The sequence below is a fragment of the Budorcas taxicolor genome, chromosome 2, assembly GCF_023091745.1.
Source record: "Budorcas taxicolor isolate Tak-1 chromosome 2, Takin1.1, whole genome shotgun sequence".
Lineage (NCBI taxonomy): Eukaryota > Metazoa > Chordata > Mammalia > Artiodactyla > Bovidae > Budorcas > Budorcas taxicolor.
Window position 1 is genome coordinate 139,137,440 of NC_068911.1, and position 235,367 is coordinate 139,372,806.

A 235,367-nucleotide genomic window follows, 5' to 3' on the forward strand; every position below is an offset into this window, starting at 1 on the left:
TGCAGATGACACCACTCTTATGGCAGAAAGCAAAGAAAAACTAAAGAGCCTCTTGATGAAAGTGAAAGAGGAGAGTGGAAAAGTTTGCTTAAAGCTCAACATTCAGAAAACTAAGATCATGGCATTTGGTCCCATCACTTCATGGCCAATAGATGGGGAAACAATGGAAACAGTGACAGACTTTAATTTTGGGGGCTCCAAAATCACTGCAGATTGTGACTGCAGCCATGAAATTAAAAGATGCTTACTCCTTGGAAAGAAAGTTATGACCAACCTAGATAGCATATTGAAAAGCAGAGACATTACTTTGCCAACAAAGGTCTGTCTAGTCAAACCTATGGTTTTTCCCGCGGTCACGTATGGATGTGAGAGTTGGACTATAAACAAAGCTGAGTGCAGAAGAATTGATGCTTTTGAACTGTGGTGTTGGAGAAGACTTTTGAGAGTCCCTTGGACTGCAAGGAGATCCAACCAGTCCATCCTAAAGGAGATCAGTCCTGGGTGTTCACTGGAAGAACTGTTGTTGAAGCTGAAAGAAACTCCAATACTTTGGTCACCTGATGTGAAGAGGTGACTCATTTGAAAAGATCCTGATGTTGGGAAAGATTAACGGCAGGAGGAGAAGGCGACAACATAGGCTGAGGTGGTTGGATGGCATCACTGACTCAACACACATGAGTTTGGGTAAACTTCGGGAGTTGGTGATAAACAGGGAGGCCTGGCGTGCGTGGTCCATGGGGTCTCAAAGAGTCAGACATGACTGAACGACTAAACTGAACAACAATTAAAGTGAATATTATTCTATTTCAAAACCAGCCTCTGCAATATTCAAATACTGAATACATTAAAAAAATATATAAGAATAGCCGTAATTCCTCTCATTGTTCTCTCTGTTTATAGCAAGAGCTAAGGGGAACATTAGACTGGTTCCAATAGACTGGTTGGAACAACAGACTGGTTCCAAATAGGAAAAGGAGTAGGTCAAGGCTGTATATTGTCACCCTGCTTATTTAACTTCTATGCAGAGTACATCATGAGAAACGCTGGTCTGGAAGAAGCACAGGCTGGAATCAAGACTGCTGGGAGAAATATCAATAACCTCAGATATGCAGATGACACCACCTTTATGGCAGAAAGTGAAGAGGAACTAAAAAGCCTCTTGATGAAAGTGAAAGAGGAGAGTGAAAAAGTTGGCTTAAAGCTCAACATTCAGAAAACTAAGATCACGGCATGTGGTCCCATCACTTCATGGGAAATAGATGGGGAAACAGTGGAAACGGTGTCAGACTTTATTTTTGGGGGCTCCAAAATCACTGCAGATGGTGACTGCAGCCATGAAATTAAAAGACGCTTACTCCTTGGAAGGAAAGTTATGACCAACCTAAATAGCATATTGAAAAGCAGAGACATTACTTTGCCAACAAAGGTCCATTTAGTCAAGGCTATGGTTTTTCCAGTGGTCATGTATGGATGTGAGAGTTGGACTGTGAAGAAAGCTGAGTGCTGAAGAATTGATGCTTTTGAACTGTGGTGTTGGAGAAGACTCTTGAGAGTCCCTTGGACTGCAAGGAGATCCAACCAGTGCATTCTGAAGGAGATCAGCCCTGGGATTTCTTTGGAAGGAATGATGCTAAAGCTGAAACTCCAGTACTTTGGCCACCTCATGTGAAGAGTTGACTCATTGGAAAAGACTCTGATGCTGGGAGGGATTGGGGGCAGGAGGAGAAGGGGACAACAAAGGATGAGATGGCTGGATGGCATCACTGACTCAATGGACGTGAGTCTGAGTGAACTCCGGGAGTTGTTGATGGACAGGGAGGCCTGGCGTGCTGCAGTTCATGGGGTCACAAAGAGTTGGACATGACTGAGCGACTGAACTGACTGAAGGGGAACATACGTCTGAGTTTTTTCAAGATATCCCAGTTTATGCCAGTTCTTCTTTTGCTTTAAATATTAATCACGCTACTTTCACTCTCAAAAGTTTCTTGATTTGGAAAACAAATTTTCTATTCTCCTTAGTCAGGATCCTCCTAGTGCTTCTCATCGTGGGTGGGCACGATTTCTGACTTTCCAGAATGTGAAGCAAAGCTGCTGATCCATATATCTCCAGAGAGGGATCTACTTTCTTTTCTTAGGTCCGATTTAAGAAAAGTCCATAAAAGGCAAGGATGTCTCCTCTCACCACTCTTTTCTACACAGTGGAAATTCTGGCTAGTGCAAAAAGACTATTTTCCAAAAATAGATACACACACACATATGTATATATGTGATATATACACAGATACACACACATATATGTGATATATATGCTATATATATCACATGTTCAGTCCATGGGGTCGCAAAGAGTCAGACAGGACTGAGCGACTAAAATCACATTTTCTTTATTATGTGTTGATGGACACTTGGGTGACTTCTATTGTAAACAGTGCTGCTATGTACACTGAGGTACATGGATCTTTTCAAATTACTGTTTTCATTTTCTTCAGATATTCATTAAAGTGTGAAATTGCTGGATCATATAGTAGCTCTATTTTTAGTTTTTTGAGGAACCTCCAGACCATTTTCTATAGTGGCTGCACCAATTCATATCCCCTCACCAACAAGGTGCAAACATTCCCTTTTCTCCACATCCTTACTAACATTTGTTATTTGGAGATTTTTGATGATGGCCATTCTGACTAGTGTGAGGTGATAGCTCATTGTGATTTTGATTTGCATTCCTCTAAAACCAGCAATGTTGAGCATGTTTTCACGTGCCTGTTAATCATCTGAATGTCTTCTTTGGAAAAATGTTTAATTAGGTTTTCTGTCCATTTTTTAATCAGGTTGTTTGATATTTTTTTAATATTGAGTTATATGAGACTATGCATTTGTGGGAGTAGAGGGCATAGGGGAAATTACTTTACCTTAATCTCAGTTTTGCTGTGAAACTTCAGTTCAGTTCAGTTCAGTCACATCCAACTCTTTGCAACCCCATGGACCACAGCACTACAGGCCTCCCTGTTTATCACCAACTCCTGGAGTTTACCCAAACTCATATCTGTTGAGTTGGTGATGCCATCCAACCATCTCATCCTATGTCGTCCCCTTCTCCTCCTGCTATCAATCTTTCCCAGCATCAGGGTCTTTTCAAATGAGTCAGCTCTTCACATCAGGTGGCCAAAGTATTGGAGTTTCAGCTTCAACATCAGTCCTTCCAATGAACACCCAGGACTGATCTCCTTTAGGATGGACTGGTTGGATCTCTTTGCAGTCCAAGGGACTCTCAAGTATTCTCCAACAGCACAGTTCAAAAGCATCAATTCTTCTGCACTCATCTTTGTTTATAGTCCAACTCTCACATCAATACATGACTACTGGAAAAACCATAGCCTTGACTAGATGGACTTTTGTTGGCAAAGTAATGTCTCTGCTTTTCAATATGCTATCTAGGTTGGTCATAACTTTCCTTCCAAGGAGTAAGTGTCTTTTAATTTCATGGCTGCAGCCACCATCTGCAGTGATTTTGGAGCCCCTCAAAATAAAGTCAGTCACTGTTTCCACTGTTTCCACTGTTTCCCCGTGTATTCGGCATGAAGTGATGGGACCGGATGCCATGATCTTCGTTTTCTGAATGTTGAGCTTTAAGACAACATTTTCACTCTCCTCTTTCACTTTCATCAAGAGGCTTTTTAGTTCCTCTTCACTTTCTGCCATAAGAGTGGTGTCATCTGCATATCTGAGGTTATTGATATTTTTCCCGGCAATCTTGATTCCAGCCTGTGCTTCTTCCAGACCAGCGTTTCTCATGATGTACTCTGCATAGAAGTTAAATAAGCAGGGTGACAATATACAGCCTTGATGTACTTCTTTCCGGATTTGGAACCAGTCTGATGTTGCATGTCCAGTTCTTACTGTTGCTTCCTGACTTGCATACAGATTTCTTAAGAGGCAGGTCAGGTGGTCTGGTATTCCCATCTCTTTCAGAATTTTCCACAGTTTGTTGTGATCCACACAGTCAAAGGCTTTGGCATAGTCAATAAAGCAGAAATAGACGTTTTTCTGGAACTCTCTTGCTGTTTCGATAATTCAGTGGATGTTGGCAATTTGATCTCTGGTTCCTCTGCCTTTTCTAAAACCAGCTTGAACATCTAGAAGTTCACGGTTCACATATCACTGAAGCCTGGCTTGGAGAATATTGAGCATTACTTTACTAGCGTGTGAGATGAGTGCAATTGTGTGGTAGTTTGAGCATTCTTTGGCATTGCCTTTCTTTGGGATTGGAATGAAAACTGACCTTTTCCAATCCTGTGGCCACTGCTGAGTTTTCCAAATTTGCTGGCATATTGAGTGCAGCACTTTCACAGCATCATCTTTTAGGATTTGAAATAGCTCAGCTGGAATTCTATCACCTCCACTAGCTTTGTTCATAGTGATCCTTCCTAAGGCCCACTTGACTTCACATTCCAGGATGTCTGGCTCTAGGTGAGTGATCACTCCATCGTTATTATCTGGGTCATGAAGATCTTTTTTGTACAGTTCTTCTGTGTATTCTTGCCACCTTTTCTTAATATCTTCTGCTCCTGTTACGTCCATACCATTTCTATCCTTTATTGAGCCCATCTTTGCATGAAGTGTTCCCTTGGTATCTCTAATTTTCTTGAAGAGATCTCTAGTCTTTCCCATTCTACTATTTTCCTCTATTTCTTTGCACTGATCACTGAGGAAGGCCTTCTTATCTTTTCTTGCTATTCTTTGGAACTCTGCATTCAAATGGGTATATCTTTTCTTTTCTCCCTTGCTTTTTGCTTCTCTTCTTTTCATAGCTATTTGTAAGGCCTCCTCAGACAGCCAGTTTGCTTTTTTGCATTTCTTTTTCTTGGGGATGGTCTTGATCCCCATCTCCTGTACAGTGTCACAAACCTCCATCCATAGTTCATCAGGCACTCTGTCTATCAGATCTAGTCCCTTAAATCTATTTCTCACTTCCACTCTATAATCATTAGGGATTTTATTTACATCATACCTGAATGGTCTAATGGTTTTACCTACTTTCTTCAATTTTAGTCTCAATTTGGCAATAAGGAATTCATGATCTGAGCCACAGTCTGCTCCTGGCCTTGTTTTTGCTGACTGATTAGAGCTTCTCCATCTTTGGCTGCAAAGAATATAATCAGTCTGATTTCAGTGTTGGCCATCTGGTGATGTCCTTGTGTAGAGTCTTCTCTTGTGTTGTAGGAAGAAGGTGTTTGCTATGACCAGTGCGTTCTCTTGGAAAAACTCTATTAGCCTTTGCCCTGCTTCATTCTGTACTCCAAGGCCAAATTTGTCTGTTACTCCAGGTGTTTCTTGACTTTTTACTTTTTCATTCCAGTCCCCTGTAATGAAAAGGACATCTTTTTTGGGTGTTAGTTCTAAAAGGTCTTGTAGGTCTTCATAGAACCATTCAACTTCAGCTTCTTCAGCATTAGTAGTTGGGGCATAGACTTGGATTACCATGATACTGAATGGTTTGCCTTGGAAACGAACAGAGACCATTCTGTCATTTTTGAGATTGCATCCAAGTACTGCATTTCAGACTCTTCTCTTGACTATGATGGCTACTCCATTTCTTCTAAGGGATTCCTGCCCACAGAAGTAAATATAATAGTCATCTGAGTTAAATTCACACAATCCAGTCCGTCTTATTTCATTGATTCCTAGAATGTCGATGTTCACTCTTGCGAGCTCCTATTTGACCACTTCCAATTTGCCTTGATTCATGGTCCTAACATTCCAGGTTCCTATGCAATATTGCTCTTTACAGCATCAGACCTTGCTTCTATCACCAGTCACATCCACAACTGGGTGTTGTTTTTGCTTTGGCTCCATCCCTTCATTCTTTCTAGAGTTATTTCTCCACTGATCTCCAGTAGCATATTGGGCACCTACCCACCTGGCGAGTTCATCTTTCAGTGTCCTACCTTTTTGCATTTTTATACTGTTTATGGGGTTCTCAAGACAAGAGTACTGAAGTGGTTTGCCATTCCCTTCTGCAGTGGACCACATTTTGTCAGAACTCTCCACCATGACCTGTTCATCTTGAGTTACCCTACTTGGCATGACTTAGTTTCATTGAGTTAGACAAGGCTCTGGTCCATGTGAATAGTTTGGCTAGTTTTCTGTGATTGTGGTTTCAGTCTGTCTGCCCTCTGATGCCCTCTCTCAGTGCCTACCATCTTAGTGGAGTTTCTCTTACCTTGAATGTGGGGTATCTCTTCACGGCTGTTCCAGCAAATTGCAGCCACTGCTCCTTACCTTGGATGTGGGGTATTTCCTCACCGCTGCCCCTCCTGACCTTGAACATCACGTATCTCCTCTCGGCTGCTTGCTGCTCCAGTGCCGGTCGCTGCTCCAGCTGTGAATCTTTTTTTTTTTTTTTTAATTTAAAAAAATTTTATTTTTACTTTATTTTGCTTTACAATACTGTATTGGTTTTGCCATACATTGAGATGAATCAGCCATGGGTGTACATGAGTTCCTAATCCTGAACCCCCTCCCACTTCCCACCCCATATTATCTCTCTGGATCATCCCCGTGCACCAGCCCCATGCATCCTGTATCCTGTATTGAACATAGACTGGTGATTCATTTCTTACATGATAGCATACATGTTTCAATGCCATTCTCCCAAATCATCCCACCCTCTCCCTCTCCCACAGAGTCCAAAAGTCTGTTCCAAACATCTGTGTCTCTTTCGCTGTCTCGCATACAGGGTTATCATTACCATCTTTCTAAATTCCATATATATGTGTTAGTATACTGTATTTGTGTTTTTCTTTCTGGCTTACTTCACTCTGTATAATAGGCTCCAGTTTCATCCACCTCATTAGAACTGATTCAAATGTATTCTTTTTAATGGCTGAGTAATACTCCATTGTGTATATGTACCACAGCTTTCTTATTCATTCATCTGCTGATGGACATCTAGGTTGTTTCCATGTCCTGGCTATTATAAACAGTGCTGTGATGAACACTGGGGTACACGTGTCTCTTTCAATTCTGGTTTCCTCGGTGTGTATGCCTAGCAGTGGGATTGCTGGGTCATAAGGCAGTTCTATTTGCAATTTTTAAAGGAATCTCCACACTCTTCTCCATAGTGGCTGTACTAGTTTGCATTCCCACCAACAGTGCAAGAGGGTTCCCTTTTCTCCACACCCTCTCCAGCATTTATTGCTTGTAGATTTTGGATAGCAGCCATTCTGACTGGTGTGATATGGTACCTCACTGTGGTTTTGATTTGCATTTCTCTGATAATGAGTGATGTTGAGCATCTTTTCATGTGTTTGTTAGCCATCTGTATGTCTTCTTTGGAGAAATGTCTATTTAGTTCTTTGGCCCATTTTTTTGATTGGGTCATTCATTTTTCTGGAATTGAGCTGCATAAGTTGCTTGTATATTTTTGAGGTTAGTTGTTTGTCAGTTGCTTCATTTGCTATTATTTTCTCCCATTCAGAAGGCTGTCTTTTCACCTTGCTTATATTTTCCTTTGTTGTGCAGAAGCTTTTAATTTTAATTAGATCCCATTTGTTTATTTTTGCTTTTATTTCCAGAATTCTGGGAGGTGGATCATAGAGGATCCTGCTGTGATTTATGTCTGAGAGTGTTTTGCCTATGTTCTCCTCTAGGAGTTTTATAGTTTCTGGTCTTACGTTTAGATCTTTAATCCATTTTGAGTTTATTTTTGTGTACGGTGTTAGAAAGTGATCTAGTTTCATTCTTTTACAAGTGGTTGACCAGTTTTCCCAGCACCACTTGTTAAAGAGATTGCCTTTAATCCATTGTATATTCTTGCCTCCTTTGTCAGAGATAAGGTGTCCATAGGTGTGTAGATTTATCTCTGGGCTTTCTATTTTGTTCCATTGATCTATATTTCTGTCTTTGTGCCAGTACCATACTGTCTTGATGACTGTGGCTTTGTAGTAGAGCCTGAAGTCAGGCAGGTTGATTCCTCCAGTTCCATTCTTCTTTCTCAAGATTGCTTTGGCTATTTAGGTTTTTTGTATTTCCATACAAATTGTGACATTATTTGTTCTAGCTCTGTGAAAAATACCGCTGGTAGCTTGAATCTTAAACTGCTCTATAAAATAGTCTTAATTTTTAAAATCTCAGGTAAAAACTTGATTGGGCACACTGAGCTGGGGGAGCAGACCATGAAATACAGACATAATCATGGGCACCTACTCTCAGAATATTTTCAGCAGTGGGTGCGGGGGGGCCAGTGTGAGGAACTCCGCCCATGGCAAAGGTCATGAGGGAGGAGGCTTGGCATACGCAAAGGTGTGATCAAGCCTCAGGAAACTCCCTGTTCCCGAGCATCTACCCCAAAACCAGAGTCTGTTTTATGCTCTCACCTACACCTCTGACTTTACGGGGGGCTCTCCCCATAACCGTTTCTCTCGGAGAAGGAGTAAACGTGCAGCTCCAAGGCAATAAAAATTCCTGGGCATGACAAGAGTGTTTCAGCTTACGGACTCCTCTGAAGGTTATCTAGCCCGCCTGTATAGGTTCGTCCGGCCACATGTGATTGTTTACAGCCTTCCAATCTGAGAGGCACGAGATGTTTTAGACTTACTAAAGGCAAATTCTTTTGGGGAGTTGGAAATTATTAGTATAGTGGGTTGGTTAGGAATTATATTGGTGAAGGGTTTTTCATTTGTTGTGCCAATAATTGCTGCTAATTCCCTGTTCTGGGTAGGACAAGGGTGTCTCAGGTCAAACCTCTCTGTTGACAGACTACCTTGTGTGACAGGATTATCCATACTCCTGCCACTATGCACCTGATTGTTTACTACCTCTCAACCATAAACAGCACAGAGAGTTTTGGAGTATTTTGACAGTCTTAATTAGCATAGGGCTTTTTCTTCTTGTTGAGTCAATGATTGCCGCCAGGGCTCCATATCCTTAGGCACCTGGGAAAATAATAATCAATATATTTGGAATATAGAAAAGAAAATATAGTAGTTTTTAAGGTTAGCAATACTAGACTTTTTGAGTTAATGGATTTTCTCTTTTGTAATCGATCACTGTGCTTTGTTATAAATCACTGTGTCCTTGTTATGTAAAAATGTAACTTTATCACTATCTTAAGACTAAATAGACCTTAAGGGGAGCATTGGTGAAAGGATTTTCATTTGTTGGGCTGATGTTTGCTGCTAAATCTCCATGTTCCCTGCCCTTATAATGAATATAACTAGCATATAGGAAGAAGTAAGTATTAACCTTTAAGCATATAGGAGAAATAAGCATTAACCTTTAAGATTAATCATGTTAACCTTGGGTTAAATAAATTCCTTTCTTGATTGTAACTCACTACACCCTCACCCTATAGGAATGTAACTTTATTTGGAGGGTGGTGCCTGGTTTAAGAAAACACACCTTTGGAAGAAGTAAGTTTTTTGGTTATCAGAAAGAAAGGATCATAAAATCCCTAAGACCTTTTTATGTAAAGCACCTGATTTTGATAAAGGTCAGGACTGCTGACCCCCACGTGACTCTGTATTCATCCCTATGTGTAACAAAAGGTATATAAGCAAACCCAAAAATAAAGAAATCGGATCAGTTTCTGGAAAGACTGATACCCCCACGTCGTTCTTTCTTGCACCTCATTTTTCTGGCTGAATTCCCATCTGGAGCGTGGATGCTATTCCACGTAATCCAAGTTATTCAGCCTCTTTTTCTCCACTAATCTTCCTACTACACTATCCGTTTCTAATCTCTCTCTATATCTGTAATTAAATATGTATTTTTCCAAAGACGCCGACGCGGTCCCCACCTTCGAATTCCCTGGATCCACCGGGGCTGGACCCCGGCAAGTGGGCATTTCCCAAGAAGGGTCTATGTGTGGGACTACTTGTCTGTTCAAAATTTCTCTCTCAAATTTCAGATGCCTCACCTTCATTAAAATATTTTAGGATTTGGATGGTTATGTTCACCTTACCTACACTGTTCATGCTTTTAAATTCTTTGAAAATATTCCTTCTCATTCTTTATCTTGCCAGATAATGTGGTTCTTATCTTCACAGGTTGTTCTCATCTGACAGCAGCTTGGTCTTTTAAAATGCTCTTTCCTGAATCATGCCCAGTTGCTTTATAGAACTTGTGCATCACAGTTTGGTATAATTTTGATCATATTTTCTATTTGGTTATCAATATTGCTTTGCTGGCATTTTTAAATACAGTTGTTTTATTCAAGTGAGAGTCAGCTCCACAGTCTAACTCCCATGTTGGTGTGCAGGGGTGTGTGTGTGTGTGTGTGTGTGTGTGTGTGTGTGTGTTGCCAGCGGTGATGTGGATAATACATTATGTGTGCTGTGATATTTGAAGGCGGCATGTATAGCTATGTATGTAGATAGATAAATAGTTTAGATTGCTTTTTCCAAGACTTACTTGTTGATAATGGAATTCTTTTCTTAGGTTTTTTTTCTGGCCAGTTCACACAGCCTCAAAACTTTTTGTTTATAGTTTATCTCAGTTCAGCCAAACATTTTATTACATGGAAAAACTTCATGTTTTCTGCAAGAGCATCTTCAGCATGCAATCTGTCCCTCAGATAATTTACCAAAATAGCAAACAAAAAAGTCTTAGAATTGGATTCAGGAGAAGCCTAGAGTTTTATCATTTCCTTCTAAAGAAGTGATTATCTCTATCACTCGATTTCTATCTCTAAGCTATGTCTATGTCCGTGACATGAATAGTCTAATTCCATGACAGTCTTACAGAAATAATATAGTATTTTAGCTTTAACTCGAGTGCCAGAATATAGTAAATGACAAATGTCACAGATAGCACCAGAGCACGCTATACGATCTAAGGAGCTGTTAGCTATTCCCCTTGCCTCAGAATAACAAAAGAATAAAAATATTCAATAGCTGCTGATCAGAGTTTAAGCATTCTTTGTTACGTCATTAGAAATCTGAACGTGTTAATGTGTTGGCAAAAGCTAATATTATTTTATAGGAGTAGATTAATAAATGTTGCTAATTATAATTAAACTAACTTGAATGGGTAGCTATGTTGGTTAATTTGAAATTTAGAAAAAGTTGAATTCTCTAGTGAGGATCTTGGCCCTCTCTTGTGGAATGGTATTTTAATTAGAAAACTAAATATCTGGACATAGCTAGGTTTTGTTTTGGAATTATACAAATAATTATATCGAATGGCAGTAGAGATTCAAAAAATCTCTTCTGTTAAGTAAGGAACACAATTCAGAACAATTCTGTGTGTAGATCAATATGTTTATGGGTTTAAACAGACAAAAACAAAAATAAAAATTCTATTTATAGTCAAGCGCCATGATTTCAGAGGGCTATAAGTCCTTTGAAACGACTGTTTCAGGTGTTTGTTTTGAGGCCAAATAAATTATACAGCATTGGTGTTTTTCAGCTCCAGTTTCAAACAAAATTAATTTCTGATTAAATGTGGAATGGATAGAGGATTGAATTTTAGTTATTTTGTGGTAAATTTGATTATTAGACTTGATAAATTGACAGTGTTTTTGACTCATCATGATGTGGTTGAGAGTTCATTGTTTGTAACGAGATCATCCAGTTAAAGTGCTTAACCCAGTATCTAGCACATCTTAGGTGCTGCATAAAAATTTCTCTTCTTCCTTTTTCTCTTTGTTATCATTGTTATTTTTTTATTTTGGAGGCTTACCAGGTGGCTCAGTGGTAAAGAGTCCACCTGCAATGCAGGAGATGCCAGAGAAGTGGGTTCAATCCCTGGGTCAGGAAGATTCCCTGGAGGAGGAAATGACAACCCAGTCCAGTATTATTGCCTGGAGAGTCCCATGAGCAAGGAACCTGGTGGGCTACATTCCATAGGGTCACAAAGAGTTGGATATAACTGAGCATGCACGCACTATTTTATTTTTATTGTTATTATTTGTTTTCTTTCTTGGTTTCTCACCAAATTTGGTACTACCTAAACCATGATTTAAGAAGTTACAGTTGTTGAATTCTTAAAATATGCTGAGGGTATTACAAGAAACTCATTGGATGAGAAAATTGTCCCTTGGAAATATTTCAGACACAAAAGACAAGAGAAATAGGAGAAAAGTAGGTATTGTATTTCAATGGATTACCTCCAAAGATGTGTGGGACCTTGCCCCATAGTTTCTACCCACCCTCCTCCATACTGAGCTGCCTCCATTCTGCTATACAAGACTGTATTGTGCTTCCATGCTGTTGAACTGGGCTTAGTGGAACTGATGCTGTAGGGCCCAGACCTCATAGCTCTATCTTTCTTTATCTTTACACAACGATGTCGAGTGGAAGACTAAAAATGAATTACACTGCAGACTGACCAAGACTTTTGCAAGTCAATTTTTTTAAAGCAAACTATTTACAAAGTACAATGGAATGTACTGGAAAGCCTGGGAAGAGGAACTCTGAATCCAGCCCCAATTCTGCCACAGATTGGTGTGAATTTGGGTAACAAGCTTAAACTCTGGGTCTTTGTTTCCACAACAATGGGTATGAAATCCTATATGTCTTCAAAGTTAACTTCCGGCTCAAATGCTAATTCTGTATTTTCTTAAATCCTGCAGCAACTGTTCTAAGTTAATTTTTTAAACTTTCCTTGTTCAGGGTAAACTTGTTATAAAAGCAGAAATAGGGGAGAAGACCTTGGGAACAGTGCAGGACTTGAATTCAGGGTTCCAATTTGAGTTCTGATATGTTAATCTTGTTCTGGTGTGTGATCTTGGGAAATCCCTCTTCTCAGTATATCTTAACTTTGCTTCACATTCAGTTAAACTGGGAGAAATTTTAAAACACTGATGTTAGACTCCATTCATGAAGGTTCTAAATACTTAGCCATCAATAGGTTGTTAAAGCTTTCCAGGTGACTAGAATGGAAAGGCAGGATTGAGGATCACTGCAAAAACCAGGGGTTCTTAATGTCCTTGCATCCAAGATGGAACCCTTAGGAAGAATAGTAATTACTGTCCTCTCTGTGACAGAATTGAAGATCAAATAAAATAAAATAAAATAAAATAAAATAAAATAGAGAAAAGCACTTTAAGGCTTCCAAGGTAGCACAGTGATAAAGAATTCGTCTGCCAATGCAGGAGACGCAACATAGGTTTGATTGCCTGTAGAAGGAAATGGCAACCCAATCCAGTATTGTTGCTTGGGAAATCCCATGGGCAGAGGAGCCTGGCAAGATACAGTCCATGGGGCTGAAAAAGAGTCGGACACTACTGACCACGAGTGTGCACCATGCAAAAGCACTTTGTGATGTGTAAATGCACAGTAAGTATTAAAGCAAATGTTATTAAAGAGCTTAAGTATTATTATTATGTAAATGTAGGGATTAGCTTTAGTACATTAACTCTGTTGGTGGGATTCTACCCTTTCAGATAAAATTCACTTACAGTCTCTAAAAGTATTGATAGTTGAGGACCTCCTTCCCCAGTCAGTACTTGGCAATTTACCACTGCAGAAACTCGAAGAGTTGCTCTGTGATCCAGAGAGAGTTTAATAGTGACGTGTTGCCTCAGTGATTATTATCAATAAACACAATTCTTCTGAGTTTTGCACAGCATTGATCATCACCACAAATCATCACGACATGCTTGTTTATCCCTTTGTACTACAGCTTGTAAGTGCAGCAAACTGGGATAAACTAGTCAAATGTTCGTGTAGTGGGGAGAGAAGTCAATTGTTTTAAAGCTGTATCTTATTCTGTCAGGAATTCATACTTAACCTTCATTTAGTATAAGTAATATCCTTTAAGAATTAAATTTTATGTGTTCCCAATGGTTATCTTTATTCAGATATATTCATGCTTTGACACTTGGATACATTTTTGTCTGTTCAACTATTCCATTAGAAATATGTCTGTGACCATTGCAGTTTTGATAATAAATACTTTTACTTTTCCCAGTAGAGTTAGAGTAAGTTACACCTTGACTTCTGAAATTGGCCCACTGTGGTCTGTTCTTCAGATTGAGCAAGTGTATTTAGTACAGACTTGCAGACTTATTTTTCATGAATTTGTAGGCTGCCTGTGCAGCTGTGTACTTGCTGCCTTGCAGCTGCTCTTCAGGGTTGAGTTTGACGAACACATACTCAGGACACCTATAGTGACAGCCTCCAGGAAGGGCTGTCACTGCGTGTGTTAGTCCATCCTCTGACTTGTCACTGCTGGAACCTTCATTCAGCATCTCTCTGCTCACCAGAAAATGCATCTTGGCAAAACAAGACAAAGTCTGGGATGTTTTCTGTATCTGTATTTTTTTGGCAAATGATTTCTGACATTTCCCTCTGTTTTCTAAGTCTGGGAATGATCTCAAAATGTAGGAATGCTTCTTTCTTTAGGAATCCCTTCAACTGTTGAATGTCTATTAAAAATTAAGCAATTACATGCTGATTAAACAAATCATAAAGTTCAAGGAACAGCTAGTTCTTTTGGAGTGAGAGCCATGCGTACTGTTGCACATGCTTTCTGCTCACAAGCATATTGATGCAGTTGATGAAAAAATTTAACCTGAAGTCATATATATATGTAGTTAAAAATGATAGGTTGACAAACTAGGGCCTGCAGGCTGCATGCTTTTTACATTTTTAAAGGGTTATTAAAAATACTGGGAATATGCATCAGAAACCATATGGCACACAGGGCCTAAAATATTTACTATATGAAACTCTAGAGAAAGTGCTCGCTGACCCCAGAACCATGTGGAAAGTGCCAATAAAGAGCTCACCCATCTTTGGCTTTTACCAAGAAGTACATTGTCTTGTTTTGAGAGGCTGAAGCTGGGGGATTGAGCTAAGAACATGCAGATTATGACCTGCTGAAAGGTGAGGGGCACAAGCCACTCCCAGGGGCAGGCTAGTTTCTCTCTCAGTTATCTGAGCTCCCACTTTGGGAAAGTGTAATCAATTAAGTCAGTTGGATTGAAGGCACAGTTTCAATAAACCCACACAAAGGAAGCAGAGAGACAAGATTTATCACTTACAGATCCCAGAAGCTGGGGAAGTGGTGGGAGTAATGAGCTGGAGAAAGGGCAGTCCTCTGTCCCAGGTCACCAATGAGCAGGGGATAGAGAGTGTGGCAAGCATCTATCCCTTATAAGGTGGTTCGGGCAGAGGTCACTGACCTTTTACTGGTTTAACCCTAGGTGGTTACTTGAAGAGGTACAGGGGAAAAAGCAAATGTGACCTTAAGATGGGAATCTGAAGGTCGAGTCCTCATCTAAATGTTGACTCTGGTTGTGAGCAGGGTTTTCATACTGTCAAATGCCTAGGCAGCAAGTCAGAAAAACAAAAAGTTGTTTTTCTCATCACACTTCTTCCCTTGGAAGCATTAATTCTCACTTGTAAAATCAGTCTTCACAGCCAGTCTAAAAAGAGAATGAGAAACCTCCTGTAGCAGACGCTGTAACAGAAATCTCGGCTCTTCAATCAGAGCTGCCACCCTTTGGCCCTTGTTTGCTCCTTTGCTCTCCCTGCCCCAGACTGCTCCTCAACATCATCACCGGCCACCAATTTGCCACCCGCTGTCTTTGACCTTGGCTTCTTGGTCAAATGATTTTTCCATTCTAATTGCTCTTGTGAATCTGCTTTGCTACATTGTCCTACTTTTTCACCTGCTTTTATCTTCCAAGACCCCTCTTCTGTGATCTTTTTTTTTCCCCTGCCTTCTCCACCAGAATCTCAGCCCTGCAGAGACAGATGTCTTCCAAATCGAATATTTCTACCCTTTTACTTGCTCCTGTGCAGGCCCAGTTTGCTCGCTGGTTCTGGCCAGGCAGGTCTGGTTCTGGCCCCTGCTGCAGACGATAGCAGACAGAGGACTTTGGGCATCTTCCCTCACCAGCCTAGCTGCATCACTTTTGGGGAGCAGCACAGGTATCTTTCGTGGACACTGCTTGCACACATCCTTCATCCTGTTCATTTAGTATCCATATTGCTTGCTGTAATTTTCTTCCCATGGACCTTCTGGCTGCTTGCTTTCCCCTATAACTGCAGCAGTTTTCCCCATCTATCAAACTGACCGGTCCACTCCAGTGGTGCCGGCTGCTCTTGGGGTCCAGCACCCAAGTCTAACTAGAGCTATTGCATGCTGAGTTGGTAAGTCATGCCTGACTCTGAGACCCGTGGATTGTAGCCTGCTGGGCTCCTCTGTCCATGGGATTTTCCAGGCAAGAATACTGGAGTGGCTTGCTGTTTCCTTCTCTAGGGGATTGTCCCAACTCAGAGATGGAACCTGCATCCTGCATCTCCTGCATTGGCAGGTGGATTCTTTTTCACTGTGCCTCCTGGGAAGCCCAATCAGAGCTATTACAGCATTCAAATTTCTGGTACATTTCTCTCTTCACTCCAGTTCAGCTTACTGAATCCCTCCCTCCTACCTGTGAGAGCCTCCTCTACCCAATACACATTTATCAAGTGTTGACCCTATTCTGGGTGCTATCTAGGCTCTGCAGATGAGGGATGACTGACAGGCAGCCTAGGTCTCAGTGTTTTTTGACAGAGGAAAGATGATATGCACAGACATGAATATAGAGCAAAGCAGTAGGTGGTGATGAATACAATTACTAAACATTATGAGAGCAGAGGAGACTGTTTAGAACTAAACTCTCTAATGATAAAACTTCCAAACTACCTAGTGAGGATACTACTAAATCAAACAAATTAACCACTTAAAGAATCTTTGATTCTGTTTTTAACCTTCCCTTAAATATATAGTTTAAAGGTCAAACTCCTGGGACACTTTTTTCTGAGTGACTTATTCCTTCTCTGACTCAGTTTCATTTACTGATACATTATCTTGCCTCCAGTCGAGTCTATAAACATTAAAGTTCTGTAAATAAATGCAGTTTTTGGATTATAGTGCAAAAGACAACATCTTTTTTTTTTTTCTTTTTGCAAACACTCCTGCTTCTTACTAGAAATGAAATTCAGTCCTTATTCCTTTTCTCAAGTCTGTGGGATGGTGTCTGCTGACAGGTGGGTGTGCAGTTGATCCAGGGTGATTCATGGCTTTACTTATTGGAAGAGGCTTTGAGAGGTTGTCACTCAATTGCAAGAGATAGCTTTTAAAGAACTTTGCATCTGGGCATCCATTGTCTTCATTTCCTTTTTCCTTCTTATTCCTTATCTACCTCCTTTGGCCCAAACCCTTTCCCAGGATTATATTAATATATCAAATATAAATTGGGAAAACCTGGCCATGACCTGCTTGTCTTGAGGGGGATATCCCCAAGAGCACTGAGCTGCAAGTAGGAACTGTGGGGTTTTGAGTGTGTTTCATCAGCTTGTCCCATGTGACTCCTGCCATGGGCACCACCAGCTGGTCTAGTCATTCAGGACATATTTTCTGAGAGCCTTCTCTGTGCCACAAACACCATGTTAGGTTCTAGGGACACAAACTGAGTCAAAAGGAAAACTGTTGCTGCCCACATTCGGGGGAGGTAGCATCAATTACAAGTTCACATTAATAAATGTGTTACAACAAATTATCCTACCTCTGATACAGAGAGGAAGAGCTAATATTAGTGTTTATTTCTCTAACAGTTCTGAGATCTCTGCTCTCTGTGGGGTGTGTCTCATCTCTCTTTTTCCCCCTCTTTCCTCTCTTTTAAGTGAAAGTGGAGAAGACAGCTAACACAGAGTCCTGCATGGTGCAATATACCCACATCTTTTCTTTTATTATTATTATTTTAATTGGAGTATAATTGCTTTACAATGTTGTTTTAGTTTCTGCTGTAGGACATGAATCAGCTGTATGTATACATAGATACCCTCCCTCTTGAGCCTCCCACTGCTCCCCCATCCCACCCCTCTAGGGTCAACAGAGGGTACTAAGTGGGACTCCCTATACTATACAGTGGCTTCCAACTAACCCTAACACATCATTAAAAAAAAAAAAAAATCTATTTTACACATCTTTTTTTTAAAATTGTGGAATTCTTGATCCCCCAAAGTAGACGTTATTATCTCCATTTAAAATACAAGTAACGGAGAAAAACACTATTGTTATTACTCAGACTGTCATCGGGAGCGGGAATAAATGAGTGCTTGTATTATGGGAGCTGGGGGCCGAAATCTGCCACAGGCCCTAACCGGAAACCATCGGATTTAGTGGCTGCTAATCCATTCAATTCAGGCATTTATTTTTTCCTCCGTATTTTTCACAGCGGTGAGAGAGAAATCTCTTTTTCTCTACAGAAGTCATTTCAGATCTCAAAATCTGAAATGCGTCCTCTCCGATGCATGCCCACCCACAGGGTTGACAAATGCTAGATTTCCCAAGATAGCTGCCACACGGTCGGTTTCTAATCTCCTTATTTATTCCCCGCCAGAATTTCTAAATCCTTCCCCAGTACATCCAGCCATCCTTTCTGAACCTTTGAGTTCCATCTGCTTTCCACAAAGCCCCTGGGCACTAGTCGGGCGACAGAGGCCAGGGCGGAGGGCCCAGTTGGGGGATCCCTGCACCCAAGGTCTAACTCTGCAAGGCCTCTGGGCGTTCTCGGGACAGCCAGCCCGCTACGCGCCAGCGTGCTTCCCAGTCTTAGTTCCCCCGGCGCTGCCAGGGAGCTGAATGAGGAGCAGCGCTATTTTTACCTTCTCGGCTGCAATCCCTTACATATATTTGCAGGAAGGAAATAAATAAAGGATTGAGAAGGAAAGGCTTGGCCTAAGTTTTACACTAGAAGGAGGAGGTTGGACTAGGAGGGTATGTAAGGTCTGGGCGGTGGAAAAGGCAGGTCGATTTCTCTGGGTGGTTGTTTCCTCCATATCCTTTTGCCTTGGAAATCCTCACACTCTTTTTTTCCCCTCTGGCTAATCCTTGACTGCCAGCGTCCTCTCTCCCCCGCCCCCACCTCTGGAGGTGCCACCATCACCTTTGATGTTGCATCACTCTTCTGCCGTTCCCCCCCCGCCCCCAATCTCTTCTTCTTTTTCTTCCAAAATAAAGCATGCGCAGTGCGCCCCGTGCCAGGGAACAGCATCAACATCAGCATCAGCATCAGCATCGGGACGCGGAGCCGCGCTCGGGCGCGCTCTCGAGGGCGGGGAGCACGCCCGCGCCACTCGCGTCCGCGCGCAGCCTCAGCATCCTCAGCCCCCGCAGTCGCTGGAGCTGCCGCGCCCGCCGCAGGGAGGGCGGAGCATCTGGGGAGGCTCCAAGTTGGCGGAGCGACTGGGAACCCCCGGACTCTTCAGCGGCCGCCCGGGGAGGGGCTGAGAGGCGAGCAAGGGAGGGGGCGCCGCCCAGCCCTTAGCCTGGACCCCCTGTCCGCGGCTGCACCATGCGCGACGAGCCGGCGTGACCGGCTCCACCCGCAGCCTCCCCTGCAGCCTAGACCCGCGCTCTTGCTGGCCACACCAAGCGGCGCCCGGGAGCTATGAGCCATGAAGCCACCCGGCAACAGCTCCCGGCGGCCACCCCTGGCGGGCTGCAGCCTTGCCCGAGCCTCCAGCGGCCCCAGCGGCGGCTCCGCCGCCCCGGCGCCCATCCGCGCCCTGGCCCGCGCGCCTCCCTGCCGCCTCCTCCTCGTCCTTTTCCTGCTGCCTCCACTCGCCGCCTCGTCCCGGCCCCGCGCCTGGGGGGCTGCTGCACCCAGCGGTGGGTATGGCCCCGGTGCCCTTTGCATTGCCTTGCCCAACGGGCCCTGCAGAAGAAAGCGAAGGGCGCGCGGGACCGTGCGCTCCGGCCACGTCCAGGGCTCGGCCTTTCCAAACCTCCCTGCCTGTCCACCTCTCTCATTCTCAAACCCGCGTTCACTCCAGTTCACTTTTTGAAGTCCATTTTTTGTTGCAGTCACTAAATTACTGCCGGAAGGTATTTAGTGGATGCGGGGGTCTCTAATTGATTTCTGTGCAACTTGGGGAGACCGGTGGACGGGAGATGCAGCAAGGGAGCAAGTTTTTTTTCTCGGGTGCTGGAGCCTGAACGCGAATGCGGGAAGATGTGATGAGAACAGTGCTAATGTATCTTTTTAGATTGCCTAGTGGGTTTATTCACTGCTGTTGGAATTATAGGTGGGGAGGGAAACCGGGGCTCTAAACCTTTGGCTTGTGATTTCTCAAAATGCTTATTATTATCATGAACAATTAAGATAATGTAATGTTCACTACATTGATGACGGAAAACCAGTGAGAGCAGAAACCTGGCCAAAGCAGGAAAATGAAATTGGAAAGCGGCCAGCCTCTGCATCCCTTTCTGGCAAAGGGTTTTTTCTCATCTCAAAGTTAAAAGAAAAAGGAATTGTCCATTTTGTTTAATGAGTCAATCAACATTCAGTGTTCAAGAATTCAACACTCAAGTTATCTTAGGAGTATTCTTAGCTCTTAGGTGGGATACTGCTAGTCGGAGTCCCTTTGAGCTTCTGCAGAAGCCGAAAGGGTGGAGATGAGGGTCAAGCACCACTGAGCATGTTTGTTTAATGACCCTACCTTCAAGTCCATTCCCGCCCACCCACATATTTAGACATATAGATTTAAGACTATGAACAGTACATTGTTGTATATGCCTTATTGGCTGTTAACCTATCCAGACCATTTCATTGTGGCAATTACTTGCTTTCCTGTGTCTCTACTCCTTACATGCTTTTAAGTAGAAAACTTTGGTTTTGCAATTAATGGAAAAAATGCATTGTAGTACTTATGTATTGATAGGGTACTTGTGTGTTTGTCTATGTTTGTGTCCTCCCCCCCACCCCAGCTCCGTATTGGAATGAAACTGCAGAAAAAAAATTGGGAGTCCTGGCAGATGAGAACAACACATTGCAACAGAATAGCAGCAGTAATAGCAGTTCCAGCCATGCAATGCAGAAAGAAATCACCCTGCCTTCAAGACTCATATATTACATCAACCAAGACTCGGAGAGCCCTTACCATGTTCTTGACACAAAGGCAAGACACCAGCAAAAACATAACAAGGTAGGCAGGGACTGGGTATGCAAAAGTGGCTGCTGTGAAGAGTTGTCCTTTGATTTGATTTTCTGCCAGAATCTGATTTTACAAATTTTACTGCAGCATTTTATTAGGAAACCAATTAATGATAGGGGAGAAGCTGAAGGGATTTCACCTGGAATCTACTTGGATAGGGTTGCTGTTTCTCTTTCCTTTCTGACTCTAAACTGAAATTGGAATTTTCTTAAGGCCTTGTAAGTTTAACAGCTGAAATGTGGTCCATTTTTCTTGTAGGTGCATTGAACACTGAACAGTAGTTAAACCAATATGTTGATAGTCCTGACTTTAATCTGTGAGGCTTTATGTAAGGGTGCAGTATTCTACCTCCCATGATGAAAACTGCTTTCAGTCTGCACCCAGAAAATTGCTATAAGAAGCTGTTGGGCCGTAGATTTCGCATCTACACTTTCACTTAGAAATCGAGTCATTAAGTTTAAACAGCCTCTTTCTTTAGTTAGTCAGTACTTTTTTTTTGGTTATATTTTCAGTAGGTAAATAATATGACATATTGAAGGATTATAGTGAATATAAACAAACAATTTATGTAACTCAGAGATCAGTTCTTTCAAGACTTTATCTGTCTTGTTCATTGTGAGCAGTTGCTTTACTTTGGTTCAGAAAGTGTCACTGATTTTTTTAAAAAAGCATTCAGTGGAAGATGAAGGTGCATAATATTCAAAGAGTTTAAGGAATCTTTTTTTTTCCTGCTTACTAGTCATTATTTGAGTTAATAATATTTTGGACCCCAAGCAGATTTCTATAATGGATTATCAGTGCCTTTTTCTTTATTAGCAACAGAAAATAGAGTTTCTGTGTTAAATATTTTACTTTGGACTTGTCAGGGAGGAAGAAAACTTTCTTCTAGCTTTCTAGGTTCTTCTCGCTGGTCCAAATATTAAATTGACATGAGTTTGAGTAACAAGAGAAAATGAAATTTACTTTCATATGTATACATGTGCGGGTCTGAGGCCCCTGCATACCTGAGAGGGTCAGAGACAGAAAGATAAAATGAGGCATATATACCATCTTAAGCTAAGGAATGGCATAGGGCCCTGGAGCTTCCAGGGACAGGAGGGTCATTCATAAGATGATAAAAAGAGTGGATGGTTGGTAATTAGATGTTTGCTGGCCATATAGATGGGGCCACTTAGCTAAAGTTTATCTCTGGTAATAAATCTTTTCTGGGAAAAATCCTCAATTTAAATTCTTCTGAGTTGTTAAGGGAGGAGCAGTGGCTTCTCTTGAACTTGCAGGGTCTTGATTGCACCTTTAGCTCAAAATAATCCTGATGCAAAAGTGACACATTGTGGGGGAAGTGGTTCTGAACACCTACAGATTATACTTGTTCAGTTGAGAAGAGCAGTCATTTTCTAAACATCTGGAACTTAAGGAAAGTAGATGGTTTGCATCATTACTTTCCTTAGTTTTCTAAAATTTAGGTAACAGTATTTATTCCCATTTTCCAAATGGGGAGTTAGACATTTAAGGCCATCAGATGACTTTCCGTGACTGTAAAACCACCAACATAAAATTCAAGGGGCCTGAATATTTAATATTTACACGTCAGGTTTCTGAGAAAATGCATCCTTCATATAAGATGTTATTGGAGAAGTTAACTTTGCTTCACGTTGTGAAGTGGCTGCTCCCCACCTTAGCTGAGGTGCAGGGGTCTCTATACTCACAGCCCTTTTCCCAGCTGCTTGTATGTAACTTGATGGGTTGACTCCTGGATCTTGTCTACCCATTTGTCTTGTTGGTAGGAGGAGTGGGTGAGTCTTCAAGGAAGAAAAAGTTCCTCTTGATAAAGATACTGAGGCCAATTTTATGGTTTTCCTACTAATTAATAAGATCTTCTTTAGTTTGGTGACAAGTTCTCAAACTCACCAGTGCCTTTTGCATAGGGTGCTGGAGGGGAAAAAAAAAAATGGCCAGAAAGTCTATTTTAAAGAAGTTCTCTTGAGTTGAGATGAAGGAAACTTTAGGGGAACTTTCTTTTTTTTTTTTAACAACTCAGGTATTGTTGGCTATGGCTGACTCCTGTCTTTGTTTGGTGGGACTTGGTTTGACTACAATATATCAGAAGTTTTATGATAATGAGGTTGTTAAAACTTTACCCACCGCTTATATAGAGGAATGGGTTTCCCAGATGGTGATAGTGGTAAAGAACCCACCTGCCAATGCAGGAGACGAAGAGATGTAAGTTCGATCCCTGGGTTGGGAAGATCCCCTGGAGGAGGGCATGGCAACCTGCTCCAGTATTCTTGCCTGGAGAATCCCATGGACAGAGAAACCTAGCAGGCTCTGTAGGGTCCATAGGGTCATAAAGAGTTGGACATGACTGAAGCAACTTAGCATGCATGCACTCATGTACACATGCAGAGGAGTAGATTTCTCACTGTGGAGCACATACTTGCTTTTGGAAGGATGTTACCTCTTATTTCCACCGCTCTTGGTGGTTGAGTTTCTCCTATCTTCAAAACAGATGTTTATGCAAAAATTACATTTGAAAACATTTTCTACTTATTAGTTTGACTCAACAAGTATTTGTAGCACTGTTCTCATGTGCAAAGTAGTATGCCAAAGATTCAGAGATAAGAGATAAGGAGAACAAGGATGAATAAGACATGGTCTGTCTTCTAGGAGATGCAAAAATGAGGTCAGCAAGATTCCAAACAGTGCTCTTGGACAGGTATAAGCAGTGTTCTTCCTGTATGGTGGTTTCGCTGAAATTTCCCTTTGTGTCCTGTGATTTCCCCTGTGCTTCTGTTTTGAAGCTTCTCTCGAACTCGTTGACAAACAGTGTTCCATATGTTTTCTGCTAGATCTTTGGCTGACTTACCTAACATAGTGATGGGAGATGCATGTCAATCCAGCAGCTTTCCAAATGCTTCAGTAAGAGAGGAAGTATACAATTTCCTTATTTTTGCTTTTATAAGAAGTTTTGATTTTAATATCTGTGTATTTTGCACCTTTTTTTCTCCCCTGATTTCATTGCACTCAAGCACATTTTAATGAATGTCTTAGAAATGCTGAATCACTGTGCCATTCTCCTGGGTCCCTAGATTGGGGAATAGAGGTGGAGAGGGAGATTTCCAGATATAAACTGCAAGGCAGAGCTCCGTATTTACTTCCTAAATATTCAGAGTTGACCAGGCGCTACTACTTTACAGCTGTGAAAGTTACAATGTTTGTTAACTCTTTCAAAATCAGTAAATTTAAAAGCAGACTGTGCAAAGCACTGCTGTTAACACTAGTGTTTTTGAAAATCTTAAAGTTTTCTCTGTCAAAGATGGTTTAGGAATCCTTTTATCTCTAGATAGGGTTTTGTGTAACTCACCGTCCAAACTGTGACATTTTTTGAGAGTGAAAATAGGTGCACCTGGTAATTATGCCAGGATAATTGGCATAAACCTAGATGGTTCAGGGCGGACTGGAAACTTGGTTACTTCAGACCTAAGTAGTAATATTCCTTGATTTTTGGAACTTACCCAAATTCAAGTGTTTTTAGAGACAGCATTATTTTCTGATGATTTATTGTAATTTTTTTCTTACTAACTAGGAAGTTAGTTTACCACCATGTGGAAGTAATAGGGTCTGAATCAAGACTTTTCTTTACTTTTAGAGACTTTTATAAGCATAAATGGAATTTATGATTACTAAACACAAGCATTTTATCAACCATTCATTCAGTTTATTGGTAAAATATACATTTGAAAAGGAAAATAATCCATTTAGATAAATAAATTAATTAATTAATAGATAATCCTATGAGATCTGTTTCTGAGAAAGTTAATGAATCTGTGGAGAAATAAAAAGAATTTTTCTTCTACTTTTCAAGATTCTTGGCTGAGACGCACCCTGTGACAGGTTAATAGGAGAAAAATAGAAGTTTAACACCATAACACTATAATATCAATAGTTAATAGTTGTATTTAATAATGTGTATCTCTTCTGTGTGCGTGGGAGAGATGGAATAAAACTGAGTAACTTTGAAATGGCCCAGCCATCAGCTTAAATAACTGTCCTGCTGAAGATCAGCTGTTGGGGACTGGGGAGCCACTGATGGGAGGCTGTCAGGAAAAGCACAGTAAACGAGGGTAAGATTGTATGCAGATTTAAATTGTTGCCTTTTATGCTGATTAAGTGTTTCTGGTGTCTTTGAGCATCTTCCTCTTTCCGGTATGGAGAGGGAAACACCTTATAAATAGAGACTTCTTATACATATAAATGTCTCTTACAAAAGAGTAACTTCTGCTTGGTTTACAGAGCTTCTCCTGTGTCTGGTGTTTCTTAAAAATAACCAGCCTAAAATAATGTTTATGCCAAAGAGGCATATTTTGGGATAGTATATTCTGCTCCCCTTCAGATCTTTTCCTGAAACTTGCCTTTAGTCAAAGTACTTGCCTTGAATCCTACTTTTTTAGGATTCTTTTCTCTTGCAGTTGGGAAGGGATGGAACAGGTACATTATGGACAGCACAGGTTCTGGGGGAAGATGAAAGTCATCTCCTCGGCTCAGTTTTTTGTTTCCTTCCCTACTGTGTTGAAAGTGTTAGTTGCTCAGCCATGTCTGACTGCTTGCAACTGTATGGACTGTTGCTCACTGGGCTCCTCTGTCCTTGGGATTCTTCAGGCAAGAATATTGGAGTGGGATGCCATGCTCTTCTCCAGGGGAATCTTCCTAGCCCAGGGATCGAACCTGGGTCTCCCACATTGCAGGCAAATTCTTTACTGTCAGAGCCACCAAGTCAGGAATATCCTCCGGAGGAGGGCATGACACCCCACCCCAGTATTCTTGCCTGGAGAATCCCAGGGGAAGAGGAGCCTGGTGGGCTACAGTCCATAAGGTCGCAAAGAGTCGGACACTACTAAAGTGAATTAGCACGCACACACGCAATGACCCTCATTACTGTGTTGAGGGGTTGGAGCTGGTGTGTTGAATTAAGAACATACAGATTATGACCTGTTCAATGAGGGGACTCAAGCCACCCACATGGTTTGGCTAGTAACTCCCTCAGCATCCAGGCTCCCACTTCAGGGAAGTGTAATCAATTAAGTCATTTGGATTGAAAGCACACTTTCAGTATACCGTGCGAAGGAAGCAGAGTCACAAGATTATTACTTACAGATCCTAGAAAGGGTTATGGGGTAGTGAATGAGAAGGAGGTGGGGAAGGAAAGTCCATTGTCCCAGGTCATCAGTGAACAAAAGATAGAGAGGGTAGCAAGTACCTATCACTTATAAGGTGGTTGAGTCAGAGGTCACTAACTGTTCCCAGGCTTACCTCTAAGTGATTATTATTATTATTATTTTAATAGTTTTTTATTTGGCTGCACCAAGTCTTAGCTGAGGCATGTGGGATCTAGTTCCTTGACCAGGAATTGAACTCAGGCCCCCTGTGCTTTGAAAGTGCTGAGTCTTAGTCACTAAGTGATTATTTTGAAGGCATCTGTGGAAAGCAAAGAGGGACTTTTGGTGGGAATCCCAAAGTCAAATTTTTATCTAAATGTCCAGACCCTGGGTGTGAGCAGGATTTTCGTTCTGTAAAATGCCCCAGCAATAACCCAGAAAAACAAAAGTTGTTTTTTGTCACGCCTATTCCCACCACCCCAGGGTGACTAGAAAGGTTTAAGTGGCTTTAGATCTCCGTGGTTATTGTTACTGCCTGCTCTGCTTCAGGACAAGGCTGGTTCCACATTTCTTGACCATCCAGAAGCCAGCTGCTCCATTGCTCTGGCTGTGGGACAGTGGAAACAAATACAGTGTCCTCAGAACTGATAGTGTGACCACTACTAGGTTATTTGGTAAAACAGACTTTGGTATTGGCCTCAGTGGCCTTCCCACATTTTCTAGGTCTTCCTAAGCAGTCATTACAAAATTGTAATACACAGAATTCAGGCCTGTAATGGTTTTCCTTATAATGCCTGGCATATAATAGGCTGTCAGTAAATATCTGTTTAATGAACCGATGGTTGAACACTCCTGTGTTAGAAAGAGTGCAGTGCTTTCTGTGAAATTTCATGTTATAATTAAATTGACATTCAAAAGAGCCTGAAGTTACTGTTAAGTATTTTTGGCACTGTGACAGAGCAGCCAGAGACAGAATTTTGGTCTCGAGTTATTAGCACTGCATAAATTGCACTTATATTACCTGAAATTGTGAGAATATTTGTATTAACAGTTCTTAGATTATTCCTGTCCCTGTCACTCACCGTTAATGTGGATAATCAGGAGCTGACTGTGTGGGAGATTTTGTCATTGCAACTGGTTAATTCTCAATGGTGGAGCCCAAGGTATCCACTCATATAGTTTCCAGTCAATCAGATTTACATCTGTGAGGTGTTCAGTTCCATTGGGTTAATGCCTGTTTTGAATGAGGCCCTGTGTTAGACTCTGGGAAAAGTGAGGAAGAGAACTACTCAGTCCTTCCCTTTGCTCTGACTTGCTGGACATCAGCAACAAGGCAGCTGGTGGAGTGTGTGTGGTTCCTCTCAGAGTATTGCTGATAGTAGGAAGAAAGGGCTGCAGGGACTCAGGAAAGTCAGAGGAAACCTCAGCCAGGAGGAGATGATGGAGCTGGTCCTAGAGACAAACTAGGAGACAAGTTTTCGGGAGATGGAGAGAATGGAGAGGTGCAGAGGGGCCCACAGTCAGCAGCTTTTTGGTCTTGGGGAGAGAAGTGAGGTGAGTGTGAGAAGGGGAAATCCAACTGTGGGAAATTTCAAAGAAACAGGTGTTATCATTGCATTCATGTTGCTGTTTAGTTGCTAAGGTGTGTCCAATTTTTGTTGCAACCCCAAGGACTGTAGTCCCCCATGTTTCTCTGTCCATGGGATTTTTCAGACAAGAATACTGAGTGGGTTGCCATTTCCTTCTCCAGAGGATCTTCCCAACCTAGGGAGCAAACTCACGTCTCCTGCATTGGCAGGCAGATTCTTTACTGCTGAACCACAAGGGAAGCTCATTACATTCAGAGTCAATTTAAAAAAGACTCACTTAATTCCTCCAGAAATCCGGTAATGGACATGTTTATAGAGGCAGCAGTTGAGAATTATTAGTAGTAGTACAAACAGCTAGTGCATGGCTGACAGAGTCAGGATTCAAACCCAGGTCTTACCCTTTCCAGAGGCCAGGCTGGAGAGAGACTTGGGTGTGTTGGGCATGGCAGGTGACCAAGGGGAAAGGCTATGAAGACTGTGAAGAGATCAAGCATTTTAATTTATTTTGTGTCAAATGGTTCAGTTCTGACAAGTCCAGAGGTGAGCGTGTGACTGGTTGAACATTGAAGGCCAGTTCTTGGCTCCTTAGGGAACTTGCCTTCCAGTGGGAGGAGACAGACTGTAAACACAGTAGCAACAACAGCGCAAAGATTTCAGGTATTGACAAGTGCTTGAAGAAGATAAAATGGCACATGTGGTAGAGAATCGTGGGTGGGATGGTTGCTCCTGGCGAACTGGAAGATTGGGCCTATGGTCTTGGGTGGGAGTAACTTACCTACTGTGGCTTCTCTTTAGATGGGGTGGGTGAGTGCTGTTTCAGTGCCCCCCAACCCCATCCTTACTGCCAAATACCTACCTGTCCTTCTGTTACTTGCCAGGCACTTGGAGGAGTTTGAGTTTGGACCCTAGTCTTTGATTCTTCTCTCCCACAAAGTCTGAACCATTTTTGATCATTTCACCTTGGTTTGATTTGATGGCCACAGTGCTTTCCATGGTAGGATTTCCCAGGTGGCACTCGTGGTAAAGAACCCACCTCCCAATGCAGGAGATGCAAGAGATGCAGGTTTGATCCATGGGTTGGGAAGATCCCTTGGAGGAGGGCATAGTATCCCACTCCATGGGGTGGAGAATCCCATGCAGAGAGGAGTCTGTGGGCTATGGTCCTTAGGGTTGCAAAGAGTTGGACATGACTGAAGTGAGTTAGCACACATGCTTTCCCTTCAAAGTCTTGCTTCATCCTGTGTCCCTACATTATATTTTCCACTCTTTCTGTTCCTGGGTTGGCTCCTTCCTGATAACTATATAACTACTGTGTCATTCTGTCTTCACTTACTCTCAGGTTTTGTTAACAGATTATAGGCCACCGTTGTCTCTTTTGTTGTTGTCAGTGTTCAGTCTCAGTAATGCCCGACTCTTTGTGACCCCATGGACTGCAGCTCGCCAGGCTTCCCTGTCCTTCACCATTTCCCGGAGCTTGCTCAAACTCATGTCCATTGAGTCACTGATGCCATCCAACCATCTCATCCTCTGTCGTCCCCTTCTCCTCCTGCCTTCTATTTTTCCCAGCATCAGGGTCTTTTCTAATGAGTCCGTTCTTTGCATCAACTGGCCAAAGTACTGGAGCTTCATCTTCAGCATCAGTCCTTTCAATGAATTATCAGAGTTGATATCCTTTAGGATTAACTGGTGTGATCTCCTTGCAGTCCAAGGGACCCTCCAGAGTCTCCTCCAACAACACAGTTCAAAAGCATCAGTTCTTCGACGCTCAGCCTTCTTTATGGTCCAACTCTCACATCCATACATGACTATTGGAAAAACCATAGCTTTGATTAGGCAGATCTTTGTCAGCCAAGTAACTGTCCTCTCCAAAGCCAGTCATAAAATAACAAGGAGCATTTATTTGCTCATTGGCTTTGCCCAGGGACTTCCCTGGTGGTTCAGATGGTAAAGCGTCTGCCTACAATGCTGGAGACCTGGGTTCAGTCCCTGGGTCTGGAAGATCGCCTGGAGAAGGAAATGGGAACCCACTCCAGTATTCTTGCCTGGAAAATCCTTTGGACGGAGGAGCCTGGTAGGCTACAGTCCATGGGGTTGCAAAGAGTCGGACACGACTGAGCGACTTCACCTTCACTTTTGCCCGGCGTTGGTGGCATCACCCAGGCTGAGGGTAAAGTCACACAGGGCCAGAGCTGTCCTGGCTGCCTTGCTCATGTTTCTCAGTGGTACCACTGTTTTCTCAGCCACCTGAGAGTGAACCTTGGGAGTCATCGTTGACTCTTTTCTCTCCTTCATCTTCTGTCTATAAGTAGTCACATATTAAGTCTTGACGTTTCTCCCCAAATCCATCCTTGCCTCCTCTTCTGTATTGTGTTCTTGTCATCGCCTCTTGTCTCTCTTTTTCTCTCTGTCAATCCATCAGCCCCAGTGCTGACAGATTAATCTTCCTGGAACACTTAGTGCATCACATGACTCCTTTTATCCACATGCAGCAAGCATGATTTCAGCTGATGAATTTTCCTTGTGGGATGAAGAAGAGAAAGTGAAGTGCTCTGGAAGAGAGCTGTTGCCCCTGCACCACCACCCCCCTTCTGAATCCTACACATTTGCCGGTCTTTTCTCATTTCAGCATTTCTCCAGGCCTCTTTTAACCCAAAAGTCAGTCCATGGCAGGAGTTAATTTTGTCCAGATGATTCCATTCATATCCATGCAAACTCTGGGTCTTATTATGGAAAACCCTTGTGTGTGTATGTGTGTTGGTTGCACACTGTGTCCAACTCTTTGCCACACCATGGACTGTATCCCACCAGGCTCCCCTGTCCATGGAGTTCTGCAGGCAAGAATACAGGAGTGGGTAGTGATTCCCTTTTCCAGGGGATCTTCCCGACCCAAGGATTGAACCCAGGTCTTATGCGTTGCAGACAGATTCTTTATGGTCTGAGCCAAAGAAGCCCCAAGGGAGCTAGTTATGGAAAACCCTTGTGATCAGTGGCAATAACTCAAACTGTCAGTAATGTGTTCTTGACCTATTTTTTTACGTTCAAATACCTAAATTTGCAGGTTAAATTCCTGCTTCAGAAGGTTCTTCCTCTCCGTCTTTAAGATCTGAATAATTAATTGCTCCTAGAGAATATGTTTTTAGAATGAAAATATTTTATTCCTTTCAAAAATGTATGTAATCATAAGGCTTTATTCAAAGTATTCAGTTCACAAATGACGTGGGTATCTGTAGTTTTATGGAAACCTCATTCATTCACAATACACAGAGCCTTTTAATTTTGCAATTTTACAAAGGAGCTTTTGTGTTTAGAATTTATATAAATTCAGTACAATTTAAATCAAATCCAGTGCTAGGAATTCTATTACGAAAGGGTGGATTCAGTTATCATATTTTAGTTAGAATAATGAGAAGTTAAAAACAATTACGTTCATTCACAGCAAATCAAGATACGGTTTTTGTGTCTCAAGAGAAAATGAGAGGTGTGTCCTCCATCGTTGGTTACCAAGTACAGACAGAGCCAGACTTGGAATTATGTTCCAGATGATAAGGTTTTGTAATACAGGTGTCTTCTTTGGCTCAAGAGTAGACAGAGGTTACTTTCCTCATCTGGAGCATTGCAAATTAATGAATTCAAGATCTATGTTCAAATCTATTGTGATAAATGTTTGTCAACGAGAACTGCCTCAGTGCTAAATGTTCTCAAAGCTTTCTATTTAGACATAGAATGGATAGAAATATGTATCCAAGTATCTCTTCTACTGATAGACATGAATTATAGAGAGTTAAGTTAAACAAACCAATGAACAGAGAAATACAAGTGGGACCCCATAACCAGTGATCATGTTGCTCTTTAGCTTTGATTTGTTATTATATAGCTGGGGACATTGACCTCTTTTTTATTTGCGTGGCAGTGTCCACATGAGGGAGTCATTCTGGCATGTTTTAAACCTTTTGTGGATAGGAAGAACAAGATAATCACACACTCCTAGATCTTCTTCTGCCCTCAGTGGGGCTAAAGATTAAGTGTACGAGTCAAATCTAAGCATAATGAAAGGCATATCATACAAAACAGTCCAGAGCCATGAAGACATTGATTTTTTGAGCATCTTCTTGAATTCCAGTATCTGTTCCAGTGCTGTTGCTGCTTCTTTTTTCTTTAACTGTGGATGTTCAGGAAGTTGCTGTATCAAGTTGTAGTCTGGATCACTTAGCGGGGTGCTTTGTATTGTCTTTTGATTGTTAACAGGCCTGCTAATACCATAATACTATAATATCAATAGTTAATAGTTGTGTTGCAGATGGGCTCCATTAATAATATAAACCAGTCAACATTTAGATCATTCTTCCCACCTGCATGTGCCTCCTTGCGCTTTACTTTTTCAGCATTAAATCAACCTGCACTCATTCTGCAGTACACTGGTGGTAACACATATAACACTCATTTTGCAGTGAACCTGCACAGTTTTACTGAGGCATTTTCATATCTATAATCTCTCACGGTCCTCAGAGCAATAACACAAGTTTTTCTTTTACTAGATGATTATTATTTCTGTGCATGAGAAAACTGAATCCAAAGAGGCCAGATCAGTTACTCTAGGTCTTGAATTTTTGGCATGACCAGAATGATCAGAACCTTGGTCTGTAGACTTTTAGGCCCTTGTTCTCTTCGCTTAGCACTTCTGGAGTTTGGGTTTGACTGGGGAAGTTTACAACCTTTTTAGACACTTTTCATCTCAATAATAAGGGCCTATGAACCAGGGCTTCCCTGGTGGCTCAGATGGTAAAGAATCCACCTGCAATGCAGGAGATCTGGGTTTGATCCCTGGGTTGGGGGTTGGGCAGATCCCCTGGAGGAGGGCCTGGCAACTCACTCCAGGATTCTTGCCTGGAGAATCCCCATGGACAGAGGAGCCTGGCGGGCTACAGTCCATGCGGTGGCAAAGAGTTGGGCATGACTGAGCGACTAAGCACAGCACACACAGCACAGCACGTGAACCAGTCACACACCAAGGGTTCACAGCCACATGCACCTCCCCTGGCCTTCCTCTGCAACCAGTTGGTTTTCTTAACATTTTTGTTTTTCCTAAATGAACTCTAGATAAACAATCTTGTTGAAAATGCTGCCATTTTAATAGTATTTTCATTATCTGCTTACCTTTGCTTATTGATCTTCCTTAATTTCTTTATTCCTCTATTAGATTCTCCTTCTGCCTTCTTTACTGAACAAGGGAGTTCTTGTTGGGCATTTCCAAATCACGTGTTGGACATTTGACTATTCTATGAGAGCCTTTTATTTTTTAGTATTTTAAAATATTTTTTAATGTAGTAGTGTGCATGCAGCCTGAAGAAATAGGTCTTCATAAAGAGCTGAACTTACTAAGAACTGGTTAATTTGCCTTCTTTTCCCCATTAATGCCCAATTTAAATGTTTTACCAGCATGTGATAACCAGTGTTTCTACACAAACATGATATTTCAGTCCTAAGCAGGGAAACTGGTATTTTAATGATCCAGTATAGGCATTTATTTGTGGGATAAATATGATTCACACTAGGCTGTTTAGTGGAGAAGGCAATGGCAACCCACTCCAGTACTCTTGCCTGGAAAATCCCATGGAGCAGTCCATGGGGTCGCGAAGAGTCGGACACGACTGAGTGACTTCACTTTCACTTTTCACTCTCATGCATTGGAGAAGGAAATGGCAACCCACTCCAGTATTCTTGCCTGGAGAATCCCAGGGACGGGGGAGCCTGGTGAGCTGCCGTTTATGGAGTCGCACAGAGACGGACATGACTGAAGTGACTTCGCAGTAGCAGTAGGCTGTTTAGAGTGTCAGATATTATTTGACTTATCTTAATCTCCTTTCCCATGTAGCAGGGGAAGAATGGTTGGGGAGTCAGGGGTCAGAGGGTCTCTCAGATCTGCTAATACCAGCTATTTAGACTTGGGTAAGTTACTTAGCCTTTCTAAGCTCTAGATTTTTTTGGGGGGGGGGGCGATCAATAACATGGACTTAATAATAGTACCCACCCCATAGGCTACGCTTGGTCAAAATGGTATCACCCACATAAAGTAGTTTGCACAGTGCCAGGCATGTAGGAAGTACTCAGTAAATGTTATCTGTTAATTACTGACTAGGGAATCCAAGCTGTGCTCTTTTATGGACAAACAGTTGTTTTATTAGAAAAGAAGGTAGGTTTAGAAGTAATTATGAGGACATTTGTGGGAAGGGTGATTCTCTGAGTCTTCCTGGTTTTATGGTTGCTGGTGAGCTCGACTGATCCACCTCAGATGAGACTAGAGTATTTATGCAAGAATAAATACTCGTGGGGGGCTTCCCAGGCGGTACAGTTAGTAAGGAATCCACCTGCCAATGCAGGGGACATAGGAGACTCGGGTTTGATCCCTGGGTTGGGAAGATTCCTTGGAGAAGGAAATGGTAACCCACTTCCTGTATTCTTGCCAGAGAAATCCCCTGGACAGAGGAGCCCGGTGGGCTGCAGTCCATGGGATCACAAAGGGTTAGACACGACTGAGCATGCATGTGCTATCACTAAGTACTCAAGGATGTGATATGATGCCTTGGAGGTTGCCACCCTCTAAACTGCAGTGTGTCTACGTGGTGTTTGTCGTCTGGCAGATAGAAGAGCTTTCCCTGAACCTTTGCAGTGATTAGTACACGCCAAGGTAGGCTTAGAATCAAGCATTTTGACACAGTTTTTAAGGTGAACTGTTTTCTGTGTCTAATTGTATGTCTGTGTGTGCATGCTCAGTTGCCCAGTCATGTCTGACTTTTTGCGATCCCATGGACTGTAGCCTGCCAGGCTCTTCTATCCATAGGATTTCCCAGGCAATAATCCTGAAGTGGGTTGCCATTTCCTTCTCCAGGGGATCTTCCAGACTCAGGGATGGAACCTGTTCCTCCTGTGTCTCCTGCATTGGCAGCTGGATTCTTTACCACTGAGCCACCTGGAATCCCTAATTATATGTCTATGTATCTGTGTATGGCTCAGTGGGGAAATGACCTGCCTGCCAGTGCAGGAGACGCAGGAGGCGCAGATTCGATCCCTGAGTCAGGAAGCTCCCACGGATGAGGAAATGGCAACTTGCTCCAGTATTCTTGTCTGAAAAGTCCCATGGACAGAGGAGCCTGGCAGGCTATAGTCCAAAGGGTCGCAATGAGTCGCACACAACTGAACAACTAAACACAAAAACAACATCTCTGTAATTGCCAAAGTTATAGATATGGTGTGGCACCAAACACTGTGTGTAACACACATTCGTATGATAGTATCCCTGGAACTGTCCCTATTGGATATTCACCTTTCTCTCCTCTCCCAAATTCCCCAAACAAGACAAAACCCAAGAAATATTTTCATTTGCTATTGATAGTTTTCTGGCTTTGGAAAGGAATGCCAACAGTTATAAAATCATAGCAGATAGAATAGTATGTAGTCCTCATAGCCAGAAATATTTAACAGGGTAAAAATATTAGAAATACAATTCTGTTTTTGTTTGGACCCTGTGATATTATTGAACATGTTATGACCAAGAAGTGAAATTTTGGGCTATGCCTTTTAATTGCCTTAACGCAGTGGAGTTCATACACTGACTCTCCTTCTCTTATAAATCATGGCTAAAAATAGTTAGTGAACTCTTGTTAATTGCTATGGTCTGCCCTGTACAATGTAACGGACTTTCATCTCTGTAGAATGTTCAGACCATAGTTAGAGGCATTTATCACTGCTGGGCAGCATAAAAGCAATTACTCGTTCCCTTCAGAACCAGTGGGGCATTGGGATGATGCTGTCTTATTTTTGGCTTTGCAGTGGTGCATAAAACATTTTTTGGGGAAATAGTTAACTATTATTGCTTCCTTTCTAATGAAATATGTCTGTATTTTTCTTTTTATTCTTTTATTTGGGACATTAGTCCTTTTAAGATCTGCTGATGCACTTTAGGATTATTACTCAGATAGCTTATTTATGAACTATCCTGTCTGCTCATCAGCTCTTATGTTGTTTTTTCCATTTTAGTTCTCTGGAATTCCTGGCTCTGCCCTGATGTGTTTGAACACCCTAATGTGATAAATGTTCAGGAGCATCTTTGATTCATTTCTGTCATACACTTGTTTGTCATGGAACATTTAAGAATTATAGTTCTTTCACAAACAGCATCATCTTCCTTGATACCCAGACTACATTTCCAACTATTTATCTCACATCTCCACTTGGATGTCTAAAAGATGACTCAAACTTAACATGTTCAAAGAAGAACTTTTACTTCTAATATCTCCTACCACATTGTGCTCCTTCCATGTTCTTCTCATTTGAGTAAATGGAAGATCATCCTCCCAACTAAGCCCTAGAGCCTTTACCCTTCTCTTAAACGTAGCTTCAAGCCATCAGATCTTGTTGGTTCTCTCGTCAGGGCTATTTAGAATCTGACCATTTCTCATTGGCTCCACTGATGCCAACCTGGTCTAATCTACCATTACCTTGTATTATTAAAATATCTTCCTACCTCTTAATCCCTACTTGGGTCCAGTTCCTGTCAGTCTGGCTCCAGTCTGTTTTACACTCTTCAGGCATAGTGATTCTTTTAAATACTAATTGGGATCATGTCACTCTTCAGATCAGTAACCTGCAAGGGCTTCCCATCTGTTTCAGAGTGACTTTTTATCTCTCTCAATCATAAAGTAGTCACTGCTAGTAGGAAGTTATGTATATGTTTTATATACACAGCTTCAGTTCAGTTCAGTCACTCAGTTGTGTCTGCCTCTTTGCGACCCCATGGACTGCAGCTCACCAGGCTTCCCTGTCCATCACCAACTCCTGGAGCTTGCTCAAACTCATGTCCATTGAGTTGGTGATGCCATCCAACCATCTCATCCTCTGTCATCCCCTTCTCCTCCCATCTTCAATCTTTCCCAGCATCAGAGTCCTTTCTAGTGAGTCAGTTCTTCAGGTCAGGTGGCCAAAGTATTGGAGCTTCAGCATCAGTCCTTCCAAATGAATACTCAGGACTGATTTCCTTTAGGATTGACTGGTTTGATCTCCTTGTGGTCCAAGGGACTCTCAAGAGTCTTCTCTAACACCACAGTTCGAAAATATAAATTCTTTGGCACCCAGCCTTCTTTGTGGTCCAACTCTGACATCCATACGTGACTCCTGGAAAAACCATAGCTTTGACTAGACAGACCTTTGTTGGTAATGTCTCTGCTTTTTAATATGCTGTCTAGGTTGTCATAGCTTTTCTTCCAAGGAGCAAGCGTCTTTTAATTTCATGACTGTAGTCACCATCTGCAGTGATTTTGGAGCCCAAGAAAATAAAATCTGTCAGTGTTTCCATTGTTTCCCCATCTATTTGCCATGAAGTGATGGGACCAGATGCCATGATCTTCATATTTTGAATGCTGAGTTTCAAGCCAACTTTTTCACTCTCCTCTTTCACCTTCATCAAGAGGCTCTTTAGTTTCTCTTTGCTTTCTGCCCTAAAGGTGGTGTCATCTGCTTATCTGAGGTTATTGATATTTCTTCTGTCAACCTTGATTCCACTTGTGCTTTATCCAGCTCAGCATTTTGCATGATGTACTCTGCATATAAGTTAAATAAGTAGTGACAATATACAACCTTAATGTATTCCTTTCCCAGTTTGGAACACAGCTTAGGAAGATTGCTAAGACGTAAGCATCACACTCACTCGTGGTTTACAAATACTATAATAAGCGGATTTACCTACTTTGTCCCATTCACATCTTAATTAAATTTTTTTGATTTTTTCTGTTTTCAAGCCATAGATCAAGCAATTAAAATGGAGCCTTTTTTTGTTATAACAATAAAAGTAAGAATAACACCAAAATATATTTATTGACCTTGTGACAAGTTCAAGATTGTACTGTTTAAAAATGCTTTTGATGTGTCAGTGGCTTTCAAAAGATTATACTATATTATTTATAGCAAAAAGATAGATGATGCTTCTGAGATCAGCAGACAGTGGGCTGAATGAGAGAAGGGTTATTGCTGTAATAATGAGTTGTCACAGTTTTATTTCCATGAAGAGCAGTGCTTTCTTTAGTAGTTGGGGAGATTGCTTGAGGCCAGAGAAGAGGAGCTTCCTTGTGAGGTCAGGAGTCTTCACAGAATTTTTGGAGGGGAACTCTTAATATCAGAGCTAAAGGAAATGGATTGTTCTGTAACCATTGGACTTCCTGACGAGTGGATGATCACAGAAAGGTGGATTTAAGCTGAAGCTCTTGAGAAGAAAATTGCTCAAAAGAAGTGTTTGGAGATGTTTTGCTGGAAACTGAGATTTGCTAATTGCTAGATGAATAAAACAAGTGGAGAGTAATATTTAAGAGAAAGAAAAAGGAGTAGTTCTGTTTTTGCAAGTTAAACTTCTTTATAGTTGCAAAATAGATATAACATAAACTTTACCATTTTAATCATTTAAATGTACATTCTGTGGTATTAAGGAGGAAATGGCTACCCACCCCAGTACTCTTGCCTGGAATATCCCATGGACAAAGGGACCTGGTGGCCTAGAGTCCATGGGCCCTCAAAGAGACAGACATAACTGAGTAACTGAGCACATGAGTTTTATTGTGCAACCATCATCATCATCCATCTCCATAATGTTTTTCGTCTTCTCCAACTGAAGCTCTATAAATATTTATTCCCTATTCTTCTCTCTCCCTGGCCTCTGGCAACTAGAATCTTACTTTTTATCTCTGCGACTCTGTCTTAGATACCTAATGTGACTAGAATCATAACGTATTTGTCTTTTTTTTTGTGACTGGCTTATATTACTTAGCATAATGTCTTCAGGGTTCATCCCTATTGAAGCATGTATTGGAATTTCTGTTTTCTTTAAGGATGATTAATATTCCACTCTAGACCCAGGTTTGATCCCTGGGTTGGGAAGATACCCTGGAGTAGAGAATGGCTACCCACTCCAGTACTCTTATCTGGAGAATTCCATGGGTGTAGGAGCCTGGTAGGCTATAGTCCATGGGGTTGCAAAGAGTTGTAGACGACTGAGTGACTAACACTTTCACTTTTTTCATGCACACAGACACACACACACCACATTTTGTTTATTCATCAATTTGCTGAAAGATACTTAGACAGTTCTACCTTTGGCTGATGGGAATAATGCTGCTGTGAACATGGATATAGAAATATCTGAGTCTCTGTGTTCAGTTCTTTTGGGTATATACCCAGAAGTGGAATTTCTAGGTCATATGGTAGTTCTATTTTCAATTTTTTGAGGAATTGCTATAACATTTTCCAAAGCAGCTTCATTATTTACATTCCTGCCAGCAATTCACGAGCATTCCAGTTTCTCCACGTCCATATCAAAACTTGTTTTCTGTTGTTGTTGTTGTTGTTTTAATAACAGCCATCCTAATTTGTGTGAAGTAGAATTTTATTATGGTTTTGCTTTACATTTTTCTGATGGTTAGTAATGTTGAACACCTTTTCATTTGCTTATTGACCATTTGTATATTTTTTCTTGGTGACATGACTATTCATTCCTTTGCCTATTTTAAAATTGAGTTGTTTGTTTTCTAGTTGAGTTGTAAGAGTTCTTTACATATTCTGGGTATCAATCGCTACCAGTCATATTTTTCTCTTATTCTATGAGCTGATTTTTTTAGTTTTAAAATTTAGTTCTTAATTTTAATGAAGTTCAACTTTTCTATTTTTTCTCTTGTTGCCTGTGCTTTTGGTTTCATAGCCAAGAAACCATGTCAAAACCCAATGTTATTAAGCTTACCCCTGTATTTTCTTCTAAGAGTTTTATGGCTTATGGTTAAGCTTTCAATTCATTTTAAAATAATTTTTGTATATGATGTAAGTTAAGGATCCAGCTTCAGTGTTTTGCATGTGGTTATTAAGTTTGCTTTATCACCATTTATTTAAAAGTCTTTTCCCTATTGAATGGCCTTGGCACTCTCGTTGAGAGTCATTTGACAAGCATTTATTTCTGGGCTCTTTAGTCCATTGATCTATATGTCTATCTTTCTATCAGTATCATATTGTTTTGATTACTGTTGTTGTTCAGTTGGTAAGTTGTGTCCAACTCTTTGTGACCCCATGAATTGCAGCATGCCAGGCTTCCTTGTCCTTCACTATCTCAGGAACTATGAGACTTTCAGCTTTGTTCTTTTTCAAGACTGCTTTGACTGTTCAGGGTCCCTTGAAATTCCATATGAATTTTAGGATAGATTTTTAAATTTGTGCAAAAAATATCATTGGAATTTTAATAAGGATTGCACTGAATCTGTAAATTGCTTTGGGTAGTATTGATATCTCAACAGTATTATGTTTTCCAATCCATGAATATGAGATGTTTTTCTATTTATTTGTGTTGTGTTTAGTTTCTTTTTTTTATCAGTGTTTTAGTGTTCAGAGTCCAGGTCTTTCATCTGCTTGGTTAAGTTTATTCCTAAATACTTATTCTTTTTGATACTATTGTAAATAGAATTGTTCACTTAGTTCCCGTTTAAGATTTTGCATTGTTAATGTATAAAAATGAAACTAAGTTTTGTGTGTTGATTTTTGTATTCTTTAACTTTGCTGAATTCATTAATTAGTTCTAATAGGGTTTTTTCCTTCTTTATTATTTTTTAATCTATTTATTTTAATTGGAGACTAATTACTTTACAATATTGTAGTGGTTTTTGCCATACATTGACATGGATCAGCCATGCGTGTGTATGTGTCCCCCATCCTGAGTCCCCCTCCCACCTCCTGCCCCATCCCATCCCTCTGGGTTGTCCCAGTGCACCGGCTTTGAGTGCCCTGTTTCATGCATCGAACTTGGACTGGTCATCTATTTCACATTTGGGTCAATGCTATTCTCTCAAATCATCCCACCCTTGCCCTCTCCCACAGAGTCCAAAAGTCTGTTCTTTACATCTGTGTCTCTTTTGCTGTCTCGCATATAGGGTTGTTACCATCTTTCTAAATTCCATATATATGTGTTAATATACGGTATTGGTGTTTTTCTTTCTGACTTACTTCACTCTGTATAATAGGCTCCAGTTTCCTCCACCTCATTAGAACTGACTCAAATACGTTCTTTTTTTATAGCTGAGTAATATTCCATTGTGTATGTGTACCACAGCTTTCTTATCCATTTGTCTGCCGATGGACATCTAGGTTGCTTCCATGTCCTGGCTATTGTAAACAGTGCTGTGATGAACATTGGGGTACACGTGTCTCTTTCAATTCTGGTTTCCTCGGTGTGTATGCCCAGCAGTGGGATTGCTGGGTCATAAGGCAGTTCTATTTCCAGTTTTTTAAGGAATCTCCACACTGTTCTCCATAGTGGTTGTGCTAGTTTGCATTCCCACCAACAGTGTAAGAGGGTTCCCTTTTCTCCACATCCTCTCCAGCATTTACTGTTTGTAGACTTTTTGATAGCAGCCATTCTGACTGGCGTGAGATGGTACCCCGTTGTGGTTTTGATTTGTATTTCTCTGATAATGAGTGATGTTGAGCATCTTTTCATGTGCTGTTAGCCATCTGTATGTCTTCTTTGGAGACACGACTGAGTGACTGAACTGAACTGATGATTTACAAACAGAGATAAGTTTATATCTTTTCCACTTAATTTTCATGCCTTTCCCCTTAGTTTTCATGAAAGGCAATGACATTTGTTTCTTTTTCTTGTTTAAGTGTTCTGGCTAGGAATTCCAGTACTAACTTGAATAGAAGTGGCAAACTGATCTTAGAGAAAAAGCTTCCATAAAGTATGATGTTAGCTGTGGATTTTTCTTGTGTAGCCTTTATTATGTTGAGATAGTTTCTTTATAATGCATGTTTTATCTCCTAGGTTTCTTTAAAAGGGATACCAGAATATGTATAAGTAGAATAATGAATTGGTTGCATATCAGGTGGGCAGTTTTGGACAGTTCACTTACCTCTCTGGATTTAACTTTCTTCGTTTCAAAGATAAGGAGATTGGGTTAGATGAGGAATCTCAAACTTTTGTGTGCACTGGAACTTTCTGGGGTAAGTTGTTGAAAACATTGGAGTTAGTAGTTCTGTATGGAGTCCAGTGGTTTTTTATGTCTCAGGCTATTTTCATGTGGGTGTGTTTGTTCTCTACAGTCCTTTATCAATTCTAAAATTCTGTAAAGTATTCTTCATTGAGAGGTGACTGGGTATTCCTAAGAGGTAATGAAATACCGAGATTGGTGGTTGAGTTAGGGATTGTTCATTATTCCAGACAAGGTCTGTGTTTGTGGAGTAGTTGCTTCCTGAGTTTCTGGCATGTTGGAAAAAGACAAGGAATTCTAAAAGGTGGAGTCATTGTTTGAAAGTGTGAGAATAGCTGGCTCCAGAAGTAGTTGGCAATTCAGGAAGGAAGAACTTTTGGAAAATGGAGGCAGAAGAGGGCCTAAGGAACAATTTTCCACAAAGAGACTGCTAGTGAGGTCTCAGTGCCCTTTGATTTATCAGCAAGAAGTCCTTGGTGGGACAGTTTCTAGTAGGGGAATTCCAAACAGCAGTGCTGGGAATCAGAGGAAAAAAATGTTGCAATAGGTGAAAAACTGATGATCCATTTACATATATAAACATGCCCACCCTCATGGGCAAAATTGGTGTAAATATTTGTGCAAAGTTAGTCACTGCTCTACTGCATTTATTTATTTAGTCTAAGAATTCAGAGTTCATTTAAAAAATGAAATGGAAAGTTTCTCTCCCATAATTCCCCAAGGGCTGTTAAATTTTTATTTTTAGTTCTCTTAATGTTAAATAATTTATCTCTGCACTATTTTTAGACCCATCAAAAGACATTATCTTTTGCCTGCCTGTTATGAAATGTGAAGACTATATCACACTGTTTTGTGCTTCTTCCTTTCTTTCTTCTACTTCTTGATTTTTATTTCTTACGTTTCAAATTTTCTGGTAGCATTAGCAGGAATGTACAGTTAAAACAGACTTGGAGAGGGAGGGCATAGGTTTAGAATTATGTGGTAAGTTGGTGTCTTCTGCCTCTGGGGAGAACCATGAAGGTCAGCTCAACTACATGTACCTTCCTTTGATGAGCTGCTAACAGCAGCTGCTCAGCATACAAGGGTTTGGAAGGCCGATGGTAAGGGATGGAGAGAAATGTGGAGGAAAAAAGTTGCATTTTTTCTTCTCCATTGTTTTTTAAAGGTGAGAAGGGACCAGAAGATGAAGTGCTTATTAGAATTTTGTTCTGGTTATAATGGCTAACCACTGATGGGTTGTAAATAAGGAAATAACATTGTCTGACTTATATTTTAAGAAGATCCTCTGGCAATTTATAGATGGGCTGTAGAGGGATAAGAGTTGTTAGGAAGGGGATCAGTTAGGAGATGCTCACAGTTGTCCAGGGCAGAGTCTATGTGGCCCTGCACAAAGATGGTAGCAGAGGAATTAAAAGAAAATAGTTCAAAGAAGGCAGAGAGCTGAAGAATTGTTGCTTCTGAACTGTGGTGCTGGAGAAGACTCTTGAGGGTCTCTTGGAAAGCAAGGAGATCAAACCAGTCAATCTTAAAGGAAATCGACCCTGAATACTCTTTGGAAGGACTGATGCTGAAGCTGAAGCTCCAATACTTTGGCCACCTGATGGAACAGCTGACTCACTGGAAAAGGCCCTGATGCTGGGTAAGATTGAAGACAGAAGGAGAAGAGGGTGACAGAGGATGAAATGGTTGGATGGCATCACTGATTCAATGGACATGAACTTGGGCAAACTCCAGGAGATGGTGAGGGACAGAGAAGCCTGGGGTGCTGCAGTCCATGGCGTTGTGAAGAGGTTGCCAAGGTTGCAAAGGTTGCCAAGACCCACGACTTAGCAACTGAACAACAACAACGACAAAAGTTGATTAGAGATATATTTAGTGGTGGAGCCTTCAGACTGTTGATGTAGGAGTGGGTGAGCTAGAAAAGTCTTGCTAGAATAATAACCTTCCAAAGATGTCCACATCCTAATCCCCAGAAACAGTATGTTACCATATGTGGTGGTAAACGGTGGCTCTAATCACTAAATTCTAACATGTGGAGAGGGTTTCCCATAGCAGCAAGCAATTCTCAGGACACAGCAATGTATCTGATACTGCAATTCATTTCAGACATTATTTACCTGGAGATAGGTAAATAAAATCACCCTCATTTCAGATGCCAGTTGCAAGCACTGGTTATCACCTGTACTTCTGACTGACTGGCTGTAAATAAGAGGTGCCCATGACCTCCTTGGGTTTGATTAATTTGCTTACAGCAGCTCAGAGCTCAGAGAAACATTTTGCTTACTAGATCGTTGGTTTATTATAAAAGGAGATAACTCAGGAACAGCCAGCTGGAAGAGATGCAGAAGGCAAGGTACGAGGAAAGGGCGTGGAGCCTCCATGCTCTCTCCGAATCTCCATGTGTTCACCAAACCAGAAGTTCTCTGAATCCCTTTTTTTGTTGTTTTTAAGAACACTTCATTGCATAGGAATGATTGATGAAATCATTGGCCATTGAACCTCCAGCTTCTCTCCCTTTCGCGGAGGTCAGAGGGTGGAACTAAAAGTTCCAATTCTCTGTTCAGGATTGGTTCCCCTGGCAACCAGCCTCCATCCTTAGACGCTTTCCAAAAGTCATCTCAATAGCAAAAACTTAGTTGTGGTGAAAAAGGGCTTGTTATGAATAACAGGACACCCTTATGGCTCTGAAATACTTTCAAAAACTATGACAGAGACCAACTGTTATGACAAAAGATGTTCCTATTGCTCTTATTTCCCAGGAAATTCCCAGGGTGTGGGGAGCTGTGAACCAGGAACTGTGGATGAAAAAATATGTATATATTTTTGGTCATGTGACCAAATTCATATATTTCTTATAAATCACAATATTGCACATGGCAAATAGACCTTGTAGATGTGATCAAGTTAAAGATGAGGAGTTTATCCTTGAATATTTTAGTGGGCAGTGTCATCACAGGTCCTTATCATCACAGAAACAGGTTGGAGAGGTGCGAGGAAGGATTATTACAGAGCTGGCTGCCTGATGTGCACAGAAGTTAGTGCTATGGCTCTGGCTATGGAGGAAGCAAAGAACTTTATTTTGACGTCATCCGGCAAGGAGACAGGAGACAGGACTCAAATCTGTATCTCCCATCCAGGGTTCAGGGCAAAATTTAAGGGCAGACTTGGCAGAAGCTGATTGCCTAGTCTCTTCCAGTCCCTCTGGAGGCCAGGTTTCCTTGCTGAAGAACTTCTCCCTTCAAAAAGGGCTCTGGTGGCAGCATTTCTGTCTGTAAAATAACTCCAGGTTTGAATAATCAGCCACTTGCTTCAAGAAAGCAAAGCCAGTTTAAGGTCGTCAGTGCTGTTTCGATTTCCCCCTTTTTCTTTATACATTCCTCAGTCTTGAGGGAAATCATGTGCCGACTGCTCTAGCTGCTTCCTGCTGATGAGGGGCGTGGATTTTTATGAGAAGAATGAAATTAGTTTGTACTTAATTGTAAATATTCTTGAGTCCCACCTTGAACTCTTACATCTTGGGTACTTATCATGCTAGTGGGGAGACCTTTTTAAGTATACAAGGCAGACAATATGTACAAAATTTTATAAGACCCATGAAGGTGTCTACAAATATCAGAAAATGTCTGTAATTTCCCATGGCTTTTGGCATAGCAGTAAAGTCAATTTGCCAGTCATTGCCTGGTTCTGTCCCTTGGTTTTGCACCCCTTAAAATATTGTATCTGGTTCTATCCCTTGGTTTTGCACCCCTTTTATTATTGGGGGTGGCTTGGTTTTTGGATTGTTTCTGACCAGGTCAGGAAATTTTGTGTTACCTTTTGGTTGGTCCTTTGTGTTTGTGGACCAGCAGTAAATTGTAGCCAGTGATTGGGTAAGTCACTGCCATAATGGGTTCGTTGATGTAGATAAGTAATAACTCTTTTCGTTAACTGCTCAGGTATAAGCACTAGTCCTTGTTTGTTATAAATCCAGTCTTCTTTGGTGGTTTGGTACCAATCATCTAAGTCTTAAGGTTCATCATGAAATCTCCCTTCATCTGCTTTCTCTAGATCCATATCTGAATACTGAGACTTAAAGAGGGATAGGTCCGCTCTTGGGATGAGTGCTAAGGCCTGAGGATCTGGATTTTTGGTTCCGGCTGCCTGTTTTGTGACCTGATCAGGCAAATTATTTCTGTTAGCTGTATAACATCAGTCTTTTGGTGGTCCTGGGCAATACAGTATGATAACTCCTAACATCATTATATTAGAGTCTAGTAAGGCCAGTATCTCCTCCATATGGTTTTTTTTTCTTCCAGATGTTAGTAGATTTGCCCTTCTGTGTGGCTCCATGTGTGTGCACAGTAGAGAGGGCATACTTAGAATCAGTGTAAGTGGTTATCTTATATTTAGCCCTAAGGTACAGGGTTCTCTTAAAGGCTATGAGCTCTGCCTCTTGGGCAGACATTCCTGGAAGGAGGGCTTCCACTTCTAAGACTTCAGCTTCCTGATGAGTTGATGCTCCTTATTCAGCCTTTCTGAGTCCCCAGTCCATGAAGTTGCTCCCATGTGTAAACATTTCTGTATCTGGTCGATCAGGCAGGTCAGGTCTGCTAGAATAGACTTCTTTAGTATTTGTATACAGTCCACAAGCCAAGGTAGCTTCTAGAAGCCAGAAAAGTAAGGAAACAGATTTTCTTCCAGAGCTTCCAGGAGAAACTGCCCTGCTGATACCTTAACTTTAAGCTCTAGACTGATTTTGGACTTCGGACTTCCAGAAGTGTTAAGGTAATTATTTGTGTTGTCTTAAGTCACAAAATTGGGCTTCCCAGATGTCTCAGTAGTAAAGAATCCACCTGCCAATACAGGAGATGTGGGTTTGATCTTTGTGTCAGGAAGTCTCTCTGGAGAAGGAGATGGCAACCTACTCCAGTGTTCTTGCCTGGGAAATCCCATGGACAGTGGGCTACAGTCCATGGGGTCACAAAAAAGTCAGACATGACTTAGCGACTAAACAACAACAACAAGTCACAAAATTATGGAAATTTGGTATAGCAGTAATAGGAATGGGGTCAAGGATGACTGTTAGGCTTTTTCCTGGGGAATATGTTCATAGTTTCGGGTATTTGATGTGTGCTCAGTAGTGTCCGACTCTTGGCAACCTCATGGACTACACCTGCCGGGCTCCTCAGTTTGTGGATTTTCTAGGTAAGAATGCTAGAGTGGGTTGCCATTTCCTTCTCCAGAGGATCTTCCCGACCCAGGGACTGAACCCGTGTCTCTTACGTCTCTTGCATTGCCAGGCAGGTGATTTAACACTAGCAGCACCTATGGGCATAGGCTACTATAGGAAAGGCTGGGGAGAAAAGAAGGCTAGGAAGAAACAGAACCTGCCCTCTTCAGGCAGACAGTTGGTCATCATTCAGATATGTTGACGGGTGAGTTGGCCCTGGTCTCAAGGGCAGCCCGGGGTGTGATGGAAATGTGGGAGCTACCAACATATAAATGATATTTTGAAACCTGAGGCTTTACACCCCTGGAGAAAGCATATTACATTAATCGTGGAAAGACAGCTTAGTAACTTCCAAACAGAGGCCACATACAGACTTATTCCCCTTCATTACTTGCTGTTTAAATTACAGTTGTTTTCCTTTGAGTCACCAAATGACATTTCAAAAGATAATAATAAGCTGCCACTTTGGAAGGAAAAAAAAAACACATTAAGCATCCTTTTAAAAGATCACATTTCTGGACTGTATATAGTTGCAGTATTTCTTTCTTCATTGCTTTTGAAGAATACATGTGAGCTCACTTAACAGATTTAGACCTAAAGTTTAATTTGGGGGGATTTTTATGGGTATAAGGTTTTAAGAATTTGTTTCTTACCAGGTGGATAACCTTTACTTTTGAAAGAACCAAACTCCCCTGTTCTGTTGGTATCAGTCGCTTCGTGCTGTTTTGTTCCAAGGGTTTCAGTTGAAAATGAGCTTTGAAGTTAAAGTTAAATTTTATGTAAAGGCAGCTCATGTAGAGCAATCTGTGTAAACTCACATTTCTCCTAAACATATAGATCAGGGGTTCTCAACCAGGGACAGTTTTGTATTCCCTGAGGGACATTTAACAGTGTCTGGAGATATTTTTGGATGTCCTTATGGGGATGGGATGCTACTGGCCTCTCTTGGGTAGAGGCCAAGGAGGCTGCCAAACATACCACAATGCACAGGATAGCCCCTCCCCCTGTTCACATTAAAGATGTTTGTAGCCTAAAATGTCAGTAGTGCTAAGGTTGGCAGACCCTGTAATAGAACTTGTACACCTACAGGTTAAGAAAATGGGAGTTATTATCTTTCTGTCCCTTTGAAAGTGAAAGTCGCTCAGTCATGTCTGACTCTTTGTGACCCCATGGACTATACAGTCCATGGAATTCTCCAGGTCAGTTGGGTAGCCTTTCCCTTGCTCCGGAGGATCTTTGCAACCCAGGGATCAAACTCAGTTCTCCTGCATTGCAGGCAGATTCTTTACCAGCTGAGCCACAAAGGAAGCCTAAGGATATAGGAGGGAATAGCCTATCCAGTGGGTCTTCCCAACCCAGGAATTGAACCGGGGCCTTCTGCAGGCAAATTCTTTACCAACTGAGCTATCAGGGAAGCCTTCTGTCCCATTACATATATACTGTTCCTACATAAATCTGATTGCTCATTGAGCTGGGAGACTTAGTTTTGCTGCCTAGTTGCAAGTACTTCAACATTCTTGCAGATTGTTTAAGTGTTATTGTGTGAGAAACTGGCTAATTTAGTGTTAACTGGTTTGGAAGGCAAAGAAGAATTTAAAATAAATTTAAATGACTTCTTTGGGGGCTAAAATGAAAGTGCTAAATGTATTATAGTCCTGTTTTGGGGAAAATTTCATATTCTATAAGCAGTTTTTATTTTTGATTGTTTATCAGGTAGCACTAACATTGCACCCTTGCTCAGTTCAGTTCAGTTTAGTCGCTCAGTCATGTCTGACTCTTTGCGACCCCATGAATCGCAGCACGCCAGGCTTCCCTGTCCATCACCATCTCCCGGAGTTCACTCAGACTCACGTCCATCGAGTCGGTGATGCCATCCAGCCAACTCATCCTCTGTTGTCCCCTTCTCCTCCTGCCCCCAATCCCTCCCAGCATCAGAGTCTTTTCCAATGAGTCAACTCTTCTCATGAGTTGGCCAAAGTATTGGAGTTTCAGCCTCAGCAACAGTCCTTCCAATGAACAGTAGGATTGGTCTTCTTTAGGATGGACTGGTTGGATCTCCTTGCAGTCCAAGGGACTCTTACGAGTCTTCTCCAACACCACAGTTCAAAAGCATCAATTCTTCAGCACTCAGCTTTCTTCACAGTCCAACTCTCACATCCATACGTGACTACTGGAAAAACCATAGCCTTGACTAGACGGACCTTTGTTGGCAAAGTAATGTCTCTGCTTTTCTAGTCATGACTAATTAAATACTGCCCTGATACAGTTATTTACTTATTTCAGGTAAAAAAAAAAATCATTTGAAGTAGCTATAATTGAAAAAAATAAAATTGTAAAAATTGCTTTGCTTCTTATTGTTTGGCATTATTAAAATAGAATAAGCATTTGATTTTAAAATGTATTAATATATTGAAGAAAAGCCTCCTTCCTATCATTTGCTAACTTAAGTAGCAGTCAGGAAAAGATGTGGAAATAAAGACATTTGTACAATGATCTCAAGTCTTTTCACTCCTAGATGCAATATGAACTTTAATTAAAATTGCTTAGAGACTTTCAGAAACCCGCATTATTTAGTAGGGTGTGGGATATGCTTTAATTTCTTGCAATTTAAGATTAAGCCTCTAAAGGTAAATTGGTGCAGCCACTATGGAGAACAGTATGAAGGTTCCTTAAGAAACTAAAAATAGTCACCATATGATCCTGCAGTTCCATTCTGGGCATATATCCTGAGAAAATTATAATTCAAAAAGATACATGCATCCCAAATGGGCTGTAAAGCACAAGGAGCTCAGCTCAGTGCTCTGTGATAACCTAAGGGGATGGGATGGAGGGGTATGGGAGGGAGGCTCAAGAGGGAGGGTTTGAATGGGTATGGGAGTGTTTGAATACATTTAGCTGATTCACTTCATTGTACAGCAGAGACTAATACAACATTGTAAAGCAATTATACTCCAATTTAAAAAGATAGAAAAAAAAGATCCATGCAGTCCAATAAGTTCCATAGCAGCACTATTTGCAATTGCCAGGATATGGAAGCAACCTAAGTGTTCACTAACAGATGAATGGATAAAGAAGATGTGGGATATATATACAATGGAATATTAACTATGAAAAAGAGTGAAATAATGCCATTTGCAGTAACATGGATGGACCTAGAGATTATCATATAAGTGAAGTAAATCAGATGGAGAAAGACAAATACCATATGATATCACTTATATGTGGAATCTAAAAAAAAAAGATATAAATGAACTTATTTACAAAACAGAAATAGACTCACAGACTTAGAAAATGAATTTATGGTTACCAGAGGGTATCGTGTGGGGGTGGGGAGGAAGAGATAGATTAGGAGTTTGGGATTAACATATACATACTACTGTGTATCCCTGGAGAAAGGAAAGGCTACCCACTCCAGTATTCTGGCCTGGAGAATTCCGTGGATGGTATATCCCATGGGGTTGCAAAGAGTTGGACACAACTAAGCAACTTTCACTTTCACTACTTTGTATAAAATAGATACACGACAAGGATCTACTGTATAGCGCAAGGTACTATATTCAGTGTCTTGATAACCTATAGTGGAAAATAATCTGAAAACGGATATATATACATATAGATCTGAATCACTGTGCTTACCAGAAGTTAACACAACATTGTAAATTAACTATACTGTGATTTTAAAAAGTGGTTAAAAAATTAAAGTAAAAAAGAGAAATATTTAGAGGTTGTGCATTTTAATCCTCCAGGGACATAACAATTGAAAAAATGGACTAAAAGTTTCTTGTTAATAAAGAGAAGAAAAGTCAAGTAAAAAAAATGATTCAGTTCAGTTCAGTCGCTCAGTCGTGTCCGACTCTTTGTGACCCCATGAATTGCAGCACGCCAGGCCTCCCTGTCCATCACCATCTCCCGCAGTTCACTCAGACTCACGTCCATCGAGTCCGTGATGCCATCCAGCCATCTCATCCTTGGTTGTCCCCTTCTCCTCCTGCCCCCAATCCCTCCCAGCATCAGAGTCTTTTCCAATGAGTCAACTCTTCGCATGAGGTGACCAAAGTACTGGAGCTTCAGTTTTAGTATCATTCCTTCCAAAGAAATCCCAGGGTTGATCTCCGTCAGAATGGACTGGTTGGATCTCCTTGCAGTCCAAGAGACTCTCAAGAGTCTTCTCCAACACCACAGTTCAAAAGCATCAGTTCTTTGGTGCTCAGCCTTCTTCACAGTCCAACTCTCACATCCATACATGACCACAGGAAAAACCATAGCCTTGATTAGGCCCCTAAGATTGTAGATACAGTTAGTAGGTTAAAATCACAAGGTGCATACCTTAAAAAATTCCTAAAATGAGATATGTAACAGTGTATTTCCAAAAGCAGTGACCAGTTTGAAATATTAAAAGTAATTAAGATATGACCACTTTTAGAATATGGAGGTGGACTTTTGGAAAATCAGAGATAAACATTGTATTGTTTCTTTGGAATACTTAATACAGATACGTTAATACTTTCAACTCATTTGGTTTGTTAAAGAACTGACATACTCATTTGCTAATCATTCTTTTGTAATTTTAACACACACACACATATTTACACAAGACATATGAAAATGATGCTCTTGGACTTAAATTCTTTTGGGGGAATTTGTAGTGCATTATATACCACTTGGATTCCAAAGTGGTACTGTTGTAACAGAAAATGTTATTGTAAAACTCAGTGAGTGAGTTGCTTTGTACTGACTTCTATAGTCCCCTTCTCCCTGTCCCGTTATCCCCAGTTATCTTAGCTTTCTCATTCAAGCCCAAATTATTTTAGACAGTAAGTTATCTGCTTAATAGATTTCAAACAGATGTTCTGAATTCTCACTACCATGTTTTCCTTCTGCAGCATTCCCCATTTCAATACATTGCTCACTCCTGCTGGTTATTTAGGCCAAACTTTCTTGGTTCCCTTATTTCATTGGAGAAGGACATGGCAACCCACTCTAGTGTTCTTGCCTGGAGAATCCCAGGGACGGGGGAGCCTGGTGGGCTGCCGTCTATGGGGTCACACAGAGTCGGACATGAGTGATGCAACTTAGCTTAGCTTAGCTTATTTCATTTATAGTACATATCTGATCTGTAAGTAGCTCTTGTTGACTCTGCTTTCACTAGCTACCCAGAATCCGACCATGTCTCATCAACTCCACTGTTGCTACCCATGTTAAACCCATCATCAACTCCTGCCTGAATTATTGCAACAGCCTCTTAACTGGACTTTCTGCTTTCTCCCCTGGCCCCTCACGTTTAGTCTTTTGTCAATGCAACAGCCTTAGTGAATTTTGAAAAATGGCAGGCAGGTCATGTGACTCCTTGGCTTAAAATCCTCAGTGACTTCCTGTTTCATTAAGAGTAAAAACACAGAGGACTCACAAGATCCTATATAGCTGAACTTCTCTAACTTCAGTTGCTTCCCTAACTTCAATGCCTATAACACCCTGCTTGATCCAAACTGGCTTTATTGCAGTTCTTCACCATACCCACTATGTTCCTGCCTCTGAACTTTTGCAACGACTGTTCTCTCCACCTGGAATTCTTTCTGCAGATATCCTTGTGGTTTGTTCCTTCAGCTCCCACTCTTTGCTCAAATGGCACCTTTCCAAAGAGTTCTCTCTGTCCGCTTTATTTAATACTGTCACTTCTTCCTACTGTACACTCCCTTTGCCTCTTACTTCCTTTATTCCTTTCACCTATAGCGTTTACCACCATCCAGTGTGCTTTACATTTATTAGTTGATTCAATTTCTCCCCGTTGCCCCTCAACACATTCTAAAATATAAACGCAAGGAAACTGGAGCTTCAGGTTGAAACATGGTAGATACAATAATTATTTGTTGAATGGGTAAATGATTTCATGTGTGATGAAGAAGCCAAGGAGGTCACATATAATCTGAGGAAATGGATGTGTTCCAAAGTACTATTTTTATTTTTGTATGTCTTCAAGGTTCCATGTAATTATAGGTTCTCATTTGGAGATAAAAATGAGCTTTAATGAACCTAAAACATTCTGGAGACATAGGGAGAGCTATCATTTGTTTTCTAAAATAATCAGAATATTTTGCATAGCAGTCAGTATTCTAAATGCTAGTTTTAAAAATTCTGTGACTACAGGCTATGGTTGGCATTTTGAAGAATTCTTTAGAAATTGAATGTTAGAGAAGATGAGGTCACATCAATATTAGCTTTTCTACATCTAACTTTGAGTAAGGTGCTGTAAAGAGCAATATTGCATAGGAACCTGGAATGTCAGGTCCATGAATCAAGGCAAATTGGAAGTGGTCACTCATTGGAAAAGACTCTGATGCTGGGAGGGATTGGGGGCAGGAGGAGAAGGGGGCGACAGAGGATGAGATGGCTGGATGGCATCACTGACTCAATGGACGTGAGTCTGAGTGAACTCCAGGAGTTGGTGAGGGACAGGGAGGCCTGGCATGCTGCGATTCATGGGGTCGCAAAGAGTTGGACATGACTGAGTGACTGAATTGAACTGAACTGAAGGTATATGTAGTGCCCATGTTACTTGTTTTGAATAACATTATGATACACGACAGTTGTGAGCCTCTGTCCTAGAACACAATTTAATAGCGTGACTTTTGAAGCCTAATGGCATCTATTTGTGAAATGGGAAAATCCATTTTCGGTTTGGCCCCCAGTTTGTAAGTTACTCTTTTCATGCGAAAGGGCAGAATGCAACCCTTTCACGGTCATAGCTAAGATCAGAAGAAAGGACAGAGCCAGATACAACTGAGAACTGGAAAACACAGAACTCTTTCTAATCCATGAATGTAGGCAGAGCTGGGTCCTGTCTACCCAGGACCTGTCTACTCTACAAGACAGAGCTGAGTAACATACAAGTAACATACAACTTGTGACACACATCTTCCAGAGGGTAGTTAAGGGAAGCAGAGACCTCTTAGGAATACTGTTGTCAAATAGCTATGTATGTACCATGAACTCATAAGCAGAGCCTGAAACATTTCTTCAAGTAGAAATAACAGAGCTGATCTAGAGATTCCACTACAAATCAGTTCTGGACAAGAATAGTGTTAGGCCCACCAATGAAGATCAATGGAGTCAAGGTAACTCAAGAGGTATCTGGCCTGGACAGGTCTGCTTAGCCTCTCTAGATTATACATTTTCAGTAGTTTTTAAATGAAGGAGACATGGACATTAATATTTGAATTTGCTCTGTATAATTTATGGTTTGTTGTATATAATAATGCTTAGATGAGCAGTGAAATTACTGTCTCATTTTGTATTGACTCATTCATTCTTAATTAATCCTTATGTAGTCATCTTAAAGATCCAAGTGAAAGAACCTTCTTTTGCTCTAGATAGATATTTGAGTTGACTTGAGTCCACTGGACTTCATAGGCAGCATTCCAAGGACCAGAGTGGGAAGCCCAGGAAAGTAGAGCTTGTCATGGAGAGCTGCCTCTCAAAGCATTTTTTTTTTTCTTTCAGAAAAGTATTAATGTTAAATAAGCAAATTAAAAAAAAAATACCTGTCATGTATATGAGTCAAAGACATTAAGCATGGAGCTTGGTGTTTGTTTCTTTTTTGTTTTCTGAACCTTATATCCTACTTCTATTCTTTTATTTAAATTATTTAGTGGGTGTTCAGTAATTCTTGCTAGAAAGGCAGAATTTGTTCTTGTTTTATCATGGAAGTGTCAGCAGCGAGAGAAGCATTCCTTGGAGACTCACAGTTTGGTGATGTAGAAATTGACGAGGAAAAAGAACGAGGTGAATCACACCTCAGCTACTAGATTAATGCGTCAAATTAAATTTTACTATTCAGGAAGGCAACAGAAAGAAATGCTTCCATGGTAACTATTGTCAGAGTTGTATTTTCACTCATCTTTCAGAAAATATATGAAAGCTAAATAATATAGCTGTAGTGATACTTGTAATGATTTACTCATTTTCAAATGGCAAGAGCCCTAAGGCCTATGATTTCATCTCTCTCTTGAATTGGCATTGTCGATTTAATATCTGCCAACATTAATCACTAAGGGTAAATGTATAGAAGACAGTTCATATAAATGTCCACAGATGATTTGTCTGTGAAAGTGTATTGTTCACGAAGTTCTTTTGGGTTGCTAAATGATCACTAAGGAAAATCTTAATGTGACCCATTAGGGCTTAAAAGACCCCCTCGAGCCCTCTTATAATATTAGAGGTAGCTTCTCTTCTTTGGCTGATCATGAGGAATTTTGCAAGTACATTTTTAGTAGAGATAACTCACAGTTTATTCACTGAAATATCTGATGGATTATCCATGCCTATTTTCTCTCTTCTTCAGTGTCTGTCTTTTGTCTGAATCCTACTTTGAGAGCACCTCAAACTGAGGGGTAGGTAAAAAAAGGGAGGAAGCTGAAACTGGATTCTTTTTAAAACTGGTTTATTTAGAAGAGCGCTCTTATAACAGATTTGGTCAGAAATTAGAATTCAACCTGTTGTCCTTTTTTTCTGTATTATCAGATTGGATAATTGGATGTTGGCTAGACTTCTTTCAGAACAGACGTTCTGTCTTCCTTGGCGAGGCTGCCACAAAGAACAAGGTCAAACGGTGTCCTGCTTCTTTCACAGGGAGAGCCTGATCTGCTCTGACCTGTGCAAAGTCTGTGCTTTGTGGTGTTTTCGTATTGTTTCTGTAATATCCGTCCAGGCTAAGATTTCCGCTTCCTAGTTTAAGGGTGAAAGATAGATTAATTAACAAAATATCTTAGTATTTGTTGGACTTGTATGTGTTCACATGACTTACTGATCTTGTGTATTCCTTGTTTTGTAATAAATGACCATGTTTTAATTCTCACAATTAACTCTACAATCCAAACTGTAGTTTAACCCTCCAGAATGGAAGGCTTCCTGTCTTTTACCTTAAAGCATGTTTCTTAAGTTTCTATTTGTCAGGAAACACTTAGAAACACTTTGAAATTTTATCCTATTGAATCAGTCCTAGAACTATCTGAATTCTGTCTTTAAATGCTGAGAAGGATCTCCAACAAGCTTTTCTTAGTTCTCTCTAGACCTTAACATTCTCATTCCTCATATTTAAGTGCACTTGCTATGTATACTGTATACTTGTTCATACTAAATTGAGTAATCAATCATGGTTACGTCATCTGTGGTGTCTTTATAAATAATATTACTATTATCATTTAACTAAAGTATTATATTTCTTTTTGGCTTCTCATTTCATTTCCCTAAACAGACTATAAACTTTTTGATGTAAATACTCATTCTCCTATACTTTTGGGCTTCCCTGGTGGCTCAGATAGTAAAGAATCTACCTGTAATGTGGGAGATTCTGGGTTCTATCTCTGGGTTGGGAAGATCCCCCGGAGAAGGGAATGGCTACCCACCCCAGTATTCTGGCCTGGAGAATTCCATGGACTGTGTACATACTCATTCTCCTATACTTTTACAGCTGCCACAGTACTTCATACAAGGTAGGGGTTCAGTGCAAGTTTGTTAATGGGTTAACCAATAATCCTGTGAAATGGAACATGCCAGAAGGAAATGTGATATTCTTTCCCACAAGCTACCTATTTAAATGAATCTTGGGAAGAACATTGAATAAATTACTTTAATTTGCAAAATTGCCTTCATGTAACATTTGCAGCTGTTCCACTTCTCAGGGAAATGATTCATATTATTTTAAAGACACAACAATGTGAACAAGGTCAAAACATAATACCTGATGGTTATTAGCAATACAGATATAAAAGTTGCAAATTTTGCAGAATCTAAGTGCACATTGGATTTGCTAGGAGGTGGCCGGCTATAATGGGAGGGAGCTTTTAAGATGGAGCTGACTGATAACCTTTGTAAAACAGTAATATATTTTCTTTTTCTGTTTTTCTTTGTCCTTTTACTTTACCCCCCTCCTTTCTAAATTACTGAGCTCTTCCTATGTGGCCAGCCTTTTCAAGGAACTTTCTGTTACATTATTATATAATTTAATCATTGCATACATCCTGTTGGTAAGCTATTATTGTTTATTTTTTAATGACCAGGAAACATTGAGGTTTGGAGGCTTAAGGACTGCTGGCATGAACTTGGCACTTTTTCTCACTGAACCTGATCTTTCTTTCTTTGATGTGCAACCTTGGACAAAAAACATCATTTGACTCCTTTGTGCTTTTTAAAAATGTCTTTCTTCTAGAAGAGGCTAATAAAAAAATCTGCCTTACTAGCTTCATATTATTCTAGATAACTGAGATAATTAAAACATGAGAAATATTGGGCATTATTATTTTTATTATATATGAGTCTTGACTGCATTGGTGATCACCAGTGAGCAAACTTAGAAGAAGGGATTAGAACAAGATTGTAATTTAAAATGATCTGTTGATGTTTTCTTTTGCACTTTAAAACTCCTAAAATATGTTCCCATATTTGAGTTTTTGCATTACACAGAAAAAAATCCACAGGTTGTACTTCTATGTTTCTTTAGCTGTGTGATAAACCCAGATTAGTCAGGTACAGAAAAGCCTGAATGAGCTAAAAGAAAAGTAATATATTTTCTTGTTTATTTATGATTATAAATCTTTGATATACTACTTTATTCAATAGAATATTAGATCGGTTCAGTTCTCAAGTGGTGATTTTGTACAGCTTATGAGGAAATCGCTTGACAGTGACATTGTTTAACAGTTTCTTTTACATTTTGCTTTTTTAAAAAACTTCTTTAAAAATTTTTATATTGGAATATAGTTGATTTATAGTGTTAGCTTCAGGTATACAGCAAAGTGATTCAGTTATACATATACATATATCGATTCTTAAGAAAGTGATGTCTTTCCCTCAAACTGATTTCAATTTAAACTTGGCAGTTTGTTTCTTATTGCAATTTAATTATTTGGGTCACTGGATTCTGTGTCTCCTGTTTTTCTGTGAAGAGAAAAACATATTGTGCAACCAAGATTGACGCAAGGCTCCCTAGTGAAGCATCTTTCTTCAACAGCTCAACTCATTACAACAAAGGAGGCTCCTTGTATCTGAGCTGCTGGTTCTCTTCCTTCTTAGTTGGAGTATTTCCAAGGTTGTCTTGTCCGAAATATTGTTAAATGTCCTGGACCTCAAAAGAAGATAGTCTTTGAAATTCTGTGAATTCTTCCCACTGTGAAGAAAAAAGGGTGGACTCTTGAAGGATCTTTGGAAAAAAATAATTGAGAGTAGGGGAAGAAACCATGAGCAAAAAGATAAAGGGAGGAAAATCAATTCCCAAAAAAGTTATAGTTTATGCACCAGTGCATACAAAGACACACACACTGTCTATGTTTGATATTTTAATGAGCATAGAATAAGAAATATTATCATAGGAATGAAGGAAATGAGAAAATTTTTACCTACAGTCTCATGTGTGTGTGCTAAGCCACTTCAGTCATGACCAACTCTGCGACCCCATGGGCTGCAGCCCACCAGGCTCCTCTGTCTCTGGGATTCTCCAGGCAAGAATACTGAAGGGGGTTGCCATGTCCTTCTCCAGGGGATCTTCCCAACCCAGGGATCGAACCTGTTTCTCTATGTCTCCTGCGTTGGCAGGCAAGTTCTTTATCTCTAGTGCCACCTGGGAAGCCCACCTACAGTGTCTTTTCTGCTGGAAGGGATAATGGAAAACATGAAACAGCTGAACAGTTGATTACTAATGAGACCGTGTCTAATGAGACAGTTTTATTAATCTTTCTTCGAACTCTAATTATAGCAGTTTTCTTTCTCAAGCACCTTCTTTCCTGGAGCCCACAGCTCTCCTCTTTAGGAAGCAGAGCGGAAATCATCTCAGTGGTGTCTGCTCAGGTTTGCTTGATACCTTCCAGGTCTTTTGCTCCCTATTTGTAAAGCTTTTTCTTGTATTATTGCTCTGCCACTCTGGATACGTTTTCTTCATTACTTAAATAAACTGAATATATCTTAAGGGCAGGGAAACGTCTAAATTTTCCTCTGTTACCCTAACCATGTCTTTTATAGAGCACAGTAAAGCAAAATACATGCTCAGTGAATGTTGACATTGATAGCATGGATACCGCAATTCAAGTTGCTCGCTTTCTACTGAAATACGGAATTCAGTCTTGTAATGTTTTCTGAATTTGAGAAAGTGTAAACTGCTTGTTTCCCATATTCTGTTTCAGTTATGCACACACTCTGTAGAATTCACAAGTCCTTATAAGTAGGACAGAATACTAATGGAATACTTGTTATGTGTGAAGCATTTTTGCATGAAAACATGTATATCCTGGAAATACTTGCTTTTCATTTCTATAAGTAGATAGCCATCTTTTTCCATTGTTTTCATGTCCATATTAATGTTAATTATTCTAGAATGTAAGTCCCAAGAAAACCACTGTGTCTCTTCAGCTTATATAGTGTACCTTACCTAAAGCTGAATATTTATGATTGCTTAGTAGCATGACACTGGTGGATAAGATGCAAAGCCAGTCTTAGCTGAGGAATCTAATGGTCTTGTAAGTTATTTAATATGATATTAAATTGGCCACAAAGTTCGTTTGGGTCTTTCTAGAAGATGTTATGGACAAACCTGAACAAACTTTTTGGCCAACCCAATACCATTAGGTGCCATCTACTAAAAGGAAAAAAACACAGGGAAGCAACAGCACATTGTTAAGATGTGTAAATTGTTCTTTAGTGAAGGAGGTTTGTGTATATAATTGAGTTTAGTTGTTTTTGTTTATCGGGCTCCTGTAATTTCCCTGTGCCAGATTCTGAGTCAAAAGAAAAATACCAAAGCGCTTAGGCAACAGCTGCTCTCAGTCCTTCAGGGTGGTAGTTCTGAGCCCAGGGTTGTGCTTATTCTTGTCGTGAAATGATGCTCCTTGACTCTAAAACCCTGCATTCTTCCATAGTGCTATTATAGTGACGGGCTTGTAAAAACAAGTGTTAATCTTTGAATCTGTTTAGCAGATATCCTGATGGAGAAAATAACCCGTTCTGACCTGATGGGTGGTTCATGTACTCTTCTCTGGAGTATTCCTATGATTCTGTATTATTGAACATATTTCTAAACCTCGCTGTGCAGGTCCTTGTTTGTAAAAGAAGAGCAATGCTCTTTGAGGTTGTCTTCGTGTTTTCAGTGGTGCTGGTCAGTTAACTCTAAAATATTTAATAAGCTATAAACAATATGGCCATGTATTATAAAAATTTTCTACCTGTCCTGGCCATTCTTCCAATTTTTTTTTATCTTTTAGAAGAATCGGGTTAATATGAAATAAAAATAAATAGTATCCAAAAATGTAATTTGTAAAACAATAATGACTCATTTTACCTGATTTGAAAACATATTTAAAATGAACTATTATCAAAACTATATACATGGTATTTTGTTGAAGAAAAAATGATCAATTGATGTGGAATAGCATAGAGACTCCAAAAGTTAAAGCCCATTTTAATCATGTCAAGGACAGAGCAGAAATAACAGAATGATAGGGAAAAATAGCATTTGTCAGGTATTTATTTTGGTCTAGAGAAGAATCTGTTCTTTGTGTACAAAGGCAGAATGTATAGCAAAGGAAAGAGAATATGAGAAAAATAGCATACACCATTGTATGCTATTGAAATTGCTTCAGTGGGTACAGATATTTTATTTAATTTATTTATTTTTAATATAAAGTTATTTATTTTAATTGGAGGCTAATTACTTTACAATATTGTATTGGTTGGGTACAGATATTTTAGATGAATATACTAATTCCATTTGCTCTCTATGCAACGAAGATGAATGTTTAAGGAAATCTGAAGTCATTTTATGGGAAAATTTACTCCCTCTCAGCATTAAAGTGAATCAGATGTTAAAACAGTCTTTTTGATAAAGGTAACAAAATAAAATTTTTTTTCCTATGGAGAAACAGGAATGTTTTTGATATCATCATACTAATTGCTTCAGTTGTTGTGAAGAGGAGTCTGTCAATATGTTTGAATCCTAGTGTTGGTTCTGATGATGATGCTGGCATACGCCAGACACTGTGCTGAGTAAGTGTGGGGACATTTGAAGGAAAGCTCTCTGTCTGGGCCACATGCACACATGTATATGTGAGCAGACGTGTCAGTGAGCATGTCACACAAAGCTCCACAGCCCACCTTTTCAGATTCATTGTTTGACATTTCCACCAAAAGCCATTTTCCTATAGGCGATTTCATTAAAACCTTTTTTAAAGTTTGTTTTCCACGTTAATTTTTTACTCTATTTTTATCATTGTTTTTCCCCCAGGCCCTGAATATCTTTTCTTCTCCTGGCAGGTGGATTCTTTTTATTTTTTTATCTATAGCATTTAATTTTATTTTTATTGTTGTTCAGTTGCTCTGTTGTGTTCTGACTCTTTGAGACCCCAGGGACTGCAGCAGTCAGGCTTCCCTGCCCTTCAGTATTTCCTGGAGCTTGCTCAAACTCATGTCCGTTGAGTCAATGATGCCATTCAACCATCTTTTCCTCTGTCACCCCTTTCTCCTCCTGCCTTCAATCTTTCAAAGCATCAGGGTCTTTTCCAATGAGTCGGCTACTCACATAGAATGTATGCAAATATAGGTACTTTAAAAAAACTTTTTATTTTGTATTGATTAACAAACAATGTTGTGATAGTTTCAGGTAAATAGTGAAGGGATGCAGCCATGCATATACATGTATCCTTTCTCCCCCAAACTCCCCTCGCATCCAGGCTGCCCTATAACATTGGGCAGAGTTCCATGTGCTATATACAGTAGGTCCTCTGGCAGGTGGATTCTTACTCACTTTTAAAACCTTTGTTCAAACAGCACCTTGTCACTGAAGCCTTGCTCCCGGTGGCCCCTTAGACACGTGGAGGTTGACAGCCCTGCCTGCTTCTCTGGCAGATGCTGCTTTCTTGAGCCTGGGCGGTGTCCCAGCCATCTTTCTACATAGGCTGGGACTCAACACCTGTGTGTGGAAGGACTAAATAAAATAAACAAAGGAAAATCCCAGTATTAATATTATTTGCCAGGTTTTCCATTAAATTCTGTTAAACTGAAACTTGCCACATTGACTCAGTATAAACTTACTTAACAACGATCAAATTGTCTGACTCTCAATAATTTCTTCGAAATGGAGTAATCAGTTATAGAGGAGCCTAGTGGGCTACGGTCCATGGGGTCGCAAAGAGTAGGACATAACTGAGCAACTAACACACACGCACACACACAAGCAGTTATTACCCGGCTACATTATTTTGCAACAGAGTTTTCTTGGGGTTTGTACTTGTCTCAGTGCTTATTTGCTGTAAAATGAGTCTTTTGCTGGGTCACTATCAGGTTCTTTAGATTAGTTACAGACATACGGAGATTTATCTAAGTTTGAATTATAAGCAATTTTCCTTGAAATACTTACTCATTTGGAAGTTTTACTCCATTTGTTTTGATGTCATATAATTTACGTGAGGTTTTTCTCTTCAGTACTAAAGAAGTTACTTATTTTCGATCGTGCTGGTCTTTGTTGCTGCGTGCAGGCTTTCTCTAGTTGCACTGAGCTAGGGCTACTCTTCCTTGTGCACAGGCTTCTTATTGCAGCGGCTTCTCTTGTGAAGCAGAGGCTCTAGACAGCGTGGGCTTCAGTGGTTGTGGTGCATAGGCTTACCTGCTCCGCCGCATGTGGAATCTCCTCGGACCAGGGATTGAACTCATGTCCCCAGAGTTGGCAGGCAGATTCTTATCCACTGTACCACCAGGGAAGTCCCTATGTGTAGTTTTTGTTTTATGTATAGCTATTCTCTTTTCACCACAGTATGTTCTTGTTTACAAAGGTGCTCAAACAAGTACATTTAGCAGCTCCTTTAAGCCAGAGTGCCTTTAATGAACTCTTCTCTACTATTTAATATTCTTAAGAGAAAGTATGCCTAAGGGACGTGTTTTATTCCCAGGAAAAAAGCTGTTTTCTTTTCTTAAGCTTTTGGGACCCAGAGATGAAAAATTTCCCCCTATACAAATTATTCATCAAGTAAAAATTTTCATGCAAAAATTAGTGCTTCAAGACAGAATGAATTTAGGTGAAAGACTTTGTGGTAGTTATATTAGGTGAATAGAGGTTTTGCTGCAGATGACAGAGACCACACCTAACAAGACAGAAAGGAGTTGTCTGAATACAGGAAGCTCAGATCAAGGATAGACCCTGTTCTACATGGTTGTTTGGGGTCTGACATGATATCCCATGGTATTAGGGATTGAGGCACTTTCTCTCTCATTGTTCTGTATTTAAAATTTAATATGTTAATTTCCTCTTAATTTTATTTGCTGATTATTGAGTGACTATCAGATCAGCAGTTATGCTTGACAAGAAGTTGAAGTCATGGTTTATTTATAGTATTTTATGGATTTGGCATGGCAAATTAGTCCTGATTATAAATATTTGGTTAGCTAATGAAAGTTCATATATTTTGGGGAAGGATGGTCAATGTACAGATGTTTGCAAGACCCCTGTGATATCAGTTGTGAAGCAAACCGTCCAGAATGGAAAGTGATCATCCATCACTTGGAGGGAGGGCACAGTGCTCCTGAAGCCTCAAGTTCATTCCCAACAGGTGTGTGTGAAGAAGGCTTACTGGAAAGTAATGTCATTGGTCTGCCCTTGAAGGAAGGGTAGGATTTTGATAATGGGAAGTGGAGGAGGAACAAGAGTGGAACAAGAGGAACAAGCAGTGGCGTTGAGGAGAGTGGGAGTGAAAAGTGTCTGGTTGCTATGCATGTAACGCTTCATAGATGACACCCACTGTGCCTTAAGAATGAAGTCTGGAGGAAGGGTGTTTGTGAGCAAGGGGTGGGGGGTGGGTAGGTTACATTTATCTTTGTTCTTTTTTTTCTGATAGGGTGATAAAGGAGAGATTTTTCTTGGATAATACTTTAACAAAACTTCATTGATTTGTTAATTTATATTATTCAAGATGCTTCTGTGAGCTATTCTAATCTTTAGGACCATAGCCAGCCAGGCTCCTCTGTCCATCGGATTCTCCAGGCAAGGATACTGGAGTGGGTTGTCGTGCCCTTCTCCAGGGGATCTTCCTGATCCAGGGATTGAACCCGAATCTGTTATGTTTCCTGCATTGGCAGGTGGGTTCTTTACCACTAGCAGCAGCTGGGAAGCCCCTTTAATACCTAGAACATATGACTCATGTTGAGATGAGATTATCTTTACATTTTGGGTTAAATCACAATGAGGACAGTATTTGTAAATACGTAACTTTCAAAGAGGGACAGAGACTCTCAGTATCCACAGAGGGCCTGGTTTGACATGCTTCTGAAGTTGAAAGGTTTTTTTACCGGGACATTCTGCTGATAAATCATTTAGAGAAAGTTCCAATTCCTGATGAAGACCAGAACGCTGACATGAGTTTTCACTTAGGTGTGCAGAAAGAATTGGTTAGCTTTGTGCACAAAATAGGCTGAAATCAAGCTTTAATTAGTCAGACTTTTGCATAATTCATCACAGTCACTTTGACAGTTCAGTTGAATCTGCTCTTAATTTTTATCAAGATGGATTCCTTTTTAAAGGACTTTTATTAGTTTCTTGCTGAACAGATATTTAGGCCTTCCAAGTAAAACCATGATGATATCCTTGTTCTTTTTTTAAATAGATAAATTATTATATAGGGATACATAAATAAATGAATCAGTCCATAAAATATTCTTCTTATTAAATATCATTCTTGATATCTATATAATCAGCTTTAAAGATATGAAAGTAAACTAAGGTTCTTTCTGTCTTTTTGAATCCATAGGCTGTCCATCTGGCCCAGGCAAGCTTCCAGATTGAAGCCTTTGGCTCCAAATTCATTCTTGACCTCACATTGAACAAGTAAGTATTTAATTATGATCTTGTCAAGAAATAATTGCAATAAAACTCTACTTCATGATAATAGTTTTGTCAAAATAATATCTGTTGTTGAAGCAACAGATATTTTTAAGCTAATTATATGTCATATAGTGCCTAAAGAAAAATATAAAGCCTGAAGTTAATTATTTTCTTTTGCTGAAAGAAGAGACATTTAATGTATTAAAAATCTCAAATGGAGTACTTAAATGTGATTTTAAATGGAATAAATATTTGAAGTGATGCTAGCTAATTAAGTGCTAACTATAATCCTTACTATATATATGTATATGTATAGCAAGCATGATAAATTACTGAAATTCCACTTTACCTTTCAGTATGCAGTTCATATGACTTCTGTATGAAGAGTAAAGAAAATGATGATTTGCAAATAGTACCTATTTTGAGAAGGTTCTTTGCTTTCTAATTTGCTCTAATACACTTTCTTAGAAATTTTGATCCTGATGAAGATTTACCCGATTTTCCTCTGAGCATGTGTTTATGTTGATATTTAAATGCTATTTCCCAAGTTGGAACCGGTTGCACAGATGTCTTTGTACAAAGCATGAAAAAGAGCTGTTGCCTTAAGCAGGACTCTTCAGTCTCTAATTGAGCCAGCAGCGAATATTTCTTTGGTGAAGGAGCATTCCTGCATGGTTTTCTGTAGTTTGAGAAGCTCCAGTCAGTATCTTAAACTCTCATCAGTATTTTGACTAAGACTGCATTTTTGCCAGAAAGATACCACATAATGCTATCAGACACTGTAATGTAGGTGACCACAGTTCAATATCTGAGAAATTACAAAAGACTCTAAAGAACAACTATTAAATTTCTGTGTGCCAAATTCTGAGAGCGCTGCAGAAAAAAAAAAAATTGCAGAGTCAGCTTGGGTACTCCTTACTCAAGTGTAATTGCAGCTTTAAGTCAGGATGAATCAGCAGAACTCAGAATTTCCTGTGTTACAGATACTGCAGGTTTTCGTCTTTGAGTCTGCTGAGTATTAGTTGAGTTCTTTTTCACCATGCTGGGTCAGCACTGTGCCTGCCTGAGAGATTTGTCTTGCCAATACTTAGACTATGTTGAGTAACAAGATATAGCTAATTTTAGTTTGTTTGGATCTTCTGTTCCTTTAACTCTTACTGCAGTGGATGCTGTCATATCAGACTGTGCCTTGGTGATAGCAACCAACATTGCTATGAGGTTGAACATTAAAACATCCTGGCTATAGCACAGCATCCCAGATGACTGAGAAAAGATCATATGGGGATGTCCAGGGTACTTAGAGGTCTGTAGGCACATCCAAAAATTATCTACCATTAATATTTAACATGCAGAGGAATCAAGTTGAGCACCTACTGTGAGCAGCCCTTACCTTAAGGAGCTTATTACTTGGGAGAGGCCAATAGATATAATTTTACAGGAGTCTGAAATTCATTGTGCTGGTGATAATGAACCAGCAATCCATGTTGGTTGGAATGCTATGGAGGCACTGAAGATTGGAAGCTCTTTGGGCTGGAAGAGTGTGGAAAAGCATTTTAGGAAAGGTGATGCTTGAGCTAAATCTTGGAAGGCAAGTGCTAGTGAGGAAGAGAAGTGTTAGGGATGGATCGGAGAGTGAGAAAATGGAGAACTGTATTCTAGGCAGAGCAGAGAGTGTATGCTATGGAGGCAGGGCCATGCAGCAGTGTGGCAAGTTAAACTTTGTTGAATTTCTTGGTAAATTACCAGATTGATGCAGAGGGAGATAAGTCAGGAGAGGTAGACCCAGGGACAGCTCAGTTCCTGGAAGATCTTGTATATCATGCTTAAGTACTTGGCTATTATAGCCTAGACTGTGAAAAATGAAGTACGGGAAATAAACACAAGTTCTATTCTCAAGAAATGCTAAAAGGCATGGAGAGAGAATGCTTTTAAGAAATCTTTGATTGATAAAAATCATTAGGATAGCTTTGATGTGGGTGACAAGGCAGAAAAAAGACTTAAAGTTAACTGGTACCTTGATTGCATAACTGGGTAGACGATGGTATTGAGCTGAAATGGGCAGCACAAGGAGCAAACAGGTTAAATGGTGAAGAGAAAAGAATGTGAAATCAGGGTAGACATCATTGATTTGAGGGCTCTGGGACATGTCTACGTGGAGGCTGGATAGAGCAGTCTGAAGTACAGGGAAGAGATGGGGGCTGGAGGCTTAGCTTCCTAAGCTTTAGTTTCCTGTTTAAGCTATATGTTGCTATAAGGACTAACTGAGCTAATGTGTGGTACTTAAATTTCTATGTTGAAACCTTAACCTGAAACATGACTGTATTTAGAGACAGAGCCTCTAAGGAGGTAATTAAGGTTGAATGAGGTCATATGGTGGAGTCTTGATCTAATAAGATTAGTGTTATTATCAGATAGACACCAGAGAGCTTGCTGTCTCTCTCTCTATCATGTGAGGACATAGCAAGAAGGCAGTCATCTGTAAGCCAAGAAGAGAGCCCTCACCAGGAACTGAATCTGCCAGAATGTTGTTCTTGGAAAGTCTTCAGAAGTGTGAGAAATAGATCTCTAGTTGTTTAAAGCATGTACTTTATGGTATCTTATAGTGGCAGCCTGAGTTGATTAACACATTCAATATATATTTGTATTTATGCTTAATTATTATCGCCACAGCAAGGCAGTCATGGGGCTGGGTGTAGGGGAATTTAGGATTGAAAAAGAGAATCAGTGACCTCATGGAACTTATGGTCTAATAAGAAAAGCACAATAAGTCTTTGCTTTGTTTTCTGTCAGTACTTTTTTTTCTCATTTTTGTACATGAGGGTAGTATACTCTGTGATCTTTACCTTGCTGAAAGTTAGACTGAAGGAAAACTTGAGGACAATTTGACAGGCCAAGGTTGATATGCATTCAAGGTAATGAGCACTGAGAATTCAGACAACATACTTTTGTTGAGTTAAAAACCTATTTGCAATACATTTGGTCCTTCTCCAGCTGCTTACCCGAAATCCATTAAAAAGCATGACAAGACTTGTAAGTCATTGACTGTTTGGATATTTAACTTTCCATTTGATTGTGTCTGATGTGGCTGCTGAAGCCTTCAGCATGCTCTCATGTTTATTGTAAAGTGAAATCCGTGCAGTCCTTCTGGCCTTTGCCTGGCACAGAGATGGAAGAAATCTCAGGATGTCTCAGGTGCAATAAGACAGCAGTTTGTTCCTGAGAGAACACTGGCCAGTAAGAAAATAAGGGGCTCTTACAAGGCTCTCCTGTACATTTGTCTTGAACAATCAGGAAAGCTCCAATTGAGTGGAATCTGCGTGAGGCATCAGTATTGGAAGGTTGTAGCTTAAAAGTGAGGAGCAGACCTAAAGCAGCTTGGAGAGTCAGGACTTTGCCTTACGGGACCTAAGTGAGCTGACAAAAACAACTCTGACTTGATGAAAGACAGAGTGCTACAAGCTGCACCATTATTGTCAAACGGGGACCAAACTAAAATAATTATGCATGTGTAGTTATCAGCTGTCTGTGGTTTGCTTTCCACACTGCAGTGAGAGCAGAGTTCTGTCGTGAATGGGTCACTCTAGGGGAAGTGCAGGGGAAGGTTGTGGATGAACAACTTGTGTGGCCTTTGGTCTCTTCTTTTTTTAAATTAATTAATTTATTTTAATTGGAGGCTAATTACTTTACAATATTGTAGTGGTTTTTGCCATACATCGACGTAAATCAGCCATCGGTGTACATGTGTTCCCCATCCTGAACCCCACCTCCCACCTCCCTCCCCATCCCATCCCTCTGGGTCATCCCAGTGCACCAGCCCTGAGCACCTTGTCTCATGCATTGAACCCGGGCTGGTGATCTGTTTCACATACGGTAATATACATGTTTCAATGCTATTCCCTCAAATCATCCCACCCTCGCCTTCTCCCACAGAGTCCAAAAGACTGTTCTTTACATCTGTGTCTCTTTTGCTGTCTCTCATATAGGGTCATCGTTACCATCTTTCTAAATTCCATATATATGCGTTAGTATATTGTATTGGTGTTTTGCTTTCTGACTTATTTCACTCTGTATAATAGGCTCCAGTTTCATCTACCTCATTAGAACTGATTCAAATGCATTCTCTTTAGTGACTGAGTAATATTCAATTGTATATATGTACCACAGCTTTCATATCCATCTGTCTGCCAATGGACATCTAGGTTACTTTCATGTCCTGGCTATTGTAAACAGTGCTGCAATGAACATTGGGGTACACGTGTCTCTTTCAATTCTGGTTTCCTTGGTATGTATGCCCAGCGGTGGGATTGCTGGGTCGTATGGCAGTGCTATTTCCAGTTTTTTAAGGAATCTCCACACTGTTCTCCATAGTGGCTGTACTAGTTTGCATTCCCACCAACAGTATAAGAAGGTTCCTTTTTCTCTGCACTCTCTCCAGCATTTATTGTTTATAGACTTTTTGATAGCAGCCATTCTGACTGGCGTGAGATGGTACCTCATTGTGGTTTTAATCTGCATTTCTCTGATAATGAGTGAGGTTAAGCATCTTTTCATGTGTTTGTTAGCCATCTGTATGGAAGACACCCTTCTTTATTCCTCCATTTCCCTGGGAGGTGAGTAGTTTGTTCTGATGTGGGGAGAATCAGGGGTATTTGATTTAAGATGAATATCTAGAAAATGTTGATTTAAAGAAGTACATGCATACAGTGGTTTGCTTATGAAGAATAGTTCATGCAATGGTTTTAAAAGAAGAGGGGCTTCCCAGGTGGCGGGGGCTTCCCTGGTGGCTCAGAGGTGAATAATCTGCCTGCCAGTGCAAGAGACACAGGTTTGATCCCTGGTTTGGGAAGATCTGACATGCTGCAGAGCAACTAAGCCTGTGCACCACAGCGATTGAGCGTGTGCTCTAGAGCCCAGGAACTGTGACTTCTGAGCCCATATGCCACAACTACTGGAGCCTGCGCACCCTTGAGTCTGTGCTGTGCAACAAGAGAAGCCACTGCAATGAGAAGCCGGAACACCGTTGAGTAGAGAGTTGCCGCCCCCTGCTCAACGCAGCTAGAGAAAACCCTGTGCAGCAGTGAAGACCCAGCACAGCCAAAAATAGAGGAATACATAAATAACTGAAAAAAAAAACCAAGCAAACAAAATCACAAAAATAATATAAAAAAGAAAGAAGGACACAGCTACACTGATGTAGTTTCAGCTAGATTAAATAAAAACCCTGGCTTTCATGCTGATTAATATGATTAATTTATTCTTTGTTTATTGAGCATCTAGTTTGCTTTAAGATACTGTGCTGAGCAACCCAGGGGTTTCAGGACTGTGTAAAAGAATCCCTCCTCTCTAAGAGCCCACAACAGAGAATAAAATATATACAAATTGTATTAAATATGATAAGAAGTGACTTGGGAGGCCTTAGTGCTGGAAGGTCTTATGGGGAAGATGAGATTTAATATTTATCTTAAAAGATGCTGTCTTGGGTTTGCTTCCCCTGGTAGCAGATCCTGAGGCAGGATTTCCAGAAAATATCTTCAGGGAGTTAAGAAGTGAGATGTGGATGGGGTGGGAGCTTTAAAAGAGAGATTTCCTGTGTGCCCAACCAGAGCTCATTCCCACTGAGGAAATCCTGGGAGTTCTTGGGTTCATTCTCTAGAACATGCCAGAATATTATCCAACTGAGGATGGAGGAAACTGGAGTTTCATCCACTGACTGCAGTCTGTTGTTGGTTAAGGGCTGTTTCTGGGAGCAGTACCTCTGCAGCATGTTGCTCTTGTCTCCTGTGAGGTAGAAAAAAGCCAAGAGTCTTAGGTGTTTCTAGTCATCTGCCTTCAGCATGTTGAGGTTCCTGCTGAAGGCATGTGGACAGGGGATGTCAGGGTCTGCTACAGAAAGATGTGGGAGGGAGAAAGGTACATTCCACGTGGGAAAGTAGCAGAGCAAAGGTTTGGGAGCAGGAAAGCATCAAACCCCTGGTGTGAGTGAAAACCAGTGAGCCCCTTCTCTTGAAGAAGCTTGAACCACCCATTGGTGGATGGGAGGCAAGCTGCCCACCCCGAGTCACTGGATTCAGAGGGGGAATTTCAGTCTTGTTCTGTTGCATGTTTTTTTCAGCTCTTCACATCTCAAAGTTGGGTTTATAAGATGCAGCATGTGGAGGAGAATAGGCCTCCTGCCCCATTTTCCTTTTGTGAATGAACCAGAGAAGGAGTTCAGAACTGTGGCTGCAGAAGACTGAGGCAGACTTGCGTTCACTGCAGCCCAGGGCGGGCCATCCTGGCTTCCATCCAGGCTTTCATCTTGGCTTCTGAGTTGGCTTGACTCTTCTTTTTTTTATAACAGAAAAAAAAATATTTATTTTTAATTGAAGGATAATTGCCTTACAGTATTGTGTTGATTTCTGCCAAACATCAACATAAAACAGAAAAAAAAAATATTATTTAGGAAAGAAACCTAAGAAAAATATTAACTAGAAATGCAAGATAGTAAGATTAAATACTGTAAATAACCAAATTTTATACACACAGATTCTCTCTCTCTCCATATATATGTATGTATGTATGTGTGTGTGTGTGCTCAGTTGGGTCCAACTCTTTGCAACCCCGTGGACTGTATGTAGCCTGCCAGGCTTCTCTGTCCATGGACTTTTCCAGGCAAGAGTACTGGAGTGGGTTGCTATTTCCTTCTCCAGGAGATCTTTCCCAACCCAGTAGGCTTGACTCTTGACCTAGGTTAGCTGGTCATGTAGCTCAGTGCTAAACCCTGGCCCACCCCTCTTCTCTCCTGCTCTCCATCCTTTAGTCTCACTGCTGGAATTCCTCTCGCACATCTGGACGAGGGAAGGCACTGGCTTTTCGGAATTCAGGCCTTTGGTCTCAGATGTGTGCCAAGGCTGCCAACTCAGGCATGTTTTCTGGGTTTGAGTCTAAAAGAGCTAGAAATGATGAGTAACATGGCTCTCTATCTCAGGATTCTGTTTCTTTAAGATGCTGCTAACTCAGAGGCTAAATGCTGCGTTTCCTAGTTTCCAGAGTCTGTAGGAGGAAAGCTTTCAACTGCAGTCGTAATAGTAATAGAACCTCTGCTAAGCCCTTTACCCATTTTATCCAATTTAAATCCTGTGTGATCATTTCCAGCCTGAGACCTCGTGACATTCAGTTGTGTGCTGGCGTTCAGTCTGTGCTGTCTGTCTGGAGTCTTCTTCTGTTGCTGCTTTGATCACTGGACTGTCAGTTTACAAGGGAGCTGGGCATAATTCTAGTGATTGCTCATCTCGTCACATTAAGTGAGACAAAACAATGTAGCTATTTTAGTCAATTATTTCATTTTACTTATTTGTTTTAAAATTTCTGCCTGCACAGGGTCTTCATTGCTCTGCGTAGGCTTTCTCTAGTTGCTGTGAGCAGGGGGCTACGCTTGGTTGTGGTGCCTGAGCATCTCATTGTGGTGGCTTCTCTTGTTGTGGCGCACGGGCTCTCAGGTTCACGAGCTTAGCTGCTCCGTGGCATGTGAAATATTCCCATACCAGGGATCGAACCTGTGTCCCCTGCATTGACAGACGGACTGTGCCACCAGGGAAGTCCTATTTTTATCAATTTTTAAAGATATAAAGAAAATACAGGAGACCAGGGTTTGATCCCTGGGTCCGGAAGATCCTCTGGAGAAGGGAACGTCAATCCACTCCAGTAATCTTGCCTGGACAACCCCATGGACAGAGAAGCCTGGCAGGCTATAGTCCTTGGGGTCGAAAAGAGTCGGACATGACTAAGCAGCTAACCCACAAAGAAAATGCAGAAGAAGGCCCAGTGAGGTGGAGGAAAATGGAGCCTATTATACAGAGTGAAAAAAGTCTGAAAGAAAAACACCAATTCAGTATATTAATGCATATATATGGAATTTAGAAAGATGGTAACGATGACCTTACATGTGAGACAGCAAAAGAGACACAAATATAAAGAACAGATTTTTGGACTCTGTGGGAGAAGGCGAGGGTGGGATGATTTGAGGGACTAGCATTGAAACATATATATTGCCATATGTGAAATAGATGACCAGTCCAAGTTCAAAGCATGAAACAGGGCACTCAAAGCCGGTGTACTGGCACAATGCAGGGGGGTGGGATGGGGCGGGAGGTGGGAGGGGGGCTCAGGATGGGGGACACGTGTACATCCATGGCTGATTCATGTCAATGTATGGCAAGACCCACTAAAATATTGTAAACTAATTAGCCTGAAATTAAAATAAGTAAATTAATTAAAAAAATAAAATTACCCTTTAAAAAAATTTTATTAGTAACATTGGTTTATACCATTATATAAGTTGCATATGTGCCACATTATATTTCTACTCATGTATACACTATAGCATGCTCACCACCCAAAATTTAGTTGGCATTGGTCACAGTACAGTTGATCCCCTTTCCCCTTTTCATGCTTTCCCCTTTTCATGCTCCTTACCCTCTGTTAGCCCCACTCTATTCTTTGTATCTACTTGTTCATTTTTGTTTGGTTTGCTTTGTTGGATCATGAAAACGCAAGAGAGTTCCAGAAAAACATCTATTTCTGCTTTATTGACTATGCCAAAGCCTTTGACTGTGTGGATCAAAATAAACTGTGGAAAATTCTGAAAGAGATGGGAATACCAGACCACCTGACTTGCCTCTTGAGAAATCTGTATGCAGGTCAGGAAGCAACAGTTAGAACTGGACATGGAACAACAGACTGGTTCCAAATAGGAAAAGGAGTACGTCAAGCCTGTATATTGTCACTCTGCTTATTTAATTTATATGCAGAGTACATCATGAGAAACGCTGGGCTGGAAGAAACACAAGCTGGAATCAAGATTGCCAGGAGAAATATCAATCACCTCAAATATGCAGATGACACCACCCTTATGGCAGAAAGTGAAGAGGAGCTAAAAAGCCTCTTGATGAAAGTGAAAGAGGAGAGTGAAAAAGTTGGCTTAAAGCTCAACATTCAGAAAACGAAGATCATGGCATCCAGTCCCATCACTTCATGGGAAATAGATGGGGAAACAGTGGAAACAGTGGCTGACTTTATTTTTCTGGGGCTCCAAAATCACTGCAGATGGTGAGTGCAGCCATGAAATTAAAAGACACTTACTCCTTGGAAGAAAAGTTATGATCAACCTATATAGCATATTGAAAAGCAGAGACATTACTTTGCTGACTAAGGTCTGTCTAGTCAAGGCTATGGTTTTTCCTGTGGTCATGTACGGATGTGAGAGTTGGACTGTGAAGAAGGCTGAGCGCCAAAGAATTGATGCTTTTGAACTGTGGTGTTGGAGAAGACTCTTGAGAGTCCCTTGGACTGCAAGGAGATCAACCAGTCCATTCTGAAGGAGATCAACCCTGGGTGTTCATTGGAAGGACTGATGTCGAAGCTGAAACTCCAGTACTTTGGCCACCTCATGCGAAGAGTTGACTCATTGGAAAAGACTCTGATGCTGGGAGGGATTGGGGGCAGGAGGAGAAGGGGACAACAGAGGATGAGATGGCTAGATGGCATCACTGACTCGATGGACGTGAGTCTGAGAGAACTCCAGGAGTTGGTGATGGACAGGGAGGCTTGGCGTCTGTGATTCATGGGGTCGCAGAGTCAGACACGACTGAGCGACTGAACTGAACTGAACTGAAATATTCTTCATGTGAATGAAATCATATGGTATTGGTCTTTCTCCATCTGACATTTCACTTATCATAATACCTTATCAAAGTCCATCTATCTGTCATAAATGGCAAGGTTTCATCTTTCTTATGACTAGTATTTCATTCTGAATATGTATATACCACATGTTTTGTGTCCATTCATCTCCTGATGGGCACTTAGGTTGTTTCCATATCTTGGCTCTTGTCAATAATGTTGTCATGAATATATGGGTGTGTATATCTTTTTGGATTACTGTTTTCATACTCTTTTGATAAAAACCCAGAAGTAGAATAGCTGGATCATATGGTAGTTCTGTTCTTAAATTTTTGAGGAATATCTGTAGTATTTTACACCTGTTCACATTCCCACCAACAGTGTGTGAGGGTTTCTTTTTTTCTATATCCTTGCCCACACTTGTTATTTCTTGCCTTTTTGATAATAGTCATTCTAATAGGCATGAGGTGGTAGCTCATTGTGTTTTTGATTTGCATTACACAGTGATATTGAGCAACTTTTCATGTGCTTCTTAGCCATTGGTATGTCTTCTTTGGAAAAATGTCTCCTTTGCTTATGTTTTTAATGGGTTATTAGTTTTTTCATTGTTGAATTGTATGAGTTGTTTGTATATTTTGGATACTAATCCCTTATTGAGTATATAATTTGCAGATATCTTCTCTCGTTCAATAGACTGTCTTTTCATTTTGTTAATAGTTTCTTATATTGTGCAGAAACTTTCTAGTCTGATGTAGTCCCATTTGTTTATTTTTATTTTTGCTTCCTTTGTCTGAGGAGATACATTCAGAAAGATAACATGAAGACAGATGTCAAAAGAGTGTATTGCCTGTATTTTCTTTTCAAAAAAATGTTTTATTGGCGTATAGTTGATTTACAATATTGGGTTAGTTTCTGCTGCACAACAGTGAATCAGTTATATGTATATGTGTATACACTCTTTTTTATATTCTGTTCTCTTTTCAGTCTCTATTTTATTTTTTTTCACTCTGATCTATTTTATTTCCTTCCCCCTATTGACTTTGGACTTCATTTGTCCTTCTTTTTCTGGGTCTTCTATGTGTGGGATTAGGTTGCTTGTTTGAGACTTTTCTTGTTCTGGAGAAAGTCCTGTATTGCTAGAAACTTCCCTCTGAATGAAAGTAATCCAGTTTGTTGAGCAGACCAGGTCATCTATTATGGGCTGCATTTTGTCCACTCGAATTTATATGTTGAAGTCCCAACTAGCCAGTAACTCAGAATGTAGCTGTATTTGGATATAAGGACTTTAAGGAGGTAATTAAATTAAAATGAAATCTTTACTGTAGACCCTAATCCAATAAGACTGGTGTCCTTTAAGGGATTCCCAGGTGGTGCAGTGGTAAAGAATCCACCTGCCAATGCAGGAGACACAGGAGATGCGGGTTTGATCCCTGGGTTGGAAAGATCCCCTGGAGTAGGAAATGGCAACTGACTCCAATATTCTTGCCTGGGAAATCCCATAGACAGAGGAGCCTGGCAAACTACAGTCCATGGGGTTGAAAAGCGTCAGACAAGACTGAGCATGCACACACGCATGGTGTCCTTTAAGAAGAGGAAATTTGGACACAAGCACTTGTGTGCACATAAGAAATACCATGTACCATGTGAAGACCTAGTGAGAAGGAGGCCATCTGCAAGTTGAAGAGAGAGGCCTCAAAATGAAACCAGTGCTGCCCATATCTTGCTCTTAGACTTCTATCCTACAGAACTATGAGGAAATAAATTTCTGTTGTTTAAACCTCTGGTCTGTTGTACTTTGTTATGGCGGCTCTAGCAAAGAAATATACCATTGCCATCCATTTACTTACTGCTTATTTACTTCGGTGAGACAGTCAGCATTAAACTGCTGCTTGTTAATGGGTGAGTCTGTTTTTCCTTGGTAGATAATTCGGCTACTATAATTTGTAAGTGTTATTCTCAGAGATTATGGCCTCTTTTGCATTTATGTACTTCAAAAAAAGAGTAGCATTATTTATGCAGTTTTGAAAAAGTTTCTGCCATAATAAGGAATCTTAAGAAGCAAAGATCTCTAAAGTTGCTATATTGATTGCCTCTGTGCTCTGTGCAACATGATGTAGATAACTATTGCTTTTTATTTGTCCTAGAGGCCCAGTAGTGTTCTAAGATTTCCAGTGCTGGCGGGATTGAGTTGCTATGGGATTTCTCTCGTTAAGTCATCCTTTCCTGTATATTTTTAAACATTTTGATTCCATAGTACAAGGTAGTTCATTTTGCCTTACTTTCACTGATCAGGTCTCCCTCAGGCATTTCTGTTTGAATAATGAAGCCTGTAATGGATGCTTTGGATAATATCATTATCCTTTTCTTTTGATGACGCATCTTTAAGCTGCTAGATTAGATCCAGGAACTCCTGAAAAAATTTAAGATAAATGTTAGTCGGTTCTAGTTCTATTTTTGAGGATATGTGTTAATATTTGACCTCCTTTCAGAATGCTTTGACAGTGACTTCAACAATTAAATGCAATAGCAGAAGCATTAAAAATAAAATCACAATTGAACCATTGGTGTTTATTTATTTTTATTTATTTATGGCTGTGCTGGGTCTATATTGCGCGCAGGCTTTTCTCTAGTTGTGGTGAGGGGGCTACTCCTCGTTGCGGTGCACAGGCCTCTCATTGCAGTGGCTTCTCTTGTTGCGGAGCACGGGCTCTAGAGCACATGGACGTCAGTGGTTGCAGCACGTGGGCTCAGTGCTCTTGTGCACAGGCTCATTTGCCCCGAGGCATATGGAATCTTCCTGGGCCAGGGAATCCAACCCATGTCTCCTGCATTGGCAGGTGCGTTCTTCATCACTGAACCAGCAGGGAAGTCCAAACCATTGGTATTTGTGTACTGATTCTTGGTGTAGGTGGATGAGGTCTCATGTAACTCTTGAGTGGTGAAGGACTGTGGATGTTTGACCTCTGCTTTCCTTAAGGGACTTCATTTATTCCGTCCTCTTCTTGTCTGTTGACCATAATTTTTATGTGGAAGGAGACCCAGGGAAATTAAACACAAGACTGAAGAACTCAGAAGGGCTATAGGAGCTAGATGTAGATTCTCTAAGTTCCAAGAAATGCAAATATGTCAAAGTGAAGGAAAGCAAAGTTGCTCAGTAGTGTCTAACTCTTTGCGACCCTATGGACCATATAGTCCATGGAATTCTCCAGGCAAGAATACTGGAGTGGGTTGCTGTTTCCTTCTCCAGGGATTGCCCAGAAATGAGGAACTGCAGTGATAGCCCCTCACACAAAAAAGAAAAAAAAAGGCATTTGATAATTTCTAGCAAAATCAAGTGATCTAATTACCAATGGGATCACATAGCACTGTTTTTTAATCCGGAATACAAATACCACGTATTGTTAAGAGACTATTTATTGACTGATGGATTAAAGGAGACCCTTTGCAGGTGTCCACCCCAATGCAGAATGTGGGCAAATTAAACTGGAACTTGGTTCATTCTTCAAACTACTTCTTGGTCTTTATGGTTACTGGGGGGAATGATGGGGCAGAGGTAAATTGGGAGTTTGGCATTGACATGTACACGCTGCTATATTTAAACACATAACCCTCAAGGACCTACTGTATAGCACAGGGAAATCTGCTTAATGTTCTGTAATAACTTAAATGAAGAAAGAACTCAAGACAGATTAATGATTACTGAAGAATTACAGTAGAAGTTAATTTTGACAAAAAATTGAGAAGCACAGAAGATTAGTGATATAAGGCATCTAAGAGAAGTTAATTGCATTAGTTACTGATTGTAGATCTTACTTTTCTTACAGCTAAGTGAGAAATGCCAGGTGCTGGGGTATGTAATTTCCATTATCTGATAAAGAAAGCTTATCTGTCTAGAGATATAAACATTTTCCTATCAGGGAGAAATTTATCCCTTTGGTGCGGACATTGCCAGACGTTCAGTAGCATAATGGTTAATGTCTGTAACCATGATTTTGTGAATGACCAGAAATGTTATTTAAATGGACTTCTCATATTGACCCTCTGTGGTAGCCAAGTGCATAACGTACTTTCTAACCTCAGTGGATTGATGAATAGATTCCTATTGATCAACCCTTTTAAGAACCATTTCAAGCACTTTTTTTTTTTCCCAGAAATGTTTACTGAGTACCTGGTAAGTGCCAGACAATGAGGAAGCTGCCAGAGAGACGCTCTCCCCTCAGGAAGCTTACAGAACAATGGAGGAGAAAGACAGTTCGACCACATCTAAATTATAGTCTGAGAAGTGCCATGGTGGGGAAAGTTGAGGGTGCTTTTATCCCCTGTAGGAGCAGGATTGAAGAGGAAGCTAATGTTCATGGAGCTAAATGTCTAAATTCAGACCTAAAGTGTAAGAGTTGTCCAGACAGAGGTTAGAGAGTCAGAGACTGTGAGGGTCTGAAAGGGGGCAAGAGAGATGAGACTTGTAGTGAATGCTCACTTGGAGGAATTGATAAAATCACGCAATGAGTTAGGAAAAAGAAATAGAAACTTTGTCCTGGCAGGGCAGTATATTTGGGGCAGCTTTGTAAATACACATCTGAAAGTACCACCACTTGCTATCTTTTACATAAATTTCTTTAAGCAATAGGATTTTTTTTCTCCTAGAAGAGCTGTGGGCAGGAATGTTAATGAATTCTACGTTCTTCTTATCACCTGACTTAAACTGCTTTTTGCTCTAAGTAAACAGCAATTGCTGTTTCAGTACATCTCAGCAGAATTTTATCCCAAGAGAAATGGTCCCTATTCCTCCCCATGTAACCTCCATAGATGGAATGATAGACAAGGGAAGCATGGCTGACCTGCTGACAGGTTAGATTTCTGACAGTCTGCTTCTGATTCAATGGCAGTTGTGTACATGCTCCTCACAATTAACAGAATATTATTTCATGGACTCTATCCTGGCCGTTTATTTTATGCTGTGTTCTGACTTTTAATTTATTAAATAGCCTTTTTTTTCCCTACTCTCAAAAAAAGAAAAAAGAAGAATCACACAGTAAGTGACAGAACTGGCATCAGAATTTAGGATCACCCACTGTCAAAGAGTAGTGACGTTTTCAGTAATAATCCCCTTGAAGTTATGTTTCGAAAGCTCAACAGAGGTGAACCTTAGTTATAAATAGAGATATAAATTTTATACTACTTGCCTTTTACATTTTTGCTTTACTTTCACTACTCCTATTTTTTGCAGAAATCTAGTCCCAAACAATAATGTATTAACTTTCCTCCAAATACTATAAAATGTGTATAAAGTGAGGGTTTGATCAGATAAAAGAGCTCATTAGGATTCTTGGTCATCATCTGCTGCCAATAAGAAGTATGTTATTTTCCAGAACCAATTTTTTGATGATTCATAGACTAGAATCATCATGTAAGATAATTTCTCCTATTCTTTTAAAATTTAATTATAATATTAGAATCTCCACTATTAGAACGTAAACCATGGTTTATTTAGATTTGTTTATAAAGGTGTCCTCTTTAAATGGTCAGTTCTAACTCAACTTCCATAATGATAACTGTGTGCTTTATGGTATTTTGATTGTGTTTAAAGACAAAATCTATTTAGGCTTTTTTCATGTGATCATTTGTGCAAGAAGTTTCAAGTCAATTCAATTAAAATAATTTTAAAATGAAAAAAAGATCTATCTGTCTTTCTTACAGGAATATTTTTCAAACAAGAGGCTGAAAACCTCTAATACATTGTAGAATGAACATTTCATTTCTTCCTCCTTTACTTTTCACCAAAATGACGTCATGCACGTAGTAAATCAGACTAAACTATTTGACAATAAGGATCTTACAGCATTAGGACAAGACTATGTTTCTTATAAACTGGTAGAATTTCTCAGCGTCCTAATTGTGTCTGAGGCTCTTCCTCACTGCTCTTAGTGTTTTTTCATTAAATGCTGACTGACCTGGTACTTGACCCTAAGGAGATCTTTTGGTCTGTGAAGCTTTTCAGACAATGGAAAAGGGTTTCTTTATGTGACTTCTGGCGCTTGTCCCATCCTCCCTCCCTCCCTCCCTCTACACTGTCTTAAGGTTAAGGGAAAACAACGAAGAATAAGATGCAGTCTCTTTATGGAGTCTACACTTTAGCGCAGGATCAGGGAAAGCTACACGGAGGGGATGGGTGAGCTGAATTTTGAAGGATGAGTAACTCAAAGATGAATGGTTTAATACTTTTGCATGGGCTGGGCGGGCAGTAACTCTTTGGGGCACCCGTTTAATATTTATTTATTTATCTTGGGCTGTGCTGGATCTTGGTTGCTGTGCAGGTTTTTCTCTAGTTGTGGAGAACAGGGGCTGCTCTCTAGTTGCAGTGTGTGGGCTTCTTATGGTGATGTCTTCTCTTGTGGAGCACGGGCTCAAGGGTGCGTGGGCTTCAGTAGTAGCGGCACGTGGGCTCAGTAGTTACGGTTCCTGGGCTCCAGAGCACAGGCTTAGTTGTTCCACAGCATGTGGGATCTTCCTGGACCAGGGATTGAACTTGTGTCTCCTACATGGGCAGGCAGATTCTTTATCACTGGGCCACCAGGGAAGCCCTGGGCACTTATTTATTTTTGCGGGTGAGTCAGCGTCGGATACGACTGAGTGACTTCTCTTTTCACTTTCATGCATTGGAGGAGGAAATGGCAACCCACTCCAGTGTTCTTGCCTGGAGAATCCCAGGGACGGGGGAGCCTGGTGGGCTGCCGTCTGTGGGGTTGCACAGAGTCGGACATGACTGAAGCAGCTTAGCAGCAGCAGCAGTGTTTGATGTGGCATGTTCACTGGACTTATACACGTGGTGGGTGTTGACACAGGGCAGTTATTTTGCATTCCTTCCTCGCCCCCACCAGTATCTTTACCTCATACAGTTTTAATAGTCAGGAGTAGTTTTATGGGCTGTAAAAACGAAGTACTATTATTTTACTGAAGTTAAAAATGCATCTGTGTCCTTTTCCTTTGGGGAGGTTTAGTTAACTATGTTCCTATGAAATTATTAATATACTTGTGATGGAATGCAAACGTTCAGTGACAGCAGTGCTTTCAGAAGTAAATAATATATCTACCTTTTCATCCAGGTTTGAATACCTGGGTTCTTTGTGTGCTTTTGATTTCGTGAACTATAAAAAAGTGAGAAACTGCAAGACACTATTAATTATTCTTTTTCATAAGAGCAGTTTGAGGCAAGGTTTCCAGGTCTGAGGATTAAAGACGACATACTGTTCCTACTGCCTGCACCATCAGCAAGGCGCCCTTACTGCCTGCTCCTTGTTTTGGCTGTATAGCTCTCCTTAAGATGTGCTGTTTGGAAGCACTTTTTATAATTCAGGTATGGCATGATTTATTTGAATTTTTTTTTTCTGTTTTATAGGCAGGATATTTTTCTTTCCTTCTGCAAGGCCCAGTAGATAAGGCTTGCTTATCATCTGGTTGTGTTGATCAGATACTAATGTCCACGTAGAGTATTTCATAGCATCGTCCCCGTTGTCCTATAGTAAAACCACATAAAAGCCAACAGAAAACCAATAATTTTGGCTCTTTGAAGGCCACTTCCTGGTAGGTAATAGTTAAATTACAGGGCCCTCAAAGTACAAGCTCTACAGATCCCTAGGAGTTACTCAGCAGGTGTGTACAGCTTAGGTGCCTCTCTCCTGCCTTTGTGCAAAATCCAGAGGGTCAGCCCATCTCTGCTTTGTTCTTGGCATCAAGGTAAGTCCAAGAATGTGAGAATGTGTGTTTCTGAACTAGATGTACTTAGGTCTGCTGTCATCTGCCTTATCTCGGAAGGGAAGTCAGTGGTTAGCTGGCGGATGCTTTCTTGACAATACTGTTCCCTCTGTCATCTTCCACTTCTGATTTAGGGCTTTGAATGTAGCCCCATATTTATTTGGATAATTTTTAAAACAGAAGATATTTTCTTGATATTTAAAGAAAGCATGGTCCAAATTATCTTTTGAGAGTTGGACTTAATCACATTATTTCCTACTCTGGTGTTTTTAAGAGTTAAAAGTCAACATATGAATGTCTTAAAAATATTTTTTTTAAAGCTGTATGACTTTTTTTTTTTAATCTTTTGGCTGCACTACATGGCATGTGGGATCTTAGTTTCTTGACCAGGGATCAAACCTGCATCCCCTGCATTGGAAGCATGAAGTTGAAACCATTGGACCATCAACGAAGTCCCTATAAAAATGTCCTTTATAAAGGTCTTGTTTCTTGTATTAAAGGAGGCTAAGAGATGAGTTTGCTTCCTCTTTTGACTTCGCTTAAGTATATGATTTTTGAATCTCCACTTTGAAACTGAAGGGATTTACAAAGACTGCTGAATTAATTAAAAGGGTTTTCACAGTGTATTTTCATGTTAAGTGGTGTCTGAGTCTGTGCGACCCTATGGACTGCAACCCACCAGGCTCCTCTGTCCATGGGATTCTCCAGGCAAGAACACTGGAGTGGGCTGCCCTGCCCTCCCCCAGGGGATCTTCCCGACCCAGGGATCGAACCTGGGTCTCTTACCACTCCTCCATTGGTAAGCGGGTTCTTTACCACTAGTGCCACCTGTCAAATCATCACATTCTATACTTTACATAACTTACACTTTCGTCACTTATGAAATGTTTGTGATCCCTGAATGAAAGCTCTTGCAGGTATATTTGTGTATTTGGTTCCTGTTTCTAAGAATAACTTACAGCTTCTTTTATGAGCGTCCTTTGAATCAGGAGAGATTGAGGTTAGCCAGGGAAGCCTGGCGTGCTGCAATCCATGGGGTCTCAGAGTCTGACACAACTGAGCAACTGAACTGAATTGAACTGAAATTCTTAAAAGTCAGCAATCCAGCTCCCAAACTGATGATCAAATCCTTTCTTATCCCCTTGAGTAGTGGGGTGTGTTCTAGAACATCACCAGGCCTCAGGTAGCTGATTCTTAGGCTGTGTTAATTTATTAAGTCCTTTTAAAATATTAAGTCCTTTTAAATTTTTTAACTCCCAGTCTCAGACTTTATACTTGTTTGTGGAGACTAAATATTAGTCTACTTCATTCAGTTATCAGCACTTTCTAGAAATTAGTTCCTGAGGCTATTGTCCCCCACCGAATAGCCAAGATTCTGTTCATAAACTGTCCACCTGGATTATAAAATAAGAATGCAGATCATTTCCAAAAAGAAAAGATTGGAAAGTTATAAAAAGAATTTTTGTAATACTTGAAAAGTGCTATTTTTTTAAGCATGTAAGAAGTTATTTATAATTTCTTCCTGCCAGTGTTCAGTACTATTAAACAGCAGGAGCTTTTTGCTGTCTAAAAAATGGTATTTTGAAGTCTTTAAGAACTTTTTCAAGGCGAAAGCAATTCAGGTTGAATTCTGCCAGAGTTTTGTTATTTCAGTATGTTTTACAGATGAGCTGGACTTAATACAGTATATTAAGAAAACAGTTAATAACCATTTATCCATTAATTTATATACAACCCAATATAGTAAATATAATTTAGTTTTATTTCTAAAACTGCATTGAAATATGATAAACATTCTGATTAGAACTGAAATTCAGTGGCTTAAATATGTTTTTAGTGTCCCCTTTGAAGAAAATTTTAGTCTATTTCATAATCAAATTTGATGTTCAAATTTAATCTGTATGTGATCTGACTGTACTGGGAAGGATAGTAGGAAAAATATACTAACTTCCTTTGCCCTAGTTTGGAGAGTGAGGGTCATGCATAGAAAAATAATCTTAAAGCCATCTGTGTGAAATACCATATTTTAAATTTATTATTATATTTATTATACTTAATCATTCAAATCTGATTGAAATTTCTCTTTTTATACATACATAGCAAGCACCTGTATATAAGGGTGTACCCTTTAAATTGGCTAAGTATTTGGCTATCCTCTTTTCAAAACAGATCACTTTCTGATGAGTTTCTCTTAAAAGATTTTATAAATAACTATAGTTATTTTCTCCCATGTTATCTGTGAACTAGCAAAAGTGTTTGCTCTGGGTTCAGTTCAGTTTAGTTCAGTCGCTCAGTCGTGTCTGACTCTTTGCGACCTCATGAACCGCAGCACACCAGGCCTCCCTGTCCATCACCAACTCCCGGAGTTTACCCAAACTCATGTCCATTGTGTCAGTGATGCCATCCAACCATCTCATCCTCTGTCATCCCCTACTCCTCCTGCCCTCAATCTTTCCCAGCATCAGAGTCTTTTCAAATGAGTCAGCTCTTTGCATTAGGTGGCCAAAGTATTGGAGTTTCAGCTTCAACATCAGTCCTTCCAATGAACACCCAGGACTGATCTCCTTTAGGATGGACTGGTTGGATCTCCTTGCAGTCCAAGGGACACTCAAGAGTCTTCTCCAACACCACAGTTCAAAAGCATCAATTCTTTGGTGCTCAGCTTTCTTTATAGTCCAACTCTCACATCCATACATGACTACTGGAAAAACCATAGCCTTAACTAAACGGACCTTTGTTGGCAAAGTAATGTCTCTGCTTTTGAATATTCTGTCTAGGTTGGTCATAACTTTTCTTCCAAGGAGTAAGCGTCTTTTAATTTCATGGCTGCACTCACCATCTGCAGTGATTTTGGAGCCCAAAAAATAAAGTCAGCCACTGTTTCCTCTGTTTCCCCATCTATTTGCCATGAAGTGATGGGACCAGATGCCATGATCTTCGTTTTCTGAATGTTGAGCTTTAAGCCAACTTTTTCACTCTCCTCTTTCACTTTCATCAAGAGGCTCTTTAGTTCTTCTTCACTTTCTGCCGTAAGGGTGGTGTCATCTTCATATATCCGAGGTTATTGATATTTCTCCTGGCAATCTTGATTCCAGCTTGTGCTTCTTCCAGCCCAGCGTTTCTCATGATGTACTCTGCATAGAAGTTAAATAAGCAGGGTGACAATATACAGCCTTGACATACTCCTTTTTCTATTTGGAACCAGCCCGTTGTTCCATGTCCAGTTCTAACTGTTGCTTCCTGACCTGCATTTAAGTTTCTCAAGAGGCAGGTCAGGTGCTCTGGGTTAAGGGATTTAAATGTTTGGTTTTTTTTAAGCATTTTTTTTTCAATAGCATGTAGTTAATTGAATCTTTACCACATAAAACAAATGTAAGTTGTAAAAATCAGTATTTTCAATTGACTTTGCAGAATAGTAGAAAAGAAGTCAAACACCTATCAATAGCATATTTTGGTGATTATGACCGATACCTTGTTAATTTCCACATGAACTGCAGGCACAGAGGGTTACTATGATACAAACACCATACCGTTAATCAACTTTCTCATTCACGTATTAGATATACATATGGCAATGACATAATACACTGTGTCACTGATCTGGACAAAGCCTCAACACTGTTTGATGTTTTCATCCTTGTCTATCTCCAGCCCCCTTCTTATTCTCCCACCCCTATCCAAATGAGGCAACCATTTTAAGGTGTCTTACATGATCTTTTTTCTGTATGTGTTCTTACTAATATGTATATTTCAGTTTTGTGGGCATGTGATTTTATTTCATATAAATAGTGTTGTGCTACTCAACTCACATAAAGATTTATGTCTGTGACTTTCTAGTGCATTATACCTAACTGTTGGAAAGTACCCTATGGAGTGTGTCCAATACTCTTCTGCTCTCCCAGGGCAGAAATCTAGATTCACTTCAACTCTCTACAACCAGAAGCCATGTTATAATGGACCTGTGGACCCACTGTCCATGGACCTGTGTAAGAATTTCTCTGGTGCACGTTCCCTGGGGCAGGATGCTGGATCAGGCATTGTAGACAGGTTTATTCATAATCTGATGAAGTACTGTAAAGTTACTCTGCAGAAAGGCTCCCCTGTTCTATTCTTGAGCAAGACCTGATGCTCAATAGTGTCCAAATTCCATTCATTTGTGGGATGGATCAAGTGATCGTTTTCCTCCAAGCATAGTTATTTACTGTATGTTGGGAAGCTAATTGCTTATTTTTATTGGTTAATGATTTCAGAAGTGTAAAATTAAACCTTATGAGCCAAAGCAGCATCTCCTTCAGTAAAATTAGTTCCATTGGGATCACATGAATTTGGTCAGGCCACTGTGATCCTTTGGGAAATGGACTTTTACTCTTCTGATGTGAAGTGTTGTCTGATGTTTGTCATGGTGTTAATTTGAAAAGCTACAATAATGAAAAAGGAGAAGCATATTCACTTTGTAGAATTGGATTTGTATTTACTTGAAGTCATGTGTCATACTTAAAGTTATATGCCAAGAGAATACCAGTACCTGCAGCATAAGAAGAAAAGTTTATGTGTATGACTTCTTACAGTAGATGAGATAAAAAGACACCAGTCTGAAAGTTGGATGAGAGGAGATAAGAGGTGAAAAAAGGAAGAGGGACAAAGGAATACATGGTCTGTTAGCACCTAGAACCTTGCCTGGCATGTGGTAGAGAAGCAATTGATATTTGTGTGATGAGTGAATTCATGGTGTGGTATGGTGGAAAGTATGCTTTAGATTTATAGCTAAGTTTTTTTTTTTCAGGTTATTTTTACTTATTTTATTATCAGCTGCACTTGGTCTTTGTTGCTGCATATAGGCTTTCTCTAGTTGCAGAGAGCGGGGCTACTGTTTAGTTTAGTGGTGCTCAGGCATCTCATTGCAGTGGCTTTTCTTGTGGAGCACAGGTGGTAGGACATGTGGGCTTCGGTAGTAGCTGCATGTGGGGTCAATAGTTTCAGTCTGTGGTCTTCATTGCCCTGCAGCATGTGAGATCTTCTTGGACCAGGGTTTGAACCTGTGTCCCCTACATTGGCAGGTGGATTCTTATCCATTGTTACCACCAGGGAAGTCCCTGGCTAAATGTTTTGATTTGCATACTGATTCTGCAACTTGGGTAACTCATGGAACTGTTCCAAGCCTCAGTTTATTAAACTGTGCACTGAAATTGAAGAGACGACTCACCAAGTTGCCGTCTGTGAAAGAGACCAATGTATATAACAGACACCTAACAAGTGTTCAGTTCCTTGAGTAAAGTACACTTTCTATTTCCTTACCATTAGTAGTCTTTTGCAAATATTTTGTCATAAGTTGATTCAACAACACTTGAACCGTGAAATGCCAGATGTTCAAGCTGGTTTTAGAAAAGGCAGAGGAACCAGAGATCAAATTGCCAATATCCGTTGGATCATCAAAAAAGCAAGAGAGTTCCAGAAAAACATCTACTTCTACTTTGTTGATTATGCCAAAGCCTTTGACTGTGTGGATCACAACAAACTGTGGAAAATTCTTCAAGCGATGGGAATACCAGACTATCTGACCTGCCTCTTGAGAAACTTATATGCAGGTCAGGAAGAAATAGTTAGAACTGAATATGGAACAACAGACTGGTTCCAAACAGGAAAAGGAGTATGTCAAGGCTGTATATTGTCACCCTGCTTATTTAACTTCTATGCACAGTACATCATGAGAAACACTGGGCTGGAAGAAGCACAAGCTGGAATCAAGATTGCCAGGAGAAATATCAATAACCTCTGATATGCAGATGACACCACCCTTATGGCAGAATGTGAAGAAGAACTAAAGAGTCTCCTAATGAAAGTGAAAGAAGAGAGTGAAAAAGTTGGCTTAAAGCTCAACATTCAGAAAACTAAGATCATGGCATCTGGTCCCATCACTTCATGGCAAATAGATGGGGAAACAGAGGAAACAGTGGCTGACTTTATTTTTTGGGGCTCCAAAATCACTGCAGATGGTGAGTGCAGCCATGAAATTAAAAGACGCTTACTCCTTGGAAGAAAAGCTATGACCAACCTAGACAGCACATTAAAAAGCAGAGACATTACTTTGCCAGCAAAGGTCCGTTTAGTCAAGGCTATGGTTTTTCCAGTAGTCATGTATGGATGTGAGAGTTGGACTGTAAAGAAAACTGAGCACCAAAGAATTGATGCTTTTGAACTGTGGTGTTGGAGAAGACTCTTGAGCGTCCCTTGGACTTCAAGGAAATCCAACCTGTCCATCCTGAAGGAGATCAGTCCTGGGTGTTCATTGGAAGGACTGATGTTAAGCTGAGACTCCAATACTTTGGCCACCTGATGTGAAGAGCTGACTCATTTGAAAAGACCCTGATGCTGGGAAAGATTGAAGACAGGAAGAGAAGGGGACGACAGAGGATGAGATGGTTGGATGGCATCACTGACACAATGGAGATGAGTTTGGGTAAACTCTGGGAGTTTGTGATGGACCGGGAGGCCTGGTATGCTACAGTCCATGGGGTCACAGAGTCAGACACTGAGTGACTGAACTGAATTGAAGTTGACTTTGGTCTTGGCCTTTCTGATGGCTGGTGTAAGGGTTTCTGAACAGTCCCTTATTTTCTACTTTGCTATTCATGGAAGTACTTGATTGAAAACTATAGTAAGGTTCTATTGAAAAACCACTCAAAGTGATTACCACTACACTTACACAATTGTGTATTCTGAAACTGTGTAAAATTTTCAATTAGTTTATTTTTTGTTGAAGGATTATTGCTTTATAGAAGTTTGCTGTTTTTTGTCAAACCTCAACGTGAATCAGCCATAGGTATACATATATCCCCTCCCTTCTGAAGCTCCCTCCCATCTCCCTCCCCATCCCACCCCTCTAGGTTGATACGGAGCCCCTCTTTGAGTTTTCTGAGCCATACAGCAAATTACTGTTGGCTATCTATTTTACATATGGTAATGTAAGTTTCCATGTTACTCCATACAGCTCCCCCTCTCCTCCCCTCTCCATGTCCATAGGTCTGTTCTCTGTGTCTGTTTCTCCATTGTTGCCCTGTAAGTAAATTTTTCAGTACCATTTTTCTGGATTCTGTATATATGTGTTAAAATATGGCATTTATCTTTCTCTTCCTGACTCACTTCACTCTGTATACTAGGTTCTAGGTTCATCCACCTCATTGGAACTGACTCAAATGCATTCCTTTTTATGGCTGAGTAATATTCCATTGTGTATATATACCAGAACTTCTTTATCCATTTGTCTGTCAATGGACATCTAGGTTGCTTCCATGTTTAGCTATTGTAAATGGTGCTGCAATGAACAATGGGGGTACATGTGTCTCTTTCAATTTTGGTTTCCTCAGGGTATATGCCTAGGAGTGGGATTGCTGGGTCATATGGTGGTTTCATTCCTAGTTTTTTAAGGAATCTCCATTCTGTCTTGTGTAGTGGCTGTATCAATTTACATTCCCACCAACAGTGCAAGAGTGTTCCCTTTTCTCCACACCCTTTCCAGCATTTATAGTTTGTATACTTTTTGATGAGGACCATTCTGACTGGTGTGAGGTGCATCTTTTCCTCATCACCTAAAACCCATCAAGGACTATTTTTAAAGTTATTAAATTGTGAAACTTCATTTACACAAGATTGCTAGAAAATGGATTGTTCTACATTAAGTGGGTTTTCCAGATAACTAAAGTTTGTTCCTTGACATGCTAAGCTTTAAAACTGAGTTATTTTTGAAAGAATTCTTCTAAAATGGGGAAAATATTTTTCTGTTTCTTTGATAGAATATATTTTAGATGTAATTTAACTTTTCAAAAATGTGAAAGGTAATTGTTTTGCTTGCCTGAAGAACAATATAATAGGTATTCCATCTGATTTCTTGTTGCAAGCTATACCTTTTGCTCTCAGTGAACCTGTCATTTTAGCCTAGGTCTTACTAATTTTTTTTTTTTTGATATGTTACAGCCAGAATAAGAAATAACCAAAATGATTAGCATTTTATGTAAGAGTTGATAACCTTGAATAAAGACTTGAGGTCTTCTCTAGCCAAGTGTAAGAGATACCCTGCCTTTAAAATAGTGATTTCCGAGACTCAGTAAATCTTTTTTGCTTTCTATCCTGCATGGTGGTCACATTCCAGGTGGTTAAAAGTATCATGCATCTGAGGAAAATAAGGGGTATTATTTTACTTTATAACAAAATAACTGTAGAAACATAGCTATCAATTTGATACATAGTTTGTAATTTATAGAGTCACAGAGTTTTCACCAAATTTCACCATTTACAGATGAAGACCCTGAAATTCAAAAACAGATTTTTTTGCCCAAGGTGACCCTGGGGTGCGTTGAGTCCCAGGACGCAGGTTCTTGTCATTCTCTTTTTCCAGTATGGAGGGCATTGCCTTAGGGCTCTTATATAGACAGCTATGGATTATACACATGATATTATTCAACTGTACATTCTGTACCCAGATACTTCAAATTATTCAAATAGTAAAGAGAAAGTAGAAAAGATAAAGATAAAATAGTAAAGATAGAGAAGAAAGAATGAATGTATCAGAAATTTGGTGAGGATTCTGGGGTTGATAAGGTAGGTTTTTGAGGCATTAAATACCAGACTTCATTCCCACAAAGTTTTCTCTCTTGGCTTTGATAGAGGCAGGAGGTTTGCAGAGCAAAGAAGGGACTAACACACCCTCCAGTGATTGAATTTGCAAGTGGGCATGCATTGCAACGGCTTCCCTGGTGGCTCTGTGGTAGAGAATTCATCTGTTTATACAGGAGACGCAGGTTCGATACCTGGGTCAGGAAGATTCCCTGGAGTAAGAAATAGCAACCCACTCCAGTATTCTTGCCTGGAAAATCCCATGGACAGAGGAGCCTGGCAGGCTACAGTCCATGAAGCCTCAAGAGTCGGACATGACTCAGCTACTAAACAACAACAGCAATATATTTGCAAACTAAGGCTTTTGACAACAGTGGTTTAGATCTGATTTTCTCCAGAATTATCTGCAAAGGGATAAAATTTTTATCCCAGGCTGACAAAGTTAACAGGACTTGGACTTCAGGTATAAATGAAAATAATAATTTCCGTATTGATCACTTCCAGGGTGTGCTGCAGTTCAGAGGACTGTATGTGAAATGACACATTTAATCTTCACCATACCCAAAGTGATGAGTGCATTATTACCTCCCCCTCCTTTACAGATGGTGAGACTGAGGCACAGAGAAGTTAGGTGCTGCACTTTTTTTTTTAAGTTGATTAAAGTATTGTTGATTTATTGATACAGTGTTGTATTTTTTTGACAGCAAAGTGACTTATTTATACATACATATATTCTTTTTCATAGTCTTTTCTATTATGCTTTGTCACAGGATATTGAATATAATTCCCTGTGCTGTACAGTAGGACATTGTTGTTCATCATCGTATACTTTATATATATATGTGTGTGTCTGTGTGTATATATATATATATATGTGTGTGTGTATATACATATATAGTTTGCTTCTACTACTTCCAAACTCCCATTCCTTCGCTCCCCTTCTCCTCTTGGCAACCATAAGTTGCTCTCTATATCTGTGAATCTGTTTCTGTTTCGTAGATATGTTCATTTGTATCCTGTTTTAGCTGGGTGTTGCATGTCAGTTCACACAGTTAGTTAGTTGGTGATAGTCCTGGGATTTAATCCCCGTTTTAGCTCTAGAGCTCTATTTCCCCTCTAAAAAGATAACCCCATCTAGTTGTAAGGAAATCTAGATTTTCACCCAGCTTTTTCTTTTCCTTGAGAGAGAGTTTGGGGCAACTCAGATTTGCACTGAATGCTGGGAAGGTCTGGCCTCAATTTAGTTGTGTGTTGACATTTTATAAAATGGATCTTCACATTAAGAAGGGTTCAATTTAAAGTTTACTGTTCTCTTACAAGAGAGCATAATTTCTTTGCCCTAAGTTAACCTCTGATTTTCAGAGGGGTCACCAGCTTTTTATTTTCTTGTTTGTTTGGTTTTTGTTTAATTTTTATTTTTTGAAATTTATTTATTTTTAGTTGAAGGATAATTGGTTTACAATATTGTATTGCTTTCTGCCATACATCAACATGGATCAGCCATAGATATATTCATCTCCTCTCTCTTGAACCTCTCTCCCATCTCCCACCCCTTCCCACCCCTCTAGGTTGTCACAGAGATATGGTTTGAGTTTCCTCAGATACACAGCAAATTCCCACTGGCTATTTTACTATGGTAGTATACATGTTTCCCTGCTACTTTCTCCATTTGTCCCACCCTCTCCTTCCATCCATAAATCTATTCTCTCTGTGTCTCCATTGCTGCCTTGCAAATAGGTCTATCGGTACCATCTTTTTACATTGTACATATATGTGTTAATATATAATAATTGTTTTTCTCTTTCTGATTTACTTCACTCTGTATAATAGGCTCTAGGTTCACCCACCTCAATGGCACTGACTCAAATGCGTTCCTTTTTATGGCTAATATTCCATTTTATATATGTACCACAACTTATATTTATTTTTTAATTGAAGAATAATTGTTTTACAGAATTTTGTTGGTTTCTGCCAAACATCAACGTCAATCAACCGTAATAGCTACCAAAACTTGTTTATCCATTCGTCTGTTGATGGACATCTAGGTTACTTCCATGTCCTAGCTATTGTAAAAAGTGCTGCAGTGAACATTGGAGTACACGTGTCTTATTCAATTATGGTTTTCTCAGGGCATATGCCCAGTAGTGGGATTGTTGGGTCATATAGTACTTTTATTCCTAGATTTTTAAGAAATCTCCATACTGTCTTCCATAGTGGCTGTATCAATTAACATTCCCACCAATAGTACAAGAGGGTTCTCTTTTGTCCACAGCCTCTCCAGCACTTATTGTTTGCAGATTTTTTGATGCTGACCATTCTGACTGGTGTGAGGTGATATCTCATTGTAGTTTTGATTTGCATTTCTCTAATAATGAGTGATGTTGAGCATCTTTTCATGTGTTTATTAGCCATCTGTATATCTTCTTTGGAGAAATGTCTGTTTAGGTCTTTTGCCCACTTTCTGATTGGGTTGTTTATTTTTCTGCTATTGAGTTGCATGAGCTGCTTGTATATTTTGGAAATTAACCCTTGTCAGTTTTTTCATTTCCTATTATTTCCCCCCATTCTAAGGATTGTCTTTTCTCCTTGTTAATAGTTTCCTTTGCTGTGCAAAGACTTTCAAGTTTAATTAGGTCTCACTTGTTTGTTGTTTTTATTTCCATTACTCTAGGAGGTGGGTCACAGAAGATCTTGCTGTGATTAATGTCATAGTGTTCTCCCTATGTTTTCCTCTGAGTTTTATGGTTTTTGGTCTTACATTTAGGCCTTTAATCCATTTTAACTTGATCTTTGTATATGGTGTTAGGAAGTGTTCTAATTTCATTTATAGCTGTTCAGTTTTCCTAGCACCACTTATTGAAGAGACTATCTCTGCCCTATTGCATATTCTTGCCTCTTTTGTCAAAGATAAGGTGCCCATAGGTGCCTGGGTTTATCTCTGGGCTTTCTGTCTTGTTCCATTGTCACCAGATTTGTTTGTTTGTTTGTTTTACGAGGACTCTAGAAAAGTCATGCATTATTTTTCACCGCTACAGTCTCTGCAGACAAAAAGCATTCTTTAGCTAATGGTAATTCTTTGTTACATTTGAGCGAGTCTTACAGGGGAAAGGGCTTTTGGGAAGAGATTTGTTATGGTATTCTGAGCCTAGGGCAGGCAGGATGGTGGGGGGCTGTAAAGAGGGAGAGGGGGATGGGGGATGCGAACAATAGTAACTTCAGATGAAAAGTAAAATGTAATGATTTTAAATTAAGCCCCTGTTCCCGAGATTCACCAAGAGGTTGGTGTTTTTGCCAGGTGAAAGAGAACCGCAGTTAGGACTCTCTCCTGGGCTATTCTACCTGCTCACTATACAAGCCGTGGTACAATTTAATACTCCTGGGTTTCCACTTTCCAGCCTTTGCCCTTTCAAACTTCCTCAGTTACAGCTTGAACCTATATTTGCAGTTCCAGGTAAACAGGCTACCTGCATTTGAATTTTGCCTTCTTACTGTTGAGATCCAATCTTTTTATTTTTATAGATGTCTGCTGTTGAAAGGATAAAAGCTTCCTGTGTTTTATCATCAACTGGAAAAACAAATTTTATCTTCCCTATTACTAACAAAGCAACAGTTTTTTCTTTAACAGATGTATAGTTATGTCCCTTGCATGCATGCATGCTAAGTGGCTTCAGTCATGTCCAACTCTTTGCGATCCTGTGGACTGTAGCCTGCCAGACTCCTCTGTCTATGGGGTTCTCCAGGCAAGAATACTGGAGTGGGTTGCCATTCCCTTCTCCAAATTATGTCTCTTAGTTTCATCTAAAAAGAATGAGAAAAAGTTTGTTTTCTAGTCAACCATACTTGTATTTTGACATGGATGGTAGATGTTTGTCAAAACTACTGATTGTCTAAAACTGGAAGTATAAATGAAAGAGGGTACGGTGGCTGTAAAAAAATGTAAGAAGATCTTAGGGGATCTGAAAAACATTGTGGGGTTATATATTAGCTTGCGATATAAGGAGATTAGCCTCTATTTAAGGACTTTCACAGGGTTTTTTTTTTTTTTAACAAGAAGAAAGTGTATTTAAAGTTTTGACAGTTGACAAAGTCATGGCGTTCTGGATGACAATTTGCAGTCGATGCTTGCCTGGTAGGATTTACTGTGTAAAGTTTTCCCAAGGGCTTTATTGGAAAATGCACTTTTCTTAATATTTTGTCTGCATATTTGATGCTGTGTATTTTCATGTCATAGTCTTATGCATGTGTCAGTCTCACTGATTTAAAAAAAAAATACAAACTGCTTTTATGTTCATAGGTGTCTTTAAACTTTGCAAGAGTACTGTTTTTTCCTGGTAGACTTTATCCCTATAAAGTGTTTATTTTTATAAGCTGGAAACAGATGAGGATTATAGATCTGCAGATCATGGTGTGGACTGCTTGGGCTTCCTTCATTGCTATATCTCTTTTCCAGTGGTCAGGGTATGCAGGGAATGGGGAGGAAGACATAAAATGATAGCATTTTTCTTTGAAATTGTGTTTGTTGTTGTTCATTTGCTGAATTGTGTCCAGCTCTTTGCGACCTCATGGACTGCAGCACACCAGGCTTCCATGTCCTTCACTGTCTCCCAGAGTTTGCTCAAATTCATGTCCATTGAGTTGGTGATGCCGTCTAACCATCTCACCCTCTGTCGTTGCCTTCTTCTCCACTTAATCCTTCCCAGCAACAGGATCTTCTAATGAATTAGCTCTTTGAATCAGGTGGCCAAAGTTTTGGAGCTTCAGCTTCAGCATCAGCTGAATAAATATTCCAATAAATATACAGGGTTGATTTCTTTTAGGATTGACTGGTTTGATCTCCTTGCAATCCAAGGCACTGTCAAGAGTCCTCTCGAGCATCACAGTTCAAATGCATCAATTCTTCAGTGCTCAGTTTTCCTTATGGCCCAACTCTCATATCAGTATATGAATATGGGAAAAACCATAGCTTTGACTGTACAGACCTTTGTTGGCAAAGTGATGTTTCTGCCTTTTTTTTTTTTTTTTATGTTTCTGCTTTTTTAATATGCTTTCTAGGTTTGTCAGAGCTTTCCTTCCAGGGAGCAAGTGTCTTATAATTTCATGGCTATGGTCACTGTCTGAAGTATTTTGAAGCCCAAGAAGAAAAAATCTGACACTGATTCCACTTTTTTTCCTTCTGTTTGCCACAAAGTGATGGACTGGATGCCATGATCTTAGTTTTTTTGTACGTTGAGTTTCAAGCCAGCTTTTTCAGTCTCCTCTTTTACTTCATCAGGAGGCTCTTTAGTTCCTCTTTAGAGTGGTACCATCTGCATATGTGAGGTTGTTGATATTTCTCCCGGCAATCTTGATTCCAGCTTGTGATTCATGCAGCCCTACATTTTTCTTGATGTACTCTGCATATAAGTTAAATAAGCAAGGTGACAATATACAGCCTTGTCATATTCCTTTCCTAATTTGGAACCAAGTCAATTGTTCCATATAAGGTTCTAACTGTTGTTTCTTGATCTGCATACAGGTTTCTCAGGAGACTGGTAAGGTGATCTGGTACTCTCATCTTTTTAAGAATTTTCCACAGATTGTTGTGATCCACACAATCAAAGACTTCAGTGTAGTCAATGAAATAGAAGTAAATGTTCCTCTGAAATTCCCTTGCTTTCTCCATGATCCAATGAATGCTGGCAATTGGATCTCTGGTTCCTCTGCCTCTTTGAAACACAGCTTATACATCTGGTAGTTCTTGGTTCGCATACTGCTGAAGCCTAGCTTGAAGAATTTTGAGTATAACCTTGCTAGCCTGTGAAATGAGCATAATTGCCTGGTAGTTGGAACACTCTTTGGCATTGCCCTTCTTTGGGATTGGAATGAAAACTGACCTTTTCTAGTCTTGTGGCCACTGCTGAGTTTTCCAAATTTGCTGACATACTGAGTGCAGCACTTTAAAAGTGTCATCGTTTAGGAGTGTAAATAGCTCAGCTGGAGTTCCATCACCTCCACTAGCTTTGCTTGTAGTAATGCTTACTAAGGCCCACTTGGCTTCAGACTCCAGGATATCTGGCTCTAGGTGAGCAACCTTATAAGAAGCAGCTAATGGTGAATGTTTTAATTAGTTTCCATTACATTGTCAGAAATCTTTGTATTTTTGAGACATAGAAGTTGTTGTTTTATTCACTAAGTTGTGTTCAACTCTTTTGCAACTCTGTGGACAAAGGACCCCATGGAGTGTAGCTTGCCAGGTGCCTTTGTTGATGGGATTTCCCAGGCAAGAATACTGGAGTGGGTTGCCATTTCCTTCTCCAGGGAATCTTCCCAACCCAAGATCAAACCCACATCTTCTGCATTAGCAGGCAGGTTCTTTACCACTAAGCCACCAGGGAAGCTGGAGACATAGAAGTTGTTGTTGTTGTTCAGTTGTGTCTGACTCTTTGCAACCCCATGGACTGCAGCACAGTAGGCTTCCCTGTCCTTTACCATCTCCCAGGCTTTGCTCAAACTCATGTCCATTGAGTCAGTGATGCCATCCAACCATGTCACCCTCTGTTGTCCCCTTCTCCTCCTGCCTTCAATCTTTCCCATCATCAGGGTCTTCGCATCAGGTGGCCAAAGTATTGGAGTTTCAGCTTCAGGATCAGTCCTTCTGATGAATATATAGATGACTGGCTGTTAAATCAAAAGCAATTTTCTGATGGAAATATTTTATTGTTTTCATAAACTGATATGTCTCTTTATAAAATTTAAAGTCAGGACAAAATAAGCACAGAGGAAAAGTTTAAAATTACCATTCAGAAATAACCATTGTTATTATTTGTATAGATTTTTAGTGAATGCTCTATGCATACAGATAGGTATGGTAGATAATTTTCAAAAATAGGGTTATTTTATAGTAATATTGTAAATATAAATGATTACATTTAATGAAATGCAAATTTAATGAATATTACATTTAACAAAAGAAAAGAAAACAAGGGGAAAGGATGAGGGGAAGGGATAGGGAGTTTGGGATGGACCTGCTCCACTGCTATATTTAAAATAGACCACCAACAAGGAGCTACTGTGTAGTACATGGAACTCTGCTCAACCTGTTATGTGGCAGTCTGGATGGGGGTGGGAACTTGGGGGAGAATTGATACATGTATATGTATGGCTGAGTCCCTTCACTGTTCACCTGAAACTATCACAACACTGTTTGTTAATTGACTATACCCCAATAAAAAATAAAAAAGTTCTTCACAGCAAGAGATGTTACTTTTAAAAAAGTTCTACTAATGTGAAGAACATTGTTCTGAGTCATGAGAAAAAAACTTGTTTCAACTAGATTGTATTTTCGAATGAAGTTAAAATTAACACACACTTTTTGTTTTGTTAGTTATAATGCTCTTTTTATGTCGTCAAGGTTTATCATGTTTGCATTTTGTTCAGTAACCACAATTTTCACAGTTAGTATTTGTTCTTAAAAGATTCGGCATTCACCATGTGTCCTTTACAATGGTTTCTCCATTCTTCCTAGATATTTGTATTTTGCTTGACTGGAATTAATTGAACTTCCCCAGAACTAATATGACTCTTTAGTGTCAATAGTGTTCTATAAAATTTTCCAGGAAAGTGACTTGGCTGTTTGAGCTGCAAATTCAAACTTTTCTTTGATTTTAGGAAACTTATGTTCTATTTTTGCCTTTTTTTCTTCCATATGTTTTATTCTTTTCTTTGGAAATATCAACAATGTACTTATGCTATCTTCTGCATCTGTTATTGCTGTATCATTTCATCATTGATCCTTGAATGTGTTTTCATTTTTTTTTTGTTTCCAACTTGATTTGCATCCTTGTAATATTTATTTTCTATTTAGTTCTTTTCTTCTGATCCTTGCCAGCTTCTTTTCATTGATTCTGTTCTTTTATCCAGTTCGTTTTTTGAAAAAAGAGGTCATTTCTGTTACTTCTTTGAGGTCATAGAGAGGTATTTGCTTTAACATTTTCAGTCTCCTTGTGATGTATATTCTTCATCTCCCCTGGCTTTAGTACTTCTCTCTTTTCTTCCTCAGTACCTCTGACCAAGTTCTTTGTTCCTTTTAGTTATGATGACTCCCTGCATGGGGCTAGCTGTTTGCCGAGCATTGTGTGGAGAGGAGGGGCAGTGGTAACAGGAAGGGAGGAATGGCCCCGAAGGCCCCCAGCTTCTTTGGGGTTTGTTGCCTTGATCACTCTTCAGCAGTCTGTTACCCTCCTTCGGAGAGTCACACCTCTCAGCAGGGCCATGAAAGAGTCGGGGGAACTCATTGCACAGCCTCCTTGGAGCTCTGTGTTGTGAGCGGGTGTTTGCACTTTCACCGTCCTCCCTCTATCTCCTTCACTTCACCTCTGAAAAGTGCTCTGACCTGTTCAGATTCTGGGGAGAAGTATGTTGGCTCTGATTTCCAAGTATTCAGCTTCATAGTTTGAAATTAGAACCATTTCTCCTTGAGGGAAATGTAGTAAATTTTCGTTCCTCTGTGATTTATTCTTCTGCTGTGATCTATGTGGAATTTATAATCTGTGTAAGAAACATGAAAAAAATCAATGATAATCTAAGACAAAAAATGGGAGGGAGGGAAACATTTTCAGTCTTTGGAAGAATTCTGACCATCATGTGTTTCTCTTAGGTGTTTACACTGGCAGAGTAGCCTTGAATTTGTAGAATGGATGACTTGGTAACAAGTCTGTTATTAACTGGAAACTTTCACTGAGATGGAGATGACTGGGACATAGGGTATTTTAGATCATTGTTTCTATGACACCTGTGGTAAAATTTAGGCAACTTTAGAAAATGAGGCAGTGCCTCCAATCCAGATAAAAGAGCTCAGTTCAGTTCAGTCACTCAGTCGTGTCCAACTCTTTGCGACCCCATGGACTGCAGCATACCAGGCTTCCCTGTCCATCACCAACTCCCAGAGCTTACTCAAACTCATGTCCATCAAGTCTGTGATGCCATCCAACCATCTCATCCTCTGTCATCCCCTTCTCTTGCCTTTAGTCTTTCCCAGCATCAGGGTCTTTTCCAATTAGTTGGTTCTTCACATCGGGTGGCCAAAGTATTGGAGTTTCAGTTTCAGCATCAGTCATTCCAATGAATATTCAGGACTGATTTCCTTTAGGATTGGCTGGTTGGATCTCCTTGCAGTCCAAGGGACTCTCAAGAGTCTTCTCTGATACCACAGTTCAAAAGCATCAATTCTTTGACACTCAGCTTTCTTTATAGTCCAACTCTCACATCCATACATGACTACTGGACAAACCATAGCTTTGACTAGATGGGCCTTTGTTGGTAAAGTAATGTCTCCGCTTTTTAATATGCTGTAGAGAACTAATATCCATATGCTTGTTATCTGAGCTTATGGGATAAAAATGAGTTTTATCTTTAATTTTTAATATACTCTGTTTAATATCCTCTTAAGGGATAAGCAAACTAAAATTCTTTTCTAGTTAAGAATTCTAGGAATGATTGTGCTTGAGACACAGAAAAAGGAAAAAAGTCTCATTATGATATTGCTTCACTCATGCTTTCTGATATTGAGCTACAGTTCATTGTGGGTATTTAAGTTATTAGTCATCTCAAAAATATTCTCTGGTTTTAGATATTCTTAGGCATCCAAAAAGGCTAAGTGCCATTACATGGCTCTATGATTTAAAAAATTGTGTATAAAAATAGAGATACTAATTTGACCCTCACAGCATGCATATGAATACAATCCTAGAATAACCTTTTTCACAATTATTGGATGTTCTAAATATCCACTACACTGTCTTTGATGAAAATGAGGAACTCTGGAAAAGACTTTGTCTTGTTGAGCATACACTGTGGCTTGTATTGTGCCACATGAGTGTGCCTTTGTATAGCTGTGACATGGGTCTTGCTTGTCCTTGGGCCCAGTGTTGGTTTTGTCATCCACAAATTCCACCTTCCTATGAACAGATTAGTCTCTTAAATGATAGAAGGATGAGGAGGCAAGAAAGGGAAGATACTTGTTGACATTATGAATTCATAAATTATTATAAATGGTTACTAAAACCACTGAGATTTGTCTTTTCCAGCCATGACAGTCTTGATGACTGAAAATGAGGAATTTTTTTTAAAGAAGTTAAATTTAAGTATTTCAGTGATGGGCATGGGATGGGATCTTTTGCCATTTTATCTGGAAAGCAGTCATTTGCCATGGCAGTGCTCTCTGGGAGGTTTACTTAACTTTGTATCACACACATTCTTCACTTTTTGAATGTGGTTCCACAGAAAATCGGTGCATAGAAGGGTTTCATTTGCTTCACGCCTTAATCTTCTCTTCTGTTAGCTCTCTAAGTCTGAGAGTTAAGTATTTTGATAATAAAGTCATCTGTAGTTCAGATGACTTCTGTCTGGTCTATTACATTTTATTACATTTTTGAACTTTTCTATACTTTGATATCCAGCAAGAACTTCTTTTCCCTTTCTAAGTTTTATTCTTTTAATAGAAATGGACTCCTACATGAACACTGGTGTCTAAAAGTGGCCTAATAAGCCTGCTATTTTTAGAGAAGGAGAAAGTTGCCTTTTGTTCTCTCTGTGCTTTTCATCTCCCACATGTTCTTTAAAGTTTTTTCCCCTCTGGTCTTAGTAGTGATGGCTTTCTAATTCCAGATGCCTTTTCCTTGGTCCATTTTTGGCTCACTTTGTCTGATGCTCAAATTTTTCAATGTCAGAATTGAACTGGGCTCATCTGTTTCTTGGAGAAGGCAATGGCACGCCACTCCAGTGTTCTTGCCTGGAGAATCCCAGGGACGGGGGAGCCTGGTGGGCTGCCGTCTCTGGGGTCGCACAGAGTCAGACACGACTGAAGCGACTTAGCAGCAGCAGCAGCATCTGTTTCTATTACTTACAGATATTTTGGATTCCTTTTTCTTTAATTTACTAAAATGATAAAATATATACACAGAGAAGTAGAAATATATTTTTGCAATTTAAAGAAGAATGATAAGATGGCTGTTCATATAATACCCACCCTTTGGGTTGAAATAGAATATAGCTAGTATCTCAGAGGGGCTTCCCTAGTGACTCGGTTGTAAAGAATTCGCCTGCCCATGCAGGAGATGTGGGTTTGATTCCTGTGTTGGAAAGATCTCCTGGAGAAGGAAATGGCTACTCACTCCAGTATCCTTGCCTGGGAAATCCCATGGACAGAAGAGTCTTGTGGGCTGTAGTCCGTGGGGTCACAAAAGAGTTGGGACACAACTGAGTGACGCAACAACAATATCTCAGAAGCTCTCTGTGTCCCTCCACCAAAGTATTTCCTCCTTCCCATCCCCCACCCAGGTAACTGCTCATCCTAAAGCTTGTGTAGTAGACTTGGATTTTTTAACACAGACAGAAAGCAAGATGAAAGTGAAAGTGAAAGTGAACTTGCTCAGTCTGTCAGACTCTTTGAGACCCCATGGACTGTAGCCTACCAGGCTCCTCTGTCCATGGGATTTTCCAGGCAATAGTACTGGAGTGGATTGCCATTTCCTTCTCTAGGGGATCTTCCTGACCCAGGGATCGAACTCGGGTCTCCCGCATTGTAGACAGATGCTTTACCGTCTGAGCCACCAGGGAAGTCCAGAAAGCAAGATAGTCATAATATTAATTAATAACCACAATAGAGCTTTCAGAAGAAAATAAATGTGGATGCGTGTTTATTCCTTGCATTCTGTAAAAGAAAAATTAAGAATTGTAAGGAAAATTAACCCTCTTGAAAGGATTCAGCCATTCATGGTGTCTTACTGGAATTAGAGTTAACAGGTTCAAACATATGTCATGAAAATATTCAGTGGACTGCTATTCAGCATACTCTTGTCTGATGTTGTAGAGACGAATTAGAAATTTCCTATCTTTGTCTATCATTTTGAAAGCACACAACTTCTCTTTATCTTGTTGACTCTCGGTGCTCGAGATCATTGCCACATTTCCATGGCTTACTGCTTGTTGTGGATAGCCCATTAAGAAATTACACACACACACACACACACACACACACACACACACACACACACATGCACACACAGTCCTGTCACTACCTGCCTAGAGGTAGTGGTTGGAATAGTCAAGAGCACTGCTCTTAGCATAATTTCACAATCACATTTGCTCTCATCCTTCATTTTTTTCTCAGCCTTGTAGTCCCAGTCTTCATGGGCTGACTGCCTGGGATTGGCTTTTGGCTTCATGGATACTTATCTATCTATAAGAGAGATTAAAAGTAGCCTGAGCCTTACTTTTTCTGTTGCTTTTGCCATGGACTGTCTCTGGCCCCACCTTGCTCACGTGGGGGTGCTGAGCTCTGCTTATAGGACCCTGGAGTTCTGTGGATTCCTTAAGCTAAAGTGTAATGTACCATCTTTTCTTGTCTTTTGTTTCTTTGAGCTCCCTGCTTGTGGACTCATCAGCCACAGGACTTATATATTAGATGTTTCCTCTGTGTAGGTGACAATACAAAGAGCTATGGCTACAACATGGTACCTGCCATTTCTATGGAATAGTAGTTTGGAGAATCTCACTTGCTTCTGTGTTATTTATATGCTGGTGTGATCTCTAGACTCTTATCTGCATTTTAACTCATGAATATTCTCTGAGCCTGGAGTTTCTACTCTACTGGACTGTTAGTTTCTGGATTTTTCTCTGAATGTAGTCCACTGCATTTTCTGTCATCGTAGTGAATTACCTATCATGGTATGGCTTTCTTTAGGATTGACTGGTTCGATCTTGCTGTCCAAGATGAGATGCTTGAATGACATCACTGATTCAGTGGACATGAACTTGGGCAGACTCTAGGACATAGTGGGGCACAGGGAGACCTAGTGTGCTGCGGTCCGTGAGGTCTCAAAGTGTCTGACATGATTCAGCAACTGAACAACAACATGACTTTCTTTGATGTCAGTCAGTTCACGTAGGATCTTTATTCTTCCCCATCGTCTCCAACACTAAGTACTTATGATCCTGGAATTTGCTATTGATACTTAGTAACTTTGCCACTATGGATCACATTGTTAATTGTTAGAATTTCCTTCAGTGTTCTAAAAATGTCTGTTTTTAGGATTAAACTAAAAATAGCTTCTCTGAAAGAACCTAAATAGAATAGTTTCTCCTTTTTTCTGTGTCAGTCTCTCTGGGATTTGGCTGCTTCTAGAATCTTATAAAGATTTCACTTTCCTCCAAACATTGAGAGGCACTTTAATTGTGAATGTGGGTAAGAATGTCTTCTTGGACTTAAAATTTTAAGACAATTTAATGAAAGTTGCCTGGCTTGAGAAAAAACCCATTTGCAGCAATTGTCTTAAAACTCTGATTTATAGGTTTACTCTCTTGCTTTTTTCTACTACCACTGATTTTATTTTATGACTGGCACTTTACATTTCTTAAAATTGATGGAAAATATCTGATTATACAATATTTAAAATGAATTTTAAGACACATATTCAGAGAAGTGCAAATAGCTAATGATCTGAGTAGCTTTTGAAAGATATAAATTCAGATATTATGCAGTATGTCTGGATGTTATAATAAGACTGAAACAGATGAAATTACTCAGCTGTAATCACTGTTTTATACATGTCTTTCAAAATGATATCAGATGTCATCAGATTTGCTTATCATAAGTTACTTATGCAAACAAATTCTTATTTTTTCCTGTTATCTTTGGTTTTTAGTATCTTTATGATAAAGAATGATAGTTGACTTAAGTTTTTAACTTATTTTTAGTTGTAATCAAGTAACAGGTTTATAATTGTGTTGCCTGGCTTTCAGCATGCCCCTTAAATGTGTGCATGTGAGTGTGCTTGGTCGCTCAGTTGTGTCCAGCTCTTTGTAACCCATCAGGTTCCTCTGTCCACAGAATTTTCCAGATAAGAATACTGGAATGTATTGCCATTTCCTACTCTAGGGAATTTTCCCATCCTAGGGATCAAACTCTCATCTTCTGTGTCTCCTGCTTTGGCAGGTGTATTCTTTACCACTGAGCCATCTAGGAAGCCCTATACCCCTTAAATAGATTGGTGTTAATACACTATAATGTTATACACTATAGCATTGGCAGATCTTAATCATAGCTGAATTTCTATGTAAATTTTTTTTGTTCTTTATTAATCTAATCTGTAGAAAGAGTTTATCACTTTTCTTCTTGGAAATTTAGGTGTTCTTTTTTGGTGGAGGTACATAGAAATATGTAGAATTAGATAAAAATTATAAAGCAGAGCTTTGTAGTATATATGGAACATGAATGGAACTATTCTTTTAGCAGCATTCTGGAAAAGTTGGCCTGAAGTCATCCTAGTATATAGAAAGTTGATTACTTGACAAAGCAGGTACCAGATAGATGTGATATTGTGTTAACAATCCCAAGACCCAGCTTAGCAAGCTGTGCTTTTAGGGTAGGAGATGATGGCAGTCATTTAGAGGTCCTGTAATCCAACATTTTTGGTTTTTGTAAGGGAGAAAACTTGTTCCACAATATTAGGGACTTCTCCCAAGACCCAGAGACAGTAAGAGTCAGGTTAGGAGTTGGATCTCCTGATTCTTATTCACCTGTTTGTTCATTAGTTCAAAGAACAAATGGCTCCTGGCTGCCTGTATAGTTCGGCCATTCATCATTGACTAAGGGCTTAATGGCGAGCAGAAGGAAATGGCAACCCACTCCAGTGTTCTTGCCTGGAGAATCCCAGGGACGATTCTCCAGGAGGAGAGAGAGCCTAGTTGGCTGCCGTCTGTGGGGTCACACAGAGTCAGACACGACTGAAGTGACTTAGCAGCAGCAGCAGCAGAGTGGAAAAAGGCCCAGTTGGCACTTGAATGAACTACATGGAATCAGAAAGTCGGCAGTAGTTGGAAGAAATTCCCTTTCCAAAGAAGTTACCAAGTAATGGTAGTTTTTCCAATAAATTCTATCATTTGTAGAGGTCTGTTGTCATTATTTTGAAATGGTACATAATTTGGAAGAATGAAAAAATCTCTTTGATTAGAGAAATTAGGAAATCATGATTTTTTTAAACAATCAAAAGCCCAGTGAATAATTTCTTAATGCCATGAAATGTGCTTAGAACACTGAAGATCATTATCCCAAGTGGTAATTTATTTGTTTATTTATTGGCACTTAAAAAAAATCAGAGTATAGCTGCTTTACAATGTTGTGTTAGTTTCTGCTGTACAACAAAGTTAATCAGCTCTATGTATACATATATCTCCTCCTTGAGCCTCATTCCACCCCACATTCCACCCCTCTAAGTTTTCACAGAGCTCCAAGTTGAGCTCGCTATGTTATACAGCAGTTTCCCACTAGTTGTCTGTTTTACACATAGTAGTGTGTATATGGGGCTTCCCTGGTAGCTCAGCTGGTGAAGAATCTTCCTGCGATGCAGGAGATCCCAGTTCAATTCCTGGGTCGGAAAGATCCCCTGGAGAAGGGATAGGCTACCCTCTCCAGTATTCTTGGGCTTCCCTGGTGGCTCAGATGGTAAAGAATCGGTCTGCAATGCGGGAAACCTGTGTTCAGTCCCCAGGTTGGGGAGATTCCCTGGAGAAGGGCATGGCAACCCACTCCAGTATTCTTGCCTGGAGAATCCGCATGGACAGAGGAGCCTGGCGGGCTACAGTCCATGGGATTGCAAAGAGTCAAAGTGACTAAGCACAGCACAGTGTATATATGTCAAGGCTGTTCTCCTAGTTTGTCCCATCCACCTCTGCCCTCCCCCCAGGTGGTAATTTAAAAAAATGGGTGCCACTTTGTTTGAGAGTAATTTTGTAGTTTCTTGAAGAAACCACAAAAAAGTTCTCCTTTTCTTTCCCCCTCCTCTTCCCACTTCTTCTTGCTGTGTGGTATTCTTGTCTTCTGTACTGGTTTGATGTTAACACAGAACAGATTGCTATATTCTGACAATTTGATGAACATATCTAATATTTAGGAAGGACCATGGTTATCATCTCTAAAGGGTCCTGTGTTCTATGTATGAAGGATCTCAGGATTGCACAGAATGTTGTTTTCTGACAGTAAGAGAAATCTAGCGTGACAGAATCAAATGTCTCCTCCTTTATAGGACCTTGCAGGCCTTGGTTCTCCGGTCAGCCAGCAGATACCACGCGTGCTCAGACTTTAGTAGCTCAAGAGAAGTAAAGGGTTAGGTTCCTCCTTGGTAGGGTAAGAAGAGAGGAAGAGCACACAAAGGACAATTGTGATTGTTCTACGGAGATTCTACTAAAACAGCATAAAATGCAATAAACATTTGCACAACAAATTTTAGGACAGATATCTGTAATTCACAGTAAAAACACTTAAAGAAATTCTGCCATTTACAGCAACATGGGCTTCCCTGGTAACTGCTCAGCTGGTACAGAATCCACCTGCAATGCAGGAGACCCTGATTTGATCCCTGGGTGGGGAAGATCCCCTGGAGAAGGGATGGGCTACCCACTGCAGTATTCTTAGGCTTCCCTGGTGGCTCAGATAGTAAAGAATCTGCCTGAAATGCGGGAGACCTGCATTCGATTCCTGGGTTTGGAAAATCCCCTGGAGCAGAGCATGGCAACCCACTCCAGTTTTCTTACCTGGAGAATCCCCATGGACAGAGGAGCCTGGCAGGCTATAGTCCATGGGGTCGTAAAAAGCTGGACATGACTGAAGTGACTAACCGCAGCACAGCACAGCAATGTGGATAGACTTGGAGGGCTTTATGTTAATGAAGTCAGACAGAGAAAGACAGATACCACATGGTATCACTTATATGTGGAATCTAAACAAACTAGTTAATGTAACAAAAAAGGAGACTCACAGATACAGAGAACAAGCTAGTGGGTACTGGCTGGGAGGGGAGGGTGGGTCAACATAGGGGTAGGGGAGTGGGAGGTACAAACTATTAGGCGTAAGGTAGGCTCAAGGATATATAGCACAACACAGGAGAATATAGCCAATATTCTGTGATAACTGCAATGGAAAATAACCTTGAAAACTGTATAAAAATAAAAAACTGCATTAATACAAATAACAAGGATATGGAAAATTTAAAAATGAATTAATCTTTAAATTTTGGTAATCACTTCTTTATCTAACTTCATCTGCTTTCTTTCTTCCTTTTTGCTTCTCAGTCTTCAGCCATTAATTGAATGATTGAAAGAAAATTAAAGCTACAGGTTTTCATATGTGGAAAGGCCTTTTCTTAATGTCTTTGTTGATCTCATGCCGTTCTCTCCTGCTGCTCACATTAATTACTTTGCAGATGGCTCTAATTGACCCAGTAAAAGAACCTTATCTGTGTTCAGTCCTTCCCAGGCTTTAAAGACTCTGCAGCTTCTGAAGACACAGAATGCAGTGCTTACGCTCAGCTCTTCCTAGTCTGAGTACTTGGCCCTAGAGTTCCCTTTCCTTAGGAGGTTCAAACTTCTCTGCTTAAACATGTGTCCTGTCTGGTCCCGATCCTACCTTTCAAACACCATCACCCCATGCCCGATGCCCTAGACACTGGACTTCTAGCCACTCCCAGAATATCCTTTCTGGCTGCACACTTTGATCCCTGTCTATGTTACCTGCTCTTTCCTGCCTATTTGCCTATCTGTATTTTGTCCTGAATCTACCCTGGCCCTGTTTTCTTTTCTTTTTTCATATTTGTTTCTTTCTGGCTGCCCTGGGTCTTCATTGCTGCACATGCGTTTTCTGTAGTTATGGCAGGTGGAGGCTGCTCTCTAGTTGTCTCTCATTGCGGTGGCATCTCTTGTTGCAGAGCATGGTCTCTAGGTGCGTGGGCTTAGTTGCTCCCCAGGAAGCCCGGGGGTTGAACATGTGTCCCTTGCATTTGCAGGCGGATTCTTAACCACTAGACCACCAGGGACGCCCTGGCCCTATTTTCTCATTGAAAAGCTCCCAATCATCTTGAAAGTGAAAGTCACTCAGTTGTGTCCAACTCTGCAACCCTGTGGACTATATAGTCCATAAAATTCTCCAGGCCAGAATACTGGAGTGGGTAGCGTTCCCTTCTCCAGGGGATCTTCCCAACCCAGGGATTGAACCCAGGTCTCCCACATTGCAGGTGGATTCTCTATCAGCTGAGCCACAAGGAAAGCCCACCTGATCATCTTAGTTGAAATTAATTTGCCCTTTTGGGGCAGCTTGATGGTTTACTGTTTATGATATTAGGGTATATGCTGTCCAGTCTTATTTTAGCTGTGAGATTGTAGTCACCTTGAGGGTAGAGATTGCATTTTGTTTCTTTTCCTGTCCTCACCCCAACCTCTGTGTGTTCAGGGATTGTTGATCGCACTGAGTTGAGGGGACAGAAGTAGCCAGACTAGCTGCTGCCCACAGTGTGGTTGGTGGTAGTTGTCATCTCCTATAACTCTTTTATTTACCTGTGCTTGCAACTGGTCACTAATTTATTAGTTAATTAATTAATCCTCTTCCTGAAGAGCTGTGTTTCCCTTCCTTTAAGAAAATATAACTTTTGGTTTCTCAAAGAAAATATATATTCATTGTAAAACTTTAGGAATTATGGGTAAGGAAAGAAAGAAAATAAAAACCTTTGAAAATTCTACAGGAAGCAAGCCTACAATTATATTTGTGTATCTTTGCAGATTTTTTTGTGTGTGAATATACACATACAGACATACTTTTAAAAAGTTACTGAACATAATATCATAGTATTTTCTCATTGGCTTTTTTTTGATGTGGTATTGTGAGCATCTTTCCAGTGTTTTCAAGCATCTTTAAAAACATATTTTTTAAAATTCAGTTTTTATTAATTTTTTTTTGGCTGCTCTGGGTCTTCATTGTGGCACGCAGCGTTTTCCTAGTTTTAGCCACACTTGGGGGCTTCTCTAGTTGTGGAGCACAGGCTCTACAGCGCGTGGGCTTAGTTGCCCTGCCACATGTGGGATCTTAGTTCCCTGACCAAGGAACTGAACCTGAGTCCCCTGCCTTGGAAGGCAGATTCTTAACCACTGGACCACCAGCAAGTGAAAGTGAAGTCACTCAGTCGTGTCCGACTCTTTGTGACCCCATGGACTGTAGCCTATCAAGCTCCTCTGTCCATGGGATTCTCCAGGCAAGAATACTGGAGTGGGTTGCCATTTCCTTCTCCAGGGGATCTTCCCGACCCAGGGATCAAACCCGGGTTTCCTGCATTGGAGGCAGACGCTTTAACCTCTGAGCCACCAAGGAAGCCCAGGGACCACCAGCAAAGACCCCTGAAAAAACACATTTAAACCTATTCGCATTTACATCATCTGCAGAGAAGAGCTCCATGTGTATCTATGTTTGTTTTTGTCTAGTTATTTCCTTAGGAAAGCTTTATGAGCAGCACTTAAAAGATTATAAGAACTTAAGGATTTAAGGTGAAAGTGCTTTCAGTCTTTTAATGGCTATTGTAAGTTGCCCCCTGTGTGCTCAGTTGTATGTCCAATGCTTTGTGGCCTCCTGGACTGCAGCCCACCAGGCTTCTCTGTTCATGGGATTTTCCAGGCAAGAATACTGAGTGGGTTGCTGTTTCCTTCTCCAGAGGATCTTCCTGACCCAAGGATCGAACCCAAATGTCTGCTACATTTGGAGGAGAGTCACCTGGCAAGTTCAAGTTGCCCCCTAGAAAAGCATATTAATTCATGTTCCCAACAGTACTGAAGTGCCAATTTAACTTCAAATCTAGCTCCTATTACTCATTTTTTATCTTCTAAACTGATGGGAGAAAATGGTCTCTTACAGCTATTTTGATTTACAGGTGTTTTATTACTAATACAATGGTAGATTTGTATATAATTCATCACCATTAGCATTTGCTTTCTTTCCTTCTGTGGATTGCATTTTGTACATAATATTTTGTGTATCATCTGCCCATGTCATTTGCCTTTTTTTTGTTGGGTGGTTTGTTTTTGTTTTAGCTCCTTAAAAAATAGCAGCTCTTTGTTTTTCATGTACTTATTTTTTCTCAGTTTGCCTTGACATTGTTCATGTTATTTTAAATTTTAACTTGTGGAAATTAAAAAAATATATAGTCTTATCTGTTATAAAAGTTATTTCTGAGTTTAAGATCATGCACAAAATGATCTCTTCTTCCTAGCATTCAGTTATATTTTTTTATAGTAAATTGATTTTGAAACATATATGCCTTTAATGTATATATTGTTATTTGGTGTAAGATCTACTGTAGGGATCTAATTTTCCCCAAAAGTTTAGTCATTTGTTCCAAACCTATTTATTCTTTATTGATTTTCTTCTTTACCAATTTAAAATGTCATTATTTTCATGTATTACTTCTTTTGTATGAACTGTATTTTCTGTTTGTCCTTTGGAGTGTCCATCTAATCAGGCCAGTGCTCTGTATTTCATTTACTCTTGTAGTAATGTAAGGTCCTATTGTTATCCCTCATTTGAAAACAAACGGGTTGTCATAAACATTTATTCTTTAAAATAAACTTTAAAATACTTTTGTCAAGTTAAACAAACTTTCTGAGATTTTGTTTGGAATTACATTAACGGTATAGAGTATATGTTCATCTATACATATGTGTGTCAATATTCACATCCATAATACATATATAACATTTGTTGCCACTGTTGTCGTTGTTAGTAGCAACTTTCCCCCTGGATTATTTCTAGGTTATTTTTGCTTGTGCACATAGAATTGTATTTTGTTTTTGCATGTATATCTTATAACTGGCTATCTTAGTTAGCTCTTACTATTTTTGGTAGTTTTTCCATTTGTTTCGCTTTCGTCTTTTTGACTCTTTCATGCATACCTGGGAAGACTGGACACTGTATGAACAAATGGAAAGTTTATCCCTATAGACTGAAAAATAAAAGAAGTAGGGAGATCTTGTCTTGGGAGATGAAGTTGGAGTTGGAAGGTAGTTTTTTCTTCTAGACAAAGTTCCAAGAAGGCAAGACTGATAATGGATCTATGTCTATTTCTGTAAAGTTTCACTGCACGTGAAGCCTGGCTTGATGGTTTTATAAAGAAATATTGGGCAGGTCAGAAAAGAACCTGAATTAGCAATATTCCACAAACTATGACATTCATTATCAATTTTGAAAATGGTACACCAAAGCATTTCAGTTGTGTATAACTGTGTTCAAAAGATATGCTATCTTTATTTGGATTCGGTTTTCCCTATGTTTAAAATTGTTCTTGTTTCATGACATATTGGGGTAAAACCACTTGTGTGAAAGTGACTGCAGTTCTATCATAAGAGGAATCTCAGAATTACTGATGTACTTACAGAGATAGTGGCAGCCACACTAAGAATGTGTTAACTCCCTCAAATGATGTGACTTAAAAGTTAGGGAGGAGAAATTAAGCATCTTTCATTCTTATATGTGGTGTTTCCTTGTGGCTCAGCTGGTAAAGAATCTGCCTGCAGTGTGGGAGACCTGGGTTCGATCCCTGGGCTGGGAAGATCCTGTGGAGAAGGGAAGAGCTACCCACTCCAGTATTTTGGCCTGGAGAATTCCATGGACTGTATAGTCCTTGGGGTCTCAAAGAGTCAGACATGACTGAGCGACTTTCACTTTCACTTTCATTCTTGGGTAATTAAAAATGTCTCTGTTGATTGATGCTACTCCTCTGAGAACTCTTTTTTAAAAAATTTATTTGTTTTTAATTGAAGGATAATTGCTTTACAGTATTGTGTTGATTTCTGCCATATATCAACATGAACCAGCCATATATATATATATGTCCCCTCCGTCTTGAACCTCCCTGTCATCTCCCATCCCATCCCACTCCTCCAGGTTGTCAGAGCACCGGTTTGAGCTCCTTGAGTCATACAGTAAATTCCCCCTGGTTATCTATTTTACATATGTTAGTGTTTACATTTCCATGCTACTTTCTCCATTTGTCCAACCCTCTGCTTCCCTCACAGTTTACACAAGTCTGTTCTCTAAGTCTGCGTCTCCATTGCTGCCCTGCACATAGGTTCATCAGTACTGTCTTTCTAGATTGCATATATATGCTTTAGTATGTGATATTTGTTTTTCTCTTTCTGACTTACTTCACTCTGTGTAATAGGCTTAGGTTCATCCACCTCATTAGAACTGACTCAAATGCATTCCTTTTTATAGCTCCTCAGAGGAGAACTCTTAATTGACTCCTTTTATCAGCTGATCAGGGCAGCTTGCATGGGGGTTCTCAGCTTTTACGTCATCTCAGGTTTATCCCTTACTTCTCTGCTAACTCTTCTTCTCTCTACTGCCTTATCTATTAACTTAAAAGGTTTTAAGTTTCCTATTCTTACTGTGTTGACCAAAAAGTTAGTTACAGAAAAACTCAAATGAACTTTTTGGACAACCTAGTATTTTATATGGTGTTCTTAACTGTATTATGGTGCACGGGCCATTGCTTATGAGTGCCTACACATTAAATTACTGCAGCCTCTCCTGTGGTTCAGGAACTCATTGAATTCCTGTGGTGACCCTCAGAGAAGCTCACATCTCTACAGCTTGCTTGTACTAGGAGTGGTCTCCGCCTCCAGCTCCAATCCTATGAAATATGCCCACATGCTCCAGCCCTGGCCTAGCGTGCCAACACTGTTTGACTTAACACCAACCCTCAATTCAACCTGTAATTACTTTTACCCACTTAACATATAATTTCTATACTCTTAAATCCAAACCTCTTCATGTCTACAATCTTTGAACGCAGCTTTAAAATTCTCACTGTATTGTTTATACTAAAAGGAGTATATAGTTTCTAGCTGAAATAACTTTTGGTATTAAAAATTATTGCAGTTGGGTTGAGTCTAACTTTTTCTTAAAACTTGAGAAAAGTGGTGGTTGAAGAATCTTCTTACCTTTTAAGTTTGTTGTTTTCAAAAAGGAAAGCACCATGAGGATAATAGTAAATTTACAAGCTTCCACTTGTATGAATGTACTAAGTTTAACGTCTGTATCTGTCTGGCAAAACCAATATAGCATTGTAAAGTAATTAGCCTTCAATTAAAATAAAAAAATTTATATTAAAAAAAATAAAGTCTGTATCTCTCCTCATTACAACTTAGAGTGATGATTTAATTAATTAAAAGTTAGGTGTGTAAAAGGAAAAAAGTAAAACTAATGGAAAGAGGGAGCAAGCATGGTGCTTCGTTGTCTAATACTGTTCTCCTTGATGCCCCATGAAGCTGAGACTCTCCATAGTGCTCAGCGTTTATTGTTATCAAATAAATGAAGGTCCTGGGTCCTTGGACTTTTCCATCAGTAGAAATTGATAAGAGGGCAGATGAGAATTCCAGGCAAGGCTTTATTGAAACTTGTATTGTAGCATGAGAGAGCAAAAACAACAGGTACTCTTGCTTGCTCTCCAAGGAGGGCAGGCTTGTTCCTCAAATAGGGTGGGGTGGGGAGTGGTGCACCAGTGAGTGGGTGGGGCTGGAGGGGTAGCTTAGGAGGTCTGCTGATGCTGCGTGCAGGGATCACGTGCAGGACCTTGCTTTTGCTCCTGGCACCTCCATAATGGTAGTTGGTTTGTGGCCTTTTCGTATGTTATTGCTCATAATTGCTCCCGCTGCAGCAGGCATGTAGTTATTTTTAGTCTCTTATGGTTTCTTGTATTTTGTTGTGCAGGGGCAAATTGCAAGCACCCTGGAAAAGGGTCCCAGGTCCCAGCCTACTTCAAGTGTAAGACCTGGTGGGGTGAAGGGCAGACCTCCAGGGTGAATCTGTTAGGAGCCATGTAGGATGCCCAGGGATCCTGATACTGAGGAGTTAAACATGGTCAAGCAGAAGATAATCAGATGAGTGAATTTCTGTTATGAAAATGGGCATTGGTGACACTCCTTTCTTTTCTAGACATAATCTTTCACTGTTCATGCAAATATTGACCTTCCAGTCCCAGTTTGAAAACATATGGAAGTAATTTACATATTTTACCACCGAGAATGAAATTAGGGTATTAGTGACACTGTTTCTTTAAGAGCAAAGACATTGATTGACAAGGAGCAGGACTGGTCAGGACCTGACAAGTCCAGTGTATTGCGGTGAATGTAGATTCACAACATTCTGGTTTTTGTATCTCAAACTGCTCATTCCCCTCTCACGTACTTCCTGACATCAAGCGCTGAGAGAAAGAGAGAGATCCTAAGTCTGTCCAAAAACAGTGGCCATGTAAAACCCAGAAGCAGCTGGAGAAGGCGACATATTGACAGTCTACTGGCTTAGTAACATCTCAGCTTTGGGGTATTTTTTGCCTCATAGACTAGCCTAACCTCTGTAGAACTTAATGTGTGTACCTTAAATTTGACCCTTAGGTAGAGCAACTGTATGTCCCCATTTTTCCAGGACAGTCCTTCCTGGTTTATGTCTGATGTCCTGGAATAATTATTAATATGCCTCTTTCTGTATCCTGATTTGGATGATAAATCATATGGTCAGCCAGTGCTTCAGCCTTGGTGCTTGCTACTGTTCTAGACTTTTCCCCTAGCTCTGCTGTTGAGGGAATGCCCTATTGGCCTCAGGTCCCTCCAAAAGAGATTGTTCTCAATTTCCTAATCAGAGGTGTAGACTGAGGGTTCATCTCATTATTTGCAGTGAATGCAGATTTCAGAACTGGAAGAGACTTTAGAGGCTGGTAGTTTGACTGCTTTTTAAAGGAAGTAAATGATCTTTAACTGATGTAGAACAAATGACCTTCTTGTGGTCCCATGGTTGTCTTTCCTAGTAGACTTCCTTAGAGTGCAAGGGTCTTGTTCTCTATGTCATCTGTTTCCAAACAAATTAGTTTGCTTGATGAACCCACTCATAGTCTGTCATGATCAGGATTGTCCAAAAGAAAGCATATAGTTCTTTCTTTAAAGTAAGGGATTCAAGTTATTTTCCAAAGAAGTCATTCACTCTTTTTCATTAATGACTTTTCCAGGCTCTAGGGATTCTTGGTAAGTAACTTTTCCAGTTATTCAGATCCTTCCTTGGCTTTTCCATAATGAACCTCCCTGGAGGAATGTAAGATATAAACTTTTGGAGTTTTGGCCACCTGACTGTTCATATATCTTCTTTCATTAGACACACCATCTCAAACTCAAGGATACCAACAAATATTTATATAGGCAAAACTTCTTTTTGTATGAATTTTCAATATCTAGATCTTAATAGTAGTTCTCTTTGTATATTTGTTGATGATTCTGAAATTCTTTCAACATAAATTTCTAAAACTTTTTCTCGTGACACATGCTGGCTGCTGCTGCTGTTGCTAAGTCACTTCAGTTGTGTCCGACTCTGTGTGACCCCATAGACGGCAGCCCACCAGGCTCCCCCGTCCCTGGGATTCTCCAGGCAAGAACACTGGAGTGGGTTGCCATTTCCTTCTCCAATGCATGAAAGTAAAAGTGAAAGTGAAGTCTCTCAGTCGTGTCCAACTGTTCGAGACCTCATGGACTGCAGCCTACCAGGCTCCTCCCTCCATGGGATTTTCCAGGCAAGAGTACTGGAGTGGGGTGCCATTGCCTTTTTGCGACACATGCTGGAATTAGGATCATTTTGAGCATGTTTCAATAATAAAGAGGAAATCTAAGAATTAACAGTGTAATATTTTGTCTTTTAACCATGGTACAGTCTAGTACAAATTGAGTGACTTTCCTAAGAAGCTGTTCTCCAAATCATGACGTAAGAACCCCTAGACTGCATCCACCTTGTAGCTATGCCATCTGGGACATATGACTTCCAAGATTCCAGGGAAGAGAGAGCTCTGATAGTCATGCCTGGATTTTAATGTTCAAACTGGAAGAGTGGACATCACTTCCACCCTTATCTCTTGAGCCTAAATTCAATCTCTTGATCCCATCCTAAACGCTGGGAAAGCTATGAAATGTAGTCTTACCATGCCAGGAAGAAAGACAAAATGCAACTAGGGGGATACTCAGCGTTATTTCTGCCACAGTCTCCTCCGTCATTGCTATGACTCTTGGTTCATCGCTATGTTTAAATAGTCTTTCCATTCTCTTGCTCTTGGAGTTCAGCATCTTCAAGGTGCTTACATCTGTTCTTCATATGTTGAATAAAATCATAATGTTTGAGTTTAGAGTTCAGGTTTTCTCCACTACCTTTGTGCAGATTCACCATGAAGGTGCTGAGTGAGAGGATTCCATAACAATATCAAAAGAGAATTTCCTTATTCCAGTTCTTCCACTCTCTTCCACCTTGCTTTGAACTTCCATCTTATATTTATCCCTTTACTTCCAAAGGCCACATCTCTTTCACCAGATAACCTGCATGAGAAGCACTATAGTAGCTGTGGTGTATAGCTTTTCTGTAACTTAAATGCCTAGAAAAAGGATGTATATTTCAGAATTTAAAATGTTCAGAAATTCCTTTTCATCAGTTCCCTCACATTATCAGATAACTTAGAACCAAACGCCCAGTTGGCTGATCATCAAAGTTAAATGACAGTTTATACTTGGAACTGTAATTGTTAAGTAGATCAGTATTGGACTGTTAGAACAGTCTGTTCCCGAGAGGAAATTCTGCTAGGGAAACTGCAGAGGGCAGAGGTGGAGGAAAGGCCTTGGAGAGCATCTGCAGGCAGAGATTGCCAGACAGCTTATCTTCAGGCATACAGAGATACAGATGACCTGCTCTTTCTTTGCAGGGTGTGGCTGGAGACAGGCCACCACACCACTAGCTGTTCAGTTCTTTTTCTCCAGTGTTACTTGTCCCTCACTGAAAAGTCTTGTTTTGAAATCACATTAAGACTTTAATAATGAGATTACATTTCAGTTGGCATTAATTCGCCTTCAGGAAGATTACAAATGCCATTTTAGGATGAAACGGCGAATCTCATACGTTTGTGCTGATTTGCTTAGTGTCAGTTTCGGAGAGTGGCAATCTTCATCCCCCCTTCCCAGCACACGGTGTGGGTCTGGCATGGAGTGGATGTTCGTAGATGTTCGCTCACTCAGCAAATGTTGATTAGGCACCTGCTATGCACCAGGCATCATGCCAGGTGCTGGGGACACTGATAAATGAAAGAAACAGTTTTAAGGCAGGGATGGCTCTGGTCAGACAGGAGGAAAGGATGGTGCAAGTGAGGATGTGGTGCTATTTATAGGAGGTGGGAGAGAGGAGCGCCTCTGTCACAGGGAGCATATGGTCTTAGGTCTATCTCTGTCTGTCATAGGCTCCTAGAAGAGTGGCTGTTTCTCTTCTTTAAGATTCTCACATGCGGGAGATAGTAGAAATAGGTATGTCCATGGTGGGTAAAAGACCTTGAAAAGAGAGAAATACAATAAAGTGACCTTTATCATATTTGGCGGTTAGTGGTTAGAATGTTATTATCTGCTTTTGTAATTACAAGCAAAAGTAGGGGGTCTAAAATAGCCTTGTTTTTCAACTGTTAGACATCCTCCAGGGATGGTGTGGTTAAGAATTTTGAAAATAATGAATTACCTGTAGAGAGAGGTAATTAAAATGCAGTTAGTGCAGCCTCTCTGCCTCTCGGTGTTGTGGAAATATTCCTGAGAGAAATGTTGTCATCCACAACCCTGCTTATGCACATTCACAGTGCTGACTTCATTAACTAGAACTGAAAGAAGTTTCTGCACCGTGTCAGGTTCTCCCAAGTATAGAGAGCTGAAAACTGTCATTGAAGAAAGTGAAAGTGAAAGTCGCTCAGTAGTGTCCGACTCTTTGTGACCTAATTCTCCAGGCCAGAATACTGGAGTGGGTAGCCTTTCTTTCCAAGCCAGGGATTGAACCAAGGTTTCCCACATAGCAGATGGATTCGTTACCAGCTGAGCCACAAGGGAAGCCCAAGAATACTGGAGTGGGTAGCCTATCCCTTCTCCAGCGGATCTTCCTGATCCAGGAACCGAACAGGGGTCTCCTGCACTGCAGGTGGATTCTTTACCAGCTGAGCCACAAGGGAAGCCCCTGTCATTATTTCTGCTATTACTGAGATTTTGAGAAGGGAATGAGTAGATGTGAAGTAAGCGAAGTGAAGTGAAGTGAAGTCGCTCAGTCGTGCCCGACTCTTTGTGATCCCATGGACAGTAGCCTGCACCAAGCTCCTCCATCCATGGGATTTTCTAGGCAAGAGTACTGGAGTGGGTTGCCGTTTCCTTCTCCAGGGAATCTTCCCGACCCAGGGATCGACCAGGTCTCCCGCATTGTAGACAGACGCTTTACCATCTGAGCCACCAGGGAAGTTAGTTTCAAATGTAGAATTTTCAATAGACACACATTTGATTAGTAATTTCAATAGAAAAACCTGTCCAAGATACAAGCATCTGCCTTATTTCTGTGTTGTAAAGGTTGTCCTTCAGCTCACGCCAGAAACCAGGCTGGACCAGACGCTCATGTGACTCCCAGTTACTTTGTTGATTGGCTCCAAGCCTCCTCCAGACCCTGCACACTGGGTCATAGTAGAACCACATCAGGTGCAGCTCTCAAAATGATGCAAAATCCTTGAGTCCTCCTGTCCTTTTGTTAAAGAAGCAGTGTCGAGATTTCCCAACAAGAAATCCTACTGGTAGGCAGAGTTATGGAAGACAGAATGTCAGAGCAGGCCTTCCTGAGACATCGTCTGCTCCAGCCTTTTTTCTTACAGAAGAAATGGAGACCTAAATACAGGGCACACCCTTGGCTCATTGTTGAACCTACTGTTGTCCTTCAGTTACCATTAGGACTAAGTGAGTTCTCTGTTGATAGTCCCTAGAACAATGGCTGGGATGTAGTGAGTACTCGGTCAGTGTGAGTGATCTCTTGTTACCATTATTTCTAGTGGTACAGCTGAAATAGGAACCTAGATGCCCTAGCAGTTCTGTGCTCATTTGGAGGCACATATTTTGTATTTCCTACCTTGTATAAAGGGAAATGTGTTGGAGGAAGCTGAGTTAAAAATAGTGACAGCTGCAGTGCCCGTTACTGGGCATGTACTCAGCGCTGAGTTCTCATCTGGGTGGTTTCACTTAATCCTGTTAGTGTCTATGCAATTCACACTCTTTGTTGTCTTCGTGTGACTCATGTAAAGGCTGAGTTGGGTACCTTGCCCATGGTCACACTACTAATAGGGAGCTGGGCTAGGTTTTAAACCTCCCTCTGACTTAAAAATCTATGTTCTTAACTATTATTTTATTCCAGGAGTTAGCAAACTGTGGACCGCAGGCCATATCTGGCATTTCTGCTTTTGTAATCCTCAAGTGAAGAATGTTTATTAAACTTCCAAATGGTTGCCAAAAATTAAAGAAAAAAAAATAGTTCCTGATGGGTGAAAATTATGTGAAATTCAGATTTCAGTGTCCATGAGGTGTTATTGGAACACAACTGTACAGCCTGTAGCGACTTACACGATAAAATAGCAGAGTTGAATAGTGGTTATACAGACCCTGTGACTTGAAAAGCCTAAAATATTTTCTATCTGGTCTTTTCTCTGTACTCTTCCTCAATGATTGTTTTGAGTTTCCAATTAGTTAGAGTATACTTGTGAATTTTTATAGCACTCATCTTCTCCTGTTACCTGCCTCTTTGTTTGTTCCGTATTAACATATCAATCAAATGATGAATGTGTGTATAAAAAGAGTTCATCTTTAAATTATCTGGGTGGGAGGGGGATTCATGTTTGGGAATGCATGTACACCCATAGCGGATTCATGTCAATGTATGGCAAAACCAATACAGTATTGTAAAGTAAAATAAAGTAAAAATAAAAATTAAAAAAAAATAAAAATAAAAACAAACGAGGAAATTCAAAAAAAAAAAATAAATTGTCTGTATTTTACCCTTTTTAACAAATGCAGGAGTGATTTGTTGCTGGATAACATTTGGCACTGTTGATGACATCTGTTCTGCCCTTACTGTGGACAGGAGAGCTTTGTGGTTTACATAGCTCTCACATCCATTTATTGAACTGGTTATTTTTAAAACCTCCAAGTATCTTAGATGTGGAAATCACTGTATTTTCTTTCCTTTGTAGTGGTTTGCTGTCTTCGGATTATGTGGAGATTCACTATGAAAATGGGAAACCACAGTACTCTAAGGTATGGTCAGCAGCATATGGAGATCCTATAGTATAAATATTCTTATTCATAGAACGCTGTTCATGGCACACTGCATTGTTCTGCTGTCTGTCTCACTAAAATACTGTGGCCTCTTATAAAAGTTATTATTTTTAAATTTAATGCACATTTAGGAGAAATTTATTAAAATTTACAAATGTTTGAGATAACATTAAATGCTCCAGTCAATAAAGAAATGTTCATTGTCTTGGCTATACATACGGTATCTTATGTAAGTGGACGGTATCAAGACTTCTCCAGTTCCATGGCAGCACCAGGCTCATGGTCAGAGAAACTGAATGATCAGACTGGAGGGGCTGTTAGAGTGACTGTTTAGTCCAAGGGACTTGGGTGCTCAAGGACGGAGGACAGATGGGGAAAGGAAGATGTAGGGAACATTCTCCCTCTCAGTCTTCACAGTAGTTCTGTGGGTATTATTATTCCTGTTGTGCAAAGGAAGAAATGGAGGCAGAAAGAGGGCAAATAAACCTCATGGCCACCAGGCATTGTAATATCAATGCAGTTGGGTGCTTGATTTCCTTCATTGGAGATTAACTATTCTTTTCATAGAGAATCAATAAGGAAAAGTGGATTTAGATTAAACAAGAGAGAGAGATTACTTGTATGTAAGGAACACAGTTGATCTCCCCTGGTCAGGGTGAAAATTCCTGGAATGGCTGCATCCAGAGAGAGACTGAGCTGTAGGAAGGTTACGGAGCACCTCTGAGCATAAGGTGTGTCCATGGATGCCTCAGGCATGGGATGCAAGCAGAGAAACAAAACAAGGTGGGGAAACATTACTGGATTTTGTTTCTTGATTGCTAATGAGCACTGGCACAAAAGTGTGGGCTTGCTGGGTTGTACAGTGTGGGGAACTGGGCTGGTCCATCTTGTATCCTCTCCACAGATATCTCTAGGTAGCCTGAACTAACTACTGCCCAAGGGTCATGACATTTCTTAGGATTTATAATTGCCCACCTAACAATGGGCACATTTGAAATTTGATGTGTGTTCCAAACCTTTGAGTTTTATGCCTCAGATTAAGAACTTCCATGTGTTACTCATCTGTCACTTCTCACCTTAGGCTGCATCTTGGGCCGGGGGGTGGGGGTGGGGGGTTGTCGAATCTCCCTAAAAGTTAATGTTGTGGAAAGTGAACAGAAATGCTAAATCAAGCTCGGGAACAGTGCTGCCTGGCATTTGTACAAACCAAAGCTTCTGTCAGCTGTGCCAGTGCCGTGAGCACTGCAGATGCTGAATCATGAGTCTGGAGAAGAGAAGATTGCAAGAGACCTTTACAGACTCAGCAAATGAGCCACCTTTGCAGGCCTCTGTAACCTGATCCAAACTTCTCACTAAGAAAGTTTTTTTTTTTAAGGAAATGGAATAGCTAATTGGCCTCCAGAGGTCATTTGAGGTCCCAAATGGAGGTCCTATCATGGATTAGACATGTCAAATCTTGTATCAATTGTAACTGAAATTTGAAACAAAGAGTATTTTAGCACTGACAAAAGAAGTGTTCATTGGAGTTTGTTTCATGTTTATTTCTTTTTTTCTTATTTGTGACCCATTTTCTCAAACCGCTTATATACTCAAACTTACTTGCTTCATATCTAATGAATAAGTGGTAACAGTCTGCTTATTTGTATGCATCTATATATATGGGTTTCCCAGGTGCCACTAGTGGTAAAGAACCCACCTGCCAATGCCCCGAGACATAAGAGATGAGGGTTTGATCCCTGGGTCAGGAAGATCCTCTGGAGAAGGGCACAGCAACCCACTCCAGTATTCTTCCCTGGATAATGCCATGGACAGAGGAGCCTGGTGTGCTACAGTCCATAGGGTTGCAAAGAGTTGGACACGACTGAAGTGACTTAGCTTACATGTATGCCTCTCACACTCCCAAACCCTAGTTGATATGGTATACACTATCCTGTGGGAGAAATTTTAAAATATATATGTATACATATTTTATTTCGTTAAACAATATAAAGCAAATTTGTAATAAAATATTTCAGATTAGAACATTTTTAACAAACATGGCAATGTTCTGTGCCAATTTGTACATGCTTTGAATTAATCTAAATTACATATTGATAAAAGGTAAACCATTTAAGCACAAATGGATGAGTGACATAAATGTATATTTCACAAAAGAAAAATACAAATGGCTGGTAAAGTTTTTATAAGCAAGTACAAGTTAAAATGAGACTACAAATGGCTTCTTTTAAAATTTCTTAAAAAAATCATAATATCCAATAAAAGTCACAATAATATTGGTGGGAGTATAAATTTGAGGAACATGTCTAGAAACAACTTGATTACAGTTATCAGGAATCTGAAAAAAAAGTTCAAACCAAACAAATGGATCTTGAGAACTTGTTTAGAGGTTCCAGGAAGGGAATACAATTATCTATATATCCCTGATGGAAGAGTGGTCATTCTTTCAACTTCCAGGAAAATGACATTAGGATGGATGAAGGAATAAAGAAATACCCAGCTCCTCAGACCAGCAGAATACTGGAAATAACTTAGGTGATGAAAACTACAAACAGATCATTTATATAACCCCTTTTGTACTGTTCATTTTCCTTCTGAGAATCAAGTCCTAGGTAATAATCAGAACTTATACCCATATATTTACTTGCAAAGGTTTGGTAATTTACAGTAGAACAGAGAAAATAAAATTGTTTTTAGCCTAACAATATTATAAATATTTTAACAGGCATTAAAATTTCTGCTAAACTTTTGTTTTTAAAAGATGTATAATGTTGTATCCAACTCATTTGCTATAATTTGTTTAATCCCACAATGATAGACATTTAAAATTGCTTCTAATATTTCACTGTACAAATAACTTTAAGTGCTGGTGCTTAGTCACTCAGTCGTGTCCGACTCTTGGTGACCCCATGGACTGTGGCCCACCAGCTCCACTGTCCATGGGGATTCTCCAGGCAAGAAAACTGGAGTGGGTTGCCATAACTTTAAGTAAAACCCTTCTAAATATATTTCGTGTACTTCTTTACTAATTGCTTAAGGATTACTTTCAAGAATGGAATTTTCTGGGTTAAAGAGTTGGTACATTTTTAAGGCTTTTGCCACATAGTCACAGTTTTTCTTTCTAAAATTTTGTATAAATTCATACTCCTACTATCATTGCATATCTATTTTTAAAAGTGTGTCTTTAAAGTTCACATTGTGTTCCATGTTAAGAAAATCTTCATACCGAATACCAGAAAAGAAAATTAGTATGTAAGAATGGCAAGTTAAATAAGCCTGTTTTTACACCTTGCAAACTTTCTTCCAAATATCTCAAATTATTTAGACAAAAGTACACATGTGCATGCATACACACACACACACACACACACTATTATTCGTATGACTAGGGAGGAACAGAATCACTAATAGCTTACTTGGCTTTAAAGTGAAATATAAATGTAGACATTTAAAATGTTCTGGGAATTAGTTTCAAACAAAATGATGAGTCACACTTCAGAGCTACTACATGTCTAGGTGTTCCCATTTCATGACTACCAAGCCCCCACCTAGTTCCCACTTTTAACTAAGAAGAGGTTAATGTCCTATGTTTTTACTTTTGTTGAATGAAAGTGAATTAAAGGGGCTTCTTTCCTTGTGAAGTGAATATAGGAACTGAGAGGTCAACAGATTAAGTAGGCAGGATAGAATTCAGTTCAATTCAGTTCAGTCGCTCAGAGGTGTCAGGTATTAGTAAATGCATATGACAGAACTTTGCTTCTGCACCAACAGTTCCTAGCATGATGCTTTGAACACAGTATACAACAAAACAACTTTGTTGATTTGTTGGTCAATTTTATTGATGAACCTATTAACATAAGTTATTTTTTAGTGTATCAGTTCTAAAGGAGTTAGGCATCAATATAATGGTATAATAGTTCTTTTTCAATTTAGTCTATTTCTATTAAATCCCTTTTAGGCGAACCATTCACTTTAAATGCTTGCTAATACTTTGGTTTCTCTTCTTAGTAAAAGAACTACCAGCAGTGTAAGACTGAATGGATAGATAACAGTGGTTCTGTCCCCACCTCCCTTGTTACTCTTAATTTTATGGGGTGGGGATATTGTCCTTTCCTAACTGTATTTGCTCACCCTGGCTTCTTCCTATTTCTTTGCTCACTCTTGCCCAGGGAAGCAAGAACACTTTAACCGATGGGAAGGAGCTGAGCATGTCTACATATTCCCTTCCTCTTTTTGGGGGGTGAGATTCACCTCCCTACAGGAAGAACACATTTTCTCTACTTTCCCATATTCTAAGTTGTTCAGTGGCAGCCTCTATTTTTTTTTGACTGCCCCACTTGGCATGTGGGATCTTAGTTCCCTGACCAGGGATAGAGTTTGTGCCCCCTGCAGGGGAAGTGTAGAATCCTAACCACTGGCCTGCCAGGGAAGTCCCACAATTCTATTTTAATATATTAAAACTCACTGAATCACAAAAGAGTGTCTCAAAAAAAAAAAAAAAAAAAACAAAAACAAAAACAAAAAACAACTCAGATAGGTAATGGGAGTTTGTTTACCCACTCTTTCAACAAGCCTGAATCCTTTGGTCCTTTAAGACTGGCTTCTTCATGAGCCTGAGTGACAAGACCTTTTTTATTCATTCATTAAACAGCTGTTGATTTCACTCACTCTGATCTCATCATTGTTCTAGAAGCTGGATATGCAATGGTGAACCTAGCAGATAAAAATCCCTGCCCTTGTAGGTTCTGTATTCTATTCTCACCTTGGTTCTTTTCTTTGTCATTTTAATCATGTTTCCCTCCTAGAATTTGTGTGTGTGTGTGTGCTTTCCTTATCAAGTCATCACCATGGTCAAACTCAAACTCACTTCTCCCATGAATGCTTCTTGGCAGGGAGTATTGTCAGAGGCAACGGGCTTCTTTGGGCAAGGCTCTTGGCTGGGAGGTTGAAAAAAACACTCCCCAGGAAATCAAGAGAGCATCCCACACTGGCTCCCTACAAAGTTATTTTAAATCTGAATAGTATAACTTGTGTGAACTATTAAAAATGTATATAGCACTAAAATTTATGTAGTTCAGCTATATATATATAAAAATATATAAATTAGGACATACAAATGTTCTGATACCTGGACATTTTTTCCCCTTGAGTTTAGCAAAGATAAACAATTAAACTGGTGTTGGGTTCTCAAGTTGTCCAATTCGCTGAAATGTTTTTTTGTATCCTTATTTTGTAATACTCAAATTCAGGTATATGCATCCTATTTTAAGTTCCTTTGACGATGCAATAATCTCCGTTTATTAGATTCTCCATTTTTGTTGAATATAAATACCTGGCAGTTTTTAATCTGAAAATGCTGATGCGATAATCTCTATTTATTAGATTCTCCATTTTTGTTGAATATAAGTACCCGACAGTTTTTAATCTGAAAATGCTGATGCCCATGGAGACACATGTAGACCTGTTTCGTGCATCAATTGAGCCGTTTTTGATTCTCCTGCCTGCCATTTGCCTAGTTACAGGTCTGTGACCCCCTCATAGGTGGTGATCTCAAAGTCTCTGACCAGTGCTCTTGAACTGTCTGAGGCCTTCCTGATTGCAGAAAGAAACGCTGGAGCCTGCAGATGTGGGATTCAGTTTAGCTTTCCACTATCTGTGGCAGAGCCTTTTAGCACTTTGTGACTCTCTCCCTGTTTGTACACAGAGATGGCAGTTACTATTAAGCAGTGAGGGTTTCAGCTGGCTAGTACCTTGGGTGGAGGCACCCTGGGAACTGACTATCCAGTGTCTTCATTAACAAGGCCCTCCCCCTGGAAGAGGCCTGACCTGACCTGCTCCTGTCAGCCTGATACCCAAGAGAGAATACTTCTCAACAGGGATTTATTTAATATGAAATACCCAAAGATCTTACTTTGTGGTGACTTTAACAAAGTGCTACATAATCTGGACAGTTGCCAAATAGTATTTTTCTGGTAATGCTTTCTCAAAAACTTGGTGTAAATTAAGCAATAAGGAAGTCAGAAAGTCTTCTAATAGTACTAATATTAACGCTAAATTACGACTTGCCAAATTGTGTGTTGTGTTTAATATAATTACACAAGTTAGATATTAAAGCTTTCTTATGATGATAAACATCAGGGATTAGATATTTCTGCAAGTCTCAAAGTCCTGGAAGTATCGTGATCCACATCTACATATACCGTGAACTGAACAGTTCCCTTCAGATGATATTCTACCTTAATTAAAACAGGTACCAAAGCGCATCAGCTTTCAGTTTTCAGTGCAAGCGAATGAAACTGAAGTGTAAGAAAAGACTTGGAAATATTTTCTGGGAAAAAAGATTATTTGCAGGAAAATATAAAAAATAGAGCTTTTCTTAGAAAAGTCAAGTAAATATGACAGTGTTTGCTGTGCACTCCTAACAGTCACTTGACTCAAGATAGCTTTTTGGTGTGACACAAAGCGCTCTATAACTGATTTGATGGAATTTACAGTTTCCTATGGTTGTTTTTAGAATCATGGGAAGAGTCTGGTATTTAATTACAAGGTATTAATCTGGATTCTCAAATTACTGGAATGTGTGGTACCATTTGCCCCAACAAGTTCCGGCATTGAATATGCAAATAGAATTTGACATAGTATGTAGAAGTCAGTATTTGCCCACTGGGAGTAGATTTTTGAGAAGCAAAAGCAACACTTTACAAAATAGTAACAAGATTGTAATACCAATTTTAGAAACCAACACTGAAACTTTACTAAAAGGAAACAAACTAATTTAATTGGGGAGTGGTCATTTGATATATGGGTGTACCCTTTTACACACTTAAATATCATCTGAGGCTATTGTAATACAGCTTAATAAGCAGTGATCGAGATGACTGTAAATCAGTAATAAAAAGTCAAAGTCAATATTCTGTTGAAGAAGTTTGGGATTAACATATACCCACTGTGTATATAAAATAATCAGCAAGGGCTTGCTGTATAGCACAGGGAACTCTACTCAGTATGTGTGTGTGCTAGTCACAGTCGTGTCCGACTCTTTGTGACCCCAGCCCACCAGGTTCCTCTGTCCATGGGATTCTCCAGGCAAGAATACTGGAGTGGATTGCCATTTCCTCCTCCAGGGGATCTTCCTGACCCAGGGATCGAACCCAGGTCTCCTGCATTGCGAGCGGATTTTTTACCATCTGAGCTATAGGGAAGTCCCTTCTACTCATATATGTGTGTATAACTGAATCCTTTTGCTATGCATGTGAAACTAGTACAACATTGTAAATCAACTATATGTGTGTGTGTTAGTGTCTCAGTCATGTCCGACTCTTTGTGACCCCATTGACTGTAGCTTGCCAGGCTCCTCTATCCATGGGATTTCCCAGGCAAGAATACTGGAGTGGGTAGTCATTCCCTTTTCCAGGGGATCTTCCCAACCCAGGGATTGAACCCAGGTCTCCTGAATTGCAGGCAGATTTTTTTATCATTTGAGCCATGAGGGAAATTACATTTCAATATTAAATTAAAAAAATAGGAAACTTCTGGTTAGACAGTGTGGATTCTGTGCTTATATTTATCTCTAGTTCCTTATAGTGACATACTCGAATAACAGTTAAGGAATTTAAAAAAGGGTATAAACCCACAAGGATTAAGAGAAGAGAAAACAGCTAATAAGAGGTGTCCATAAGACTGTAGGAGCTAGAAAGCAGATGGATGAAGAGTAATTGTCCTAGGTTTGAGTTTTTCTTGCTCTGCTAAGTTCCACTGGGACAAAACCAAGCAGAACCAAGCCAGCTTGTGTTTCTTCACCCATAAAGCCCCAGGAATTGAAAGTACCAGAAAACAGAAAGATTGGTTGAAAGTCTACTTGGTGAAGGTACTAAATCCCTGATCTACTCCCTACCCTAGAGAGCCAGGCAGCCATTCCTCTGCTTTAGTAAAAAGCTCGATTTGTAGAGAAGAATGGAAAGGAAGGGACGTATCAGAGAAACAATAGAAGTTTCCCAGAACTGAAATGCATGCATTTTCTTTTTTTACTCTTTTAATATATATATTATTATTACCTGCACTGACACATGCTCAAATATGTTTCATGTGGAGTTGTAGGGTTTTAAAAAAAACTTATTTTATATTGGAGTATAGTTGATTAACAATGTTGTATTAGTTTCAAACTAGTACAGCCACTGTGGAGAACAGTGTGGAGTTTCCTTAAAAAACTAGAAATAGAACTGCCTTTTGAGCCAGCAATCCCACTGCTGGGCATACACACTGAGGAAACCAGAATTGAAAGAGACACGTGTACCCCAATGTTCATCACAGCACTGTTTATAATAACCAGGACATGGAAGCAACCCAGATGTCCATCAGCAGATGAATGGATAAGAAAGCTGTGGTACATATACACAATGGAGTATTATTCAGTCATCAAAAAGAATACATTTGAGTCAGTTCTAATGAGGTGGATGAAACTGGAGCCTATTATACAGAGTGAGTAAGCCAGAAAGAAAAGCACCAATACAGTATCAGTTCAGTCGCTCAGTCGTGTCCGACTCTTTGTGACCTCATGGATTGCAGCATGCCAGGCTTCCCTGTCCATCACCAACTCCTGGAATCCACTCAGACTCATGTCCATTGAGTCAGTGGTGCCATCCAGCCATCTCATCCTCTGTCGGCCCCTTCTCCTGCCCGCAGTCCCTCCCAGCATCAGAGTCTTTTCCAGTGAGTCAACTCTTCACATGAGGTGGCCAAAATACTGGAGTTTCAGCTTTAGCATCATTCCTTCCAAAGAAATCTCAGGGCTGATCTCCTTCAGAATGGACTGGTTAGATCTCTTTGCATTCCAAGGGACTCCCAAGAGTCTTCTCCAACACCACAGTTCAAAATACTAACGCATATATATGGAATTTAGAAAGATGGTAACAATAAACCTGTATGTGAGACAGCAAAAGAGACACAAATGTATAGAACAGTCTTTTGGACTTTGTGGGAGAGGGAGAGGGTGCGATGATTTGGGAGAATGGCATTGAAACATGTATAATATCATATATGAAACAAATTGCCAGTCCAGGTTTGATGCAGGATACAGGATGCTTGGGGCTGGTGCACTGGGTTGACCCAGAGGGATGGTACGGGGAAGGAGGAGGGAGGGAGGTTCAGGATGGGGAACGTGTGTACACCCGTGGCGGATTCATGTTGATGTATGGGAAAACCAATACAATATTGTAAATTAATTAGCCTCCAATTAAAATAAATAAATTTAAATTAAAAAAAAACAACAAGGAAGCAATGTTGTATTAGTTTCAGGGTGTGCAGCAAAGTGATTCAGTTATACATATATAGATATTCATTCTTTTCAGATTCTTTTTCCCATGTAGGTTATTACAGAATATTGGGTAGAATGCATTTTCTTGATTCGAAAGTGCCCAGCACAATCAATAAGCAAAGTCCCACCTTGAGGTGCATCATGAGATTTTGTGAAAATGGGTATGAATAGAATTTCCTGCAATCTTCTTGAAAAGGGAAATATAGATTGTATGGACAATGTTTAACATTCGAATAACTTCCAATTCTCAACATTAGAAGGTTTAAGAGTGTGCACAATGCCTTTGAAATACTGAGAGAAAGCAATTATCAATCTAGAATTCTCTCCCCACCCACATGATCTAGTGTGAAGATGGAAACAGGATTTTCAACTTTCAAATTTATCTTTCATAAATACCTTTTCAACAAATTACCAGAGGATGTGTACCTCCAGGAAAGGGGATCATGAAAGCAGAAGACATAGGATCTAGGATTCAATACAGAAGGAGGACAGAGGAGTTCCCAGGATCCTGCTATAGACCAGTCCTGGGATGCAGCCATGCATCAGACCTAGCATGAGGGTGAAACAAGCGGGGTGTCTCCAGGAACCAAATGGACTTGATAACTTACCTGCTATAACTGATCATAGGAGAAGAGTTGTAGATAATACTTTAGATGATAGGGTCTGTACACATGCTGAATACATGAAAAAGCAAAGAAGAAAGAAAAGGTCTCAAAAAATTTTAAAATAGAGCATGAAAGACAATGTCATCGGAGTGGCACAGCTATGAACAATATTTGTGTAGTCATAATACAAACTCTAAATATAATTTAACCAAAAGCTTCTGATGTGTGTTAGAATGTGTTGTGGGCAAGAAGAGTTTTCGAGATTCTATATTAGGAAGGTAATTTCTAAAGTGAAATAAATTAGGATATAACAGCATAACTATTCCATTCAGAAATACATAGGTAAACAGCAGAAGAAACAGCTGAAAGTGTTAAAAATAGTTGGTATGGAGGAGGTGAGAGAAAGTGCTAGGAAACTGCTGTGTGTGTGTGTGTGTATGTTTAAATAGGTCTTACAGTTACTATTTGCCTTTGGAAAGTAAGTTCATACATTATTTCTAAAAAATTTATCAACTGATTTTAAAAGGTAGGAAAGCAAATCACCAAGTTCTTATGTAGTTTTCCATAAAAAATGATGATAAACACCACCTTTGGGGGAATCACCTCAGTTATGTAGAAGATTTTATTCCCTAACAATATCTGCTAAGTGTTTACTCCCTCACATGCTTAAGAAAGGTATAAAAGTTGTTCCAGCTGCATTAATGTCTTGTTCCTGTTAAAGCCTTTTCTTCATTACATCGAATATACACCTGCTTCTTATAGAAAAGTTGAAACATTGAGATTTCACAACAACCTGGAGGCGTTTCTAGGATCATCCCTGCCTTTCTTTTGGCTTTACAGATGCATCCCAAAGAGAGAATCATGCTGGAGACAGCGTAATTTATCGGTAAAATCTTCTTCTGTATTACAGGGTGGAGAGCACTGTTACTACCATGGCAACATCAGAGGTGTCAAGGACTCAAGGGTGGCTCTGTCAACCTGCAATGGACTCCAGTATGTGGGGCTCTCGTAGGGAGAATCCCCTGGCTTTCATCCATTCCTTTCGCCCTTTCCATCTTGTCTTTCAAAGATATTTATTTTAGTGACTCTTCTGTACCAGTCCTGGGATAGAGACTGGATGTGGTGAACGAGGAGGGCATAGTCCCTGCTCTCTTAACACTTAGAGCTCACAGGTGATGTAGAGATTAAATGAATAATTATACAGATTGTTATTTAACTGACATTTTGGTGGGTACTGTGGAGGAGAAGGACAGGGACTTTGGGGGTGGCTGAACCTAGCCCAGAAAGGTTTCCCAGAGGTATTTCCCAGAAGAACTATCAGTCAGCTTAACCTAAGGATAAGGTGAAGGTGGCCAGGCAAGGGTGGTTTGAAAGAAGAGGAGCCCATGCTTCGGTTTTCAGGCAGGCTCTTAAAAAACATTTGTAGGTGCCTTTTAGATTCAAACACAGTAGCACTTTGTGGAAAAATCTGTTACAGCCATGTGATGAAACAGATCTTGAAAATCTTATTTACACACTTTACAAAAAATCCTGTGTCTCTCAAAATTAAATGTGGTTCCCAACACAGTCTTAGAAATTCACAATTTGCAAGCATAAAGATAATTCTGTTTGACTCTTCAGAATCAAATGTTTTTAGATTATTCTTATACACTAAGAACCTGTTTCTTACAGATGATACTGGATTTGCGAATCAAATTTGTACTAGTTGTACATGGTTCGGTAATAACTCAGGATATTAGAACAGCATCAACAGTCCTATCCCAATCTGACCTTCTTATCTGTTCATTTAATTCCAAAAACTAATCAATCATACCAGGTATAATGTGTATGCTTCTCTTGTACACTTTTTGCACTTTCTGTAGCCTAGACATTGTCTAGTGCAATGCTAGGACCACAGGGTGATTCCATGCAGATATGTGAATTTGATTTGAGGCAGAATAAAGGTATTTATTCAGATGCACTCATTTTTAAAGACAGTGTGTTTGCTATATGTGTTAACTCTCTTTCTGTGGTTCCTTGTGTCGTAGTGGTATGTTTGAAGATCATACCTTTGTGTATATGATAGAACCACTGGACCTGTTTCACAATGAGGTGAGTGTGACTGTGACATCAGTTTTTTTATGGTGCTTTATTTTTCCAGCATTTTGTTTTTGAGCACTCAAGAGATGATCACATAGATTTCAAAATACATTTATCTAGAGCACTACATGGGGTCGCGAAGAGTCGGACACGACTGAGCGACTTCACTTTAATTTTCACTTTCATGCATTGGAGAAAGAAATGGCAACCCACTCCAGTGTTCTTGCCTGGAGAATCCCAGGGACGGGGGAGCCTAGGTTGCATGTCGGAGGTGGCATGTCAATAAGGGATGGTAAGAAGCCTCAAATATTTTCTGAAGCTAAGATCAGTTCTTCCCAGTCAGAAGAGAAAACAGATAAGATGCTTTGTTTTATACTGACCAATTTGTTTTCCTTTAAGCAAGCTTTTATTCTCATGGTCTTTAGATAGTTCTATGACTGTAAGCAAGTATATATATAACTTTTATGAGTCTAAGAATCTTCATTGGGGAGATTTGTGGGTTCAACTATGGCTATATTAAACAGTATTTATTTTTCTTTTGAGATATGGAAGAAAATAATATTTAGAGGCATGCATAGGCCAGCAACCTAGGTAAGAAATCATGAAGGCATAAGTGAGTTAAGTCAGCTGGAACAAGGCAAACATTATGTGATCTCATTTGTATGTGGAATCTATATAACTGAACTCACATGAACACAACAGATTTGTGGTTACCAGAGACTGGTGGGGGAAATGAGTGAAGGTGGTCAGAAGAACACACTTCCAATTTTAAGTTAAGTAAATTCTGGGAATGCAGTGTACAGCATGTGACTGTCATTAACAATATAGTATTATATATTTCAAAGCTGCTGAGAATAGATTTTAAAAGTTCTCGACACAAGGACAAAAATGCATAACTAAGTGAAGCGATGGATATTAACTACACTTATTGTGGTGTTCATTGTATAATATGCATCTATCAAATTATTATGTTGTATACTTTAAACTTTTCCAGTGCTATATGTCAATGATATCTCAATAAAACTGGAAAAAAGAAATCATGTACTCTGATCATGTTGCTAACTAATCGAATGCAACTAAATTTAAAATTTGGTATATTTATGTATTCATGCTTCCCTGGTGGCTCAGACAGTAAAGAAATTTGCCTGCAATGCAGGAGGCCTGGGTTCAGTCCCTGGGTTGGGAAGATCTGTGGAGGAGGGCATGACCCATTCCAATATTCTCGCGTGGAGAATCCCCATAGACAGAGGAGCCTGGCGGGCTACAGTCCATGGGATCGTAGAGTCATACACAACTGAGCGACTAAGCACACATATATTCATCAATGTTGTAATAAGGGCTTTCTGCATACTGGATATTATTTTAGGTGCTGGGGATAAAATGGTGAACAGAATAGACACAGAACCTGAGCTAATAGAGTGTGTAGTCTTCAGGGGCAGAGAAAGGAATAAATAGGTGAATAGGTAATTTTATATGGTATGCTAGATAGTGCATACTGAGGAGAGAAAAATGAAGTTGGGAAGGTGGTGCATGCCAAGTCACTTCAGTTGAGTCAGACTCTTTGGAACGCTGTAGACCGTAGCCTGCCAAGCTCCACTGTCCTTGGGATTCTCCAGGCAAGAATACTGGAGTGGGTTGCCATACCCTCCTCCAGGGGATCTTCCCGACCCAGGGATCGAAACTGTATCTCTTACATCTCCTACATTGGCAGGCGGATTCTTTACCACTAGTGCCACTTGGAATGGTAGGGAGGAGAGTGAAAATTTATGTTAACTGTCCAGGGCAGGGCACATGAGGTGGTGATTTTTGGATGAAGACCTTCAGGAAATTAGGGGACTGGATGTGTATTACAGGAGAAGAAGTGCAAAGGCCCTGTGGTAGGAGCATTCTCAGTGCATTTTAGGAACTGCAAGGAGCTCTGCTGGTCTGGAGAGGAACAGACCGTAGGAGGTGAAGGTGCTGAGAGGTGTCAGTTGGGAAGTCCTAACAGTGAAAAGTACTGCTGATGGGAAAATAGCAGTTTGAAAGTGACAGCATCAGGATATTGCAGTCATTGATGGCGAGCAGAAAAAGTTGTTTTTTAAGTATTTGGAAATTTCAAATGTAGATAAGATAAATTTAGAGACAGGAAATAGTCATTCAGGCTATTGATAATAATAGTTGAACAGATAAGTATTTATTTTCTTTATATGGCAACATGTGTATGAATATGGGGTAATTTCAAATTTGAGGCAGAAAAGTCTTTATGTTTGAGTAAAGCAGTATTATTTTTAACTGATAATTTAAAAATGATCAGATAATGAAGATCACCCCACCTAGATAGATAAAGACATTATGATTAAGTAAAATATTTTCCCTTACTCTACTTGTAGGTAGATAAACTATGTACAGCACACTCATACAGTAAAAAATTGACTTTGATTTCTGGCATTGATTAAGGATCCTGTGACCCTAAAATAAAACAAAAACAAAGCCAAAGAGCAACACCCCCACTCCCGCCCCCCAAATAACAACTTTCTAAGCCTTGAGTCTTTAAATAGGTAAAATGAAATTATTTTCCATTACATCCCTCATAGGGCAATTTTATACATACGATGAATTAATAAATATATATGACTATGTCTATTAAACTGTTAAAGAGATTTATAAGGTGTTATTATCATAATGTTTACAGCATTGGTTTTGCATTGTTAAACCCATAATCCTTTTCTTCAGGAGCTAATTGTTATATACTTAATGCCTTTTCCCTTTTGCCTTCCTTTTTACTGCCTGCCTTTCATTCATGCAACGATTTATCCTCATCTTTACCATGGGAGAGGGAAAGAAGCAATGCTTAAAACTTTAGCTGGTTTTTAAAATTATGTTGCCTAGTTGTGGGTTTCATCACTCCATGTATGTTTTCCTTGATACCAGAATTAAGAGTCTATGGTACTTGAATTTAGATTTTTGATATTTAATTTACCACTAATTTTAGTATGCTTTATAAGTCCAATAATATGGATAAGGTATTTCCTGTGAGAACTCATGTTATTTCTCAAATAATAAATGAATGGCAAAACTTTTAATTATTATGTCTTTTATGTAACTTAATAAGATCACTTTTTAAAATGAGTTTTTTTTATGATTATAAAACATTGTGGGGAATTTGGAAAAGTGCAATAAGCAAATATTTAACTGAATAGTATTTATCCATTATCCCATCCCCTAGGGATAACTTCTCTTTACCTTTCAGTGCACATTCTTCCAGTTTTTCAGTGATACGTCCCCATATTTTAAAAAATAAATGGACCATTATTTTGTAATATAATTTGAACTCATTGATGTATCCTCTGAACCTCAATATTTTTGTTAAGTGGCAATGAAATATGCAACATATAGAGTGCTTATGAGCATTAAATTGGTAAATTGGTAACGCATCCTTTGCACTCAGTAATGGAAGCTTATAATGATGGAAATAAGACTTTAATAAAAGTATATCTTAGGCAAAGGATATGGATATGTTCAAGATTGTTGATAGACTTATTAAATTTCTCTCTGACCTGTGCTGCCAGCAGTGTGTAAAAGTGATTTTTGCCTTGCAACTGTAATTGACTGTGGTTGTCATAATGTTTAAACCTTTGCCAACCTGCTGGCAAAAGTTGGCATATCTTTTTACTCGCATTTTGAAGAAGTGTTAAAGTATTCATCTTACATTGTGCAGTCATTGCCCACTTGTGTTTCTTTCTTGTGAATTTCTTATGCATGTGTTTGAAGAAAGTTAAGGTTTAAGAGTACTAATGAAACTATGTTTTTTATCTAAACTGGGGCAATTGGATGATGCTCTATTTTATTTGAAGTTCAACTTTTAACAAGACATATACTTTTCATTTTTGGTAACTAAACCATCAGCATACAAATGTTCCCATTTTAAGGAGGATATTAGAGAAAGTGCTAGCACTGTTCCATACAGATGTAATCATATCTTGCTTTTTAATTGACTAATTGTTTTTGTTTCAGAAAAGCACAGGTCGGCCGCATATAATCCAGAAAATCTTGGCAGGACAATATTCTAAGCAAATGAAGAATCTCAGTAAGTTTTAATTAAAGTAGCCATTCTGTTTTATGTACTAGAAGCTTTGACTTGAAGCTTGGTAGATATGCAGGCTTGTTGGAAAGTGGAATTGGTTTCAGATCTGGAGTGAGAAGTGTTGGTGGGCAGTTCATGTGGCTTTCATGTAATGAAGCATGAAGAGTCGTTTCCAGTGGAAAGACTGAAATATGAAACTCAGATGTAAAGCTGTGCTAGAAACTGTAGACTGTGGCCATATTTAACAGAGTTATTTCAGGGAGGTTCATCCTTAGATTTTCGTGGAAGTTTGCTGCTCTTTGACCAGCTGGTATTCTCTCTCTCATGGTCTGGTTCTGAGGCATCTTAAGCATGCTTAAGATTTGGCAAAAGCCGCTTTTGGATTATTGGGGTATGCAATGTTATTTCTGTGTATCAGTACCAAACGTTTTTAGTAATTTATGCAAAAGGTTATGCCATGCATTCTTTTTGAATCTAAAATAAATTAAGGGGACTTCCCTGGTAGTCCGGTGGCTAAGACTCCAAGATCCCAGTGCAGGGGGCCTGAGTTTGATCCCTGGTCAGGGAACTATATCCCACATGCCACAGTGGAGACTGAATATTTGGTGAAGCCAAATAATAAAAACCCTTTAAGAAAAGGAAAGCAAAAAAAAGAAAAAAAAAAAAAAGAAAAGGAAAGCATTAAAAAAATAAAGTGAATTAAGCATTGTAGAATTCTAAATTTTCTGGTATCTAGGGTCAGGTGCTTGTAGATCAAATATGCATATTCCTAGGAGTCTTGAAGAGCTCGTTATGTTTTTCATGAGGTTTCGAAGAAAATGATGCTTTTAGATTACATTTGTGACCATGAAAATGTGAACAGTTTAATAATTGGCATGCTTTTTCCACCTTAGTTTATTTTGACTTTGAGAAGACAAATGCTATCAATGCTGCTATTCCCTCACATAATATTTTTAAAACATTCTCCCATTGAAATGCAGTCAAACATAGATTTTGGTATTCTGTCTCTTTTGCACAGGTATGGAAAGCAGTGACCAGTGGCCTTTTCTATCTGAATTACAGTGGTTGAAGAGGAGACGGAAGAGAGCAGTAAATGTGAGTGTGGCACTGAATTACTAAATAAGAATCCTGTAATTATATAATCAACAACTTTCATAGAGCTCCTATGTATTGATAAATGTATAGGGGCTTTCGAATTGAAATTATGTTCCTAGTGTATTTCATAATAGGTTAGAAAGCTGTAATGATGGGGACTGTTAGTAATTACATGGTGAATGCTATGTAACCAAAAATTAATTCCACAGCATATGGATTACATGGTAATTTACTTGATAACTTAATGAGTAATTATACTGAAAATTGCACTTTTTATTTTTTTGACTGTGTTGCACAGTCTGTGGGATTTTAGTTTGCTGACCAGGGATTGAACCCATGCCCCTGCAATAGAATGAGGAGTCCTAGCCACAGGACTGCCAGGGAATTCCCCAAAATTGCAGAGTTAAGATAGTGTTTTGCTAAATGTAATTCTTGCGGAAAATTAGACCACCAGCCATCGAGAACTTAGTGATAGGTCAAATCACCCTCTCTTTTATGAGCTTGTCTTTGAATTGTGGTGATTATGGATACAATTTTCTTTAACTTAAAGATCTGTTTTTGGTTACTCTTGAAATTGCAGTTGGTAATAATACATTTTATATAGACTGTTGATGTTTGACTGCAGTCCAGTCTTATCAAATATAAACTGATCAATCACCATGTGCTCTTCTAACTATGAAAAACAAATGATAGTCCAAATGACAGCTAAAATATTTAGCCCTTACTCTTTAAAGGATTATCTAGTAATCAAACTTTAGAATATGATAATTGTCAACATTTGTCCCTTTGAGAAGTTGTGTGGTTAGGAATTAGTACAGTATTATGAGACGTTCATTCCCCTGAATTCAGGTTTCTATATGACTACACTGGTACCTATTCCAGATGTACTATGCTGTTCTTATTGAGATTTATTTATTTTAACATATTAATAATTATGCTTTTTCTCTAGAATATTTTTACATGTAAAAATTGCATGAAAACCACCTGAGCTGCTCTCTTTCTGGATGCGGACCTAATGATAATTAAAAATAGTTCTTTTCTGAACGATTGTACATTTGTTGTTGTTTAGTTGCTTAGTTGTGTCCAACTCTTTGCAGCCCCATGGACTATATAGCCCAACAGGCTCCTCTATCCTTGGGGATTTTCAGGCAGGAATATTGGAGTTGGTGTCCAGTTCCCCTTCCAGGGGATCTTCCTCACCCAAGAATCAGACCCATGTCTTCTCCAGGTCTCCTGCATTGCAGGCAGATATTTGATCTCTAAGCCACTGGGGAAGCCCAACTGTATGTTTTGTCTTTTTTGTTCAGTTGCTAAGTTGGGTCTGACTCTTTGTGACCCTACAGACTATATGGGTTCTTCAGGCAAGAATACTAGAGTGGGTTGCCATTTCTTTCTCCAAAGGATCTTCTTGGACCAGGGATCAAACGCTTGTCTCTTGCATTGGCAGGCAGATCTTTACCACTGAGCCACCAGGGAAGCCCAATTGTGTGTTTACTCACACTTTATAGTCAGTTTTTCCTTCCATTTCCCTGACCAAGTTTCTTTGAGGATGTTCATAAAGTGAGCAGCAAAGAGTTCTTCTGAAATTCTAAGTCAGTCTTCCATTTAACAGTCGGCATTAGAGATATTTTCTTTAACCACCATTCTGATCACATATTTTTATTTTCTACAGCCATCCCGTGGTGTCTTTGAAGAAATGAAATATTTAGAACTAATGATTGTTAATGATCACAAAACGGTAAGAATACAGAATCAATGGGTTTTAGACTGGACAGTTTACTTAAGAAACAACAATAATCTTCTCTTAACTTCTGTCAAAGTAAAATACTTAAAAGACATGTGAAGAATAATTATTATCCTCCATTGGCCCCTCTTGAGGATAAAGTAGGAATTTTCTTAACCATAACTCTGCTGAACCACTTGCCTTATAAAATATCTTGGCTGAAGCCCAGAGCATTCTGAAGGGTCTTGGTCAGTAGGCTCTTTGCTAGTACAGTTGCATCCACAGATACAGATGGCCGACTGAATCTACTGTAATGTATTGCACAATTTTATATAAAGTCCTTGAGCATCAGGATTTTGGCATCTTTGCTGCTGCTGCTGCGTCGCTTCAGTCATGTCTGACTCTGTGTGACCCCAAAGACGGCAGCCGGATCTTTAGGGGCTCCTAAAACCAACCACCCTTGGATACTGCAGGACCACTTTATACCCAGTACTTGTGGTGTGCTTGTAAAGGCTTAACACTTGGTTCTCTGAAAAAACAGCTTTGATTTAAAATGTTTGCTGATACTACTATATATATATATATATATATATAAATATATAAAATAGGTTAACTAATAAGGATCTATTGTATAGCACAGGGAACTCTACTCAATACTCTATAATGGCATATATGGGAAAAAAGTGCATATATGTATATGTATAACTGATTCACTTTGGTGTACACCTGAAAATAATGCAGCTTTGTAAATCAACTATACTCCAATAAAAAATGTTAAAAAATGTTTGCTGATATCCATGGTATAAATGCTCCTCCATGGCTAATTTCAAGCTACCAAAGTGATGTCATTAAATGAGGATCTAGGAAAGATGTATTCAGTTAGCTCATGTGAATTGGTGGGAGCTGGCTCCAGTACCCTACTGCCCCATTTTTCAAATTGTTTAGGGCACTTGTAATTTTTGTTGTAATTACATAATTCAGTTTTTTAAGCTGTATAAACTAAGGCAAAGAATAATTTGCTTTATGAAAGCTAAGTTACATTTTTGGAGAGTCTTTATAAAGATGGGACTATTAAGACACACCTACAAGTCAGTATAGATGAAAAACTTGTAAAAAATTGCAACAAAAATTCAGATTTTTGGGAAATATCTTTAAGTCCTTGTTTTTCTTTAAGGAAATCAAAGTTAGGTTAGTAAACCTATTAGGTTAGATTTTATATAATGTATATATAATATAACCTATTGCTGTTGTGTCTGACTCTTTGCCACCCCATGAACTGCAACACTCCAGGCTTCCCTGTCCATCACCAACTCCTGAGTGTGCTCAAACTCATGTCCATTGAGTTGGTGGTGCCATTCAACCAGCTCGTTCTCTGTCGTCCCCTTCTCCTCCTGCCTTCAATCTTTCCCAGCATCAGGGTCTTTTCTAATGAGTCGGGTCTTCGTACTAGGTGGCCAAAGTGGAGCTTCAGCTTCAGCATCAGTCCTTCCAATGAATATTTAGGATTGATTTCCTTTAGGATTTGACTGTTTTAATCTCCTTACTGTCCAAGGAACTATTATATGAAATTCTAATCAGCAGAAAAGCCCTTAAAACTATATGTTTTTTAAAATGTTGATTTAATTTATATCTAAACTTTTTTGGGGTCTCTGCTTTAACTGATGTTTTCCATTAATTACCAAGTACTGGCTCAATTATAGGGCTTCCCTTGTGGCTCAGATGGTAAAGTGTCTGCCTACAATGCAGGAGACCCAGGTTCGATCCCTGGGTCGGGAAGTTCCCCTGGAGAAGAAAATGGCAACCCACTCCAGTATTCTTATGCTGAATATGAAGCTATTCAGTAGCATCCCTCTTAGTATGATACACAGACTTATGTTTTGAACCAGTAGCTTTTAAGTACATTGCTTGAATGTTATTAGGAAGCAGAATTATGTATAATTTAGGACATATCTTTTGTGATAGAAAGGAAAACCAAAAGTGCTAATAGCCATTTTAGATAACAAAGGCTAAAATATGACTTTCTAAAGGACATTAATTTTCTTAAAATGCCAAGATAATTTTTTAATCTGAATTATATTTGTTGATTGGAGCTTTGAGATTATTACCATCTTTTGAATCTTTAGGTATGTGGTAAAATTATTTTAGAAGCCTAAACTTTTCCCAACATCCAGTGTACAATATTTTTACAGTAGTGAAAAAAATAATTAAGATATATACATTACCTTTAAATTCACAAAGTGGATTCACATATAGCTGGTAATTGATAGACAAATTCTCCAACCCATGACTTGTGATTCCAATCTCTTGTTCCATGACTCTGTTAGGAAGATTCATGAAACCATTAATCAAAGAGTAAATTTCAGAAACTGTGCAAATAGGAAGCTTGATTAATTTAGAAAATTATATATTTTGAATTTATTTTTATGTCTTTTAAAATGGGAAGCCTTTAAATAATTTTGTCTTTATTTATGAATAATAAAATAGCACCCACCTTTACAATATTGCTTTGTAGATAGAATATTTCTAATATTATTTATATTCTGTGATAAAGTTCCTTATTTAGGTTACCAGTCTTTTAATGGTAAATCTTAGTAATTTGTTTTATTGTTATTATTAGAGTGAGAATTAGAAAGTACATCTGTCTTTGAAACCAGAAAAAAGAACTATAATTCCCTCTGATAAGTTTGGAGGGAATACATGTTATGAAATGGAAAAAAAGAAAGCCTTTATTATTGGATGATAATAAGGCCTAAAGTAGAAATATATTAAGAAGATTTCTACTGTTTTTTTAAATTGAAGTATAGTGGGTGTTCATTGGAAGGACTGATGTTGAAGCTGAAACTCCTATATTTTGGCCACCTGATGCGAAGAGCTGACTCATTTGAAAAGACCCTGATATTGGGAAAGATTGAGGGCAGGAGGAGAAGGGGACGACAGAAGATGAGGTGGTTAGATGGCATCACTGACTAAAAGGACATGAGTTCGGGTAAACTCCGGGAGTTGGTGATGGACAGGGAGGCCTGGCGTGCTGCGGTTCATGGGGTCGCAAAGAGTTGGACACGACTGAGCGACTGAACTGAACTGAATGAATAGTTGATTTACAGTGTTTCAGGTGTATGGCAAAGTGATTCAGTTATACAGATTCTCTTCCATTGCACGTTATTCCAAGATATTAAATATAGTTCCTTATGCTATACAGTGTGCTTCCCAGGTGGCTCAGTGGTAAAGAATCTGCCTGCCAAACGGGAGATATCTGACAAGCAGGAGATGCAGGTTTCATCCCTGGGTTAGGAAGATCCTCTAGAGAAGGAAATGTCAACCCATTCCAGTATTTGTGCCTGGGAAATCCCATGGACAGAGGAACCTGGCAGACTACAGTCCATGGAGCTGCAAAGAGCTGTACATGACTGAACAACCTAACAGCAGCAGTAGTGCTATATAGAAGGTTCTTACTAGATTTCTGCTAGTTACATAAATGCTGCTTTGGAGCAATAGAACTAAATAGATTCCTTTTCTTAGACCAACTTGGATTCTAGCTCATAATAGTCCCAAATAAGTGGGTCATTTTATAAGAATTTTTTTTCTTTTGAGAGTTATTGTTGTTCAGTCATTAAGTGGTGTCCAACTCTTTGCAATCTCATGGATTGCAGCACCCTAGGCTTCCGTGTCCTTCACTATTTCCCAGAGTTTGCTTAAACTCATGTCCTTTGAGTCAGTGATGCCATCCAGCCATCTCATCTTCTGTCACCCCTTTCTTTTCCTACCCGCAATCTTTCCCAGCATCAGAGTCTTTTCCAATGAGTCTGCTTTGCATATCAGGAGGCCAAAGTATTGGCATTTCAGCTTCAGCATCAGTCCTTCTAGTGAATATTCAGGGTTCATTTCCTTTAGGATTGAGTGGTTTGATCTCCTTGCCATCCAAGGGACTCTCAAAAGTCTTCTCCAGCACCACAACTTGAAAGCTTCAGTGCTCAGCCTTCTTTATAGTCCAACTCTCACATCCACACATGACTACTGGAAAAACCCTGATAGCTCACTTGGTGAAGAATTCGCCTGCAGTGCAGGAAACCCCAGTTCTATTCCTGGGTTGGGAAGATCTGCTGGAGAAGGAATAGGCCACCAATTCTAGTATTCTTGGACTTTGCTTGTGGCTCGGCTGGTAAAGAATCTGCCTGCTATGTGGGAGACCTGGGTTTGATCCCTGGATTGGGAAGATCCCCTGGAGAAGGGAAAGGCTACCCAGTCCAGTATTCTGGCCCTGGAGAATTCCGTGAACTGTATAGTCCATGGGGTTGCAAAGAGTTGGACATGACTGAGCAACTTTCACTTTCATTTTGACTATACAGACCCGTGTCAGCAAAGTGATGTCTCAACTTTTTAATATGCTGTCTAGGTTTGTCATAGCTTTTCTTCCAAGGAGCAAGCTTCTTTTAATTTCATGGCTGCAGTCATCATCAGTAGTGACTTTGGAGCTGAAGAAAATAAAATTTGTCACTGTTTCTACTTTTTCCACATCTGTTTGCCATGAAGTGATAGGACTGGTTGCCATGATCTTAATTTTTTGAATGTTGAGTTTTAAGCCAGCTTTTTCACTCTCCTCTTTTACTTTTAACAAGAGGCTCTTTAGTTCCTCTTCACTTTCTGCTATTGAAGTGGCATCATCTGCGTATATGAGGTTGTTGATATTTCTCCTGGCAGTCTTGATTCCAGCTTGTGATTCATCCAGCCCGGCATTTCTCATGATGTACTCTGCATATAAGTTAAATAAGCAGGGTGACAATATCTACCCTTGAGGTACTCCTTTCCCAGTTTTGAACCAGTCTGTTGTTCATGTCTGGTTCTAACTGTTGCTTCTTGACCTGCATATAGGTTCACAGGAGTCAGGTAAGGTGGCCTGGTATTCCCATCTCTTTAAGAATTTTCCACAGTTTGTTATGATCCACACAAATTCATGAAATGAGAGTTGAGAAAAGTTATTTTTAAAAGATGTGCTTTATATGAGATGAAGATAGTTTTTGAATTTGAATACTTAATAAGGGATAAATCAGAATATGGATCAGGTTCTTAAATTTTGTGTGTCAAAGTAAAATTAAACTAGAATAATTGTCATCTATTTAAAAAAGTGTTCTTGGCTGCATTGCACAACAGGTGGGAACTTCCCTGACCAGGGACTGAACCTGTACACCCTGCAGTAGAAGCATGGAGTCTTAAGCACTAGACCACCTGGAAAGTCTGACATCTGTTTTTTAATATCTGGATGTTTACTATTGGGTTTTAGAGTGTCTTCCCTCTGAGAGTGCTCATCTTATAATCTTTGTGCTACATGAGACAACACATTTATTTTCATAACTATGACCCTCAGGTTGAAAATCAAGCTCTAATTTTAATTTTTTTCCAAAAGCAAATATCTTTTAAATAATTTTTATTGGAATATAGATGACTTACAACATTGTGTTAGTTTCAGATGTAACACAAAGTGAATCAGTTATTCCTATACATACAAGATATCCACTCATTTTCAGACTCTTTTCCTATACAGACCATTATAGAGTCTTCAGAAGAGTTCCTTGTGCTATATTGTAGGTCTTTATCAGATATCTATTTTATACATGGTAGTGTGTGTATGTCAATCCCAATCTTCCAGTTTATCCCTACCCACCTTTCCTTGCTGGTAACCATAAGTTTGGGGCTTCCCTGGTAGCTCAGTTGGTAAAGAATCTGCCTGCAATTTGGGAGACCCAGGTTCGATCCCTGGGTTGAGAAGAACTCCTGGGGAGGGGAATGGTTACCCACTCCAGTATTCTTGTCTGAGAAACCTCAGGGAGAGAGGAGCCTGGTGGGCTACAGTCCATGGAGTCACAAAGAATTGGACATGACTGAACGACTAACACTAAATAACCATAAGCTTATTTTCTACATATTTAACTCTGTCTGTTTTGTAAATAGGTTCATTTGTACCTTTTTTTAAAGATTCTACATGAGTGGTATTATATGATGTTTGTCTATCTCTGACTTATTTCACTCAGTAAGATGTTCTCTAGGGCCATCCATGTTGCTGAAAATAGCATTATTTCATTCAAAAATCAATATCTTAAGGATTGTGCTTGTTCAGAAAGGAGAAGCAAATTTGACACTTTAAATGTAAATTATTCTCAGCAATCGGAAAATGTGAAAATAAATTCGTTCATAAATGGAGATTACATATTTTTCTTTGTGTGTATAATTAATTCTCACTCTTGCAGGAAATAGAAACACTTTGCCTACATTTACTTTCAAGTATACCTTCTTTAAAATCAGAGTAACCTAATATTGCCTTCCTGAAAAAATGCAGATATCTTATTTGGAACAAGCATCCTATATTATCAGTAGCTTTCAATTAGAAAAAAATCTCTCAATTTTGTGTAAACCATTTTAGCAGCAGGCTGGCGGAGTCTCATTTGTGAGCCAATTATAGCCTTGATAGGGGTCTGCAAACATTTCTTTGAGCTGCTTAAGCTAAATATTAATGTAAATATTAAACACCTTTTTCTATTAGAAAACTAATTGAAATATTTTAAAGTGCATGAAAAACAAATGTTTTTCTACCTTGTTACTATATCTTTATGTATAAGTCAATAGGTGAAAATATGTAATGATAACTCATATATTTCAATTTAAACCTCATGTGGTTTTCCTTATTTAAAAGCCACTATATTTTATGGGGCTTCCCAGGTGACACTAGTGGTAAAGAACCCACCTGCCAGTGCAGGAGACATAGAGATGTGGGTGTGATCTCTGGGTCAGGAAGATCCCCTGGAGGAGAGCACGGCAACCCACTTTAGTATTTTTTTTGTTTTGGCCATAGGCTGTGGCATGTGGGAGCTTGGTTCCCCAACCAGGGATCAAACTCGTGCCCCCATAGTGAAAGCCAGGAATCTTAACCACTGTACTGCCAGGGAAGTCCCCCACTCCAGTATTCTTGGCTGGAGAAAACCATGGACTACAGGCCATACTATTGCCAAGAGTCAGGTACGACTGAAGTGACTTAGCACACACACACACATATTTTATAGGTACCCCAACAAATTATGATTTTTCATCAATGATCATGATTTATTAAGCATGTACATAAACTATTTTATATTACTTGTTAACAAGTTTATCTCTTATGTCGACCCAGAGTAAGCATTGAATTCCAGCTGTTTGATCTTGGATAATTAATTATCCTCTCTGAGCCTCACTTTCCACATTTATAAATGGGGATAATAAAACTTACCTCACTGAGGAGGGGCAATATTTGTTGTAGGGGAAACACTAATCATAGACCCTAGTAAATCCTAGGTACTCAATTATATGGAATTTCAAGTGGATAAACCTAGTGGTCATTCTTTTTCCTTGTCATACTTATTTTCTCAGCAGCACTGGAGAAGTTGGTTATTCTCCCCTATTTGAAATATTGTATTCATCTTTCTGCTTCTATGACACAATAGCTGTCTCACATCATTGTCCATTTTCTTCTTCGACTTTTATGGTTGGCCTTTAGAATTTTGAGAAGGCCCCATAGCTTGATTTGGCCTCTCTTTTCTTTCTATAACTCTCCCTCAAGTGATCACTTCCAGTCCTAAGTTTTTAAATTATATCATGACTTAAATTCATCACTCTCAACTTTATACTCTAACCTGCTGAGTTCCATAGTTGTATTAATATAACTGACTGCCTACTTCAATATTAGGGAGACATCTCACATGTAACATTTATAAATCAGAACTCTTGGTTCCTTAGTCCTAAACGGCTTTTCCCCTAGTCTTTCTCATCATTTTAAATGGCACACTCCTGCCTCCACCCCAGCTATTCCAGTTCAAAACCTCGGAGAAATCTTTTACTCTCTTTCCTTAACTTCCACATCCTATACAGGTGTCCTATCTTCCTTGTTTTTTAACCTGGACTATTACCATATTTTCCCAACAGATCTCTCTTCCATTCTTGACCCTCTCTAATTCCCTCCCCTTACAGCAGGCAGAGTGATCTTTCTAAAAGAAAGAGGTGGAAGTTACAAATATGAAATAAATGAAAACATCACATTCTGATAGACTTTCGAAGTTCTCATTTTTTAACTTGCAAGTCATACTTTCCGTGTTCATTATACTATAAAAGAACATTTTCCAAAAGGACAAATTAATGTTCAGAAGCAAAACAAATTCATTTGAATAGGTGTGTTACACCATTGCCCTAGAATAGATGTCAACTAATACTTTTTTCCCTTTCTTTTTTTATAAGTGCTTCTTAATGTCAGGACTTTTTTTAAGTGTACAACTCAGTGACATTTAGTTTTACATCCATTACCTCTATCCAGTTTCCAAATATTTCATCACCCACAAGAGACTTAATGTTGAGACTTTTGCTTTTACTTTTAAATATATTTTTGAAAATTTTCAGCTTGTGTAATTTGCTAGGCAACTTAAAGTGCTGAGCTCTTTGCAGCAGCTTCTTTGTGCTAAGTTTAAAAACACCTGTTAAAATATCTCTCTGTGTCCTCACATGATTGAAGGGACTAGGGATCTCTTTAGATACTTTTTTTTATAAGGCACTAATCCCATTCATGAAGACCCCATCCTCATAACTTAACTACTGGTCAAAGGTCCCACCTAATACCATCATTTTGGAGTTTGGAATTTTAGCACAAATTTGTGGAGCACACAAATATTTACAGCATAGCAAATATTATAAATATAAATAGCCATAAATTAATGATGCTCCTAATAACACAATACTAATTTATTGCACATTTGTTATGGGTTGTCAGTATGCTCAGTATTATAAAAATTTTATATCAGATATATAAGCATTAAGACATACTCTTCATTTTAGAAATATAGTAACAGGATTAAAGAGAATGAAATAAAGGGGTTCTGACAAATTTATAGTGTGAAAATGGACAAAGAAAAAAAGACTATTATGAAAAGTGCATTTTTTAATAATTATAATTGAAGTCAAATTTTAAAGATATGGTACATATCTTATTTGGTAGTTTTAAAAATGTTTTTCTTTTTCTTCAACAGAAGGCATAATCCCCCTGTGGTAAATGTCCTCTCAAAGCCATATTGAGCTAAGAACTCCTTACTAACACTGTAGCCCTTCAGATGTTATGTAATTATTCTATTAATTTACTTTATTTCCTTAAATGGTCATAAATAACGATAAACAACCATACTGTTGGCACATTTCATGTATACTTTTCGTCTCTTCTTTGACTTCTGAGCTGTCAAAAGCAAAAGGCTTCGTTTGGAGGAGGTATTCTCCTGAAAGGATATACTAAAATGTATGACAGATGTAGTCCATAGTGTGGACTGAATCTAAAGTGTTGCCTAAGAAATCTTGATCTTTGTATGAGCTTGAATTCAAGTGAGAAGGGTGTCCTGTAGGGATTAAATTTCTTGGTCTACACTCTTGATAAACTGGTAAAGTCAAATAACAAATTTAAAAAGGATTGCATTTGTTAGACATCGAGAGTGATTAATGTGAAGTTTCTCAAATGTGAAGTTTCTCACACAGAATCACTTGGCTCTCCCCATTATCCAGAACATCATGGGTATTTTTAAAAATTAAAATAATTAATTTCAAATTATTAATTTAATAATTAATTTTTAAAATTGGAGGATAACTGCTTTACAATGTTGTGTTGGTTTTATCATGGGTATTTTAGACAGTTATACTCTTCCTGCTTAACAGAGAAATAAAATAAGAACACTGCTGTGTCCAAACACAGCACAAACTGAATTTGGTATTTTTAATTCCCATTTCTACTCTTGCTGTCAGATTTCTGTTTTTGTGGAATTTTGAAAATATGTCATTAAATTATGGTTTGACAGTGACTGGTCTTGTCTCCCCTCCCCCTGCTGCGCCCCCTCCTCCTGACCCCAGTACAAGAAGTGTCGTTCTTCTCTCGCACATGCGAACAACTTTGCAAAGTCTGTGGTCAACCTTGTGGATTCTGTAAGTATCCTGGTTTTCTTGAACCTGTTTTTCCAAGATGGAATGGTTTATATACCCATTATTTACTTGTTGCTTTAGTTGTTTCTGGGACAAAAGTAAAAACACTATCCTTAAGCTCATCTGGCTAAGAAATTATAGACTGGTCTGAATCACAAAGAACAGTGTTATCAGAGTTTCAGAGGATTGTTGAGTTAGTTATTCTTGGGATCCCAAAGTTGCATTGATGTTGCTTCTGGGTGGTATCTGGATATTATTTTCACCAGAGTCTATGGAGGACAAAACATAGAGAAAATTAGCTACAGAACAGAGTGTAAATTAAACTTGGCAAGTGAGGCTTTGTTAATAATAATCAGCTGAGCTTATCATCTTAAATATATGGCAGAAAAAACTAATAGATTGAGGTGGATTATGTTTGGTGAATATAGGCAGTACAAAATTTTTTTTAAAAGAATCCAAATTTATTTTCTTATTGTTCCTATGAGAATGCTTCAGACTGTATTTCTAGATGACAAAGTTAAGTGCAGTTTTCAAATAGAGCTAATTTAAAAGTAAAATATATATCTTCTTAAAAAAGGCTTTTAATCCCTAAATCATTCATATTGACATTTTTTTTCTTTTCTCATTCTGATAGTAAATCCATAAGTGTGAATATTATTCATTCTGTTCCAATAAATAATTCAATTTGAATAGTCATAAATAAACAACATAACATTTTGTATATATTCTAATGTAAAGTTCTGTTTTGCAAGCTATATATATTTATCCAATATTTATTGTATATTCCCTCTTAACTGGGAAAAAACATTATAAATTGCTTAATATCTAAATGATACTAATTTTTTCCAAAGAACTGCCTTCTTTTTTGCCTTAAATTTAAACAGTCCAAAAGCCTCTAATCATCTAAACACTCATATAGTACCTAGTAGGCACAGTTGGGCTTTCCTGGTGGCTCAGCAGTAAGGAATCCACCTGCAATACAGAAGCTGCAGAGACCCAGGTTCAATCTCTGGGTCGGGAAGATCCCCTTAGTAGGAAACGGCAACCCACTCCAGTATTCTTTTCTGGAGAATTCCATGGACAGAAAAGCCTGGTGGGCTACAGTCCATAGAGTTGCAAAGAGTCGGACAAAACTGAAGCAACTTAGCACAGGAACAGTTGAACAGAATAATATGGGTAGAGGGTAAGAGAAAGTCACATAGAGTTAAGATTGAAATTCTGAAAGCCAGTTGTCACTGGGTTTATTAATTTTCTTTAATTTCAGCCCTTGTCAGTCTTCTCAGAGGATAAATATAAGTGGATGTGAAAAAGAGAATATTAAACCTCACTTTTCCCATGCCCTATCTATTTACTTGGTGGAATCTTAGTGTTTGTCATTTCACCATGATTGAATAGAATCACATCTTGCAATGTGTCATTTTTATTTTGAGTTATACAAGGTTCTGAAGTCAACCAACTATTTTTTCAAAGACATTACATTTAACTCACTTCTTGTTGTAAAATCATTATAGTGTCAGATTAATTTAGACATGATGGTGTTTCCTTTCTTCAGTATGTTCTAAAGTTATCCGTTGTTTTCTTAATTAGCTTGAAAATAGGACAAAACATTCATCAAAATTGCTTACATAAGGGAATTCTTTAACTACTGGGCCAAAAGGAGAGAAAGAGCAGAAAGTTACAATTTAAATATTGTGAGTGATGTCACCCTGTAGTGAGAGGTACACCGGTAATAGAAGTCTGCTCTTCCTTCTTTTTGGCCTCAAATTGGTGTTTCTCTTCCGGTGTTATTTTACTTTTCATATAACAAGGATTCCAAGGATAAGCCAACCTTGGTGTTAATGCTTGTCCAAGGATTTAGTAATCTGTTCCAATCCTGCAGGAATAACTGATCATATCACATGTACTCAGAGCGAGTGTATCAGACTCCAACCTGTTTTTCCCTGAGGTTTGGAAGGGTGATTTTGCTGAACCTTGATTTGAATTTACATCCATACTTTAGGACTGTGATGCCCTAGAGAGATGCTGGCTACTGAAAGTGCTGATTGGGGATTGAAGTAACTTTGTCCAAGAGGCTGAACTTTGTGACTGTTCTTCCTTTTTTTTTTTTTCGCTCTTGAAAAAGAGAAAGGAAAAGAAGATTCTCTCTGAGGAGCTAATTCTGACCTCGTGTTCTCCTCTCACCTCCCCTCCTGTCCCTCCGCTGACTCTGAATCACTGATTGTGCATGTTTGACCCAGTGTTTTCCTCCTGCACCTGTCCTGTTGTCTACCCTCAGATTTACAAGGAGCAGCTTAACACCAGGGTTGTCCTGGTGGCTGTAGAGACCTGGACCGAGAGGGATCACATTGACATCACCACCAACCTTGTGCAGATGCTCCATGAATTCTCCAAATACCGACAGCGTATCAGACAGCATGCTGATGCTGTGCATCTCATTTCGTATGTATTCCCAGCCCTTGGCTTGATATTGATCTCTATCCCTTTATTGTTAGCAGTTAGGTTATATATTAGTAAATCTATCCTGAACAAGATTGAGGTTGATTCCTCTGTTACCGAAGAAGCACAGAAGTAGGCTGCCCGGTGTTGAAACAGTGGTTCCACAGTCATGAAATCTACTTTTAGAGCACTTCCCTCCTTTCAGACCTTCCATCCTCAAGGTCAACTCATGACTCAAGATAGCTGCTGACACTCCAGCCTTCATCACAGGCAATAGGAATGCCAGGCAGGGAGAAGTGTGAAAGGACCCTCCCTCCAGCTAACCCATTGTAGTAGATTTCCTGAAAACATGCATGTATCAATTTCATCAACAAATCATCTACTAGATCTTTATCACAGTGGCCACAATGAGCCGTAAGAGAGTCTAGGAAAGATAGTCCTTTGAAATGAACTATTGAGTAAAATTGATGTTCCATCACTAAAGAAAGGGGATATCTTGTTTACTTCTGATAGGTTGTTCACTTCCCCACTGGCGGTTAAGCTGTTTTCAGACAGTCCTCTAAGGTTCTGTCCTGGGATCAAACTAACTGAAGTCCTTCTTCCTTCTTTATTCTCTCCTGTTACTCTTTGCTTTTCTCTCAGTGTTTAACCAGCAATTTACAATTGTCAATATTTTGTATAACTACTAGACAGCCTCTACTAAAAAAATCAAGGACTGTGGTCTCTTTATCTCTGTGCCTCAGTTTCTGTGCCAGTGTGTGGTGCTTAGGTGCTCAGTTGATTTTGACTCAATTGAGATTATTTAACATAACATTAAAGGTATTTATGATAACATGCATTTAGAAGTATTTAAAATGTAGTTTTTGGCTTCCTGAAGGAAGGTTGGTTTGGAGTATTCAGTGTAGGAGAATAGATGTATTGAAATTGAATATTAATAGAATAAAGTTGAAATTAATGGAATTAATTGGAATATTAATGGAATAAAATTGAAATATAATGGTTACTACATTGGTTTCCTAAGAGCACTTATTTTTCCTAAGGCGTGTGACATTCCACTATAAGAGGAGCAGCCTGAGTTACTTTGGAGGTGTCTGTTCTCGCACAAGGGGAGTTGGTGTGAATGAGGTAAATGTTATCAATTTTCCTAAAGTAGAGCTTTATCTGTGCATCTGATTTCTTTCTTCCCTGTGGCCTAGTTTACATCCCTTCTCAGGCCTGTTTAGAATGATAATGACATTGAGAATATAGTGTAAGTGGTTTGTATTAGTAAATAGAACCCAAAGTGATCTTTGGTGTTAGAAAAGAGCTATTGTTTCATATCATAATGATAATTTTTCCTATTTATCAGGCAGATGCAAACTGAAGATTGGCCCAGAAATTTGTTGGCCTCTATAGATAAGTTTTTATAATCTTGTTAATCCTTCTGTTATGACTTTTTAAAGAATTATCTGCTCTTCTGCCCATGTTAGGTTTAACACACCCTCCAAGTAGAACCAACTAAATCTAAACCTTGGTCAGTTCCTGAATATATAATGGTACTAGATTATCCCAGTAGCCATCATTCAGTGGAGACTTCTCTTGACAGATTTGTAGTAAGTTGAATTGATTCTCGGTTTGGTATGAAGTGAAATGGGGCACAGCCTTTTATGATTTTATGTTTCCATGTGAAAACATCAAGTTCTGAGAGATGCCACATAGTGAGAGAGGCTTTCTGCTTCTTGGGCCCAGTTGCAAGGAAGAAGTGATAAGAAGCATATGCCGTCTTTTGATGCTGTGAGGCTCTACTTAGGGGACTGAGAAGATATGTGGTAATGATTAAGAAATAATAACTAGCTTTGTGCCCTCTCTCAAATGTTTCCCACACACTTTCAACTCTGAAAAACAGTATGGTCTTCCAATGGCAGTGGCACAAGTATTATCGCAGAGCCTGGCTCAAAACCTTGGAATCCAATGGGAACCTTCTAGCAGAAAGCCAAGTATGTACATTGACCTTCTTACTTTCATGTGCCATTCTGTCTGTATAATGCATGTCCGGTCAAAAAAGAAATATTTTTCATTCCTAAGTCATAATAGCTTAACTGTGGTATATCTCCTTCCCCTAAACAAATGATAAAATGAGTAATTTAAGATAACTCTTAATTTGTGTGGGTTGGAGAAATGTCCCTTTCAAAGTCTGTAAAATCATCCTTTCCCAGGATGATCAGCTCTTTCTCATACTGCAGAATGTTGGGGTACTTAGAGGTGAATACTCAGCCACAGGGTCTAATCAGTTGAATACAGACACAAGATGTCAGTGGAGCTCCATCACAAGTTCAGCTGGATCAGAAAAAAGATCTGGAATTAAAAGGAGCTTAAACCCTAATGAAATTTACCAACATAGTACCATCATTAACATTAAAGAAGCTTCCCGTATAGGCATCCCATCCTGGGGGCAGGTGAGAGAGGATAACACTCCTCTCTACTGAGCTGGCAGGGCCTCAATGGAGTAGAAACAGCCACAAATCCCATCCTGTAGGAAAACACAGCCAGCGACTACTGGATATCACTTTCCTCATTAGCCAGAGGAGAGGCAGATGGAAAGACAAGTCTGAGATTCTAGAGGTGAGGTGTTAAAGGCCCACAGTAATTTGAGGGGGGTCCTTGAACATTTTAAATTTCTTTTAAAATTAGTGTAAAATCCAGCTTGGATTATATTCCTCTTTATAGCAATACAATAGTAAAATATAATTTCTATTAATAATACACTTTTGTGGCAGAAGGCCAAAGTGCCTAGGAAGCCCACGATGTGATCCTGTGGAAAAAAAGACTGAGGTGTTCACTCCAACTAGTCTGTTACCTAGGAATCAACTGGAAATCTACTCTCCTCTGTGAAAATATCAGATGCTAGGGATAAAGGTGTCCTTCTCCACCCCCTCCCCAAAGAAGAAAAGGATAAATATCTACCTTAACATTGTCCTATGCTTTATACCTTTTTTGACTACTATCAAATAATTGTCATTAATGGATAGTGTTATGGAAACTTGAAATAAAATCTATATCCAGGGTGTCTTGATTCCCTTTAAGGGCCTATTAAGTCATCACTTTATGGGTACATTAAGTCTGGTGGCATTTAGCAAATCTCCACAAACTTTCATCTGTTAATTCCTTGCTCAGAGTGTTTGCTTTCCCAGAGTACGCATTAAAGGAGGTGGTTCAGGTTTCACTTGCTGGCATCAATGCCCGAAAATCAGAAGGAGTAGGACCCAGGTTTATGACCTTGTTTGAAAAACCTGGAACCAAGAAGAAGCCAGTGCTGGGGGCAGCTAAGAGATCTTACTGAGTCATATGATGGAGAAGGGTGAGCAATAGGGTTCATTACTAATACCAGGCATAGTTCCTTCCTTTCTAAAATTCTTTATTCCTTTGTGAATTGTTTGTTCAGATAGATTAGTTCTGAATTGTGAATTTTTAAAAATCCATTTGGAAGTCTTTAAAAATATCTTTGTCTATCACAGCAAAGAGAATAGAAAAAAATGAATGAAAAGTCTAGCCTGTCACACTGTCCATATGTCCATCTGTGGTATCTGTGTTAAGTTTATGATTGTTATTTGATTTAGATGATTTGACATTTCTATTTTAGATTGCTCTCTTTTACTGTATGTTTTAGCTTAGTGTTCTTCAAGCCTCTTGCTGATCCTCGCTTTGACTATAGCAGATTGAATTCTCTTCTCTAATGTCCAGTGTGCTCTGTTAGCAGGACTTCAGTGAGGACTCATTGAATTGTGCAGCAGAGCTTTGTAGTTCCCAGAGAACACATAGGCTACCATCTCATGTGAGTCCCAGAACCATTCTGGGAGATGGGCGCAGAGATACCTTCCCATTTTAGAGGTGGAAATCCTGAGACCCAAGAAATGTTAAGTCACTTGCTATGAAACTCTCATCAGATAGAACTTGGACTACAACACTAGTTTGTAAAGCCTACCCTGGACCACAGTACTTTCCATTAAACCTTAAACTAGAAACTGAATTGAATTCTCTGAGGTACAAAAATGAAGAGAGGCACAATTTTATTTCTTGGAGCTGTTGTCTTAGGAGGCAAGCCATACTTGTTGGAAAGGAAAAAGAAATATTAATTTAAATGAAATAGGTTTTGCTGTTGATTCTTTTCCTAGATTAAAGAAGTTAGCAATGAATAATTAAGGAGTTAAAAAATGACTAGCTCTCCACCCCCAGCAGCCCCTTAGCAATCCTGCAGGCAAATCAGCTGGGCAAGATAGCATCTGAAGAAAGATCAGGAGGAGTCAGGCAGTTTGCACACAATGGGAAACAATGCAGAATCCAACCTCTTGCCCTCAGAACTCACTGAAATTTTTTCTCCTTTTTCCCTTAAAAAACTGCCATGGCCAAGCAGAATCTTCAGAGTTGGTTTGAGACATGAATCTGCCTTCTCCCCAAGTGTCTGGCTTCCTGATTAAAGCAACCTTTCCTTTCCAACCAAAAAAAGAGAAAGAAATAGGTTTTGTTTGGTGAGACATCATGTTCTGTACCCGTTTGACATGGAATTGGTAATAACGAATTTATTTTAAGAGCTATGATGCAAATTAAAGATGTGACTTTTGTTGTTTCCCTTTTCTTCCATTGCTTTGTATTGTTTCACTGGACTAGAATGTGACTGCACAGAATCCTGGGGTGGCTGCATCATGGAAGAAACAGGGTAAATTTTCATTGTACCTGCATGTGATGTATTACTGAAATTGGTATCTATTATCAGCTACAGTCTCTCAGATACTGGTCTGTTAAGCTAAGCCTTAAAATAAATTCAATAATTCATTATCTGATATTTAAAAAAATGAAATAGCAGGTTCACCTTGTACTTTGAGGTTTTTATTTAAAGTTGATAATAAAAGTAAAATAAAGTAACTGCTTCTACTTCTATTAACCGTTAAAGGAAGCACATGATTAAGTGCTTCTAAGTTTAGTGGTTGCATTAATTTTTTAGTACACTTAGGATAAAAGCTGGTTGTCTAACTGTCAGTGAAAACCCATTTAGTCAACAATTTATATTTTAAGGAACTCATAAATAGACATGTTTACTGTAATAAAATTGCACTGTATTCCTTACGTAATCAATAAGACTTAAAAAAATTGAGATAGATTTATCACGACTAAATTAGGTAGTCTTCTATTGATAGGCATTTGAACATTTCCTCACCTAACTCCTCTTTGGAAACTAGAGCAGCTGTCTCTGGGTTGCTAGTACATCTGTGAACCAAGGCCTAGAAACACAATCTATCCCAGGGACCTCTGCCCCATCGCAGCCACTGCCCAAGGCCTCCTAAGCTAGAGTCCCCTCCCTATAAATAGAAGTTCCTCACTCATATCTCTCCCACTTCCTGTGCCCATGTCAGACATCTGCTCAACACATCACCGTTTCTGGTCCTGCCCCCTCCCTGACCTGCTTTTACAGAGTCCCTTCCTTATTTCCCCACCAGGAGTCCAGCTCAGGGGAACATGAGGTGTGTGAGCATGAAGGCTTGAAGAGAGACTCAGCCATTATGCCTGCTACTCTAGGGCACATGTTTCTAGAAATTAGCTCAAACTTCACTGTTAACTTTGATGCTTCCCTTTCTATTGTACCATAGTTTTGCAACATTGTTGCTTAATCAGGCTTTTTTGAGGTAACACCATTCATAATATTGGTTCTATCAAGAGAGGTCTTCTGAACTTCCAATTTCTAAATGAATTTTTAGACTGACTCTCCATAGGATATAATAAAACTATTTAAACTTAATATGTATTTTCTGATGGGCTTCCCATGTGGCTCAGTGGTAAAGAATCCACCTGTCAAGCAGGAGACATGGGTTTGATCCCTTGGTCAGGAAGATCCCCTGGAGAAGGAAATGGCAACCCATTCCAGTATTCTTGCCTGGCCTATGGACAGAGGAACATGGCAGGCTATAGTACATGGGGTCTCAAAGAACTGGACACACTAACAGCTACACCCTACAGCCACAGCATGTACTGACATAGTGATAGAAATTTGGTTAATTAACTCACAAAGAAGTTATTATATTATATTCCTTTTGTTATTATTTTCCTGCAAAATCATGGATATTACCAAGTAGTAAGTTGAGAATAAGGAGCTGTTGCCTAATTCTAATTCAGAAGGAGTGTAACCTTAATTCTGGTTTGATTGTGTATATATACATATAAAAACATACATAGTCTAACACATCTCTTTAGGGTTTCCTTGTATACTTCAGTTCTGTTGCTAAAGCCTGCAATGTAATATCTTTAATCAATTGACTCTCACAGTTCCCTCCTCCAAAGTAAAATCTTGTAGGTTCCTAAGCTCCTTTTATTTAGTTCAGAGGCAATAAAAAGAAAGTGCTTATCTTTACTATGTGCGTGCTAAATGCTTCAGTTGTGTCCGACTCTGTGTGACCCCATGGACTATAGCCTGCCAGGCTACTCTGTCCATGTGATTCTTCAGGCAAGAATACTGGAGTAGGTTGCCATGCCCTCCTCCAGGGATCTTCCTTATCCAGGGATTGAAACCACGTCTCTTACATCTGCATTGGAAGGTGGGTTTTTTTTTTTTTTTTTTACCACTAGCACCACCAAGGAAGCCCTATGTTTACTGCTGCTGGTGCTAAGTTGCATCAGTCATGTCCGACTCTGTGCGACCCCATAGACGGCAGCCCACCAGGCTCTGGTGTCCATGGGATTCTCCAGGCAAGAACACTGGAGTGGGTTGCTATTTCCTTCTCCAATGCATGAAAGTAAAAAGTGAAAGTGAAGTCGCTCAGTCATATCTGACTCAGAAACCCCATGGACTGCAGCCTACCAGGCTCCTCTGTCTATGGGATTTTCCAGGCAAGAGTACTGGAGTGGTTGCCATTGCCTTCTCCATCTTTATTGAGACAGAGAAAATAAAGTGACCACATTTCTACAGCCTAGATGAAGTTTTGGGATGAACTTTTCAAAAAATCAAGTCTGAGTGCAAAAGGGCTTGACTGCTAAGGAGGTTGTAACCTAGCCTCCCAAATCTGTGACTTCCTTTGGATTTCTATTTTTACAGGCTCTAGCACACGCACTTATTTGGCAGTTTGAACATAAGTGCCTTGTCGAAATTTGTGCTGAATCACATGAATCCCTGGTGGCTTCCTGGTGGCTCAGGCGGTAAAGCGTCTGCCTGCAACGTGGGAGACCCGGGTTCAATCCCTAGGTCTTGGAGATCCCCTGGAGAAGGAAACGGCAACCCACTCCAGTACTCTTGCCTGGAAAATCCCATGGACGGAGGAGCCTGGGAGGCTGCAGTCCATCGGGTCGCAGAGTCGGACACAACTGAGCTACTTCACTTCACGTGAATCCAGAGTGATCATTTTGTTCTAATTCAAAGGTTTTAATTTTCTTCTTTGATGACTGTTTTGGGTAAATTATTTACATAATTGATTCTTTATTTTCTCAGGGTATCTCATTCCAGAAAGTTCTCAAAGTGCAGTATTTTGGAGTATAGAGACTTTTTACTGAGAGGGGGTGGAGCCTGTCTTTTCAACAGGCCAACAAAGGTTAGTAACTTAGAAAGTGTGCTTATTTCTCCTTTTCTTTTTTTTTTTTTTTAACAGTGGAAATATGCCAAATGTCAGATACTTGTTTTGGAAAGCAATTTTCTTTCCAATCAGATTAATGTTTAGTTATAAAAGGCTTTATCATGTTGAAGAGTGAGTCTTGTTTCAGTGAATAACAACACCACAGCTTCACTGTTTCAAAACTCTGTGTTTCAGCGCTGGTTGTACCTCCTCTCAGTCCTCCCCTCCAAAAAACAGACAGACAGTCCTTCAATTAAAATATCTTGAAGTTCTCATGTTAGGGTCTTTATCCTGCTGCAAAGAAATAGTGAGTTAGATTAAGATATATTACTTTAGTAATTTAGTAAGATATATTCCTTTAGTAATTACCATTACTCTAACAAAAATTCTGTTTCCCTTTGACATTTTCTCTAGGGGTATAAATAATTTCTTGGATTTTCTTTCTTTCTTTTTTTGGGGGGAGGAAAGGAATGGTCCATTCTCCCAGAGAGAAAGCATTGCTAATATCAATTAGCAAAAAAAAAAAAAAAGATCCAAAGTATTTATGGATCTTGTGCATACATACATGCATGCTGCTAAGTCACTTCAGTCGTGTCCGACTCTGTGTAACCCCATAGACGACCTCCCGCCAGGCTCCCCTGTCCCTGGGATTCTCCAGGCAAGAACACTGGAGTGGGTTGCCATTTCCTTCTCCAATGCATGAAAGTGAAAAGTGAAAGTGAAGTCGCTCAGCCATGTCCGACTCTTAGCGACCCCATGGACTACAGCCTAGCAGTCTCCTCTGTCCATGGGGTTTTCCAGGCAAGAGTACCGAAGTGGGGTGCCATCGCCTTCTCCAACATACATGCATATTTGTGTGTATGTATTTCTTTACTTGAGAAGGTCCATTTGTCAATGGCATTTCATTACTATTCATGTGTACAATGCAACAATCTCTTATCCACAATTCCTTCATTCAAAAGCTCTGAAAATTGGAAATGTTTTATATGAATTTACAGGATACATAGTGGACAGTAAAACTTGTCCTGAACTGAAAAATTTTATTTAACCCTCATAGTGTAAATATTCATAAATCTTACTGCAGAAATGTTAATGTGTTCAATTCTAGTCTGTATACCAGGCTTTTCCGGTCTCTTTTACAGAACATAGTAAATGCACCATACTTTTCTAAAATTCAGCAATACCAGAATTCTTAAGCTCCTGGGCTTTTAGATCTGGGACTGTAGACCTATAGCAGAATCATTCCAAACGAAGTTGCTTAAAGGCAAAAAGACAGGACTGGTGCAAATTAGCAGATGGCATAGACATTCTAACACTGCACATTTCATATTTCTTTTTAAGACACTACATCATAAGTCAAATACAGTCCATTGCTCTGCAAAATATTTAATGCTCTGCAAATTGAGAGAGCAGTGAAATCATGTTAGCTTTTAAAAAGAAAACAGTGACTGATGTGGATAACTGACAGAATAATTTATTCCCATCCCCATAATTAAGTGATACTGCCAAGTTAAGGCTGATACTCTGATGCCTGACATCTGTATAAAATCTCAGCAAGGCTGCAGAAAAAGAAACAGGAATTTTAAAGTGACCTTGCATCATTAAACTCAGTCGCCTTCCTTTCATGGCACTGATCTCAATGCAACAGAAATTTGAAAGCTTCAGAGTGTTTAAAACGGGTGCAGTGAGTAATAATGAATTAATGTGAGCTGCTGGCATTTCTGAATTGCAAAGTACATGGCTAATTTTACCTGCCTTACAGCTCACCAGCTAATTATAAGCATCACGCCTGAGGAAACAACACTGAGTTGTTTGGAAATACTAGGAGCTCTAGTGAATGCATAAGGATCCATCATTAAATTTCTGAGATTGCCTGAGAGTAGAAAGGAAATTATTCCAATAAGCTGGAAACTATATAAAAAATTACCTATATGTCCTCAATTTTAGCAGTTAGTGAATATGGAATTCTGTCTTTTTAAATGACATATTGGAATAATTTTTTAAAAGCCCCTGTGGATTACAGTGGGATGGTTTATATGCACATATGAAAGAACGGACTTTTTTCCAAATGTTACAGTCAGCGGATGTATATATATATATTCATGAGGATCCCCTGGAGAAGTAAATGGCAACCCACTCCAATATTCTTGCCTGGAGAATTCCATGGACAAGGAGCCTGGTGGGCTATAGTCCACAGGGTTGCAAAGAATCAGACACGACTGAGCAACTAACACGCATGAAAGAACCGACTTTTTCCCAAGTGTTATAGTCAATGGGTATATATATATATGCATGTTTTATGTGTTATTTTCACATTATCTATGGACATCTTTTCTGCTCTCTGGGAACCTTCTCAGCTGTCATGTTAGCCATCTGATCTGTAACAGTGACCTGTCTCTGGATGGAAGAAGAGCCCTAGGAATGAAATCTAGCAGTAGTTTACGTGGGAGGCCTGATACAAAGAGCTATCATATTCCAGTCTGCCTTTCTCTTTTCTCCTCTCTGCTGACCAGAATATCACAGAAATGAGGACTGTTGATTTGAGTCATTGGATTTTCCCATGGGGAAGCCCCAGCCAAGTATCCTGGAAACCTTCCTTGCTTGTTATAGCTGCGTTCCTCCTGGAAGCAGAAGGATGATCGGGTCTTCCTTGGGTGGACTCAGTGGGAGGCAGTCCTTCCTGTCTCAAATACATGGCTCTGAACATTTGGATTGGAATGCCCTGTTCCAGTCTTCGCCTGAGTGTAGTGCTCATACACAGAAAAATCTTGCCCCTGGTAATGGGAAATGGAAATGTTTCTCGTAAAAAATCAGCTGCCTCAACAACTGATCTGTAATAGAGTTTGTTTGGCAATCAAGTTCATAGCATTAGGAGGGTGGATTATTCTAGAAACTTGGCTCTTCCGTCACTCCAGGAATGATTGAGAAATTTCTATAATGTGTGCATATGCCCACATGTTTGCCTAATATGGTTCAGATGGTGCAGTTTTCTTTTCGGTGACATGATGGGCGTGGATTTCCAGCAACAATTTTTCCCTAAGTTTATTTGCATTTAGCTGATGGCGTATATCACCTTTAGCTGTGACTGAAGCATTTTTTATCTTTTTGACAGTTTTTATATCTTCTCAGCTGTCTGGATATAAGTCAGCAAATTAGGTACCTGTGAGTCTTATTAGAGATGCATTTTAACTCCATTAGTAAATATGAAAAGTGATCTATTCATCTTGACAGCTTATTTCTATAAAAAGTAACTGTAATGGTAGAGGTCATCTCTGGAGCCCACCACCAGAGAATCAGTCCTCCAAGAGATATTACCTCCATTTAAACTATGTTGTTTAGAAGTGTTATTAATAAATGAACAGTGTTTCTCACACAGATGTATCTGTAAGATGCCATAACAGTAGGTCATGGAGGAATATCTTGTGATAGCTGATTATAGGGTGTGTATATAACCTAATTGGAAAATTGATTTTCTGTGATAAATTGAAATGTTTTCCCTTTACCTTTCTAACCTCTTTCAGCTGTTTGAGCCCACAGAGTGTGGAAATGGATACGTAGAAGCTGGGGAGGAGTGTGACTGTGGCATCCATGTGGTAAGTATAAGAAATCTTTCCTACTTGCAGCACGTCTTCCACCCAGAGCAAACAGTAATAGCATTAGTGAGAAGCCTACCTCATCATTCACTGTGGCCTCACTGCCTTGACTTCTGAACTCTCTCATCAATGCTTAGTCCTAGCTCAGACATGCTAGAATTAAACGTCCTAATGGCTCTGTCTGAAAAAACTGAACACATTCTTCTACCCAAATTCATATCTCTTAAAAATTCATAGCTCATATTCATCTCAGACAAGTTGTACCAAGTCATGAAAATTCTTTCTGTGTTGTGTAATATTTTTGTCTTTGTCAAGCTAGATTGAGTGTTAAAATTATAATAGAGCTAACCGAGGGTAGGATGCCTGCAGAAAAATAAGCTTACTCTTTGGTAGAGAAGTCCTTTCTTAGAAGACCATACTTTGCTGAGAAGTATAGCAGGAAGGAATCTACCGCTAAAATGATTAATTCTTTCCTAAAATATTTGCTTACCATTATATACATCTCCTCATGTAAATAATGCATGTCACATGTGGAGAAAATATAGAATGACCAGCGAGTGGGTTTCCTCACTTACTCACATGAAGTGTTTTCTCTAGGAATGCTATGGACTGTGCTGTAAGAAATGCTCTCTCTCCAATGGGGCCCACTGCAGCGATGGGCCTTGCTGCAATAATACCTCGTGTCTTGTGAGTTCTCCCACAGTTTCATCTCTCTTATCGATGACATATTAGCCAAATATTGCAATGTGTATCTTGAGTATTTGTACAGCCTGTCACATTTTTGTTGATAGACACTGTGTATTAGCCCAGCAATTTTATTGAATCAATAAATCTACCCAAATTCTGTGAGTTACTACAATTATCTTTATTATAATTCACTACCAACAAACCCTTGGACAGCAAGGAGATCAAACTAGTTAATCTTAAGGGAAATCAACCCTGAATACTCGTTGAAAGGACTAATACTGAAGCTGAAACTCCAATATTTTGGTCATCTGATACGAACAGCTGACTCATTGGAAACGTCCCTGATGCTGGGAAAGATTGAAGGCAGAAGGAGAACAGGGTGTCAGAGGATGAGATGGCTGATGGCATCATTGATGCAATGGACATGAACTTGCGCAAACTTTAGGAGATGGTGAGGGACAGAGAGGCCTGCTGTGCTGCAGTCCATAGGGTGGCAAAGAGTTGGACACGACTGGGTGGCTGAACAACAACCAATAATCCTATTCTCCAGCACCTGCCTAAGAAAATATACCTATAATCCTTCCAAAATAATCATTGGCAATTGCCCTACTAACATGGGTGAAAACCAAGTAAATGGTTGAATAGAAGAGGGACAATTTCTATGGTCTTTTTCATAATATGTCCCACTTACAAACTTTTTCTTTAGAACTCATCCTAATTTATTTTAGAGCCTGAGCATAAAACCTAGTCCTTATATTTTCACATTTGATGTTTAAAATCCCTTAGAAAGGCAAACGGGAAGGCAATGACAACCCACTCCAGTACTCTTGCCTGGAAAATCCCATGGGCAGAGGAGCCTGGTAGGCTGCAGTCCATGGGGTCGCTAAGAGTCGGACACACTGAGCGACTTCACTTTCACTTTTCACTTTCATGCATTGGAGAAGGAAATGGCAACCCACTCCAGTGTTGTTGCCTGGAGAATCCCAGGGATGGGGGAGCCTGGTGGGCTGCCGTCTATGGGGTCGCACAGAGTCGGACACGACTGAAGCGACTTAGCAGCAGCAGCAGAAAGGCAAACGAGCCAGATAAGGAAGTAATATATGGATGTAAGTTTATATGTGTATATGCACGCCTTTTGTTTGTGTGGAAATATAGTTACTTCTATCTTTGGAAACCTCTGGTTAATTTTTAAAAAGTTATTTTTAAAATCTTTGTTTTTCTCATTCTATAAAATTCCTAATATTTTTTAAAACCAGAAAATAATATGATTTAACTTTATTCAATACCAAAGGGATATTAGGCATGTGATATTCTAGAAGATTCCAGCTTAGATTTTCTTGCCTTAGGTCCCCAAGCAGATTATAAAATGCTTGAAAATGATGGACTCTTTCCTTCATCTTTTACCAACCCCTCTCCTAGACAAAATGCCTTGTATTCAGCAGTCATTCACTGGGATCACTGAAGGGAATTCATATGAATTAATTGAAATCTGATTGTGTATATTTAGCTAAAGCAAGACTAGTATCCAAGCTAATAGATAAATTAGCGCAGATTGGGTGTGTATATCAGCCTTTAGAGAGGTCCTAAACATTTATATTTATATTTTAGTGTTTAATGCTTTTGTCTTAAGTCACACCAGTGTTTCTTCTTTACATAATTGCTATCGCAGTGTTTTTCAAATATAATACTCTGAAATAGCAGATTTTGAAATCTGAACATTTAATGCCATGGTTAATGATTCATATTTACTACAGAGAATGGTTTTTGGGAATTATCTCTATTCTGAAACTACCTTGCTGATTCATAAAGAGTCTGGCAGTGGTTATGAGAGGATGTCATGATTTCTGGTGAATACAAGAATATTAACTCTTTGAAATATTAATACTGGTTCCTAATATTGAGTTTTGATTTGCAGTTTCAGCCACGAGGATATGAATGTCGGGATGCTGTGAATGGGTGTGATATTACCGAATATTGTACTGGAGACTCTGGCCAGGTATGGCAAACTGAGTTTTAGGAAATAGATCTTATTTGCAAATACATATTATAATGCTTTCAATTTGAATTACATGTGTGATTATGATTTGGTTCTTTTGGGGTTTTTGGTTTTGTTTTGTTCTGTTTTCTAGTAGTTTCTAGCTCCCACTATGCTTTTATTTTAGGAATATTTATTGGGCCTAAAAAATCCATTTTCTTCCAAATTTCCCCTTTATAATTAATTTCCTTTATTATTGCTTATATCCAATTAATTGGTATAGTTGTATGTATCAGCAATGTTCTGGTCCCCACATCTAAAACAGTAGGCTCACACTGATAAAGCACTAATGGTACTGTTTTCAAACAATTTTGAGCCACAAAACCCTTTCTTTTAACAAAATTTTGGACACAAGCTCAGTGTAGAAATCTGAAAGCGTCGCACTGCTGTAGTTGGAGTGGGATTGTCTGTCACCAGCTCTCTCCATTTATGTATGAAGCACTGGCTTCATGGCCCACACAGTTGGCATGATCTTCTTCATGTTAAAATTATTGCATTATCATTAAGATTGCCTTTCGGCATTCCTTCTTTACTTTTTATGTTTTTAAACATTTACATCGTGTTGTTTTATGTCTTTGTCATTCAAATGGATATTTGTGGAGCCCCTGCTGTGTCTCAAGCACTGCTTTGAATGCCAGGCTTTGGGAGGAATCGAAATAGCCACCTCCTTGCTCTTCCCAGGCTTGCATTCTGCTGGGTTAGAAAGGTTAATAAATTAATGAGACCCAGTGAATACCGAATCATGGCTTCTTCAAGAGATGGAATGGAAGCAGGGATAGCTGGGAAATAGTGGAAATGATTCAGGGAAGTCAGGAGTCAGGTGTAGGGGCTTGGTAAGAATTTTCGACTTCATCCTACCTTTAATATTATTCTGATGTTACTTCGACAGCATTTTCCCATGCTGTGATATAGTTTTTATAAATATTCCCTTTACAGTTGCATGAAAGTCAGCCATGTGGATTTACAAGTCACTTCTACATCTAGTGGTGAATATTTAGATTGTTGGCAGCATTTCATTATTATCATTAATATGGCTATAAATCTCTTTGCATTAAAAAAAATTTTTTTTCTGGCCCGGCCACATGGCATATGGTCTCTTAGTTCCCTGACCAGGGATCAAACCTGCTTTCCTTCCTGCATTGGAAGGGCAGAGTCTTAACCACTGGACCACCGAGGAAGTCCCTCTATGCATTTTAAAGAGTGTTTCTTGTTTGGAGTTAGCAACTTAGGGTAAATTTCTCAAGAGCAGAATTACCTATTGCCAGGTATTGTGATTTACATGGGGTTCCTGATAGAGTATAGCTGGAAACTAAAATATCATTTTTGTTATTGCAAAAAGCCAAGTTGAAAGTGATAGCTCAGTGTGAGGGCTAAATGGGCCTCTTTACAAATCCCAGATTTAGGCTGTAGTAACAGATTATTGCCATAATTGGGCCTGGAATGACCTCTCCTTGCCAAGGTGGCCCTTGCCTTGTATGCTATGGAGGAGCAGTAGAGAAAGGATGAATTATGTGAGCAGGCAGGAGAAGATGGCAGAACTGAGCCAGAATGCTGTGTTATTCTTCTGAAGTGTATCCATCAACCTGTAAATTGCTCTACCTGCCTGGAGAAGTGAGCACAGGAGCAGAGCAACTGGAGTAACACTGAGTTCTCCTCCCTGGAAGGAAACATGAAGAGAGGAAAACAAAATTTCCTAGTTAATCTTTTGAAAGGTTTTGATGTATATATTCTGAGGCTTGATTCAAATGGATATAGTACAAAGGTTATGGTATAGTGAACTGTATTCAGGTTATCCTTTTGTGATTTTTATGCATATCTGTCATTATATATAGCAGAGAAGGCAATGGCACCCCACTCCAGTACTCTTGCCTGGAAAATCCCATGGGCGGAGGAGCCTGGGATGCTGCAGTCCATGGGGTTGTGAAGAGTTGGGCACGACTGAGCGACTTCACTTTCACTTTTCACTTTCATGCATTGGAGAAGGAAATGGCAATCCACTCCAGTGTTCTTGCCTGGAGAATCCCAGGGACGGGGGAGCCTGGCAGGCTGCCGTCTAGGGGTTGCACAGAGTCGGAGATGACTGAAGCGACTTAGCAGCAGCAGTCCTTATATAAATACATAAATTGATTTCTTTGCAATTTTTAAATAATATAGTGTTAGTATGTAAGAACTGTGGATTCTGTGACTTATGTCAGTATACTGACATTTCTGATACACTATTTCACTGAGTTATATTTTTAGTTTTGTAGAATGAAACTGTTTTTATACCCATCGTATATGGGTTTGGTTTTGTGTGTTCAGTTCTTTTAAAAGTATCAGTTCAGTTCAGCGCTCAGTCGTGTCTGAGTCTTTGCAACCCCATGGATTATAGCATGCCAAGCCTTCCTGTCCATCACCAACTCCTGGAGTTTGCTCAAACTCATGTCCATTGAGTCGGTGATGCCATCTGACTGTCTCATCCTCTGTCGTCCCCTTCTCCTCCCATCTTCAATCTTTCCCATCATCAGGGTCTTTCCAAATGAGTCACTTCTTCACATCAGGTGGGCCAAAGTATAAATATAGTTTTTCCATTCCAACCTTTAACTCCTGAATTGTCATAGGCTTTACTGGAAATAAAGTTTTTATAATAAGGGTTCTTGTTCAATCTAATATTTTATTTAAATTTTTAAAATATTCTCTTTATTTCATGTCCCAAGGTGAAAATTGTACTGTTAAATTCTCAGTGACATATTAGAATAGCATGTTCCTTTAGTAACAATTCCCTTCTATGACCAGAAGGAACCTGAACTAGGTAAGTGGAAGAGAGGGAGTTAAATACCACCACACCCCTGCCCCCAACACACAGTAATTCTTCTGTTTTGAAAGAAGCAGGAAACTTTGAATTTAATTGATACTAATAATAATTAAAATGGGATGTCTTAGAATCTCTGCATCTCTGAAAATCAGTACTTTTGGTGACATTATGTATTTATTGCTTTTATCTCACAGTATATTTCTGCTTATTTTTTATATTATTATCTGATGCTTCTGAGCTGCTCTTTAAATTCATGATTTAAAAGAGAATAAATAAGACATGGAACTGAGAGACATTCTGGGCAAACAATCTGGATGATCTAATGAAGATATTTTTGAAAGATACGGGAAATATGTTTTGTTAAACACTGTGAAATATGTCATCAAAATGGGAGCATAACACAATTTAAAATAAGTACATTTAAAGGCTGTTGCGCTGTGGAAGCTAGCCTCAGTTGGACCTTCCTGCACAGCGTAAAAATGTCATTTATTTATCAGTATTATTTTTTATATGTTTTTAAATTTTTGACTGTGTCTCTAGTTGAGGCATGCAGGCATAGTTGCCCTGTGGCATGTAGGATCTCAGTTCCAAGATCAGGGATTGAACCCATGTCCCCTGCACTGAAAGTCAGATTCTTAACCACTAAACCACCAGGGAAGTCCCTCAGATGGCGTTTAGAGACCGAATCCAGAGCTCTGCTCACAAGCAGAATAAATTACACAGATTTATGGTTCTTCTATTTTAAACGTCTCCAGAGAACAATAGACATTTCATAATTTCTTTTGTTAAACATTTCAGTGTTAAACAACTGGCTTTTATTAGCCTAAACTGAAAATAGATTAGAAATCTTCTTCCATGTAGTTATGACAGTTTATAATGAGAGCTTTTTAAATTTTATCAAATCCTACTAGTTTTCTCCTGTTGAAACATCACAAAAGTCAAATATGACAAGTTAAGTTTAGACCCTGATGTGTATTCAGCAAACGACATTTCTTTTGCATTTTGGTTCAATGTGGTTGCGTTCACCTTGGAGTAAGTGAGTAATTACTGTTAGTTGATTAATAAGATAATAATGGTGTTTTGAATGGATTTGGATGAATGAAAGAGACCATAGGGAATCTCTGTTTTTGTGCAGTTGGTCCAGTAAACCAAGTTCTCATGCTGATAATTACATCTTTTGAATAGTTACCATTAGGTTGAATGAAAACTGGTATGAAAATTGGTTGTTCTTTAGAAAGCTGTAGAACCAAAGCCTTTAATCTCAATGTGTTCCTTGATAAGTTACTGCTTCTTAGCAATTCTAAAGTAGTTCCATTATCTTTCTGTTGTGACCTTGATAAACAGCTTGCTACTGCAGAATAAAATAATTGTGCAGGTCATTTATTTATTTTCTCAGTCAGTCACTAGTCATTGAGCACCTTCTCAATAATAATTGAGCCCAGCTTTGTTCTAGGTGCCGGGGAGGGAGCAAGGACAGAAAATCCCCGCCTGCATGGAGCTTGCATTAGGATGGGAGCAGTAAACAAAAGCGTTTGCGTGAATCACAACAAAATGTGGAAAATTCTTCAAGAGATGAGAATACTAGACCACCTCATCTGCCTCCTGAGAAATCTGTATGCAGGTCAAGAAGCAACAGTTAGAACTGGACATGGAAAAACAGACTGGTTCCAAATTGGGAAAGGTGTACATCAAGGCCGTATATTGTCACTCTGCTTATTAACTTATATGCAGAGTACATCATGAGAAACGCTGGGCTGGATGAAGCACAAGCTGGAATCAAGATTGTTGAGAGACACACATTAACACTGTGGCTGATTCATGTCAGTGTATGGCAAAAACCACCACAATATTGTAAAGTAATTAGCATCCAATTAAAATTAATGAATTAATTAAAAAAGATTGCTGGGAGAAATATCAATAACCTCAGATATGCAGATACCACCCTTATGGCAGAAAGCGAAGAACTAAAGAGCCTCTTGATAAAAGTGAAAGAGGAGAGTAAAAAAGTTGGCTTAAAACTCAGCATTCAGAAAACTAAGATCACGGCATCTGGTCCCATCAATTGATGGCAAATAGATAGGGAAACAATGGACACAGTGAGAGACTTTATTTTCTTGGGCTCCAAAATGACTGTAAATGGTGACTGCAGCCATGAAATTAAAAGATGCTTGGTCCTTGGAAGAAAAGCTATGACCAACCTAGACAGCATATTAAAAAGCGGAGACATTACTTTACCAACCAACTTCCATCTAGTCAAAGCTATGGTTTTTTCAGTAGTCATGTATGGATGTGAGAGTTGAACTATAAAGAAAGCTGAGTGCCAAAGAATTGATGCTTTTGAACTGTAGTATTGGAGAAGACTCTTGAGAGTCCCTTAGATGTCAGGGAAATCAAACCATCAATCCTAAAGGAAATCAGTCCTGAATATTCATTGGAAGGACTGATGATGAAGTTGAAACTCCAATAATTTGGCTACCTGATACAAAGAACTTACTCATTGGAAAAGACCCTGATGCTGGGAAAGATTGAAGGCAGGAGGAGAAGGGGGTGACAGAGGATGAAATGGTTGGATGGCATCACCAACTTGATGGACATGAGTTTGAGCAAGCTCCAGGAGCTGGTGATGGACAGGGAAGCCTGGTGTGCTGCAGTCCATGGGGTCATGAAGAGTCAGATACAACTGAACAACTGAACTGACCGAACAGACAAACAGACACATGAAAGTTTGGTGATAAGTAAAACAGTGAATGGGGAACAGAGGATGCTAAAATGAGGGAGGAGGTTATGGGGTTGGAGGACATGGTTAAAGAAGGCTTCTCTGAGATGCTAATGTTCAGGCAATATCCTAAAAAAATTGAGAGAACAAGCTGGGTGGAAATCTGCGGGAAAGCTTGGAGGAAGAGCAAGAACAAAGACCACGGGTTGACAGCGTGGCTGGTGCCCTCACGTGAGGTCAGGTAGGGATGAGGGCAGGGTCAGTATAGGAGCAGATCATGAGTTTGGAAGACCAGTGAGTAGACCGGGAAGCCATTAGCAGAAGAGCAACATGATGTGGTTTAGGTTTTTAAAGGGACACTCTGGTCACTCTGTCACCTATAAGGAGACTAGAGGGGATGAAGGGAAATCAGTTGGAGGTGGTTGCATCATCAGGTGAGAAGATAGTGTTGGGTTCAACCAGCTGTTAGTGGTGGAGATGGAGGAAACTGGTCAGATTGTAATTATATTTGAAGGCATTGCTACCAGGATTCGTCGATGGACTAGAAAGAGAGTGTGAGTAAAAGAGAGGAACACAGGATGACTCCCTGGTTTGGGGCCTAGGCAACTGGGAGAGTTGGGACTGTCATTTACTGAGAAGGTGAAAATCAAGGGAGGACCTCACAGGGTATTGCTATGTTTCTTATTCAGGCCTTAGACTTGACTCTTTTTTTTTTTTTATAGCTCTCTTAAATGTGATAAATAAGATGAAGAGAGAGTAAAAATGTGAATTATCCAGGATAATGTTAGGGAAAATTGAAATGTACTTAAAAAAAACCAATTTGATAAATAGACCTGGAAAAAGAAAGAACTATCACATTACGGTTGTTTTAACAAGTCTGTAGTCTGAGAGGTCAGAAATGTAGTGGAGGCACAGCACTTTCATTGAAGGGCTGGGTATTGCTTCTTTTCAGTAATGTGGCATGGAGGTGGGTGTCATGGGTGTCACATGCGGATCTGACATTTTCATAGAGCTGATCGAGGTCTTATAAATTAGATCCTGAATGTATCCACTCCTGTGTAACAAGCTGATTTGTTCCCTTCATTGTCCATTTTAATCCCTTCTACTTTGAACTTTGTAGGCAAGCGAACGTAAATTATTCTAGTGCATCTCACGGAAAACAAACATAAGAAGCACCCACTGCTTTGACTGAGTGATTCATTTTTACCAATGACTGGAGAATAAATTTGGATTAGCTATTTAAGGAGTTACTCATGTTTTCCTAATTATAAGTTGTATTTTTTTAATATTTATTTCAAACTTTACTGATATGAATGATGGGTAACACACAATTTACAAATAGTAATAAAATCGTCCTTAAACTTTTTTGCATTTTAATGTATTGTGCAAATAAGCTGAAAGTACTTCACATATCGAATGTTAACTAAAAATATATTTTTCAGTGCCCACCAAATCTTCATAAGCAAGATGGATATGCATGCAACCAAAATCAGGTATGCTGGGCCATAGGTTTTAACTGGGATTTTATGAAAGGCTCAGTTTTCAGGGTTTTTTTGGATGAATGTAATTTTGATGGCAAATTGCAGCTCAAACAACAGGAAATTATTGCATTGGTCTTCTAATGCAGAGTTGTTTCATATCATATAAAATACTAAATATATTTATCTCTGGGTGCAAACTGTCCAGATTGAGAATGTAGGAAAAAAAAGTAATGGCTGAAGAATTAGAGATCTAACTTATGGAGTTGTAACTATCTTTAATCATTTTAGCCTATTATGGGAAAATATGGTAATATATTGTAATGCTTTTTTTTTTTTTTTCCTGAAGCTATGTTATGACCTAACCATTCACATACAAAAAAACCTAAAAATTATTTTGGTGTCACTCAAAGAAATGCACCCATTTTTGTTTTCCATAAAATTTTAGATGATTAATTGTACTTGAGCTGTACAGTGAGATCTGTTCTGTTTTTTAGATTTTAATTTTCATTCTTCTGTGTCTCTTAAGATGTTTGTGAGTTTTATTTTCATTGTGAAAATACTAGTACCCAAAAAAACCCAACTTTGTCCAGAACAATGATAAGGAGACCTTGCAGTGAGAATCTGGGGGGAAATGGGACCAACTCCTTGTACCTTATGGCATGTATTCTGTCCTCAGGGCCGCTGCTACAACGGGGAGTGCAAGACCCGGGACAACCAGTGTCAGTACATCTGGGGAACAAGTAGGTCGTGTTTCCTGCTTGGTGGTCACACTCAGGTTTCTGTTGGGATTCTTTGCTGCCCGTCTTGCTGATTGGGAGTGATTAAAACAAGAGAAAAAAAAAAAAAAAACTAGAAAAGGCTGAAGAGAATGGTGAATCATAGTCATAAAGCCACAGCAAACAACTGCTGACGTTGAAGACTTGTCATCAGAACCGAACAGTGCTATTCACTGATTGTGGCTGTGACAGAACGGATGTCACACCCACTTGCTAAGATTGGGTTGAGTGCAGTGGTCATGCTCATTATCCGTCCACTTGGGTAATTTTCTTTATACCTTGGATTTAACATTCACCGCTTCAAGTTAGCTTTCCATTCTTTTATCCTAGGAAAGTACCAGGCTTTTTTTTTTTTTTTAAACTTCTGTAATTGATTATCTCAGTTCGAAATGAAACACAAGTACTTCCTGATATACGGACAGAGATTTGGGTACATGGTCATTTTCTCAGTATGTTCGCTACATGTCAGTATACATATTCTCTTCCTGACGTTTTCATTGTCTTGCTAGTGAATTTCAGTTAATGAGGTCCAGACTGGAAGAGAGAGAAATGGTTCTGTCTTGCTGGCAAAGACTGGGTCACCTACCAGGAAAAGAAAGCACCCAAAGGGGACTAGGACTCATGCACAAGTGCTTTAGTGTTTGGGAAATATCATTTAACTTAAAGATTTACTTTCAATCGTTCAGTTTTGACAAGGGAAAGATAATAGAGGTATATTTGTCTTCCAAAAAGCTGAAATATCGAAATCCACATGCCAACAAAATTTCAGCAAGCTCAGATTTTATAATGCTTCCTGATACTAATAGAAAGCAAGGTTACGAATGTTTATTAGTTTTTTTGGTGTCACTTCACTAATTCCTGCTGATGATTAATCCTACCTCCCATCCTCAAACCCACCAACAAGAACTGGGAATAAATTTGTCTCCCAAGTTAAAAAGAATGGTGTGTTTGAGCTGTTCTGTCTTAGCTTGCAAGAGCCATGGGTGAAATTTTCAGGAATTTTAGAAGCCGATTGGCGCCACATTCTTAGTTTAAAATTAGCCATGTATTACACTGTGGAAATTTACACCATGGAAATGGGTAAGTGCTACAAATTAGGAATTTGTGCCTTTTTCTGGAGCAACAGTTATTAAGATTTACTGGCACAGTACTGGTTATGGAAAACAAAGAGAACTAAAAGTAATTCTCTTTTCTTGCTCATCTCCAATAGAGGCTTCAGGCTCTGACAAATTCTGTTATGAAAAGCTGAATACGGAAGGCACCGAGAAGGGCAACTGTGGAAAGGATGGAGACCGATGGATCCAGTGCAGCAAACAGTGAGTTGGCCATCCCTGGGAACATAATGGGTGGACTTGGTGCAAGGAGCACAAAATAAGTGTTGCTGATTTTTTAAAATAAATTGACTACTAAAATTTTTGAAGTATGAATTTAAAAGACTGTATATCTAGAAGCAAATGGTTATGAACTAAACTGTTTCTGTGGCACAGACACACCATTTCTGTAAAATTCAGGAAAGCTCTCACATGCTGTATTTTACTTGAAGCTTGTTTGGAAGAGATATTTTGCTAAGGTATTTTAAAGAAGGAAATGGCAACCCACTCCAGTATTCTTGCCTGGAGAATCCCAAGGACAGAGGAGCCTGGTGGGCTTTAGTTTACGGGGTCGCAAAGAGTCGGACACAACTGAACGACTTCTCTCTCTCTCTCTTCTTTTTGATTTTCTACTTTTGCTTTCAAAAAGCCTATGAATGTACTAGTATAAGGAATTCTGCAAGCAAAAGATGTAGGCTGTCTATATTTCAGGAGCCATTTAAAATGAAATAACATGCATTTGATTATTTTTCAGATGTAACACAGTTTGATTAAATAGCTAATATCTGTATTAAAGTTTTATTTTCCCTTTGAAAAAGTATCTGAAAGTGAAAGTCGCTCAGTCGTGTCCCACTGTTTGTGATCCCATGGACTATGCAGTCCATGGAATTCTCCAGGCCAGAATACTGGAGTGGGTAGCCTTTCCCTTCTCCAGGGGATCTTCCCAACCCAGGAATCAAACTGGGGTCTCCTGCATTGCAGACTTATTCTTGACCAACTGAACTATGAGAGAAGCCAAAAATTATCTGGTCAGTGCCTTCTGAGGACTCTTTACTCAGGAAATGAGACGCCTTCAGAGCACATTGGTAATATTGTCCCTTGATTTGTTGAGGAAAGTTAAAATTGCAATTTAATAGTTTTTTACGGTTAACTCAATGACTTGGATCTCTCGGATCATTATGTGATAGACCAAAGCTCCTCCATTCTGCTTCCATAACAGTGGGGATTCTTCTCCCATTGTGAAGCAGAGCTACGATTTAAGGGAAGTTTTATTTATCTAATTAATGGTCTCTAATGTTGTACTTTTTGAAACTTGGCAATTGTATGTAATCTTTGGTGGTGGATGAGGCCTTAGGAGGCAAAAAATCTTTGACTTCTTTAAAATTAAACCAAAATAACAGAACAGAGCTTCCCATCTGATGTATCGTGACTGAGGTATAGAAGTTTTGAGATGTTCAGTCTTTGAGGTTCCAGGGAGGAAGTGGAGTCTAAACTAGTCAGAACCTATGGGGTTGGATGCCTCTGGCTTCATTCATTAAGCCAATGTCACAGACCAATCTGATCGTTTCTCTGTGCCTTCGTGACTTCAGAAAGTTGGGAGGCATTGCTTTAGATCATTGTAGAAGACAGCTTCCAATATCTGGCAATAGAATATCCAGCCACAAGTGAGTTAAGGAAAATAAATGTATATTTTTTAAATTAAAAAAAATTGAGAAATATAGAAACAGAAAAGTGATTAATATACAAATATACATTTTGCCAAATAAATGCAAAGTGAGCTGTCATGTAACTCCTCTATGAATCAAGAAATAGTGCATCCCAGGATGTATTCTTCACCCTCACCGCTCCTGTCTCTCTCCTGAAGTTACTGTTGTCCTCAATTTTATGGCAGTTGCTTTCTTAGTTTTCTTTAGAGATATACTGCTGAAGTTTTCAGCCCTAAACAGTTTACTTTGCCTAAAATTTTGGTAGCTTTATATAAAAGGAATCATGTTTCATGTATTGTTTTGTATTTTGCATCTTAAGTTCATTATTTTGAGAGTTTTCCATGGTGTGTGTAGCCATAGATTCGTATTTATTATTCTTTTATTTCATTTTCATTCATATTTATAGGTATATACCTTCTCCATTTTGTGTTGACAGACATTTAGATCGTTTCCATGTTTTGGCTATTAGGAATCATGCTACTGTGAACATTCGGGTACATGTAACTTAGTTCTCATTTGTACATATTTTTCTAAGGCCATTCCTGGAAGAAAAATTGCTAAGTCATAAGGGATGTATATTCTCAGTGTCACTAGATGGTATGACACTATTTTCTAAAATGGTTGTGCTAATAAATGCTGCTGCTGCTGCTGCTAAGTCACTTCAGTCGTGTCCGACTGTGTGTGACCCCATGGATTGCAGCCTACAGGCTCCTCCATCTGTGGGATTCTCCAGGCAAGAACGCTGGAGTGAGTTGCCATTTCCTTCTCCAATGCATGAAAGTGAAAAGTGAAAGTGAAGTCGCTCAGTCATGTCCAACTCTTAGCGACCCCATGGACCGCAGCCTACCAGGCTCCTCCGTCCATGGGATTTTCCAGGCAAGAGGGGGGTGCCATCACCTTCTCCGCTAGTAAATGCTCCCACTGATAATCTGTATAAGAGAGTTTTGTTGTACTATACTGTATTCTCACCAACACTTGGTGTCATCAGACATTTTACTTTTATGTATTCTGCTGGGTGTGAATTGCTTTATTATTGTGGCTTTAATTTGCATTTATGAATGGAATAGTACATTTTCATGCATTTACTGGACATGGATTGTGTGTGTGTGATATGCCATTTCAATTCTTTGCACATTTTTTAAGGAGTTCATTGTTTACTTAATAATTATGCTGGAGATAGTTGTCCTCATGGTGAGTGAGTCATTTAACAATGTCACCAAGGACCCAGGTGATCTCTGCCTCTCTTCTCTGTAAAACTTGGACTACCCTGGTGGCTCAGAGGTTAAAGCGTCTGCCTGGAATGCAGGAGACCAGGGTTCAATCCCTGGATTGGGAAGATCCCCTGGAGAAGGAAATGGCAACCCACTCCAGTACTCTTGCCTGGAGAATCCCATGGAGGGAGGAGCCTGGTAGGCTACAGTCCATGGGGTCGCAAAGAGTGGGACACGACTGAGCGACTTCACTCACTTCTCTGTAAAACTTAGCATGTTCACTTTGTATCTTTACATATGAATTCACGATTGCAAGGTGAATGCCAAAGTTCCGCATTCAAATGCAGGACGCAGGGGTAGCAACCAAAGACCTTTTCCCTGTCAGGCTCTAAAAGCCTGCCCAGAGCATAAGATTCTCCCCAGCAACTCCCTATCTGGCTTTTCTTCACACCTCAATATTCCAGGGGCCACTGTTAGCTCTAGGAGGATGGGAAGGAGGCATGGCTAAGTAAGTGGGTGTAGAGAATGGGGGTGCCATGATAGGTTCTGGCAGCAGACATGAGCCATCTCTCAGAGCTGGTTACTTTGCTACCTCGCACAAGCTCTGATCCTTTTAGGAAGGAGGGGGAATTTTCACCAACCAACAGTATCTAAACAAATGTTTTCATTTAGAAGGAAAGGGAATATTTCTTATTTTTAAATATTTGTTGACCAAATAATTTAGATTTTTTCAGTTTGATCCCTCCTGTCTTGTTCTTTTTGTTTCATATGTTCAGTGATGTGTTCTGTGGATTTTTACTCTGCACCAACCTTACTCGAGCGCCACGTATTGGTCAACTTCAGGGTGAGATCATCCCAACTTCCTTCTATCACCAAGGCCGGGTGATTGACTGCAGGTAACATAGTAAATGTTGACAAGCCTAATGAATCGTGAGAATTACAAATTTAGAAAAAATCAAGGGAAATATTTCTATTTTTCATGAGAGAAATAACAACTTAGATTTTATTATCGCTTTGTATATTCAAAGGCATTTAAAAAACAAAGTTATATATCAATTTGCACATTGTATCTGCTTAAAGATTATGCCACTTATTAGTAGGGAGACATTCTTTGTAATTATAATTTTAAAAGTAGAATTTTATGATATTCATTTTGAATATGATTAAAGTTTTGAACATTGAAATATGTCACTGTTTGAACATTGTATGTTTTATTTTTTGTGACAAAAAAAGAATTTAAGCTATACTCTATGTGCTTGCTTTAGAAGATTGATTGAAACCTAGTCACATATAGAAAGTATAGTGAAGTGAAAGTGAAAGTCGCTCAGTCGTGTCCGCCTCTTTGCGACCCCACGGACTGTAGCCCACCAGGCTCCTCTGTCCTTGGGATTCTCCAGGCAAGAATAGTGGAGTGGGTAACAATTCCCTTCTCCAGGGGATCTTCCCAACTGAGGGATCAAACCCAGGTCTCTCACATTGCATGTGGATTCTTTACCATCTGAGCTACCAGGGAAGCCCATAGAAAGCATATACTAACATATTTATAGCTCTAGTCAGTCATTTTATATCCAATTATCTGTGAGTACAAGGCACAGAAGATACAAGACTTTTTTTTTTTTAACACTGGGAGTCATATTTATTTTAAATAATATTGTTCCCATTACAGGAGTTATAATTCTAAGATGCTATGCTCTCATTCAAATGATAACGTCCATTGCCCAAAACACTTTTGGGATTCCCCCTACAGAACTGCCCTCAGAATATGTAATGTTTATCTTTCAGTTCAGTTCAGTTCAGTTCAGTCCAGTCACTCAGTCGTGTCCAACTCTTTGTGACCCCATGAATCGCAGCACGCCAGGCCTCCCTGTCCATCACCATCTCCCAGAGTTCACTCAGACTCACGTCCATCCAGCCATCTCATCCTCTGTCATCCCCTTCTCCTCCTGCTCCCAATCCCTCCCAGCATCAGAGTCTTTTCCAATGAGTCAACTCTTCGCATGAGGTGGCCAAAGTAGTGGAGTTAGCTTTAGCATCATTCCTTCCAAAGAAATCCCAGGGCTGATCTCGTTCAGAATGGACTGGTTGGATCTCCTTGCAGTCCAAGGGACTCTCAAGAGTCTTCTCCAACACCACACTTCAAAAGCATCAATTCTTTGGCGCTCAGCCTTCTTCACAGTCCAACTCTCACATCTATACATGACCACAGGAAAAATCATAGCCTTGACTAGATGGACCTTAGTCGGCAAAGTAATGTCTCTGCTTTTGAATATGCTATCTAGGTTGGTCATAACTTTTCTTCCAAGGAGTAAGCGTCTTTTAATTTCATGGCTGCAGTCACCATCTGCAGTGATTTTGGAGCCCAGAAAAATAAAGTCAGCCACTGTTTCCACTGTTTCCCCATCTATTTCCCATGAAGTGATGGGACCAGATGCCATGATCTTAGTTTTCTGAATGTTGAGCTTTAAGCCAACTTTTTCACTCTCCTCTTTCACTTTCATCAAGAGGCTTTTTAGCTCCTCTTCACTTTCTGCCATAATGGTGGTGTCATCTGCATATCTGAGGTTATTGATATTTCTCCCAGCAATCTTGATTCCAGCTTGTGTTTCTTCCAGCCCAGCGTTTCTCATGAGGTACTCTGCATATAAGTTAAATAAGTAGGGTGACAGTATACAGCCTTGACGAACTCCTTTTCCTATTTGGAACCAGTCTGTTGTTCCATGTCCAGTTCTAACTGTTGCTTATCTTTAGTATCGCCCAAATAGCAAAACTTCATCTTACATAGGTGAATGTAAGATTTTAAATCATCCCTAAATAATTTTGAACAAAATTTGGTAAATCAACTGGATAGCCACACTGGATATTGCTTTCTTGGTCAAATGGTTGCTGATTTCACGTCTTTTAAATGGCTCTAAAGATGATTTGAACAGGGTCTTAGACAAGAAGATCCTTCCTGGATAAATTTGTAGTATTCAAATGTAGTTACTTTGATGCACAGAAGCTTCCTTTCAGTGTGTAGGTTTTCACAAATCTTTATTGGAACAACCTTGTTAAATTATATTGTTATAGTCTAAACTAGTATATTTTTAAAAATTTTAATATTAAAATATTTTATTTTAATATTTTAAAAATATTCAGCAAGGTATCTAGTTAGTAATTATAACACTGATTATTATTCAAATTCCGGTTGTCCTTAGCTTTGAGATTTTAGAAGTATGTATCAATAGAGAGGAATCGGCTTGTTTTTTTTAATCATGAATAATCCAGCCCTCTAAAGTAATAATTTTCAAGATGTTTTCAGTTGCTTTCTATGCCCAACGTCTGCCTTTTTGTATCAGAATGTCTTAGAGTGCTAATGATAGGATTGCTTCTGTTGTTCTTACGCACACCTCTCCTTTAGTCTTAATGTTGGTCTTGCAAACAAGGAAAGGTTTAGAACACACTTTGTGCAAATGACATATTTTTGTTCTGATGAAGTGCAGAGCAATAATGCTACTGAAAGGCAATTTCTTTTATCATACTCTTTTACTAAGGAGAGGTGGAGAAAGGGTGAAAGGAAAAGTAGAGAAATGCTAGGCAAAATCCATGTCCACTGACAGCCTCTTCAGTTTCCTGAATAGCAAACCTCACTCATGTTGGTGATATATTTCCAAGTGTGGTGCTAATGACTGTATGACTATCTTTTTCTTTTTAGTGGTGCTCATGTGGTTTTAGATGATGATACGGATGTGGGCTATGTCGAAGATGGAACACCATGTGGCCCATCTATGATGTGTTTAGATCGGAAGTGTCTACAGATTCAGGCCCTAAATATGAGCAGCTGCCCCCTCGATTCCAAGGGTAAAGTGTGTTCAGGCCATGGGGTAAGTAGGCATCAGTGTCCGGCTCAAGTCTTCCCTGACTAACATCCTCCAAGTTCGCAGTGGTTGGACTTCTAGTCCAGCCATTCTCCTTCTGTGATTCTAGGCACTGGCTGTGATTATTTCCTTATACCCTTATCTTCTAAGAATAACACCTAAATGTGTTGATATGGTTTTAGTTTTGTTTTTTTTTTTATATTACTTTGTATATTTGTGTATTTTTATTCACCACAGTCTCTTGGAATCCAAGGAGTTAGAAGAAAAATGATGTGATTCCTAAAGAAAGTATAGACCCTATGTGACTGCTTTGCACCATTCATAATAATTTATACTTTTCAGCAATTCCCTTTCAGCTCCTCAACTACTCAGTGTGCATACTGAGTATCTGTGTGTTGAAGATCACACTAGACTAGAAGTTGGATCACTGCTATAATTCACATGTTAAAGTTGGACAGTTATTCTTGGACCATTGCCAGCAAAAAAGAAGGTGTGCTGTCTACACACACCTGCATGTATCTTTAATTCTGTGCACAAAGTTTTGGGGCAGGTACTTCCTGGAAAACCTAGGTTTTATACCTAAAAACACATTTTAGTGATTATTAAAATTGGATTTAGTAAAAGAAAGATAGTTCAAAATTTATACAGAATTCAAAAATGGTAAAAGACATGAAGAAACTCAGAGTGATCATATCAAAGGAAGATGCTGCAGCAAAGGTAAAAGTAATCCAAAATATAGATAGCTGAATGAGTGATATGTCACACAACAAGGTAGAAAGGCATAAGGAGCTTATGCCCAATGACTTAGACTCATGGGTAGGCAGTAGAGACTAATGATCAAGAGCGTGGATTTTGTGGCTAGAAAGGATCCCTAGTTTGAATCCTGACTCTGCTTCTTTTTATCCCAGTTACTTTGGGCAAGTCACTCAGCCTCTGTCAATCATCAGGGTGCTAGTGATTAAATGAGATGTTATGCACAACGCTCTGAGTATAAATACCTAGCATATAATCAATGTAGTAAATATTCAATAATTGCTATAGTAAATTAAAAGCTTCCCTGGTGGCTCAGTGGTAAAGAATCCACCTGCCAATGCAGGAGATGCAGGTTTGATCCCTGGGCCAGGAAGATCTCCTGGAGAAGGAAATGGCAACCCACTCCAGTATTCCTGCCTGGGAAATCTGGTGGACAGAGAAACCTGGTGGGCTACAGTCCATGGGGTTGCAGAAGAGTTGGATACGACTTAGCTACTAAAAACAACAACAAAAGTAAAAGCACTGGGCAGACCACTCAGCTCCTCAGTTGTTGCTCTGAAAGCATTATATATAAAACTTAATGCATAAAAAGGTCCATGATTCTCCATTACCCACCACTTCTTCATCCTGTTGAAAAAAAGGTAAAATTCAGTGTGTTAATTATCATCATCACATTATATCATTTCAGATTAAAAAGCTTCTTATATCCATAAGCTTAAATTCAATTTTATCATCTCTAAACAATCTATCTCTGAATGTATTTCACAGGCAGATGAGGATTTAAACTACTCTGTCTCCAGTTTGTGGATGGTTATTTATTTCATCTAAATTACAGGTCCATTCCAGGGGCAGAGAGAGGGGCAGAGATCACTCTCGGAGGGTCTGCAGCCAGGCCGACTGAGAGAGGAGTGGCACTACAGGCAGGCAGGGAAGGTGGTGGTGGTGGGGAGCTTGTTTGGCTGGGAGGATGCCACCAAATGACTTCTTTGTTGAGCACGATGAGGTAATGCAGTGCGTTGGTGATTTATGTCTCCTGGTGTTTCATCTCTGGCAATGCCTTTTAAATCCAACATGTATTAATTTCTTGAATTAAGCATATTGTTTCTAAGGTATGTTTCTAGAAGCAACTACTTCTGAAAAAGCTACATTGTCAGATGTGTATACTTAAATAATATCAACACCAGTAATTAACATTTAATTTGAAAATTTCTTCCTTTTAATCTTTGATTTTTCTAAGATTAACTGAAAAAATATCACCCAAGAATTGGATCTATACATTGTGTCTAGTATTCAGGACCAGGGGAGAGGCTTCACTGATGGATCAGTGGTAAAGAATCTTCCTGGTCTGGGAAGATCTCACACGCCACAGAACAGCTAAGCCCGTGTGCCACAACTATTGAGCTGGTGCTCTCGAGCCTCCAACCTGCAGCTACTGAGCCCACGTGCCACAACTGCTGACGCTCACATGCCGTAGAGCTCATGCTCTGTGACAAGAGAAGACACTGCGATGAGAAGCTCATGCAGTGCAACTAGAGAGTAGCTGCCACTCACTGCAATTAGAGACAAAGCCTGTGCAGCAGCCAAGACCCAGCACAATCAAAAATAAAAAACGAAAATGAAAAACCCCAAAAAACAAAACCAGGGGAGACTTAAACATTTCAAATGGTTTTAAAGCTTCTACCCTGTCCCATGTGTCTTTTACATTTACCATCATTATTCTGCCAAGCACGGTGAGAATGCCCCATCTCTGTTCTTTGTTCTTCATAGGTGTGTAGTAATGAAGCCACCTGCATCTGTGATTTCACCTGGGCAGGGACAGACTGCAGTATCCGGGATCCAGTTAGGAACCTACACCCCCCCAAAGACGAAGGACCCAAGGGTTTGTGTGATTTCAGTTTCAATTCCTTGCATACTGAATTCATTAGTATTCTTCCAATGGTGCCAATATAACAAGTTCATAGGTTTTCTGGAGACACATAAGACTATCTCTTTTTGTCATTAAAATGTCTGATTCATGTTCCCACAAAATTAAGGGTTCTTGGATATGACATTGAAAAAAATGCTTAAGTTACCCCTTAGTCTAGAACTGGAATTAGGAAGAGGTAAATATACCAATTTCCTTTCTTTCCTTTAAATCTCATTCTTCCATAATCGCAAATATTAATCATTTTATAGTTGGTTGAAGCTAAATCAGTTTTTTAAATAGATGAACTCTTTTTCACTGACATGAGACTCTGATTATTCCTCAATACTTGAGTTCTTCCAGAGGGAAGTTGTAGTATCCTATGTTCTGTTTAAGCACACTTTTGATTAGGAAGAAACTGGAATTCTTCACAGAACTTTAACACTGCAAAGAAAATTTGAAAGATCTGGACCTTTGTTTTAATCAACATTAAAAAGAGAAAAATGAGAATTTTAGAATTGGAAGGAGACTCAGTGGCCATCTAGAACCATCCTCATTTTGCTGATGGGAACTCTCAATCCCATCCTGTGATTACTAAGGTAACCAGAGGCAGGGCTGGGACCAGGATCTCAGGTAACTTGAGATCGCAAATGCCCGATCTCAGGCCTTCTGCTACCGTGTTATAATGTAGCCTATGTCATCTAAATGTGGTAGTCACTTTCTCCTTATTCTCCCCATTCTCAACCCCTTTTATGATTTTCAAAGAGCTGGCGAAGTCATCAGTTACAGTAGACTTACTGTACCTGAGAAACCAAAAAATCACTGGAAAGAATATGGTACACCAGGGGGTATTGTATATACATCAGGCTCGTCTCATGGTGCTGCTAACAGTATTTCATAAATAACTATTATCCTTTTTTCTGCAGGTAGGAAAAATACATATAGAAATAGTGTCATTTTGATCTGCTTAGTTTTGGATGAAAGTGCCTTTAAACTCAAGCTTCAGTATTGTCCATACGGGGAGCTATGATTTCAAAAGTAAAGTTCCCTAAGTCCTCAATTCCTAAAGAGATTCAGGCTGATTTGCATGCATGTGTAATGTTCAGTAGCAGTGGGTGTTAAAACACTTCATGCATTTGCTTATTATGCCACGATGTTAACATTCTATAAGAATCACAAGCACACCCTCACAGTCTATTTCTGTTCTCCTTCTAGTTATAAAAAGGAACCATTATAAAAAAGGAACCAATTCCACTTTCACATTTAGGCTTTTATTGCTTTAAAATTAGTATGAAAAATTCTCGGATCCACCTTCAGAACTTCGATTTAGAGAATATTTAGCCTCTGACAAGGAGAGATTCATTCTTTCCAAATTTTCTCTCCATGTCTGTGGTTCTCTTAAAGATCTAAATGCTGTTTCTTAAGTGATGTGTATGCCTGAACAGATGAGCGCAGCTGAAGTGGCTTAGACTTTGTTCTTTTTCATAAGGAATTATTCATTTGTTCTCTCTCTTCTCCATTCCTTCACTCACCCATGCCTAAAAAACCTATTTGAAGGCATAAAGTAAATAAATACATTCGAGAGAAGAGAAGATCCCTAGCTGCCTTTTGTTTTGTTCTGCTTTTTTCCCATTTAATGTGATGCTGGTCTTTGTTGTCTTTTAAAGATAACCGTTTTGATCATTCAAGTAATACATGTTTATTGTAGAAAATTTTGAAAATACAGGAAAGGTTAAAAAGAAAGTAAAAATCCCTCTTAATCCAGTAACTCGGAGGTAATCAACATTAGCATTCTGGTTTCTTTCTTTCCTGTTGCATATTTTCTTTTTTACTTAATTCTTAATGAAGACAGTGGCATCATTTGAATAAACCTACCCATGGGTTCTAAAATTGTTAAAATCTTCATGAGTCTTTAATAATCTTGATTCATTTGAAAAAAGGTATTAATCGATATAAATAAAGAGCAATTACTATTGTAAATTACCAGATTTCCAGAAAAAGTCAAGCAGTTTTAGACCAACTAATAATGGCTCTATCTGTACTGGCCATTTATATCTTGTCAGCCTCTATGGAAAATTCCATTAATATGCTAGGAAAACGGAAAACAACTGAAATGAAAATTTAAACCCTTTACTGTAGATTTTATAGTTTTAATTTTGATATTCTGATTAAAGAAGATGGTAAGAGAGACGCTAGATACTTTACTTCTATCTTTTTAATCCAGATAGCAAATGTTTATTGATTCTATACTATTTAAAAGTCAGCACATCCTTGCACATGGTAGGCACTCTATAAATACCATATCCCTTCTATTTGGGAATATGTAAAAGAAGTGAAATGGTGCGTGTTAACACTTGATTTTCAGTTTATCAGAATCCATTTGTTGTATTGCCTTGATGGAGAGTAACAGGTAACAAACTCAAGGTACTGAAACCATCAGTACTTCCCTGACTGAAGGTTCAACACTTGTGTGAGGTGCCAAGGTTTTTCTCTATAACTTCGTGTTCTACATTTTCTCATGATTGGATTGGTTTGGTTGGCACTTGACTTACTGAGCGCAGTCTTTGGACCCTCCCTAAATACTTGCCATAAATAATGAGCAACATCCACAATGACCTAACTTGTCATATTTATAGATAAGGGCTTTTCTATAGAGATACAATGAGTGGGTATTAAAAAATACTTATTTTATTTAATTTCAATGTACTTCCTTATTAAGAAGAAAAAAATTTAAGAAACAGAATGAAAATATTTCTTTTTAAATCATGAGATTTTATCATAAAAGATGACTTGTACCCAACTACATCTCTTTGGATCAAGATTAAATGAGTAAAAACTAAGGTGAATTCTGTGACTCTTTGATTTGAGGAAATGAGAAATGAACCAATGTGTTTTCGATATTTCTTTCATTGTAACTACAGGTTACTAAAAGAATAAAAAGTCAACTTCATCTGGGTAGGGATGAATAACACACAGGAAAGTATTGCCATTGAAGTCACTCTGCATGGGCTCAAGTTGTCCATTGTTGACCCACTGTTTAAAGCATGGAAGATGATTTTCTCCAAAATTAAAATTAAAATTATTAAAAGACAAATTAAAATTATTAAAAGACAAGAAATAGGCTTTTAAAGCAAAAATCATGTGAGCAAGATTTTTTAAAAAAGATTTTTCTATTACATATTACATGACTCATGTTTTCTACACTGTTCATTTTACATACAAAGACGCTTCTGTCCCTCTTCTCCCAACCTGTTTCCACTAAACTCCCTGCAAGAAATTATTTTGGCCTGTTCTATGAGGGAAGAATATGTTTGAATTCTGTTTAAAAGACCTAGACTTTCCATCTGTTATAGGGAGAGCCATGTCAAGGACTGGTAATTTTTGTGTTGTGTAGGCATCTTTGCACAGTGCTGTCAGATACGACTGAGTGACTTCAGTTTATTATAGGATACAATGCAACTTTTCTCGTTGGATGGTTTGCAACACCTTGTAGGAGGGAAGAGAAGAAACTGGAACATATCAAATATTTTCCCTGATATATATAAAGTCAAAGAATGGTCCTGGGAAGCTTTGGTCAGATGCTGTCATTATGACAGTAGTAATCAGATCAGAGATAGAAGAGCCTTAGGGGCATTGGAGAAGGAAATGGCAACCCACTCCAGTGTTCTTGCCTGGAGAATCCCAGGGACGGCGGAGCCTGGTGGGCTGCCGCCTACGGGGTCGCACAGAGTCGGACACGACTGAAGTGACTTAGCAGCAGCAGCAGCAGGGGCAATTCAGTTCAGTCCCACTTTTCTAAAAATGAGAAAACTAGCTAATTAATAAGGTTAACAGCTACTTAGGTGTAGAGCCAAGAATAAAACCTACATCACCTGATCTTCAACCCAATGTGTTTTTTTTTGTTATTGCACACAGCCTGAGTTAAAACTGGGTGTTAAGTTATTCTGCTAGTTTGTATAACAGTACTAAGTAGAAAAGGTTAAAAAAATAAGTAATGATTAAGCTTATTAACTGATACATTACTTGTCAAAGGAAGTATTATATTGTTAGCATTTAGTATTTTGAAAACAGTAATTTCTAAGTCTATGTTGAAGATTATTATTTAGTGTTTACTTTTGCATGTGTTTTTTGATGACTTTCTTTGTGAGTGCAGAAATCCTTGATTTTGTAATTCAGATGATTACATATGAGAAGTTATGATTGTCATATATAATTATGCTCTATATAATTATGTACCATCTCAGTATTTTTCTCATTACCTCCTCATACCTCCTCATCAATAACATAGGGATTTACTAAGTTTAAAATTTTTGTGATAATTCTGAGTTTACTTTGTTCAGAAAAACTCCATGATATTTTCTTTGAGAGTATAAACAAATAATATTCTTATAAAAAATAATTTATTTTTTTATCCTTTCAGACATTTATCCCAATGTGTCAAAAAAAAATGACTCAATTTTTAAAGATTTTATGTAGAAGAGTAAGCAGATCTGGTTATACATCTAAATACTGAATTGTAGAGCTTGATAAAACATCTATTATGCTAATATTATACTCTAAAATATAAAGAATATATTTAGTATTTATTTCTAATCTTAAATTTTAACAAAATACTAAATCTCTGCAGAAAGAACTTTGGTCCATAGAGTGCAAATGATGTCTTTGATGCCTCCAGCCTTTAAAGTATTTAAGGGTGCAGGATTGTGGCCCCTTTTGGTTCATTGGAGTCATATAGATGAAATACTGCAGTCTTTTGTTTCAGAAAGTCTCTAAAAGTAAGAAAAGAAAAAAAAATCAACCACTCAGTTTCAAAAACAGTTTCAAAGTGTCTGAAGCATGACTTGTCTGTGAAAGAATTGTACGTATAAAATAGAAATTCCTGAGAAAAGGAGAAAATCCTTAGTTCTTATTGATATTACACACTTCTCAAAAATTCTACCTTTTACATGTACACCTGTGGCTGATGCATGTCAATGGATGACAAAACCCACCACAATATTGTAAAGTAATTAGTCTCCAATTAAATAAATTAATTTAAAAGAGTCTACCTTTTAGCACATATGATAGCTAGGAGCAAGATTAAAAATAATAATTAACCAACAAATGACAGAAATAAGAAAACAAAAGTGAAAATATACTGCTAAGTAATAAACAGTTTCCATAAACAACTTAAATGAAAAGTAAGTACGGTGAAGAGTTGGAGAGCAAAATTAAGTTCCTAATATGATTGTGTTGTTAGCTAGAATCTGCAAGCCTTCTAGGTTTGGTAGGATGAAGAGAAAAATAAGGTGTATCACCAGCATGGTTCCTGGAACAACAACAACAAAACCTTTTCGTAGATACTGAATGAATGAATGAGTGAATGAAAGAGCAAATACAGTTACATAATAAATAAATTAGTAGGGAAGTAAAACTAGATTATAGGTCCCCGAAGGTCCGAGAAAATTTTTTCAATGAGAAGATAAATTCTTTTTAGCTGGGAAGAGCAGCTGAGACCTTAGTTTTTAAATATCCCCTGTACACGTCCATTGGAGAAGGCACTGGCACCCCACTCCAGTGTTCTTGACTGGAGAATCCCATGGATGGAGGAGCCTGGAAGGCTGTAGTCCATGAGGTCGCTAAGAGTCGGACACGACTGAGCGACTTCACTTTCACTTTTCGCTTTCATGCATTGGAGAAGGAAATGGCAACCCACTCCAGTGTTTTTGCCTGGAGAATCCCAGGGCGGGGGAGCCTGGTTGGCTGCCATCTATGGGGTCGCACAGAGTCGGACACGACTAAAGCGACTTAGCAGCAGCAGCAGCAGTATACATCCATCCACCTGTGAGCCACTCAGTAAATTCATGTCCATTTGAAAACAGGTTGAGTTGCTACCTACTGGAAGAGATAAGCCTGTTAAGTGTCATGATAAAGAATCAAATGAATTTTGCATATATTTTTAGTTAAAAAGTAGTGGGAAGGCAGGAGAGCAAAGAGGGGAAAGGATATTTTTGAAAAAGCTGTTTTTCCACTTACTTTTATCTTGTTTTGTTGTTGAGTACCCATCAGTTAAGAATTGGAGATAACTGCTCTTGCCCAGGGGAGATTGCAGATTATATGTTTATCTTGAATACGTATTTGAAGCGTCTGTAGAATCGTGTTCATCTGGTTGTTTCTAACTCCTGTGTGATCAGTTTCCTAATTCTCTGGATTCTGTGGTGAGAAATTACATCCAGAGCAAATACAAAAAGCCTTTTAAAATAGATGTTATTATTTATCACTCACATAATGATTATAAAAATAACAAATATTCATTCAGCATTATGTTTTAAAGGGATTCTTTACCATCTGAAAGGGATATGTTAGTCTCCTATAATTTAGCACATACAGCTTTTATAAAATATTAAAGAGGTAATCGGACTCTCATATATTTTGGGTCTGAGGGACAATGCCTAACAAAAAGTATATATATAACATGATGTGTCCTAGTTAATTCTGAAAGCAATGATTTTCTATGGCCTCAAAAAAAAAAAAAAATGAGGCAGTCTATCTGGAATACATTTCATCTCAGTATTTACCTCCATAATTTGGAAGTCTGAGCTCTTATTTAGGTTATATTGAATTATAATGGATTGTCATATTTGAAAAACATTGCTCAGTTCTCAGCTGTGTCCGATTCTTTGCAACCCTTTGAACTGTAGCCCACCAGGCTACTCTGTCTGTGGGATTTTTTAAGCGAGAATACCGGATTGGGTTGTCATTTCCTCCTCCCGGGGCTCTTTCAGACCCAAAGATCAAACCTGAGTCTCCTGAGTGTGCTGCATTGCAGGCTGAGTCTTTACCACTGAGCCATGGGGAACCCTTGAAGACCGTTACCATCACCTTATATGTTGGTCTTCTTTTCTTCCCCTCAATGCTCTCCAGAGGCTTTCTCTGTTTTTTGTTGTGTTCCCTCTCATCTCTTTTTTTGTTGTTGTTATTTGAAGAATAACTCAGGTTGGTTTTAGTTAATGATAAAGCTAGACTATCTGACTCATACTATTTACTCTGTGATAAAATAAAGTAATTGTACCATTGCTCATCAGGTTTACACATTCAAGGTCCTCTCTCTTCTTTGGGAGAATATTTAGCTAAAAAGGTCAACGAGCCCAATATTAAGCCTTAAAAAATTGTGACTTTGAGTCGTGGTTCTTTGTGTGTTTCCTTGTGTCTCAGAGCACACAATTTATGTGAATACAGCCTTGTGGAAACTAACTTTTTGTTTTCATTGTTAAAGTGAAGGGAACCGGTATTTTTGGTTCATATAGAAATGTGAGTTAAAGTGCATTTTTGTCCAGAGGTTTGCATGCATAGTCACAAACACAGACTCACAAACACACTCAACCATAAATAACCTGCCTTCCTCCAAGACTAAATTTCATCTTGCCTAATTAGGGAGCACTAGGGACCTGTGCTCATTCCAGGCCCATTTTGCAATATTCAAAATCTATTCACAGAAGCTTTGATGTATGGGGATGGAGTGTCTCCACTGAGTCAAACACAGCTGGGTCGTCTGAAGCAATTACTACAGCATCATTGAGACCCTAACTTTCTCTCAGCTCATAGTTTATACACTGGAGACTATAAAAAAAAATAAAAGTGTTCCAGTACTATGTATGTCCCAAACACTGCAGGTTATTTGAAATATACTTTTCCAGAGAAAATAATTTTCTGGCTGAAAATGCAGTTCATTTTAAAGATAACTCTATTTTAAATTTGTAAGTATGTTCATAAAATTTGAATGATAAGTTCTGAGTTTTAAAAAAGATATAGCTTTTTAGGCATATTTTGCAGTTTGAGAAGTTTATAAAAAGTATACTAATGGTTTACTGCTTTTATAACAAAAACACAGATTTGCTGCTATGCAATTAAAATCATACTTTAATTTTATCTCACTCCATGTAGGACTATAACTCAAATTGGATTATTTATTATACATGTTTAAAGTATAAGACTATGTTTTAAGTAGGGTTTGTGGAATTTGAAGGTACATTCAGAATTATTCTCAAATATTTGCAATGTGTATGTAGATCTTAATTTCAAATCTTTAGGCAAAGATCTCAATATTTGACTTTCACAGCATTTTCTGAACAGGTTATGTTGTATGTTAGTGATATCAGTGTGTAATTAATTTCCTTTGTTAAAAACTTTCCGTTTTCCCTCCACACAGTGAACATGGCCACAAGCAGGCTAATAGGTGCCGTGGCTGGCACCATTCTGGCCCTTGGGGTGATTTTTGGAGGCACAGGGTGGGGAATAGAGTAAGCATCTTTCTGAGTTTCAGAGTGTTTCTGTTTGATCCCTGGTGTGTGAGCTGATCCTTGGCACCTGACTCCCCATGTGTTGTCTTGTTGCTGTGTACCCCTTGTGGTGTGACTTGAATGTGTTTGTGTCCTGTGGTTTTCTTGTGCAGTGGAAAACCTTCTCCTGTCTGGAACAATGTGGGGCATAAAATAATATCGGGGTGCTTATGATGTCTTCACAATTAAGGCAATGGTCCCAAAGCTTCCATTGTTTCTCCATTTATAAAAGTAACTTTAGGATACAAATCTTTTTTTGACAAACCGTTAACACAAATGCTTTTCTAGGAGGGTTTTGTTAGGATTCTTATAACAAATTTAATCTTCACAGTCAAACGGTCTAATTGCTAAGTCATGTCCAACTCTTGTTACTCAATGGACTGTGACCCACCAGCCTCCTCTGTTTGTGGAATTTCCCAAGCAAGACACTGGAGTGGGCTGCCATTTCCTTCTCTATCACTAGTCAAATAGATCCGCATATACAGCTGGAAATTCTCAATAGTTGTCATTCCTTTTAAAGAAAATCCAAACATTTGCTCCATTTATTTAGAGTGATATAGGAGGCTTCAGCTTAATTTTCTTTTTTTAAAGAAGCTATTTAGTTTACTGTTTTTTTAAAAGACATTTATGATACTGTCCTTATTTTCTTCTTTTAGAATAATCATTCAAATCCAAAGTTTACATAAATATTTGGAAACAAAGAGCATCAAGAAAAAAAAGATATTTAGTGCAAACCTACAAAACCTTAGGTGAACTGTTGCAAATAATCTGGTGTGTTTGTCTTAAAGAATAACCAGTGTATAAATAAATCTGCTGTGTGCCACTTGCCCTACACCGAAATACAACTCTCCTCGTTGGTGCTTTTATGTACGTTGCTTTGTACTTGATCCACATCCTCACAACAGCTGTCAGTTCTCCATGGGGTATTGCTCTTATGAGATTGCTGATCTGTAGACTAGAAGATTATCCTGATATTTTTTCCCCTCTAATTACAGAGAGAGCATATACAAATAATGGAAATACTCCCAATACATGCTGTCTTTTCTATTGAGTGTAGTGGTCATAACATTTCCCAGTGGCTGGAGAATGAATTCCTAGTATTTTAAGAAATCACAGATAGCCTCTGTTCAACAACCTCCCCAAACCCTGGGTATGTTGCTAACATCACTCATGTTTCCCCTTAGTCCCATTAGTGGCCATACATGGTACAGTACGGGCCTGGGAGACTTAGACACTGAATTAGCATTAACAGAGGAACAAGTCCAGAGGTCACACTTTCCACTATAGATTTACTAAACTTTCTCTCCCCTGCATCAAAGGGCTTTGTCTAGACTGAGATCTTTCAATCTAGATGGGATCTTCACATCCCATCTCTATGAACTGTGAGGCTAATTAACCCCAGGAAGCTAGAAATATTGGAAAAGATATTTTATTTCTCTTCACTTGTTAGAAAATAAATATTTTATTTCTCCTTACTTAGATATGACAGAGCTAAAATACTTAGAGAAAGCAAGAACTTTGTCCTGTAAAATTTCACATTGGGTGTGTTTATTGGATTATATACAGAAGCAACATTTCTTTTCCAAGAGAAATTCTTTATACACATTTATGTGAAATTCTTCCTTGAAAAAAGGTAGTTTTCAAAAAAGTCATCCCAGTTCCTTTTTTTATATTATTTATTGGCCCTAACTGCAATGTACTAGTGAAATGGATACATTTTAACAAATTCCCTTTGGAGTCTTAGAGCTGGGCAAAATTGCAGGCAGTTGCTGTAAAGCATAGTCTTTGTTACCAACCTTTATCTACTCTTCCACTGTTGTAAGTTTGTGGCTATTTTTGGGTGTGACAGGTAAGTCCACATAAGTACTACTATATTTAAACTATGCAACCAATAGGACCTACTGTATAGCCCAGAGAACTCTACTCAATATTCTGTAACAACCTAAATGGGAAAAGATTTTGAAAAAAAAAAATGGATACATGTAAACATATAACTGAATCACTTTGCTGTATACCTGAAACGAATACAACAATGTTAATCAACTGTGTTTAAAAAAAAAAAAAAAGAGCAGAAAAAGAAATGTGGGAAGGAGATACAACTAAGTGGGATAATGTTTAGCAACCTTTGTATGAAGACAGTAAGTTGCTTTGCCTTTCCAGGGTGTCTGTCATAGCCTTGTGTTCGACCTCTGCTGTCTCTGCCTGAGCTCAGCCATAAACAGTAGGTAAACCAGTGATCGTGGCCATGTTCCTATAAAATTTCTTTGCCAAAAAATTCATCAGGGACAAATTTGGCCTGTGGGCTATAGTTGGCTGCCCCTCAATCTGTAGCATAAACTTGAGAGTCAGACAGATCTGTTCAGATTTTGCCTCTGTCGCTTATTAACGTCTAGAAGCCCCTGTTTCTTCATTTATTAAAGAGGGATAAAAATAGTTCCTATCTCATAGGGATTTTATGAGGATCAAATGAAATATTAATATTTGTCAAGTACTTAGAACTGCAACTGGTTAATAGTAAGTGGTCAATATACAGTAGGTAATCTGTTTTTCTTGCTCTCCCAATTATTTATTATTGTCAGTGGGACTCTAATGGGCCACTGAGATTTGTGTTCTGTAGAACCTCAGTGGTGCATCTTAAGAGCATGTCCCTGTCCAGGAGCTGGTGAAGACCACATTCCTGACACTCCCATTGCGCTATACTCTATCCCACTCATGCGCACAGCACTGGATGATCTTAGTAAAAACATATAATTCACACAGTTTTAGTGCGGTGGCATCCATTTATATACACAGCTGAGGGCACTAATGTGAGCAGAAAAGAGAATTTTTTACACAAAAATGAATGTATGCACAAATTCAGGATTTTAGGAGAACTATCAAAATTGGTTTCATGACTTCTGGAACAGAGATAAATAGAACTGGAATTAGTTTGCTATCAGGAGCACTGTGCCTGCATATTAGCCCCCTGGAGGATGTGATACTTAGAATAATTCATGTACTGAAGTTAATGTTGCTTAACACTTAAAAATAGTGTGCTAAGGCGTTTTCCATGTGAATGGAGAGGATTTACTATATGTTTCAACTGTTACTAAAACAATTGACAAAAAAAATCCACTTTGGATTTTCATTCTTGCTGTCTTTATTTCTCACTTCTTTTTTTTTTCAAATGTCTCCAAGCCTCAAATTTCTCTTAGTAATACCTGGAAACTTGAAGATCGAGTCAGTCGAACTTAAGGAATCTTTATCCTATTTCCCCAAAATTACTCAAATAAATTTTATGCTTCTTTGTATCTTGTCTTTGGAATTCCATGTTGCTGTATAAACACTGTATGGGTCTCTGCAATGAACAAGCATCTTTGAGCGCCTCCCAGTTAGATCTTTGTTGGTACCTTCCTTCTTCCTTCTGAATTTTAACTGTCTTCAATGAGGGATAAAAAAATTTAGCATGTAGACAACTTTATCTGCTGCTTGCAAGAGCACTTTAGTGGAATAGTTTTCCTTCTTTTCATGCCTTCATTTGCCAGCCAGAGGGTACGAATTCGAATGCTGTCATGTTTGTTCCATCTTTTACTTGTTCGCTTCCCGATCCTGGGGTAGGGGAGGAGAAAAAAGATGGGCGACGGCAGCAAGTGGCCATCTGTAACTTTCTTCAGATTCTGCAGAAGGTGAATGGAATGGAACTTATTCTGTCAGTGGTGCAGAAACTTTAGATTTATAGGCAGATGGATCTAAGCAATAGCTGTCTATAAACAAAGGCGATATTTAAGTGTTTAGTGATCTTTTTCAGAGGGGATTTACTTCCTGTAACTGCTTATCTGCCTGTCGCTGGTGGTAATGAAAGTGGTCAGCTCATCTGACTTTCTTCCCATGATCCTTTGCCACAGGTCCTAGTGCCACCAATCTCATAATAGGCTCCATCGCTGGGGCCATCCTGGTAGCAGCTATTGTCCTGGGGGGCACAGGATGGGGATTTAAGTAAGCAATGCCGCATGTCTTCTTCTCAGTGGCTCTGGCACTTCTCTATTCTGCTTACATAACCAAGTTTTGAGTTCCTGCTACCAGATTTTGAGTTTTAACAGTAAAACCACTAAAAATAGATATTTGTGTTCAGAAATGGGTCTGAAGAAACATGGAACCTCAAATATTATCTTCAGGCAGATGGGAAAACACAAAATGTAGAAAGCACTTACATGCAGAACTTAAAGGAGAAGTTCTTTGATAAAAGTAGTTTTAGGAGCAAGCATCCTGGGAAACATTTATTTATATGCAGATAATCCAGGAAACTGTTGTTGGATATAAGTGCATCTCCTCATACAAGTTCTTTGTATCTGTTTAAAACTGCTTTATATGCCACTGACATTTTGAAATTTTCACAATCTTATTTTTCACCTGCATAGCTTTGTGATTTGAAAAGCTTTATTATTTTATAACAACATTAAAAATAGTTTCATTAATTCCCTAATCTACTAAATTGGTGTCTCACTGGAATTTGAAGTCTGTGGCTTTGTGTCACTTAATATTTTTTAATGAACTGTTAATATTGACATGACTGGTAGACTAGGTGTGTTTTCATATGACCTTTCAGTTTGGATGGTACCTTGATCACTGAAGTAAGTTTGTTTAAGTAGACACACCAGATAATCATAAACAAACCTTGATTGTGGTCCACATTTTTGAACCTATTTTGTCCAGTTTGGTGTTTCCATACCTTGAATTCATTGGGTAATTGCTTCCTATATCTTTTTGTGCTGTGATGACTTGTTTATTGTGGTTTGTAGATAAGACCTAATACTCCCTGTGCCAAATACTCCCTGTGATAAATTCAGTTTCAATTAGATCTAGGGAAACAAATTTAAGTGGGAAATAACAATATTACCCAAGTTCAAAACCCACTTTGCCTCCATTTGGTTACCTAATAGAGAAAGTTTTTGACCCGAATTATCTGAGTAATTACCTCAATTATGAACTCTTTTATGTTTTATATTTAAAATTCTCAATTCAATACATTTAAATGAGGTAAAAGTTATTATTAGAAATTTATTATGAAAGAAAAACAAGCCATAAGATGATTTAAACAAATTAAACTTTTTCTGCTAATTTTGTTATATTAAGATTTAATGAATAAGCCTACAAATTTTTGAGTGGCTTCAGCTTGGAAGGGTATTATCAGATGGTACCTCTTTTCTTCAGAGATATTTATAAATTTGAACCTGTTTAGTGAAACAGTAATTTTGACATCAGCACGCTTTCAAAGACACACAAACACATTTAACTTTCTCATCATGATATTAATAAGATTTTGCCCAGTTAATGAGTCACTCATGTGGTACCTAATTCTAGCAAAAACTTTTCTTAGTGTCTCATTACTGTAAAAAGATCATTATACATTTCAGTAGTTCCATGATCTGTTACTCTAGAATGCTCCTTTGAACTTTTTCGTAAGTATGCCTCAAGGAAAATAAACTTGGCTCATGCTAGGCTTATGCCTCCTTGGTGTTAGGAGACTTCAGTTTCAAAGGCCTGGAAAAGAGCCCGCTGGGCATCTTAGCCATCCAGCCGCAAGCAGTGACAAATGTGCCACTTCAGCATTTGGAGATGAGAGCACTGTTCTGTAGCAGGACCTCAAAACACTGGCCTGGCCTAGCTCACAGCTTGAATTGCATGTTTCTTTGGGGAAAAGCAAAAAAGCATTTATCACTGTATAAGTAGTTTAGGCCTGTACAGTGTATTTATATCTGAGAAAGATATCTAGTTATCAGAACAGAAAACAAAGGGGAAGAGATGGACATTTAGTGAGGTGAGAAATAGCCTTTGGGGGGATGCTGTGCAGACCTGTGTGGCTGGGTTCTGTCAATGCCCTTTCCCTTCCCTATGACGCTTATAGGAAAACATTGTAGAAGGCACACAGTAGTATAAAGGAAAGGAAAGGAAAAAATGAAGACAGAATTCTTGAACATGTCATTTTAGCAGTTTAAATTTGTAGGAGGTACTGCCGTTTGTGCTATTTGTTGCTCCATGGGAATCTTTCGTTTAGATTTTTAGATGTTAGATCTTTAGATTTTAATAGTAGCTATGTGGTTTGTATGGAGCTTTAAATACCTACTTCAACCTTGCAATAAAAGCCTTTGGGTGCTGAATGATGAAGCTTCAGTGTTCCCACCCTTCACACAGTTTTGGAGATGATTAGTCTAGAGATGATTTGGAAGTATAATTATTTGCAGTTTGAATTGAAACTTTGAAGTCTTTCATTGAGTTCAATGTAGATACAAAAGAGGTTTCTTTAGAATCAAAAGTTGAAAATAGTTTGTAAAAAGTATTGCTCTAAATATCTTTATTGGAAAGCCCTCCTGAAACTGGGTTTTTATTACTGAATGAGAAATTAGCAAGATAGCCTAAAGAATCTGAAGGTACATATACTTAGCCATCCAGGAAAATATAGTAACTGCTCAGGGGAAGTATTGGTTTTTTCTAATGTTGAATTTCTTTAGGTATAACATTCTGAATAATGTAGTTGTGGAAGAAGTTTCATACCCAGCATAACCTGTTCAAGTGTGAATGAGAGACACAGCTGTGCTCTGACTCCTGACACTGGCATTATGGTTCTGTTTTTTTTAACCATATTTACCCTTGAATAGCTGGTTAAAGCATAAGCTTATGTGAGTGTACATGCATGTGTGAATGTGTGCAAATTTGTGTGTGTAAAGTGATGATGAAGTTTTATCAAGATTGTGTGGTCAAAACAATAGTATGAATTTAGATTACTTCTTTTTAGCCAGAATAGTAGAATCTGAAAATTTTGGTTAATGCAAGCAAGACTTCCCTGAGCAAGATGGTGAAACTCTTAAAAAGAAAAAAATGTTTTATTGGGTAGGTTATTTTTTAAAAATATTCTGATATATTGGGTAATGTGGTAGGCATACCTAAGTAATTTCAATAGTTCTGTATTCCAGAAGTGTGAAGATGCTAAAGGATAGTTTAGTCTATGGATTCTCAGTCTTTAAGGTGTTAGGATTTTTCTCTGTGAAAACTGAACATAGGCCCTTGTCGTACCAGTTTGGTCAACTTTCTCCCACATCTGCATTTATTTGCTCTCACCCTCTGCTGTTTTTTTTTTTTTTTTTTTTTTTTCCTCTCTATCCCTGCACACACTAAATAAAGCTATGAACTGTGGTGCAAAAGATTGCAAATGTGGTAGCCAAGGAGGCTCATGGCTATCATTCAGCATTGAATAATAATGTTGCTCCACTAGGTCATTAGAGCTGTTGCCTTTCCTGGACATTGAAAAAAATCAAGAGACTGAAGTACATTTTAGTAGCATCTTTCTCTAAAGCTTAGGACGAGTGACAAGTATATAAAAAGATAATTTCATCTCTTCATTTAACAATGAACAGAATTGCTGTTATTAACTTGGATGCAGCTTTTTATCTGAATTCTCTAAATCTGAAGACAGGAGTTTTGATGTGAGCAATATGGTCATCTCTATGCCCATAAAGTATATCCACACCATAGGTGATGGTGGTAGAAAAGAGATTCTAGGTGATGATAGGAAAAGAACTTGAAGGTTAATAGTGCCATAGTTTGCTGACAGTTCATATCACAAGATTTGAGGACAAATGTTGAGTTCTTTCAAATGTGTTATAATTGCAGGCTATGGAAGACTATTGCCATGTCCCATTATCCCACCACCTGCTCTCTCCATGGGATTCAGCAGCAGGAGTGGCCATGTTGGCCTGGCAGAGCTGCCCCTGACATTAAAAGTGTTAATTTAATAAACCTATATTATTAAATATGTGGTTTCCTGTCTATGAGAAGTCAGATTCAGTCCCTACTGAACCTGACTTGGACGCTAGGAGATTGTTTGGCTTGTGTTCCTTGTCATTGGAGGTGCTAAAGAAAGGACTGTTTAGGTATTTGCAATAAATGAAATTGAAAGGGTCATATCTGGATTATCACAAGGAAAGTTAACTGAATTGTTTGAATGGCATACTGAATGAAATTTGAAATGAATCTAATATTGCTAATTACATTTTCTCAAAAAATCAAATGTCTTTTTTCTGCTTTTGTTTTTTGTGGAGTTTAGAAATGAAATCAATTTTAGCTAGTCTTTCCATGAGGAGGATAACCAGATTGCTCCTTATCTAAATTCTATGACCATATCCCAGTGTAAAATAAGGGACCTGGTTTCCCCAGTATCCCTCTGACACTTGGGTTAGGCACTTTCTTACTCAGACCTAGCAGGTGGTGGTGGTGCCAGGTTAGCCAGAAAGAGCCAGTTCAGCTCCCTAACTCAACCACCTGGGGAAGTGAACTCAGTCTAAGGTGACCAAGGGGGCAGAGCTGGGCAAAGGGTTCTTGATGGTCGAGTGATGACTCATCATGGAAAAAGAAGAGACTCATCATGGAAAAAGAGATCTTAGTGGTGGATAAACATGCCCTTAAAAGAATATCTAAGACTTTACAATTCCCAAAACATTATTGTTACCTGAAGAGCCTTTAAAAAATCTTTTGTAGATGTATATATAGTATAACATGGGAGAAGGCAATGGCACCCCACTCCAGTACTCTTGCCCGGAAAATCCCATGGATGGAGGAGCCTGGTGGGCTGCAGTCCATGGGGTTGCTAAGAGTTGGACATGACTGAGTGACTTCACTTTCACTTTTCACTTTCATGCATTGGAGAAGGAAATGGCAACCCAGTCCAGTGTTCTTGCCTGGAGAATCCCAGGGATGGGGGAGCCTGGTAGGCTGCAGTCCATGGGGTCGCTAAGAGTGGGACATGACTGAGCGCCTTCACTTTGACTTTTCACTTTCATGCATTGGAGAAGGAAATGGCAACCCACTCCAGTGTTCTTGCCTGGAGAATCCCAGGGACGGGGGAGCCTGTTGGGCTGCCGTCTGTGGGGTTGCACAGAGTCGGACACGACTGAAGTGACTTAGCAGCAGCATATAGTATAACATATAGTAGACAAAAGTACAGGTTTTTCAGAAGTAGTAAAAATGGATGAAAACTGAGTCAATGCAGGGTTTATGGATTGCACTGATATTCTATAATGATTCAGAAATACCTTGCAGGTTATGATGAAAAAGTGAGCGGCCTTCAGAATCCAGTGAACAAAGGATTTCAGAGAAAACACTTGTGGAAGGAAAGTAGCAAGCATCTACGGATGAGAGATGTGCTTTCACGTTAAAATAGAACAAAATAACTTGATAGGCAGTTCTCAACGTATAGTAGCCAGTAGTGGTTTTACAGTTGACACGTGAGGAGCCCTGAAAGTCAGCCAACTGCAGGAATGGCCCTCACTGTCCTCATCACAGGGCTCCACCTTCTCCCTGCTGGGACGCCAGTGGTGGAAGCGTTGTCCTGGACTCCTCATTAGGATTTAGAGTCCATTTTCCCATAGACAGGAGGGTGGATTGGCCTCCTGATCTGCCCTGGGAGGCCAGTCATACTGTAGGACATTGTTTTTATAAAAAATGCAATCTAAGCTTCAAAACTGACAACTTATGGACATGTCAGGCTGAAATGGAATTTCATATCTCCAAGTGAACCAGGGAATTCACTGGCAGTCCAGTGGTTAGGACTCAGGGCTTTCACTTCTAAGGATCCAGGTTTGATCCCTGTTTGGGAAACTCAGATCCTGCAAGCTGTGTGGCTTGGCCAACAACAACAACAACAAAAAGACCAGATTGCTATTACGACCTTAAATGTGACTATTTATGTGACATTCCCTGAGTTTGAATAAAGGGATTTATATAAGGGCGATAGAGTCATTTAGGGCTTCCCTTGTGGCTCAGCTGGTACAGAATCTGCTTGCAATGTGGGACACCTGGGTTCGATCCCTGGGTTGGGAAGATCCGCTGGAGAAGGGAAAGGCTACCCATTCCAGTATTCTGGCCTGGAGAATTCGATGAACTGTATAGTCCATGGGGTCGCAAAGAGTCGGACACGGCTGTGTGACTTTCACTTTCAATATAGTTATTTACATGTGTACCATGAGCCCACTTGATTTTTCCTCCACACAGTTTTAATTGGGGAGACAAAAGTTTAATGGTTCTCTTGCATTCTGGCAACACACATCTAAATAGGTTGGGGCGCCTAGTCCTTCAAGGTCATTCCACAAGGTCAAAGAGTCGCTGTTTCCCCCCACCTGACTCACAGGAAGTGTGGTTCCTAATGCATCTACCTTCAAGGGCAGTGGCCATGTGGAGACACAGGCCCTGTGCTCTGAAGGAAACTGACTTAGTAACAGATACATGGTGGGAGACTTGCCGTTTGTTCTCACCTCTCTTTCCTGGGCAGCATCAGCAATGATTGCTTTTAGGGATACTGACCCAAAAGAGGATTGAGAGGGAGGAAGGGGAATGGTGAAAAGAAAAAAGTAGCAGTGCTACAAACAGTGTTTGTGCTATGTGTTAGCCAGTGATCCACATGCTTAAGCCATTAGTGAAGATGCCATAATGAAAACTTAGAAAAGGGGAGATTTTCTTTAAAGAGTTTTATATTTGCTATTGAAAAAGAGAAGCATCAAAGCAGTCATCTTGGGGAAAAAAAATAAGAACTTTGCAGGATGTCTTTCTACATGTTTTGAGCTTTCGTATTGTTTTTATTTTGAATTACCTGTGGGAACGAGGAATATATTGCAGTCCTTTTGGTACTTAGGGCTGTAAGGGTATCAACTGGCCCCGAGTGAACGGGCAGGGAGGGGGATGAGGGGGCTCCGGTTTTGCATGATGCCATGGTGGCAGCTGTGTTGCGCCCGCCCAGTGTGCAGACTGAATGCATGAACCCCTGCTTGATGCCCCACATGAAGCCAGACCATGGGGAGGTTGCAACCAACTTTTGTTGTTGCCTTGTAGTGTCTTGCTGGTTCTCTTCTTTCTCTTCTTAAACATAAGAACCTCTTTTGAGGAGACTGGACACTGTGAGCGAAGCATTTTAACTTGCTTATTTCAACTAAGCCAAGCTGCTCCATTTGCTTAACTAACCTGAGCCTGTGTCCATTCTCCTTGGAGTGTACCATCTGACTGTGCACTCTGGGTTTCTACTTTCTAGGTAAGAAAAACGCTTGTTCCAAAGTGAGGTAAGAGCTCACACCCCAAGGCAGCAAGATAACTGAGTAGAGCAAAGTTTTTTTGTTTTGCTTTGTTTTTGTCACTTTGGCAAAAACCAGTCCACAGATACAGAACTCTTAAGTTCCCAAAGGAAACAGTTCTAAGACTTTCAAAATATTTCTTAGCTTTTCTAATAGCCCCCTAAGTGGAAGAGCCTCCTGGATTAATTTATACCTAGTTAACGTTAGCTATGTCATTTCCTTCTGAAACCTGCTTCCCTGATATCTCAGTTGGTAAAGAATCCACCTGTGATGCGGGAGACCCTGGTTCGATTCCTGGGTTGGGAAGATCCGCTGGAGAAGGGATAGGCTACCCACTCCAGTATTCTTGGGCTTCCCTTGTGGCTCAGCTGGTAAAGAATCTGCCTGCAATGCGGGAGAACTGGGTTTGATCCCTGGGCTGGGAAGATCTCCTGGAGAAGGGAACAGCTACCCACTCCAGTATTCTGGCCTGGAGAATTCCATGGACTGTATAGTCCATAGGGTCGCAAAGAGTGGGACACAACTGAGTAGCTTTCACACTTCCTTCTGAAATAGACAAATTGGGCTGCTGAGGCTTTCTGTTCCAGTGAACAACTGGAAGCTTCTTTTCGGCCTTCACAAATGGATATGCGCTGGCAGGGAGGTTGTAACAACATCCAAAGTGTGAGCTGTTCTCTGTTTCGAGTAATTTTGGACAGTCTGCCTCGGGGTGAGTTGATTACTTTGCTCTGGAACTAGCGTTGCTGTCATTATCATTACCCTTCTCTCATCATGATCTGATTAATATTGTGGATTTTTCCCCTTCTGCTTGCATCTTCTTTTGACGCACTCTGGAAGAAATGTCAAGAAGAGGAGGTTTGATCCTACTCAGCAAGGCCCCATTTGAATCAGCGGCCCTGGATGAACAGCATCTTGCACTGTGGGATTCTGGGTATGACATACTTGCAGCATCGTTGCCAGAACTGTTAAGTCTGTGAACAAAAACCCTGGGTGGTAATGACTAGAGAACTAACGTTGGGGTAACAGGGATGGAGTCAAAGAAAATTGTCCTTTTTGGAAATAATTTCAAAGAACCCCTCCCACCACCTATCAATAAAAGGGAGCAAAAGACAATATTGTACAAATAACTATTTCAGAATCTTTTTTTTTCTATGAAAGGAAGAAGGAAGAACAACAAAAATTAAGTGCAATAAAAGAACCATTAAAAAATAGCAAATGATCTTTTTCTTTCCTCAGCCTGCTACCACTTAATATCTTCTAAATGATTTAGCATGATTTTTTTTTCTTTTCTTACCAATGACACACTCCAGCGGCATGAAGATCTAATTTTCGAAAGGGTAAAATCTGCATGGCCTATATACAACAAACAGCTAGCAAGCCAATCCACAGCAAAACCTGCAACTGATTTCCTGAGATGAAAGTGGCAGATGAACCCACAGAAGCTGCCTGCCCCCCTGCCCCCTGCTCCCTAGTCTTGACCAGGCCATGAGGAACTCCACACACCCCTGCTCTTGTTGATTCACTTCCTGTTGTCTTTTCTCCTGGACCTCACACCCTTTGGAAATGGAAGCTGGAATTTGAACAATGATGCTATTGTATAGTCCTTTTATAAATGTAAATATGGAAATAGATTTTGACACATCATTTTCACTTGTCTGTACTGAAGTATTTCTCTTGTAAAGGTTGTCTGTAAATTTGAGTTTATTGTTTGTTCGCCATCATTTTTATTCTTTTTCTCTATTTCTCTTTGTCTCCGTCCTCTCTTGTAACATGTTGTACAATGATTCTTGAGTTTGCTTAAAAAAAAGAAACAAAACAGATATGGCCACAGATTCAAGGAGTTTGGGCACAAAACAGGTGCAATTAAAAAAATGAAATGATTGAATGAGATGAAATGCTTGAAACCAAAAATAAACAAAGGGTGGGGGACACAAAGAACAAAATAACCCATAGGAAAAACGTAAAAATTTACATAAAAATGTAAATGCAAATATGTGTGCTCACAAGTCTCTAATTTTTTTATGTCATTCTAAACATCTGTATATAATGTAAGAAAGTAGACACCCTCTCAAATTAATCACAAAAGTGCCAAGCTCATGATGTCAGTTTTTGATTTTAACAGTTTTCTTTCCCTGTCTTTAATGTGAAAGGAGGATAAACTTAAAGCCTTAAATTTAAAAAATAATTTTTAAATGTTGAAAGCTTGGGGAAAAAGTTAAGCTTTTCATTTTATTCCATATCTATTATTGTCAGGATTTCATTCATGCCTTCAACTTCCTGCCTCAAGATATATATGGTAGATCCCCACTGTAAAGCTGGTAATGAGGACGGAAACAGCATTTACCTTTTTCTGAGCGCTGTTAAGATAGGCTTTAATTCTGTGTGTTGTGTTTTTCAACCAGCCTTGTCTGGCCCACGGTGTATGACTGATCTGTGGAATGTTGTGATGGATTACAGTGGGGTTCTACGATATACAAATTCACATTGTTCTTTTCCCTCCAGGCAGATATGCAGATGTAATCTGGGTTCCCAAGCCCCTCTGAATTTAATTCACTGTCACTGATTTTTTTTCTTCCGTTGATGGTCAAGATAGCTTTCGTTCAAGTGTTGAGTATCTACGGTAATAAATTTAGTTCCACCTTTTTTTTTTCCAATATAAAAGCTTGTACATGATCCCTTTAGTAAGCATCCATCTAGTGATGTTTTACTGTTTTACCCTAAAGAGCCCACACTTCTGTAACATCCTGTTTTTAGAAACAGGACATCCAGTTGTCCCATTCACTTCTTCATTACAACTAAATTAGTTGCTCAAGTGAGCTTTGAGTTCTTTTTCAGCAGGATTCATGACGCTAGTCTCACCAGTTTTGCCTGAACTTTGCAAAGGATTTTTTCCTTAAAATGTGCTGCTTTAAACAGTGGGGTTTCCCCCAAGTTATCCTTTGCTTTGGAAGTGTTGCAGTCGTAGAGCAGAATCCTTAATTTCTAAATGCTACACTAGACCGTAAACTAACATCTTAATCCTGTTATTGCTTTCTGAGTCCTAGGTGCTACACAGGTATGTAGTCTTTCTCTAGAACTAGCTGTATGTCTATGTTGTAATAACAGGGTTACCTACAAGGTTTATCAGCCTTACCCTTGGTGTCAGAAGACATGAGTTGTATCCCTCTACCAAGCAGCATTGGCTCTTAGAGGGAGCCTGGAGGAAACTCAGATTACTCGGGATCTCTTCCTGTCACTCTGTTTGTGTCTCTCTGTTGTTGAGTCCTGTTCACCAGTGGATACTTAGCTGCTGCTGAGTCCACCATACACATTTCACTGCTGTTCCAGAGGTACAAAACCATGGTAGTATAAACAAGTTTAAACCTGTTGTTAACTTCTGAGCATTTCACAAACAACATTGTAAATGTGCGATGTTATGTTTTAAATCAGACCACAGTGGTCCCCAAATATTATGTACATATGGCAACTGTCAGTGTAACTTTTTATTACACTGGCACTTTCATAGGTAATGAAACCTATGCTCCAGTGTTAAATTATTTGTGTGTATATGTAAAATACACGAGCTTTAAGCTATCTGTGTATGACTATGAAAGATAATGCAACCATACCAGTTGTGAACAGTGGATTATAGTTATGTTTGGTGGCATTAGTTTATGTACGATCAAGGTCTGTTGTAGTTTCTCTCGCACATGCCATTCATTTGCTGATTCTTGTGGTGTGAATGTGCCAGTTTATTCATTTGAGCTCAAAGCACAAGCATCTCACCGTTTAATGTTACCCTACAAGAGTTAGCGTAAAGTGATGACAAGTTCCCGTTTCACCCGTTAACTTTTGCTTCATTAATTGGTGACACCTGGATGAGGAGATGTGCGCTGACTTCATTGCTCACCCTCGGATACTGCATGAACCCATTGAATTAGAGCTACTCTTCTTAGATAAATGAGCAGTACACATAGGTGCATGTTCTAAAACATGAATCACATAGAGCTGTGGAGTTTTGCCAAGTGGTTTGTGTGTGACTTTAGTTTCTGTTTTTCTTTCTTTGTTTTTGTTTTTTTTTTTTTTAACTATGCAGAGATGGGAAATGCACAAACTTCTCAAAGACTAGTGTCTGAAGAACTTTCCAAACAGTAGTCGAATCCTTTCTTTAAAGTCATCCCACCATACTTTATAGCCATTGTTGCTTCCACTGTTAATTTTCATTTTTAGATGGTTTCCAGTTCTTTAAGTGCACAGCCTGAAGTTTTGCTGGAAGCTAAATAAATTCATTCGTATCTTGGTTGTCTATAGATGGAGATTCAGTAGTTCATTGTATGCATCTTCAGTCAAGTGTATATTAAAACTTTCGTTAACATTGAATGTTGTAGTTTTATACTTCGGTCATTTTTCTTAAACCCTTTTTCTGTGCTCTCTTGTGTTGTTGATTCAATGGCTGTGCACCAGATATCTTTTAGCGCCGGTCTCTCAATCAAAGGCTCACTGAAAATTTAATTGGTCAATGGAGCAAAATAAAATCCTGATTGATGGTAAATATATTGCTGATTAGGATTCAGCTTCAGTGGATTTATTGGAAATGCTTTGCTTTTTATAAGTCCGGGGTTGGGGGCGGGAACACAGTAGGGTCATGCCATTACTATTATTTCTTTCTTTGTTGTCTCTCTTCTGAGTTTAAACAGGGGATGGCTAGTCATGACATCCACACTTTTGAGCCTGGTACCATTAGAATCAAACTAAAAAAGAAAACAGAAGTGTTTGGTTGTCTACATTGTAATACCAAAAACATTCAAAGGAAGGTATTTCCTCACACCTTACATAGGATTGTTCATCAAATAATAATCCGATTTTATGAATGTCTCTCAATGTCTCCTCTCTCTTCCCACTGCCCTGCTTTGGTTTGGCATCAACAACTGCATGTATCTCACATAAAGGTACTGCAGTAACACAGAGCCTAATCTGACTACGTCATTCCTCTGATAGAGTTTGTAGCAGTTTCTCATTTTCTATAAGATAAAGCCCAAACCTAACAATATGACTTGAAGTGCTAGCTGCCTTTCATGACCTCACCCTCGTTTATTTTTCTAGTCTTCATCAATTCTTATCCTCCCATAATCACCCTGCTTAGAGTTCGCCTCAAGAGCCTTATCTGCCCAAGTCTGAAGAGTCTGATGTAAATTTCATGTCCGATCACCATAGTTCATTTGTTTCTATGTCATTTTGTATGATAAAAGAAATATGGAACACTTAAAGTAACATGAAGAGTATACTTTAAAGAATATTAGAGTATAATTTATCAGTATATTTGACTTTAAAGGAATTATCTCATTTTTATGTTTTTCTTTCTCATTCCGTTTTTGAGGTTGACACCAAATTGAATTCTCTCATGCTCCCTTGGTAACTGACTGTGAAAGGTGACCCAGAAACTTTCTAGAAAATAGGACAGCAGGCCTAGAGTTAACACTTTGATATAAATAATTAGGTGGGTAATCCATATACTCACAATGAAATTCCTAAGTAACCTTTCAAATTTAATGTAGGCCCCCTTTAGGTTAATTACAAAAGTTAGGAATTTCTACTCATTAGTTTATTCATTTGACAAATGTTTATTAAGCTTCTGTGCCAGGAACTCTACCTGGGACTTGAAGGAGCAGAATAAAACTCTAGGCCCTAAGGTGCTCACAGTTTAGCATGGAAAGACAATGTGTCTAAAACAAAACAAAAAACCCCCTCTGAGCCCAAGGTGGTAAGTAAACTAAATCATGTAGGAAGTTAAGATAAGAGGACTGGTGTAGGGAGAGGGATGCAGGAAGGCTTGCTGAAAACGTGTTGACCTGTCTTGAAAGATAAGTTCTCTGGTCTTATAAACTGGGAAACACTCAAGGCTTAGGAAGTAGTATGCTTCAAGACTAAAGAAGAGGAGGCCAGACACTCTGGGTAAGTAGTACTAAGTGTCTTTTTCCTTCTGTCTGGCCTACATTTCCTTACGTTCTGCTAGCCTGCCATCCACCTCTCCCACTCCCTCACCTCCTTACTTCTTTCCTTTCTGCCTTTCCCAAACTTGATCTATAAAAATTCTGCAGTACTGTGCCAGGTCTCAAGGACACTATGACTCTGAGCTCTCAATCTTCTAGCAAGATGCAACATTTAAATTCAATGTGATAAGTGCCTTAATAGACTTAAGAAATTCGGTGCCTCAGAAGAGAGGAGGGAGACTGTCTCTGCCGTTGAGTTCAAAGAGGTAAGAGGAAGTGGCACTTGAGCCAAGAGGCTGTGCCGTTGGACCTAAAGCCATGATCATGTGCTGTTTCGTTTAACCAGGGCTCACTTTTGTTGATGGAAAGAAGTCTGTCTACAAATGCCTTGGGAGTAGAATAGTCTGTAATATTCAGACTTAAATGTCTGCTCCAGATATCTGTATTTCTTTTTGCTGGAGTGACGATTATTATTATTATAAGGTTCTCCATCAAAACCTAATATTTTTAGATATTTTCCCACCAATGAGCGTATCATAGATCAGTCTTCAGTGTTTGGGGCTGTCAGTAATGACAAAGAGGGCTTCTTGATCTGACCTGTAAACCCTATTTTCTTAGTGTAAAAGTCCCCAGCTAATCTCAGTCCATAGTGAGGGGATGGATAAGAACCATAAATGCTTTTAAAGCATTATTTAGTAAGTCTTTCAATTCATGAGGGATCAAAATCATCTTCCAAGTGTAATTTCACTTCCAGTCCACCAAAGTTACTATTTATCTCTTTTTTGGTGTGCCTTACAAGGTTATACTTCTGCTGTCTTTTCAAAAACCTATTATCTGCTCTGGCTGCTTGACTAGAACAAGTTACTGGTCACATACTTGGTTTCTGGTGAGAAAGGAAATACACGATCCCACATCACCTGAAAATAGTTATCCTGCTGGAATCTTCCGAGGTCCCCTTTGCCAGTCCATCATCTGAGGACACACCCTTGTCCTGGTGTGGCTGAAAGGCTGCACTTGTGACCCCACAGTGTTCACCCATGAGAACATTTATCTGACTGTGATGATCACCGAAAGCGAGATTTACCCAGGAAATGAATGGTCCCTCAAAAGCAAGGTAAAACAGAAAAATCTTCATCCTGAATGATCAGGAGGGTATCAAGAGTTCTTCAGATCTATTTGGAGCTTTAAATAGCTTCCAGCCTCAGGAGGTAAATGAGCTGACAGCAGAGCTCCCTGCTTCTTCAGACCCAGGTCTCAGACTGAAAGAAGGAAGACAGTAACTTATAAATGACATCAGGGTGGCCCCTGCCCTGCAGCAAGACAGTGCCGCTGAGCCAGGGTCACTCCCATAGAGATAGTGAATGGACGGTACGCAGTATGTTTAAACTGTTTTTCCTATCAATACTTAGGTGAAATGGTATGAAGCAAGGGTGCCCATTATCCATATGAACAGAACAGCTGTCTAGGAGACAAAAGAGCCAAGGAGACCGAGCTGAGCTGGAGAGCACACGCCTGGTCTCTGTTCCACTCCAGTCAGTGGTCACCCGCGGAAAACTGGACCCTTCACTGCTTTGCGTGCATGCTAAGTCCCTTCAGTTGTGTCCAACCCTTTGTGACCCCAGGGACTGTAACCTGCCAGGCTCCTCTGTCCATGGGATTCTCCAGGCAAGAATACTGGAGTGGGTTGCCATGCCTTCCTCTAGGGCATCTGCCCAATCCAGGGATCAAACCCACATCTATTGTGTCTCCTGTGATGTCAGGAAGGTTCTTTACCACTAGCATCACCTTCATTGCCTCTCCCACTCATTTTTCTAGAGAAGCCATCAATCCAGATTCATATATAGGATTACCTTTAAAAAAAAAATCATGCAGCAATTCATATTTTAAAAACACCACGTGGATAAAGGCAGTGCAAACAGAAACTGTCTTTGCACAGAATTGAGCCTATGGCCCCTTGGATGTAAGTTCAACATAAAATAATGAGACGTTTTCACATGCAGCCCCTGCAATCTGCTTGATCGTTTCAGCGAGTGTGCAGATGCAATCTTGACCTCAGTCAGGGTTGCACGTGGCCATGTGAAGAGTCATGCAGGCATTTTCATGAGCTGCCACTTACATGTCAACCTACTGCTGTTTCTTGGGGACGTGAAAGCCACAGGGGGTCAAAGGAAGCCTGCCTGAAGCTACTTCCTTTTGGTGGTGCTTCGAGTGCTAAGCTTATTCAGATGTGCTCATTTGTGGGAGATGGACTGGTCTAGTGTTGACAAATAGACATTATCTCAAAGCTTACTATAGCTGCGTAGTGGCTGCCTGGCTCCTTTGCCATATCTACCACTGGTTTGATAGAGTGCTGAGGTTGATTATGCATGTCTGCTACCCGGCAACAGGAAGTACAGGACTAGGTCCAACAAAATCTTAAGGACAGAATTTATTTCAGTCTGACTCTCCAGGCCAGTTAGATACAGGGATGAATCAGCCAATGTGGCAAGTCCAAAGATCCTTGTGTAACTTTTTGGATCCAAGCAAATAAAGGATTCTTGAGAAAAGAAATTCAGAAACTGAAAAATCAGGAAAGAGTGATGAAAAATTTACATGTTTATTGAAGAAAATGTGGAAAACAAAAAAAATTCAAGAAAATTAAAATCACTGTAATCTAGTCATCAGCATATACATGCCATTAATACTTTGGTAATTTCTTGAACCTTTATTTTGCTTTTTCCTGTCAGCACAGAATCAGGTCACAAAGGTAGGCAGCCAGTGGGTCTCTCTGGGGATCTGTGGTTCTACATCCCTGCTCATTTGTGTGCATGTGTGTGTGTGTATGTAATTGTGTGTGGATGTATGTGTATGTATGTGTGTGTGGGTGCATGCCCTCCTCGCTCCCGAAAAGGATGGGACAGTTGAATCATTAGAGAAAAGATATGCTTTCTAGTCTCTCAGCCATGGCTCAGACTGTTTCCTTCACTGGGAAGAATTCCCCTTCCTCCCACAGCTCTAGTCACATTCCTGTGCATCCCCAAGCGATGCACAGGAATCCAAAATGACCTCCTTCACAAAGTTTTTCCCGATTCTTCCACAGCTTTCTAGATCATACAGAGTGTGAAAGCTCCACTTAGTGATGGAGTGAGAATGAACCCCCAGGTCTTTTAGGCTCCAGAGCCCATATTCCAACTACATCACTGTATTGCCCCTCTTATATTTCCATTTTATAGCTGAAACCTCGAAGTTGAAAAAGTTTAATGCTTTCATTGTGATCATCATTCTGGTAAGTGGTAGGACCAATGTCAGGACACAGACAGCCGAATTCCTAATCCTTGTCTGAATCCAAGACCACATGTGATGCACACATGCAATGAGCATGAGGATGTAATCAGAATATCCTTGGAGAGAATCACTTCCTGCCTATTTTTGTGGGCTGATTCTGCTCGAAGCTACCATAGAAACCACTGCCACTAGGAGGTAGTGGGAGTGTCCCCAGTTACAGAACTTGTAATGATGCCACTGCTTAAATGTACGTTCTGGCCATTTGTTAGAACTAGACAGAGAAGATAGGGCTTCTCAGGTGACACTAGTGGTAAAGAATGTACCTGCCAGTGCAGGAGATGCAAGAGATGCAGGTTTGATCCCTGGGTCAGGAAGATCCTTTGGAGGAGGGCAAGGCAACCTACTCCAGGATTCTTGCTTGCAAAATCCCCTTAGACAGAGGAGCCTGGCAGGCTACAGTCCATGGGGTCGCAAAGAGTCAGATGTGACTGAGCACACCCACACAGAGAGGACAGCAAGACCAAAGGAAAAGGTCGCAAATGTATTCCTACAAAATTTATTCCACCTAAGAGGAAATGTGTTAATCAGCTTATGAATCTGCAGGATGTTAAGTGAGAGATGGAATTTTTCTGTTACCTCTGTTGAGTGAAAATTTTCTGTTACAAAACTGATCAGTGAAAATTGAAAGGAATGCCCCTTTTAATCCCATATTTTAAAAAACTTCATTGAGTCAACAAATAATACAAGTGTCTACCAGATGAAAGATCTTTGCTGGGTACAGCAGGTCAGAAGCTATGATGGTCAGATACTGCTCTGCGTTCATGCGTGCTAAGTCACTCGGTCACGTCTGACTCTTTGTGACACTTTGGACTATAGCCTTCCAGGCTCCTCTGTCCGTGGAATTCTGCAGGCAAGAATATTGGAGTGGGTTACCATTCCCTCCTCCAGGGTATCTTCCAACCCAGTGACAAACTCACATTTCTCACATCTCCTGCACTGGTAGGTGTGTTCCTTACCACTAGCACCACCTGGGAAGCCCAGTGCTGCTTTACAGGATGTTATCACTTAGCACAGGATCTGAGAATAGGGGAAGAACTGCCAATTATTCATTCTTTTCTTTTCTAATTGAACTATAGTTGATTTATAATGTTTCAGCTATATAGCAAAGTGATGCAGTTATACAAACATATACATCTATTCTTTTTTCAGATTCTTTTCCATTATAGGCTATTGAAAGATATTGGGTATAGTTCCCTTGTGCTATACAGCTGATCCTGTCAGTCAGTTCAGTCACTCAGTCGGGTCCAACTCTTTGCGACCCCATGGACTGCAGCACGCCAGGCCTCCCTGTCCATCACCAATTGCCGGAGTCTACCCAAACCCATGTCCATTGAATTAGTGATGCCATCCAACCATCTTATCCCCTGTTGTCCCCTTCTCCTCCTGCCCTCAATCTTTCCCAGCATCAAGGTCTTTTCAAATGAGTCAGCTCTTCACACCAGGTGGCCAAAGTATTGGAGTTTCAGCTTCAACATCATTCCTTCCAATGAACACCCAGGACTGATCTCCTTTAGGGTGGACTGGTTGGATCTCCTTGCAGTCCAAGGAACTCAAGAGTCTTCTCCAACACCACAGTTCAAAAGCATCAATTCTTCAGCGCTCAGCTTTCTTTATAGTCCAACTCTCATATCCATACATGACTACTGGAAAAACCATAGCCTTGACTAGACGGACCTTTGTTGGCAAAGTAATGTCTTGGCTTTTTAATATGCTATCTAGGTTGGTCATAACTTTCCTTCCAAAGAGTAAGCGTCTTTAATTTCATGGCTGCACTCACCATCTGCAGTGATTTTGGAGCCCCCCAAAATAAAGTCAGCCACTGTTTCCACTGTTTCCCCATCTATTTGCCATGAAGTGATGGGACCAGATGCCATGATCTTTGTTTTCTGAATGTTGAGCTTTAAGCCAACTTTTTCACTCTCTTTCACTTTCATCAAGAGGCTCTTTAGTTCTTCACTTTCTGCCATAAAGTTGGTGTCATCTGCATATCTGAGATTATTGATATTTCTCCCAGCAATCTTGATTCCAGCTTGTGCTTCCTCCAGCCCAGCATTTCTCATGATGTACTCTGCATATACATTAAATAAGCAGAGTGACAATATACAGCCTTGACATACTCCTTTTCCTATTTGGAACCAGTCTGTTGTTTCATATCCAGTTCTAACTGTTGCTTCCTCACCTGCATACAGGTTTCTCAAGAGGCAGGTTAGGTGGTCTGGTATTCCCATCTCTTTCAGAATTTTCCAGAGTTTATTGTGATCCACACAGTCAAAGGTTTTGGCATAGTCAATAAAGCAGAAGTAGATGTTTTTCTGGAACTCTCTTGCTTTTTCCATGATCCAACGGATGTTGGCAATTTGATCTCTGGTTCCTCTGCCTTTTCTAAAACCAGCTTGAACATCTGGAAGTTCATGGTTCACATATTGCTGAAGCCTGGCTTGGAGAATTTTGAGCATTACTCTACTAGTGTGTGAGATGAGTGCAATTGTGCGGTAGTTTGAGCATTCTTTTGCATTGCCTTTCTTTGGGATTGGAATGAAAACTGACCTTTTCCAGTCCTGTGGCCACAGTTGAGTTTTCCAAATTGACTGGCATATTGAGTGCAGCATTTTCACAGCATCATCTTTCAGGATTTGAAATAGCTCAACTGGAATTCCATCACTTCTGCTAGCTTTGTTCGTAGTGATGCTTTCCAAGGCCCACTTGACTTCACATTCCAGGATGTCTGGCTCTAGGTGAGTGTGAGTGATCACATCATTGATCCTGTAGTTTACCTATTTTATATATAGTAGTGAATATATGTTAATCCCAAACTTCTAATTCATCCTTTCCCACGTTTTCCCTTTGGTAACTACTAAGTTTGTTTTCTATGTCTGTGAATCAATTTCGGTTTTATAAATAAGTTCATTTGCACCATTAAAAAAAATTCCACATATAAGTGATATTATATATTTGTATTGGTCTTACTTCACTTCGGAGAAGGTGATGGCACCCCACTCCAGTACTCTTGCCTGGAAAATCCCATGGATGGAGGAGCCTGGTAGGCTGCAGTCCATGGGGTCGCTAAGAGTCGGGCACGACTGAGCGACTTCATTTTCACTTTTCACTTTCATGCATTGGAGAAGGAAATGGCAACCCACTCCAGTGTTCTTGCCTGGAGAATCCCATGGATGGAGGAGCCTGGTGGGCTGCCGTCTATGGGGTCACACAGAGTCGGACACAACTGAAGCGACTTAGCAGCAGTAGCAGTACTACACTTGGTGTGATAATCTCTAGGTCTGTCAGTGTTACTACAAATGGTCCTATTTGAAGAATGACTATGATAAAAGTGTCATGCTAGGTAAAAGTGTCATGCTAGATAAACTACCATGGAAGGTCAGCAGAGGAGAATACTACTTCCTCCTTTGGGGTGTAGGAAGATCAACAAGATTCTCCAGATAAGGAAACATTTAAACTGGTGTCTGAACAATCGGTGAACTATGGCCAGGGAAGCCTGGCAGGCTCTAGTCCATAAGTTGCACACAGTTGGACATGACTGAAGCGACTTAGCATGCACCAGGGACATGGAAATGGGAAGAAAACTGTTGCAACTTGAACTAGGTAGATGAACAAGTTCAACTGAAATAACGAAGACCAGAAGACCAGTAGTTTAAAAAAGATAGAAGCTTTTCCCTCTTGAAGGAGCCACCCGGAGCTAGTAGGTGGCCCCACACACCCTCCATCTTCTCGTTGTGAAATCCTTAAGACATAGCTTCTGTCTCATGAAACAAATTCTATGCTTCAGCCCACATCAGCCTGCCTACCTTCCAGGAGGCAAGAGGAAAGGAGGAGACTTGGGGGGCCCATCACTTCTTCTGAATGCAAATCTAGCAGTGACATGTATCAGTTTTCATCAGAGGCGTTGGGTGGAACTGTGTGGTGTCTAGTGGCAAAGGAGACTAGAAGTTTAACAGGAACAAGGGCATATTATTACCAAAGAAAAAGTTTAGAAATGGGCACAAAAGACAGATCTCAGTTTGCCACTGAGCTTATAGAAAAGTGCCTCTGGTAGGGTGTGATGTACCCCTTGGACCTACTTTGAGAAATAAAGGGATTATGTAAAGCAGGAGTCCCCACTGTCCGGGATCTAATGCCTGATGATCTGAGGTGGAGCTGATGTAATAATAATAATAGAAATAAAGTGCACAATAAATGTGTGCTTGGATCATCCCAAATCCATCCCCACTCCCAAGGTCATGGAAAAACTGTCTGCCACAAAAGCAGTCCCTGGTGCCAAAAAGGCTGTTAACTACTGATAAAGGGTTTATTCCTCTATGTGCTGGGAGGACTGCCAGAAGATGGCAGCGGCTGTTGGTCCTTTTGGAGGCCTCCCCTAATGAAGAAAACTGCCCTGCACGAAGAGGCTATATCCAAAGATGGAGCAGTGCAGGGTTCTCAAGGTCCACCCCTCTCAACCCAACTCAGGATTCAAACGGGCTCCAAGAGTGCCTCCTTTTCAGGGGCCTGCATGAGATCTCATCTTCCTCTGCCCAGTCCTATTTCCATCACTCCCCTGCCACAGCTACAGAAAAGCGCTTCCTAATAAAATTCTGCTCTAACCTCTGCCTTGGAGTTTGCTGCCCAGTGAGTCCCATCTGGGACAGTCATCAAGAGACTGATTTTATTGGAGCATAAAGTATATAGAGGGCTTCACTGGTGGCTTAGCAGTAAAGAATCTGCCTGCAATGCAGGAGATGCTGGTTCACCCCCTGGACTGGGAAGAAACCTGGAGGAGGGCATGGCAACCCACTCCAGTGTTCTTGCCTGGAGAATCAAGGGACAGAGGAGCCTGGTGGGCTACAGTCCATAGTGTCGCAAAGAGCATGACATGACTGAAGCGACTGACCTCATACGCACGCAGTGTATAAAGTGGAAAGGAGGAACCGAGGAATGACCCGCAACTCTGGGTAAAGTTGTAGAGATCTTGAACTGTCGTGCATGGACTTGGCCATGGCAAGCAGGCCCCTGAGTCTTGGAAGAGTGGAAACTGTCTGGCAACAGTATATAAGATGGACTGTGAATAAGAGAGGCAGGAGGTGGACAAGCCAGATAGGATACCAGGACCACACCACAGATCCAGAGTAATAAAGAACGGAAGCAGGGTTTCTGCAATGCAGAAAGGAGTGGGATAGATCACATGGGTAAAATCAACAGAATTGGGCAGCTGATTGCGGGAAGTATGAGAGACAGAAGAGTTTGACACCTGGTGACTGGAAGGATGGGGATAATCTGGGAGAGATACTGATCTAGGGTGCAAAGATATCTTCCACCTCGGATATGTTGGATTTGAGAAGCTTGAAGGAAACCTGGGTGAGGATGTCCAGCAAAGATATTGAAATGAGGGTACAGGACCCCTTAGAGGGGTTAGGGTGGAAATATTTACCTGAGAACCATCTACAAATATAATTTAAGCTGTAAAATTGGAGGCAATTTCTCAAGGAGTTATCATCAAAAGGGAAAGGAAGAGAGTGGGGGAGGGAAAGGGCTGAATATTGGGAGAAAATATGGAATAAATGCAGCAGGGGAAGAAGATTCCTTTCGTGAGACTGACACTTTGTGCTCAAAGGTTACTGATAGCAGGACTGAATTCTTGGTCACAAGAACTGAACAAAAAAGGGTAAATCTGATCTTCCTGCTATAGCCATGATTCCAACTGATATGAAATCAACAACTACTTTCCATAAAGGGCAACAAACAACTACCCCCAAAATTGTGAGCTTCAGTAGGATATCTGAAAAAAATTTTGAGGAAAATAGGGATGTCTACACTTGAATAAACTTCTGATGATATTTACATGTTGCAAAAGAATTAATTAAAATGAATGAATTAAAAAACTCTTACTCCCATGAATATAACCATAATTATACAATTTTGGTCTGAAACTGAAAGTATAAGCACTCAGTATTCCAGAAACAAGAAATCAGAGTGTCAGTCCTCTCCTCTGTTGTTCAGTCACCCAGTCATGTCTGACTCTTTGTGACCCAGCGGACTGCAGCACGCCAGGCCTCCCTGTGCCTCACCATCTCCCGAAGTTTGCCCAAGTTCATGTCCATTGCACTGGTGATGCCATCCAGCCATCTCATCCCCTGATGCCCTCTTCTCCTTCTGCCCTCAATCTTTCCCAGCATCAGGGACTTTTCCAAGAAGTTGACTGTTCTCATCAGATGACCAGAATACTGGAGCTTCAGCTTCAGCATCAGTCCTTCTGAGAACTGAGGGTTGATTTCCCTCAAGATCAAGACTGGCTTGATCTTCTCACTGTCCACGGGACTCTCAGGAGTATTCTCCAGCACCACGGTTCGAAGGCATCAATTTTTTGGCGCTCTGCCTTCTTTACAGTCAGTCCAGCTCTCAAAACCGTACATGACCACTGGAAGACCATAGCTTTGACTATATGGACTTTCATTGAGTTACGTAAGCCCCTTCACCACGACAAAGCAGTGATCCATGAAGGGGACTCCTCTACTTATTAGGAGCCAAATACTGATTTATCAACAGAGCGCTGGGTTTCCCTAGTGGCTCAGACCGCAAATAATCTGTCTGCAATGCAGGAGACACGAGTTTGATCTCTGAGTTGGGAAGATCCACGGGAGGAAGAAATGGCTACCCACTCCAGTATTCTGGCCTGGAGAATCCCATTCTGGCCTGGAGAATCTTCTGGACAGAGGATCCTGGAGGACTATAGTCCATGGGGTCACAAAGAGTTAGACATGACTGAGTGCTCACGCTTGCATACACACACACACACACACACACACACACACACACACAGTTGTTTATTAATCACTTCATGGTAACTCTCCACAGAAAAATATCTTTCCTGGGCCACTATGACATAAGTGCAGACAGTTGGCATAATGTGAAACAAAAGAAAGCTGGTAATTGCTTATGAGTCTCAAAACTACATTTTCAATGCCACACAAAGAGAGATGATGCTTAAGGCTTTTTTTTTTTTTTTAAATCAGGCATTTGGTAGTTTGAGAAACTGAGTTGAACTTAAGAAATAAAAGGAGCCAATCCAAGTAGAAACTCATGGTTACAAGTAATCACAATGGCTCTGTACTTCACTGAGTGCTCAGAAAGTTGTGTAACCTCTATTTTCATGGTGACATGTTGCTTGGAGTCACATTTCATTACTTATCATTACAAAGAAATATTTTTTTCTTTATTAAAGTTAAAAAAACTCCCAGAAATACTCAAATATTTATATGTACTCAAATATTGTACTCAAATATTTATATGAGACCAAACTCTCAGATGAAAGGAGGGAAATGAAGTCAATTCAGTCCATTTTTGCTTTGTTCTCAGGATCTATACCAAGTAGGTAGCTGCTCACATAAAATAAAAAGACTCTGGCTTTTTAAGGATGAATGAATTACAGATGGATCACCATGGAAGAAATCTTCTGACTAGTGAAGTCTGAGCAATTTACAGAATTATTTGCCAGAAGGTAAACAATTTGTATATCCACAGATCACATACCACTGATATTAGCAGACTATTATAAATATTTTATGACAAAAAATCATGTCTGTTTGGGTAGGTTCATGTAATAATTTGACATTTAGCTAAATAGCTTTGCAGTTAGTTTGGTTTAAAAGCTTTATATATATTTACTTTTATTATAGTGAAAGAGAAGTTTAAAATTTGAATTCCTTGAACAAAAGAGTGATTGACATCTAAAACTGAACTTCTTGCACAAAAAGTGAAAGTGAAAGTGAAAGTGTTAGTCACTTGGTTGTGTCCAACTCTTTGTGACACCCTGGATTGTAGCTCACCAGGCTCCTCTGTCCATGGAATCCTCCAGGCAAGAATACTGGAGTGGGTAGCCATTCCCATCTCTAGGATATCTTCCTCACCCAGGGATTAAACTCCTGCATTGTAGACAGATAATGTACCATCTGAGCTACCAGTAATTGACAGCTAAAAATGATATTGACATCTTGCTTTTGAAACAAGAGGGGTTTTTTTCCTACCATAGAAAAATGAAACCCTGAAGGCATCTCTGGCAAAATAATCCCAGCCTCTCATAATACTACTCTTCTTCCTTTCTAGATTTTACAAAGGCCTGAGTATGTGTGAACCTTTCTATTTACTGTGAGACAGACTATTTTTTATAATGTGTTAAATGTATTACTTGTTCTGGGAATCAGTTTTGAGAAAAGGAGAAGCATGGTTTCAGAAAGCTGCTGGGATCCTGGTTCTGAACATCGGTTCAACCGTGGTGATTTAGAAGTAAACTGGGTCATATTTGTAAATATGACTTTTCAGAAATGGTGAGAGACAGAGTTTGGGTCTATCAGCAGATGAGCATAGCTTTAATTTTATTGTGTTTGCTCTGATTTTCTCCCCTGGTCTAAGGTTTTATGTCTGAAACATTTATACCTGAAGAAGGTAATGAAGAGGGTCAACAGTATTTACAACCAGCAGCGCACTAGAGTGTGTCCAAAACTGCTGCGCATTCAATACACTGTTTAATACAAAAGCTCCAGGTGTGTGAGTTGTTGCTTAAACCTTCTGGTCTTAAAGCGGATGGATGCAGTGGTTGTACAATAGATCTTTTGGACAATTCTCTCACTTATGTCTGCTGCCTAATGAGGAAGAGGTATTGAACTGAAAACTCAAGAAATTTGCAGCAAAATCAAATTTCTTTTTCTGCTGGTGATGACAAGCTATGTTGGGTATCAAGTGCAGATGTCATGTTTGAGAGCAGAGGGGATCAGCTTTCTGATAGCAGTTCTGGAAAAATCATGAACTTATATATGATAAACTGTGAACTTATATATAATAATTTGTAAACTTCTCACTAAGATTTAATCAATGCCATTTGCTGATGTCACTATTTTCTTGCATGATTATCAATTCAAGGCCATGTGTGAATGCAGGCCCCACAAGTGTGTTAGGTATGAAACTTCATCTAGATATAGGATCCCAGGATAGGATGGATATCCATACATATATATACATATGTTTGTATGTATATATATATACATGTATATCTATGTATCCATATACATGTATATCCATACATATATATACACATGTATATATATATATCGATTTGAATATGTAACATGATCTTCTAAATCTATGCTAGTAAAACTGTGTATAAATTTAAATTCTCTTAGGCTATTTCCTTCAGATATGTCAGAAGCATGGGACCTGTTAAAAGAAATTTATTCTTCTGAAGATTTTTTAAGAAAGAGGTGATGGGAGGGTTCCAAAGGACCCTGATTGCAAAGTGGCTGAATGGTGAAATGGTGTATGCTCTCCACTTATTTTGGTAGGTTTCAATTGTTTCAGATGTGTGTGCCTAATGACACTTGAATTTGGTTGATACAAGTCATTTTTATAAGCATAAGGGTCTGCAATTTTGTTCTAATGAGTTCTGATGCAATCTCAAAACTTGCATGAATTGAAGATTTTAGAAAGTTAGAGGACTGAAGTCATTTGTGCTTTAAAGTAAAATTTTCCCCTTCAGTCTCTATTATAATACATGATTTTATTTCCTCCATTTCACTTTTGCTCTTTTAAATTTTCTTGTTAATTTGTTTACTTAAATATTGTCAGTCTTTCCCAGTAGAATCTAAGTTCCAAAGAGCAAAGACTGCTTATTTTGTTCATTGATATATATCCCTGTGCCTGTAGTAGTAAATGGCATGTGGTGTGTGTGTGTGTGAGTGTGTGTAGCATATAGCAAATGAATTGTTCTGGTTTGGGCATATGTGTCATCAATGCTTTGTTCTTTGCCTGTCTTCATCTGCTGTGTTCCTCATTATTTGGGGATTCATCATGGTTTAAAACGTACCTTGATAATCTTTCATTTCACCCAATAGAGGAGATACTTTGAAATACCAAGTATCTGGTCATTTCAATAATCTCCTTTCTGCTCAGGAAGATTGTGTGGATGGACTCTCATGTCTCACTGTCCTCACCTCACTCCAGAGAAGGAGCATAAGGATGAGACTGGTGGTCAAAACAGAACAGAGACTCTTGTCATCTCCGGAGGGACTGGAGTTCAGGGTAGGGCATGGTATATTTGTGATTTCACTCCTAGTTTTATCAGCACCACATAAATAACTAGGTGATCTAATAGGAGGCACTCTAAATAACCAAAAAATTATACCATTTTTGGTGAGTAAATTTTTTCATCATTTGTTTTATATGAAAAATGAAGAACATTAGCTTAAGGTATTATTTTTTTTTTTTGCTTATTTGTTTTGTCATCATTTATTTATTCTCTGACATATTCCTTTTTTTTAGGTTAATCTGAGTTTCTGAAATATATAATTTTTCTTCTTTTTAAAATTTTTTATTGGAGGATAATTGCTTTACAATGTTGTGTTGGTTTCTGCCATACAGCAACTTGAATCAGCCATAAGTATGTACATGTCCCTTCTTTTTTGAGTCTCCCTCCTACCCCCTCAGCCTCCATCCCTCCCTTCTAGATCATCACAGAGCACCAAGTTGAGCTTCCTATGCTCTACAGCAGCTTCCCACTGGATATTTATTTTAGATATAGTCTTGTATATACATCAGTGCTACTCTCTCAGTTTGTCCCACGCTTTCCTATCATTAGTCCGTCAGTCTTTTGTATGCAAGTATATATTTATTTTTCATCTACTTCTTTATTTAAAATTCTATAAAATATTTATGAACCTACTACTAAGTGTGATAATAAGAACATTGATGGTAGCTAACAAAGGTCCCTCTAGTCAAGGCTATGGTTTTTTCCTGTGGTCATGTATGGATGTGAGAGTTGGACTGTGAAGAAAGCTGAGCACTGAAGAATTGATGCTTTTGAACTGTGGTGTTGGAGAAGACTCCTGAGAGTCCCTTGGACTGCAAGGAGATCCAACCAGTCCATTCTAAAGGAGATCAGCCCTGGGATTTCTTTGGAAGGAATGATGCTAAAGCTGAAACTCCAGTACTTTGGCCACCTCATGCGAAGTGTTGACTCATTAGAAAAGACTCTGATGCTGGGAGGGATTGGGGGCAGGAGGAGAAGGGGACGACAGAGGATGAGATGGCTGGATGGCATCACTGACTCGATGGATGTGAGTTTGAGTGAACTCCAGGAGTTGTTGATGGACAGGGAGGCCTGGCATGCTGCGATTCATGGGGTCGCAAAGAGTCGGACACGGCTGAGCGACTGAACTGAACTGAACTGAGCATTATCTATGTGAAACTTTTCCTTCTCATCCATTTTTTGGACTCCTCCTTGCTAATGTAATTATTACTTGACTCATAATAATCATTTCATTGCCATTTGAAACATACATAGTTATATATTTTTACATTTTCCTAATAAATGTGTTGCTGTGTGTGTGTGCTTGGTCGTGTCCAACTTTTTGTGACCACTTGAACTATACCTACCAGGCTCCTCTGTCCATGGAATTTTCCAAGCAAGAATACTGAAGTGGGCTGCCATTACCTACTCCAGGGGATCTTCCCAACTAAGGGACAGAACCCAAGTCTCTTGCATCTCCTGCATTGGCAGCAATGTTCTTCACCGCTGTGCCACTTAGGAAGCCCAGATGTGTTGTTTTAGCTATTTCAAGTTTACAAAAAGGGCCTGAATTTTTGAATATAATCTTTGGAGACTTATGTTTTTCTTCTCAATAATATTTATAAAACCATAAAACCATGGTGTTCCAACTAGCTATACTCCCTTTTAACTGCTGCAAAATAGTCTATTGGGTAAATATACTACATCTTATTCATTTATTCCCTATTTTTTGGTATTTGAGTTGTTTCTGGTATTTTCTATATTAGTGTCTCTGTAAACACTCTTACATATATTTATTACTGTAAAGTATAAGCATTTCTCTGGTGTTTATATTGAAGGACATAATTGCTTACTCATTGGATGTATCAATGTTTAACTCTTTTCTACAGTGACTGTACCACTTCTAATTCTTAATTTCAGTTATTTGCTAAACTCCCAGATTTCTAGACATTTATTCAATTAATAAGTTATTACTGCAAATCATAAGATAATAAATTGCTAAAGCAGAAAACAATTTTGAGATTATCCAATTGGACCCATTTAATTTGTTGAGAACATCGATACACAGGAGAGATGAAATAAATTGCTCAAAGTCCTAGAAACAAGGGGCTTTCAGATTTATCACCAAGTAGTTTAGCAACCATCATTGGATTCTTATCAGCATTTTCTGTTTCTCAAATATGCAGTGTTTGGTGAATAATATTAAAACTTCTATTATTTGGTTAAGAAGTTAAGACTTAAGAAAATAAAAAGTAAACAGCAATGAATTTATCTCAATTTAGCATTAAAATTGAATTTATTCAATGCACAGTTTTCCATCAGCTCATATTGTTTTATGGGGTTAACTTTGCTGATTGTTCCCCCCAAAACCATTCCTAGCTCTCTAGAAAAACCACTTTAATATCTTATACTGGAGCTGTTTCCCCCAGGCTTTGCTTGTATCCGTAAATGACCATGTGACCTTGTTGTAGTCAATGAATTATGTTTTATTCCACTGATGAAAGTTATAGAAATGCTTTCACTTTTTTGATTAAAAATTAACAGAGGTGACTGGGCTGAAACAATCCTTCCACCTATTTTCTGCCTTGAATGTAGATGTGATGTCTGGAACTGTGACAACTAACCTGTGAGTCCAAAGAAAGGGTAAATGAACCATAGAAATGTGAGTCTGATGTCCTTGAGCCACTGAACTGCCATCAGCAACCACATGTCTCCAGATTTATAAATAAGAAAAATAAACCCTGTTCCAGTAAGCTACATGGTCAGATTTTCTTTTACTGGTAGTTTAATGGATTCCTAGTTAATATAACATGTTACAAAAATGATCTCAAACTACATTTAGGATGTTTCTCTTTTTCCAGTGACTGATGAAAATCTTGTCATTGGATGAGAAAATTATTCCCCCCTCTCCGGGAAAATGATATTTACGTTTATACTTAGCATCTACTTCTAGATTATAGTCGTTTTTTTTTATCAAGAACCCCACTTCAGAAGATGTGTCCATAATCACATCAAAAGAATATTTCCATTCAGCAAAAATATGATTTGAAAAAAAAAAACTAGGCACTGAATAAAGGACAAAAAACCCTAAATTGACTGATGGACATTTTGATTTCTTTTTCTAGATACGAGAAAGAAATTTTATCAATGCAAAGTTGACTAATGATACTCACCATTCCAGTCTTTGGTTCAAAATGAGACTACTATTCTCACAAGTAAATTCAACCAACATTAATTAAGAAGTTATCATATGTGTGTTGGACCCTAAAGTTAGGAATGGTTAGACACGATTCCCAGTCTGAAGGAGCTCTCTGCTGGTTAGGGTGGGAGGGGGATAATGAGGAGGGACAGATAAGCGTGCATAACAAATAGAATAAGAATCCGCCTGCAATGCAGGGGACCCAGGTTCAATCCCTGGGTCAGGAAGATCTCCTGGAGAAGGGAATGGCTACACACTCCAGTATTCTTGCCTGGAGAATTCCATGGACAGAGAGACCTGGCGGGCTCCAGTCTGTGGGGTCGCAAAGAGTTGGACATGGCTGAGAGACTAACACATAATCGAAGTATGAACATAATTGTATAGAGATTCAGAACAAAGGAGAGTTAAATCCCTTAGATATGCATAAGTCAAAGGAAAGTTCCTTATCCCAGGAGCCCTGCTCATACTGTCAGATGTTTTATGCCTTCAACATATAGGTCTATGTCCTTATTGGTCATTTTATGGATATTTTCTTCTTGGCAGAAGTCCTTAATTGTCAGTAAACCTCTGGCTTTCTGAGCTATGCAACCCTGTGGTCCCCCTATTGTGCTGAAGTAAAGATTTTACGTTGTTTTTTGACACTCCATCATAATTGAAGTCTTAGGGGAAGAACTTACTATTGCTAAAACCTTAGACCTTGTTCTTATTGCCTTTGTATGTAAAGCAAATTGAAAACAAGTCACTTGTAGTGTAGTCTCCTTTGGAAATGAGTAGCCCAAGAGACAGGACAATTCTGTAAACTAGTACTTACAGTGGTCATTTTAAAGTGCTGGGATTATTGCAAAGACATAAAATAAACATTTGACAAAGCCACAAGAATCCATATGGGACTTGCAACCTCCTGGAAAAAAATGGGGGAAAGATGAATACATCTTGGGAAGTACCCTAGAAAGAATTCACAACTAAACCTGTTATCATAACCAGAGTATTTTCACCCATATAAATAAGAAAAAAATATGAATGAGCCATTCTTGTATCCCTGAGTAACTTTCCTTTTCTGCACATTTTAGAATCAACGTCCAGTATCATCTGACTACTTTACTTCAACTTGACCTTAGGAATTTGATGATACTTAAAAACTGACTCATCCACTTACCCCAGTGGGCATTCCAGGAAATTGTTCTTGTTTATTGCCACCTTCAAAAGATAGAAAAGCATAAAAAAGTGAGAGAAAGTAATTATTTTTACTATCTGACCCTAAATGTTAAAGAAACATCTTATTCTTAAAGGCTAGCCCCACCATTTGCAAATTAATGCACTGCTGACGATGCAAACTATCTATATAACTGCTCTCAAATTTCATTGAAATTAATCGGAAGTCCTTTTTAATGTCTGAGAATTGCTTCAAGTGGCAAAAATCAGAAAATCTGCCCATGGGGCATATTCAGCTAATTGCAATTTACTTTTCCACTAGTCATTCTCCCGCCCTGGGCTGCAACTGCACAAAACTGAAACAACTCTCTGGATAACAAATGCCAGTCAAACCAGTTATTATAGCATCCTGTAATTTTAAATGACCCATTGGTTTCCCGAATATTTTTTAATCAGTCAGAATGGTGATGTAATGGATTGATTCCAGATATGACTTGTGAAAATTATTCTCTCTGTAAGTTGTACCTGCCATATGCTTGTTTTGAGGGAGCCATGAGGGAATAAGGATAGACCACTGTGAAGAGAATAGGGAGTGACCGTCGATGTACGTGTTTGTGTAAGTATGCTGTTTAGGATAGGTAAATGACAGCGAATAAAGCTAAGCTTTGGAAACAGGACCATGTTCTAATTCTTACCAACTAACTGACTCAAGGAAAATCCCTTAACAGCAAACTGGAGGAAAAGAGAGTAAAACGTGAGACCATGTATAATGAAAATAATGTTCTATAAAACAGAGATGCTGATCAAATGTGTGTCATCTTTAGAGAGCATCTAGTCTGTGGAAATGAAACCACAGGGATAAAATATTAAACTCAGCATCCGTATATGTTTACCAGTATTGGTTTCATTCAAATGATTTGATGGTGGCTTTCTTATAATTGAAGTATAAGAATTAGTGTGACACTTTCCTCTTGCAATTGTTAGTAAGTTTTAGATTGAAAATACATATTTCTTTCCGAAGAATCTCTCTAAATTGCCCTAACCAAGGAAGTTTTAAATGTATGTATACAACAGAGTATATAGTTATTAGGATCTTCTAAATAAAACTATTCATAAGATGACTACTTAAATTTTAAATGTAAGTTGGTAAACTGTGTTTAAGAGAAATGTTTCATCAAAGAATTATTTTCCATTCTGGCACTATAAAAAATTTTACTGAAGGTCAAAACTTCCAGTTCCAAGTAATTATATTGAAAATGAAAAAGTATACAAGCAAACAATAACTAGGCTTTGCGAAATATTTATTTTTAAAGTCTTAGCTCCCATTGGCAAGAGTTGTCCTAGCCGCCTTTCTGGTTGTGATGCAATGTCACTCGCCCTCAGCTGCTATAAAGCTGGAGTAACCATTTCAATTCATTATCTTATAATACTTATTATTATTATAGTACAGGTTGGTCGCTCAGTTGGTAAAGAATCTGCCTGCAATTCAGGAGACCCCGGTTTAATTCCTGGGTCAGGAAGATCCCCTGGAGAAGGGATAGGCTACCCACTCCAGTATTCTTGGGCTTCCCTGGTGGCTCAGATGGTAAAGAATCTGCTGATGTGGAAGACCTGGGTTCAATCCCTGGGTTGGGAAGATGCCCTGGAGAAGGGAACACTATCCACTCCAGTATTCTGGCCTGGAGAATTCCACGGATAGAGAAGCCTGGCAGGCTACAGTCCTTGGAGCTGCAAAGAGTTGGACGTGACTGAGCGACTTTCACTTCACTTTCATAGTATAGGTGGGGCCCAACTACAGTGGTCTTTGCCTTCACTCCACCTCAGCGACTCATTTCAGAGGTTGTGCTCAGAATACAGAGCTGCTCTCCTCTAAAATCTGAAGCCTTAACCTCCCTCTTCCAGACTAGCACCTTTCAGTACCCTCTCTTTTACTCCTCTTACACTTTTTTTCCCCCTTCAACAAGGCTTCAGTTTTCATTTCCAATGAGTCTGTTATCTCTCTACCCCTTTTCTCTTCTCTTTTTCTAACCTATGTATACCCTTGATTCCTTCACCTCCCTCTCCTTCATCAGCATTTACCCAATAAAGCACTAACATTATCAATTTAACCATGACAGTTCTTTTCTCCTACGTTCAGTCAGATGAGTATTTCAGGAGGAAAATAATAACTAGCATTTACTGCGCACTAGCTACCTGTGGTGGAGAAGGCAATGGCACCCCGCTCCAGTACTATTGCCTGGAAAATCCCATGGATGGAGGAGCCTGGTAAGCTGCAGTCCATGGGGTCGCTAAGAGTCGGGCACAACTGAGTGACTTCACTTTCACTTTTCACTTTCATGCATTGGAGAAGGAAATGGCAACCCACTCCAGTGTTCTTGCCTGGAGAATCCTATGGATGGGGGAGCCTGGTGGGCTGCCATCTATGGGGTTACACAGAGTCCGACACGACTGAAGTGACTTAGTAGTAGTAGCTACCTGTGGCACCATTCTAAGTGCTTCTTATGTATGAACTCATTTTATCCTCACTAGCCGTAGGAATATTTTTGCCCTTTTTACAGGCAAAAAAACTGTCTCACAAAGGTTGATTTGTGCAAAGTTATTATATTAAATCAAAGACACTCTCAATTGTAGACATCTCATTATTTTAATAAAGCAGAGGAAAATGTTGCAATTCTGATTGTAAGGTGCCATCACTTGATAGATACAACCTGATTTCAACAGACGTTTTGTTAAATGTGAAAATTTGTATCAAGAATCAATAAAATATGACACATATGGGAAACAAAGAGCAAAGGCAGGCAGTTTGGATCTTCATCTGTGTGCTATTCTGCCTCATAAAAACCACACAAGTGTATAAAACGGTCTGTTATAAATTCATGGTCTCAAACTCTGTCTTGGCATTTAGTACTTTCTTTAGTTTCTGTCTCTCTTTCTCTTATCTCCCCTCTCTCTTCTTTTCAAAGATTATTCCAAAGCCTTTCCCCTCTCCTTAATTTCCTTACTTAATATGTCCTCCTGTTAATTTTTTTATAATGATTATGGACCTTACTTCATTAAGAAAATTGAGACCACTCACCATGATCTCGCTCAACCCCTGTTCCCCCATCCAAATATTAATCACAAATGTATCCATAACCAGAGGGAGCCTTTCTTTCTCCTTGTTCAGAAAGCAAGCTATCCTTTCTGTAAACTGCTGGCTCCTCCTTATTCTCTTATCCTATTGCTTCTGTATCTCCTGAGATTGTTAGTTGTTCACCTTTGAATTTCAACTGCTCCTTTTCTGCGGGCTTTTCTCCATCAGCCTGTAAACATGACTAAGACCCAACACTACCTTCCTGTTCCAATTCTTCTTCCTCTTCTAATCTCAACTTCATAGAAAGTGCTTCCCAGGGGTGATCTGCATTTCCTTGCTTTTCTTTTCTGCCTCAGCTCACCACGTCTCTCCCCAACCTCAGTCGGAATGTTTCTCAATGAGCAATTTGGTGATCTTCTATTTTCCAATGGAAAATGCTTTGTCTTCATTTGGTTGACCCCTTTTTCTGATTCTGTGTGCTGTGGTTTGTTCCTTCACTCTTCTTGAAAATCTTAATCTCATTGGTTTCCAAGGCACCACTTTCCCCTGTTTCTCTTAACTCTTTTTCTTAATCACTTAAACATTGGCATTTTCCAGGTCCTATCCTTAGGCTACTATTGCACCCACTTTAGTACAATTAAGCTTATGAGGTTTTTAATTATTGCCCATAGGTTGACAAAATCCCAAATCCAGACATTTTTTTTCCCCTGAGTGCTAGATAAGTATACATCTTCAGTCCCTTCTTCTTCCTTGCCTGTTCAGCCTATCCATTTTGGATGTCATTCATCTCAAACTTAACATGCTGAAAAGCAAATTATTTTTTGTAATTGAAGTCTATTAATTTTCGATGTAAAATATGGTGATTCAAAATTTTCATAGATTATAGTCCATTTAAAGTAACTATAAAATATTGGCTCCATTTCCTGTGCTGTAAATATACCCCTGTACAAAGGCAAATTCTTGAGCTCTCTTCCCCAAACCTGTTCCTCAAACCATTTTTTCTGTCTTAACTTATGGTTCCAATCTTCCATTTGCTTAGTGCCCAAAACGTGAAGTCATCTTGAATTTTTTTCTTGTTCACTACATCCAATCTACCAATAAATCCTGTCCTTTCTATCATCAAAATATATTCAGAGTCTGATCACTTTCACCAATTGCACTGCTACCATCCTTATGTACCCTGGAGGAGGGCATGGCAACCCACTTCAGTATTCTTGCCTGGAGAATCCCATGGACAGAGGAGCCTGGAGGGCTCCAGTCCATAGGGTCTCAAAGAGTTTGTCACAACTGAAGCAACTTAGCATGCATACACGCATCCTTATCTAAGCTGCTGTCACATCTCATCTGGATTATTTCAGTAACTCCTACTCAGACTCTCTGCTTCTGTCACTGCTCCCCTCTAGTCTCTTCTGTATTGAGCAACAGGAGTGGATTCCTGGCCACCTTTCTGACCTTATCTCCTATCACTGTACCCAGAAAAGACTTTTATGACACCACATACGTTCCAAGGCCATCGTGCTTCCCTTATGTTCCTCCTGGAGCATTCTGTCACATGTATATGCATAACTCTTTCATGTTAATAAATCTTTATGTAACTATCTATCAGGAAGGACTTCTTAGTATATTATATAAAATAACTCTTCCCCATCATCCTTTCCTAGTCCCACTTTACATTTTCTTGGTGACTGTTTGTTTTTTCTTACCATCACTGACATATTACACATATGCTTTTTCCTTGGGTTTTAAAATACTAAACTCTTATTATTGACTCATGGTATATTTGTTTATTTAATTACCCAGTTGTCTGTTTGTTTGTGATGCATAGCTATAAGCTCATCACTTAACATAGAAACTAGAAACACAGATCATTATACATTTAATTTTAAAATTAAGATGTAAATTTTCCTCTCACACCACCACTACAGTGTAAGTTCTGAGTATAAGGATTTGTTTTGTTCCTTCCATGTACGCAGCATCTAGAATAGTACCTGACACACGGGCACTGGAAAATGAAGTAAGCACTGCCTATTTATGACATACCAATACTTTCAAGGGTAATGTGAATTTCAAGATGTCTAAAACCAGAATTAACCTTCCACATCCTTACCTAGGTTCTCATTTCTCTTTCCACACTCCTTCCCTTGACTCTGCTCCCCAGAAGCACAGAATTTCTTTGAGCACTCCCTCCATGCCTTTGCTCACGCTAACTTCTCTGCCTGGAGGAGACCATCTCCCACTGCAAAGGCCCCAGGACACCTGTATAACTCCTCTCCAAGAAGCTCACCAGTCACTCCCTCAAAGATGCCATCTCTGCCCCTTCCTTTCCCCTTTCCTCTCTCAGGGTTCTCCCATGCCAGTCGCTGTCCCTTAGGCTCACACACTATGCTTCTCTAACTATTTTCTCCAAGAGGCCAAGAGCTCCTTGAAGTTTAGGGAGCAAATTGAAGCCTTTACCCATGACCTCTTCCAACTTCCTCAGAAAATAAATAGAAACAGACATTAGTATGCCTGGTTCACAGATTGCAAAATTAATTTCAGAGGAGGAGAAAAAGTCCAGAACCCCTCAGGAATCCTCTCGAGCACGCTTTATTCCTATCACTTGGGTAGAGGCATCATTCCTCTTGTCTTTGGTAAACTTTGCTATAAGCCTGGGTTCCTCCTTGTGCCCCTCTGGAAGGTAACCATGGATACTGGTTTTGAGCTGGCACAAAAACTTTCAGTTAGTGGAGGCTACAAGTGGTTTTCAGGATGCCTAGAGAGTTTTGGGGTGAAGGGACAAAGCCCGGAAACACTGACATAGGTAAGACCTTTGCCTTGGGCTCCTGGTCTGGATGTATTTCATTTAGGGTGGGCCCTAAAGCTCAGCAGAGTCCCTAAAAGGTGACAGGTCTGACTAGGATATTAACTAGCTTTCAGTTGAAAACCAAAGAGAATCCCAGACATCTCCTTTTCTTGGAGAGCAGGACCCCCTCTGTGAAATCTGAAGCAGAGTGTTGACGCAACCAATACCAGCAGCAATCCTGGGGTCCTGGGGTGATCCAAGACACAAAGTCTGGAGACAACAGGTCTCCTGTCCCCAGTCAAAGGGAGCTTCCAGCAGCAACTTGTCCACACCCACATTCTTGCCCCAAAAGTGTGTTTCTTTTCGTAGCCCAGGACCATAGGCAGGCAGGAGATATTCACACTCAGGGCGTCTCCCTGAGGCACCTTCATCTCCTCTGATCCCTTACTGACACCTGGGAGGGCGCCGAAGAGCATTCTCCCTTCTAGGGGTCCTGGGTCTTCCCTGCCATCACTTTATTCTCAAACAAGGCACGTCTGAAGAGTAGAGATCTGGGGAGCCCCACTCGCTCCTAGACGGGCGCGGAACTGGGTCCCAACTTTCCAGTTTCGGCCGACCGAGTTTCGCCTCTCAAGGTAGGACCAGGAAGCCAATCGCACCAACGCTCGACTGAGCAGGGTGGGTGTGGGTCAGAGTCAAAGAAGTGTGTGCCGCTAAGCCTGCTTGTTTCCTGAAGCGAAATCTTAAAAGGGGAGGGAGAGAAGAGGGTGTGGGAGATGGAATTGGGCGCGAGAGGTGCCGGCCTTTTCCCGGGGCGTTTTGACGTAGACTTGAAGAGGCGCCGAGCACTCCCACTGCTTAAGAAGAGACACCGTAGCCATCAGGACGCCGAAGCTGGGGACTGTCGCTTGCTCGGGGAGCAGTCTGAGCATTTCCTCTCCACGCACTCTGAGGAATCCAGAGAAGGCTGCAAAGGTAAGTGAGAAGGGGCGCCCTTCTGCCACCTGGGAGTAAAGCCGCGGAGTAAGGAGTCTCGTGGGGCACAAAAGACAGCGAGTGTCCCAGGCAGCTCCGCCCTGAGGAGGGAGAGACGGTAGAACCAGGCTCAGGATCGAGACGTGGGGAGCACCCCGCGAGACTTGTAGTAAGACAGACGCAGGACCCCAGGGTTGGGGAACTTACAGGCTCGGGGAAGACTCGAAACGGAAGGGAACACGAAGAAGCCTAGGTGAGCGCTGTGGCGCCAGCAGACAGCGAATCCCGGATTCTCCAACTTCAGCACCCTGGACAGTGTCCCGCCCTTGGTCTTCCGATAAACTTAGCATTGACACAGTTTTAACTAAGGAAAAACTAACTTCGCATCTCCTCGACTTTAATATTTTAGTTCAGAAGAGTTTGATTTTGTTCATGTCAATATCCTGTGTAAATAATCTGAAATACAGAGGAAATGTTTTTAAATAGCTTTGTATCTCAATATGCCTCTTCAGGAATGTGTCTATTCAAAGACAGTTTCTGAAATATTGATTTAAAGGAGATCCCCCGGAGAAAAAATAACAACCCACTCCAGTATTCTTGCCTCTGGGAAATTCCATGGTCAGAGGAGCATGGTGGGCTACAGTCTACGGGATCATAAAAAGTCGGATACGACTTAGTGACTAAACAACATGTTTTGCTGTTATACAGAAGAGAAAGATTCATCTTATGGTGTTATCATTAAGCATTCTAATATAGACATATCCTCAAAACAATTCCCATGAGCTGTGCCTGGCTTGCCTTCATGATACTAACATCTAGAAGATTTGGAAATATAAGGTAAAAGTGAAAGTGAGCTGCATATAATCTCCTGCTTTTTCTTTAGGGTTAAGTGTGATATAGTCTGTGAAGACTCAGAAAGCCATTTTCAGGGACAAATTATTATGTTAAGTACATCATTTCTCACTGGACTTGTCTGAAGTTAAAAGCAATTTCAAAGTGTGTAAGGATGTCTTGGTTTTATTGCAACAGGCTTTGAAAGCCAGAAAAGTTGAACAAGAGACAAATAATTTTTGTTAAAATATTTGAGATTTATAGCAAGAAGAGAAAAGTGAGAAAATACCATTTTTTGTGAAAATTATGTAAAAATTACAGAATATTTTAGATGTTTGTAAAATTAATTGTACAACATTTATTAATTCTATTCTAATCAGTTGAATATATATAAGTATTATAAGTATATA

General features: G+C 39.5%; 1 protein-coding gene across 1 annotated transcript; it reads left to right on the plus strand.

The window, feature by feature from the left end:
• Window positions 1-19,391: 19,391 nt before the first annotated feature.
• On the plus strand, window positions 19,392-204,499 carry ADAM23 (ADAM metallopeptidase domain 23). The gene is made up of 26 exons (XM_052635428.1): window positions 19,392-19,605; window positions 20,704-20,921; window positions 64,662-64,738; window positions 120,655-120,718; window positions 131,565-131,647; window positions 132,682-132,745; window positions 136,730-136,802; window positions 137,818-137,894; window positions 139,567-139,632; window positions 149,518-149,589; window positions 151,862-152,025; window positions 153,063-153,147; window positions 153,908-153,998; window positions 156,667-156,715; window positions 159,473-159,572; window positions 163,115-163,186; window positions 163,784-163,873; window positions 165,789-165,869; window positions 172,861-172,911; window positions 173,576-173,639; window positions 174,886-174,991; window positions 178,460-178,579; window positions 181,375-181,543; window positions 184,058-184,169; window positions 196,396-196,486; window positions 204,442-204,499. Exons 1-26 carry the CDS (start codon window positions 19,392-19,394, stop codon window positions 204,488-204,490), a joined length of 2,502 nt encoding a protein of 833 aa, XP_052491388.1. The 3' UTR covers window positions 204,491-204,499.
• The last annotated feature ends 30,868 nt before the right edge of the window (window positions 204,500-235,367 follow it).

Bases quoted from the DNA above. Each gene is read 5' to 3' on its own strand.
- ADAM23 (XM_052635428.1), top strand. From the start codon at position 19,392: ATGAAGCCACCCGGCAACAGCTCCCGGCGGCCACCCCTGGCGGGCTGC. The intron at 137,895-139,566 runs GTGAGTGTGGCA...TATTTTCTACAG, and splicing joins GACGGAAGAGAGCAGTAAAT to CCATCCCGTGGTGTCTTTGA. The intron at 163,874-165,788 runs GTGAGTTCTCCC...TTTGATTTGCAG, and splicing joins GCAATAATACCTCGTGTCTT to TTTCAGCCACGAGGATATGA.